This window comes from Chenopodium album, chromosome 12, assembly GCF_948465745.1.
Source record: "Chenopodium album chromosome 12, dcCheAlbu1.1, whole genome shotgun sequence".
NCBI lineage: Eukaryota > Viridiplantae > Streptophyta > Magnoliopsida > Caryophyllales > Amaranthaceae > Chenopodium > Chenopodium album.
This window is the reverse complement of record NC_137845.1, coordinates 9,361,645-9,601,750: the sequence shown is the minus strand read 5'-3', so window position 1 is coordinate 9,601,750 and position 240,106 is coordinate 9,361,645. Positions and strand designations below refer to the sequence as shown.

Here is a 240,106-nt window from a genome sequence, read left to right as displayed (position 1 = left end):
TGCTCTGTAAAGCTAGCACCAAAGCTTTACTGTCAAGCCGAACTTGTAGTTTTCCTGGTTGTAACCTTGCTGCTAGCCCCAAACCATACTCTAAGGCCCTTGCTTCAGCTTTGAAAGCATTGCACACACCCAAATACAAAGAGAAAGCATAGGCTAACTTACCCGTAGCATCTCAAATTAGGCCACCTCCACCAGCTTGACCAGGGGCCCCTTTTGCTGCCCCATCAGTGTTAAGAACCAGCCATCCAACAGGGGGAGGCAACCAACGAACATAAGTTTCAACACGCTGCCTCGACCCTGCATTCGAAGGACTCTCAAAGTCTCCAACAGCTTGCCAAGTCTCTTCAAACTTTGCTAGTAGAAACGCCTTTATATCAATGGGATTTTCATCACCTCGATTATGAACAACATTATTCCTCCATCGCCAAGTCCACCATATAACCAAAGCAAAATAAGTTGGCCAAATTTCTGGTGATAAATCGCTTCTTTCTTGAACTTTGACGTTACGCACTATCCATTGCTTCAACGAACCAGCTCGAAATTGAGGCGAATTGGCAGGGCCTCCAATTTGTCTTCAGATTTCCCTTGCCACTTTGCAATCCCTTAGCATATGAAGCATAGTCTCATCATGGTCAGGGCATGCTTTACACTTAGGGTCATTCGCTAAATTCCTCTTAAAGCGATTCACATTAGTCACGAGTCTATCATGTAACACTAGCCATAGCAAAACTTTTACCCGCTGTTGAACACGGACATTCCATACAAGGTCCCAACTACCATCACTTGGGACACTATCCTCCCTACTTATAATTTGTAAGGCAGATTTTATGGTAAATCTACCTTTAGCACTTCCTCCCCAGTACAACAAATCACCCATTGAAGGGTCATCACGAACTTGATGCGCTGCAATTTCTTGAAGAGTATGTCCTGGCAGTAGGTCTCCAAACAAATTCCACTTCCAACCTGTCTCTTTGTCCCAAAGTTCCTCTACTGTTGCACCATCTATGTCTTGCGGTATAGGGGCTATAGCAAGGCTTCGAAGATCACTTGAGGATGCCCACTTATGATCCCAAAATAACGTTCGATTTCCATGACCAATAGCAACACGGGCTCCTATTCCTAGGAACTTCACATTATCTGTTATGCCACGCCACACATTTGACATATTACTCTTGGCCAAGTGCTTAATTCATTTGTTTTGAAATATTTTAGAATTAATTTTTTTATTCTATTTTAAAAAATTTAGTTCGAAATTTCAAATTAAGTGGAAGTATTTTTATTTTTATTTTTTTAATGGTCTGGATTTTTTTTAAGGACTGAATCTTCTTTTTTCTTTTCTTTTCTTATTTTTTTTTTGGAAGTCTGGACCAAATTTTTTTAATTAAAGGTGTTCGATTTTATTTTTTTTTTGGCAATTAATTTTTGAAAATATTTCAAAAGCAATTTCGATTGAAATTTATGTGTGTTGATATGCGAAAGAATTAAAGTAATTATGTGTTAATTGCTTTCGAAAGCATGTGGTGAGATTGGGTGGGAAAGAAAGAGCGTAGAGGCTAGAATTTTATGTCTCCCTATGACCTATGTGCATTTTATGTATTCAAGGTGATTAAGCATGTTGTATGAGGATGTGTAATTAATTAAAAGGGTGTTTATGTGCAATGTAAGACCATCTCCATTAGTGAGACTCAACTATGAGTATTAAAATACAAAAATAGTTGTTTTTTTTACCATAAATGATGATATTCAACTCACTTCTCAATTTAACAACGCATGTGATGTCTAATTTCCCTATGGTGGGACTCTCTAAAGTATACTAATGTCACTTTTAATTATGGCCCACCTAATTCATATTGTAAGTTTTTCAAAAAAAAAAAAAAATCTTAAATAAATTACAAAATATATTATCACTAGATTAGTACCTGTGCGTTGCACGATGATGATAAATATTTAACCTAATTTATATTATATGAGATTAATCATTATCATATGTTTTTTATTTAGTGGGATTGTAAAAGTTTACTTGTTCTTTTCTTCTTTTAATGTAATTATTTCATAATCAAATGAGTATGTTGAAGTAATCATAAAACACACGTTTAGAAAAGATAGAATTAATATAGTTTTGTATGTGACTTAAGAATTTATTTTGAATATATTATTAATACCTTTTCATCAAGAAATATCATCTCAATGTTATTATAGTCATTTGAATTATCAAAGCTTGGTGGCTTCCATAAGCGTATTATTCGTATCTTAATTATCATATTTTCCTTCATTGGAGTTATGTCTTCAATGAACTCATATTGTTGTGTAGAAATGTTCATATATCTTGCATGATTAGAAAAGTTACTATCGAAATAATCATAATAATTGACATCAATATGAGTAAAACTAAATTGCAAATTGAAATATGAAAGAAAAATATTTTCATACCTTCAAATACATAAGACACGCACTGAACAAAGGTAATGTTGAAAAGAAAAAAAATGCAACATATAAATATATATTAAAACAAAATGTCAATCACTTTGGATAGTTATTGTTTTTTTTTTTATTATTATTTACACTTATCATCACAATTAAATAGGAGGGAATTTAGGATAATTAGTGCTTTTTCTTTATTCACACCTATAATTCACTTTGGCATTGTGGCCAAAAGTTAGTCACTTTTCATCATTGGTAGTTTTTGTATTCATAGCTTTTTTTTTTTTTTTTTTTAAACAAAGCTGTTGTTTTGAATGGATATATATATTATGTTATGCAATTTGATAGTTCCATATTTATAAGCAACCAACAACCGTATTATGCATTATTATCTAATACAATACTTTATATAATACAATACTTGTATTTTTTTTTTTTTTGAAAAATTAAAAAAAATAAAAATAAAATTGATGACATCATACAACAAAACGGCGGGAAAATTTTTAATGTGAAAGCGACACTTAAGATAGAGAGGGGGTGTATGATGTCAGCAAATTTCTATTTTAGTAATAGCTAATAGATATTAATAAAGGATCCACACTTTTTGTCTAATGAGATTAAAGTTAATTATCTAAATTTAGCAACTTTTTTTTAAAATATTAAGTATTACTAATATTTTATTATATTTTGTTGCTGACTCACACACAAAAGGACAGTACATTTTTTTTTTTTTTTCTGCTCGTCCTTCCTTCTTCGTTCTTCACTCATCATCAATGGCGGATCCTGTCCAACACTACAACAAACAACATTCCCAACCCCACAACAAACCCACTTCCGGCGGCCAAATTTTACGAAAAAAATTGAAATTAAGGGCATGGTTAACCTCTAAAGACTAAAGGATAGGAGTTTGACGTATGTTTGTGAGCTTTCCCTCCTCCATTGAAGCTACTACATAATACTATAATAGATTGTGAAAATGAAATTTGATGACTAGCGATTAACACTAGATCGTGAAATTGAAATTCGATGATTGACAGTGGCGTTTTGACATTAATTTCGATGATTTAAAAATTTATTCGTTGCTTCAATGGTGGAGATAAAGCTCATATGTCGCTTCAATGGAGATTTCAATTACTTGTAAGCTATAATGGGTGAGACTGTTAGAGTGAGAAGGGGGAGGAAATGAAAAACGTGAAAGAGACTGGGGAAAGAGAACAATAAGAGAAATACATTTTTATCCCCATTTAATTTGATAAAAAGACAAATTTAGCCCTTTAAGATATACGAAGTATGTTTTTAAAAGAAAGGAAAAATTGTCAAAAATAATACAAACTTTCACTCGTCCGCTAAAAACAAGTCGAACTTTCGATTTTTTCTGAATAATACAAACTTTGGAAGGTATCCGCTTTAAACAAGTTATGACTGGTTAGTAACTTGATTAATAGGTACATGAGACACGTGACATTATTTTATTGGTTTAATAATTTAATTTGAATAATTTATTTAATGTTTTTTTAAAGATTTAAATTTTATTATTATTATTATTTAAAAAAAAAACTCTCTCCACCAGCCACCCCTTCCCCTCCCTGCCCATCCCCCTTCCCCGGCGTTGCCCAACCCTCCGATGATTCCATGTCGGTGCTTCAACTCCCTCCCCCACGCCGGTGATCCATTTCTAGCATCCCCACCCTCCCATTGCCTTCCTCGACTCCCACCCACCATAAAAACCCCACGAAATCCCCCTCCCTCCCTTAGAAAACCCACAAAAAAGTCGAAAACCCCAAATTGCCCTTTCACCAACCGCCGAAAACCTACCAGCTAGGGTTTTTGGTAGGTTTTCGAGGCTGGGTGATCGGACAATTGGGGGTTTTCAATTCGTAAGGAGGGAAGGGGGATTTCATGGGTTTTCATGGAGATGGAGAGGGATTTCGAGGGAGAGGGCTTCGGTGATGGTGGTTTGGGGGAGGGGGAGGACGACAATAGGGCGGTGCGGCTGGCTGGCGCCGCCAAGGGTGGAAATAGGGGAGGGAAGCTGCAGGTGGAGGAAGAGAGGGAGGGAGGGATGGTGGTGGGGAGGAGGAGTGCGTGACTGGTGGTGGTGAGGAGTGATTTTTTTTTTGGAAACACTAATTGTTAAGGAGTAATTAACTATGGATTAAGTGTTGATTATGAGTTAATTAAATTGATAAATGAATTTATCAAAAAAAAAAAAAAAAAAATTACCGGTTCTCTAGGTTGTAGGTAAAATGTATCATTTAAAGCAGATACCTTCCAAAGTTTATATTATTAAAAAAAAATCGAAAGTTCGACTTGTTTTTAGTGGATAGATGAAAGTTTGTATTATTTTTGACAATTTTTCCCTAGAGAAATTTGTATTTACCCGACCAAAAGTATTCAAAACTTCAATGTACTCCGATGATGTATAAATATGTGGAAGAATCAAACTACAATAAAGAGATCTCATTGATGATGAGCTTTTTCTCAAGTTTGAGAACAAGGTGTTTTATGGAATGATATTGAGTACAGTTCTTAGCTCGATTGAAATCAAGTCAAAAGTGTTTAGTTTAAGCCTTGTTCTCATCAGATTATTTCAGTTCAATTCAACTCTAATAAGTTCAGTTCATTTCAATTCAGATCAGCTCCTAATTTCCTTCTATCATATTCATTTCATTTCATTTCAGTCCAATTCAGCTATAATAAGTTCAGTTCAGTTCAGTCAATGAGAACAGGCCCCTGTAAAGATAGAAATCATTTACATATGTCCGAATATGACATTAAATCATTAATTTCTTGCATTTATAAAGATTTTTTTGCATCATCTGAGCCCAAATATGACATAAATTTCTTTCCCATCGGTTTTATTTTAGGAAAAATAGACATTTATAGTCTCAATTTTGGATTATTCTGAAATAATCCCAACTTTGGAGGTGTTTTCTTTCTTCAATCCCAATTATTAGTGACTAGTTGAATGTGTAACATTTTTTTAAAATAACACCTGTCGCTAGTTCATTGGTTAAAAAAAATCTCACCTAGCCAAACCCCAACCATCCCAAACGAATCCAGCCCAACAATTGGTAGTGGAACCAACCGTGACGTCATATAGGAAAATCGGGCAAAAGTGATGGTAGTTTTTAATGTTTTTGATAAAACTAGGTGAAAAAAAAAACTTAAGGTGGTATTGCACAAAAATAACAACAATAGATGGTGGTATTTTTCAAAATTTTCATTTTATTATTATTGTAATTATTTAACAACCGTGCATAGCACATGGTTTAAATCATTCCAAAATAATTCAAAATTGAGATTATTTAAAGAAAATTAGACAAAGTTGAGATTATGAAAAACAGGCCAATTTTTCCTTTATTTTATTAATCAAATGAAATAATTTAAATACTAAAATCAGTTATTTTGCTCCATTAAGTTCGAGATTTATACACAATATTTAAATGGATGGTGTAATATGATCAAGGCTCTTAAAATTAAGGTTTTAACTGCGATACATATCGAGTTATATATGGATTGACATGATGAAATATTGAGTTTTATTAATTAATTATCACAAACCACAAAAAAAATAAAATAAAATAAAAAAAGAAAAAAAAAAGTCGATGTCACCTACGTGCAAAGTGATTGGTATAACTATAAGCATTTTATTCTTATTTTAATAATTGTTTATTATTTAGTTAGATGCAAAATGCCACAGTACACCCAGGTGTGTTTAAAATATTTACTCCGTAACTATATGTCTACATGTGTGGTTCAGAATCTTTAAATTGATCACGTGCTTGTCATTCGAGGAGTCGATGTCACCTTTTTGTAGCATTACTACCTTTTCTGGAAAAAAAATAAATGATTTGTCAGCTATCATTCAATTCGGTCAGTTGCATTCGTATCTTTTCAGCCTACCTTTACTTTACTTTTAGTCTTTTAGTTCACAAAGCTGTGATTCAACCCATTTGGAAATACTACGGATTAATTATTAGGAATTGTAATTAAGATCTAATAAACTGAAGGTTAAAGACTATTACGATCTTCTTGATAAGCAGCCAACATTTAAAATTGTTTTATTTATTTATTCATTTATTATTTTTTTTTTTACTATAGCAAATATATTTATAAAATCAGAGTTTACAAAATATAGAACAAGAACTAAAACTTAAAGCATGACTTTTAACACATAAGTCGTTACAACTTTTGAGATTAAAAACAATATTAAACTTGAATTGGCCGGACATGTCGCAGATTAGAAACTCTTTATAAACAAGGAGCAAAAACATACTACACACCATAAAGAGAGCAACACAGAGAATCGAAATTGTTTGACTATGGGTAGCTTTTCCTTATCTAGCGGGATCAACTCATCACCAAGTAAGGTTTTCAAACGGGTCACTTGAACTAGTGACCTCCCAATCAATAGATTTCCTTGTTGGCAAGAAAGCTTTGACAACGTCGAGGCTCGAGAAACTCCAAAACAAACTTTGGGTGCCTACTATAGATAACAAATTTTCAAGAGTAATGATCACAAGAATCATTACAACCGAGGAAAAAAAAAAACCAAACCAATACCACTCCAGCAATATACACACTTCACCTTAGCCAAGCCCAACTTCTTGTTCAAACCCCCAACAACCACACTTGTAAACTCTCTTACCACAATAACCACACCACAATCCTTGACAAAGGATCTTAACTCCCTCTACACACAACCATCCAAAATACTATAGCAAAAACAACTCAATAGCCTGAAAAACAACCAAAGGAGGCTAAAATATACCATAAAACAAACTAAGCCAAGTAAACTCTGATAATTACTAAAAAAAAAACATACTTAGGAAAGAGAACAAACCATAGGAGAGCACCGTCCAAACCGAAAACCCGAACACAAGGAACCGAAACCCTAGCCCTAATTTCACCATTTCCGTCACGAACTTCTCTTGACGGCGGAGTTAGGCGACTTAGGCCTAGCCCTAGCCCTCCAGCACAAGGCCTAATCGAAAATCGGCTAAAATTGAAAAATACTTATCGCAATAAGTGCCACAAAAATGGCAAAATAAAGTAATTGAACACTGTGAGGTTGAAAACTAAAATTTCAAAAACAAAAGAAAAAAAAACCAATTCATATCAAATATTGTCTCAATGATAAGTTTAAAAAGTTTCAGTTCAGTTCACTTCAATTATAATCAGTTCAGTTTCTAATTTTCTTCTCTCATAAACAATTAATTTCAGATTTATTCAGTTTAATTTACTTTAGTTTAGTTCACCTCTAATCAGTTCAATTCAGCTCAGTAAATCAGAACAAACCCTTATTAATAGACAATTGATTTTTATTATGAACTTACATTATTTATTCACTTTACTTGAAATAAGGTGTTATGATTTGATTTCAATAAGGTCTGATATAATGGTTTAACTATTAGGGTCAGTTCAGTTCAGATCCAATAAGTTCAGTTCAGTTCATTTCTTATCTTAATTTCCTTCTCTCATAAACTATTCAGTTCATTTCAGCTCCAATAAGTTCAGTTCACTTCACTTCAGTCAACCAGAACAGACCCTAAATTATGACCTTCTTTTTGAACTAACATATAAAAAATAAAATGTAGTGGAATATTATTGGATTTATCTCAATGTGTTCAATTGTTCATTTCAAATATATGTAATTTAATAATTTAACAATATATAATTAGAGATATTTAATAATAAGTAAACATAAAGATTACAAATTACTTGTATGATTGAACATCTCTAGTTTGATTCTATCGAGAATATATGTAATTGGGTTGTGAAATAAGTTAAATAAAAACTAGAAAAAGTAGTAAGGGCATCTTCTCGTTGACTTAACTCAGCTAAGCTGAACTGAACTAAATTGAACTGAACTAAATATTTTATAAGAGAAAGAAATTAGGAGTTGAATTGAATTGAACTTATTAAAGCTGAATTGAACTGAACTGAAAATAAACGTATGAGAACGGACTCTAAATGTATCAAATTAAAAACAAAATTAGAAGTAGTAAGATTACTACGAGTATAAGAATTTACATTAAAAACATATGTAAGGGCATGTTCTGATAATCTAATTTACTGAATTGAGCTGAGTTAAATTAAACTAAACTGAATTATTTACAAGAGAAGAAAATTAAAAACTGAACAAAACTGAAATTAAGTTGAAGAGAACAGTTTTAAACGTAAAAAGAAAAATCGGGGTCGATAAGGACAAATGTGATCGTGTTTCACGAGTGGGTGCGCTACACTGCTTGACATTGACGAGTCGATGTCAGCATGTCAGCTTTTTTACTCTTTAAAGGCTTTAACCATACTTTCCTGCCTGTATGAGTTGTGTCCATCCATTCATGTATCATGCAAGTCTTTCTAGAGGAAACTTTATGAATTATGGCTTTTGTTTATTTTACCTTATTTATGGTTAATCTGATATAATCTAATTGTTTAATTTGATCAAAATTTGATCTTACGTATACGATAATGTATAAAGAAGAATTATATCAAGTGGAATTTTGTTAAATTCGTATTAATGTATATTTTACTAGTATGTAATTTTTTATAATTTTTTTCATTATGTAATTAAAGATATTTAGCGATAAAATCATACGTAAAACGATGATTTGATTTGAACTCATTTTTTTTTATCCGATTTGATATGAACTTATATTTTCTAATTTGATCTAATCTTAAGTTATTTTTTCTGAAATAAGTAAAAATAAGTTAAACTAAACAAGACCTTACTCTAATTGTATTTAAATAAGTGAAATATTTCTCTTGTGTACGTATATTAATGCAAAATTTTAACTGATAATATCTTCAATTATTACGAAGTACTCCCTCCGTTTTTTTTTAAATGTATCACTTTGATTTTTGTACTATTCACATACCATGGTTGATTTGAGTTTTTTACCTCTATAAAATAAATAAATGTTATTATGTAATATATCATTAGATTCGTCATAATGTCTAGTAATATAATATAATATAATTTTGTTATAATTTTTACTAATTAACAATTAAAGATATTAATGGTCACAGTTGCGTCTCGATAAATGTGTCGGTCAAACTTGTAATACCCCGTATTTTATTTAAAATAAGTATTTTGTGGGGTATTTAAATAATTTGAAATGAATTATTTATGATATTTTAATTATTTATTTTAAATAAGTTTGGAAATATTTTATAAAAAGAAAGTTTTCTTTAATTAATTATTTTATTAAGTTGGAATTTAATTTAGAAAAGTTTTATTTTAGTAAAGTTTGTTTAAGAAAGGGATTAGGAAAGAGTAAAAAAAAAAAGAAAAGTTTAGGTAAGAAGAGTTTCAAGAGAAAGTGGTATAAATATTCAACACTTGGGCAAATTAAACTTTGTCCAAAGCGGAGAAAACCCAAGGTAAACTTTCTCTCCCTTCTCCTTTATTTTTCTCACTCTTTTTTTTTTCTTTCTTTTTCCCTTTCCCCTTTTTTCGGATCACCACCGTCGCCCACCACCACCACCGGTGGGCCGCCGACCACCACCCAGCACCAGCCGACAGCGGCGGCGACCACCAGCAGGCTGGCAGCAGCCGGCAGTGGCGCCACCTGCTATCCGGCCACCCTTGTTCTCAAAAAAAATAAATTAATCTTTTGTTTTTATTTTTGTTTAAATCTTAGATCTAATTATAAATTAAGGGTTTTGTATTAATTTTATGATGATTGATATTATGTATGGTGCAATTTAATTTTCAGATTTGAATTATAATTAAAAAAAACCCAATTTTGAAACCCTAAATTCATAAATAATTGATTATTAAAGGATTATGATTTAGGGTGGTTTAAACCTTTAATTTAAGTGCTGTAAAGCATAATTACAGCAAGTTTTTATATATATTGCTGGAATTTTTGATAGTATGCTAAAAATCAAGTTTCTTTAAGGAATTTTAATTACCCATTAATTGGGATTAAAGTATGAGGTTTTAAATAAAATTTTAGCTTATTTTAATTAAATTATGAGTGGTTTAATAAGTATATATTGCTGGAAATTTGTGTAGAGTGGATTTTAATGCTCTATTATGATTTTAATTTGTAGGAGACTTTGAAATGAGTGATTTCTATTAGTCGTGGCGATATTAAGATCGTATTTAAGGTACGTTCGCGTACTTAGCATATTTTTGATGATATAGTGGCATGCTAGATGTGATTAATTAATTCCAAATAATATCATGCTAAATTATGATTGGAAGTTGTTAATTGGTTGTTATTGGTGATTGAATTATGAAGCGTGATTTATTGGTGATGGATTATTGATTTGGAAATAATAGCTTGGCATGTTGATTATGAACCACACTTTTATTTATGACATGATAGAAAGCATGTTTAATTAAACTAAATGTTTAATTTGGTTTGGAATATTAAAAAGGGAATTTTATATTGGTTCATATAATTTTTATTGATGCCATAAGCATGGAAAATGAGCTATGTAAGTGTCTATGTACACTAGGAATAAATTGTATGTTGGTGCCTTAGTGCACTTAAGGTGTTTTTAACACCGAGGGATAGGATTTTTGGCGCATTAAGCGTTTAAGATGTTTTTGGCACCGAGGTAGATTTAAAAAGGATTCAACATTAAATATTATGTGGTCACTAATTACTCAAGAATTAAATTGAAATGTTTAATTGTTTGAATAATTATTATGATTGTATGATTATGGTTTGAGAGTCATCACCAAGTTTAATAATATGTAAATAACGTAAAGTGAAAGAGATTACGCACCAAAACTCTTGGAACGCATACACCTTGAGTATGAACATATGGGGGGAGTTATGGGATTTTATATTTAACCATAACTTCTACTGGGAGTACAAGACGCTGTATTTTATTTTATTATTATGCGCAGGAATTCCGTCACTTACGAATGATTTTTTTATATTGGCACGGTTAGCTCCCGTGTTAGTACCCCTTTATTGGGGCAAGTTAGGGGGAAAACCCGTTCGATGCGTAATCAAAACTAAATAAATTATTTAGTTACTTAGTTGAGAAGCTTTATTGTATGTTGTGTGCTTGAAAACAGGTGCAACAAGGTAAATTGTGTGTTGATAAGTAAAAGCATGTTAGTGTGTTTAACTACGCTTTTGTACTCAGCTTTGCTGATTGTGTGTTTGTTGGCCTTTTCTTTACCTTGGTCCTATGATGACCTATTTTTAATGGAGAGTAGTAGAAACAAATAGAGAGAAGCTTTTCAAGTGATAAAGCATATTCATGATGGGTATGAGTGAAGAGTGAATAATGCTAGTTTCCATTAGTTTATGATGTGTTATTGCTTTAATTATATTATGATATTATTGTTGCGAGACTAACGTAAAGGTTTTGAAATTGATTTGGTTTTATTAATGGCCTACAATGGTTCCAAGTTGTAGGTTTGTCCTTGTTTTACTTTGGTTGACTTTTTATGTTGAGTCGTTTTAAATATTTTAAAGGAGAGTCTTCCGATGTGTGTTTTTGATAGTTGCCTTAGCCGTTTTTACGGTGGCAGTAATGTCTTAAATTTTCCTATTTAAAGTTTTAAATAAGGAAAAACAGGTTTTTTAAGAGAAAGGAATTTCTAGGGTGTTACAAACTGATGTAAATAAAAGAAAACAGAGGGAATAATAAGTAAAAATTATAACAATTGCATACTAATAGTATATTCATCGAGTCGATTCCAATGAGTATACAGAAGACTTTATTTACTCTTATTTATAAATCACATTCATTAGTTTAAGTGAATTAGATAAATATTGTAAAAATCAATCAATTCACTTATTTAAATGCAGAGAAAATATTTAATTATTTTTACTTGCACTTTTTGTGATTTGTTATACATAACAATGAATGCACGTAGAATCTCAATTTTTTTAAAAATCATATTATCTAACTGTTACGGTATATTTTACTTATACAAAAATTGAAGACAATAATGCCTAAATGAATGCATCAGCACACGAGTGAGTACCTGATAATAATAAAAGACGGATTATTTTTAAGTGCTCAAGCCATAACACATGTGAGTATGTGACATGGTGACATGGCAACCACCACATATATCTATAAATAGAATCCCTTTGTTGATCATCAAACACACCATAACATAAAAAGAAAAACAAGCAACTGAAATAAAAAAGAAAGTGAGAAAAAAAATGGAGATGAAGAGGGTTGTGAGTATGGTGGTTATGGTAGCCATTTTAATGGTTGCTACGAAACCTCAACTTATCACGAGTGTTCGCCAATTCCCTGATCCTCTGGCAAGCATCGTGCTTCAAGAGCTTACTCAGAATAATGCTGCTGCTCACTTAACTTGTAAAAATAAGGGACAATATTGCATCCCTTACACTGAGTACGGCTGTTGTGATCCCTATGACTGCTTTCCCGTTAAGGTTATGCCTCCTCTATTCCAATGTCTACGTCTTCGTAATCTCGAGTGAGCGAGCTCGATCTTACCTTATCAGAGATCCGTCATATGTCATCTATCCATGAAATAAATGAAAGCAGTCATCTCTAATTAATCTTGACATTGTTTGTCGTAGCTTGGGAGACTGTGAGTAGTGCTACTATCACCATTCACCAAAATGTGCGTTTGTCTGTACGATTGTCTATGTGTTGTTGTGTACCACTTTTATTAATTACTGTATGTTATTGTTGTATGAGTCTTGCACGACTTTATCTCAATACTTTTCCATGTCTTATTTATATAATTATGTTGTATGAGTGTTGGGTTTATTTCTACTACGTATCTTATTACTCCATTATTTTTTTTTTTCTTTAAACCAACTACTTAGCTTATTAAATTTTATGTTGTGCGTAAAAAAATGAGATAAGTAGTAAAAAAATCGCCAAAAAATAGAGACAATATTTTTATGAAATACCCTATGTTACAAATTTGCAAGGTAGTACTGGCATATTTGGTGACCAATAGAGAAATTTTACCTCTACCTAGGTAATTTTAGCTGTAATTCTCTTGACAAGTTGAACAAGAGTATCTTCTTCATTTTTTCACCCTTTGGGTACCTACTTTTTTCATGTCTAACCCACCGTTAATCATAGGCAAGTTAAAAAAAATAAAAAAAATTAAAGCAAATAAATGTATAATCAATAATTCTACCAAGTTCAATTAATTGATACCCAATATCATCGTATAAATCTTATACCCAGTATCATCTTATAATTCAAACATATTCCATTGATTAGTACAATTAATTTAACCAGTAGAAGAGATCAAATAAGGTAATTAACAAATCTCGTCATAACAAATTAGGTTAAAAATTTAAACTCTATACTTCTTTTATCATCTCGCGATTTTTTTTATTACCTCCATTAAATGTTGTGTGCAACTTTTGCCAAAAACGGATGATTAGGGCTGCAAATGAGCCGATATGTTTGTGAACAACTCACGAACAAGCTTGGTCAAAGCTCGGTCAAAGCTTGTTTATTAAGTATTGAACGAGTCCGAACAAAAATTTGAGGCTCGTTAAGTAAAAGAGCCCAACTCGAACACCTTTGTGCTCGGCTTGTTAATGTTCACAAACACTCGTTCATAACTCAGCTCGTACATACGATCGTTCAAATGCTCATTTATAACTCGTTCAAGCTCGAAACAATTAATTTCATTGTTTTAATTATTCTTAAAATACTTCAATTTTAATATGAAATCAAATCAATTATAATCAATTATCGTATATAATCAAATTAGCCATGTTAATAATATCATATTAAATTAAAATATATGGAGTATTATTTTTAAGAAAGTGAATAGTATATTTGCTCAAATTTCTGATTTATAATATCAAATACTCAATTACTGCCTATCTTGTTGTTATGATGAATATCATCAAACGACTTTTCTGATTAGAGTATACTTATAGTTTTTCAAAGTTGATTATATTAGCTTGATTGAGCTTGTTCACGTTTGAGCTTGTTCACATTAGAGCTTGTTCAAGCTCGAGCTCGAATAAAAAACGAACGGGCTCAAGCCGAGCTCGAACAAGGCAAAACCTTAATGAACAAAGCTCGAACACAAAATTATGAAGCTCGTTCAAGCTCGAGCATGTTCGAACACTTGAAATCTTTATCAAGCTTAGTTCGAACAAGTAAGAACTCGACTCGGTTCAGATCGTTTGCAGCCCTACGGATGATTAAGGTTAAGTGCAACTTTCTATTTTCTTTCCTCTTTTAGTAACAAAAAAACTTAAAAAGACTGATTGCCCTTTATATTTGAATAATTAAGTGGGGTGGTCTCATATTCTCTCTTCCTTTTTTAAGCGGGGTAGTCCCATTTTCTCTCTTTCACCTAATAAAATCATATTTCTCCACCCTTTTTAAGTGGGGTGGTCTCATTTTCTCTCCCCCCTTTCTTTGATTACTTCCCATTACACTATATGTTCTTTACAAAACACCTATATGTTCATTCCGCTTTTTATCGAAAATCCAGAAGTACCAAGCATAGTACATTCGTCTCCACAAAGAAAAATTCAATTTTTTATGCCTAAAATATTCTCTGTGGTTTTGTGTACATTCTTTGTTTTGTCAAGAATACCTTCTACTTTGATTAAATTTTTTTTTTTTTTTAAAAAAAAAATTGGTTCTTCACCTATTAAAATAACACAGATATGTGTTTATATAACTCATACTATTGTGCCTAAATGTTTTGCATTATATCATTCTCTCTAAAGCACTAAGATATGCTTTGTGTAACTAATACTTCCTCCGTTTTTATTTAGTTACAACACACTCCTTTGGCACGCATATTAAGGAAGATATTAGACTAGGTAAACGGATAGATTAAATTACAAAATTTTAACACCTATAAGAAGAAAAGGATAAGTTGATACGGTTTGAATTTCATAGCTTAATTCATTCGTTTGCCTAGTTTAATCACCTCTTCGATAAGCGTGATAAAAGATGTGTTGCAAGTATAGAAAAACAGAGAAAGTAGGGTATATATTGAAATCCTTAAGGTGTCATGATATACATTTAAATGCTGAATTACTTTTTTAGAACCACATATAAACCTAACATTTCTACAGAATCTGATATGTTTAATTTATATGTGAAATTTGCTGATTAATCCGTTATCTACTAGGCCGAAGTGATATCTCCTACAGAGTACGTAGTGGAAAACCAGACTAATCAATTGATCAAATTTCAGACAAATTTTGATTATGTATGATTATGATAGTTGCCAATGCACATATGTTTTTTTTTTTTTATAAATAATAATGAGAAAATCAATTTAAGGCTAGAATTAGAATGTATGAAAAGTTTAAGTGTGCTATGTGACCGTTGGCAACACTTATAACAACCTACACTTCTTATAAACTGTATTTAAATTCAGTATTCATCAGGCTGTTGTAATAACCTGTAATTAATCAACCCGCAAAAAACATGAAAGTATTTTCACCAATACAGTTGTAACCTATGTGAATATCCAACCATAAACAAGCTTTTTTTTTTTTTAATTTTTTTTAATTTTTTTTATTTTTCTCTAATAAAAGGCAATATGACAAGCAATAAGCCATAAACAACCACAATTTTTTTTTAAATCATCAATACTATATACTAAAGTAATCACCAGGAATATTCTAGAATTACACGTGTCATGTTTACATTAAAAAAATTTCCGTCAAAAACTTTTTATTTTTTAAAATTATTTTCTTAGAAAATAAAAAGATAAAAAGATGATTGATGAAAAAAAAGGATATACAACCTTATTAAAAAAAGAAAAAAAAAGAATATACAGTCTAAATAATAAAACAATAATAACAAATTTAAATAAATAAAATATTAAAAATATACACAATCTATAAACAAATACAAACTTATAATTATATATAAATATAATTTTTTTCATGTGAATATCCAAGCATTGCTCGGGCAAAGAACTAGTTATTAATTAAGTTGGAAATTTTAAAGCCATTTACATATAGTAAACGACCGATAATAAGCAACCCTAATTTCAAGATCACAAAAAATTCTAAACTTTGTCTCAATCATATCACAAAAAATTGTAAATTCAACTTTTTTTTTTTTTTTTTTTTTTTTTATCAATGCAATTACAAATTCATACGACGATAAGTAATTTTAAGGTATTCTTTATCTTTTTCATGTTTGCTAATTATATACTTTTTGCTAATGTCTACTAATTTGAATTTTGATGAGTTTAATGTGTTAATAAATCTAAACAAAAAAAAGGATGGATGATGTTGTGTTTAGCGTTGGGGGGCCATTGTTGAAGTAAATGTAATTACATATATAAAAAAATACTCCCTCCGTTTCAATTTGTTAGTCCCATATACTATTTTAGGCGTTTTAAAAAGATCTACCCATATTGAATGTATTCTACTTTTAACTTGGTTTTTATTTCCTATTTTATACATATTAAATTCTGATTGGTTTAATTAATTGATTGTGAATTGATGACATGACTCTAAGTAAAGAAATTATTCCCTTGAATTATGCAATTATGTTTGACGGTTTTCTAAAAAAATCCAAACAATTTAAATAAGGCAAAACTATTTATGAATTATTTTTGAATTTAATAATAAATGTGATTATCCAATATAATCAAGATACAATTAAGCTGATGATGTGTAAATTGATGATACTGGTTACATTGGATAATTAGTCAAATTATACTTTAACAATGGAGTTAAACTGATTATGAGTCATAAATGTTAGCCAAGGGCCCTATCTTTATAACCCAAGACCTTACTTCTTTAAAAGAATTAATTAATTTTGGCCGGGGTTCTCCGATCCCTTGTGTACCCAAATGATGAAAAAAAAGAAGTAAATACCCCAAACGGTGAAAAAATAAAGGAGATAGGGCCTTTTTGTATATTTTAACTCATGGAATTGTCTAGATGGACCAATATATTTTATTGGGCTAGTCTACAGGCCCACTGGTACAGCCCATCATCATACAATTGGTGATTTGGGGTCTGTTCACATTTACTGAATTGAAATGATTGGAGCTGAACTGAACTGAATTGATTAGAGCTAAGCTGAATAGAGCTGAAATGAATATTTTATGAGAGAAGGAAATTAGGAGCTGAGCTAATAAACTGAACTGAACAGATTGGAGCCGAACTGAAATGAACTAAAATTAAGCTGAAGTGAACAGACCCTTAAATCATTCTGAAGTCTCAACTTTCAAATGCCAAAAAAAAAAAAGAAAAAAAAAATTAAAGAGGTGACTAACTTAAATTTTTTTACTATAATAAGTAAATGAATATAAGTATAAACTTGAGGCGTAGTCCCTAGAAATCATGAAATAAGAGTTAGTAATTACACCTCCACCGCCTAGCAAGAGTAATAACTTCAGATTCCCTAAATTTCATAATTATTCAAAGATGATGATTTCTAGTTTCCTTCATTTTCTGGAGAAACAACTGAAGTCTATCTACTTGCAACCCTCAACACTTCTACCATGCATTCTGTTCTTGTTATTCCTATACAAATGGCTTCAGTTAAAAACTGTTTCTAGGAAAAACCTGCCACCTTCTCCGCCAAAGCTACCAATTCTAGGCAATATACATCAGCTTGGTACACAACCTCACCGTTCTCTCCGATCAATGTCCGAGAAATATGGGGACATCATGATGATTCAACTCGGAAGTATGCCAACCATTGTTGTTTCCTCAACAAGAGCAGCTCGCGAGATCATGGTAAACCATGATATTGTTTTTGCTAACAGACCAATGTCTAAGAAAGGAGAGCGGCTTTTGTATAATTACAAGGACATTGTTGGATCACCTTATGGAGAATATTGGAGGCAGATGAAGAGTATATGTGTGGTTCATCTATTAAGCAACAAAATGGTTCGGTCTTTTAGCAGTGTCAGAGAAGAAGAAACAGCTCTTCTGATGGAAAAAATCAGACAAGCAGAGTCATCACTGGTGAATCTGAGTGAGATGTTTGTAGAGTTCACGAACGATTTGATATGTAGGGTTGCATTTGGAAGGAAGTACATTGGAACAGAAGGCGGTATCAACTTCAAGAAGGTTATGAAAGAGTTTAACATGTTGCTAGCTGAATTCAATGTTGGGGACTATATTCCTTGGCTTGCTTGGATTGATAAACTTAATGGATGGGATGCAAAAGTTGACAGGGTTGCCAAAGAGTTTGATCGATTCCTCGAAAAGGTGGTTATAGAGCACCAGGATCGTTTAGATGATTGCAGAAAAAATGAAAAGGGTGACAGTACTGGTGAAAAAGTAAAGGATTTTGTGGATGTTCTGCTTGATGTTCAGAAGGATCAAACAGGTCACTTTCCTATAGACCGAGACAGTATAAAAGCTCTCATTTTGGTAAGCGAATTTTTTAAATTAATTTGCAAAATACTAAGTTGCTAATATTCTTTTTCATTTCAGAAAACTTCATTAGCATTTTTCTGTAACATCTATGTAAAACAGAACAGTAGGAATTGTACACTAAATGTAAAGAGAGTAGATATACAAATATAGGCCAATTTTAGAGTATAGATTGAAATACGAATACATGATAATCTTTAGTACCCTTATATATTAACACCTTAACAACGATGTGATGTAATTGTGTAACACTGGATATGTTTATTACTGGAACTGATACAACTTCTAACACAGGATATGTTTATTGCTGGAACTGATACAACTTCCACCTTATTAGAATGGGCGATGACAGAACTACTGAGGCATCCTAAAATTATGAAAAAACTGCAAGAAGAGGTGAAAGAAATTACCGGAGATGGTGTAGATGTAAAAGAAGACGACTTAGAGCATATGAAGTACCTGAAAGCAGTAGTCAAGGAGACTTTAAGGCTACATCTCTCAGTACCTTTGTTAATACCTCGACAATCAACCCAAGATATCGAAATATGTGGCTATAACATTCCTGCAAGAACAGGAGTTATAATAAACGGTTGGGCAATCCACAGAGATCCTGCTTCTTGGGATGAACCCGAAAAGTTCAATCCAGAAAGGTTCTTGAATTCCACAACAGACTTCAGAGGACATGATCTGCAGTTCATTCCATTCGGAGCTGGTAGAAGAATGTGCCCCGGAATATCATTTGCTATAGCAAGCAGTCAGCTACTGTTAGCAAATCTGATGCTTAAGTTCGACTGGAAGTTACCAGGTGAAGTAGAAGGTGAGAGCTTGGACATGAGTGAGAGCTTTGGGATCACAATGTGCAGGAATACTCCGCTTTTTGTTGTAGCAAAAGCTTGTACACCAGCTGCAGGAAACTGAAGGCTCTGAGTTTTTAGCACAAATAGAAGGGTTATGAAAAAAAACATGTTTATGCAAAATAGAAATCCATCAATTACTATGTGTTTTATGTAATCAAAAGCTTTTAATCCCAAAAGGGTGGAGATGACTGAATGAATGAATAATTTATCTCCTATGTTCGTCGACAAATTAGGATCATTTTCATCCATTCATTGCAATATGCTCTTGCCAACCCATATTCTTTATATCATAACTTTCTATACCCTAATAATAAGCTAAGCTAAGGTATTGTTCTTATTGAATTAATATCGAATAAAAATCATATTTTTGAGTAACAATTAGTCTAATTCATCATCAAATAACAAATTCAGTGTCCACAAAGTAAAAATCAGTAATTACATAAAAAATTTACAGTATACTATCTTAAGAGTAAGTTGTAAACTTGTAATCAATAATTTCAATTTCAGTCCATATATTGAGTTTTAGTTTATAAAAACTAATTATAATTTCAAAATAAATCTAGTTCACTAGAAATCAAGCGATTACAACCTAGCTTCTAAATGTTTGAATGTTCCTTTAATTTGGCATTCTTTTAGTACTAAAAGAACAACTTTAAAATGCAAATTTATTTCTTTCTTTACGTGAGGCAGAGTTAGTAGTTTCTTACAAGTTATTCTTAAGTATAACTCTATACTAAATAAGTACTACGTATGTAAGAAAGAGATGAAAAAATGGCCAAATGGTTGGAAGTAGAGTTTTTTTTCCCTCATGTTAATGACAATTAGCATTATTTTGAAGATATGGTACGAGGTCAATTGTTTAGTTGAACCATAAATGCATATGATACGATTGCACGAGGCAGTCGAATGCATCGATGCATGGGATTGGCTATAAAAGGGGATTGCCATCTCCTCCTTTTATCATCCATCAAAAAAACCAAATCAAAATTACACATACACATACATTACACACACAGGTATATCATACACATATGGCAGAGATGAAAATGATCGGTTTTCTTATGCTTATATTAAGCGTTGTACTGATGGTAAGCAGTAGCGCAGTTGCAGGTGAAATTGACGATGAGCAGCCACTTATTTCAAACATCATGTTAGCCCAAGCACCAGCCCCAAGCAGTTGCACACCGATGGGCCGAGCTTGTATCCGTCCTAATCAGTGTTGCCCGGGCAGTGTTTGCAACATGGTCAGATACAAATGTGTAAAGTGCCTGGCTGCTGGTGATCGTTGCGATGCTACTTCACATTGTTGCCCTGGAGCATTCTGCACTTTTCCCGTCGGGGGTAGATGCAAAAAATATAAATCATAAATGAAGCTTAAGGAAGCCACAATAATACTGCATGCATTGCATAATTTTATCACTCTGTAATTAATTAAATAAATAATGTGCCTATTGTTTAGGTGATAATATAACTGCTATGATGGTGTATAATAAAGCTCGTTATTGAAAAGACGAGCATATACTACTGATACTATGTACTGTATTGTGTTATGTTGTTATTGGAGTTGCAATGCAAACTATTTCTAAATAAAACAAAAACAATGTTATGTTAAAGCATGCATATATGATACTCCATAGAGTATACCTGTCTCTGATACCATGTTTAATAACCAACTCAAACAAAAGCTAATTGAGATCCAAGACAAAATAAAAATGTGAAGTTTCCAGTGATCTAGTGTTGTTCTTCGGCACCACGTACTTAATTTAGTACGTCGTACTACATGAATATGTCACGTGCACGTTTATCTTGGTTATTAACTTGGATTTGCTCACAGGAAACTATAATAAAACCACCATCACCAACTACTTGTAACACAGATGACAATTTTATTTTATTTTTTTTAAAAAATGTTATTTTGTACTAATCATGGTCCCAAATTGCTAACATATGTGGTTCCTATTCACTAATCATACGGAGTAAATTGCAAAACGACTTGCGTGGACCTGGTCCACAATAATATTATTGTGGACCCGAGGTCTATACACACGCAACTGACTTTATATTGAACATAATGACCATTATTCTTAACATGGTAACTTTTTTTTTAACCTAGTAACCTTTATTAAAACTACTACAACGTTTAATAATATTTTGAACTTGAAATACGATGCTATTACCCTAATTTTAACATAGTGGTCTTTATTATTCGTATTGATCAGTATATAAAATATTTCATTACAAAAATAACCACTTAGGCCTATATATTACCGAAATGATTTTTATTTCAATATAGTGACCTTTTTTTTAATTATAGTGACCTTTTTTTTTATTAATAAAACAACCATACTTTCTCTAATGTTAGTGGTCCACAATAAATTAGTGTGAACCAGGTCCATTTAAGAATTTGTATAGTAAATTGCCACTAACTTCTCCTACCCCACACATAAATAAATAATCAAATATTCATTTACATTTCCAGATCAATATTTTCTCTCTCATCTTCTCTCACCATTTCTTTCTCATCTTATCTCTCATTTTCAAATCAAGTGCGGTCTTTGATATAAGAGATGAAGTCACACAATTGCAAGGATATAAAATCAAATTGTAAGTTATTTTTGGAAGAAATAAAGTGCAAACCCTAACTTTTTACCATATTATTCAATTATTTTCAGTAAACATATTAAAATTTTGATAGTAGCTCTTGAATTCTTATACTTTTTTATCATAAAAGTGATTTAATATATATATATATACACTCTTTTGTGCTGAATTAATTTATGGTGTGTTGTTTGATTACAACATTGTTGGACATAAAAATTGAAAACAGAGTTTAATTGTCCTTATTTTATGGATAATATGATCTATTTCGTAAAATTATATAAATGTAAATTTAGTTCGTAGTGAAAATTATTTTTTTATGAATGTTCAGTTTCATTTACATAAATGTTCATTTATATATTAGTAAGCGGTCATTCACATATTAATAAACTATCTACATAATGAATTCTAATAATCTCTCAATGATGTCTATTTTTGGCCGATTTCTTCACATATTTTCTATAGGTATAGTTAATGTAGTTCATAATGAAAACTATTTTTAATGCTCGTTTGACTTTTAACACTTGTTCATGTTCATATTGAAAAATGTTCATGTATATTTTAATAATAATTGTTCATTTTTATATTGCATTGTATATGATCATTTTCTAATAATGGGTTCATATTTGTATGTGTAAATGTTTATTAATGGTTTAAAAATTAGATATCTTATTACACAGGGTAATTGTATAAGAAAACAGAAGACATCGATGTATATATTGAGAAAGGATATGTATTAAAAACAACACACAATAAAGATGATTGTATATACCTGTTATTTATACGAAATGTATTAAATGACAATGTATAGAAATGGTAATTGAAGTTCATTTTTATATTGATATTATGTTTATATATACAATAATATATGTTCATTTACATATGGGTAAATGTTCATTCACATATATATGCAGATAATTATTTTAATAGATGTTTATTTAAATTTTATTAAATGTTCAATTGCACATTAAAAGATATTCATTCAAGTTTAATAATTGTTCATTTTTTTTGTTGTAAAATGTTCTTTGAATATTAATACCACACATTAAATATAAGAGACGATGTTCATTTTAATAAACAAATTTTGACATTTTGGAAGCTAAATAAATGCTTATTTCTATTTTATGAATTTCATTTTAATATTGGTAGCTAGATGATACAAAACATTTAGCATGTAAATTATATTTCTAATATTGATTGTTCTTCCTTATGAAAAGTAAACAAGTCGTTAATGATCAATGATACAAAATTCAATGCTCATATTAGAAAAGCAATATGTTCATAAACAAAAAACCTAAATGTTCAAACCGACTTCGTGATAGTCTTTCGACTGCCCAAACAATAATGTTCACTTTCGTGTTTATGAAACAATTACATATAATAGTATAGCTGTATGGAAATGCATTATTATTGCAATTAAATTGTATTTATTTTCTATTGGAATTTTTTTAAACAACTCTTTATTTATATAAATACAATTCTAAGATGTATTGTATTTGCATACATCTTACTATAAAACTTACACATGGCTCTTGAAATGAACCTTTCATAATACAAAAATGAACATATGTTGAAACATGAATAAACAAATATGTACATTGGATGATGCAATACTTCTAATAATAAAAATGATTTAAACGCAACAATCCATATAAATAAATTTGCTCTCATTTTTATTGATAAAAAATTCTTAAAATTCAATTCATAAAATATATTAATTTGAACAAAAACTCCTTATAATAAAATGAACATTTAATGATTTATAAATGAACATTTAATGATTTATAAATGAACATTTACCAATACAGAAATGAACATATTACAAAAAAATTACAAAAAATTCATACATGAAAAGGGGCGGGGCAGGGCACGCGCGGAGGAGGTTGCAGGCAGTGTTCCCTGCCGTAGAGTGTAGGTAAAAATTTGTAGAAAGAGAGAGAATCTGGGTCTGGTACTCTGATTTTGTTTAGGTCCGCTTCAAAAGTCCGGCCCATGTAGAACCCGACCCAAACTCAAACCGATACCTGACTCGAATCATATCCGCAAGACTGCAACCCCAATTGATTCGAACCCAAACCGAGTGTTAGCTAACCCAAAATTGATCTGACCCGAATGACTCGTTTGCAATACTCCTCCAACCTTTTTTGCCTCGTTTTATATATACAGAGTATGGGTCAAAATTTTTTAAAACTTTGACTATGAATTCTCGTTACTTTCTTTATTTTAATATAACTATTTTAATTTATTAAATTAAAATTATGATATTGAAAATTACTGCAGTTCATGATACAGTATTTGAAACACAAAAAAAAAAAAAAAAAAAATTAAATAAATAAATAAATAAAAAAAACTCGCTTGGTTTTATTTACTTTAATTATTTTTGTTGCTTTGATTAATAGTACGGAGTATCATGTTAGGATTATTTTGATTATTGTTAGGGTATGTTCCCATTGACTGAATTGAACTGAACTGAGCTGAGCTGAACTGAACTGAGTTAAACTAAACTAAATTGAACTGAATATTTTATAAGAGAAGGAAATTAGGAGCTGAACTAAACTGAACTGAACCGAATTGAATTTCAACGTAAGAGAACAGGCCCTTAATTTATGTCTTCCGTTGAAATTTAGTTTAGTTCAGTTCAGTTCAGCTCTTAACTTATGTCTAATTATATTGCTAATGATATAAAGCCAAATTTCATTCTTTTAAGCTATTATTACAACGACAACAACAACAACAATAATAATAATATTAACAATAATAATAATAATAATAATAATAATAATAATAATAATAATAATAATAATAATAATAATAATAATAATAATAATAATAACAACCACAAGAAAAGAGGTTGACATTGGGTTGGCCGGAGGGAACGACGAGGCCCTCAGACCCGCGGATGTGTTACTTTATTCATGGGCTCGTGGTCGCGATGTCTGTGTTGATTTGACAGGGTCTTCTCCTTTGACACAGTCAAGGCTATCTGACTTCATTCCTGGGCGGGTTGTGGCTGATGCAACTCATTTGAAGCGGGTTAAGTATGAAGCTCGATGTCAGACGATTGGATATGGTTTCATTCCCTTCTCCTTTTCTTCTCTTGGGGAATTAGAGAAAGATGTTGTTGCGTTAATGAAGCGGATTCAGAGGTTCTAGACGACGCAAGACATTGGGGCTCGTGCTGCAGCTCATATCTTCACTAAGGTAGGATTTGCAATAGCTAGAGGAGTGGGGGCCCAGATTGTATTTCGGCTTCCCACTAATTTATTGTAGGTTGTATGACTTTTGTTTTTGAGATAATGATAATAATAATAATAATAATAATAATAATAATAATCAATAAGTAATAAATAATAATAATAATAATAATAATAATAATAATAATAATAATAATAATAATAATAATAATAATAATAATAATAATAATAATAACAATAATAATAATAATAATAATAATAATAATAATAATAATAATAATAATAATTTGGGGTTAGATACTAGTTAGATACATGTATTAATTAAAACATTAAAGAGAGTGGGTTAGGGTGTTGGACTGTTGGGTCGTTGCCTCTGTTAGCTTTTCGTGTTTTTTTTGTTAAATATTTTTTTTAAAATATTTTTTTTAAAAAAATTTGTTTAAATGGGTTAGATACATGTAAGTGTTTTGTGTTCTTTTTTCATAATACTATTTTACTTTAAAATTAAATAGTATATGTGTTTAAAATGTTTAGAGGTTTCAAGTTTTTAATATATTTTCCATAAATTTTATAATTATATAGTATATTTTTCGTAAATATTTTAATATGTACATTTGTATATACACATATGTATAGTAATAAATAATCAATAAATAATCAAAGATCACTAATCCGTAGTTAAAAATCACTAATTAATAAGTTCAGTTCAGTTCAGTTCAGCTCAGCTCAGCTCAGTTCAGTTCAGTTCAACTCAGTTCAGTTCAGTTCAGTTCAGTTCAGTTCAGTCAATCAGAACATGCCCTTAGTATCATGCTAGGTTGCTTCCAACATTTATTTTGTTAGATGCTCTTCATGAGACATATGATTTTTATTAATTTACTTGTTTAGTCACAGTATTGTTTATTAATCAAGACTGATATAGGGAAATCACGCATAATACAAAGTGTTAGGATTCAGGAATCTATTATTAATGTGGAAATTAAATAACCTAAATTCAGAAATCTATTATTAATGTGGAAATAATAAAAGACTAAAATACCCTTATTTAATTATAACTCAATATCCCATTTCAACTAAAACGTAAAATTCAACTTTAAAAAAAAAATTCTTCATTTTTACGGTTCTACCTCTGCTAATCCCACAATTTTTTGCTAGTCCCACAAAATTTAGGGCCTGATCATATTTACTTATTTTCAGTTCAGTTCAACTCCAATCAGTTCAGTTCAGCTCTAATCAGTTCAGTTCAGCTCAGTTGTTAATTTTTTTTTTGTTTTAGATGTTTTAGCATATTACAACAACGACAATAATAATAACAATAATAATAATAATAATTATTATTATTATTATTTTAAATTATATTCGTCGTTCAAAATGGTCACATGTTTTTTTATTGTTGAACTCATTGACAAAATGAGAGTACTACACAACAGTTACTAGCTTTCATAATCGGTTAGTTCTTCGTCTTCTTCTTCTTCTTCATTAAGTTGCTCCATTACCTCGGCATTCCTCTGAATTGACTCCCATATCTGATCAGTTATTTGGTTTCGTACAATGTCCATAGCTGCTTTTCTGTTATCATCGTACATAGTATGATCTTCTGTTGGTCCCATGACTTCAACTTGGTGCGTGAATGGAATCCCTAGTTCATGTAAACGAACAAAATTGTGTAGAGTACAACAAGCAACGATTGACTACAGCAAAATATTGAAGAATACTTTTTATTTATATATATATATTTAAAATATAATACACAAAAATTTAATAATTTAAAATACAGAGTTATTTTTAAAACACTTTTATATTTTTCACAATCAACTATATATATTATCATTAATTTTCATAAACATTTTCATATATTTTTATGCATTTTAATTTTTCAGTTCAGTTCAGCTCCAATCAGTTCAGTTCAGTTCAGTTCAGTTCAGTAAATATGAACAGGCCCTTACACTTATCTTCCTTCCTAGCTAAGGTAATTTATATGTATAATTTTGTTTGTATTTTTTATATAATATTTTTTTTTATATATATGCTGTTTCATTCTTTTTCTTGGGGGGGGGGGGGGGTCCATGGGTGGGGTTGGGGATACTGTTGACCATTATAATTCTTACTCGGGGGTACTTTTGACCCCCCGAAACACATCCCAACACCATGATACGCCATGAATAAACGTTCCGTACATTGGTATAATATGGAAATTTTATTTTGTTTGATTGTTCATCTATAAATTAGATATTGTGGAAAAAGAAAAATTACATCACATACCTCAAAAAGTGGTCATAGTGCACTTCATTAATGTCCATAAATTGATTATATTATTTAGGAGAGTAAAGGATTAAATTAAAACAAGGTTGAAAGTAGAAAATACTACTTTTACCTCTGTTATTTTTAGGTAAAAATTGTCACTGCTAGTCTGTTTACTCCCTCGTCCTCTCCCAAAAATCAAACTCCAGAAGCCTTATCTCCATTTTCTCGCTCCTCCTCTGCTCAACAATGGCTCCGACCTTCATATTGCCCCCAAATATCCACTCCTTCGAGGAAGAAAACGAAGAACTAATGCACAATTCAGCTTCTGGGTAAGATATTTTTCCAATCATCGACTATCAATTTCATAATCTAGGATTTGTCGTTAATTCAATTTTCAGTTTAGCCATTTTAGGGTTCTTCTGAAGTGGAAGCGAATTGTGATTAAAAGCAGTGGCGACGCTTATTTGTATTAAATAATTTCTGCATTTTAATGGTTTGACGGTTTATTTTACGAAATTGTGTTGATTAATCAAAATGAACAATTTAATTTTAGCTTTTACATGTTTGTGATACTCTGACTATGGAGGATGATCAAATCTAGCAGGATGGTATAGTTAATTTGCAATGCTAGACGAATTACTTCATTTGAGAACACTCTCTTTAATTTCTTTGAGAAGAAAAGGATTTTAATTGTTTGGATCAGTATTGCATTATTATTAGGTTGAATATTGCTACAATTAACTAAGTTGAAACTTGGATGTTGCAATTATTCTCAGTGATCCCGCTATTTTAAGAACCGTTAATCATGGTGGTATATTTTAGAGTCTGATGAGTTTAGGTCCCTTCTTGTGCCTCTTCAAGAAGTAGCCAAGAAATTTAAGTCGAAGGTATCATTCATTTTCTCTGTCTCTTAATTTTAAACATTTAAGTTGATTTATTGAGCTTTGTTGGTGCAGATAATGTTCATATATGTGGACATAACTGAGGAGAAACTAGCAAAATGTTTCCTGACTCTGCTTGGACTAGAAGATTCTCAGAAAATTATTGTAGGTTTCATGTTGTTTCGTTCGTTGTAATATATTTTCAAGTTAGATTCATATTGCCTTGCCTATTGTTTACCTGATTATGTAATTCTTACTTGAGCATAATTGGCCTTTGTTACTGATAGGTTGCTGCTTTTGATAGTAAGATTAGCACAAAGTATATGTTGGAATCAGAATTTACTACGAGGAAACTAGACGTAAGTATAATCATTGTTTACTATAATTATTTACTCCGCAAATAATTTGGGTAGATTAGCATATAATTTCTTTTCTGGCATGATGTAGGATTTTTGCTCTGTACTATTGGATGGGACTGTTCCAACGTATTATAAGTCACAGACTATACCTGATAGGCTGATAATGTGAGATTTTCCACATCTTTTTTATTTTGGTTATTTCAGCTCTTTACATATTGTTACCTTATCTCAGCTCTTTACATGTAGTTACCTTATTTCAGCATCTCTAGACCCTGACCTGACCCGCCTAATAACCAAGTCTAGTTGTTAGTAATTATTTATTTTTATTTTTAAAGCTTCATCAATAGATCTTTTTAAGTTGAAAGTTTTCTAGAGATGCTTGAATGGTGAATCTTTCTTGTAGAATCCCCTAATTCATAAGAAAACAACTCCTTATCTATTAGCTGCTTTATTTAAAAGTTGTTGAAAAATGATAATTACAGGAAAATGCTAGCATCCACTTTGTAGTGGGAATAACATTTGATGACCCAGTTCTGAGTAGTTTCAAGAATGTCTTTCTTGAGGTTAGTTCTCTTACCGTCTGTGCCCCTGCGATTTTATGTCCTTCCTTTTGTTTCTTCTCTTTTCCCTCTCCTTTTTCTTTATGCGTTCAGTGTTGTGTGTCACAAACTAATTTTGATGTTTTCTGTAGCACAAACTAACACGTTTACAAACTAAGAGTTGTACATTACAATTCTATAGATTTATTTTTCCAGTTTTCCTTTGGCATCTGTGTCTTCTTCTCACAGTTTATCCTCCAATTTTGATTTTTTTAAAAAATATTTCCATCATGCACTCTCCAGTTTCAATTTTACTTAAAATAGGCCGATGTCTCTCTCCCTTCTTTGTTTTAAAAATCTTTTGAATAATATAACAAATCTGTCTATAATAATCCTTAAAAACCACAAGTTGAAAATAAAGAATTCCCCTTATGAACAGTGTTCTTCCTTTTTACCCTAAAAATAGTTCATTTACATCTTTGCTCTTGCTTAGCAGCTCATGCAATGTGTGACTTCTCCTCAACTGACCTTCCTTTCCAACTTTTCGCATCACATCCATACATTATCTAGGCTTTTGTCTGCAATTACTCTCTCTCTATCCTCTCACAGAGATGTATCTCTCTAGAAATGACAGATATTCTCAATGCAAGCTGAGAGTAATACGAATGATAATGCTGATTTCTCAGCAGCTCAACATTGTAGCATGGAGTTGCTTTTATAGAAATCGTTGGTCTTCTGATTGGTTTTATATGCCAATCTATATGAACAGTAGCTCAACATTGTAGCATGGGCATGCATGTGTTCATTGTGAAATGGTTTTTATTCAGTCATTCAATATTTATTGGTTTTGTCTTGCACATAAATATTTACTGACCCGTCCCTTCTTATTCTCTGTTAAAACTTAGTGTGAGCACTGCTGAGACGGCTTCCAAGCAATTGAAGACGACTCATGAGTCTATAAATGAGAAGTGCAGTAATCAAGCTTCAACGATGGTTTCTTTAGTGAAGTCAGTATGCAGTTACGTATGCTGTCAAGTTTTTTGGGTTTGTATTATGCATAAAAATATCCAGATGCTGCTGTATATTGCATGTTCTGCCAGTCATGATTTTGTCTAGCAGTTTTTAATTAAGAGAATCACTATTGAGCTAACCAGTTTACTTTGTCTTTGATACTATGTCATATATAATATTTTTTATGTGCAGGAACACGTTAGAAAGCCATGAGCAGCATGATTCAGAAGTTGATTCTGTAAGAGTTGTAGGTGGGCAAAATGCAGTGAAGATATTGTGCATGATCTAGATAGTAAGTTTTCTGTTATGGTTGTGATCTTACTGAGAGTTTTGTTAATACTATATTGAATACTGTAGTTATTTTCTAGGAAAAATTGATTCTAATAATCCCACCTTTAGTCGGTTCGCCGGTAATAATCCCACCTTTGGATTATTATTTGATAATCCTACCTTTATAGGACATCTTCTTCTATTGGTCCCTAATCTGTTGGTAACCGGTTATATAGGTTAAGATGCTACTTGTCACTTTGTGATTGATAGAATTTTTTTTTTAAAAAAATTAATAAATAAAAAAAAAAAAAACCAGCCTACGTCATTCCCCAAGGCACCAGTGCACCACCCCCAACCCTCACGACAATTCACCATCCCCACCTGCACCATCCTTTCTGCAACCTGTTCTACCCACCCAAAACGCTGGAACCGCTATCTCCATCCCCACCCAGCGAAAATTCGCCCCACCTTTACCCTAATAAAATTGAATTTATGCTAAAATTTGATTTGGAAATTGTAAATTTCCATTTTAGTTTTGAGGTCCATTAATGGTGGTTTTGAAGATTGTGATGTATGCGAGTCAACCAAGTAGCGTGTATTCTACACCGCATCCATATTAAGTGAATTCTTATTCATACGGGGCTGTTCGACGCCGGAAAAGGGGAGGGGATGGTTTCGTGAGTGAGGGGTAGGATTTGGGGTGGCTTTAGCGGAAGAGGGGGGTCGATTTTCGATGGGTGCAGGTGGGGATGGGGGTTCCGACGGTGTTGGTGGGGAGGAGGGGCTGCCGGAGGGCGGTTGTTGGGGTGGCCGTGGGGTTGGGAGTCTTGAACTGTTGGAGTGGGCTGGTTTTTTTAAAAGAAAATATTAAGTTTATTTTATTTTTTTTTAAACCAAACTTAATGGCACATGTTCCTTAAATTAAAATAACAAAATTACCTACTGTTTAGGTTACCGGTCATAAGGGACCAGTACATGAAGATGCCCTATAAAGGTAGGATTATTAAATAATAATCCAAAGGTGAGATTATTAATAGCAAATCAATTAAAGGTGGGATTATTAAAATCAAAATTTCCTATTTTCTACTATGTTCAAAGATTTTATGCTGTAATGATGGATGAAGCTATTTAGACAGTTACGAAGTATATTTCAAGGTTTTTTTTTTTTTTTTTTTTTTTGACAAGTTCTAAAAAAGAAAATACAAACAGAAACTAGAAGGACCAACTAAGCAATTGCCGACGAGCCTGAGCAGCCAACCAGGGAGTTTGCAAATAGAGAACTGCAAGACAGAAAGCCGAATCTCGTGAAGCAACCAGTGGCAAGAAATATATTCATCACCACCATCTCGTAGAAGAGAAAAAAGATTCGAACAATCAGAGTAGATAAGAAGACGATGAAAGCCTCGACGACCGGCAGCCCGAAAAGCCCACAAACATGCCTGTAACTCAGACTGAAGGGCCGAGGAGGAGTGACAAGCTCTAGAGCCACCTCCCAACACAGAATCTGAAAACACTTCCCTAAAAATCCAATCTGCTCCTGCGTTAAGATTCTTAGAACTCCAAGCCCTATCAAAAAGAAGGCAGACGTCAAAGGCAGAGGAGAAGTCACCCCGTAGATAGCATGAATCAGAAGCTACCGAAGTAGTGAGAGATGAATTCCCTAGCGAGCGAACCAGGGACCTGAACCCTTGTGCTAAAACACTCCTAGAGATCCAATCCTGCATCAAATGGAAAATCACGCCAGGAGACAACACTGCTTGTCTAAAAATCTTATGGTTACGCGCAATCCAGACTGCCCAACAAAAGGAAACAAAAGAGGCCAAACCGTCCCAATTCCGAGAGGAACGGAGCTCAGAGACTGTATCAACAAACCAATCATTAAAAGGCTTCCCATGCAAAATAGAAGGAGAAAAGGTTATCGGAGCACAAGCCCAAAGATGAGAGGTGAATGAACAATCCCGGAATAGGTGGTCTGATGTTTCACGTTCTTGATAACAGAACACACAAGTTGGATCGATCGGAATACCTCGGCGCTGTAGATTCCCAGAGAGAGGTAGCGCATTGTGAAGTAATTTCCAACAAAAACATTGGAGTTTTGGCAGAAGAGGCAACCTCCAGAAGTGCTTCCTATATATTTCAAGTTTGATACAGGAAGTTGGATCTTTATGATGGCTTACGCTATGACTTATTTCCCACCAGTTATTATATTTGTTGAAAATAAAATGATATTTAAAGAATATTAAAGAAATAACAAACAAATTATGTAAGGGAAACAATGTTATTTTGAGGCGCCTTTAAAGAAATAGGTGACTCATAAACCACCTAATGAGGTGATGCGTAAGAAGAGTACCTATGGTGTCGCTACCTATCGACTCGCCCACGAGACGACACATTATATGTTTTAAAGGCGAAAAATTATATAGTTTAAAGGCGATGTGATTAGTGTTTTGTTTGGCTCTTATAGTCAATTTTTTAGATGAGATAATTGTACAAGATTTAAGGGGTGAGGAAATTTTATATGGGTGAATAAATTGTTTATGGGTGAGGTAATCTAATATATATAAATAAAGTAGACATTTTTCGGGAGCATTCGACGCGCCACATAAGAAAATGTATTATTTTGACCAATGAAATTTTAGATTAATAATTTATTTTAGAATTAAAAAATTCACTCGCCACCTAAGAAAAAGGGACGAATAAGATTTAAGAATTTTGCCGTAAAAATAACGAATAGTGAACAATTAAAATTAAATTATTTTAAAAACTAATAATTATCTTTTTTACATATATGGATGTAAATCTTTGATCATAAATATCTTTAATCCCTCCCTAGCAAATATTATAAAAATTAGATATTAAAAATGTACTCATCGAAACGAATAAAACTAAATCTCATATCACTATGTTTTTCCTTATATACAAAGAGAAATTTAGAAAATTCCCCTAATTTTTTTAATAGTTAAAAGATTTAGACTAACATTTTGAAACAGAACGAGTATATAAAAAAACGCATTTGTAAAGGACTTATTTTAATAAATAAATAAAATGATTTGTCATTTATTTTTTATTAAGCAAAATTAAAGAATAAGGTTTGGGATTTTAAATTCAAGCGCCACGTAAAATAAATAAACCTACGAAAGATAACTTTAGTGTTAAAATTAAAAAAAAAAAATTTATCTTATGATATTAGGAATTTTATTCAAATATCCGATAAATGATCTTCATATATAAAAAAAATGTTAAATTAATTAAAAAGATTTATTAGAACCGTGCATCGCACGGGCTGATGCACGGGCTTATATCTAGTTGTATATAATTTTACGGCTGAGCAAATTCTTTAGGAGTCATTAATTTCCTTAGGGGTGAAATAATTGTATATGATTTTTGTGCGGGAAATTTATTCTAGGGTGAGCAAATTCTTTAAGGGTGTTGGGGTGAAGTAATTTGTATATGATTTTTAGGGTGAATAAATTCTTTAGAAGTGAGCAAACTATTTAGAGGTAGGGTAATTGTATATGAATTTAGGAGTGAGCAAATTCTTTATGGGTGAAGGGGTGAGCAATATATTTAAGGGCGAGGTGGTTTGTCTATTACTTTAGGGGTGACCTGATTATTTATGGGTTAATAAATTCTTTAGGGGTGAACAAACTATTTAGGGTGAGGTAATTGTATATGATTTTTATGGGTGAGGTAATTGTATATGATTTTTAAAAGTGAGCAAGATTATATGATGCCAAACAAATTATTTAGGACGAACAAAATATGTTATGGTGAGGTAATTTGTATATGATTTTTCGGGGTGAGCTAATTCTTTAGGGGGTGAGATATATCTAATTAGATATTTAGCAAAATTAAAAATTAATATGTAAATTTAGGTGTTTATACTACTTATATTAAAAAGTACGGAGTACTCCCTAAGTGTTTAAATAAATAAAACTTTTTTTTTTCCAACCGTGTTGAAATAAATGACATGTTTCCTTTTTAGTAGTTTCTCTCTCTTTTTTTTTTTTAAATAATATTCTCTCTTTTTCTTAATAATATTTTAATAACTAATAGACTCACAAAGCACTTTACTTTCTTCTTTCTTCTCTCTTCTCAAACTTAGGATAATGACACCCTTATACATCACTACCTATTATTTTATTAAGCTCAACTAAACCAATTGGTTGTTGGTGTAGTGGTGATTGGGACTACACTTGGTAGGGAGGACTCGTGTTCGATCCCCCGCAACAACAATCGGGAGGGGACTGGAACCTAACCACCCAGAACTGATCCCCGAATCCGGATTAGCCCAAAGGGTGAACCGGGTAGAACACCAAAAAAAAAAAAAAAAAGCTCAACTAACTTTCCTAAAACTCCATGTGAAAGTCAAAACGTTTCATTTATTTAAACACGTTTCATTAAGCTATTATCATATTATTTGTCATTCTATTAAAATTAAATATAAAATACGATTTCAATCATGACATTGACCGGGCGTAAAAACTAATTTGATGATAAAAACATGCAAACTTCAAATCCGTAATACAAAATCTAATCCTAATCGGCGTGCGCCTGGCGTCCGAACCAGTCACCTAAAAAGCATGTTTGACAATTATTTATTCATTCTCGTTAGTTATGTCTTTCAACTCCTTCCCATTCAACAAAACAGTCTACATATTGAAATATGAATGTGCTCATCGTTACAGGCTTGCAGCTTAGATCAATTCAGCTTCTAATTTCCTTCTCTTATAAAATATTCATTTCAGTTCAGTTCAGTTTAGCTGAGTTCAGTCCATGAGAACATGCCCTAATTATTTGCTACAGTATTTCAGTCATCTCATAAAATACATTAGGAATTTAGGACTGAGTCTTCATTGGAATAAAGTACAACAAAAGGGGTGCTAAACAGCTGAAGCAAGTCAGCTTAACCTGAGTCATGCCATAGCTTGTACCACCATGATCACCATATACTTCCAACAATTTAACCAACTCAGGCAAACCCAAATACTACCTCTGTTACATGTTAAGTGCAACAAAGGAGGTTGCACACTTCCCAAGAAAAAAAATGAAAAAGCTAATTAGCAAAAGCATGGGTATGTGTCCTATATGATTATGGAATAATTAACTTATTAAGAAGCTCCACCCCCACCATCACTATCCCCCACTGCACCACCACCACATACGAACGAACAACACCCACCGCACCACCACCACCACCTACGTGCAACACCCACGACAACCATCAACAACAACCACCACAAAAAACCACCATACCAACCACCAAACCGCCGAAATCACCATACCAACCGGCAAAAACCACCAAAATCACCATACCAACTAGCGAAAATCACCATACCAACCCACCTAATCACCATATCAACCAGAAAACCACCATACCAACCCACCCAACTACCACCAAGATTAAAAAAACCCACATCTTATCTACCCGAAATCGGCCATAACCACCCTATCAACACCACCAAGATCCAAAACCCAAACCCACACTCACCCCGTAACCACCTCCGCTCCTTCTCCAGAATCATCCCATCTTCCACCATTTTTACTTTGGATATGAGTTTTCAAGCTCAATCTCAAATTCGATTTTCTAGGGCTTCAATTTATGGTGATAACTTTAACATGTGAAGAGAAGGCGGCGACAGCGGTAACGAGGGGGAGGAGAAAGTGCGGCGACTCGGACGATGAGAGGCCGCGACTGATCTGGATGGTGGTGGTGGTGCGGTGGTTGTTAGAGAAGATAGAAAAGAGAAGAGAGAGAAAAGTGGCGGTGGTTAAGAGGGAGGAGAGATAAATGGTGGCGGTGCACTGTTCGTGGTGGATGTGGTTGTGAATTGGGAGTAAGGAGAGAGAATGTGAGTAAGAAGTTTAATAAGTGATGAATTAATTTTAATTAATTAGTTAATAACATATGATTTGATGTGTTTACTAAAGTTAAATAAGGGCAGGTTGGTAATTTCAAATAAAAAAATTTACCAAAAGAGGAAAGTTTTTATTTGTTGCAGATAATGTGTAGCATCCTTTTTTAGAAAATATTGCACATAACCAGTAATGGAGGTGGTACTAAATTTAATTGCTCAAAATTTATAATGTACAAACAAGCAAGGGCCTGAAATTACCACCTACCACATTTACACCAAACTCGCACATCCTTTTCAGATTCAGATTCATAGGTTGCAGCTGTAAAAAAAAAAAAAAAAAAAAAAAAAAAACAAAAAAAAAAAAAAGCAGTTAGTACAAACGGAATTATTTGGGCAGAAAGCAGCTCACGAGTATTTCTTCAATAACCGATTAAAGATAAAAAAAAAAAAAATGTTCATAAATTCTACTACTACAAGTTTGCCGGTTAAAATTTTGTGTCGGCTAGAGTACAACACTTTAAAAAAAATAAAAATAAAGATAGAGTAATATTACAAATAATACTCTTTCCTTATTTTTTTGAGGTGAAATGTTTCTCTTGGACACGTATGCTAAAGCAAAACTTTGATTAATAATATTTTTAATTATTCACAAGTAAAAATTATAACAATTAAATATTACTAAATTAATCATTGAGACATATTTCAACAAGTATTAAAGAGATTTTATTTTTAGTAAATCTAATGTATAAATTAGTAATTTTAGTGAAAGTAAATCTGGATGAAAACTGCAAAAAGTAAAAACATTTTACTTTCAAAAAATACCAAGAGAGTATAGCGTTGATAAACTTACATGCCATCAAACTTAACATTGGGGATATGTTGGATAAGGTGGCAATCTTGGCCATTCGGCTTCTCATATCTTTCTTTCAGATTTGGACAGCCACGTATGTCCAGTGTCTGTAAAGAGGTAAGGCCTAGCAATGATTGTGGAAGTGACGTCATTTCTTCACAACCCCAAATGTTCAGGTCACGTAGCAAGGAGAGATTTCCCAGTGATACTTTTTTCAAGCTTTTGCAGTCTCTAATTTTAAGGTACTGAATAGAGTCTGAAGATTCTATCGTCAAACTTGCCAGTTTTTTGCAGCGGACTAAATTTAATCTCTGTAGATTAGATAACCTGCTACTGATTAACAGAGAAGATGGTCCATCGTCAATATGATCAATATCCAGCGTCTCTAATGAGGTTAAAAGAGTTGATGAAGATGATGATGCATCCTCATCATCAATTGACGTCAGATTGGATTCAAGTAACTTCCAATTGATCCCTTCAGTATATAAATGCTCTAGCTTTGGTGCTAGAGACATTGACATCAACTTGGGGCAATCATATATAGTCATATTTCGAAGACGAGGAAACAAGAAGTGCATTGGCTCACCACCATCACCGTTTGATGGTCTTGTCCACCCCTTTAGAGACCTCAATTTTTTTAATTCCAACTCTTTTAAGGATGGGAAGTAGACATTGTGGGCTCCGGAACCACACTTTCCACCTCCATCTGCATCTCCACCACAGACCCAGTCTTCATCTTCTACATACTCCAAGCCATCAATTTCTTCTAGAGTAAGATCTTCGAGATGACTCAACTGGCTCAACTGAGGGAGAACTTTGCACTCATCGCATTTCATAATACAAATGGAAAAAAGATTAGAAAGCCCATCCAACCATCTATGCGGCATCTCAACTCCTTTGTAGCTATCAACTCTGATACATATAACCATTGGAGGGCATGGAGGCAATGAATATGTACCATAGTTTTTCCCAACTATAATATAATCTAAATCTATCAAAGATGTCATTTTCCCAAGTCCTGATGGAAATTCGGTCAAACTTGTCTTATAAATTGCCAAGTGCCTCAGGTTGTCTAATTCACAAAAATCTCTTGGCAACTTTTTCAGACGAAAGCATGCATCAAGGTTCAACGTTTGCAGGTTTTGTAATCTTGTTATGCCATCAGGAAGACATTTAATACGGCGATTCCACGCAAGATTAAGGTATCTTAGATGTCTCAACTTCCCTATAGAATTTGGCACCACAGAGATATTCATACCCTCTAAATTTAAGGCACGCAAAGACTGAAATTTCAAAAGCATCATTTCAAGAGATGATACTTCTACGGAACTAAAAAGACTGAATCTGAATAGTAATGACCGTATCTTCCTAGCAGAAAGCAATGTTGCTGGAGCTTTGAATGATTCCCTCTGATCTTCTTCTGGCGTTTCAATGTTAACACTCACGTGCATTAATTCATCAGTAGAAGAGATCTGATCTAAAGGCTGAACCAGTTTTTTAATCTCTTCACCAGCTATACCTTCAGCCAAGTCATGCACTAAATCGTGCATTTTGCAGTTTTCGACATTCCCTTCACCATCTTCTTCCGGATCTTGAAATAAATTCTTCCCTAACAATTCCATAAAGTAAATGTTTCCGAACATTCTCATCATTATAAACGAGTTGAGCAAGAGTAGTTTTACCAAGACCCCCAAACCCCACGATTGAGATTACAGAAACCCTTTTCCCATCATCATCAAAAAGCATTTCAGTAATAATCTTTTTGTCGTTTTCTCTACCAATAACATCATCTTCTCTCACATGAGATCCTCTTTCCCTATTCCTCATATAGCGAGCCCTTAGTGGTTGTGGTTCATCACTATGACCAAGATAAGCATTCAAATTTAAGCTAGCAATATCTGAACTGATTTTATCAAGCTGCTGTCGAATAGACTTGATTTGTCGAGATATTTTCCAATTTAAACGAAGATTGCCAGACCTCGAGAAAGAAACACGAACCTGCTTGTTGACATCTATCCGCTGTTTCTGGCGGTCAACAGTGAGAACATCATCAAACATATCATCGGCTTCGTGAAGCACCACCCTCAGCCTCCGAAGCCACTCTCTGATGGCGTCACTGCGCTCCTCTTCTTGGTGCCTCTCCGCATCGCGAACTCGAGCTTGGATCATCCTGAAGGTTTCCTCTAGCTTTCTCAAATCGTCTCGTGCACCCCACCATGATGCAGCCTCTTTTACAGCTGCTTTGCCCAGATTTGTCAAGGCGTTTACCAATAAGCCGGAAATAACTCCCTCTGCCATTTTTTCTAATTTTTTTTTTTTTTAATCTCTCCTGTGAGTTGTGAATGGTGAATGAATTATGGAGTAGACATAATGTATAAATTCCAAATGAATGCTCATTAGTCAATAGGCAGGTGAAACCAGTAAATGAATTATTGTCCTGTCTCCTGTGTTTGAATTTTCAAACTATCAATAGTGAATTATTGCGAGTAGTCGAGTACTATTTACCCATTTTTGTACTGTAAGTAAAATCTAAAGGTAATGGTTTTAACTTTAGTGGGGCAACCGAGAAGTGCCAGACTTTTAGCAAAATGGAGGCCATCAAATTGACAAAACGTCCTTATAGAAGGACTAGAAACCTATGGTCTAATTTATGAGATTGATAGAGGGTTGGCTGATAATTTATGAGGTTGGTTGAAATTTATAAATTTTGGACTTTGCTTTTTGTTGAATTTTGTTTCAATTCATCGTATTATGCTGATGTTGTTTGTGTATTAGCTTTAAAATTGGTGAAAGAGTTGACTTGAGGTGAAAATTTTGATGTCTGTTTTGCTTATCATGTGTTTGATTTAAAATTAAATCTCAACTGTTAACAAGATTTGTGTTAATTAGGCTAATATCTGTGAACAAATAAGCTTTAAATGTGATAAAAGAAGTATATTTGAGCTATAATTTTAGTCTTTGAGCTTAAGCATAAAGATGAGGATGAATAGAAAATCAAAGGTGAGATGATTTAAAGTAGCTAACATTGGGTAGCATATCTTTTATTTTATTTTGCAGAATTTGAAAGGGAAGAAAGACCATTTTTTTAAAAAGGGAAATATTGAATAGGAGCTTCAGTTGGTGGGTAGTTGGGTTATTTAAAGTTTAAAGTTAAACATCTCCCTTTTTTAAAACTAATGGAGTGTTACTATATTCATTAACACTAATCTTCAATCAATGGTGCCACGTAGAAGAAAGAAAAAGTTTGGATACCATATGAAAAAGACAATACTACAATGGTACCATATAGAAGGCCCAAATTTTAAGGAATTGGAACCGAAACCAAAACCGATTTTGACTTGAAATTAGAACCCTTGAATCGTATCTAGTTTTGGACCCAGTGAGTCCTAACTTTTTTTGGATTTGGGATCGAATACCCAATGTTTTTGCTCACTCCTTGACCCGTGTTAAAATTCTTCAAATCACTATATATATATTCTTAGCTAAGGGCCTGTTTCGATTGACTGAACTCAGCTGAACTGAACTGAACTGAACTGAACTAAACTAAACTGAACTGAAATGAACTGAAATGAATATTTTATAAGAGAAGGAAATTAGGAGCTGAACTGAACTGAACTGAACCGAACCGAACTGAACTCAGCTGAACTGAACTGAACTTCAACGTAAGAGAACAAGCCCTAAATTGGTATGAATGTATGGTAGGTTTTTATTACGGAGTAAATGAAATATTTAAGCTATGCCAAATGCATTCTTCAATGATAAGTACATACAATTATACAAAGGAAGGTCTATAGAGTACTTGTATAGTTGTATATCGATATACCACACACACTAAACCGATAAACATGGGAACCATATAGAAAATGTATCACCTACAAAGCATGTTTGACAATTATTTCTTCCTTCTCGTCTGTTATGTCTTTCAAGTCCTTCCCATTCAACAAAATAATCAACATATTGATATAACAAATGTGCTCATTGTTACAGCTATGATGAGTTGATGAAGCATCCTCATCATCAATTGACGTCAGATTGGATTCAAGTAACTTCCAATTGATCCCACCAGTAAATAAACGCACAAGCTTTAATTTGGTGCTAGAGACATTGACATCAACTTGGGGCAGGCATATATATCCATCCTCAGAAGACGAGGAAACAAGAAGTGCCTTGGCTCACCGCCATCACCGTTTGATGGTCTTGTCCACCCCTTTAGAGACCTCAATTTATATAATTGCAACCATTCCAAGGATGGGAAGTAGACATTGTGGGCTCTGGAACCACACTTTCCACCTCCATCTCCACCACAAATCCAGTCTTCATCTTCTACATACTCCAAGCCATCAATTTTTTCTAGAGTAAGATCTTTGAGATGACTCAACTGGCTCAACTGAGGGAGAACTTTGCACTTATCGCATTTCTTAATACAAATGGAAGCAAGATTAGAAAGCCCATCCAACCATCTATGCGGCACCTCAGCTCCTTTGTAGCCATTAACACTGATATTTCTAACCATTGGAGGACATGGAGGCAATGAATCTGTACCATAGTTTTTCCCAACTATAATATAATCTAAATCTTTCAAAGATGTCATTTTCCCAAATCCTAATGGCAAATCGCTCAAACCACTGCCATCAATTGCCAAGTGCCTCAGGTTCTCCAATTCACAAAAATCTCTTGGTAACTCTCTCAGATCCCAGCAAAACTCAGGGTTCAGTGTTTGCAGGTTTTGTAATCTTGTTATGCCATCAGGAAGACATTTAATACAATCATATTTAGATATTTAGATTCTAAATATGATTCCAAACCAACAAACACCCCCCCCCCCCCACACCCAAAAAATAAAAAAAAGATATTTAGATTCTATTCCATTTTGTCACAAACCTTTCATGTTAGCTGCAGTTTCTTCATTAATTGCAGAATTTGACCCAAAATACCTATTACAAGAGACACAAATTGTTAGATGTCTTCAGGCTATCCCACAATGTGGGCATCAACTAGAAAGTAAAAAGACATGAAAGCTTATGACAATGGTTCTGAAATTTTTATGCTTCAACCCCACAACACATTCTATTGCAAGCTTCAATGAGCACTCGAATTGGTTTTACTCATTATATAAGAAGATGACCAATAAGAAGCCTTCATTACAGAGTTCAAAATCATACAAAAAGATTCTTACAAAAAGATAAATCAATAGGAAAAACATTAACATACTCATTTCCCAAAGCAGATCATGACCCGTGATTCTAAGAACTAAAAGCACAAAATATGCAACTGTGGGAAAGATTAGAATTCAAATGAATAGAGCTCTAGGAGGCCTGGTGAGGATTTGGTTGAAGATTTAGAAAGCTCAAAGACTCGCAGATATCAAGTAAATCCCAAAGCATGAAAGATTAGATGAGTGGCTGAAGGTTTGGCCAGCTAGTTTTTGAAACACAAAGCACGAAAGAATCACAAAATTTGGGACTAATTAACATGTAATGATCTCCTCTTCATAGCTCATTGACAGACTAATGATGGCATTTATAGCCCATCAGCACTCTAGGTACCGAGTACTCCGTAAATGCTAACAAGACTAATGCTGGCATTTATAGCCCATTAGCACTTTAAATACCAAGTGAAAATTTTACACTACACCCCGGTGTAGCTTCTGCTACCTACACCCCCCCTCTCCAAGTGACGTCATTTTGCACATATAATATTTCAAAACTGAACATATTTCATTAATAGTTGTAAATGAACATACAATTATTTATAATTGAACATTTAATTAAGGAACATTATTATAGATGAAAAATGTATAAAATTTATAATTTGTACTTGTTATTGAAATTTTTTGAAGGTAGCAATTACTCCTTATTGTAATTGTAAGAATCATTTCCATGAAAACTACAACATAGCACACACTCTTATTGAAATTCCTTATTAAATTTGTTAAAATAACTAATTCATGATATAATTGGGTGCTTTAATTAGTAGTATAAAAATGAACTTTTAAGTATATGCACATATTCATTTTAAAATTAATGCATTTACTTGTTGATCATGAATAAGAACGAAAATGATCATTTATCAATACGTAAATTAACATTTATATATATTGAAAATGAACATTTATCAATACGTAAATTAACATTTATCATCTATTAAAATGTGAATGACGTTATACTAACATATAAATGAACATTTAACAAAATGAAAATGAACATTTATAAAAATAAAAAAAAAGAAATAATAATAATAATAAAAATAACTGCGAAGTATAATCTTTGTTTCTCTTCTCTGAAACGGTTTCCTTCGCTCTGCAACAAAACTGAAGAATGTACAGATATAATTTATTAGTTCTTCAATAAAAATTGCTAAGATTATAGTATAATACTTACATTGATTTACATTACTATATATGTAAATGAACATTATGAATTTCATATATGATCAAAAGATTTCATAGTATGCATAAGTCAGTTTCTCAACTCACATGAATGAATATTTATGCATTTCATAAATGTGCATAACGTATCATAAAAATGAACATTTTTTATTTTGGCATATAAAGTCAAATATAAACTCAAATAGATTCAAATATACAAATAAACATTTATAATTCAGTATATGTTCATATATTACCTCGGAATTGTAGAAATGTTAACATCTATACCATAAGTTTTAATATCTTTTAAAAGTTCTTGATCTACAATAGGAGATTTTTACAATGACTATGTAGTAATATATAAATAAATATTTGTATTAATCATTTATTAACATGTGAATGATTGTATACTAATATATAAATGAACATTTATCAAAATGAAAATGAACATTTATAAATTTTTTTTTTTTTTAAAAAAAAAACCACTACGAACTAATTTAATTAATGCTTACTTTTCTCCAGATTTTTTTTGATGTTCTTCTCCGAAGCTATTTCCTTCATACTGCAATAAAAAAAAATGAAATACTTCATACTCAAAATTCAAAATGTACTTGTTCAAACTACTAGTTTTAAAACTAAAAATAGTAAATGTTCCTGTAACATAATTGCAACAATAAATTATAAAAATTAGGGTTTATACTCTTTTTCGAATTAAATATGAACAAAATCACTTAGTCCTTTGAATTTCGACCTTGATTTGTTGAAGTATGTAGCACTTGAACAATTTTTTTGGATAATTTGTCGCAAAGTTTGTTGAAACTTTTGGATTAGAAAATGCTGAAAATGGGTGTAGAGAGAGAAAATGCAGAAAATGGGTGAGGAGAGAGAAAGTGAAAAAAGATAAATGGTGGTTTGATTTTTACTGTACAATTGCAGAAAGTGGGTACATAAGGGAGATTGTTAAACACATCGTTTAGAGGGGGGGTGTAGGGTGTGGTACCTACACTAGGGTCTAGTGTATACCAATTATTTGATTGTTGAAGAGAGAGAAAGAGAGGAGAAATTTGGAGGTTGAAGATGAATGAGGGTTTTTGTTGGGGGGTTTACATGAGAAATTTTGATGACTGAGAAAGAGAGTAATTACTTATGCCTAGACACTTGCATCTATTCCTACACCCCCCATGAAAAGTTGTGTTTCAATACCAACCCCTACCACAATAAATTCAAAACGACTTGCGTGGACCTGGTCCACAATAATATTATTGTGGACCCGAGGTCTATACACACGCAACTGACTTTATATTAAACATAATGACCATTATTTTTAACATAGTAACTTTATTTTTAACCTAGTAACCTTTATTAAAACTACTACAACGTTTAATAATATTTTGAACTTGAAATACAATGCTATTACCCTAATTTTAACATAGTGGTCTTTATTATTCATATTGATCAGTATATAAAATATTTCATTACAAAAATAACCACTTAAGCCTATATATTACCGAAATGATTTTTATTTCAATAGTGACTTTTTTTAATTATAGTGACCCTTTTTTTTTTATTAATAAAACAACCATACTTTCTCTAATGTTAGTGGTCCATAATAAATTAGTGTGAACCAGGTCCATTTAAGAATTTGTAAGTAAATTGACATGTGCTGATATTTATTTGGTAAATCAAATAAATAAAGGTCAAGAAATTCTAAAAAACATCCCTTCATTTCCTTAGCACAAACATTCAGTAAAATAAGTAATCAATCTGCACACAAAAGGATGCTGCCCAGTATAGAACAATTCTTCACAATTCTTCCACTCATCTTGTTCTTATTCTTCCTATACAAATGGCTTCACACAAAATCTTCTCTCGGAAAAAGCCTACCTCCTTCTCCGCCAAGGATTCTGATTATAGGCAACCTTCATCAGCTAGGAAATTACCCCTACCGCTCTCTTAAACCACTATCTGAAAGATATGGGGAGCTCATGGTTGTTTATATGGGGAAAGCTCCAGTCCTTATTGTCTCCTCTGCCAAAGCAGCTCGCGAGATCATGAAAACCCAAGATTCAACATTTTGCAATAGGCCAATATCCAAGTTCCGTAACAAGCTTCTCTACAATGGCAAGGACGTGGCAGCAGCTCAGTATGGTGAGTATTGGAGGCTGATGAAGAGTATATGTGTGCTTCAGCTATTAAGTAGCACAAGGGTGCGATCTTTTCGAAGTGTTAGGGAAGAAGAGATGGCACTTCTAATGGAAAAGATTGAGAAATCATCATCTTCAGTAGTGAATTTGAGTGAGATGTTTATGACTTTAACAAATGATGTGGTATGCAGGGTGGCCTTTGGAAGGAAATATAGTAAAGATATTAACTTCATGAAGCTCTTAAGGGAGTATCTAGAATTGCTGGGTAGTTTTAGAGTTGGAGATTTTATTCCGTGTTTGGCTTGGACTAATTGGCTAAGTGGGTCGGATGCAAAGGCGGACAGAGTTGTTAAAGAGTTTGATAACTTTCTTGAGTTGGTTGTTAAAGAGCACCAGGATCGTCAAGGAGACAGCAGAAAAGGTGAAGATAGCCAAAATGATGTATTGGCTAAGGACTTTGTAGATGTTTTACTTGATGTTCAGAAAGAAAACACAGCTGGGTTTGCCATTGACAGAGATAGCATCAAAGGTGTTATACTGGTAACAACTAATTTTTCGTTTAAATTTATCCATTTTACTAATTTATCTTTTAGGCTTAAATTATTTCATCTTCCTGTTCTAATTTCTCTGAATCGAGTCTCTAAAAACACATGCCAGTGATTTGTGTTCATTATATTGGAATGGATTTGATATTGAATCTCATACTAGAGAAGTATGGACTCTAAAACCCATACTAGTCTAAAGTTTGGTTTTATTGTTAGCATGGATTATATACTGCATTAATAGAATGGATTGTGAATTAGGGGGAGAGGTGGGCATGATTCAATAGGTATGGGGTAAAGTTAGAACACCTGGGATGAGATTCCGTTATTAAAAAACTCAACCAAACAAAAAAAATAGATGGAATGGAGTTCTCCAACCCATTCCAAATGATCCAACCAAACGACCCTGAAATTCCTTTTCTACAAGTATCCAGGTTTGACTATAATAATTAGTCTAAGTTCAGTTTTCACATATAAGAACAACAGTATCACATCCTGCCAATAGATATTAAGAGGATATTTGTGGCATTAATGCATTATCCCATCTAAACTTCCTTTGAAGACTGAACTTTTGATGAGGTTGCTGTTAACTAGACCTGATCAAATACCAAATAAGCCTCAAAAAGACCAAATTATTTGACTTTTTGCTGGTATAACCCCCCCTCCCTTCTCCCAACAATACCCTTTAAGGATGAAAAGTGCAATCTATGTACAATTGTACACACATTGACACATACATGTTTATAACACCTTTTAAGCCAAAATTATACGGAACAAACATACAATTTTCATCATATGGCCCAATAAACCAGTTATAAGTATTCTGTGAATTCGGTTAATGTGGAGTTATTATCTGACTGATACAGGATATATTTTCTGGTGGAACTGATACAACAGCCACAGTCCTAGAATGGGCAATGACAGAGTTATTAAGGCATCCCTTAGAAATGAGTAAACTGCAAAGAGAAGTCAGAGGAATTACCGGAGAAAAAGCATTTGTTAATGAAGATGATTTGGGGCAGATGAAATACTTAAAAGCAGTGATCAAGGAGACCCTTCGACTACATCCTCCGATTCCTTTCCTGTCCAAAAGAAGATCAATACACGACACAAAGATTAACGGGTATGATATTCCAGCAGGTATCACAGTCTTGACCAATGCTTGGGTAATCCACAGAGATCCCGCTTCTTGGGATGAACCTGAAAGGTTCAATCCAGAGAGGTTCTTAGATTCTACAACAGATTTTAAAGGGCAAGACTTCGACTTGATTCCATTTGGATCAGGAAGAAGGATTTGCCCAGGAATTACGTTTGCCATTGCTAATAATGAACTTGTATTAGCAAACCTCATGCATAAATTCAACTGGATTCTACCTGGTAAAGCAGATGGTGAAACTTTAGACATGAGTGAATGCATTGGCCTAACCGCCCATCGGAAGATTCCTCTACTTGCTACTGCAACACCTGTGATTGAAGGTAACTGAAGGTCTTATTGGTGCTTTACTTATAGAAATAAAACAACTATAAATAGCAGCCAGAAGATGCTTCATGGCTCATCAATACTAATAACCTTGACTAAGACGAGCATGTACTACTGTCTACTACTCTACTGGTACTATCTACTGTATGGACTATGTAATTTTTATTGTTATTAGAGTTGCAATGCAAATACTTTGTAATTAAAACAATATATAGAAGGTATAAAAGTGTCTCAAATATATATGAAGGGAATAACTCTATAGAAGAAGACTTGGAGCATATAAAATACCTGAAAGCAGTGGTCATGGAGACTTTACAGCTACATCTTCCAGTTCCTTTGTCCATACATCGACAATTAACCCAAGCTACCAAAGTATTTGAATACAACATTCCTGCAAGCACAGGAGTTATTATAAACGGTTGGGCAATCCACAGAGATCCTGCTTCTTGGGATGAACCTGACAAGTTCAATCCAGAAAGTTTTGAACTCCCAAACAGACTTCATGGCAAGCAGTCAGCTTTTAATAGCAAATCTCATGCATAAGTTTAATTAGGTGTTGCCTGGTGAAGAAAAAGGTGAGAACTTGGACATGAGTAAGAGCTTTGGGATCACTTTGTGCAGGAATACTACAGCTGTATCAAAAGCTTGTATACCAGCTGCAGGAAACTGAAGGCCCTGCACGACTGCACCCCTGTATTTGATACACTGAGTTATTGGCAGCAAATAGATGGGTCACGAACAGCATATCTGTATTTATGCAAATCGATTGCTACATGTTTTATTTAATCAGATTCTGATTTCCTAAATCTTTCTGCTTTTCCTAGTTCCTTTACTTTTTCGTTAATTGACTTTGAGTCATATATTCATGTACCGGAGTACTAAAGTGATAAAATGAACTTGGTACCTGACCATGAATTTGTATCCTTGCTAGATTATCCTTGAAATGTGTGTGTGTGTTTTTTTTCCTCAGGTAAAGTATTTCACTAGGAATCCAGGATTAGTCTCAATAAATAAAAATAGAAGTTTAAGATTCAATATGATAAGGTTCTGCCACAAAAAAATTATCACGATGATGATAAAATCCAGTCATATAGTTTTGTACATTAAGGCCATTATACAACATATGCTTAAAGAATGAAGCCATACAAGACAAAATATAAATGTAAGTTTCCAGTGTTATCCTTCAGCACTGCATACTTATTTAGTATTCTTCGTTTAAACATAAATCTATTTTCAAATAGTACTACTTCATCTAGTCAAGACAAAACTATTATTAAAAAAAGCATCTATCCCTTTCTTCTAAAAAGTTATAAAACCATAACCACTGCCACCAACCACCAGTAACACAAATCTATCTTTAAATATTAAAAGACAATATTTTATTTATAAAATCTACCTTCCTATTTTCAGTCTCCACCAAATAATTGCTAACATGGTCCAAAGTTCACTATCTAATAAATTAACATATCATGATGGATATTAAATATTGGTAAGTCAAATAAAAACAGTTCAAGAAATTCTAACAAAGAATTTCCCTTCATTTCCTAAGCACAAACATTCAGTAAAATCAGTGTGCAAAGTTGCAAACAGAAGGATGCTGCCCAGCATAGAACAGTCCTTTACAATTCTTCCACTCATCCTGTTCTTATTCTTCCTATACAAGTGGCTTCACAAAAAATCTTCTCCCGGAAAAAGCCTACCTCCTTCTCCGCCAAGGCTTCCGATTTTAGGCAACATTCATCAGCTAGGAGCTTTCCCCTACCGCTCTCTCCAATCACTATCGGAAAGATATGGGGAGCTCATGGTGATCAATCTGGGGAAAGCTCCAGTACTTATTGTCTCCTCTGCCAAAGCAGCTCGTGAGATCATGAAAACCCAAGATTCAACATTTTGCAATAGGCCAACATCAAAGGTTGCCAACAAGCTTCTCTACAATGGTAAGGATGTGGCAGCAGCTCAGTATGGAGAGTATTGGAGGCAGATGAAGAGTATATGTGTGCTTCAGCTTTTAAGTAACACAAGGGTGCGATCTTTTCGAAGTATTAGGGAAGAAGAGATGGCACTTCTCATGGAAAAAATTGAGAAATCATCATCTTCAGTTGTGAATTTGAGTGAGATGTTTATGACTATAACAAATGATGTGATATGCAGAGTGGCCTTTGGAAGGAAATATACTGGTAATAAAGGACAAGATATTGACTTCAAGAAGCTCTTGAGGGAGTTTCTAGATTTGCTAGGCCGATTTAGAGTTGGAGATTTTATTCCGTGTTTGGCTTGGACTAATTGGCTTGGTGGGTCGGATGCAATGGTGGAAAGAGTTTCTAAAGAGTTTGATAACTTTCTTGAGCAGGTTGTTAAAGAGCACCAGGATGATGAAGGTGGCAGGGACAGCAGAAAGGGTGATGAGAGAAAGAATGATGAGATGGCCAAGGACTTTGTAGATGTTTTACTATATGTTCAGAAAGAAAAGACAGCTGGGTTCACCATTGACAGAGATAGCATCAAAGCTCTCATACCGGTAATTATTATTTTATTAAAAAAAAATATTATCCATTCCACCAGTTTCATCTTTTAGGCTTAAATTATGTCATCTTCCTGTTTTATTTTCCCTGAATCGAGTCCTTAAATAGCAATTCTACACCCTTAAATTCAACGTCAACTACCCTGCCATAGGAAAGGCAGGACTTTAGTCCCAGAAATCCAGGATCCAGATTGATTGAGTGGGCACACGATATGCCAGTGAATTGTGCTGCTTATCAGTAAATTCCTTTTCTACCAAAGAACCAAGGTTTTAGCCATCATTAAGTCCAAGTTCAGTTTTCACATATGAGAACAATAATAGTATCACATCCTGCCAAAAGAAATTAAGAGGAAATTGGAGGCAATATCCCATCTAAACTTCTTTTGAAGACTGAGCTTTACACAAGGTTGCTACTAATGACCAAATAAGCCTCAAACAGACACAAAATTGACCTTTCGCTGGTAAACACATACAGGAAAAACAATATAATCCCCCTCCCTTCTCCCAACCCCCCACCAAAATAAAAGAATAAGAAGAATAAAATATCCTAGAAGGATGACAAGAGCAATATACGCACATACATACATGTCTATAACACCTTTTTAGCCTAAATTACACATAAAAAACATAATATTTCATCATATGGCACAATACACCAGTTATGAGTATTCTGTGAATTCTTTTAATGTGAAGTTATTGTCTGATACAGGATATGTTTTCTGGTGGAACTGATACGACATACACAGTCCTAGAATGGGCAATAGCAGAGTTATTAAGGCATCCCTTAGTAATGAGTAAACTGCAAAGAGAAGTCAGAGGAATTACCGGAGAAAAATCATATGTTAATGAAGATGATTTGGATCAGATGAAATACTTAAAAGCAGTGATCAAGGAGACCCTTCGTCTACATCCTCCGATTCCTTTGCTGGCTCCAAGAAAATCAATGCACGACACCAAGATTAACGGGTATGACATTCCAGCAGGTATCACAGTTATAACTAATGCATGGGCTATCCACAGAGATCCTGCTTCTTGGGATGAACCTGAAAGGTTCAATCCAGAGAGGTTCATAAATTCTACAACAGATTTTAAAGGGCAAGACTTCGAATTGATTCCATTTGGATCAGGAAGAAGGATCTGCCCAGGAATTACATTTTCCATGGCTAATAATGAACTTGTATTAGCAAACCTCATGTATAAGTTCAACTGGATGCTACCCGGAGGAGCAGATGGTGAGACTTTAGATATGAGTGAATGCATTGGCCTAACCGCCCATAGGAAGCTCCCTCTATTTGCTACTGCAATACCTGTGATTGAAGGTAACTGAAGGTCTTATTGGTGCTTTACTTACTGAATAAAACAACAATAACCAGTAACTAGAAGATGCTTTATGGCTCATGCACTTCTAACATGATCTTATAAGTTATGCTGTTATTTCATATTTTGCCCTTGTCTTTTCATTACAATGTAATACGAATCAGATAATCCAGAAATATGGTAACTTTAACTAAATTGTCAGGTTTTCACAAGTCAGAGCACTAATGCACATCAAATTCATTTCACTCACTAGCTCACAACAATCAGTTATCAACTATATTCCGAGAAGCTGGTCCCTTAAATGGTAACCAGATCATCCAAATAAATTTTATGAAGTAATTGTCATAGTCATTGAGTCATGTCACATTATATTTTGTATGTTATTTCTAGTTTTTTACAAAATAGAACCATAAACTAATTTTTTTTAACCCAAGCGATAATTTGGACCAGTATTACTCATAAATCTCATGACTGAATCTCTTACTTATGTTTTTCTTTATTGTTCTATTTTGTAAAAATAACATATGAAATATAACACTCCAAATGACATAATCCTATAGCATAGGATCTCCTTTTTTTTTTTTACAAAAAAAACCTTATTGTATACTACGTACTCCTTCCGCCCCTTTATTAAAATCCTATTTTTAATATTTATTGCTCACATAAGAGAAAGAGACTTCTAATTTAGGGACAAAGGGAATTTAATTAGGCTGAGATTATTCAAAGTAGTGGCAATGTGGCATGACATTTCACTTGGATGCAACCCGTTGGACCAAAATCATTTAGTGGGCTAGTCGCTAGGCCCAATGTTACAGCTTATTACTTCATATCCAATTGGTAAAAGGCAACACTTAATTGACCCCCTTCACAGCTGATTTATCCTCTCTATTCCATTTCTCCATTCTTATAAAGTTTTACAGCTACAGTCTAACGGATAAGAGGACTTTAGTTCTAACTTACTATTATGTTTGTCCTTTAGCTTTTTTGAACATTGGATCTAGAGGTGTCACATTTAGGTAATTTGGTTGGGTTCATTTAGGTCTATTATGTATCAAATTTGAGTCATACTAAATTATTATGTTTACAAGAATCGAAATCTAAAACAGATTTGGTCGGTTTTTGATATCTCTAATTGGGTTGGTGAGTATAGTACACTAGTGACCAGCTAAAAAAATGGATGGAGGTGAGTACTATTTCTATTGCCCCAACACCCCCCCCCCCCCCCCCACCAAAAAAAAAAAATAAAATAAATAAATAAATAAAAAGGATGGCTATGGGCCTGTGGCTAACTAACTAAACAGATATATAAATTAAATTGAACTAAATTGTGTCCTGGACTGTAGTCCCTACTCCCCACAAATCATGAATCATGGGGTTATCTCTTGGTTACCTCTAAAGGCATCATATCCACACAATTCATCAATCGTCAAATTCTACAGTAAAATTTTACAGATGAATTCCAGAATTCTGCAGTTGCTGCAAAATCAACTAAAGTACATCTACTTACAACCTTTAACACTTATATCGTTCATCCTCTTCCTGTTATTCCTCTACAAATGGCTTCAATTAACAACTATTTCCAGGAAAAACCTGCCTCCATCTCCACCAAAGCTACCAATTCTAGGCAATATACATCAGCTAGGTACTCAACCTCACCGTTCTCTCCAATCGATGTCCGAGAAATATGGAGACCTCATGATGATTCAACTAGGCAGTGTTCCTACCATCGTCATCTCCTCAGCAAGAGCAGCCCGCGAGATCATGGTAACCCATGATATTGTTTTTGCTAACAGACCAATGTCTAAGAAAGGAGAAAGGCTCCTATATAACTACAAGGATCTTGTAGGAGCACCTTATGGAGAATATTGGAGGCAGATGAAGAGTATATGTGTGCTCCATCTCTTGAGTAACAGAAGGGTTCGGTCATTTCGCAGTATCAGAGAAGAAGAAACAGCTCTACTGATTGAGAAAATAAGAAAAGCAGGATCATCACCTGTGAATTTGAGCGAGATGTTTATTGAATTCACGAACGATACGATATGCAGGGTTGCCTTTGGAAGGAAGTACATTGGAACAGAAGATGGTATCAACTTTAATAAGGTCATGAAAGAGTTTAACAGGTTGCTAGCTGAATTTAATGTTGGGGATATGATTCCCTGGCTTACTTGGATTGATAAACTTAATGGATGGGATGCAAAAGTTGATAAGATTGCCAAAGAATTTGATCGATTTCTTGAAAAAGTAGTTCAAGAACACCAGAACCGTTTAGATAATTTCAGGAAAAATGAAGAGGGTGACAGTGATGAAAAAGTGAAGGACATTGTCGATGTTTTGCTTGATGTTCAGAAGGATCAAACACCTCACTTTCCCATAGACCGAGACAGTATAAAAGCTCTCATATTGGTTAGTGTTTACTCAATTGTTCGGAAGTTACTAACTGCCAAAATTCATTTTCATTTCTCATATGCATTTTTCTGTAACGTCTATATAAAACAGAACTGTAGAAATCGCAATGTACATGTTATAGGTATGTCACTACTTCAACTCACTCGAATAATCACTCCAACAGCAAATTTTGCCTAATGTAACATACTCCATTCTCAGCATCATTGAATTCCTTAGCTATTTTTAGGGAGCCAAGTATTAGATAAGCATAGTGTGGTCAGTTGAACCTATTCATATATTCTATTCATAAATCTTCGATATCTTGCAACTAAGGAATATCTTTTGAATTGTGCCTATCACTCACTCTTGGTTATAGGCTAGTTTTGAGTCTTTTGACTCTTGAGGCTTGACAAGATTGGGTTTGAGGTGTAGACATAACAGCAAAAGAAACCTAATAGTCACCTATGAGTCTATGACAAAAGCAAAACCTACAGGACAAACAGAATCAGATAACAAGTAATAAGTTGGACTCTACCAACAGTCAAGTGAAAATTCTACGTATTATTTGTTTTAATTATTCTAAACCAAGATTGTGACTGTTGAAGTGTACACTGACTGTGAAGATAGTGCATATCTCAATAATAATATAGGACGATTGTAGAGAATAGAGTGATAAACAAACAAAGATTATCTTTACTACCCTTTTAGTACTTTACCACGTTACCTAACTGTATAAAGTAATTGTCTAACAGGATATGTTTTCCGCTGGAACTGATACAACTTCCACCCTATTAGAATGGACAATGACAGAACTATTGAGGCATCCTAGAATTATGAAAAAACTGCAAGAAGAGGTGAAGGCAATTACCGGAGAAGTAGTAGATGTAAAAGAAGATGACTTGGAGCATATGAAGTACCTGAAAGCAGTGGTCAAGGAGACTTTAAGGCTACATCTTCCAGTTCCTTTGTTAATACCCCGACAATCAACCCAAGATACCAAAATATTTGGCTACAACATTCCTGCAAGGACAGGAGTTATAATAAATGGTTGGGCAATCCACAGAGACCCTGCTTCTTGGGATGAACCTGAGAGGTTCAATCCAGAAAGGTTCTTGAATTCCTCAATGGATTTCAGAGGCCATGACCTCCAGTTCATTCCATTTGGAGCTGGCAGAAGGATGTGCCCAGGAATATCATTTGCCATGGCAAGCAGTCAGCTTTTATTGGCAAATCTCATGCGTAAGTTTGACTGGATGTTGCCCGGTGAAGCAGATGTTGAAACCTTGGACATGACTGAGAGCTTTGGTATCAATATGCACAAAAATACTCCACTTCTTGCTGTAGCAAAATCTTGTATTGCATCTGCAGGAAACTGAAGGCTCCACACCCTTGCATATGATTACCCTGAGTTGTTGGCAGCGAATAGATGGGCAATAAACAATACAAACTTGTATATATGCAAGGAAGAGATCTTAAAATTCCTATATTTTTTACGTTGTCAGATTTTCATACTCCTAATCCTTTCCCCTGCTTTTCCTTGTCGCTCTGAAAGTCTGAATTCCCTGTTTCAAAATAATAAACCATGTTTGACTTCGCTAGCTAAATCCCATAAAATGACATTAATTCATCAAAGACATGTATAAAGTACTAATATGGAATAAGTGCCTTACAATGAATGTACGCTATGTATCCTTTCTAGATTACCCTAGATTCCCCCCCCCCCCCGGCAAAGCATTTTGTAACTTTCACTAGGAATCCAGATCAGTAAAAATAAGTTAAAAAAAATAATAGTAAAAAAAGATGATTACATTTGGTAAGAATCGACTGCAAGAATTAGTATCCATGATGGTATCATTCTAAACAAAGAATTTTCTGAGGACATGGGACTGGAAAAGGGTTGGGGAGGGAGGGGGGAGGGGGGGGGGGGGGGGGGGAGGAGGGGTGGACGTGGGGGTGGGGGTGGGGTGTGGTGTTAAATGTTTTTTATTGCCAAGATGATGCAAACCAAATAAGTATGTTTTCCAATTTATGATTAATTATGGAACTAATTTTCACCTTCAAGCTTTGCAAAAGCAGAGCATAATTCCATATGATACAAGAAGTGCTTAAAGATTTGGAGCATTAGAGTTCCAAAATTCTCCTTCTTTGATCGACGTCAATCCTAAATGGCATTATTTTATACTATATAGTACTGGTTCATATAACTGCTCTATAAAGTCAGAACTTCAGATTATTTTCAGAACTAATTAAAAAAAAAATCACTATTTTTAAGCTTAAGCAAAAACATAACCACCACTACTAACTCCTAGTAACAAAATTCTTTATCTAAATAGTAAAAGATTAACATAATTTTTTATTTTTTTTATTTTTTTTTTTAATAATAATATAGCATTGAATTATACACCCTCCTATCTCCGGTCAATAATCTTTACCCACACATCCGTACAAAAGATTAGTAAACAAATTGCTGCCATGGTCCCATAAGCACTCAAAAATTTGTTCACTGTGACGTTAATTAACATATTAAGCAGACTTTTTTTTGGTCAGTCAAATGAATACAATTACAAGAATATTCTAACAAAGAACATATCTTCATTTCTTAAGCACATATTCAGAACGAAAGTAATCACAGTCTGCACACAGAAGGATGCTGCCCAGCATAGAGCAGTTGAAGGTAATCCTGCTGCAGTCCTTCACATTTTCTCCACTCATTTTGTTCTTATTCTTCCTATACAAATGGATTCACACAAAATCTTCTCCTGGAAAAAGCCTTCCCCCTTCTCCACCAAGGCTTCCGATTTTAGGCAACCTTCATCAGCTAGGAGCTTACCCCTACCGCTCTCTCCAATCACTGTCTGAAAGATATGGGGAGCTTATGCTAATTAATCTAGGGAAGGCACCAGTCCTTATCATCTCCACTGCCAAAGCAGCTCGCGAGATTATGAAAATCCAAGATTCAACATTTTGCACTAGGCCACCTTTAAAAACAATTAACAAGCTTCTCTACAATGGTAAGGACGTGCAGCAGCTCAGTATGGTGAGTATTGGAGGCAGATGAAGAGTATATGTGTGCTTCAGCTCTTAAGTAACACAAGGGTGCGGTCTTTTCGAAGTGTTAGGGAAGAGGAGGTGACTCTTCTAATGGAAAAGATTGAGAGCTCACCATCTTCAGTTGTGAGTTTGAGCGAGATGTTTATGACTTTAACAAATGATGTGATATGCAGAGTGGCCTTTGGAAGGAAATACAGTGGTAATGAAGGACATGATATTAACTTTAAGAGGCTCTTGAAGGAGTTTCTAGAGTTGCTAGGCCGTTTTAGGGTTGGGGATTTTATTCCGTGTTCGGCTTGGACTAATTGGCTTGATGGGTCGGATGCAAAGGTGGATAAAGTTTTTAAAGAATTCGATAACTTTCTTGAGCAGGTTGTTAAAGAGCACCAGGATGGTCAAGGTGACAGCAGAAAGGGTAAAGAGAGCAAAAATGATGAAATGGCTAAGAATTTTGTAGATGTTTTACTTGAAGTTCAGAAAGAAAAGACAGCTGGGTTCGCCATTGACAGAGACAGCATCAAAGCTCTTATACTGGTAACAATCTTGTTTTAATCAATCCATTTTGCTATTTTCATCTTTAAGGCTTAAACTCTTTCATCTTCTTGTTCTGTTTTCCTTGTATCATGTCCCTAACTCGAAAATTCTACTCCCTTTATTCTTCACCAAGTCAATATCAACTACCATGCCGTAGGGAAGGCAGGATATATAGCAATGTTCTAGTTCCAGGATCCCTAAATACCTAGTAGGCACATGATATGCTAGTGGTTTGTAGTGAACGTAATTTCCTTTTCTAGTTTTCTACAAGTATTAAGATTTTATAACAGTCAACATTGCTCCTAGTTCAGTTTTCACATATAAGAATAACCATATAACATGCTGCCGATGGAAATTGATAAGGATATTGGTGGCAATATCCTGTCAAAGACTCAAAGGTGTTTTTTTAAAGGCTGAGCTTATGAGGTACACAAAATCTACAAGGTAGCAATTAACAACCACACTTGACTAAAAACGAAACCAATTCTTAGACCTTTTGCAGGTATACACATACAGGCAGAACTAAATTATTTTGTAACAAAAAAAAAAAAAAAAAAAAAAAAAAAAAAAAAAAAAAAAAAAAAACTTCTGCCAATATAAAAATATGAAGGAACAATACTAACTACCATTATAGTATGGTGCAGTGTCCTTGATGGATAATAAGTGCTCAAAATACATACATACATGATACATGTTTATAACAGCTTTTAAATCAAATTTGATTATAGATGTAGACAATAAGCATTGAGTGTTGAGCTTAATATACAAGAACATCCATAATATTTCAGATTTTGGCACAATATTTCAATTATGAGTATTTTGTGAATTCAGTTAATGTGAAGTTATTGACTGATGCAGGATATATTTTCTGGTGGGACTGATACAACATACACAGTCCTAGAATGGGCAATGACAGAGCTATTAAGGCATCCCTTAAAAATGAGTAAACTACAAAGAGAAGTCAGAGAAATTACCGGAGAGAAATTATATGTGAATGAAGATGACTTGGAGCAGATGAAGTACTTGAAAGCAGTGATCAAGGAGACCCTTCGGCTACATCCTCCAATTCCCTTGCTGGTTCCAAGACAATCAATACAAGACACCAAGATTAACGGGTATGATATTCCAGCAGGTACCATAGTTATAACCAATGCTTGGGCAATCCACAGAGATCCCGCTTCTTGGGATGAACCTGAAAAGTTCAATCCTGAGAGGTTCATAAATTCTCCTACAGACTTCAAAGGGCAGGACTTCGAATTGATTCCATTCGGATCAGGAAGAAGGATCTGCCCAGGAATTACATTTGCTATTGCTAATAATGAGCTTGTATTAGCAAACCTCATGCACAAGTTCGACTGGACGCTGCCTGGTGGAGCAGACGGTGAGACTTTAGATATGACTGAATGCATTGGCCTAACCGCCCATCGGGAAATTCCACTACTTGCAACAGCAACACCCGCGATTGCAGGCAACTGAAGGTCTTATTGATGCTTTACTTGAAAAAATAAAACAGCAATAACTAGCAACTCCAAAATACTTCATGGGTTATGCACTACTATCATTATCCTATGCTTTATTTTTGCACCTCTTTCGTCTTCTTTTCATTGCAATGTATAATACAATTAAAAAACCCATTAATATATTTAGTAATAAGTTCAGCTATGTTGTCACATTTTCACAAACCAAAGTCATAGCACAATGCACATAAAATTCATTGACACTCACTGGCTCACATAAGTCAGTGTGATCATCAACGTTTCGAGAAACCGGTCCGATAAGAGGTAACCAGATCATACAAATGTGAGTATGTACAAATATATATATGCCTTCATTTAGTGCATCTAGTTACTCACACAGAATACGTAAGAACTAAATTCAATTAGAAGAGTATTCCTTCAGAAACCAAACCAACTTCAGTGAGGCATTTTATCAAACAGTTGGTATGCACAAAAACTGAAAAACAAACCTCGTAATCCCATGATTCTTCCAGGGTGCGCGCAATTGAGCACAAAGAAGAGAGAGAATGCATAGAATTGAAGGTAAGCAACCTTCATCCAACTAAACCCCATTGACACTTTGACAGCAAATTGTCATGAAATCACCATTCATGTTCAATTTTGCTGATTGAATCTTTCTAGACCAATTGCACCATTTTTCATCAAATTATATACGTAGTACGAAATTATATTTTATTTTATTTTATTTATTTTACTAGGTTAAATCCCGTGCAATGCACGTTGGTTAATTATTTTTGACAATTTTATTATAATTTCTTTTTTATATAATGACTTCAATGCTAAAAATATAGAGTATATTAAAAATAAAAGCATATAAGAGAAAATATTTAAAAAAACATGTAATAGTTATAAACTTATAATGGATAGTTTAATCTTTTAGGAAAAGATTTATATTTTATATAAAACAAATTATGTCATAATTTAGATTTTTTTTTTCCTTAAGTAACAATAACTTTTTTAGAAGATACTTTTGGCGGGAAATTTTTTAATAATACATTGACAAGTGTGTTTTAAGATTCGCTTTTAGTAGTATGTAATGATGATTTATTTTTTATTTATTTTACTAGATCAAGTTTTAAGTTCTATATTACTAATGGTGTAATAGTTACACTTACCTATTTTTCATGTTGTAAACAATGGTTATTTTCTTTAGTACAATGTTTTTTTTTTTTTTTTTTTTTTTTTTTTTGGTATTTACTACTCTCTCCGTATTCTAATACAAAGTCTTATTTTCTTTTTGGGTAAATCAAAATATAATGTCTTTTTCTATATATAAATGTTGTTTTTTTAACATTATTTCCCTTCTTTTTGATGAGTTTTCATTTTTTTTTTATTACTTTTTTTTTTGTTTTTTTTTACCTTTAATACCAATTTCCAAAACACTCCCTCTATCTCTTCAATTACTTCCAATTACTTAGGCCCTTTTCACTTCACCTTAAAAAATAATATTAAGTAAAACTAATTTCATTTCACTAAAAATAAGTTCTTTTCACTAAAATAAATTTCAACTCAGTACAAATAATTTCAGTTCAGTAAAAATAAATCCAGTTCAGTAAAATTCAGACTTCTTAAAGAAGAATTATAATAGAAAATCAGTAAAAAAAAAATAAGATCAGACATCAAAAATAATTTCAGTTCAGTAAAATTAATTTATGTTTTAAAAATAATTTAAGTTCTATAAATATAATTTTGTTTCATTAAAAACAAGAATTTCAGTTCAGCAAAATAAGGTGAAGTGAATGGGGCCTTATTTTTTCTCTCTATCTCTCCCTAACCCCACATGAGATTTTATATTGGAGTACAGAGAGAGTAATAAATTTCCTTTTTCATGTACTTAGATTCAAACCCGCAACCTCCAACAAATAAAGGTTGTACACTTACCATCTCAGCTAACTTTTATTAGTGTTTTAAATTTCACATAATTAACATTATATATTCCTTTCAAATTAGAGGTTATTTAATTTATTTATTTTTCACAAGATTAGAAAATAAATACATATGAGGTAAAAAAAACCGTAACATCTGAGGCAACGCCAGAATCACACTAAGGGCCTGTTCATATTTACTTATTTTCAGTTCAGTTCAGCTCCAATCAGTTCAGTTCAGTTCAGCTCCAATCAGTTCAGTTCAGCTCTTAATTTTCCTCTCTCATAAAATATTCATTTTAGCTTAGTTCAGTTCAGTTCAGTTCATCTCCAATCAGTTCAGTTCAGTTCAGTTCAGCTCCAATCAGTTCAGTTCAGTTCAGTAAATATGAACAGGCCCTAAGTTGAACATAAATATCAAATTAAAAAAGTTTAAAGTACAAAATAGCACTCCGAAGCATCGTCCGGGACACACATTAGTTTCTTAATTAAAACCCGCGAAATTAACCGGAAATCTTTCAGGGACGGAAGGAGTATTTTATTACTTTTGAAATAACCCGATTTTCATGTCCTCTTATTAATAAACAAGCCCGAAAGCACACAAATAAAAGACGAACAAAGAAGCACGCAGCACAGCAGCAGTCCGACGAAGCCCGAGTTTCTGAGCGGTCTGTATATATATTCTATACCACAAGCTTTTGAAGTTAGTTGTTGTTTCACAATCTAGGGTTTATCTTTGATCTAATTTTATTTAATTATAATAAGTTTAGGGTTGAAAATCTCAATTATTGGTTCTAATTACTATGATTATAACCAGTGATGTTGCTAGAAAACAAATTTATGAGCTTAATTTGATAATTGAATCTAATATCCCTAAAATTACGTGATTTTTTTAGCCTTATATGATAATTGAACCAAATTTGGTTGTTAATGTACTGCACAATCCTTTAATTTGAGGATTAGACAATTTTGTATTTTTACATGCTATTAAAAATATTAAAACCCTAGATGTTATTCATACAGGTATGGAGGAGATTAAGATAAGTGATTTGGATTATGTAGAGAGGGGCTCCTCTACTTATGAAGCGTGGGGTGATAATGAGCCTAACTCTGGTCTAACAACACCACCATTACTTGAGGTATTCTCCGTTAGCGTCCGGCCATTCGATTCCGATTCCGATTCCGATTCATTTGGATATCAAATCTATGGCACCATTAAGGTCACTAATGGGTTAGGTCATGCTTTTGATATCTACAACCGCGATCGCAACAACCCCGAGTTAATCGACCTTGATACACATAACAAATACTTGACCTTAACCGGACCGAAAGATGGGCGTGTCATTATACCCTATGAATATGTCACGGTGGACGTGTTCTTAAGAAACAAAACCCGAGACGATGTTGTGATTGCTCAAGGGAAATTGAATTTAGATTACAAGAATAGCTTCTACACGGAACACGGGGCGGAGAATGTTGGTTTTGTGACATTGCATTAATGCTACCTTCCCTTATGCTGTGGTAGCTACTGTGGAGGTGGTGTTCTTCAGCAAATATGATGGTTATGATACGATAGACTATAATCGTGATGATTATTATGGTGATTATGCTGTTTATGATACTTCTGCATATAGGAATGACATGGACGAATTTGCTGATGTTTATGGGACTGTTGCTGCACATACCAGTTTTCCTGGCAGTGGCTCAAATGATGGAGATAATTCGAGTATACTTCTAAATTTGTCGCGTGATCAATGTGTATCGGTCAAGTCTAGGAGTTTTATTGAGTTATCAAGATCAGTGGTGGCTGTGCCAGTTCACTCGAAGAGTTGCCCCCTCAATTTTCTTGTAAATTTCGCATACAGCAGTGATGGAAGCAAACTAGCTGAGGGGGTTTTACGATTTTCTGCTCATGAAAGGGGAGTGGATAAGAAGGATGTAGTAGGAGAAAATGGGCGTATTCGAGTACGAGTCAATTGGGGTGATGCATATCAGCAACGTTACAGAGGAAGTGATCTGAAACCAATCACTGAGACAGAAGCAGAAGAGCTAATCAAAAAGACAGAAAACAAGGTAATTTTTCTTTTGGAGTGCTGTTGAGTTAATCATCTTTACATGATTTTTTCTGTTAAACTACTAAATCAAGTAGCCATTTTAATTCAAATAGTCGTTTTACCATAAAATATTTCATTTTTGCCTTGATGATCATAATTAACTTGTATTTTCTCTTTTTTTTTTTTGGCCTTGTTTTTTTTTCTGTGGATACCCCAGTTTCTCATGGTGAAAAAAAAAAAAAAAAAAACAAATTTTGTTTCTCACATGGCATTTTCGTAATAAACCAACAATTTTATTCAACTATGGAGCCCACAATAATGAAAAAGTTATTGATTTATTTACGAAAATGCCCCATGAGAAACAAATTGCGTTTCTCACCATGAGAGACAGAGAATTTCCCGTTTTTTCTAGGAAAATTTGATTATATTAACAGTTATAAAAATAAGAATATTATCATACAAATTTCATTAGATATTTATATTAATGTAATTTTATTTTAAAATCGTATAAAATCAATAACCAAATCTTATAGCGATATTTATCAGCTCTACATTGATTTGCTTGTCTTATAGTATAATATATTGAGTATAATATATTGATGATTGATTATTACATGTGATGTTTGGTTTATTTTTGTGACATGAGTTTTGATGTCTGTGTATCTCTTACAGTTACCACAAAGTCCAACTAGTTACTGGCTTGCAAGACCAATTCATCTTTTGGAGGTGTTTTCATTTGGTATAGGTAGAAATGATATGCAGCCTCCCTTTAAAATCTGTGGCAATATCAGACTTCCTTTTTATCCTCTTTTTCACAGAGATGAGAGCCCCCCTCAGATCTGTAATGACAATAAACTCGAGGTCAAATAACATCACTGATGACCAAGCAATGTGGGCGTTAGATGATTTTGGCTTTTATGTTGACATAAGAGATGTTGAGACTGATTTTCGCGTTATAGAGCGTGTATGCTCCTTTATTCGAGGGGATCATGGATATGTTGCAGTGTATTTCACTGTTATTTACGAGGGATTACAAGCTCGATTCAACATTTTTCTCAAAAGGATTAATGTTAATGACACTTTGGACTTGTCATCCAGTAAGTTATATGGGAGTATTGTGGCTTAGTATAGCAACCATGATTACTCGAATGTTTACGATGAGAAATATTATCAGAGTGTTCTCTTTGAAAGCAACTCAGATAATCCGGTCAAACTTAATGAAGATGGATTGTTGCCCCTTTCAAAATCTCTTGTTTGTGTTCCAATAAAGTCTTCCCTAATTATCAAAGCAAACTTAACAGTTGATGGTGTTGGTGTTGATGTTTTGCAGGGCATTGTAGAATTTAGTGCTGCTGACGGCCCATCTTCTAAGGAGATATGTGGACAAAAGCACTGTGTTAATATATTGGTGAATCGGCCTCCATTCTTCCAGTAACTAGGTCGGGTTCGGTTAGGTAGAGTTGGTTAGATTTATTTAAATTTGAGTTATGTTTATTTATCTGGTTTGGATTGGACTTTTTTTAGGTTAAGTCAGATTGATTTAAGTTATATTTATTTGTTTTAGAATTAGAGAATTCCCTTCTAAATAGAGAAAAAATTGGAATCTCACTTGCTAGAAGTTATGTCATTATATGATATGCTTATGGGGTATGACTTTAAACTATAAAAACATACAAAGTATAAACGTGTAATTATATTTTAAACACCAAAATTAGTACGACGATACGAGTATTTTGATTCTTACCCTTATATGTAAAATCTATAGACCAAAGTAATAACCATTTGTTTAATTATGTGATAGTCTATGAATAATATGGACAATTTAAGGAGTTACGTGCGCTTATGCATTATCATTTTTTGTATATATGTGTTGTGCACAATATTTTGTGCATGTCCCCTTATTAGTTTTGTGATATAACTATCAATGTACACTTCGGACAATTGAACTTATCAAGTTTTGGAACTTTTATTTACACGGGTGAATGTACTAAAGAGTTTAATAGTGAATCGCTAAATTAAATACCACCAACGTTTCTTATCAAACCGCTAACAAAAGAGATGAAGGGACAAAATCACCCTTACTCATCAACATTTGGCTTTCTCTCCTAAGCCATCAAGACTCAAACCCATCCATCAACCACCACAAAATTAAAGCAACCACCCACACCACCACAAGTCCATGACCACCTCCACCCACCATCAACGCCCACGCCCACCAAGAGAAACCAGAGTATTTTTTGTATGTCGCCCAACAAAGGCAGTCAACAAACGATGACCCACCACCTTCCCTCGTCGGCGGGAAGATGGTTTTTTTAAAAAATTTCCGGCGACCAACACAACCGACGCACAAATCAGGTCAATCGACATGGTAATCGGCGTTCAAAACCGGTTATTGTACTGGTTGACTAGTTTTGGACGCCAGTAACCGCGGTCAACCGGAGGCCAAAACCAGTCAATCTGCCCGGTAACCGGTTTTGGACGTCGGTTACCGGTGACGTTCACCTGTTTTGACTGCTGATTGATGACGCCGGAATAAATAAAAAAAAAAAAAGTAACCCCTTGCCCATCGTTCCATCAATACCTCACCGTTGTATTCGCCGGTCGCCGCTGCCTTTTACTCACTGACCCCTTCACTGTCACAAAGCCATAGCCATGTCGCCGCTACCCTACATTGTCGTGTCACCGCTACCCTTCATTATTGTGCTGCTACTGCCCTTCACCTCCACCCAATGTGGTTGTGCGGTAGTTTTTCTGAACAATGGTTGTATGGTAGTTGGTGACAACAATGGTGGATTGGTAGTTGTGGATGGTCAAAGAGAGGAAAAAAAAGAAAGAAAGAAAGAGTAAGGGTATTATTGTCCCTTTACATCAAATGTTGGCGATTTTGATAAATATTGTTTGCGGTGTTTAACACCCCTCGTTTAATAAGGGGGGAAGTGAGAATTGGTAAAAGCTAAAACTCTATATAAATAGTCACCTCACTTCAACTTGGCTCATATGAAAAGAAATTAATGGGGGTATAACCAGCGGCGGATCCAGGATTTCCATACCTATGAGTCACCATGTCCATGTGAAAGCTAAGTACAAAAAATTTCAAGTAATTTAAGATGGAAAAGATCAAATACGATGGTTTATCATCATTTCCCAACAAATAATTTTAATTTGAAGAAGAAACAAAAAAAAAAAAAAAAAAAAAAAAAAAAAAAAAAAAAAAAAAAAATAATGTATCATCTCCAATGATCAGAAACCTCATTTGGAAGAGATGTAAAATATGAGATGGTAATTTAAGTCCATTAGCATTCAATGGAATACATATATCTTTTTTACCATAACAAGAATAATAATTTTAAAATTATGGGAAATTTTAGCAGGAAAAGTTGAAAAGATTAAGCTTAAAATTAACAATTTTTTTACAAGAAATAATAAAAATTCAGCAATTGAACACGTTCATAGAAATTCAGCAATTCAATTAATCAATTAGTATTATGTGCACCATTGTGCACCTAGAAATAGGTGCACCACGACTATACTTTTGAACATTTAGTAAAAAGAATATGAACACGTCACAAAAATTGAACATAAACATGCAATTTTAATGTTCATATTTTATCAAGAAATGTTCATTTTGTATACATTAAATGTTCAGTTTATATTACAAAACTATTGAATTATTACGAGTCAGTTCAAAATTTGTCTAACTCGTAATAATTCAAAAGTTGCGATTGTTCAGATTTTTTTACTAAATGTTCAAAATATTTTATTGTTCATATTTTTTTACTAAAAGTTCAAAATTATAGACGTAGTGCATTGCGATTGTTCAGATATTTTTTACTAAATGTTCAAAATTGTGATGTTCAGATTTTTTAACTAAATGTTCAAAATTCTTGATTGTTCAGATTTCTTTTACTAAATGTTCAAGAGTATAGGCATGATGAATTGCAATTGTTCAGATTTTTTAACTAAATATTCAAAATTTGCGATGTTCAAATGTTTTTATTACATGTTCAAAATTTGTAATTGTTCGGATTTTTTTACTGATTGTTCAAAAGTATAGGCGTGGTGCACCTAGAAATAGGTGCACCATGGTGCATCTTAAAATTTGCGTCAATTAAAGACATTATAACATTAACACAACCATGTACCAAACAATAACCAACACTACCAAAGTACCAATACTGCAATAAAATCAATGAAACACAACGATGAACAACCAAGTTGCATCAACAAAAGTTCAATTTAATTAAACATAATCATGAATACCCAATATTAAACCCACCAAAATCCCTTTAAAATTCATTAGAAGTATACACTAAAGCAAAAATAAACCCTAACTTCAGATTAATTCATTAATTATATTATCAATTAAAACAAAAATTCAACAAAAACTTCCAAAATTCAACCAATCACAATGAAGCAGCCGCCGTTTACTCCGCTAGTACCATCGCTCCCCGGGCTACCATTTCGTACAATAATCCCATTTTCTGGATTAAAAAAATAGTTAAAATTTTAAAATTGAGAAGATTTAATAGATTGAAGACATTATTGATTGATCTGGTAACATGGGGTAAATTAGAAAGAGAAGAAATTGATGGAATTTGCAAGAGGAGAACAGGAGTGAGAGTGGGAAAATTGATTTAGGGGTGTTTGGTCGGCTGGTTGATGTGAGAGAGGGAGTTAGGGTTGTGAGTTGTGGTGTGGTTGTCAGCTTCTTTCTTCACGCGTTTTTCCTCTTTTTTTTTTTTTAATTTTTTTTTTTTGGCACTGCTGAGTGACTCAGTGTGCATACGTGTAGATCCACCACTGGGTATAACTGTCGTTTTACCATAAGAATTGAATAAGCTAATTGAAAAAAAGTTTATTTAGTGGAATAAGCTCTTTAAATAAGCTTCACATCAAACACCTTGAATTAACTTACGACGTAGATAATAGTCAATAAGCTAATATTGGTCAAATAAACTAATTTTGCTCAAATAATCTAGTTACCGAACACAACCATAGTCCTAAAGAGCTTAATCACAATCATAAATCATAATCATGATAAGACAAACATCAAAACACATTAGTGACGCATTCAAATTTGGTTACAAACTCAAATCTGAAAGAATCAATAAACATTCGGGTATTAGGTAGTGGTAATGGTCATGGATACACAATTAAACGCTAATAAAACAAATACACAGCAACGGAAGGCAAATCCTTAGCACAACAAAGAGAATAAGTCTCTACTAATCAAATTCAATCCTATGCAAGCAAGTGGGAGTATATAATTTGATAGACATTGAACACTTCATGATCGCTACCAACCCGGTTCGAAAGGCGGTTTTAGATACATTCATATAGAGATAGGGACCCTGCAGTAGTGGCTCCATGATCCAATGGATCTTGTAATAAAAATCAAAAGAAACTAGCAACTCAGGAAAAATGGTGACAGATAATAATAATTTAACTAAGACCAAATCTGAGTCTGACCATTATCCTAGGATTATCACTCTATTATATTGTGCAAATACATATCTTTGAAGCTTATGAATTAAAAATAATAGGTACGGCAAGGAAATGATACACAACTTGGTTTTCATTAAGAGTACAGTAGATAATTTATAGCAATTTGAAGGAAAAAAGAATAAGGTCACTACAATATGCTGTACTTTTAATTCAAAAGACGGTGTGTAATGGCACAATGTCAAAGTTAATCACCTGTGGACTAGCTCTATAAAACATGGGATACAAAGAAAGAAGAAGCAAGCAAATAAATCTTACCAAAAGTGGAACAAACAATGTCTACCATTGTTGGAAAGTTTGAGGCACATATTTCAAACCTGTAGTGAAACTATGCATACCATGTAGGAATATCAGAGTTTAGCAGAAGTTTCATATTCTTCAGCTAACTAAAGTTCTGCAATATCCCTACATTTCATTCTTCATCAACCTCAAAAAATAAAGTCTTCTCCTCCCTATGCCTTCATATTGCTTTGGCATAATAATGCGAGTCTGCGAGTGATAGATATATAGCTCCTACTTCAGTCTTCTAGAGGTACATTGAAGACGAGCTCAATCCGTAACATGTTTTGATTTCCAATGAATGTCAGCATGATAAAGGAACAAATGGGCTTGCTATTTTTTCACCCATTATTAATCCTTCTCTTTTTCACATCTTTATTCTTCCTCTATAAATGGCTCGGTTTCAATGCATCCATGAGAAGAAACTTACCCCCATCTCCCCCAAAGCTGCCAATACTGGGGAACCTTCACCAACTCGGCATGTACCCTCACTGTACACTTCAATCCCTGTCTCGGCAATATGGCGAGCTTATGTTGCTTCACCTTGGAAGCAAGCCAACTCTTGTTGTATCATCTGCAAATGCTGCTCGAGAAATCATAAAAATAAATGACATCAAATTCTCTAACAGACCTCAGTCAATAATCAGCAAAAGGCTAATATATAACAGACAAAATGTGGCTGGAGCTCCTTATGGAGAATACTGGAGACAGATGAAAAGTATATGCGTGCTCCAGCTTTTGAGTAACAAAAGAGTTCGATCCTTCCAGAATGTGAGAGCAGAAGAAGTTGCCCTAACAATAGAAAAGATCAAAAAGTCGACATCAGCTGTGAATTTGAGTGAAATATTTATGACATTTACAAATGACGTGATATGCAGGGTGGCCTTCGGGAGAAAATACAGTGGAGAGGAAGATGGTGCCAAGTTCAAGGAATTGTTGAAAGAGTTTGTGAAGCTTCTAGGTACATTTACAGTGAGTAATTTTATACCCTGGCTGGCTTGGATTGATCAACTGAATGGGTTGCACAGCAAGGTGAACAAACTTGCCATAGAGTTCGATGAGTTTCTTGAGGTAATAGTTGAAGAGCATATGGATCGACAAGACAAGGAAAGAAATGGTGCAGCAAGTGAGAAAGAAAGGATGAAAGATTTTGTGGACGTTCTACTCCAGGTTCAAATGGACAACACAGCTGGTTTTCCTATCAATAAAGACAGCATCAAAGCTCTCATATTGGTATGTCTTCCTTGTCCCTAATTACTGAATCTGTCTACTGAATACTGATATCCAAATTTGCTTCGGTGAGCTTTCAAACAAATATGAAACATTACCTACTCTTAGATTATAGCAACATATCAAATAGCACAACACAATACTTGCATTAATCTAGAAAACAACCAGACAATTTTGGCCATGCACAAACAAACAAATCCTCAAAATTTACTAATTTCATCATCTGCAATTCAGTAAACTAATTTTAATTAACCATGAAAACTTAAACATATACACAGCTCCCTGGTAATAGAGAATTTCGTTCTTAATCTTATCGTCCAGGCAGTTCATAGTAGACTTCGTATAGAATTTCTAGATGGAAAGAGTCAACAAAAATGTTTTCAATCCAAAGGTTACACAGCTTTAATAGCTAAGTCAAACCTCACAATAGACCTAGTTTCTTACCGTGTCTCATATTATGGTTCAATGATCAAGATTCAGCACATAAAATCAAGTTTTGCAGTCCACCAACTTCCACTTAAACCTTTGTCAAAAAAAAAAAAAAAAAAAAAAAAAAAAAAAACTTCCACTTAAATATTTTTAATAAAATTTGAAAGCATCAACACTTCCTACAGCTAGAAGGTTTTGACAAACTGTCATATCAAATCCAGAAGATGCCAAGTTAATTGGCTGTACATAACCATCAATCATATGAATAGACATCTTTGGACTTGAGTACTGTATATTTATTCTACTTAATGCAGGACATGTTTGCTGGTGGAACTGATACAACATATACTGTCTTAGAATGGGCAATGACAGAGCTTCTGAGGCATCCTACAGTTATGAAAAAACTGCAAGAAGAAGTGAGAGATATTACCAGGGAACACGCAGATGTATCTGAAGAAGATCTGGGAAAAATGCAGTACTTGAAGGCAGTGATCAAGGAGACACTTCGACTACATCCACCAATTCCATTGCTGGTGCCTCGTGAATCAACTCAAGATGTCAAAATTAATGGCTATGACATTGCTGCTGGGACAAGAGTCATAACCAATGCTTGGGCAATTCATCGCGATCCAGCAACATGGGAAGATCCTGAGGAGTTCCATCCAGAAAGGTTCTTGAATTCTACAATAGATTTCAAAGGGTAAGACTATGAACTAATTCCATTTGGGTCCGGCAGGAGAGGCTGTCCAGGGATCTTATATGCCATTGCCAACATTGAGCTCATTCTAGCAAGTCTCTTAAGTAAGTTCAATTGGGCTTTGCCTAGGGAAGAAAACATTGAGACTTTGAATATGAGACAACGTACTGGACTCACAATCCACAGGGAAGTTCCTCTTTTTGCTGTTGCAACTTCTCATACTTGGCAATCTGAGAAATTAGGATGATAAATTGGTGGAAAAGCAAAAAGATTCATTTGACACGGTATAAATAATAATAGAAGACATCTCACATCAGCTTGTTACTATTGTTAAATGAAGTAATAAACTAATAACTATAAAAGAATGAGCTATGCTGCCTATAAGCCTATTAGACACCAGTGTGTGATGGGAAGGCTCACTGAAGTCATTTCTGTGTAAAACTAAAGACTAATATTGAACCTTGTGAAGATGTTAAATTTTCAAAAACAAATTAGAAAAGAAAAAAGGAAAAAAAAAAAAAAAAAAAAGAGGCTGCTAGCACAAGGGAAAAGCAGTCGACTGTTGACTGATAATGATAAAGGACAGACAATCATTTCCCAGCAAACTCTAGGCTGTGAATTAATTGGTGCTGAATACCATTTACCCCCTTAAGTTCACACAGTCTATACATACCCCCTCTTATCATCGAGTCCTTAGCTGATTATGTTAAGTTAGTTATTAGTCTGTTAGTCATCTTGCCTAGTCTATTTTATTTATCAGCATAACCCCCAAATCCAAAGGTTCTCCAAGCTAATTTACTATTGGATTTCATTTAAGGTGTCTAGCAAGCCATTCTCTGGGATTTCAACCTTTACTAGCCCCTATACTTGCTATTTGGTTAAGGTTAAGTAATTGATAAAGGAGCTTGCTAATGACCATACTTCTTGTCACTAAATGATGACAGAGAAAGTTCCTTGGTTTATAATCCAATATAAAGATTAGATATAAACAAACACATAAGTAGTATTATTCAACAGCAACATTTTGTGAGTTGCATGAGATGGAATCAAACATAAAATAAGTTACAGACAGAAAATGACCCTGTTGACATAGAAAGACCAAATTTCACAAGTTAGTAATGAGTGAAATGGATGACAACTACAGATGAATTGGTGATAGAGTGATAGACTAAGCACCTCAGCCGAACCACTTCAGGAAATACTTGTCACTCTAAAGTTTTAACAAACAGCATTCAAGTGCTCCGTAATATCTTGCCTTTCTAATAACATCAACGTACAATGCTTAATTAATTATTTACTTATCACTTCAGGATACCACCGGTCACTTTAAAATTACAAGTATATATTGTTCCATAGTACTTGCCATTTTTAACGCAATAAACTCTACATGGTTCCTTCATCGGTTCATCCATGTACATCAACCTCAAATTACAAGTATCTAAGAATAGATGGAGTTACCCAATCAGATCTTCCATCAACTTCTTTCTCCTATTTTTTTTTTTTCTCTATCTAACACCACACCAATAATAAGCCTAGTAAAGGAATAGCCTTTAAATACAGGGCACCACCCTAATGCATTATGCAAACCCTACTGACTGAAAATTCCAACAACAGATATAAATCCACTAATGACGGGAGGTTTAAAATGTACAGTCATAACCCTAAATTCCCCATTAGTTGAGGTTGATTGAAAATAGTGCAAAAGGTCCCTAGTAAACAAACTTCCAAAAGGGGTAACAAGGGATGTTGTAACAGTAATACTAATGATGCACAGCAGCCAGACATTTTCAAAACTCCAAAAGGGAGTTTACTGGACAACAATTGAACAGCCATTAGTATGTAGGTCAGAATAAAATAAGGAGCATTTTGCTTTTTGCTGATTAGTATGATCAAGTGTTTCCTGAATATTGTTGCAAATACCCACAAGTTCCCTACTTCCCTGAACAATATACTTATGCTTACACCTGAAGGAATTGCAAATTGGCAGCCTACATCAGGACGACAACAAAACCAAAACCTTATTCCAAATTGGATAGGATTGGCTAATTTCAACACAAAACAAACTATCTCTTGTCAACCCAATTGAACAACTGTATATTCTCTTCCTCCATTTGCTTCTATCCATTGCTACTTGCACTTGCAAACCCAATTTTGCCACATCATTGTTAACTCCCTCCATCTAAACTATCTAGGGTATCTCTCGGCGTCTTGTGAAAATTCCATCACCGCAACCCTCCACCATACATACATGATGCATTTTCAAGCCAATGCCACACATTCCGATACCAACGTAGTTGATTCTCCCTTATCTTATTTCCAATATCCTCAACACCTACTTTCCTCCGAATATATACATTCTTAATTCTATCCCTCAAGGTATTCCTAGACATTCATCTCAACATTTTGCTACACTCATCTTCTTTAAAGAAAAGTGGAAAACAATGATATTAGAGTAGATAGCCAAAGTGTGTTATCAAACACCCAACATCCAAAAGCCAATAATACATATAAGCGATCCAATTGACGAGACCCAACAATTCCAAATTTAAAAGACGGAGAAACCCCAGTTGTAATTAGGCACCAAAGATACCAAATTATGACAAAATGCACCAAAATAAACAGAATATCAATAAAATTCAACAGTATACAAAATACCCAATAATCAAAATACAATAAAATGCACAGCAATTGAAATCCCATAACAAAAAATTCAGATTTCATTATATATATACTAAGATAAGAACAAACCTTGATATTGAGCAAAAATTGGAGCGAGATGAAGAGATAAGTGGGCGCTCAAGAAAAGAAATGAAGATAACTGCAATTTGATTAACACCCTTCAAATGCAACGTTTTTGGTGAATTGTCTGAATTAGCATCCGTTCAATTTAAAGTTGAAGATAATGAAAAACACCAACTTCCCCTAAAATGCTCTTCATTTCCTTCTCTAATTGTTTGTTTTCCCTTTGTTCTTCACTTTGGGTAATTTTTCTTGGGATTGTTTTTGAGTTTTACGTTTTACAGGTTCTTTGGGCCTTTGCTTTGTAAAAGCTGTTGAGTGGAGCTTTACGCTTTTGGTGCGGTTGTTTTGGTATTTCTGCTCTTAATTTGATTTTCCGGGTTGTAGGGTAGGTTTTGTTGACCTTATTTTTATTTAATAAGGTTAAGTTTATTCCCAGACTCTGATTAAGACTCCAGAATCTGCCACATCTGCTTTCCACTAGTTTTTAATTACTTTTTTATTATTCAAATTTACACAAGACTCTCTCCATTTTTACACATTATTCCTATATTATAATCTGAAAAAAATACTTCGGGTATTTTAATAATTAGGAAAAAAATTAAATTAGAATAAAACTTGTAATGAACATTGGTAATCCAATGGCGAGCCGAACTTCAAAATACATAAAATATAAAACAACGATAATTTTGGATATAATAGAATAACAATAACTTTAAAGCACGTGAAATTTATGGGAGAATATTGATCCCAAATTATTTTATAGGTAAATTACCGTTAATTAAATAGTCGTTGGAAAATTTCTAGTAAAACATGAGGCAGAGAGTTGGAGCAGGTTGTCGTTGGTATTGCTCATAAAACAACATTGGTGATGATGATGAGGTGGCATGGTATTATTGGGTCATGCAAACTTTGTCAACTTAATTGCCTCTTTGTTGGTCAACAAATATATGCCAAGTGAGTCTTGAGTAGAGTTTGGTTTTTAAAGACTCACTTCAAGACTCCTCCAAATTTCAAGCAAGATTATTGGTATGACTTACTCAAGACTCTCCACAAGACTCCCAATAAACACACCCTAAGTTTAATTATATTCAGATAAGTTGAATTCAGCTAGGAAAAATAAATTTAGATAAATTCAATTCATAAAAAATAAATTTGGAAAAAGGTGGCCTAAGTGTAAATTACAACTAAAAAAATAAGTTTTAATAAGTTCATATAAGTCAAGATAAATGATAATCAAGTGAATAAAGTATAGAACACATCCTTATTATGGAATTATTTTGTCTTTCATTCTTTTCATCTTTGGGATGATTTTAATGGTGATAGTATTTCACCTTCATGCTTGATAAAGACTTAAACCCAAGCCTTTTTACACAAACTCAATATATTACCCACTATTCAAAGCTAATCTAATGTTATTAATTGCATTAAAATTGTATTCAACAAATAAAATTAAAACTTTATCTAGATAAATCATTTTTATAAAAAAAAAATATCTAGATAAATCATTTTTATAAAAAAAAAAATAAAAAATCAATTTTTGGTGGGGCCGATACCACCCAAGCCCCTTAATAATCCACTCCTATAAGGAAACATGAGGAATTTTGTAAAGGAACGGCCCCACCATCAATTTTTGCCTCACGGCTCACGCACCTCTCTAAACAACGAGTTTTTTGCCCGCACTTCAATCGTCGTTTTGGAGGTGCGCCGAGCAAAAAAAATAATTATACATGGCGCATTAGGAATCCTAGTTAGGCGCTGACACACGTCCCTATCAGAGCTGTGACCAATAATTAAATAACATTGTTTTTGCAACTGCTAAATGTTTTTTTTTTTAGAACACAACGATTAATTGTTGTTAAACCTGATTTTTGTGCTTTAAATTTTTTTTTTAGGTCATAATTTTTATTTCTTTATAAATAGACTTCCCATTTGATATACTTTGGTATACTCCTTAGCTTTGGTATACTCCTTAGCCGACCAGATGAACTTAGTTTGCCAATTCTCATAGCATGTCCTGCTAAATGTGTGTTTTGGGTTGCAAGACTTCACTCTGAATGACTTATGTGTGGCTCACTGGCCATCATCCAAAAAACCATACAACTTTCATGAGCAACAAAACTTGTATGGTGCCTCCATTTTATTCGATCTAGTCTAATCCACCTAATACTATATCCAGCATAAATTGTGTATTTGTTCGCCATCTCTTTGAACATTTCTGGAGAAGGAAATTTAAGTCATTATATTCCAGCTAGATAACTTCTTGAAGTTGCCATTCACATCAACTAATGACATTTCTGCCTAAGGGTTGAGTTGTAGTTTTTTTTTTTTTATTTATTTATTTTTTTTTAATTTTTTTTTAGCAAATAGTTCATGGGAGAAAGATGGCAGAAACTTAAAATAAGTTTTTCAAATTCTACAACATTTTTCACTTTTTCATGGATTGTTCTTGTGGACTTGTCTGGAAAGGGTGTCATTTTAAGCTATGGGATCATTTTGGGTGGTGGGGTGACTGGGGTCACAAGTATTATGGACCGAACCTGCAAGTTCATAAATGACTTTATTAGGTTCATCTACACCATGAACTAAATACGACTCAATCATTCTATAATTAATTCCATTATCTTAACCTACTTTACAAAAATATGATACTTCTTTATCCTTAAATACCATGGTCACTCTTCAAGTCCATCCAAGCAAAAGATAGTAAAAAGACTAAAAACTACATTGATTATATATTTAATTCTTACTTCTTTAACCCTTTCAATGAGCTCAATGTAACTCATGTAGTCAATGTCAACATTATCCTAATAATGTGTACAACCACCAACATACTCCCAATTTTCAAAAAGTGGGCCACCAATGTATAATTTGTCTAAACAACACACAATTTCAACGAATAATCAAATTGCATTTATTCAAAGGTAAAAATCGGGTTTCAAAACTTACGACGTGAAAAGTAAATTTTAAAGAATGTCTTATGTCGATCGATTGCAGTATTAGTCTTCATCTTCTTTTTGTTTGCCCTGGTGCTCTTCAAGTAGTATTACAGAGTATTAATTTTACTAATGGGGAGAGTGTAATGGGTGTAAAATAATAAAGGGGGTTCCTGCTCCTTTATAATTCTAAAATAATCCTAGGTTTGTTATAATCTTCTCAAAATTGAGACAGGGGAGTGAAGTATCGAGTGAGAAATATTATTAATTTTTTTTTTTTTTTTTTTTTTTTTTTTTTTTTGACAAGAGCAACTAAAATAAAATTACACCGAGAATGAAACTAAATTTCTTCTACAACTACCTGCTATGAAGTGTGCTTGGGAGATTTGATCCCTCCCGACTTTCCATAAAGTGCACATGTCGAAAGAACCTCCCACTTTGAGAAGTTCTTCTAAAGTCCATAAGAGTCTCACTTCCCTTCTATTAGGCGACCTCAGCATTTGGACAATAGAAAACGAATCTGTATAAATTGTAATGCATTGCAAGTGGTAGGCTTTCGTCTTTGCCCAATTGATGGCTTTTAAGCAAGTCATCAGTTTCGCATGCAAGGCCGACATAGCCGTGACGTACTCCCCTCCCGCATCCCAAAAGTTGACCGCATCAAGAGAATAAGCCCATCCAAAACCAGCATGTCCCGTGGTTTTGTCCCATGACCCATCCACCTTAAGTACCACTACATACATTATCTCCTTATTGCATTGGTGTAGTAGGGAGGTCCCCTCTCCTACCAATGTTCACCCTACAGTAACCCGGCGGTTGGTCCCCATTACTAGCTAAATGTCAAGAGTGCTCCTTAGGGCGACTATCTGGCTTAAGAAAAGATTCAAGACTATTCATAGTTTGACTTGAGTGTCTGAAGTAGTCTACCTGATGTATTAATAATAAACATTGGTTAAATTGATATACATGAATATTCCAAAAGTCTATATGTGTACATAAAAGAAAATGAAATGTTATTGAAAAGACACTCTGGTTTTGTGGTTAAAGATCTTACTAGGCATCATTATAATTTTAAACACGCATCATTACTAGGCAGGCATCATTATAATTTTAAACCATACATTATGTTCAAATAAAGATCTTTATTTTTGTAAGATTTGTGACGACCTTGGCCATTATTAAAATCTAATATTGGCCATTATTCCATTATTAAAATCTAATATTGGCCATTATTAAAATCTAACTAGTGGGTGGCCCAGGCGATGCCCTGAGTTAGTTTGTACTTGTTGATTTTGAGTTTAATTCTTGCTATAAACATTTTTTAGTTGTCAAACTCAATCATACATAATGGAAACAAATTGTATTATAAAACACCAATTAACTTATCTAAGTTAATTATAATTTTGTTGGATAAAAAGACACAATTAATAAATGGCTAAGATGGTAAGACTTATAACTTAAGACATGTTGGTCTTGAGTTCAAGTCTTGTTAACATGTCGAACTTAAAAAATGAATTTCATTTTCCAAAATAAACTCTTTTTTTTTGGAAAATACAACTACTATCCTATCCTTTTCACTTTCCAAAATTAGAGTGCACCCGTGGGGGAAAACAAAAAACCAAATCCCCCCTAGTTTAAGCGATTTCGGTCCATCTAACAGCCTAATTCCTGGCTAAAAGCTTACGCTATTATCGGTACAGAGAGAATGGACTCCCTGATTAAGCCTTAAAGCAGTCTGGCGCGGACAAGACTTCGAACCCTACAATTTAAAAGCACAGAATATATTAATCGTATAAATCAATGTAATTATGGAAGTTATTGAATTTGTTTAGTGGAAGTTATAGAATATGAAGTTATAATGGAAATTCATTGTTTTTTTTAAAAAAAAGATAAAGTTAACAAAAGTTTTGGATTAAGATAAAGTTAACAAAAAAAGATAAAGTGATGTGGTTAAGTGTTGCAAAAACAACTCTTAAATTATGTATAAGATTACCTCTTCTTAACCTTTTTTTTATTTTTATTATTATTCAATAAATAAAAACTTCATGACTTTTCTTAAAAAAATAAAAATAAAAAAAAAAAAATAAAAAAAAATAAAAAACACCTTCATGACTTCATCAATTTTTTTTTGATGTCATTTTTTTTGGTTTCTTACATTGCACACATACATACGCATTGAGTGTAGTTTTAAGCTTTTAGCTTGTATTATAAAATGTCCAACTGCTAGTAACAACAAATCAACAATTAAGGGCTTGTTTGACATCAGTTTTGGTTTTCAATTTCATTTTTTTTTTGAAAACCAAAAACAGGAAACAAGAAAAAGGTGTTTCCACTTTCCTGTTGTCAGTTTTCAAATTTATCATAATTTTAATAAGTTAACATAATTTTTGATTCATTATTGGACTCATATCATATACTTTTAGAAAACAAAAAACCAAAAAAAGAAAACCACAGCAATGCCAAACGAACCCTAAGTTTATTGTATCACCATACCGACATGTTTTTTTTTTTTAATTTATTTATTATTATTGATAAGAACCACACCACATGTTCCTTTACACAAAGATATTTATTGTGAGATTGGTGATTTTGCCATAACTAAAAACCACAATTGAAAAATTCGCCAAGGTGGATCGGTGGAGAAATAAATTCTCTGTCCCACTTTTCATGTCGCATTTATGATCCAACCATCTTGATTGGTTGTCCTAAGATTTTCTTTATGTTTTATATACTTACCACCAAAAGTTCTTCAAAACATCAAAAACTATCACCTCTTTTCCTAAACCGATTAAAGTGACGTCATGGTTGACCCCACTAACAATTTTCCCTTTCTCCCTTTGATTATTACCTTTGTTGGTTCTTCCCTAGCTATTCTTCCTTTCTCTTTGCTAACCCTCATTACTAATATATCACCCATCCAAATTGAGTGTCAAATGATACATTTGTCACTATTCTCTCTACTCTCCCTAGATCCTAGCAAACAAAACAAAAAAAAAAATTAAATAAATAAATTGCAACCTTACTTAGCAGTACCCCCAAATACATGTCTGATTCTCGCGTAAATTGAGTTTTTTTTTTTAATATTCATTTTAACTCAATGATTCTACTTTTAGTTATCTTATCTAATAACGAGTCAAGGCCACACCCGATACAACTGTCCATTTTATACGACCAATCAAGGAGGTTCCACCTCAAAACCATATGACAATTAGGGGAGTAGAGCCCCTTAGCCTTATAAAGTGGACATAACTTTCTTATTTCTTCAATGTGGGATACACATCCAAATACAAACTTTAACTTATAAACTCAACTAATGTTAGACAACACACCACTCACATATGAGTTTTCTTGTGGGCTCAAAAATAAGCACCTCCTGTCCTCCTCTATAAAAGGGTCCTCCTCCTCATCCCTTAGTTCATCATCAAAAACACATTACATCCAAAAAGTAAAGAAAAGAAAAGAAGAATGGTTTCGAAAAAAGTGATAAGTTTGTTAGTTTTAGTAGCCATTACGATGGTTACTACAATGCCTAAACCCATCTTGGGTGTCCGTCAAAACCCTAACTCATTAGAAATGATAATCAAAGAAGTTGTTGGCGATAATAATATTAAGAACCCTCTCCATGAATGCAAAAAGCGAGGGCAAGTTTGTGGTGGTTACTTCGGCCAGTGTTGCAGCGACGCTGGTGGCTGCACCCCGTTGATGGGTCCGACTATCGGAGTGTGCGGTTATGTTGCTCCTGATAGTATTAACAATCCTCTCCATTGCATTCCAATTGGGGAACTTTGTGACAGCTATCTAGGCACTAACTGTTGCGGCGGCGGTGCCTGCTTGTCCCAGCTTGGAGATTCTGGAATATGCTTTGGTTAATGCATGCTCAACCATATATACAATGCATGCTACTATATATGTTTGTAATGTAATATTAATATAATGGGAGTTCTGGTATTATTAGCTTCTTCATTTATCTATGAGAAGCTTTATTATTCCCATATCAATGAATAAAAATCAAGTCTACTCTTTGTTTCTTACGGAGTATTTTAAAAGAAGGCTATTGTCATTTCTTTCTCCCTATCAAATATACTTACTTTCCAAGTCTTGATTAATAAACTAAATTATTATTATTATTATTATTATTATTATTATTATTATTATTATTATTATTATTATTATTATTATTATTATTATCAAAAACAAAAGTCATACAACCTACAATAAATTAGTGGGAAGCCGAGATACAATCTGGGCCCCCACTCCTCTAGCTATAGCAAATCCTACCCTAGTGAAGATATGAGCTGCAGCACGAGCCCCAATGTCTTGCGTCGTCGAGAACCTCTGAATCCGCTTCAGTAACGCAACAGCCTCCTTCTCTAATTCCCCAAGCGAAGAAAAGGAGAAGGGAATGAAACCATATCCAATCGCCTGACATCGAGCTTCATACTTAACCCGCTTCCGATGAGCAGCATCAGCCACAACCCACATTATTATTATTATTATTATTATTATTATTATTATTATTATTATTATTATTATTATTATTATTATTATTATTATTATTATTATTATTATTGCTTCGAATATTAGGAAAGAGATTAGTAAGGATATAAAGGGAATTCAAGGGTAGGAGGGTTTTTCTAGAGAAGAAAAAAAAAAGGTATAAATATTTAACACATGGGCAAATTAAATTAAACTTTGCCTAGAGCTAGTGGAGAATAAGTTTAATTACGAAAATTGTTATAGAGATTGATCGAGTAGTGAATATAGGGTGAAAGCTTATTCATTTATAAATAAGAGAGTCTAAAAAACGTAAGTTAAAGAGTAAGATATATCGAGCAAAAGGTATAAATATTGTGGAGTAATAAGAGTAAAGTAGTAAAAGAAGGTGGATAAAATGAAATAAAGTAAAAGTACGTGTTAACAAAATTATAGTGTTAGAGCATCACTAATAGTTGTAGTTAGGGATTTGCTTGCAATTCGAAAATTCCCTTACTAGTTTGATCATAGGAGTTAAAAAAATAAAATTAGTTTAGTCAAGAAAATTAGCTTGCTTGAGAAAAAACTTGTCAAAAAAAAGGATTAATATTAAATAAAAGATCACATCTTTGGAATAAATTCCAAGTAGAAAAGAAAATCTAATTATAGATAAGCTGCCCATGAGCATCATGGCATAGAACAAAAATTTTAAAAGCTAATTAAGAAATTAAGACTTGTTAAAATTACAAGCTATTACATAACAACGGAGGAATAAACTATCTATAAAAGATATTAGCTTTAAATCTTATGTATAGTATAACAAGCTAATCGGCTTATCATTGAAATTGATCGAGAATTACAAAAGGGTTTATCACCAATTCAATTGATGATTTGGTTTAATTATTTGATTGTTGTTGTTGGGTGACGTCGTTGGTGGTGACAATCTGAATAGGTAAGTTTCACAAAGTCTCGGATGCGGCTGGCCTCACCGTACGACCATCCGCAATATAATTTTTTTTTCTCTCCTCTCTATCTCCACTCTCTTTCCTGTTGTCTTCTTCTCACCTAAACACACTCCTTTCATGAACTCTCTTCTATCTCTCCTCTCTCTCTCCTCTTTGTCTCTCCTCCTCTTTATCTCTCCTATTTTCATTCTCTAGTTAGGCCACTCAAATTAAACAAGTTAAATGGAGCAACGGTGGTAGGGGGTAAGGAAGCTCCTCGTACTCCGTCGTCGAAAAACAAGCTAGAGGTTTTAAGGGCAAATTAAACCATGAAAACTCTAGATCTAGAGATTTTATATATGACTGAATTTGACCATTTTAGCCATATTTCAAGTGAAATTCGAAGCCAATATTTATTTTGAGGTATTTGTTCAATTTATTTTTTTTTAACAATTTTAATGGTTGTTAGTGGTACCGGAGTTGGTGGTGGTGTGGTGGAGTTTAAGGTTTTGAGGATGGCAGTTGAAAAAGGTTGGTGGTGGTGGTGGTGGTGGTTACAGTGGGTTTGGGTGTGGGTTAATGGTTACTAGGTCGGGGGCTACTAGGGGTTATTAGGTTGGTCAGGAGTTACTAGGTCGGTTAGGGGTTACTAAGGGTTACTAGGTCGGTTAGGGGTTACTAGGTCGGTTAGAGGTTACTTGGGGTTACCAGAGGTTACTAGGTTAGGGGTTACTAGGTCGGTCCGGGGTTAGTAGGAGTTAATAGGTCGGGGGTTACCACGTCAGGGTTACTTGGTCAGGGGTTACTAAGTCAGTAAGGGGTTACTTTGTCTGAGGGGTTACTAAAGAGGTTAATTAAGTGGGGTTACTTGAGGAGTTACTGATATGGCACCTTGCCGCACCGTGTAGCCAGCCGCACCAGAAACGCGCTGGGTAAGTTTTAGTTAGAAGCAATAATCAAGACGATGTGATTCTTTTTGGCCCGCGGTAAGCATTGGTTGTGTGTGTGTTAGGAGGGGGGGGGGGGGGGGTTTGGATTGGAGGGTGAGACAACAATAGATGTTGATTGGAAATGCGGGGAGTAAATGCCGCTCTATTTCTCGATTAATTTCCCATTACTTTTGCAAAACTCATTAAAATTGTATTATTATTATTATTATTATTATTACTACTTATATTACACATGTACGCATTGCATTTGTTTTTTAAGTTGTATTTTTGAAATGTCCAACTGCTAGTAACAACAAATCAACAACAAAGCTTATTAAATCATCATACTAACATTTTTTTTTGTTTGATAAGAACCATACATGATGTTTACTCCATAATTTACGCAAAGATCTTTATTATTGTGAGATTTGCTGTGGTTAAAAGAAAAAACCTTTAAAATTACTATGTATTTTTTAGTTACATATTTTAAATACATATAACCTATATGAATTGTGAATGAGTGGTTGAAAGAAATGAAATTAATTTTGTAATCATATTGTTGGTAATAAGTTGACAATTAATTAAAATTTTAGAAATTATGAACATGAATAACTCATTTAAATACAACATTATTACAAAGTATCATAAGATTTGTCATTGGTATGCAACATGATTTGTCAAACCATAGTGACACGTGGCGAGATTGGCAACACATGGTAAGATTACAATCCTTACTATTGAGTTTTAATATATATTGATTGATTGATATTAATATTGATTTCACTTTCCAAAATAACCTCTTCTTATTTTATACAACATATTATTTAAAAAAAAAACTACCATACATCCTTTTTTTTTTTTTTTACATAATACAAGAAGTACTTTATAAACCTTTTTTTTTTTTAAAAAAATATTCAATAAATAAAAACTCCATGACTTCATCAATTATTTTTTTTAATAACAATTTTTTTGGTTTTTTTATATTGCACACATACACATTGCGTATATTTTTTTTTAGCTTTTATTCGTAGCTTATATTTATGAAATATTTAAGGGTATGTTCACATTAGCTAAACTGAATCGATTGGAGCTGAAGTGAACTGAACTGATTGGAGCTAAACTGAACTGAACCGAATTGAACTGAATTGAGCTGAACTGAAATTTCTTATGAGAGAGGGAAATTAGGAGCTAAACTGAACTCTATTGATTAGAGCTGAACTGAACTGAATTGATTGGAACTGAACTAAAGTGAACTAAAATTAAGTAAATGTGAATAGGCCCTACCTGTTAGTAATAACAAATCAACAATAAAGTTTTTTGTATCACCAATTCACCATACCGACATGGTTTTTTTTTTTTTTTTTTTTTTTTGATAAGAACCATACGACTTGTTTAATTTGCACAAAGATCTTTATTGTGAGATTTGTGACCTTGGCCATAATTAAAAAAACGATAATTGAAAAATTCGCCAAGGTGGATTGGTGTGATACCTGAATGAGTTAACAACCTTAAGCTACCACTAATTTATTGGACAACATGTTCCTTTTTTTCAATTGTTCCAACTTCATCGTCATATTTGTCAATTTTTAACTAAACAAGCAGTAATATCTCTAATTAATTAATAATGAGTATAGATTATTCAAAAATTTATATTCAGAAATCTATATTTTAAGACGAATATGCCATTTACGAATTACCCAATATACTATGTTAAATCAGCCCCGTTCCTAGAAATTTATGGGCCCTAGGCATAATGTAAGAAAAGGGCCCCTTATGTAAACAATTTTTTTTACACGCAATAGCTTTAAATATAAGACAATGAAAATAACTTAAATTATTTGAATAATAAGTCTCCATGCACAATACTGGAGTAATAACTTTGCATAATATTTCGGTAATTGAATAAATATGAAACGGTGTAATTGAAAAGATTAATATTTTGAAACAGATACTCATAAAATCGGAAGATTAGAAGAAGAAGAAGAAGAGGTTATATTGCATAATTATCTCCACCTAATTGACATCTAAGTAATTTAATATTAATTGCTAACTAAATGCATTTTATTATCTTTTTTAAAAGTAGCTTATTTTTTAACGAGTAAAAACTACAGTTTAGACAGTTTAAATTCTACAGCTATGCAAATTGATTTTTTTTTTTTTGAATTTTTGGGCCCCTTTCTAGCGTGGGCCCTAGGCGGTCGCACTCGAGGCCTACCCCTCCGGGCCGGCCCTGTGTTAAATTTTACATATAGCCATAAACATTGGTCAAATCGATGTATATAAATATTGCAAAAGTCTATATGAGATGCATAAAAGAAATGAATGAAATATTATTGAAAGAGACTCTTGTTTTGTGGTCCTTGTGAAGTTGTTGATCACATTTACAACATATGTATTCTACTGAGTAATTTTTTTTATGAAAGAGGCTCATCATCAAAAAGACAAAAAACACATTTTACCAATAAAAAAAAAAATAAAAAAATAATAATAATAATAATAATAATTTTGTATGTTTTTGAAATATAATAATAATAATAATAATAATAATAATAATAATTTTTTAAAAGGGTTTCGAAGGTGACAAGTTTTTTAATATTGGTAGCAATTATGATGGTTGTTACAAAGGCTGAAGCCATGCAAAATCCTCTCCATTGCAGGAACAAAGGGGATGTTTGTGGAGTTGTGGTAATTCTTCTTTTGGCCCCTGTTGCGCCCGCAGTACCTATATCTCCCCTGTTGGAATATGCGTTTTATGCAATAACTTATTTTTGCTTAATTTAAATTATTTTTTGATGAACTATATATATTTATAAGATATCATTACACAGTTGTAGAGTATGTTTTTGTGACTTACCGAATTTAGCAAAAAGTAGAAAATGGGATAGAGTTATAGGATATTTATCAAAAGTTATAATTAATAGCCAATTGTAAAATGATGTGAATGCAACAACCATACGTCCATACTAGCCAATAGTTTGAGATGTCCAAATTTGGTATTATTGACAATATTTTCGATTGACATTTTAGATTTTTAGTGTTCCAATTTTCCAAACTATCTTTTAATCTTGTAAAGAATGAAAAATGAATTAAAAAAATGAAGATAATCAAAATTTTCAAGTATACCTTCAGGTGGACCTTTTGGAACTGAAATTCAGGCATCTGGGCTCTAGTATGTATCTTTGATTGGACTCAAATATCCAACGATATTCAAATATCTCATCACCCCAAAGGTCCAATTATATGAATGTATAGTCATTTTCAATAAAGTTGTCCATTCATTGTTTGATGGTCATGCTTATTTGTTTGTGCATGTCATTTTATTTGAAATTAATGTAGATGATGTTTGTTATATGTCTTCAACATTTTTGGATTATTTGTACATGAATTTGTTTGATCATTGTATTTCAGAATTATTTGTACATGAATTTGTTTGACCGTTGTACGATATTTTGTGCATGCCACCTTATTAATCTCGTGATTTAACTATACTATACACTTCGGACAGTACAAAACTTGTCAAGTTTTGGAACTTCTTTTCCACGGGCGAATAATATAATTTTACAATGGATGAAATTTATTGAGGGAAAGTGAAAATTAGTAGAAGTTAAATCACTATATAAACTTCCCTTCAAAATAATAATAATAATAATAATAATCCTCTATATATATAGGACAGTTTTGCAATGGCTACAATAAAATTGTAGCCACTATAATAACAAAATCTACACCCTTGATCATCATTATGTAAATTAGAACCGTTGATTTAAGTTAACCATAAAAAATACCAAAAAAAAAAATTCTTTAACTGTTTTTTCCTTAATCCTCTACACAATAATCTACTCCATTACCTCAAAAAAAATTAAACTACTCCATAGATAAATTCTATATAAGTACGAAGAACAAAACAATGCACTTAACTTGGTTTAAAAAAAAAAAAAAAAAAAAAAAAAAGCACTTAAGTGCTTCATATGAAATCCATCAATTAGTACAAGAATTATGGAGAGCAATAATTCAATCATTATGAATTGTATAATTGTGCTACGGAGTATCAAATTAGCCATGTAACTCGAATAAAACTATCCAATGTATAAAATCATATTCCTTTTTCCAAGGTTAGTTGGTAGTTTTCCATTGATTGTTTTTTGGTTATACTTTGATCCATCCTCCATACCTATCTTTTTTTTTTTTTTTTTTTTTTTTTTTTTTTTTTTTTTTTTTTGTAAAAAATAAAGTAGTTTTTATAATTAATTATAATTGAAAAGTCAAATATATGAATGGACAAGATTAATCATTAATATTTAAACGGTTGAGATTGAAAATAGTTACAATGACTACATTTTTAATGTAGCCACTGAAAAGTCTCTCCTCTATATAAACTGTCACTTCTTTTCAACATGGCTCATTTGAAAAGAAGACAATATAATAAGGAATACTAACTACTTGTAAAAATATGTAATTGAAATATCAAGTATTGATTCAATTTACATCAAGCAAGATTAATGTAGTGGAAAGGTTTGCATCTTTCCAAACCTTTTATGTGTCATTTAGGGGTTGGAAATTCTGAGACCCTCAATGTTTTGTTTTGTTTTACAACTAACTTTCCTAATTTCTTACCTGTAATAGGTAGAGTGAAAAGAACATATTGTTAATTAAATAATGTTCTTTCATGTTCTTTAATTGTCAGTATAATGTACTTTTATTTGTGACATAGTTTCATTCATTGTTTATTTTGAATTATTTTTTGAATTTTGTCTTTAGGTTATGGTGGTTGAATAAAAATAATGTTCATTACATTCTATTATCATGCTCTTTATTAATATTACGGATGTTCTTTAGATTTTGCAAAACGAAAATTAAGCTGGATGTTATTTTATAACAGTCATGTTCTTTTCAGAACAGCGAGCTATATATTCATTACAAACAATTATATGTTGATTTTGCCTTAAAAAAAATTTAAAAAATATGTATGCACCGCCTCCATGAAGAAAATTTCAAAAGAACATGAGCGATTCATTTATATCTTTTTAAATTTTAGTTTGGCTTCATTTGATAAGATACTTCATCCTCTAGCCATAATTTGTCAGAACTTTTTTTTTTTTTTTTGAATAATAATAATAATAAAAAAAAAAAGTTAGCAAATGACAATTAATAAATTATAATGCGCCTACCTATTCTAACTTTCTAAGAAAAGTATATTTTCATGTACATACCCATCATAACTATCTTTTTAATTTTAAATTAGCTTCATTTGATAAAATACTTCATTCCCTAGCCATAATATATTAGAACTTAGCAAATACTTCATAATAATTAAAAAAAATACAAAATATGGCACCTATTCTAAGTAAATTAAAGTACATTTAAAAAAGATTTATATCTTTAGAGAAAAAAAAAATCTAATTTAATGGATCCAAGTTCAATTCTTAATAAAAGCCGGGACAAGTGAACGGGAGTAGGAAGGTTTCATTTAGATTGATTATGCCTAATAGTTGAGGCCATTGTCTCATGCAAAAGTTGGCTAATTGACCAAATTGGTAAATAAAAAAGACCCTTAGGGCTTGTTCTCATTGATTGAACTCAACTGAACTGAACTAAACTGAACTGAGCTGAGCTGAACTGAAATGAATATTTTATAAGAGAAGGAAATTAGGAGCTGAACTGAACTGAACTGAGCTGAGCTAAGCTGAGCTGAGCTAAACTGAACTGAATTTCAACGTATGAGAACAGACCCTTAGTGACAATTTGGTAAAAAAATTAACTCAGGCGACAATTTGGTAAAAAAAAAGCTAAGCTTAAACGACAATTTGGTAAATAAAATTATCTTAGGCGACATTTAAGCCCAAAAATACAAAATTTCTTACAAATTACTCGCAAATACTTAAATTAGTTTGTTTTTCGTAGTTTTTTTTGCCAACCCTTTTTATGGAATATAATAATTTCAAGAAAAAAAAACTTATTAAGTATCAATTTTCACACCCTTTATTAATGAAATCTTTTTAAAAAGGGGTTGAAATTAAGTTTGGTATCGGAATTTAGCAAAATAAAAAGGAGACGACACATTAGTTTAAAGTTTATAAAGAAAAATAAATTAAAAACACGAAATTAAATTAAATTAGGATTTTTAAAGAGTTTGTTGGAAAAAAAAAATAGTTTTTTTGGTCTAAATGTCGTTGGAGTTTATTATTTTAACCAAATTGTAGTATATGGTAAGCTTTTTTTACCAAATTATCGCCGGAGTAAGTTTTTTTACCGAATTGTCGCTAGGGATTTTTATTACTTACCAGTTTGGTCAATTGGCCTACAAAACTTCAGTAAACAAGCCATAGCAAATCTTCATTCTTCTTAGAAACAACTCAATATTTATAACTTATCATAACTTTAAACGAATATGTAAGAAATGTGTGAGTTCTTTTCCACAAAGTATTTGTAATTTGACCGAACTTGATTTAATTTAATAAAGCCCTTGCTACCGTTCCCTAAAAAAAATGTAAGAAATGTTTATGTAACTAATTATATGGGCTGATTTGAATGTGTATTCTTTTTATATATGGACTTTGTTCTCCTTTTTAGCCCATTTGATGTTTTCCACATTATGACCTAAAAAGGAGCAATAACTGGACTATTGACTTGTTGAGATGGGTTAAAGTTATGTCAAAAAGGTTCCAAGTGGACAAGTTTCCAATATTATGTTTAATTTGTAATGATAAATAAGAATGAAAGTTTAGGGCACCTTATTACTCTTCCTGTTTCTTTTTTGTGTCTCATTTGTCTTTTTTCACATATTTCAATGCAATTAACTTAAAGGAGTTTGAGAAAAATCAATTTAACAAGATCTCATATTCAATCAATCATCAAGATTCATGGTTTAAATTTGTCTCGTTAAAAAAAATATATTTCAAAAAAGAACGGAATGACTCAAAGAGTTCAAATGGCCAGGAACGATAACATCTTGAGTATTTCCCAAACAATATTCAGGGAAAACAAACACTAAAATAAGACTAAGGGGCTATTCATTTTAGCTTACTTTGGTTTAATTTAGTTCAATTCCGCTTCTAATTTCCTTCTTTTATAAAATATTCAGTTCAGTTATAATAAGTTCAGTTCAGTAAATGTGAACAGACCCTAAAGCACCACAAAGCTCAAAAATTGCCAACTTTGTAATCAAAATCCTTATTCCAAAGCCAAACCATACCTTGGGAAAACAGAAATTATACATTCATAAGTCTAAATAAGTCTAACCAATAAAACCTTACGGAGAAACCCAAGTTCTAATAAGACATTAACATCCCAAGAATACAACAAAATGCACCAAAATCAACATAATACAACAAAAATGAATCACGATCAATAGCATGCAAAAGCTTACCTAGTAATCAAAATTAACAGAAATCAACAAAATACAACAAAAAGTCATAAAATCAATAGAAATTGCATAAAATCAGTACACCCAGAAATCAAAATGCCAAGAAAAAAACATTACAGAGTAGAATGCAACAAAATGTTGATTACCTGTGATTCATTGTGTATAACAATTTGACATTTGGCATGTATTTTACAATGATTAGGCATATTTCTATGCCTTCATAGTTTATGAAACGTTTGATTCAGATTTCAGTCTTACTAAAATATTAAATTATATTAAATTGTGTTTTGTACCTCGATTATATGGATGTTATGTGTATATATACTCCACAGTACACTTACAATATTATTTTTTATTGACTTGTTACAAAAAAGACATAAGGAGTACAAAACACGACATTAGCCAAAACAGTAGAACACAACACGACATTAGCCAGCATTAATTTCTTGTACGATGCCTTCAAGGGATAATTTTACATGCTCAATCTAAAATTTTGCTTCACGATTAATTGTTACGTTGTTACATCTTTGATTCCGTATAGAAGATAGACATTAATCTGACATAGATAGGATACAAGTTTTGATGTTGACAAGAAGTAAGCATGTTAAGACATTTCCAAAGGCCAACTTCAGACGACAAACTGTCCACACCCACACTGAATAAAACTATGAGAGTAACAACAACGTTTGATATATAGTCTGTCCAATCTTCATGGACTTTGAAAAAATCAACAAAACAATGCGAGCCACGAAAACCTCGCAGCATAAAGATAAGCATATGTCACGCCCTTTAGCAGAATAATCCGTTCATATGTAGCTGAGGCGATTATTTTGAACAGACTTTAAACAACTAACATGTTTGATATCTCCGTAGTAAGATAACAAAATTAAATGAAGTAAATGGCCGTATACTACAAAGATATTTTCATGGACAAGGGCTAAAGGATTTTACTACTTTTCCAAGAATCACCGTTCATACAATATAGCTAACCTGTCGCGTATTGCCATTACAAGTTTTTGCTGTATGCAAGAGTTTATATGTTATCGTTCTAGAATTATATTTTTGAGCAAATTAGTGTCAGAATTGAAGCGTTCAACCAGCAAACCCGAAGAAATAATCACAAGATGGAATGCATCCTTTTTAGCTTGGTCTGTGCTTTTGTTTTCATACTTATGCCACTCAAGTATCTACTTAAAGATTATCAAACAAGAAGAAAATTCAATCTCCCACCATGTCCTAGAAAACTGCCTATAATTGGGAACCTTCATCAGTTAGGCAAAATGCCCCCTCTCACACTCAGGAAACTTGCACAGGAATTAGGACCTATATTCTTCCTACAGCTTGGCGAGGTTCCAACAGTCGTAGTTTCATCTGCTGCTATGGCCAAGGAAGTGATGAAGACGCATGATCTAGAATTTTGCAGCCGGCCTCAGCTGTATTCTGCCAAATGGCTCTTTTATAACTGCACTAACATTGTTTTCTCTCCTTATGGCGCTTACTGGAGGCATGTAAGAAAGATCTGCATACTAGAGCTTTTAAGCACTAAAAGGGTTCAGTCTTATGACTTTGTAAGAAAGGAAGAAGTGTCTCGCTTAGTTCATAGGATTGCAGATTCTTGTCATCAGGAAATCAGTCTGACAAAGGTACTTGGCTTGTACGCGAATGATGTCCTCTGTAGAGTTGTTCTTGGGCGGAATTTCTCTGAGGGAGGCGAGTATGATTTACATGGTTTCCAAAGTATGCTTGATGAGTACCAAGAGTTGCTTGGGGGTTTTAGCATAGGAGATTTTTTCCCTTCTAAAGAATTTGTGCACACACTAACAGGCCATAAATCAAGGCTAAAGAAGACGTTCAAACGATTTGATAGCTTTTTCAACAAGGTGATTCAAGAACATCTGAGTCCACAGAGGAAAACTGAGGGAGCGAAGGACCTTCTAGATGTTTTACTCGACATACAAAAAGACCATTCAAGTGAAATGCCTTTAACTATGGACAACATCAAGGCTATTCTACTGGTAAGATGTTCAATTCAAAATTCTTGCTAATTAACTCAGCAAAAACAGAGTTTACTTTCGAGTAAAGGCTATATACTAAATATATGATTATCGTGTCCAGGACATGTTTGCAGCAGGTACTGATACAAGCTTCATAACACTAGATTGGGGAATGACAGAAATGATTATGAACCCGGAAGTAATGAAGAAAGCACAAACAGAAGTACGAAGCGTTTTAAGAGAAAGAAAAACTGTCTTAGAAAGTGATTTACCTCAGCTGCACTACCTTAAAGCTGTTATAAAAGAGGTCTTCCGCCTGCATCCCCCTGTACCTGTACTTGTACCAAGAGAGTCCATCAAAGAGGTTACTATTGAAGGGTACGATATCCCTGCAAAAACACGGGTTTTCATCAATGTCTGGGCTATAGGGAGGGACCCTAAATCCTGGAAAGATCCATACACATTCAATCCTGACAGATTCCTAAACAGTGCAATTGATTTCAAGGGGCAGGATTTTGAGCTGTTACCATTTGGTGCAGGAAGAAGAGGATGTCCAGGCATCATGTTCGGAACTGTGACTATAGAGCTCGCTCTTGCTCAACTTCTCCACAGCTTTGACTGGGACCTTCCTCCAGGAGTAGAAGCAAAAGATTTGGATCTTTCAGAAGCTTTTGGTATATCCATGCATAAGACATCTGATCTTATTGTAGTTGCTAAACCACAAGTATCCTGAAGACTGAAGACACTACTTGTATAAATTCAGGAAAAAAAAAAGGTGGAAGTAAGCCTGTGCTCTATGTTATGTATTGTAATTTTATGTACACAAAGTCGAGTTTTGAATCATCACTACAAATCCAAACTAGAGAGCATTATTCATCATATTTACGAGTAAAATGCTCTGTTCTTCGATTGCATGAAAACTAACTAAGAAAACATGACTATTGGAACTAGGCAAATAGTTTGATTCAGAACGAAACATTAGTTCATCAGGGATTTAATTATTCTACTTTCTGGCTTAAATAACATCAATTAGTAATTACTTGTATCAGTTATATGTTAACTGCGCAGGTTGAACTCTGAAGAAGTAAATTAATACATTATACATGACTTTGTTTTGGGCCCCTTTTAATCATGTGGCAAGGCAATACAGACATGGAAAAAGCAAAAGGGACAATTAACAAAGCACATGGGATAACACGTCAATTATTTCTTTTAATTTCCCCCAAAAACTCGGAAAGGTAACAATAAAACGCAAGAATTAAGACAAATTATAAGGGAGCGCAAAAAAGAGAGTAAATGTGCGAAAAACGTAAATAAAAGAGTAAGATAAATCGAGTCAAAAGATATAAATATTGTAGAGTAATAGGAGTAAAGTGATAATATAAGGTGGATAAAATGAAATAATCAAAGTAAGTGTCAAGAATATATTAGTGTTAGAACATCTCCAATGGTTGTAGTTAGGGACTTGCTTGCAATTTGAAAAATTTATTAGCTACTAGCTTGACCACTGGAACAAAATAAAATTAGCTTCGTCAGGTAAATATAATTTGCTCGAGAAAAAACTTGTCGAAAAAAGGGGTTGATATAAAATTAAATTTAAAAAGCTAATTAAAAAAATAAGTCTCATATAAACCACAAGCTAGTAGCTAACAACTGGAACACAAACTATCTACAAAAGATATTAGCTTAAAATCTTATGTGGCATAACAAGCTAATTAGCTTACCATTAAAATTTCTGGAGAACATTATGAAACAAAGGTAATATTAATAAATTAATTGACAAATTTGGAAGGAGATCAGAAAGATATCACTAAACAGAAGAAACATTTGATATAAATCAATTGAGATCAACATAAATGGGAAGAAATCACAATATACTTAAAGCTATGATAAGGTATCACTTGTGATTTTATATATAAAAAAAAAATAATAAATAATTAGAGTTTTAAAGGGAAAAAAACAAATTAATCCTATGGCCATCCCTAAGGTTTGTACTTATTATATATATAGCCCTATTAGCCCTTGATAAAAAATAGATTTTAGTACACAAGCTCTCTCACATTCTAGAAAATTAAAGGAGAAAATAGCTCTATCACAATTCACAAGTGAAGCAAAAACATAGAGAAAATGTCTAATATCAAGCAATTGCTAGAGTCTCAAATAAACTTGTTCTTTTTGCACCCTTTCACAGCCTTACCATTCTTATTCTTCTTCATCTTCTCCATTTACAAACTCCTCTTTAACCACAAAACCCGAAATCACCTACCGCCTTCTCCATCAAAACTTCCAATCATAGGAAACTTGCATCAAATTGACAAGAAACTACCACACCGATCATTGCATAGTTTAGCCAAACAACATGGAGATCTCATGTTACTCTACTTTGGCAGAAAACCGGTCCTTGTAGTCACATCCGCGGAGGCAGCATGCAAGATTATGAAATCACATGACACAATTTTCGCAAACAGGCCAATTCTAAGCATGTTCAAAAGGCTTCTTTACGACTGTAGAGATGTTGCAACAGCACCTTATGGTGACTATTGGAGACGAATGAGAAGCATATGTGTCAACCAACTTCTAAGCTACAACAGAGTCCAGGCATTCCATAATGTCAGAGAAGAAGAAATAGCACAAATCGTGGAAGAGATTAGAAGTTCATCACCGTCAAAAGCAGTAAACTTAAGTAAGATGCTTTCCAATTTTTCAACTGATGTTATATGCAGGGCAGCCTTTGGGATGAAGTTCAATGGACAAAGAGACGGGATCGATTTCAAGGAGTTGCACGAAAAGCACGAAGAACTCATAGGCAGCATTAACATAGGTGATTTTATCCCTTGGCTAGGATGGATTAATCACGTGAATGGTGTGGAGAAGGATGTTAAGCAAGTTTCAAGAAATATGGATAGCTTTCTTGAAAGTTTAGTCCAAGAGCATAAATTAAAGGGCATAAATGAAGGGGAAAAATCTGAAAACAAACAAGATTTTGTAGATGTTTTACTAGAGCTGCAACAAGATCATTCAGCCGAAATGAGCCTTGACAAGGATAGCATCAAAGGCATTATATTGGTATGTTCAATTATTTCATACACCTTTTCTATGTTATTAATCTCCTTATCTAAACCTTATAAATTGGTTTTTTTAAATGTTAGATACAAAAATTTTAAGCATAATTTTTCATGATTATTTAAGTTGATTTCACTATTGCATGTTAAGTACAACCAATTAATCCACATTTTTTAAAAAAAAATAAAAAAAATAAAAAATCCACATATCTGATCCCAGGAAGAACAGAGTTATTGGAAAGTCAGTCCTTGTAATTAAAAAAGAAAATTTCTTATATACCCTTTTGATATCAAGTAGTGAAGTACATAATCACATACTTTGAAAAAAATAAAATGAATTTGAAATCTATAATTTTGTTATTTAAGTTAGTCCCTATGTTTTTTTTACATTAACGAAAGTCGAAAGCCTTTATTTTTCAAGTTCTTCAATAATACATACTACTATATCTGAGCAAAAAAAATAAAATAAATAATATCTTTTCATATGTATAAGAAAGTTAACATTTTGAATTTTTGAGGCATTTTGAGCAATAACATATCTAAATTTGTTCTTTTCAATTTGTGAGAATAAAATATACAAGTATATAACAGGGTATCACATGATAATACTCGTATTATTTACTTTGTACGGTATGTATTTATCAATAGTGCAGTCAAAGTTCATTAAGTTTGACTACAAAAATAAAACTGTTGCATTTATTAAAAAGAAGAGGGAGTACCAAACAAATTATTTGTAACGTAACGTTGTTTAAATTTATTATTGGCACTATTCTCATGGACACCAATATCATCTTTGACCATTAATATTCAATTTCAAATGAGAAAAATATATTGTAGAAATTTGATGGTTTGAAAATGTACATCAAAACGAATCTAATAAATTCTCGCTTAATAAAGTTTTGAAAATATTTGTTTTTCTGATCTAAGTTTTCAAACTTGTGCCACAATTATATTTGGAGTACTTCGTATTAAGTATAGCACCTTTCAATCTGTTAGGGATTGAATCTCCTTTAAAGACAACTTTGAGGAAAGGATCCCCTTACGACCTTACCCTCTCCCTCCCCAAGTGTCTATCTAGCCCACTAACATGAGATGGGTTAACACGTGAGGGGTTCTAGCCTAATAGGACCCAGTATTCTAAATACTAGATTTGATCACTAATCCAATGTTTGATGCAGGACATGTTTGTAGCTGGGTCTACAACAACTTATGCAACACTAGAATGGGTCATGTCTGAACTTTTAAGAAATCCAACAATCATGGAATCTCTACAGAAAGAAGTGAGGGAAATAACCAGAGATAAAGCAAACATAACAGAGAATGATCTTGAGAAAATGGAGTACCTGAAAGCAGTAATCAAGGAGACATTTAGGCTACATCCTCCAGTTCCCTTGTTATTGCCTCGCATTTCGTCTCGAGAAACACAGCTCAATGGCTATGACATACCTGCTAAAACACAAGTCATCATCAATGCATGGACAATCCATAGAGACCCGAGTTTTTGGAAAGAACCTGAACGATTCAATCCCGAGAGGTTTCTGAATTCTTCCATAGACTTTAAGGGGCAGCACTTCAACTTGATTCCATTTGGATCAGGAAGGAGGGGGTGCCCAGGGATATATTTTGGCACCGCGAACTTAGAGCTTGTGTTAGCAAACTTCATGCAGAAGTTTGATTGGGCATTGCCAGAAGGAGCTCAAGGAAAGAATTTGGACATGGAGGAACACCCTGGACTTACAATTCACAGGGAGACTCCACTTCGCGCCATTGCAACTCCCCGTTTTACCTGGTGAACAATCAAAGCATCAACATATACCAACAACTCTTATCTGCATCAATCCTAGTCACCCCTGAATAATGCTTTAATTTCTTTGTTTAGATTAGAATTGTAAGCCAACCTGCAGTAACATTATAACCACCAGTTCACCAGTTTCTTTCTTATTTCTATTCCATTTTGGCTTATTTAACCTTGGTGCTTTTCTTTAAAATACAAGTATTTTTAGCTCAGGGATGGAAAAAAAAATTCTATACTCCCAGGTGCAAAGAACATCCAAGGGTCATTTCTGCTCATTTTATATTTTTGCTCATTTTATAATATTAAAATGAGCAACAAAATATCAAATAAGTAAAAAAATCACCCTTGAGTGCACCTACCTTTTTATGGAAGCCCAGAAATGTCTTAGGAAGTTATTTGCCTCACCTGCACCCTGCGCCTAAATACTTTTCATGAAATGGATTTTCTGATTACACCCCCTGTACTGTACTCATACTAAGAGAATCCAAAGGAGACATTACTTTTGAAGTTGACATCCCTGTAAAATCACATATTTTCATCAATATTTGATCCATAAGACATTCGATCCTGAAATAACTCACAGAAGCACAATTATTTTGAAAGGCATGTAGTCTCTTCCACCTTATCTCCAAATGTGCAATCCAAACATATAAAAGCTTATACTGAAGCTTCTCAAGCAATATTCTGAAGACATGCAAAGTGATCATTGATTGAACTTTAAAAAATCTACATCGTTTCATATTCACAATGACAAGCCACTCTAGACAATCTTATCTCTATACACACAAGCAAGTCCTGACATGAAAGTTTAATTACGATGTCGGCCTGACTTTGTACGCCTCTTTGGATTGGCAGGAGCAGATTGCATTTCAGGCACAGGCAGCAATGTTCCTCCTTTTAAGCCATCTGAATCTGTTATGCTGCCAATTTTCCTTTGTGCTTCCACATAGATTTTAAGGTCTCGAATCTGTTATGCGAAAATAATTAAAATTATGTTCACACGCCTTTCATCCATGGATGAAGTAATAAATGTGGAGGCTTAAATTGGAAGTTTACACATTCAAGATGAAAGAGAGAGGGGGGGGGGGGGGGGGGGGGGGGAGGTTAGTAGAGATTAGAACACTATTAAAAAAATTCACCTGCTCCTCAAGATCAATGATCTGCTCATCCCTTGATCTTAGAGACTTCATCTCCCTGACCAACAAAAGAAATGAAGATTTGAAATTAAGCTAAAACACGCAGAACATTCTCACAACCAAATATTAAAAAGAAGAAGAATCAACCACTCCTTTCTTCCCTATATAATAGGTCAAATCATCTTGGTCATTTTAAGAGAATCGAGTTTTAATATCATATCTAATACAAAGTACAATTTAATTATTCACATCTCCTTTGTACAGGTGTAACCTTTTCTTTAAAATTCATAGCTGAAGTATCATTAAGGATATTATTGAAATTTTTAAAGTTTAGCACGCTAACCTTTCCTCAAGTTCCTTCATCTTTTTCTTGTACTCTTCCTGCCCCCTCATTAGAATATGATTCTTCTGAAAAAAGAAGAAAGAGGTAGGGATGTTAAGGAACGAATATATATTCTGTAGAGAATCAGATAGATAACCAAAGACAATGTAGAAAAGTCTTTTTATAAGAACAAGTAGATTTCTCAAGATGTTTACTCACATCCATTACTGCCTTTTTTTCTTCTTCGTATTTTTCCAGTCTGCACTGCAGGTCTTGCATCTTTGTTGTTACAGCCTTCTCAACAGCCACGGCAATACTATTATCCTTTTTACTTCTGGCCTCAACAAGCAGAGATTCATAATACTAACCAAAGAAGAGAGAGAATATTGAAGCTAATCTATCATCTTCACCACTCATTAGATAAGAATATACCTAACAAAAGTTCTTAAATCATTCCACTTAGACCTCAATCAAGCACTTCATCAAAACAACTAAACTATTTCAACAGTTTAAACAAAAACTGAATTCATTATCAAAGCAAAAGTATAGAAAACATAAGGACCTGTCTATGGTTCTCCAGCTGAGTTGCAAGAAGATGATTGTACTCATCTGTAATCTGTGCCCAAAAAGTAAGAATGTAAGCAATTGTTCATCTTTGAAGATAATTTGCTCTAGCATTGAAAAAATTACAAAACAAAACACTGGAGTTCATAATCATTTAGAAATATCTGGGTGCAACTATTTATAATTGTACTTTCCAGTTCAAATTAAAACTTAAAGAAAACACATGATTCTGGTTCAAAGGTTGAGTGATTTATAATTCTGTTTCAAATGAGTAGTTTAACTTCAAACATGATTCATAATAATATGATCGCCATAGGTATTACTATAAGTAAATCATTAAAGGACATACTGCTTCGACTTTGCTGCCATAGAGAACACCAGTCATTTCAGAATCCTCATCGTGGACACAATCTCCATCATAGGACATGCAATGTGAGTCAACCGCCACTGACTTTTCACCAGCTTTGGAATGGTTTAATCGATGAACATAACTGTCACCTTCATAATCCCAAACCCTCTGCGTCTCTAAATTGAGTGAATAGCAATGCTGTGTATCTTTCCAATGCCTAAAAGTGTGTCCTTCTTTATACCTAAAAGCAACAACCAAAAGCTTGAGACAGCTAATGCCAGAAATGTGAATGCTTTGAGATACTTACTCAAGCAAAATGATGGCCATTTTACCTTCCACATCCAACAAAGCCACATATGATGCAAACCCAGAGGTTCTCTGATGTATCACAAACAGAACAGTTAGGTCTATCATCCGGCTGCTGGCATAATCGACAAACCTGATGACATGCATAGCAAAATTAATTTATACTGCATTATTGATCAATGCTTGTGTAGCCAAGACCACAAAATTTCACAAGCTTCCAAATTGTAGCCCAGCAAACAGCAATGGTTTCTTTCATTCTTCAGGATCTAGAAAAACTGTGAGCAGAGGACAAGTTTTTTCGTATAAGCCACTCCTTAAGCAGGTGCCAAGGTTTCAGATTTAGCCAAATGGGGGTATTGGCATGAATATATACATATTTACAAATTGAATGAAAGTTGTGGGAATTAAACCTTTGCATTCCAACCACCTGAACCCATCCTACTCCTACTCAAACCAACAAACACATGTAAATGGGATAACCACCTTCATTTCCACTTATACTGCGTTTTAGCATCACAATTCTAACCATATTTCTTCCAATTACGCAGAAAAAAGTTTTTCCAGTAAACATAGGTCACTATCGCGTCTAATATGATCACCATCTTCAAACAAACTAGCATCAAACAATTGATGTCAAAATTTTTTATCAAATATTTAACATTTCCAGAAAATTGCAAGCTACATTAACGACTTATTAGTAAATACTGACCTGGCAAGACAAATAGGTCCATTTAGAAATGCAAGAACAATCAAACGAATGATCACAGAGTGTACTCTGAATTCCACTAGTATCTTGGTCCAGTCTCTCTACAAGCGAAAACAACTCGTTAAGAAACTAAATCAACACACATTATCAATCAACAATTACAGATAATACTCTACTACTCAATGCAGAATCAACCTAGACAAATGGGGCAAGTAGGCAGCTCGACATAATCAGAAGGCGAAGTGCTGGCGATTTCTCCAAATTCAGTAAACTCTATTGAAAGAACAAATAAAATGTGGCATATCTCAACCTAATCACAAAACACAACTGCATCAGTACATGATCATACACATATCAATTCACAACTCACTCAATCAAATCAGAAATTGCTAACCTCGGGTGGCGAAAACCGCTTTCCATTAAAACTACGATAAAACGCATCAGCTGTAACCTGATTCGAAGTTCGAATCAACACACTGTACCTATCCTCCATACCATCATTTCTATCACCCAAAAAAAAAAAAAAAAATCAAAATCAACCAAATACAAAATTACTCAAAACCCACAAAAATTAAACTCGAAATGAACAAAACCCAGATAATAAATTTACCTAATGATGATAAATTCGGATATATCCGCAACATGGGACCCGAAGAATCGAAGCAAATCATCAGAGGAGAAATAATTGGGAACAGCTACAATAAAGAGGAGAGTAGATCGCGAAGTGGATGCAGATGAATCGGAAGTTGAAGGATGGCGGATTAGGGCTCGGAAGAGATGAATTATGCCTCTGCGCTCGACGAATTTAGGGTTAGGGTTAAGATTATGGCTGGGGTTTGAGTTCGAAGGAAGAGAGAGAAAAAGGGGGTGTTCTGTGTCAACTGAATGAATTCGAATCGCGAACATTTTCAGATTGCTTCACCGGAGTTTGATCGGGAAAAATGGTGAGAAAGTGAAGTGATTTGCAGAGTTTGTTGGGTCTTTGCTCTCGCGGGAAAATGGCGGTTATGAGCTGAATTCTAACACCTTCCAAAATTTAAACAATATACTCCATACTATTTTTTATTTTTTTAAAGAAAATTTAGTTATACACATTCATAAACTTTTTATTTTTTTTTTTTTAAAAAAAAAAAAAAAAAAAAACTTTTTATTTTTATTTTTATTACTAGTATAAAAAAAAAAACAATCAAACCTCTTGGTAAATTGTATGTTCGGGTAAGGAAATCCACACCCTCCAAGACTCAAAGTAATTTTACATAAAACGTACTTATACTCCATATTGGTAAAAATTAACACTAGTGGCGTTGGCATAACTTTTCACCTCGGATTATTCTTCGAGGCTGAATTAGTTTGTGCAACCGTGCAAGATTCCAACTCGGTAAGCAAAAAGTCGAGTCATAAACATCAAGCCTCAAAAACCTTTACAATTTCATAAATAATGTTTTACATTGGAGTATTTTGTTATTTTTCTAGTAATTCGATAGTCTCCTTGGAGTAGGAAGTATGCCAACACTGTATAAATTCTCAATTTTTGCTGATTCTGCATTGTTCTGTATTTCAGATTTTCAGATATTTCAGTGCCTGTTGCCAATTCTTAGGACTATGAATAACAGGATCCAAGAGTAAAACGAAGGCATAATAACTTTGAAATATAATATACATATAATTCATACATAGAATATCATACAACATTCACGAGGATCTTCATCAAAATTTCATAAAAAATTGCCCTCAAGCTACAAAATTTTGGTGAACAAATAAAACTCGTTTACACTAAGAGAATAAGAGATGATGGATTTGGCAAGTTCATACATATATACAAACCAAAACATCTTCTTACATGCAAATAGTGAATGACTTCAGATTTGCAATGGCAGAAAGACATTTACTACGAGCGTATTTCTTGTAGATAACGACCCACTTGCTGAGCAGCAATGTACAATGCATCTGCAGCAAGAAACAGTCCAACCTACAAAAAAATTCAGAGTATAAGCTATACATCCAAAAGAAACATACACAAATTGATCAGCAGTTGCTGCCTGCAATCATACCATACGCGCAGAGAAAACTAATCGATATTGCCATCCTTCTTTAGCTGCAGCAGCTCTTTGCTGATCTGTCCAACTGAAAGGGACATCCAGGAAGATGTTGGAGTAAGAATCGATAATTTCAGAACCGTGAGTTGGGTTAGCCAGATTCACATAACCAGGTGACAATAATTCTATTGAGCAAACTACTCACCCGAGAAACTCAGAAAGGCCTCCAATTCCAGCAAATTTAAAAGGTTGTGAACCTTCCCTCTGAAGATCCTGTACAGGTACAGCACAGCATTGAGCTTTAAGTTCCCTCCATTAAAAGACCACACAAAAAAACTGAACATTTGAAAAAAAAAAAATATTGAATAAAATACCTCTTCTTCTGCCGCTTCTAGGCCTCCTTGAACCCAGAAGACATTTTGGTAGCCAGCATTACAAAGAAGCTCACAAGCAGCTAAAGATCTGCCAGCCAAATGTGCTCAGAGTGTTAGCATACACTTCATACAAATGAAATATACACATTTGGATATGATTCTAACATCAGAATAAAACCCTGCCAAAGGGTGTCTTTCATTAGCTAAAGTGCATTTCATGATGATAGGACAGCTTATCAAATGCATGTTGAGGAGGAACAACACGACCTAGTTATTCCAGAAAATGACCTTACTTACAATTTCATTACATGTATTTTGCAAATAATCTATAATGCTCTATACAGTTGCTCTTCCACTTCTGTTGCCTATCACATATTGTATCATTCTTTTTCCACTTCCCATGGATCACATGGAAAAAGGTGCAAAAAATATCATTGACCACAGAATTCATGCAGTTAAATTATTTCAGAGGCTCAGAGCAGACCTACTTTTCCTAAAATATTGAACCCTCTAAATTCCCTAAAACATAAAACACAGTTCTTTTGGAGTTAGTCAAGAGGAATTGCAAAAAATCGTAGATGATACAGATAACTAACAGTAATGGTGAATTTCATGATGAAACTGAGGCAGCACCGCAACAGTAATGATGATGATATCATACTACTAATAGAGGGAAGGGAATCCATATTTCAACAGTAATGGTGAATTATCTCATCCGGAAGATTGCACATATACTATTAGTATCATAGTACTAGAAAACAGTCATAGCCAAAAAGAAACTTCACACAGCAAATTTGTTGGCTTGTTTAGTCTTTGATTTACAAGAATTTGATGCTAAGAAAATCACCTTAGTCCCTTCTGGCACGCAACAATAAGATCTGTATCTTTTGGGAATTTCTCTTGAACTTTGGATAAGAACTGGCTGCAAGAAAAATATGATAACAGAGATTTCCTCTTCATATAAGAAAGTGTAATTAGATTTTAGGTTGAAATTTGATGATGGTTAGGCAGGTTAGCAAACATACCTATTATAGGAAAGTGTAGGCACACCGCTCCACCATCCTCCTACATAAATTCAAAAAGATTCTGAGATATAAAGGAGCTTATCAAGATCCTTAAGATGAGTTATTTCTCTCATACAATCTCTCATTCAATCTAATAGTGCACAGAAAGGTCTTGCTAATCTTATTCTGAGTAACACTTGGATGGATTATGCAATTGTCTATTTGAGGTACTGATGTACCAAAATCTCTATCTTTATAATCGAACTTTATATCAGGACAGGAGGGAGCAATTGTGGTGTCAAATAATCAAGGGCTTGGAGTTGGGATCAGGAGGGAGCGTGGGAGAAAAGAATTTAGTTTGCGGATTGGTTCTTGGAATGTGGGGTCTCTTACGGGAAAATCAGCAGAATTGGTAGAAGTAATGAAAAGACGACGCGTGAACATCATGTGCCTCCAAGAGACAAGATGGACAGGAGAAGGAGCTCGAGGCTTGGTTTTGGGGTATAAGGTATGGTATGTTGGGCAAGAAACGAGCCACAGAACAAGGAATGGTGGAGCTAGGAACGGAGTTGGTGTGGTTCTCGATGAGAGGTTGGCAAAAGAGGTGATCGAGGTCTATCGGAAGAACGATAGGTTGATAAGGCTGAAGTTGCTATGTGGCAAGGAGATTGTGAATGTTATCAGTGCTTATGCTCCCCAAGTGGGTTTAGATGCAGAAGAGAAACGACAATTTTGGGAGGACCTAGACGAGGTGGTGCAGGGTGTCCACCACTCAGAGAAGTTATATATTGGAGGGGATCTAAATGGGCACGTTGGGGCGAGCCGAGATGGCTATGAGAGTGTCCATGGAGGCTTTGGGTATGGGCAGAGGGACGCCGGTGGTGAAGCTATTATGGATTTTGCCCAATCATATGATTTAATTTTGGCTAATACTTGGTTTAAGAAGAGGGATTCACACTTGATAACTTTTCGGAATGGAGCAAATGCAACTCAAATAGACTTCCTGCTCACAAGGAGCATAGATAGACAAAGTTGCATAAACTGTAAGGTTATCCCAGGGGAGAGTGTGGTCACCCAACACCGGCTATTGGTAATGACTATTCGTCTGAAAGAGAAGGCGAAGAAAAAAGTTAGACAAGAAGAACCAAGGATAAGATGGTGGACCCTAAGGGATGCAAAAGCTAAGGTTTTTACAGAAAAGGTAATTGAAGAAGCGGATTGGGATGGAGAGGTGGATCCGGACATGACTTGGTTACGAATGAAGAACTGTTTCCTAAGAGTGGCCAAAGAGGTCTTAGGGGAAGTAAGGGGAAGAACTTCGGTACAGAGAGATACTTCGTGGTGGAATGAAGAGGTGAAAGCAGTAATTAAGCAAAAAAGGGAATGCTATCAAGCCTTAGGAAAATGTAGGAGTGATGAAACCTTTGCAGCGTATAAGGAGGCTAAGAGTAAGGCAAAGGCAGCTGTTCGCCAAGCAAAAGAAAAGGCATATCAGGAGGTTTATGAAAAGCTTGATTCCAAGGAGGGAGAAAGGATCATTTATAAGATGGCAAAGAGAAGACAAGAGGCAAGGAAGGATATTGGCATGGTGAAGTGTGTCAAAGATAAGAACCAAATGGTCCTAGTGCAAGAGGAGGGCATCAAGGACAGGTGGAAGGGGTACTTCGATGAATTATTTAATGGAAGTAATGGAGTTGTGATAGGAGATACCTCTATGAGTGATGAAGAAATCAACATGGAGTATGTGCGAAGGATTAGGAGAGTAGAGGTGGAGATTGCACTGAGGAAGATGAAACCTAAGAAGGCGGTTGGCCCTGATGGGGTACCGATAGAGGTGTGGAGGTGTTTGGGTAAGATTGGTATTGAGTGGTTAACAAACCTTTTCAACAAGATATGGACGGCTACAAGGATCCCACAAGATTGGAGGAAGAGCACCTTGGTCCCGGTTTATAAAAACAAAGGAGACGCTCAAGATTGTTCTAACTATCGAGGAATTAAGCTTATGAGCCATACTATGAAGTTGTGGGAAAGGGTGATTGAACAAAGGTTGAGGGCATGCACAAGCATTTCAGATAACCAATTTGGTTTTATGCCTGGGAGATCTACTATGGAGGCAATCCATTTGATAAGACAAATGATGGAGTTTTATAGGGTAAAGAAGAAAGATCTTCATATGGTCTTTATTGATTTAGAGAAGGCATATGACAAGGTGCCAAGAGAGATACTTTGGTGGGCAATGTTGAAGAAAGGTATCCCACGAAGGTATGTAGACCTAGTTAAGGATATGTATCGGGATGTGTCAACAAATGTGAGGACATGCGGAGGGTTGACAAAAGATTTCCCTATTACAATCGGATTGCATCAAGGGTCTGCATTAAGCCCTTTTCTTTTTGCAACGGTTCTAGATGAATTAACTAGACCAATTCAAGATGAGGTTCCATGGTGTATGTTGTTCGCAGATGATATCGTTTTGGTGGATGAGACTAAGGATGGGGTTAATGTCAAGTTGGAGCAATGGAGGCAAAGGTTGGAATCTAGAGGGTTTAAGCTAAGTCGGAGTAAGACTGAATATTTGGTATGTCGTTTTGGCACTCAGAGGGGGACAAGCAATGAAGTGGTGAGTTTGGATGGAAAGGATTTGACCATGAGTGAATGTTTTAAGTACCTAGGGTCGATCATCCAGAAGAATGGTGACATTGATCAAGACGTGACCCACAGGATTAAGTCAGGGTGGCTTAAATGGAGAGCGGCCACGGGAGTGTTATGCGACCGCAGCATTCCCTTAAAGTTGAAGGGAAAATTCTACAGGACTGCCATAAGACCAGTGTTGCTCTATGGTACAGAATGTTGGGCTTCTAAGAAAGAGCATATTAAAAAGATGGAGGTTACGGAAATGCGCATGTTAAGGTGGATGTGTGGAAACACTTTAAGAGATAGAATCAGAAATGAGGTTATTCGCAAGAAAGTAGGTGTGGCGGGCATTGTAGATAAATTAAGGGAAAATCGTCTGCGTTGGTTTGGACATGTAAGACGGAGACCCGAGGGTGCACCGGTGCGAAGAGTGGAAGAGTGGGACCATGGAGGGATTAAACGAGGAAGAGGGAGACCAAAGATGACTTGGTTGGAAGGAGTGAGGAAGGATATGAAGTGCATGGATTTACGTGAGGATGAAGTTTTGGATCGTAAGGGATGGAGGAGAAAGATTTATGTTGATGACTACACGGAATAATCAAATTTGGTTCATGTTAGCCGACCCCACTTTTGGGATTAAGGCTTTGATTGATTGATTGATTGATATCAGGACAGGAAAGTATGATAGGCATCAAGAAGTACCCATCATGAAATTTGTTGCCTTTTTTGAGAGAGTCCCGGCATCAAATTTGTCATCAACGTCAAATATGGGTATCCAGGCTGAACCCTTAACCCATGCCTGCAACACCAAAAAACCCATTCAATTGAAGGCTAGAAGATGATATAGGATCATAACTAACATAAAATAAAAATAAATACACAAATAAAAAAGAAAAAAATTGCTGCCTTTGTCAGAACTCAGAAGATGAGATTAAGGCTCATTAACAGACACTACAAAAAGTGATCAAGAAGTGTCAAGCACAAAATTTGATAACCTGTAACAACAATTATAGAGAGCAGAAAAGAGCAGAAAATTTATGTAGCCACATCACATATGTTTTGTTCTTTGAAACCATAACGTAATGCAGATATGCAATTACCATTGATAATTAATAACCAAAATTCGGATAATCCAAAAGCATATTTAATGAAGCCATGTTCTATGATAAGTAACTCCAATAACAGCAAAAAAGTAGGAAAAGCATACATGTATTCTCAAGCAAAGCAGATGGGTGTACAACGTAGATCAAGTATTCACCTTGTTGCGCTCTGATGTTGGGCGAACATCAAGTAGAGTCTTGCCGCTGAGTTGGATAGCATACCCAGCTTCCCTTGGTGTCAAAGGTTTGACTTTTCCCTCCCTCACCTATGCAAAAGAGTTTGAAAGCCTGAGGCACAAAATATGAAATTCTCACTCACAACAAGAAATTTTTTCCACATCCATGACAAGAAATTGTGTACTTACATGTGCTTACAGTGACAAATTGACAATTACCACAAGTTAAAACAAAATGTGGCCTCCGTATCAACAGCACTATGAGGTAGTCTCAATTCAACCATACACAATCTACCAGATTACCACAAAGCTACAACTAAAAATCCCAAAAATACAGTTGAAATTGCAATTTGTAGCCTTAAAGCCAAGTCACTACTAGAGATTAGAAAAACACTTCACCACCTTTAAACTATGATATCAAAATCCTATAAAAATGAGTAGCCATTTCCTTTGTTCATTTTCCTTATTTGAAGTTTACATTAATATAATGGCAGCAATTACCCGGTTCGGCCGCAGCTAGATGTAACAAATGTCCAAATCAATCCTATCAGAGTATCATCTACAACATAATTCGATACTTTCCTACCATCAATCCACAATTTCAATCATTAAGCATAGATTTCTACCAGAATTTAGTAATATTCTAATTCCCTATTATGATTTCCAATGTCCATTACAAATACCCTAAATTACTCACTGCTATCCTAGTTAGAACAAGTTCTACCCTAACATACAATTAAGCAAAGAAACTCAAATTTTAAACAGAAAATGAAATAAAGTATAATTAATTAATAAAAGAGAATTATACCAAAGCTTCCCATCTTTTTCTTGCAGCCGCCATATCCTTCATTTGCCTCAATTCATACTCTTCTCCCACTACTTGCATTCTGGTTACTTTCCAATTCTATCAAAAAAATGAGAAAAATCAAACACCCATTTCAGAAATTTTATACAAATCCAAATGAAAAAGAAAACCCATGAATTTGGATAGAATTTAACAGGAAATTTACAAGCTTTTTACATACCATAGTTTTGCGAATTGGAATGAGTTGCCCAGAACTAGGCCCACTGAACTTGATAGTTTGTGTACTTCTGTAAAATTTTGTGCTGCATTTTTTGTCAAAATTTGAGGGTGGGATTTTGGGAGAGCAAAGAGGAAGAACTCCAAGAACTTCCATAGTTAATTGAATTATCTTGTACGGAGTAGAGGAATTTGCAAATTGCAATTACCAGAATTAGAATTAGGAGCGAATTTTAGAGGGAATCATCTAGATGGTTGGGGGCCTGGGGTGGGTCAAAAGAGGGCCTATTGACCATATTGGTATATAAGTTAACACCCTTATGACATATTGGTATATAAATTATTGCCGGCGATATATTGGTATAAAAATTAACATGTGGTAACATATTGGTGTATAATTTAACAAATTACACAAATTTTTGTATGTGGCCAGCCACAATTTCTATTATTATTTTTTAAAAAAATACCACAACTCTTCTCGAGAAAATACAAGTTCATCTTGATGATAAACAAAATTTGTTTATCTAATGGCATTTTCGTAAATAAATCAACAAAAAATCTCAGTCAGCATGGCATTTTCGTAAATAAGTCAACATTTGTGGAACCCACATATTAATAAAAGTTGTTCACTTATTTACAAAAATGTCATGCTGACTGGGATGAATTGTTGATATATTTACGAAATTGTCATTAGATAAACAAATTTTGTTTATCATGAAGATGAATGGGGGCTCCCTCACTCTTCTCTCTCCTCTTTTCTTATCTTCTTTTCCAAGCCAAACCACACATCACCAACAACCATATCTCTACTCTACCCATTTTCTCTCTTCTCTTTTCTTAGCTTCATCTACAAACCAAACTACACATCACCAACAATCATATCTCTACTCCACCCATTTTCTCTCTCCTCTTTGCCAAATTGCTGCAATTAAAGCCCAAAATTGTAGAAATTGTATGTCAATTTGTTGTGAAAAATTGTGATTAATTATCCTTAAGATCATGTACAACATTTGAAGTAGAGAAATCGATGAGAACCAAAGAAATGTGAGCTCGTTTTCTTCGTGGAATCTTAAAACGAATATTCTCTGTCAAAAATTGTAGGGTGTTACTAGTTTGGTCAAGGGTACTTGTAGGGTGTTACTGGTTTGATCAGGGGTTACATGTAAGGTGTTACTGGTTTTGGCCAGGGGTTACTTGTAGGGTGTTACTGGTTTTAGTCAGGGATTACTTGTAGGGTGTTACTGGTTTTGATCAAGGGTTACTTGTAGGGTGTTACTGGTTTGGTTAGGAGTTACTTGTAGGGTGTTACTAGTTTTTCTCAAGGGTTACTTGTAGGGTGTTACCAATTTGGTTAGGGGTTACTTGTAGGGTGTTACTAGTTTTGCTCAAGGGTTACTTGTAGGGTGTTACTGGTTTGGTATGGGGCTTACAAGCAACCCTTGAATAAGTGACAAGTAACCCTTGAATAAGTAATTCATATAAGTAACCTTTGAAGTAACTCATACAAGTAACCCTTGAATAAGTAACTCATACAAGTAACCCCTGAAAAAAAAAATACAGGTAACCCTGAAAAATAAATACAAGTAACTCTTGAAAAAAAAAATAATACAAGTAACCCCTAAATAAGTAATTCATATTAGTAACCCCTGGAAAAAAAAAAATACAAGTAACCCTTGAATAAATAATTCATACAAGTAACCCCTGAATAATACAAGTAACCTCTGAATAAGTAATCCATACAAGTAACCCTTGAAAAAAAAATACAAGTAAACTCTGACAAAAAAAAAAAAAAAAAAATACAAGTAACATCTGAAAAAAAAAAAATACAAGTAACCCTGACAAAACCAGTAACCCCGTTATACGAGTGAACAGTAACCCCGTTATACGCGCGTAATCCGTTATTTTTACTCACTTGGCGTGTGGCCTGCTGCACCAAAAAAGCTCTGAACAAATTGTGATATTTACCCCCTATTTTTTCTTCGGATGAAAGAGCGTGTTGTATACTTCAAAAATTTGTTTTAATTACTTTTGCAATCTTATTTATTATCATAATATACTTATTCAGCACCAAATAATAATTTCTCCCTCTTCCCTTCCAATACAATAACTTTGATAAACCAATCAAACGATAAAACCCCAAAGAACTAATGAACAATAAACAAAATCTCAATATTAGTTATCAATATTATTATTAAAACTCAAAGGCAAGGAGTGTCATATCGCCATGTGTCACTTTTTTTTTCTTATTTAGCCACGTCATCAATCAAATTGCCACATAATCAATTACATTACATGTACATGTTAAATATGTGTCAATAAATTGTATGATAAATTAATTAATTGTATTATAGTATTGATTGTATAATAATCAATCAAATCAGTTGTTACAAAAAAACCATTAAATTAATTTTCATCACCCAAAACAAGTTTTGTAACCGGTGTATTTATTTTGAGCTCAATTAAAACGATGAATAATTACAATAATTACGATGTATTTAAATTGCTTTGACCCACTTAATTTGTAACGGTATGTATTAATGTGATTTATTTATTGAATGTTTTCCTATCAAAGTTTAAATATTTTTCAGTTGCGAAAATGTATTATACCAACGTAAAAAGAATAATTAAGTAATATCCACAATCTTCCATACCAAAAAAAAAAAAAAAAAAAAAAGAAGAGAAGAAAGAAACCCGGGGCATCGCCCGGGTCACTAACTAGTTTAATTTCAAAACCAATTACTAGTAGACGCTAACTTTCATTATTACTTTATTTGTATTATACCCACAACTTTGTAAATCACCAATATAATAAGAAAAAAAATATATATATAAGTGTTTTTTTTAAAAAAAGAAAAGAAAAGAATCTACCCTTGTGCTGCTTTAATGACCACCGCCCTTAATACATTCAAGCTTATATCCCTTTGCTCAAGCTTTCCTATTCGTTTTCCCCTAGCTTCTTTCTCATCACTTTTGGGCTTTTGAATTTTTTTTTTTTTTTTAGATTTTTACTTCATAATTTTTTTAAATCCCTACCTTATAAAAAGTAGAAAGTTGCTCTTATAAATAGTGCACGGACTTTAATACCCTTCAAAATGTTACTTTACTTTTGTACCCCTATTTACTCTTTAAAATGTGTTTTACCTTTGTATCCCTATTTGTAATTTTGTACTCCAACAGTCCAACTTCAAATTGTTCTTACCCGTCTACATTTCCTTACACATTTGAGCTTTCTCTCCTCCTCTCCATGACTCCATCTCTTGAAAGTTTTTAACTTTCTCTCTCCACACTATCATTGTCAATCCAAGTACTAAATTCCACATCTTTGTTCACCACCTTCCCAAAATTTCCAAATCAAATTGTGGCCAAAAAAAGGTTGACAATACTAATATATAGCGGTTGTTTAATATTGTTAGCCTCTGTGGTGGATTAGGAATTGGTCGTTTCGGTTTCATCATTGATGATTCTTTCTCTATTTCGTATTGTACCACGACAATTAAGTAATGCTAACATCAACACAGCGAAAATAAACAAACAACAATTCTAACATTTGTTCCTTTTCTACATTATCATTGAAAAACCTAAGAATTATATTCTACTGTGACTCTACATAGTATTCCAATTAAAAGAATCACCATATACAAATAATAAAAATAAAGATTTTTTTTCAATATACGAGATATTTCACACGTAACATTCAACTTAGCACGACTACAAACAAACAATGCCTAAACAATAAAAATACTACGTATATTCCTTTGTCGATCTTTTATTCCTCCATGTGAAGTGCAAACACAAGACAAGTAAAATTAAGTTGCAAAGGCTAGCCATTTCGCGCGCAACGCGCGCGTTGGCTGCCCTGGTTAATATAAAAAGTAGAGAAAAGTACAAAAAAAAAATGTCAAATAAAAGTTATTAGCACTAAAATTAATCGCGTGCATCATATGCATATCCTCCGACGAGAAAATAGGGGTAAATGTCGCAATTTGTTGACTTATATACCAATATGTCGCCACATGTTAATTTTTATACCAATATGTCGCCGGCAATAACTTTTATACCAATCTGTCATAAGGGTGTTAACTTTTATACCAATATGGTCAACTGGCCGTCAAAAGAGGCATGTTTTTCGAGCTAGTGTGGGTTATTGAAGGCTAAAAGGCCCAAGCTAGGGATGACAATCCAGTTCGGATCTGACCCTACTCCGCCCCGATCTGAGGAAAATAATCCACTTTGAGTCCGCATCCATTAAAATAATTCTATTTTAAGTCGGATGAGGGTCAGAGTCGAATCCTACAAAAAATCCGAGAAAAAAATTTGGCTTTGACGAGTTATTCGACTCCGACTCCGACGGATCGTGAATTTGGGTGTGGGTAATGGTGGCGGTTGGTGTGGGTTGCAACGGCCCAAATAGCCCAAATTCTCGAATTGTATTAAATAATCGAAAAAAATAAAATCAGAGTCAAGTCGGAGGCTGGATATTGAAGTTGGATCACCGCATTCGGATGACATAGTCAAATTCGGAGTTAAATTTGCCTCCGACTTCTTGTAGGGTCGGATTCAGATTTAGCATTTTCTGCTCTGAGTTCGACCTGTTGCCATCCCTAGCCCAAGTTGTATTAGGCAAGATCGACGATAAAGTTTCTATTCATAATGACTTGTGCTCTATTATTACAACATTTCCCTATTTGTACATGTTATCTTTCTTTCGCTCTTCTCATCACATGAGCCCTTATCTTTATTTTTCTCTCTTTCCTCTCCTCATCACATGAATCCTTATCTTTATTCACTTTATCTCCTCTCTTCTTAAAATCCGTCTTTCTCACCTATGTGCTATGTTGCAAAATTAGGAAAGCGAAGAAGTATGAGATATTATATATAAAAATTCTAGGAATTGAAATGAGAACTTATGGTTAATCAAAATGAGAATCGGAGCTTGTTGTAACAAGTTTTTGGAAATAAAGAACGAAGTGATTATGATAATAATAAACGGATAAAGCCATACAAGATACGGAGTATAACATACTATAGGTACGGAAATTTTATGAGTGTCATTCATTAAATTAAATAAATTAATTTGGGTTAAATTCATATGAATAATCCATTTTAATTATTTTTGGCCCACCCAAATAAATAATCCGAATTAATCAAATAAAATTCAGATTATAAAATAAATTAAATGGACCAGGTCAAAAAGGCTTCTAAGTCATAAAATGGGTCAGGCCCCAAACCTACTAAATCCACTAAAGGGGTTCTCATCTCCTATAAATACACCATTCCTCCATCAGTTGAGGGGATCCAGAAATCATTATTCCAAGAGCTCATAAAACTCAAACGAAATTCTCTCTGAAGTAAGTCAACAAGCATATCAAACTCGTGTCGACTTGTTCAGATACACTCAAACACATTTGAACGGGACTAAGTTTCAAAGCCCTCGTTCAGGTGTATTCAAACAAAACCCTTAAATACAGGTTGACATCATCAAATGTCACCCTGCATTCAAACTCAAGTCGACGTCATCAAACGTCAACCTACAGGTGTCACACACTACTAAAATTCGGCTAAATTGCGACCGTTTTTTTACGACCGTCCGAAAAACGGTCGCAAAATTCATATTTTGCGACCGTTTTTTATGCGGTCGCAATATTACGACTGCTTTGACAACGGTCGCAAATTTGCGACCGTTTTATGACCGTTTTTAGCCTTTTAGACGGTCGCTAGGATGTTTGAACAATTAAAAATAATTCCAAATTAAAATAAATCGTTTGCGACCGTCAAAGACGGTCGTAAAATGTCATAATCTGCGACCGTCAAAGAGACGGTCGTAAATGTCAAAATCTGCGACCGTCTCTGACGGTCGTAAACGTCATAATCTGCGACCGTCAAAGAGACGGTCGTAAATGTCAAAATCTGCGACCGTCTCTGACGGTCGTAAACGTCATAATCTGTGACCGTCAAAGAGACGGTCGTAAATGTCAAAATCTGCGACCGTCTCTGAGACGGTCGTAAATGTCAAAGAGACGGTCGTAAAAGATCCTTTTTTTTAATTAAAAAAATACGGTATAAAAGCATACCTTATTCACAAACCCTAATCTACTTCAAACTCCCACACGCCGCTCACCCCTCCTCTTTCTTTTCTCTCTCCTGCTCTTTCTTTCTTACTTCTCTTTCTCACGCTCCTCTATCTCTTTCTTCTCTTTCTCCATTTTTGTTCACTTTCACGCCCCTCCATCTTCATTCTCTTTTTCTTCTTCATTTTTTTCAGAGTTGTAGTTTTGGTGTACGTATTTTCTTTGACAAACAAATTATGGTATTTGGATTTCTTCAACAAACGAGTTATGGTTTTTCATGGTCAAATTCGACCTTAAAAATTTCAGATCTGGAGTTTTCTTGGTTGAATTTGACCATATAAACCTAAAGAGGAAGATATATTATGAAAGGTATGTTTATTTTTCTGAAAATTTTGTTTATTTTCGAATTTTTTGGTTGAAATTCGTTTTTCGTTCGAATTTCCATGTTTGTTTGATTTTGTTATCGATTTTTAATTGCATTTCTGTTCGAATTCCTTTGATTTTTGTTTTATTTCGAGTTTTTCATAATTTTGTTCGAATTTGTTCTATATTTGTTCGAATTTCATAGATTTTTTGTTTGATTTTTTTGTCGAATTTTTTGTTCGAATTGTGGGTTTAATTGTTGTGGGTTTAATTTTTTTTTGGGTATAATTTTTGGGCGATTTTTTTACTTAATTTTTGTTCGTTTTTTGGTTTAATTTTTGTGCATTTTTGGGCGATTTTTTTTATTTAATTTTTGTTCGATTTTTTTTATATAATTTTTGTGCATTTTATTTGTTCGAATTTGTTCTTTGTTTGTTCGAATTTCATAGATTGTTTGATGATGTTTTATTTCATTTTTGTTTTGTTCAAAATTATGTAGGTGATTTTTTTTTTCTTTTTCTGTTTTTCTGGGTTAAAGTTGGGTAGGTGGTGGTGGGTATTGGTGGTTGAAGGTGGGCGAAGGTGATGGTGGGTAGAGGGTGGCGGAGGCGGGTAGTGGTTGTTTAAGAAGGGTAGTGGTGGTGCGTGGTTTAGGTGGGTTCTGGTTTGGGTACGGTGGATCTGGGTTAAGGGTGGGTGGGTGAGTCTTTTTCTTTTTTTTTGTTTTTTTTAATACTTTTAGCGACGGCTTATGGCGGTCGCTAAATTCAATATTTGCGACCGTTTCATAAGGCGGTCGCAATTTTTAATATTTGCGACCTTTTTTTTAACGGTCGTTGAAAATAGGTAAAACGGCCGTTAAAAATCTGCGACCGTCAAACGGTCGTAATTTTATTTTTTTGCGACCATCATAATTACGATCGCCTTGTTGCGACCGTTTTCACTACTTTTTGCGACCGTTTGCGCCGGTCGCAATTTGGCCAATTTTTAGTAGTGAGACACTCACACACGTGTCATCATCAAGCTGTGTAACATAATCAGAGGATTTAGTTTATTTTATTATAAACTATTATACAGAAATTGTACCCAAAATTCATATATTAATATAAATTCATTTGTTACTTTATTTCCTGTCTTTATTTATTTAGACTCAAAATTTGTGTAAACACAATGAAGTATTACCCATACTAAAGTCAAAGGCCGGGTTGATTGTACATAAAAACAAAATTTCAAGTCATATCCGATCCATTATTGTGATTGATTCATGGAGCCTACAAAGATTTAGTTTATCTTAACATTTAATTAATACATCACAAAAAAAAAAAGGAAAAAAAGAATTAACTTGATCAGTAACAATAAGTTCCAATCATTTTTTTTTTTTTTGAAATAAATAAATAAGGTGTAATAAGTTTTAATAAGTTCAATCAAGTTTAATAATAAGTTCAATAATCTATTGAAATAAGTTCCTATCAAATTCAATAAGTTCGAGTAAGTTTAGGTTTAATTAGGTGAAGTGAATACGTTACTAATTGACTTTCAAATATAAGATTACGCTAGGTTTCAATTGGAGTTGTAATTGTAATTGGTTAGTTAAATACTCAACAAAATCACTTGTTTGTTCCACTTGCAATATTCCAAGTAATGCATTTATTTTGGTATTCCATTAATCCATGTAATACAAATAGAATTTCTTTCCCTTTGTCAATAAAATAAAATTAAATAAAATTTTCTTAAAATTTCTCACAATTTCAATTTATACATTTTTTTTGGGAATGAATAGATGAACTATCACCTTCAAACAATAAATTGGTTGTATACTTGCATGGTTGCATGTTCAATACTTCCAAAGTTCGTTAACGATTTTCGAAACGATAAGAGATTTATTTATCCACGACACTTTGACACGTAGGATACATGGATATAAAGAGAAGGTTTTGCGTAAAACGGATTCACGTGAGATCGGGCTCAGCAACAAAAAGGCATGAGTCTGAGAAACCCGATGATAAAAACTATCTTATTTCTGACTAAAATTGTCTTATTCCTGACTAACATTTTTATTTTGTTTTATGATATTCCTGATAAAAAAATTCTTTTTTCTAACTAAAATTTTCTAAATCCTGACAAATATTTAACCAATTAATATTAATCTAATACCAAACAATAAAATCAAATGCCAAACAATAAACATCTAATACCTGACATTATTTTCTCCTTCACCAATAACCTCCTTCTGCTTCCATGACTACAATATTTTCTCTCTCCTCAACCTTGCACCAACTGAACCGAAACCACCACCCCATCACCCTACCTTAACTGCGACCACCACCCACCTTAATTGAAATAGCTAGATTTTCGGCGACCAAGATTAAGCGCATTTCTGGGTCAAGTCGAAGTGGGGGACGAGGTGAGCGATTATGGTCAGGGTCGAGGTCAGGGTCGGGTGGGTGTTTCTGGTCAGAGCCGAGGTCAAAGTCGGGTGGGTATTTTTTGTCAAGGGCAAGGTGGGTGTTTGTGAGTTGGTGTCGAGGTGTGAGTTTCTGGGTTAAGGTCGGGGTAGGTTGGTTGCGGGAGATCGTGGTGGCGGCGGACTCACGGTGAGTCCGTCTCACCCAAAACTTTACCGGATATGAATACAGTATTTAACACGAGAAACTTAATACTCCCTCCGTCCCCTTTTGATAGTCCCTTATGGACAACTTTTAGTCCCAAAATATTTATCCGATTTGCTTTTTTCAACAACTATTAATATTAATTTTTTTACCAAAATTCCGTCCAATTTGGAACAATATTTGTGCAAATTGAATTTTTTCATGTAAATTTTGTTTTCCCACTTTTATTACTTTCTCTCTCTGCTTTTTTTGCATACTCAATGTCAATTTATTTTTTCAATATACTAACTATTCTTTTTTGTGTTTATTAATTCCCGTAAAAAAATGCCCATAAGGGACTAACAAAAGGGGACGGAGGGAGTAGTAGACTTATTTCTAAACTACTAGTTTGTTGCCGGGCGTTACTATGGCCTGGGTGTTATTTTGAATACGAGTTTAGTTTTATTTATTTTATTTTATTTATTCAAGAGCTTGAAATAAAGACTTGTTAATTTATTAATTTATTGTCATTAAATTATAATAATACAGCAATAAATTATTTTGGATTACTTATACATTTATATAAGATTCTAATATCAATATATATATATATATATATATATATATATATATATATATATATATATATATATATATATATATATATATATATATATATATATATATATATATATATATATATATATATATAAAACACCACTTAAGCTCTCAATGACAAACAAGCCAAAATATATATAGTTCGATTAAAGTAATAAATTTATAATGACCCGGGGCATCGCCCGGGCCAATAACTAGTTTATTTATATATTTATGTAGATGTATAGAACATGATTTGGTTGTATCTAAGATGATAATAAATGTGGTATTTATTCATTGAGATTTAGGATATGTTCTCTTCAACTTATTTTCAGTTCAATTCAGTTCAGCTCTAATTTATCTCAGTTTAGAACAAGCCCTTAGTGTTCAAACCTCATTTGCATATTTTAGTACAGAGGTCAAACCAAAATAAAGGCAAGGAAATTTCCAATAACTTCAAGCTTCAATGTTTTTTTTTGTATTGAGATAGGAACATCAGTGCGTTTCTGGTGCGGCTGGCCGCACCATGCGGCAGGGTACCAAATCAGCAAATGACAAAGTAACCCCAAGACAAAAGTAACCCCTAACTGACTTAGTAACCCTTGACCAATAAGTAACCCTTGACTGACCTAGTAACCCTTAACTGACCTAGTAACCCCAAGTAACCCCCGACCTAGTAACCCCTAACTGACCTAGTAACCCCAAGTAACCCCTGACCGTCGACCTGGTAACCCATGACCTAGTAACCCCAAGTAACCCTTGACCGCCGACCTAGTAACCCCTGACTGGATCTAGTAACCCCTTACCCACCAGTCCACCACCAACAAAAAACTACCACCAATGACCACCACCAACGAACCACTACCAACCTAAACCACTAACGAAATCAGATCTAGAACCCAAAACCACGAAACCACCACCACCCATCCACGAAACCACCACCACCCATCCACGAAACCACCACTATACACGAAAACAATTTGTTTTTCGTTCTTCAATTAAACAAAAAATTAAGTAATAAAATTTAACAACTTATTACAAGTTATATTGTAATACCCCGTATTTTTATACGTATTTTATTTAATATATATACATTTTATACGTATTATATTTAATATATATATTTTATAAGGGTATTTAAATAACTCTAGCATTTTAATTATGATGTTTTAATTATTTATCCCATGTAAATTGGGAATATTTTACAAAAGGAAAAGTCGTTTAATTAATTAATTAATAGAAGTTGGAGTTTTATTTTAAGAAATTATGATTTTTAACAAGTTTTAGTAGGGAAGGGATTAGGAAAAACTAAAGGAGGAAAGTTTAGGGTAAAAGGGGAGATAGAGAAGGGGTATAAATATCCCTCTTATGAGGCAATTCAACGTTGCCCAGAGTGGAGAAAACCCAAGGTAAACTTCTCTCCATTTTCTCTTTATTTTTCTCTTTCTTTTTTTTTCTTTCTCTCTCCTTCCCTTCCCCTCTTGCCGTGCACACCACCACCGGCAGCCACCACCACCACCGGTGGGCAGCCGGCCACCAGCACCAGCTGGCAGCAGCGGCGACCACCGGTAGTGGCGTCGGCCCCCATGTTGTCGGCAGCCCCTTTTCGAAAAAAAAAAGGTTTTCTTGTTTAATAATCAAATCTTTATTACCTAAAACTAATCTATGATATAGTCTAATTATAAATTATGAGTTTGGAGATTTAATTTTGATGTTTGGTTATTGTAATTGTGTGAATTAATTTTCAGATTTGGTTTTTAATTAAAAAGCCCCAATTTTTGAAACCCTAGGTTCTTGTTTCATGATTTATTGAAAGATTATGATGTATAATAGGGTAGGCCTTTGTTTTAAGTGTTTTAAAACCAAATTACAGCAAGTTTTAAGTATAATAAAGTGCTGGAATTTTATGTAGAACACTTGATATCAGGTTTCTTGAAGAAATTTTAATTACCCATTAATTGGGACTTAATTTATGGTGTTTTAAATATAATTTCAGCTTATTCTAATTAAATTATGAAGGGTTTTAAAATAGTATATATTGCTGAAAATTTGTTTAGAGTGGATATTAATACTCTATTATGAATTTAATGTGTAGGAGACTTTGAAGTAAGCGATTTCTACTAGTCGTGACAGTTTTAATAACGTACTCAAGGTACGTACGTGTACTTAGCATATTTTGGTGATGTAGAATCACGCTAGGTTTGTTTGTAATTGATTATAAGTAGAATCATGCTAAGGTTTATATATGGAATTGTGAATTTATGGTGTTTGTGATTGAATTGTGAAGCATGAATTATTTGTGATGGTTTTAGATTGGAAGATTATATTTTGGGCATGTTGCGTTTGAACCACAATTTTATTTATGGCATGTTAGAAGGCATGATTAATTAAATTACGTGTTTAATTATGTTTGGAATATTAAAAAGGAATTTTATTATGGTTCAAATAATTTTTATTGATGCTTTAAGCATGAGGAAGGAGCTATATAAGTGTCTATGTACACAAGGAATAAATTGTATGTTGGTGCCTTTGTGCACTTAAGGTGTTTTGAACACCGAGGGATAGGATTTTTGGCGCATTATGCGTTTAAGGTGTCTTTGACACTGAGGTAGAATTAAAAAGGGTTCAACAATAAATAAGATGTGGTCACTAGTTATTCAAGAATTAAATTGGTATATTTGCTTGATTGAATAATTATTGTTGATTGATTTATTATGCTTTGAGAGTCATCATCAAGTCTAATAATGTGTAAATAACGTAAAGTGAAAGAGATTACGCACCAAAACTCTTGGAACGTATATACCTTGAGTATGAACAATGGGGGGGGGGTTATGGGGTTTTATATTTAACCATAACTTCCAATGGAGTACAGGACGCTGTATATTCCTTTTTATTATTTATTATTATGCGCAGGAATTCCGCCACCTTTGTGTGGTTTTGTCGCTGGCACGGTTAGCTCTCGTGCCAGTTAACCTCAAATTTATTTGGGGGAGGTTAATAGGGGGAAACCCGTTCGATGCGTAATCAATGCAAAATGAATTAATTAGGGTCTAGTCATTGTATTGTGTTGATTGGTGTGTTTGTGAACAGGTGCAATGAGGTAAGTGTGTGTTGATAGGTGAAAGCATGTTAGTGTGGCTATTTTACGCTTATGTACTCTGCTTTGCTGATTGTGTGTGTTTGTGTTTTGGCCATGTCTTTACCTTGACCCTATGATGACCCATTTTTAATGGAGAGTAGTGGAAACAAGTAGAGATAAACTTTTCAGGTATTGAAGCATGATCATGATGGGGCATGAGTGAAGAGTGAATCCTATTAGTTTTCATTAGATTACAATGTGTTTTATGCTTTATTTATTTATGATATATATTATGTGTGGACTAACATAAAGGTTTGATTTGGGAACAGTTTTTCGAATAAGGGCCTTTAATGGTTCCAAGTTGTACTTTGGTTTTATTTGACTTGTTCGTTTGGTTTTAAACTTTATTTTCGTTTGGTTGACTTTGGGTGGACTTGTTTAATCGGTTTTTAATTTTGAGTCTTCCGCTGTGTATCTTTGATAATTGCCTTAGCCGTTTTCACGGTGGCGGTAATGTCTTAGTTATTCCTAAATTGTATTTTTAAAAGAGTAGAACGAGTATTTAAAGAAAGAAATTTCTAGGGTGTTACATATATAATCAAAATCTTCAGCAAATAAGCTTGAATTCAACATAAAATTCGTAGAACATAAATTTTCAAAAGTAAACCATTAATATAGTTTGAAGAAATTTGGGCTAAGAAGATGACACCATTAATGAAGTTTAAAGAAAAAAGAGGAGAGAGGAATAAAATTGAGAGAAAAAGAAAAATGTTGTAGAAGATGGAAGAAGAACAGAGGAGAGAGAAATAAAATTGGGGGAAAAAGAAAAATGTTGTAGAAGATGGAAGAAGAAAAGAGGAGAGAGAAGAAAAATTATATATATATATATATATATATATATATATATATATATATATATATATATATATATATATATATATATATATATATATATATATATATATATACATATATATATATATATATATATATATATACATATATATATATATATATATCTATATATATATATATATATATGTATATATATATATATATATATATATATATATATATATATATATATATATATATATATATATATATATATATATATATATATATATATATATATATATATATATATAGGGGAGGGATCCAGTGAGAATAGGTTCATATGTGAGAATTCATACTTATATGAGAACTGATTTTAAATTTAGAACATGTGAGTAAAAGTTTAGAACATACGAGTAAAAATTTAGAACATGCGTCTGAAATTAAAATTTAGAACATCTGAGTAATAATTTAGAACATCTAAGTGAGTAATATGTTTAGAACATTTGATTTAAGAATTAGAACAAGTGATTACAAATTTATAAAATCTGCTTTATGAAATTTTAAACATATGAGTAAAATTTAGAACATTTGATTTAAGATTATGAACATGTGAATAAAAATTTAGAACAAACAAATATAGAATATAGAAAGTGTGAGTAAAAAATTTAGAACATATTAGTAAAAATATAGAACATACGCTTTAAAATCTGGAACATATAATTAAAAATCTTAGAACGCACATTTTAAAATTTAGAACATATAAGTTAAAATTTAGAACATACAAGTAAAAATTTAGAACATAAAGAGTGTTCTCACATAAAAAAAAAATTTCATATAAGAAAAATTCTCACGAGAGCCTTGACAGGGTAAAGTCGTATCCCCTAATCAAAAGTAATACCTAAGTCCTCTAACTAAAGTAGATAGGGAAGTAGGGTCGAATCCACAGGGAAACTGGTCTTTCTACTCCTAATTAATTATTATAATCTAAATTATTAAGGTAACCAAATTGTTGTTTATAATATGAAATTATACTACGGAGATTAAGTTTAGGGAGAAAGTCGATAATAAGAAGGTCTAGGGTCACAGGTTCACCAATAATTAATATTCCGGGATAAAACATAACAAGCAATAATTAACATTGAACAATAACATGATTAACAGGCTCTCGCAATTTATTAACCAACATAGATCTAACAGGCTCTCGCAATTTACTAGATCTAAGTTCCTATTGAAAATAGCCCTTAATATTAAATTAACATCTGCTCGATTCATCAATTCAATATTGCTAAACATTCACAATCAAATTACATCTGCTCGATTCATAATCTAATTGCAAAGAATTAAAACAATTCAATAAGAAATTATCATGCAATATCAATAATCAACAATAATAAATTATCCCCTTATATTAATTATGGATCCCCCTAAACCCTAGAATTAAACTACTCAGACATAATTAAAACTAAACAAAACATAATAATTAAACAAGACATGAATGAATTGAATGAATAAAATACTGAGATTAATTAAGAGAGAAATCGTACCAAGACGGCGGAATTACAATAGAGTTAAGGAACAAGAGAGAATAAGTTTAGAGAGAGAAAGTCTAAGTAGTGAGAGAGAGAGTTAAAATCTAGAGTAAGAGAGATGAAAAAGAAGTAGCTAATCTTGCCTAATAATAACACATTAATACTAAGCAAGTATTATTCGCTGAACAAAACTAAATCGGAAAACAATCCTCCTAAAGAACTACACGCGCCCGGTCGGGCAGTGGCTCGCCCGACCGGGCCCGCCTTTTCTTCCTCAAGAGCTTTCTCGCGCCCGGTCGGGCAATGGCTCGCCTGACCGGGCCCGCCTAGTTTCCCTCACGAGTTATCTCGCGCCCGGCCGGGCGCGTCTCCGGGCGCGGCTGTTCTTCAAAGCCTTGGTTCGCCCCGCCCGGCCGGGCGCGCCTTCGGGCGGAGCTCTTGGTCCGGGCAGCTTCCACTTGGGCTACCAAATGAACCTCGATTGGGCCTCTTATCCTCGGCCCAATCCGAGTTTCCTCCTTGGATCTTCATACTTGAGCCCTTAATCACCGATTTGATACCTCCAATCGGTCTTGGGCTAACGAACTGGGTCGCGGTCTTCCAACACTTGTAGATGCTTCCTCAAAAAAAACCCGGAAAAATGCTCCAAGTACGCAAATTCCTACAAAACTCAAGCAAAACTACCAAAGCACTGGAAAACACAAATTAGTAATAAAAGTGGCTCGTAGGAGCCAAAAACACTACTAATTACGACCAAGGGACGGGGATAAATATATATATAAAATGAACACATCAAACTCCCCCAAGCCAAACCTTTGCTTGTCCCTAAGCAAAGAGCTCCTCAATGAACAATAAAACATGCCTCACCCCAATATAAAAATCAAGAACAAACGATTCATGGCAAATCAAGTGAACATGCTTCAAAATCAACCAATCCTAATTACCCTTCCTCCCCAACAATTGTCAAGTAGAGCAAACCACAAGAGCATATAGAATTCAAGACTAGTGCTCACACACTCAACTCTCATTTATGTGGCGAGTAAAAGATGTACTCGATCGCTCTCCACCCAACCCCTTTAATGTGAACAATGCCCTCCCAAACTCACAACACTCGTGTGTTTAAAAAGACATACACTCAACCTAATAGTCGACTCGGAATATGTCAAGTCATAACTTTCATTGATAAACAACACTTTCACATTTACACAACTCTATGCACAAGGTCAAAAGGTCTTTTAAAGCTTGTAATGTAAGGCTAGGGAAAAGGGTAGGATAAATTTGGGAATATGTGAGAGAAAAGCCTTGCTAAAAGGGAGCCATATCCTAATAAACCCATGACCAAATATAATGATCATACACATCTCCAACAAAACTAAATCCAACATAAATCCACCAAATATACTCCAATCATAAAAATCAAACCTAATACTTACAAAATTCACTCCCAAAAATATGATAATATAAACTAGAGTGAATAAACAAACTCTGAACTCAAAACTCAAATATTTTCATTGAAACTCAACTTTTTTCTCTTTTCTTTTGATAAACCTTCACTTAGACAAATTGAACATCAAACTTTTTTTCTTTTTGCTCTTTTTTTCATTTTTTTCTTTTTTTTTCCTAGAAGTTCACTTTTTTTTTTTTTTTTTTTATATTTTCTCACTTTTTTTTTCTTTGAACTTCTCTTTTTTTCCATCACACTTTTATTTTTCAAATATATACACAATAAAACTCATCAAAACAAAAATATGATCAAGAACAAATAACTTCTCAAACCCACCCAAATTGTGCAAATGAAGTGCACACTACAAACTCCCTCACCTCACTCACTAATAGCTCCCCCAAGCCAAGCTTGGGACTAGTAACCAATGGGGCAAATATGGCTTGTAATGTGGCTAATAAACAATAAAAAGGGCACAAGCAACAACATGGGTAGTAAAAAGGGAACAAATGTATCTAAAATCATCTGAAGGCTACCTAAAGAATAAATGCCTTCGTCCTCCACATGTGCATAATAGTGAGTTATGAAACACTACTCATAGTTGCAAACCAATACTCAAATTCATTGACATACCAGGAACTAACACACATTCCTAACCAAATCAACTAGTCAAGCACTATATTCACATGTAGTTGGGCAAAATTGACGCATGTTTAGGAATCCAAGTAATTAAACTTCAAATCATGATCAACAAATCCACAATGCTCAAAATCAAATACCAAGAATCAAAACAATTTTTTCTCAAGTGTGGGGCAAAGGGAAGCATGATTTACAGTTCATTGGTTCGTATTTTTTTTATTTTTTTGTTTTTTTTCAATTTTTTTGTATTTTTCATATAGGGAAAGCAATAAACTAATCTAAAAAGTAATAAATCTAAACTAACAAAAACACACCAAATATAAACAAAAATAAAGAAAAAGGAAGAAGAAATAAATACCAAATCCAAAAATCTCCCCCAAGCCAAGATCAGACAATGTCCTCATTGGCTCGAAGCTAGCCCAGCTGGCTACTCATCCTCATCCTCGTCCATCCGTGTGGACCCACCTGCTCCACCACTGGAACCTACACCATCTGCACCAAAGGAGCTACCACCAAAATAGTTAGCATGAAAAGTCCCCCCCGGCGGTCCCCCAAAAGGTATGTCCTGGCCGTACCCATGGAACGAAGAATAGTCTGTGTAAATACCATGGGCAGTGGGATCTCTATCGTATCCCTGAGGTGGGGGCTGGAACCAGTCTGGGTAAACAGCATCGTCGGGAATGTTACCCCGACGAGCATAATCATCATAAATGGGGTAGAGTCCCCTACCCTGGTTCCTCTCTAGGTAGCCTAGCCTATGGTCGACAGAACCAATCATCTGTCTAAACTCGGTCTGATTTTGCTCTATGCGACCTATGGCCTGGCCAATACTCTGCAAGTCCCAAACTGGGTCAGAGTCACCATGAGGGACGGAATAGGACTGTCGGGGTGGTGAAGGTGGCTGTGGGATAGGCTCAACTACTGGCTGTGGCTGGGCCTGTGCCTGCTGTGGATCCTGTCCCCTAGCATGGGCAACTAACAGGGCATAAGTGTAAGACTCTTGCCCTGGGGGAAAGGCGGTCAGGTCAGGGTTGGGCAAAGGAAAGATGGGTAGGGGTTGTTCAGTCCCTGTCCTAATGCACCAATGGGTGACCTGGCTCCCGTCTACCCTCAACCACCCCAGCTCCTCAAGGTACCTAGAGGTAATGTAGGTGTCGGATCCCATGTTAGTCATGCGGTGGGGTCCACTCTCTACAAAGCCGGCCTTCTTGATGGCTATCCTAGTGATAATGCCACCAAGACGGATGGGGGTAGTGGTCTGGTTGCTGGCCGTAGCGTGCCTACCTAAGTGGTGGATGATATACCGGGCTATGTTCAATTTCCCGTACCCAAACATATAATGGCCAATTACAGCTAATTCATTGGTCTGACAGTTGTGGGGTTCATACCTACCTAGGAAACATACACCGGCAAATCTTTGCCACATTTTAGGGACGGGGTGGTGGATAGGCCTAGCACTAGCATGTTGTGCAGAAACATAAGGAATACCAGTCAAAGCAAAATAAACATCATCCATTTTAAACTCAGCATTCCATTGCCTATCTAAATCAGGTTCCAGTTCAAATAATTTACAGAATTCCACAAAAGAAAGAGTGATGTTTCTATTATTAAGCCTAAAAATTAATTTTGGTCCACTTTTATGACTTTGAATAACAAGAGAAGACAAGAATTCACAGGTTAATTCACGGTATGTCGAATAATGCATATCTACAAATTTACGCATACCAATATCATTCAAAAATCTTCTAACAAAGCCATAAATACCTAAAGCTTCTAAAGTGGGACGGTGTAACCACCGTGAAGGGATTACCTCGCGTCCGTAGAGTACCTCAAGCTTTTCTCGTTGCTCCGGTGTTGCGATCTTGATCGTTGGCCACTGAGCAAGTTGAAGAGCCGGGTCATATTGTTGAGATGACCCGCTTGAACTACCCCCGAGCAAGTTTCTGCCCCTCTTTGCCGCCATTGGAAGTGGTTATCAAAAATTAATTTTTGTGGAAAATGAAAATTTTTGATATAGGAATGTAGAGGATGAAGAGGGGAGTATAAATATGTAAAGAGTTTTGAATTTGGGTGAGAAATGGAGGAGAGATCTTAGAGAGAAGTTAGAGAGTTTAAGGTTTTCTAGAGAGAGAAAGAATGGCGGAAATAGGAGAAAGAAGGAAGAAAGAAAGAAAAGAAGAGGAAGAAAGAAGAAAAAGGGGACGGCCTCCCTTCGCGCCCGGCCGGGCAGGTTGTGGCCCGGTCGGGCGATCTATTTGCCTTTCGTATGTGTTGCACGCGCCAGGTCGGGCGCCACACCGCCCGATCGGGCGATCGTCATTCTTTTTGGGATCGTCTTCTCGCGCCCGGCCGGGCGTCTCACCGCCCGGTCGGGCCATTTTCTTTCAAATTTGATCTCCTTCTCGCGCCCGATCGGGCATCTCACCGCCCGGTCGGGCCTTTGTAAACTCCGTACACGTCAACTCTCGCGCCCGGTCGGGCGAAGCTCCGCCCGGCCGGGCCCGAGAACAAGTTTAAACGTTCAACTTCCTTCAAATTTTGGCTAACTCTTTTCCTCTAATCTGTACCAAAAACTCATAAGACTCATTAAATTCCCTCCTCTCACTCTCATAAGAAAAAGAAGAAAAACAAAAATAAAAGCAAGTAAAATACGGGTTGCCTCCCGCAAAGCGCTGGTTTATCTAGGTCCCGCACGACCTTCTTACCATCTTTGAGCTCATTTTGGAAGTGGAGTTAGGAGAGTCTCCTCCAAATCTCTAATGGTAGCACCTTCATGATACACTTTCAACCTTTGGCCATTTACCTTGAACTCCTCACCCTTGTCATTCACCAACTCCACCGAACCAAATTTGTTCACCTTTGTGACAGTGAAGGGACCAGACCACCTAGATTTCAACTTTCTTGGAAAAATCTTCAATCTAGAGTTAAAGAGAAGAACCTTATCACCCGGTGCAAACTCTTTTGGTAGGATCCTCTTGTCATGCCACTTCTTGGTCTTCTCCTTGTAGATCCTTGCACTATCATATGCTGACAACCTAAACTCATCCAATTCATTGAGTTGGAGAAGTCTCTTCTTACCCGCGGCCTTAGAATCCATATTAAGCTCCTTGATTGCCCAAAAAGCTTTGTACTCCAACTCTACGGGAAGATGACATGCCTTACCATAAACTAGTCTATAAGGTGAAGTACCAATCGGTGTCTTAAATGCTGTTCGGTATGCCCAAAGTGTGTCATCAAGCTTCATACTCCAATCCTTCCTAGACTTGGCTACTACCTTCTCTAAGATCGCCTTGATTTCTCTATTAGAGACTTCAACTTGACCGCTAGTTTGGGGATGGTAACCAAGCCCGGTTCTATGATACACACCATACTTCCTAAGTAAGTTGTCCAACTGTCTCTCATGGAAGTGAGTACCCCCATCACTAATAATAGCTCGTGGAATACCAAACCTGGGAAATATAATCTTCTTGAATAGCTTGATGACTACCTTAGAGTCATTTGTTGGTGAGGCCATGGCTTCAACCCACTTGGACACATAATCTACGGCTACAAGTATGTAGCAATTCCCATTGGAAGATGGGAACGGCCCCATATAATCAATACCCCAAACATCAAAAATTTCAACTTCTAGAATCCCAGTTTGGGGCATCTCATGCCTCCGCGAAATGTTTCCAGTCCTCTGGCAAGGGTCACAAGTCTGCACAAAAGTGTTAGCATCTTTAAACATGGTAGGCCAAAAGAAGCCTGACTCGTTAATCTTAGCCACCGTTTTAGAGGGGCCATGATGTCCACCATAGGGTGAAGTGTGGCAACTTGTAAGGATGCCGTGAACCTCCCATTCGGGAACACACCTGCGAAATAATCCATCTGCACACTCACGAAACAAAAAGGGATCATCCCAAAAATAATGTTTAACATCATAAAGGAATTTCTTTTTTTGTTGGTAGGACAAGTCAAGAGGTAGAGTACCACCCACTAAATAATTTGCAAAATCAGCATACCAGGGGTGTTGCTCTACAACTGCATATAGGTTGCCATCAGGGAATGAATCATCTATAGGAAGAAAATCGTTACCCTCATCATACCTGATACGTGACAAATGATCTGCCACTACGTTCTCTACTCCCTTTTTATCTCTGATTTCGATATTGAAGTCTTGGAGCAAAAGAACCCACCGGAGTAGCCTTGGCTTGGATTCCGCCTTAGCTATTAGATATTTCAAAGCTGCATGGTCAGTAAAAACAATGACTTTAGAACCAACAAGATATGATCTAAATTTTTCTAAAGCATATATAACAGCAAGAAACTCCTTTTCCGTAGTGGCATAGTTGACTTGGGCCTCATCTAAAGTTTTGCTTGCATAATAAATAGCATGCAAAACTTTATCCTTCCTTTGTCCAAGCACGGCTCCTAGAGCAAAGTCACTTGCATCACACATGATCTCGAATGGAAGGTTCCAATCGGGTGCACATATGATGGGTGCCGATATCAAAGCCTGCTTAATCCTGTCAAAAGCCTCAAGACACTCGTTAGTGAAAACAAAAGGGGCATCCTTAAGCAAAAGCTGAGTTAGTGGTTTAGCAATTTTAGAAAAATCTTTGATAAAACGGCGATAAAACCCCGCATGACCCAAGAAACTCCTAACTCCCTTAACATTAACTGGGGGAGGTAATTGCTCAATCACTGAAATCTTAGCTTTGTCTACCTGTATGCCCTTATCAGATACAATGTGACCCAGGACTACTCCCTCTGTCACCATAAAGTGACACTTCTCCCAATTTAAAACCAAATTGCATTCTTCACATCTTTTCAAGATTTTAGCGAGGTTAGTTAAGCATGCATCAAATGAAGAACCATAAACACTAAAATCATCCATAAAGACTTCCATGATAGACTCTATGAACTCAGAAAAAATACTCATCATGCAACGTTGAAAGGTAGCAGGTGCATTACATAAACCAAAAGGCATCCTACGATATGCAAAAGTGCCATAAGGGCATGTAAATGTAGTCTTTTCCTGATCTTCAGGGTGGATCGGAATTTGGAAAAATCCCGAATACCCATCCAAATAGCAAAAGAACTTGTGATTAGCTAACCTCTCAAGCATTTGATCAATAAAGGGAGAGGGAAACGGTCCTTTTTAGTGGCGACATTTAATCTACGATAGTCAATACACATACGCCACCCTGTAACAGTTCTAGTGGGAATTAGTTCATTTTTATCATTTTTAATCACAGTCATCCCACCCTTCTTAGGAACCACCTGAACAGGACTTACCCATTTAGAGTCAGAAATAGGATAGATAATACCTGCATCAAGTAATTTCATAACCTCTTTCTTGACTACCTCTTGCATATTAGGATTCAACCTCCTCTGAGGTTGAATACAGGGTTTGTAGTTGTCCTCTAAGTGTATCCTGTGCATACAAAAATCAGGGCTTATACCCTTGAGATCATCAATACTGTACCCTATTGCCCTTTTTTGGGTTCTGAGAACCTCTAGAAGTTGGGAAGTTTGTGGGTCATCTAGTGCAGTACTAATGATCACAGGGTACAATTCCTGCTCATCAAGGAAAACATAGAAGGGAGAGGTTTTAGTTTAGGTTTCTTCACCTCTGCAGGTTTTGATTCCTGAACTAAATTTACTACCTTCACACACTCAATAGGATCAAATTCCTCGGTAGCAAGAGCTCTTTCTATGTCATCCACCTCTTTGCTCCATATGCTCATGTCACCTGCAGACAAATTTCCACAAAGAATTTCCTCCAAGGGGTCCCTTGCAAGAACCTGTGGTAAGCTCTCCTCACAAATATCATCCATTACATCAAACACATCAATTAAATAACAATTTTCTTCAAGCATAGGACCTTTTAAAACTTTCCCTAAATTAAAAGTGATATTATCATCGCCAACAGAAAGGGTTAGTTTACCATTTTTTACATCAATAATGGCTCCTGCAGTGTGGAGAAAAGGTCTACCTAATATAATGGGAATTTGTGTGTCTTCAGCCATGTCTAAAACAACAAAATCAACAGGGATAAAAAATTTACCAACTCTAACAGGTACATCCTCTAAAATACCTAAGGGGTATTTAACAGAACGATCTGCCATTTGCAATGTTATATTAGTAACTTTTAAATCACCCATATTTAATTTAGCACAAATAGACGATGGCATCACACTAACAGAAGCACCTAGATCACATAATGCTTTATCAATGAAAACATTTCCAATATGACAAGGGATTGAAAAACTACCGGGATCCTTTAATTTAGGAGGGGATTTATTTTGTAAAAGTGCACTACATTCCTCAGTGAATGCTACAGTTTCTACTTCATTAAAGGCCCTTTTCCTAGTCAATATGTCTTTCATGAATTTAGCATATGCAGGAACCTGAGTAATAAGTTCTGTGAAAGGAACTGTTACCTGCAAATTTTTTACTACCTCCAAAAACTTACCAAACTGCTTATCCAACTTACTCTTCAAGTGACGGTTGGGAAAAGGTAGCTTGATAACTGGTGGTGCTTCCCTACTCTTCTCCTGGGGTGCATCCTTCTCTGAGGTTGTACCCTGCAATGAATCATCAGAAATATTAGTATCAGGAATTTTACCCTGCAGCCCTGCAGGGGAAATTGGTACAACGGAATCAGGATTAGCAATATTAATTAAATTAGGTTCATCCTCTTTGGGCATTTGGGGCCCATCGTAGTGTGAACCACTCCTTAGGGTGATTGCATTAGCATGATCCGTAGGTTGAATTCCCTGCGCTGGTAAAGCTCCCTGCTGGCGAGATTGAAGGGTAGAGGACAATTGAGCTATTTGGGTGTCCATGACTTTATTATGGGCTATAATAGAGTCAATCTGTTGGTCTCTACTCTCCATATGTTTTTGCATACTGGTTAGCATTGCCCTAATTTCTGATAAAGCAGGGTCAGAAGATGTAGTAGGGGTTTGTGATGGGGGTTTCTGGTTAGCATGAGGGTGATAATATTTCTGCTGTGGAGGGGGTGCTTGTTGTGGTTGTTGTGGAGGTGGAGGATTTTGAACATTGGTGCTACGGTAAGATAGGTAGGGATGGTTCCGGTAGCCAGGATTGTAGGAATTGGAGTATGGGTTATTTTGCTTATATGTTTGGAAAGCATTAACTTGCTCCATTGAACTCCTGCAATCTTGTTCATAATGACCTACACTTCCACAATTTTCACAAAAAGCATCATTAGCATTATTAGAAACAGCAGAAACATTAGCAACAGAATTAAGATTGTTAGTAGTAAGGCTATCTAGTTTCTGGCAAATAGAAGTAAGCTTGGCTTGCATAAGGGTTACTGAATCAACATGATGCTTGCCCTTATTGGCATACCCTCTAGCATTCCCATATTGGGAATTATGGATTGCCATATCTTCAATAACCCGACCTGCATCATCAACATTTAAATTCATAAATCTACCGCTAGCTGCGGAATCTAAAATTGTCCTAGATGCATTTCCTAAACCATTGTAAAAAGCTTGAATCAACTGCCACTTTGCCAAATTGTGGTGGGGACACTCCCTCTGCAGATCCTTGAATCTTTCCCAAGCTTCATATAATGCTTCATCTGTCTCTTGGGCAAAATTCTGGATGGCACTTCTCAATAAAGCTGTTTTCTCTGCAGGGTAATATTTATTATAAAAATTCAAAGCAAGAGTCTCCCAGTTAGTAATACCAAGTGCAGCTCTATTCAAACCATTAAACCATAATTTAGCTTTTCCACATAAAGAAAAGGGAAAAAGAATCTCCCTGATTTGGTCCTGCGTTACCCCATTCTGCCTAATAGTATTGCAGTATTGACAGAAATCTACAATGTGAAGATTAGGATCTTCACCCTTAGCTCCACTGAATTGCTTTCTTTCTATCATCGTTATGAACTGGGGCTTGATCTCGAACTGGACTCCCTCGAGATCAGGTGTAGGAGAAAGATGTGGGAAATCTGTCAGGGATGGTTGCGAATAATCGCTAAGCTTGCGAGGTGGAGGTGGTGGTGGTGTACCCATCTCTAGTTCTGAATCAGAAGAGTGCTCCGAATCACTAGAAGTAGGTAATGGATTTCCAGGAATATTATTACTCCCAGAACCTGCCAGGATCTGCCTATAAAAATTCTTCTGTCTATGAAACGAGCGTTCGATCTCAGGATCGAATGGAATGTAACTTGATCTGGAACACCTGGGCATAAACAAAGAACTAAAAAGACAGATATTAGAACTACCTCAAAGAACTAATGTCCTTTGAGGCAAAAGGAAAATAATCTAAACTACAAAAACAATTAGAAATAAAAATAAAACCGTTTCCCCGGCAACGGCGCCAAAATTTGACAGGGTAAAGTCGTATCCCCTAATCAAAAGTAATACCTAAGTCCTCTAACTAAAGTAGATAGGGAAGTAGGGTCGAATCCACAGGGAAACTGGTCTTTCTACTCCTAATTAATTATTATAATCTAAATTATTAAGGTAACCAAATTGTTGTTTATAATATGAAATTATACTACGGAGATTAAGTTTAGGGAGAAAGTCGATAATAAGAAGGCCTAGGGTCACAGGTTCACCAATAATTAATATTCCGGGATAAAACATAACAAGCAATAATTAACATTGCACAATAACATGATTAACAGGCTCTCGCAATTTATTAACCAACATAGATCTAACAGGCTCTCGCAATTTACTAGATCTAAGTTCCTATTGAAAATAGCCCTTAATATTAAATTAACATCTGCTCGATTCATCAATTCAATATTGCTAAACATTCACAATCAAATTACATCTGCTCGATTCATAATCTAATTGCAAAGAATTAAAACAATTCAATAAGAAATTATCATGCAATATCAATAATCAACAATAATAAATTATCCCCTTATATTAATTATGGATCCCCCTAAACCCTAGAATTAAACTACTCAGACATAATTAAAACTAAACAAAACATAATAATTAAACAAGACATGAAGGAATTGAATGAATAAAATACTGAGATTAATTAAGAGAGAAATCGTACCAAGACGGCGGAATTACAATAGAGTTAAGGAACAAGAGAGAATAAGTTTAGAGAGAGAAAGTCTAAGTAGTGAGAGAGAGAGTTAAAATCTAGAGTAAGAGAGATGAAAAAGAAGTAGCTAATCTTGCCTAATAATAACACATTAATACTAAGCAAGTATTATTCGCTGAACAAAACTAAATCGGAAAACAATCCTCCTAAAGAACTACACGCGCCCGGTCGGGCAGTGGCTCGCCCGACCGGGCCCGCCTTTTCTTCCTCAAGAGCTTTCTCGCGCCCGGTCAGGCAATGGCTCGCCCGACCGGGCCCGCCTAGTTTCCCTCACGAGTTATCTCGCGCCCGGCCGGGCGCGTCTCCGGGCGCGGCTGTTCTTCAAAGCCTTGGTCCGCCCGGCCCGGCCGGGCGCGCCTTCGGGCGGAGCTCTTGGTCCGGGCAGCTTCCACTTGGGCTACCAAATGAACCTCGATTGGGCCTCTTATCCTCGGCCCAATCCGAGTTTCCTCCTTGGATCTTCATACTTGAGCCCTTAATCACCGATTTGATACCTCCAATCGGTCTTGGGCTAACGAACTGGGTCGCGGTCTTCCAACACTTGTAGATGCTTCCTAAAAAAAAACCCGGGAAAATGCTCCAAGTACGCAAATTCCTACAAAACTCAAGCAAAACTACCAAAGCACTGGAAAACACAAATTAGTAATAAAAGTGGCTCGTATGAGCCAAAAACACTACTAATTACGACCAAGGGACGGGGATAAATATATATATAAAATGAACACATCAAGCCTCCCTATATATATATATAGGGCTGGCCGCACCGTACGGCCAGCCGTATATGAAACTTTGTGTAGGAACATATTAATTACATACTACTAAAAGCGAATCTTAAGACACACTTGTCAATATATTATTAAAAAATTTCCCGCCAAAAGTACCTTCTAAAAAAAATTATTGTTGCTTAAGAAAAAAAATTATATCTAAATTATGACATAATTTGTTTTATATAAAATATAAATCTTTTTCTAAAAGATTAAACTATCAATTATAAGTTTATAACTATTACATGTTTTTTTTAAATATTTTCTCTTGCATGCTTTTATTTTTAATATACTCTATATTTTTTAATACTCAAGTCATTATATTAAAAAATTTATAATAAAATTGTCAAAAATATTTAACAACCGTGCATTGCACGGGATTTAACCTAGTATTGTGATATGAAAAGATATATGTGAGTTATTGTGATAGTTTTAGGAAGTCAAGATATATTGGAGTACTAGGGTTAAATATTCCTATTGTCTATATATATTGTAATGTGACCGAATATGATGGAAAAATAAAAATAACTACTGTATTTTCATAATTTGCCTCTGATTTAACTTATTGCGTTTTTCTTTCCTGCTCACAATTTATCTTTGACTTTACATTCCATTATTTCCATATCTGCCAACTTCAAGTTGTCAACCTGTCAAGTTATGTTCCAAAATACATTTCATTTGGTGAAAAGCGATAATAAGTAAATAACACTATTCTACTATAGTACCAGACCACCACCTTATTAACCTACATATAGTATAATATGAAGTATCTATAATTGCATCATGATATGTGCGTAAATTTCTCATGTTAATTATATGCCAAAACAAAAAAAAAAAAAAAAAAAAAAAAAAAAAAAAAAATTTATATATATATATATATATATATATATAAAAAGAGTAAATGATAGATCTATGATTGCACCATGACAAATTTATTACATATGCACCATGACAAATTTATTACATACTATTCCAAATTTATTTTGCTACACCATACCGTTCGTCCTTTTACAAAATAAAGTTGTATACAGTCTATACAGACGTACACGTATTCAATTTTGTTCCTTCCATTAGTTACAACTTTATATACATACTTCACTAGTTAGAAATTTCCACACACATATATATTGATCTGCCTTAGCTTTAAAGGGTTATATAAATCCATCTACTATTATTGCTAACATTATTGATAGAAAACATGGATTTTAGGCTATTATTTTGGTATACACTCATGTTTACCATGCCCATAATATTGTTAATATCATTGTATAAACCCCAAAGAAGAATGAACCAACAAAAAAAGATCCCTAGCCCAAGAAAGCTACCAATTTTAGGGAACCTTCACCAATTATTTGGTGATTTACCTCATTATTCTCTTCACAATCTTGCCAAAGAACATGGCCCTCTTATGCTCCTACAATTAGGCTCAATCCCAACTCTAGTGATTTCCTCTGCGAACATAGCTAGAGAAATCTTCAAGCCACACGATCTAATTTTCTCCGGTAGGCCAGAGCTATACACCGCGAAAAGACTAAGTTACGAATTAAATGACATCTCATTTGCTCCGTATGGTGAGTATTGGAGAGAAGTTCGGAAGATAGCCATCCTGGAGCTACTTAGTGCTAAACGAGTAAACTCGTTTAGCACAATAAGAAATGAGGAGGTAAACATCGTGATTAATACAATTACTCGATCCTTTTCGAGTAATACAACTATTAATCTTAGCGAGTTGATGCTATCTCTTGCGAATAATGTTATATGTCGCGTAGCATATGGTAAGAAATTCGATGGTGAGGCTAAAAGTTATGAGATATTGAAGGAAACACAAACATTATTAGGAGAGCTAAATGTAGCGGATTTTTATCCTTGGTTTGGTTGGTTGCTAAATAAAGTAAATGGGGTTGATACTAGATTAGAGAAGAATTTTAAGGAGATGGATGAGTTTTATGATGAAGTTATCCAAGAACATATTATTGGTAGTAAAACGACGCGTATAGAAGGTGAACATCATGAAGATTTTGTTGATGTACTTCTTCAACTTCAAAAAGATCCAAATCAAACAGTCAAACTCAGTGATATTCAAATCAAGGGTATTATTACGGTACGTCACTTAGCTACTACTCCGTTATCTATTTATGCATATTGATTTTGGTTTAATTTTATACTTTTATTAGCTTAATTTTTTTTTTTAAAAAAATATTTAGTAAAGACTTTAATTAAGCCTCTAATTTAAAAAAGAGTTTAGCTTATTACTTTAATTATCTTCTTAATGGTAGATATTTAGTTTTACAAGCTCATAGAATATTTCATATTAAAGCTAATTAATGGCAATAAAACTAACTCCTCCAACTTGTAAAATGATATTCTTGGCCTATTCACTTCAGCTTAAGTTCAATTCAGTTCGGTTCAGTTCGGTTTAGTTCAGCTCCTAATTTTCTTCTCTCATAAAATATTCATTTCATCTATATTAGTTCAGTTCAATTCAATTCTATTCAGTTCAATTCCAATCAATTCAATTCAGTTTAGTTCAACTCAATTCAGTAAATGTGAATTAACCCTTTCTCTTTTTTTTTTTTTCTAATGTGGAACCATTCATATGTAATTAATCGTCCGTTAATTATCATGAGTAGTTTGAAAAAAAAAACTTGAAGAAAGATAAGTAGTTTTGCTAATCTATTGCTAGTTTGGTCTCGCCGCCTAACATGAAAGTTGACCGATAAAGCAGTACAAGTGCGATTTTGCCTCTAAACCGAAAATAGAAATAAATAAATAAACACTAGAGCAACTAGCATTGAGAAATTGTTTTCCTCCAAAAAAAAAAACCTAGCATTGAGAAATTGCGTTTAGTAAACATCATCTCATTGACATTTTGTACGTAATTTTGCCCAAAATTGTCAAATTATACGGTTGATTTTAACCAAAACATGTTTACATACAGTTTATACTATCAAGTTATCCAACAACTGCTCATAATATAGACATATACTTCGTTGAATGTAAAATTTGTTGTGTAAAATGTGCACCAAAACTCCTTAGAAATTGACTAATAATATACTACCTCCGATTCATATTATTTGCAACAAGTGAATTTGTTTCTCACAAATAATAATAACTCTTTGTTACAAATAATAAGAAACGGACGTAGCTAGTAATATAGATCAGTTGTTTATATTTTTCGAAAACAAAATGCAGGACATGTTCATAGCAGGGTCAGATACATCTGCGGCAACACTTGTATGGATAATGACCGAGCTAATAAAGAATCCATCAACCATGAAAAAAGCACAAGATGAGTTAAAAGAAGTTGTCAAGGGCAAACAAAGAGTTGAAGAAAGTGATCTACCTAAACTTGAATACTTAAAATTGGTCATAAAAGAGACATTAAGGTTACACCCTCCAGTACCACTACTAGTTCCTAGGGAAACAACAGCACCATGCACTATTATAGGAGGATATGAAATACCAGCAAAAACAAGAGTACTTATCAATGCAAAGGCAATTGCAATGGACCCTAACGTGTGGCACACACCCAATCCAAATGTGTTCGAGCCAGAGAGGTTTTTGAATAGCTCGATTGACTATAAAGGCCTAGATTTCGAGTTGATCCCATTTGGTGTTGGTCGGAGGGGGTGCCCTGGGCTTGGTTTCGCGGTTTTGTTGATTGAGCTTGCACTTGCTAACCTTTTGTATTGCTTTGATTGGAGTTTGCCTAAGGAGATGACAGGAGATGATATTGATGTTGTAGAAGCTGTTGGACTTACCACGCATAAGAAGATTCCTCTTTGTTTGTTAGCTGCCCCTAGGTTCTTGTAACCACAAAATTTGTTGCTTGATGTTTCAAATTAAAAGAGTTTCTGTTATTTAATTTGGATGAAGTGATGATATAAGAGAGGAGGTGAATTGTATTAGAAACTACATGGTATTTCCTCTGTTTATTTATTTATATTTTTCATAATTACTCGGTTTCTTTAGTTATGTTTGTGATGTGTGTCAATGCATAATTAATATGAAGTATATTATAAGCATTTGATTGTAATAAAATTTTTGATACAAATCTTACAGAGGCTCATAAATATACGTTGGTAAAGGTTGTACATACCATATTATCATATTCTATCACATATAAAATATCTTATTGACTTATTGCATCACTAGCTCAAATCTATTTACCTTTAATCATACAAAATTCTTTGTATTTTTATTCAACTAAACTCTACTATCTTGTTTGTTTTATAATCATCTATAGTCAAATAAAGCTTCACATTTAATTTAATAATCAATCAAACATCATTATGTTATTTCCAATTCAAAATTTTAGAAACGGGTGTTAAAATAAAAACAAATTTGAGACAAAGTTAAAAAAAAAATTAAATCATAGTTACAACTTATGAGCTTCAGTGAATGAACTGAAATATTACATTGACGAGGGTGAAATGAGAGATGTTGCAATTGAAAAACAAACTTTATAAGTATAAAATAATATATATTTTCTTAGATGATTAGAGTGCCCTAAGGGCAGAGATCTGATGAGAATCGACCCAAAATTCCATTGAATCGAGATAGACAAGAGCTCTAACCAATTGACTAAATTGAGCTATCCCCTCTAATAATGTTGTTATGGAAAAATGTATTTGTACCTTTGACTTTAAATGTTCTTCCTATATACGAAGTATATATAATGTGAATGCATTATAAGAGAGTTAGTGTAATAAATTGAGCGATTGGGTAATGTGTACTAAGCTGTGTGGATTAAAGGTCATAAATTAAATTCACCAAAGCATTATGTATCATACGCTCATTGTTCAAGCCATAGTCTCAAATAGGTCTATGAAGTTGAACTTGTACGTTTGAAATTATATCTTTGTACATATGTGTTTATTTTATGGATTGTGTGTATCATAACGATTGTATGATCGATCGTATCTTTTTAACTTACTTGTGCAAAACAGTGTATTGAAAGTAAATTTAAATAGAGGAAGAATGCAACATACGAGCGTTGCTACAATGCTACTATGTACTCGTATATATAATTATATATATATTAATATTGACTCCAAATCCAAGATAGTAGCAAACGCTGTCCCTTTTTTTTATAATGTTGTTTACTTGTATATATATATTCATGTACCCGAGTAGTCACAAACTCACAATATAAATGCTACCAACTTTGTTTCACTTGTATGTGCAATAAAGATGTCATTCCTTGGTTATTTAATCACCAAATTTGTCACCCTTAATCTCTAATTAATAAAGATTATGCATGCGATCGATCTTTTAGGATAATACACATGAGCATGTGTTTTGCGTTGCAACATTTCAGCAATCCTTCCTCATTTAAAGAAAACAAGCCTATTCAATTGGCCCCTCTTGATTGCATGACCTCCTAAAATTTATGCATAGTTTTCTAAGTATATAAACACTATCAACGACTTCAGTATACTTAACTTTCTACTCACACTTCAGACACGTACTCAAGTCTGTTTGTCACTGACTCTTTCATCATTTCTCATGGCACAAAAATTTATAACATTCTTAGCAATAATTTTTATTACATTATTTTCCCTTTCAATTCACCCATGTTTTAGCTTTAGAGTTACCAATCCAATAGGAAAACAAGGAGAATGGCAACTTCTTAGGGACAATGTTGGGGTGGTAGCCATGCACATGGCCTTAACCCATATGAACACCATCTTGATATTCGATCAAACCGGGACCGGACCCTCGGCGTACCTCCTTAGCCACCGATCACGCGGTGGAGAATGCCACCAAAACCATGCCAATGACTTAAGGGACTCCTCATGCTTTGCTCACTCAGTAGAGTATCACATAGATACCAACTCATTAAGACCATTGAAAATCGAGTCCGACCCGTTTTGCTCCTCGGGCTCGTTTCTAAGCAACGGGACACTCCTTCAAACGGGTGGGTACGCAAACGGGTACAAGAAGATCCGACAGTTTGAGCCTTGTGGTGATGGTAGATGTGATTGGAGGCTTTCGAAGGCGAAGCTAGCGAAGAATCGATGGTATGCTTCAAATCAATTATTACCTGGTGAAAAGGAAAGAGTTATAGTAGTAGGAGGTAAAAATGTTTTCTCCTATGAATTTGTTCCAAGAAAATCATCTGGATTAGCTTCATATACTCTACCTTTTCTACACAATACTTATAATAGATCTGAAGGAGGTAATAATCTCTACCCTTTCCTTCATCTTTCCTCGGATGGTCATCTATTTATCTTTGCAAATCGAGACTCGATTTTGTTCAACTATAGGCTTGATCGTGTGGTCAAGACCTACCCGCGGATGCCTGGTGGAGGATCCAGGAGCTACCCTAGCTCCGGATCCTCGGTCATCCTACCACTAGACCACCGCGATGGGTTTCAAAAAGTCGAGGTTATGATCTGTGGGGGTGCAGCCGAGGGAGCCTACACTGCAGCACGCGGAGGGCAGTACTTGGAAGGGTTAAAGAGTTGTGGAAGAATGGAAATAACAGGACATAAAAATAAGTGGTTTATGGAGGATATGCCTCATCCTCGGCTTTTAATGGACATGGTGATCCTCCCTACCGGACATGTCTTATTGATTAATGGCGCGCAAGCCGGGGCTGGAGGGTGGAACAATGCTGACCGCCCTGCACACAACCCGTTCCTCTATAGGCCTAAGAAGCCTTTAGGCAAGAGGTTTTTGGTTCTCCAAGAAACAAATGTAGCGCGAATGTATCATTCCTCGGCCATTCTTTTGCCTGATGGGAGGGTACTAATTGGAGGGAGTAACCCTAATGAAAGGTATGTGTACCACAATGTACGGTACCCTACGGAGCTTAAGTTACAAGCCTTTGCTCCACAATATACCGATCATAGGTTTCACTCGGTAAGGCCTAGTAACATTTCTATAGCGAGTACGAATCAGTTTCACCGTGGTAATAACAATTTCATGGGGAGTAAGAGTGGTAAAAATCAACATTTAAGGCCTAGTAACACATATAAAAAACATAGCAACATTGGAGTACACCACGTAAGTAGACCGCCTAGTAACACTAATCTTGGAGGACGCATCATAAGTACGCGTCCTAGAAGCACGTCTAGAGAGAAAGGCCACGGGTTCCACCCTACAAAGTCACGTACGAGTTCCATAAATAATAATGTGTATAATGGTAATGAGACTGTTAACATTAGGTACGGAGAGAAGTTTCATGTAACGTTTTGGCTAGGGAGAAAGTTGAATGATAAGGTTGAATTTAACGCGTATGCACCTCCTTTTACAACACATTCAGTTTCAATGAACCAAAGGCTTTTAAAGTTAAAAAGCTCCAAAGTTTTGGAAGATGACGGTGGGTGGGTTGATGCCGTGGTTGAAGCACCCCCTTCGGCGAATGTTGCACCATCCGGGTATTACATGCTCTTTCTTGTCAATGGAGGGATTCCTAGCACAGCTCAATGGATTAGGTTTGTACATGCTTGATAGGATTATATGAAGCAATACAAATAAGAAAATTATTAATAGTTGTAGTATTGTATTGAAATTTAATTTGTTAGAATAAAAAGTTTTAACACAAAGGACTGATTATCTCTATTTTGTACTTAATAAAAAGAAGGTAACTTAGCTTATTTAATGCATTATTATAGAATCATGACATGCCATATATACATTTATAGTAAAGAAAAATCAAACCCTACATAATTTCAATAGATATAGATATTACAATGTACCAAAAAGTTCAATAGCCTTAAAATGGTTGTTATAAAAAAACATAATTGACAAATCACACGGCTTACTTCGAATTTTTCAAGTCTTCTTCCAATGTACACTGGTACCCTGTGCAAGCGCGACACAAGCACCCCGTGTAACACTCCATGGAAAGGCGATAATTTGGTATCAGCCATAGCTGGAGAGGGTGTAGAACCAACTACTAGAGCAATCAACGCGGACTACTGTATGTATAATTTATGTAATTCAATATTATTATTGATCCGCAAAAAAATGGTAGCTTCTAACATTATTTATTATTAATCTGAATGAAGATATTGTAGTTGCCACTGCAACTAAAGAAAATATGAAAATGATAGTCCAATGCCATGCCTTTTGTCCAATCCTAGCCGATTTTCCCTTAACCTGTACCATTAATTTAGAGTACAATAACATTATATTTATCAAATTGAAATACAAATAATGTGTTAACATTATGAACATAATAAGGGCCTAATATATTTAAATAATTACCTTGATGAAGATCATACTCGGAAATATAAACGTTAATGTAACAAGTGTGAATGATCTCAAGAGGTTTATGAAATATCCCATAAAAGGTAATGCTGCTGCCACCACAGTAGTTCCGGTGAAGAGAATTGCTCGTAGGAGGAACCGCCTTTTCAAATTCTCTTTCGAGTATACACCCTCCTCTGCTTTCAAAAATCTGGTATCTAAGGCCTCATGAACTGGTTGGAAAAACATCTGAAAACAATCTAGATTATTAGCTTAAGTGAATTCTTATAGATAGACACGATAATATAAATTGTACATACATGTTGTGAGATGACATTAGTAAGAAATACAGTAGAGTTGATCAGGATTTTTGCCCATTTAGGCCCGCTTAGTGCCTTAGGGAGATAATCCGGCACATCCGAACCGTAAGCCCAATATCCAACTAGAGCAACACCATTATACCCCATGACACCTAGAGTAAATTGTGCATACACTGCTTTTCTCATGTTTTTGACAACCGGCTTCCGAAGGGTAGACTGCACCGTGTACAAACAAATTAAACACCAAAATGATCATTATTTTAGCTATTTTAAATAACGTTTTCGTCGTCTATGACTTCATTTGATTTGTATGATTAGTAAATATTATGATTGTCCCTTTTAAAATTGTGAGGAGAAGAAGTTTAGACCTGTAATTCAGGTAACAAGCCCGAATTGTTGCTTAATACGATGGTTGATATCGCACCTAAGGCATTGAACACCTTATTGATTGTGCTTCCCTTCACTTCGTAGTCTCTATGTTTATTAGATTTTCCTATATGAGTGTATACATTAATAACTTGTCTTGAAATACACAATTAGGGAGTAAATTAAAATTAGTCACATGTGTACGTGTGCACAAAGGTCAAGTAACAAGTAAGACACAAAACGCGCACCTTTTTGGTATGTTTAATTTGTTATGTTATATATGCACATAAAGTCGTGACAATTTTAACATGTTTATGCAGATGCAATTTTATAAATTTGACAGCATACCATCACAGATTGCTGCGACGAGAATGACTCCAATGTAAGTGAAGGTGAGGATTGTTGCGGCTCCTAACCAAATTCTCAGGGCAGAGAGGTTTGGTACGGTAAAAGAAAAGAGGAAGTAAACTATTGCTGTGATTATGATGAAATACTGGAGCCTCATTGTTGTGTCACTAAACACCAAGTTTATTTCCTGTTGAATGAAAAACCATTGTTAGAGAATTCAATAATGTATAAATTGAAAAAAAGAATTCATCATGATTAACATATAATAATATTGGTGATAACTATAGTCTTGCATCAACAAACTAAAAAGATACATCAAGATGTTTGGTTGAAAAAGTGAATATTTAAAAAAATGAATACTGGGATTTTATTAATCAGTGCGTCTTGTGTGCGGCTGATCACATCACGTGGCCACTTTTAACACTGACCCAGTAACCATTGTAATACTTACCAAGTAACTCTTAAGTAACCCCTATAAAGCCGAACAAGTAACCCCTATAACATAATCAAAGTAACCTTCTTGATGGATGGTTAATCGTGTGACTAGCCACATATAAGACTTTATGACAAACATAGTCCGCCCTTGAGTGTAGGCAGGGAGTGCAATGGCCTAAATCGATGATGGGAAAAAAAATTAATTCATGTCGTTTTCCGTGGGAAGTAATGCGTAGCTTTTAGAATTTTCGTTCTCCAACAATCGTTCAATTTCAGGGTACAACAACTCATACAAGCATTAATCAAGACGCCAATGACATGTCATATACTAATTAACACAAATAGCCAATTGATGAACAAATACAAGCTTTACTTTTCTGATAATAAACAATAACTACGAGTATCTACTACTTGTAGCTTTTAATAATCAAATTGATGAGGAGAGCACTATGCTTGCTAGCATAATGCCCCACCTCATATTTTTTTTTTGTGATGAGCAATTGTAAATTTTGTTGTTAAACCATAAAATAAATAAATGTTTTTCCAAAAATGGTTATCATGAAATAATTTTTATTAATCAATTAAAAATTTATATTACTAAAAGAACATACACAAAGTTTCATATGTGGTTGGGATAAGGGGTTTTTTAGTCAGTCATGAGTTACTCGGTCAGTATTTTAGTGTGTGTGTTAGCCGGCTACACGGTTTGGTAAGCTGCATAAAAAACACGCCGAAGAAAATATACCGTGCAGTGATATATTTTTATGTAGTATAAAAAATCTTAAGCTCCCAAATCTATTGGTTTTCCTATGGCTCATATAATCTTAAGAGAACAATTTCCCATAATATTGTTGAAATAAAAATCAATTCCCATAATACATTGATTTAAAAATAAATTCCCTACATAGTGTCCACGTAGGATCGTTTTTTTTGCTTTTGTTCAACTTAAATTCGCTAATGGTAATAGCGGTTTTAAAAAAGAGACCGACTCTAACAATAACAGATCTCTTTGCATCCTTGATTAATTCACAAGGCATAGTCTATAGGAAAATTATTTCAAAGAGACCGCCTTTCAATACAACAGGTCTCTTTGTGCCCTCGTTAATTCTTAGCCCACAACAAGAAAAGAGAGCGCTGACAATTACACTTATAACTTCAAAGAGACCGCCTTTCAATAAAAACAGGCCTCTTTGACTTTATTTTATAAAAATTGCAAAACCGCTAATACCGTTAGCGGTTTTAAGTTGAACCGAAAACCAATCCTATGTGGACACTACTTTGGGAATTTGTTTTTAAAACCAAGCATAATGGGAATTAATTTCTATTTTAACAATATTAAGGGAAATCGTTCAATCTTAAGATGGGCCTTGATTCAATAATAGTGTATAAAAAAGAATAGTAAGGGACTAAGGACCTGTTCTCTTTAGATTATTTTCACTTCAGTTCAATTCTTAATTTCATTCTCTCATAAAATATTCAGTTCAGCTCAACTCCAATATTAGTTCAATCAATCAGAACAGGCCCTAAGGGTTAAATGACAATTAAAAAGTTAATATTTATTTTGAAATAAAGATTTTGAGTGAAAATAAGATTTTTTTTATTTAGGGACAGATAACCCATAAGTTGCCAGAAATGCATCACAGCCAAAGAGGAGTGATTCTTCATAAATCCCACCGTGGTTAATGGTGGATAGTTATTAGCATCTGTAATGCATGTGTTTTCTTATTTCATTGTCGTAGGCCATGACCCCATGTTCTCTACTCACACGCTACTCTTAAATCTTAATTGTAAGGTGACCTAATAAATACGGAGTATATATTACATTACTACTTCAAAGAGAACTGGTGTAGACCTGTCAATTCAGGTTAACGGGTAGGGTTCTGGTTAAATTTCGAGTTGTTTGGGTCATTTGGTTCAACTAGTTTGGACTACTTAGATCATTATTAATCATGATAAATGGCTAAATTGGGTCAATTTTGGGTCGGATTGGGTTTTCTCTTAATAAAGCGGGGTTGGAATTGGGACGGTCAGAAATTGACAGGCCTAGGCCTAGGTCTAGGTGCAGTAGCTTAATCTATTAACCTATACTAAAAGCGAATCCTTCCATGACACTTGTCATTATGTTGTGAAAAATTTTCCCGCTTTTTTCGCTTTTTTTTTTTGCAAAATCTTTTAGTAAACTACTTATACCTTATGTATTTTATTTCCAGTTTGACAACCATATTCCATTTATACTCAAATGAAATATTCGAAAATTTTTTTTATATACTTTATATTTTGTAATATTATTATTAAAAAAATCTATCAACCGTGCAGTGCACGGGATTTTAACCTAGTTATTTATAAATTTAAAGCAACACAAAGATGTGCAATTAGCAACAAATCGTATAAGGATCTTATCTACGCATTAATTTGCGAACTTTTAGTTTTTTATTTTTTGAAACAATGCTAACTTTTAGTTAGAGCCGCCAACTATATACTTTGCCAATCAATAATTAATATTAAAAATCATGAAAAATGCTTCATATTTTCTAGAATGTCCGGAAATAAATTGTTCGCTACATTCTTTAGACAACAAAGAGGTTAGATGTAAGTAATAAAATTGTACCTTAAGTGATCTGCCTCCTAGCAGGATGAAACCCATGTTTGCCAAAATGAAGGTTGAAAATTGGAGAAAACATGTTACATAGTACATATGTTTCCCTGCACAACTAACCAAATATAAATAAAACACTTGAAAAATACAGTTGATACTTATAGTTTTTTTGAGCAAACTAACCAAATAGATGCCCCATGATGTCTCTGTATCTAATGAATCTTTGGCCTTGTATGAAATGAAACCCTGCCAATAGCCAATTTGCGTAGCCACTGGCTAACCCGATCAGAACTAACACGACGATACCCCATGTCCAACCTAGGGGTACCATCATAAGATTTGAAAAGGATAGTATCCATCCACAATTGAACCCCGTTATTAGCAACAAACTAACTTGTTGCATGAATCTGCATTTTTTTTGCATGACAAAATTGTCTTAGAAAAAAAAAAGAGGATTTTTTACCTAGTGAAGTATCAACTTAGTATCAATAAACTAACATAGAGCTTAAATAAAAGTAGAGCAATGATAGATTTCCCTTAGACATTACCTCCCAACTACCATAACCACCTTAGATATATACAAGTATTACATATTTACATACGAGTATACGACGACAACCACAAGGTCCAAAATCACGTCTTGTGGTTGTGCCACCATAAACAATATATATAATATATTACCATAACAATCCTTAGTCAATAACTTAATACTCGTACTTATATAATATATGGAAACGCCACGTACGTTCATCATCCTTAGTTAATTTCGTATATTATTAACCATGCATGATGCATGATCCATTAGATTTATTACATATATAGTCTGTGATAATTAACAAAGATGAGTAAAACTAACCATTGCCAATAGCATGAGCCGAAGTTGGATCTTGTTCATCTTTAATGGAGCTTGTTTCTATATTTAAACCTTGTAAATAATTAACTCTGCCTTCTGTTATAATTTTGGACTCCATGTATTTTTGTTTGTGTTACAAAGCAAATGCTACTATTCTACTAATTTCTTGCTTCTTTATGAGATTTTTTTTTTTTTTTTTTTTTTTTTTTTTTTTTTTTTTTTTTTTTTTTTTTTTTGGTATAATGATTTATAAGAACGGTACGTTATCTATAGCTATTGCTTCTTCGAGCATATTTCAACTTTATAATTTTTATTTAATGCTTACAAGGACATGTAGTGAATTATTGGTCATGCGCATTATACATATCATGAAATTTCAGAATATTTAATTGGTCTGATATGATCCTAGCTACTAGTTGGGAACATTGAGGTCCATTTGATAAAACCCTTTTATCAGACAAAGGATTAAATCAATTAAAAGATTAAGCTAATAATTCGAGTCACATAATTGATTGATTTTATAATTTATCACGTCTCCTCATATGACATTTTGGGTCCATATATTATGTCAAAGATTCAACTCAAGTTAAAGTATATAAGCTAATTAATGTAATGGTTAATTAGAGTCTTAGAATTGGTTTTATACTCTATTTTTCTCTACCCTCTAATATCTCTAAGGTTTATGTAAATTAATTATTAACTTTTTTAAAAAAGATTTGAATATTCAGACCCTCAAACTTTTATGTCGTAGATTTTTATGATTTTGTTATTAAAACTACATTGTTATATTTGTTGAGTTAAATGAGTGTGTCCGACTGGTAGAATTAGTTTTAACTTTAGGGTTCGTTTGACATTATTATGATTTTCTGTTTTTAGGTTTTTTGTTGTATAAAAGTATATGATATATGTCACACAGTGTATCAAAAATTATTTAAACTTATCAAAATCATAATAATTTTGAAAACTGACAACAAAAAAGTGGACACACTTTTTCTTGTTTCCTGTTTTTGGTTTTTAGTTTTTTAAAAAAAAAGGAAACTGAAAACAAAAAATGATGTCAAACAAGCCCTAAATTATTTAATTTGAGTTTCGTCCAATATAAATTATTAGAAGATTTATTACGAATAAAATATATGTAGATTTATCAACTACACTAAAATGAGAATCATTATAGGGCCTACAATAGATTTATAGACCCTCTCGTGAAACTGGGAATGATGTATATATTACTGTGATATGAAAAAAAGGGCCGCATAAGATATGTTCGAATTGCAATGAAAGTAGTTTTGCTCAAAATTATATACTACCTCCATTACAGGTTATGTGCAACAATTAGATATTTTCTTTCTCTGCTTTATGTTAAAACGTTGCACATAACCTGTAACGGAGGTAGTACAAGATTACAAGTATCACTAAATTCAATTCGATATGTATGTTTGATTATTATAACAGTTAATCAATCTTGCAACAACTAATTGTTTTTCTTAGGAAAAGGAATTGCTAGATGGTGGATCACATGCATACATTGTTTTCCTTGTAGGTCCATCTTTGAATTCCTAATCTAATTATCAATTTTTAGGTGGGGAACTAGACCATGTATGTTGCATGTATGTTGACAAGTTGATGCTCTTGGTTAAGATCTTATATTACGAATAACACTTGAGGCACATTCATCGAAGATATTTAATACTGGTTACACCACATCGTTGGACCAAGTGATTTGGTCTATTAATCTAATACAAACTCTTAAATAGACACGGTTTACATTAGTTTATGGTGAACCATTTATATTAGAGTCACCACGGTCATTTTCTTAGTAAAAATAAAGGATACCGTGTTAAAATAAAAGTTACTCTGTTGAACAAAATAAAAGTTGCTATGTTAAAATAAAGGGAAATTCCCATTGATACACTCCAGGTATTGACTTTTCTTAGCGGTACCACATTTTTTTTTTGACTTCCTGCTGATACACCCCAGTTTATGACTTCATATCTGGCGTGATTAAGTCTGTTAATCAGACGTTAATAACTTGGTTTATTAATATTTTCGGCTTAGTAATAGATGAAATGACTAATATACCCCCCTATTGAATCATTTCCCTCCAAATTTTCCCATTTAATTTTGCTGTTATTTCCCTCCAACTTCCCAAACCTTATTATCTCCCTATAAAACGCCACTTTACCTCTTCTATTCTCCATTAAATTTCTCCTCCATTGCTTCGAACTTATCTCTTCTCCTTTTTTTTTTCCTGTTGGTCTCTACTCTTCTGACATGGCTGGTTCTGCAGGTAGTGGTTCTTCTTCTGGCAGCAGATTTGGGAGGCCCATGTGGGTGAGACGAATTCAATGCAACTGTAATCCACCAAGACATGCTGATATTAGGGTTTCTGACTCAATTTCTAATCCAGGAAGATCATATTACAAGTGCAGGCATTGTGGTTTGTTCATGTGGGTTTCTGAAGATCAAATTATAGCAAACCTTGAAGAATCATCCAATTTGAGATTATTAAGAGAGGAATTTATTGATTTCACAGACAGAGCATATGAGTTTGCAAGCTATGTTTATATGGTTGTTAGAATTGCTCTTGTGATGTATCTAATTTTACTGTTTGTAGCTCTAAAATGAGGACTGTGTATTTAGTTTCCATGTACTTGAGAGAGTAAGAGTACTAGGAAGGTTGAATTTTCTTGGTTTTGAATGAAAATTGATAAATAATTTGCATTTTGAATGTGTTTAATGTTGTTTCATAAGTTACCATTGAATCAATTGAGATCAACTAAAATTAACAAAATGAACAAAATGTGGGACCATTCTTAATATAGACAAAATGGCATCAGTTGCCAACATTCATTAAAATGAACAAAATGTGGCATCAGTTGCAATCATCCATTTTACCAACTTTCAACAGTTAAGTTGTCTTCAACATTACCATCTAAGAACAACAAAAAATCAGTTAAAATGACCAAAAAACATAGAGTTAACTACAAAGTTTGACTTTCTATCCAAATTAGCAAAAAGCATATGCTACTCTACTGCAAAACAGAACACTTGCTAGCTTTGAGAATTAGAGTTTCCTTGAGACATGTGCACTGGTTGGCTAGACAATTGTGAAGCTGTCAGCACCGTTGCTTGCTCAGCTGAGGGTTTGCCCTTCTTTCCCTTTGCTTTTTTGGTTGAAGCTTCAGGTTGAGATGCTGAAGGTTGAGTTGCTGCAGACTAAGATCCAAGTGCTTCAGATTCCTTTGCTGCCTTGGCTACCTTTGCTGCATTACTTTGGTCTCTGACCCTAGGATTCTTGATGACAACAGGCTCATTTGACTTTAATTCTTTTCCTGTTAAGCCTCCCTTGAGGGTTGTCTTATTATGCCCAAAGCAACCACATTTGCTGCATTTCACTGTTTTGACCTTTTTCCAGGTTGCTCTTCACCTTCTTCCCTCTTTCTGTTCCTACTTGGTCTTCCAATTCCCCTCTTCATCTTAGGAGGCATGATGATTCTACCTAGCTCATCTGCAGGCCATTGCTCTGTGTCAGGAATTGGGTTAATGCAGACACTGTAAGCTTGCTTGTAAGTCTTCACAGAGTACCAGGAACTGACAAAGTCATGTGGGTCCAACTTTGCATCAATGCAAGCCCTAATGGCATGCCTACAAGGCACACCTGTCAGTTGCCATGCCCCACAAGAACAAACTTTCTTGTTTAAGCTGAGAGGAAACTGTGATCTTCCCTCATGAATTTCATATTCACCTGGGCTGGACTTGAAAACTCTGCATTTTGAGCTAGCTTTACCTATTTCTTTCACTAGCTTCACAATTTTAGGAGTAATGTCTTCATCTTTCCAAGATCTTGCATTCTCCATCCTTGTTGCAATTCTCACCATACAAACCCTTCTTATTCCTGCAATAATTATCTTAATTAGAAAACAAACCAAATCAGTTAAAAATGCCAAAATGTTAACACAACAAGAGGTGGGTTAATACCTTCTAGCAAAGTCAGAATAGGCCTACACCTATTCACCCCTAGTGTAGAGTTGAAGCTCTCTACAAAATTAGATATATTGGAGTCATTGCAAAAATTTGGGTCAAATGCATGCTTACTCCACTTAGACTTCTCTCCCAAGTCTGCAAACCAAGTCATGACATCTTCACCTCCTACTTTCTGCAACTTCTCCATAGCTTTCCTGAATGTGAAAGCTGAAGATGCATTGCATGCTCTCCAAAAAAGGACATACATCATAGGGCCTGAAAAAGCTTCTTGTAATTTCTACTGAGATGCCTACAGCAAAACCTCCTGTCAGCTTTTGGCCATACTTGTTCTAGTGCAAGTTCAACTCCCTGAAACAATGAGTACAGCATTAGCATTTGAATATTTGCATAACAGAAAAAGCAATGAAAATTGAAAAATCAAAAGGAATTTACTTGCCTTTTGCCTATCAGAAATTATGGTCCAATGCTCCCTTGATGAATCTTTCACAATGTTCAACAAATGCCAAAAGAAGTAGGTCCATGATTGCTTGTCTTCTTGGCCAACTACAGCATATGCTATGGGGAAGATCTCATTATTTCCATCTATTCCCACAGTAGAGAGCAATACCCCCCCATAGTTACCTTTGAGGTGGGTTCCATCTACACCAATTAAAGGTCTAACACCTCTTAAAAGACCTTTCCATTGTCCAGTGAATGAGATAAAAATGCTTGAAAATTGAAGTTGTTTAGGGATAGACTCAGTTTCATTCCATGCACAAAAAGCCTTGGACTCTGGGTTTGTTTCTATGCACATCTTAGCATACATTGACAGTAGTCTATATGACTCATCATGCCCTCCAAATAACTGCTCAATCACATAGCTCTTTAACCTGTACAAGGTTGACTGCCTCATGTAGATGCCATATCTCTGAAAAAGCTAGAAGTTCATTGAGTGCTTTCCCAGGAATGTCTAGGTTAGCCCTGATGTCTTCCATGACTTTCTGAGAGGCCCATTTTACATTGCATATGGGGTTGTAAGTCTCTAAGCCCCTGCAAGTGTGTATATTGGGCCATATTTTCTTGATTGCCCATGTTCTGCCATCTGCCAATCTGCTGGCATGCAATCTCCATTCACAGCATTCAGATTGGCAAACTGCACTGTACCTCTTGTTGTCAGCATACTCTACATTGATGGCAAATCTTTCTTGAACAGCAAAATCCTTCAAAGTGTCCTTAAAGTGAGCCTTGTCAGTAAAAATCATCCAAGGTCTGAGTGTTATTTTACCAAAGTCAGCATCCTCATACATTTCACCATTCTTGTACAATCTCTGAAAATAATCCTCATCATCTTCATCATCAAAAAAATCAAACCATTTTGATGGTTTCCAAGTGTCCTTCACTTTTGGAATCCTAGTTAGCTGTACTTGCTCATCTGCTGGAATAGAACCTTTTGGTGCAACATCTCCATCAGAGTCCTCATCTTCTTCACCAAGATTGTAACCAGAATTGGTTTTTGTCTCTACAGACTCAGAGCTTTCTACCACAAAATTCATCTTTCTTCTTACCCTTGAACCAGATGTGCCTTGCACCTAACCCACATTCTCCCCAGCACTACTGCCCTCACTCAAATTCACATTAACCCCTAGAAGTTGATCCTTGTAGATGACTCACTCTGTCACCAACACCTAGCATCCTTCTCTCAGTCACAGTTGATCCTTTCACTAACCCCTTTCTTATAGCTGTGGATCTAGGAACCTTTTTCCTAAATACAGTTGTTTGTGCAGCATTTGTCAATGGGTCAGCAACAGAAGTATTAGGTGTGTCAGTCACTGCCAAAGGTGAAAATCTAGGACTCCTTCTTAGTGTTAAACCCTTGAATACAATATTTGGTGACTTAGGAGATGGTGGTTGCATTGGGGCTGTTTTGGTGGCAGCTTTCTTCTTACCCTTTGCTGCAGCCTTAACCTTCCTAGACTTCTCTATCTTCTCCATGCTTTTCTCAAAATCTATTCTACCCTTGGTATAGTCAGCAGCAGGTTGATTTGTTTCATCTTGGGGTGACTCATAACCCTCATTATACCTAGGTGGAGAGGACTCATTATTAAGGGGAGGTTCAGTTTGGTTTGCTTCAGTTTGAGTGGGCTGTGTTTGTAGTGTTTCATTCTGAGGGGGTTGGTCATTTGCTTGTTCAGTATGGGGTGGTACAGATTGGGAAGGTTCATCAGTATGGGGTGGTTCAGATTGGGAAGGTTCATCAGTTGGTTGTGCAGATTTGGATTTGTTCCTTAACCTATTGGTCATTCTATTCAAGGCACTTGGTTTCTTGGAAAACCCTACCCAAATGTGATAAATCTCACACTCACCTAGGGTATGAATCATCTTAAAAAGATCATTATCATCTAGTAAAGTGTAATTCTTTTCATTGAAACCATAACCAAATGAAGGGTTGATTATAGGGAACTCAGAGTCTAATGCAGCACTGTCCTCAAAATCCATAACCAAATCCATCAAATTACATCTATCTAAGTCAACAGCAAGATCAACATGTTTATCAAAGTAATGAAACCTTAACACCACATCACCCATTCTGCAAAAGAAGGTACACACTTATAAAACATGCAAAAAAAATTCCAATTCAGGTATCTAACAATCTACAACATGCAAATACATTGCAATTCAGGAATCCAAATTAAACATGATCATGCCATTTCATCCAAATTAAATCCATACTCTAAGCAAATAATTGAACTCACATAATCACGCACATAATGTACATGAAAGAACCCTAAAGTCGCATACATATACAACATTTATATCATGAATTAAACCCAAAGTCGCATAGAAAAACAGAACACCAATCAACTGCACCAAATCAGGCAAAAATGAACAGTAGTAGTGCTAAAGTACCTAAATTATGCAAGATTTCCCTCTAATAGCTTCGTAGACCAACCAAATTTGCGAATTTCCTTTACAAAACCCTAGGATTGCTTCGTGAATTCACCAGAGAGCAGAGGAGAGAGGGATGAAATTTGAAAGTGTTTGGTTTATGTCCAATCGACATAAATGGAAGGGGAAGGGGTTTAATTATGGGTGATGGAGGGAAGAATTAAAAAGGGGGCATATTAGTCTTTTCCTACTTTAGCAACCTAACTCATCTTTTAACCTAACATTACTAAGTTATTAACGTGTAATTAACAGACTAATCACGACAAGTATAAAGTCATAAACTGGGGTGTATCAGCAGGAAGTCAAAAAAAAAATGTGGTACTGCTGAGAAAAGTCAATACCTGGAGTGTATCAATGGGAATTATGAAAATTAAATTCTATAGTTGTCGTTTGAAATATGACTGTCATAATTATGTATTTTTATCCAAGTAATTAATTATATTACTCTATTTTTGCTATAAAATATTATTCTTAACATTTTTTTTATTTTATCAATTTTTTAGTTTTATTTATGTAATTTGTACTCTTATTTTACCGTTTTCGAAAAATATTTATTTTATGTTGGATTAAAATTTTCAAAAATTATATTTGCATTGTAGAAATTAGAATACTAGTTGTGTCCAACTTATAGTGTGAAAAAATGGATCGCTCATATTAATTTATCATGAAAATAATAAGGTAGTCATAATTCAAACGACCGCTGTAGAAATATCCTAAAATAAAAATCATTGTTTAATTATATAAAAGTCATAAGAGGTTAATTTTTTTAATTACTACCTCCGTTAACAGTTATTTGCAACAAAGGGAGGTAGCACAGACTCCTAGGCAATACTTTTAAAGCATGATTATTGAAAAATAAGGACCCTTGGTTAAGTATATATTAATCCTACTTAAAATAAATAAATAAATAAATAAACAAAAACCCATAACCACTGAAACCCAAAACCAGAACCACCACCAAAACCCACCGACAACCACCAGAACCACCCAACCTACCGACACTTAGAACCCAAAACCACCTCCAAAACTATCAAAATCCAACCACGAACCCAGCCAAAGCCCCCAACACCCAACCACGAACCCAACAAACCCACAAACCCAACAAATCACCAAGAACTCACCCAAATTAAAACCACCACTAACCAGACAAAACCACCATGAACCCAATACATTAACCAACACAAACCCAGCAAACCACCACGAAACCCAATTAAATCAAAACCACCACAAATTGAATTACTCCCAATTAAGCCACCACAACAAAACCATATTTGAAACCCCTAAAACCACCCCCCACGAAACTCACGCCAGCCCAACGAACCAGATCTGAAACCCATCCCCACGAAACTCATGCAACCCCCACCAACCCACGACCAAAACCTAAACCCAAACCCACGATTTCGAACCCACAAACTTAGACCCAAACCCACGAACTCGGACCCACGACCAAACGAACCCAAACCCAAATCGCAAGAGGAGAGAGAAGGGGGAAGATGAACAAAAATGTAGGATTAGTGTCTGGAGATCTCAATTGAAGAAGAGTTAGGGAGATGAATGGTTTTGATGAAGATGTATGATTTTTTTGTGAAAATTATTACAATAATCAGATTCATTAGGTAAAGAGTTAAATTAGGTTAGTAATTTAATTAGATGTCTAAGTTGTTTAAGTAAGGGTAATATGGTCATTTTGTTGGCAAAAAGTTACTCAGATTGGAAAGAAAAAAAATTGTCGCACCTAATAGATAGCAACCAAAAATGGCAAATGTTGCAAATAACTGTTAATGCAGTGCATGTAGTATTTTTTTTTACTAAAATTATTAATATACTGGTTAATATAAATATTAAAGGTCACTATGTTAAATAAAATTAGGGTCACTATATTTAACATAACATCGTACTTCAAGTTGACAATAATATTAAAAGTCACACAAATTTTATTAAAGGTTACCATTCTAAAATCTATATATTACCTCCGTTAACCATTATCTGCAACTTTGGGGAGAGGAACGGACTCCAATGCAAAACTTCTTAATGGTGCTTAACAAAAAGTAAGGGTACATCATTAATATTTAATCAATCCAAATCTTAAAAAAATAAAAAATTTAAAAAAAAAATGAAAGAACCATCCAGCGTGCCAGCCACCGAAACCGCCGACGGAACCACCACCTCCACGAACACACACCAAAACCCAGATCGGCGACCACCCTCCAAAACCCACCCACAGAACCCGGAACCTACATAAACGACCCACCCACCCACCTATGAAACCCCCCCACCCACCTACGAAACTCACCAACCCACCAGAACCAGAAACCTACGAAACCCACCCACCCACCGAAAACGACCACCTATGAAAACCACCCACCGAGAACGACCACCCACTGAAATCCACCCACCGAAAATGGCCAACCCACCAGAAACTAAACCCCCAACTCGAACCCAGAATCACAACCCACCCCAATTCGAACCCAAAACCACCTAAGAAACCGCCACACCCACCGAATACCCATCCAACCCACTGACAACAACCTACGTCGTCTTCTTCTTCGTCTTACCAGATCTGGAATGAGTTTGAAGGAGGAGGGAGAAAGGTAATGGGGAAGATGAAGAAGGTGAAAATTTAGGGTATGAATGAGGAGAAATTGGATGATTTTGAATTAGTTTGGTTGATTTCAATGAGTTAATGGGGGAGATGAATTAAATTTGATAGGAGCAGTAAGATTAATTAGGTTAGATTAGTAAATAATTAATCATGTCTTTAAGAATATAATTGATGTTATAAAGCTTTAAGTAAGGGTAGTTTTGTAATTTTATTATTATTTTTTACTAAATATGGAAAGGTTTGGAAATGTTGCACTTAATCTTTAGCGTCCATTTTTGGTAAAAGTTGCAGATAATAATGGTTAACGGAGGTAGTACTATACAAAAACAGGGCACACTAGCTCCATGGCTGCCACGTGTCCCTGTTTTAGGTTTTTTTATTTTTATTTTTTTTCCTCCCCACATTATTCCTATGGCTACTAACACCATTCCTAATGATGTTGAAGCTAATTGTGCTCTGTTATCATCCTCACTAATATTATCAAACTCAATTCAACCAATTATTTATCCTGAAAAATTCAACTTGATGAGACTATACTTGTGGGATATGACCTTTTCAAGTTTCTTCATGGATCTCACCCTGGCCTCCTCCTTCCATATCTTTTATATTTAAGTCAAATTTATATTATGGATTAGTAAAAGATATAATTGATTATATATTAAATGCAGATTATCACTCATATATATTAATGTGTATAAATTATATATCTTATTTTAAAAAATATAATATGGATTACTACCTCCACTTTGTTAAGTGTAACATTTAAACGATTCCCGATTCACGATTCACTATTTTAACCATTATATATATATATATATATATATATATATATATATATATATATATATATATAGTTGTGCATTAATTTAAATTATACAAAGTTGATATATTGAAAAATTTATAACATTTTTAATCTAATAAGATCAAACTTGATAATAATGTGCTTTCTAGCTTATATTTAAACATTTAGACATGTTGTGAATTGTAAATAGCTTATAAATATGTGTGTTTTCTCTAAAAAAAATATATGTAAATTGTGATACAATTATAATGACTTTACTAATTTTCTACCATATGATTTTAGGTATAGCAGACTTAATTTTTAACAAAATATTATACATGCTATATAATTCATTTGTTATAATATTTTGTTACAGAACTCCCAAACACGAAATCTTTTAATTATTATAACAAGCTTTTAAACTTTTGCTAAACATATAAACAAACCATTAATTCGACGACAACAAAAGTCACAACACACATCTGCAAATTGTAAAAAAGTTGATTGATATATAAAATATATAATTCTATATAAAGTATAATTCTCATTTTTAAATACAGAGTTCGACACTAATTTTTACTCCTTTCTTTCTATTATAACTGACACATCAGCCTTTTTTTTGTTTCACTATCGATCTATAATACTAACATTGATTGTAGTTTATTTATTTTACTTTATTTTATATAGATGTACTAAATTTATATTTTATCATTTTAAGTTGTTAAATAGATATTGATGTAAGGTTTTATAATTAAAAAGAATATAATTTTGTATTGATATTTAACTACATAAAAACTAAGTCAAAATATTGCGTCGACATGAATGTAAAGTTTGATTGTGTTAGTTATTCATCAATGTGGCAAGCCACCATAGGATTACTCACTTAGTGTTATATGGGTTACTCAATTAGTGATATAGAGCTTACTTGTTTTTTTTATTTTAGGAAAATATAGGGCTTACTTATTAGTAAGTGTTATGTGAGTGTTGTAGGGGATACTTTATTTGTTAATTATTTAGGAGCAACTCAATAAGTATAATAAGGGGCTACTCTAATCTGTTAGTAAAATAGGAGTTAACTTGTCGGTGTCATAGGCGCGACGTTACTATTTCTTTTTACAAGCGGCCACACGGTGTGCTAGTCGCATAGAAAATGCGTTGTATATTTTGTATATGTCGTCACGAGGGTTTTTAAGTTTCCATTAGGGTTTTTCCCTTGGGAGGGTTTTCCTAGCCTCCATTGCTAGGTATTTTCAATTTTTTTGAAGGTTTTCCTGTCTTTTCCCTTTTCTCTCCATTTCTACCATCTCTTTTCCTCTTGGTCTCAGTTGTGAATCTTTGTAGGGGCTTACACTGATATTTTACCGGTGGTAAGCCCCAAAACCTTTCAATTGCTTTCAATAAATAGATCTCATCCTTTTGATGATGATTTTTCTCCTGAGTTTATTTTCTTTTTGTGTTTGTTTGGTTAAAATTGAAGATCTAGAGTTTCATAATCTCTACGAGAATACGGAGGACCACATGAGTATTTTCACTCAAATGACTACGCATCAGTGGATTTTAAGCCGAATCAGTGCAAACTCACAGATTGTATTGCTTCAGATGAAGTTTTTTATTAAGGCGATTGTTAATCAAATCTACGATATATTTAGTTTTAAGGTGTATACTTATGTTGGAATTCTTGTTTTTCTAGGAATCATATGTATGTGCCGTTTGGCTATATTTTATTAATGAAATCCCTTTTCTTCTTGTAAAAAAAAAAGGTTAGTGTTTTAATTTTTTTTTTAATTTTTTATGAGTATGAGGGAATGTATTATTTAGTATCCTAATTACTACCTAAACAACTTGAAACTCTTTCTATTACCTTAACATAAATTAGTAAATACATATTGTCAAATTTCTTTTATTAGATCTTTTAAATTATTAGTAAACTTGATTCAAATAATGACCGAAATTCCATATTTAGGAAATCTTCTGTATATTTAATTTGCTGGCATATAAAAATATTTACCAAATTAAAATTGATCTAACAACTATACTTTTTTATTTTTATTTTTGGTAAAATACAACACTATATATATGATCATAATCAATCTAAGAATTCTTGTCAATCAATAGCTTTGGTTTTAATATTTCTAGACTTGTCTATTGAAAATTTGAAGGTAATATAATTACTATTGTCAACAAAATTCTGGGGTATTGGATCAATTTTTTCCCTTACTTGTATTCAACTCATTAGTGTTATTATTCAACTTTTTTTTTTTACCTACAAATAGAATATTATTGAAATATATTTACACTTTGTTATATATACAAAGCACATACATACTTAAGTTCGGTTATTTTTTAGGATCTCAACAAAACTTCGGAAGACATGAAGAATATCAGTATGATTGTAGCTCTACTCTTTGTTGCCCTTGTGGTTTGTTCAGGTTTGTACCTTACTTATCTATTAATTTCGGCAGAATAATAAATTGTATGTACGTGTTTATTATTTTATTTGGTCTATGTAACTAATTTATGTAATCACGTTGCATTTAACAATTATAGTATAGATTATTTTGTTATACAATAATATAATATATATTGGCATGCAGCTGATGATTTTGGAGATTCAAAAGTAACATGTTGTCAAGACAATCATATAGGAGAATGTATTCCAGGATGTGCAAGTGAAACCAAATGCAACAGTTTATGTAGCAGTTCTTGTGCTAAAGGAGGCTTCTGCAAAGTTCTATCACACCCTCCTCCTAACCATTTTTGCCATTGTTATTGTTGATCTATATATTCTATATAGTTTCGCAAATAATTTTAAAAATAAGAAACTCCCATGAACATTCATCTTATGTAATGGCTTATCCTAAAAGAAAGCCTTGACATTCAATTTATAATAACATAAAAATATTATTATATTAAATATTTATCTAACATCATTTTGATTATATTGTCATAGCAAATCTGCCTATTAAGGAGGCTTTTGCAAATTTTCATCACACTCGCGCCCCCTAATCATTATTGCCATTGTTATTGTTGATCAATTTTCTATATATTTGCAAGTAATTTTTTTTTTTTTACCTACTTATATTATTCATTTATTAAAAGAAATTTTTATGTAACATTCAACCTAAGTCCAAGTTTTATTGGACTTAAATTAATTCAAAACATAAATTAAAAAAAAATGGAATACAATTAGCTTACATTAATCAAAACATAAAAAAAAAATGGAATCCTATGGGTGGTTGGTTGGTGGTGGTGGTGGTTTTGAAATGAGAGTCTAATTAAGTTAATTAGTGGATAATTAAGAAAATAGGTTTATCTCGCAAAAAAAATAAAATAAAATATAAAGATATTTTTAAACATATTTCCTTAAATAAACAATTATGTTTTAAAAAAAGATAACCGCTACGATCAATCTCGTTAATAAAAATAAAAATAAAAATAAAAATAAAAACAGCGCAATGAAATGAGCCCTTTTCCTAAATAATGTTGGGAAAACATGCAATTCCCAAAATACAGCCGATTTTTTTTTTAATTTCCACCGTATCGTCCACATCAGCTAAGGAAAACAAACCGTTTTTTTTTTCTCGGTCCAGCAACAAACCGCTACTTCAAGTAATGGTGTTAAGAGAATAAACCGCTACTTGAATTAGCGGTTTTAATTTCATACACCGCTACTTGAAGTGGCGGTTTTCCTCAAAACTCCGCTACTTAAATTAGCGGTCATGATTTTGTTGAATTATTTTACTAGGGAAAAGGGGAAAGTGATTTTGTTAAAAAAAATACTTAGTAAATACAAACCGCCACTTCAAGTAGCGGTTTATAATAAGTAAGCCGCTATTTGAAGTAGCGGTTGTTAGTAGCACACTGCTATTTCTTTTTAACCGTTAAAAAAAAAATTTCCACTAAACCGATGACGTGGACGATACGGGAAATTAAAAAAAGATTTGCTGTACATGTTTTCCCAACATTATTTAGGAAAAGGGCTCCGAATCTCCGATGAAACACAAAACCATTTTTTTTTTTTTTTTTGGGACAAAGACGAAACCGTCTTGTTACTCAATACTCACTCAGTCTTTTGCACTCTTATTTCAAACATGAAAGTAGCAGATCAATCAATTCAATCTCTATTAAGAAACTGCAATTCAATCATTAACCTTAAACAAATTCACGCCCAAATTCTACGCCACAATCTCCATGAACAACACTCAATTACTTCCTCCATTGTTACTCTGTACACCGCTCTCTCTCCTCGTCACACCCATCTCCTCTTCTCTTCTCTCTCTCACCATGTCACTGCATTTCTCTTCAATCACTCAATCAGATATTTCTCGAAAACCCCATTTCTCTGCTATGAATCCTTGCAATTATACCTTCAAATGGTTCGTTGTAATGTAAAACCTGATAATTACACTTACCCTTTTCTACTTAACTCGTGTGCTGCTCTTTGTGACCTTAATCATGGATGTGAGGTTCATGGGCGTGTTGTGAAATCTGGGTTTTGTTCAATTGTTGAAGTTTTTAATGCTTTGATTGATATGTATGGGAAATGTGGTAAGTTGGGTTGTGCACGCAAAGTGTTCGACGAAATGCCTCAAAGAGATGTAGTTTCTTATAATGCTATTTTGGGTGCTTATGCTAGAGTTGGGGATGAAATGGGAGATGCCCAGATGATTTTTGATGAAATGCCTGTTAGAAATTTGATTTCTTGGAATGCTATGGTTGTAGGATATGTGAATAATGGTGATTTGGATTCGGCTCGAGCTACATTTGATTTGATGTTTGAGAAGAATGTTGTAACTTGGACAACAATGCTAGTTGGTTATACTAAAAATAAGATGATGGATATGGCTAAAATCCTTTTTGAGGCTATGCCTGAGAAGACTTTAGTTTGTTGGACTGCCATGATTTCCGGATATGCTCAAAATGGACAACCGAATGATGCATTGACGTATTTTCGTAGAATGCAAGGAGTACATGTTAAGCCTGATGCTTTTGCAATGACTGCTGTAATATCTGCATTGGCGCAGTTAGGACGTCCTGATTTGACCAATTGGATCATGAAACTAGTGAATCAAGAAGGCATTGAGCGAAATGTTAAAGTTCTTACTTCATTGGTTGATATGCACGCTAAATGTGGGAACATTGAAGAAGCGTGTCGGTTGTTTGAGGAGATTCCTCAGCCGGATGTATACCCTTATAGTGCACTTATAACAGGCCTTGCTTCACATGGGCATGGCATCAGAGCGCTTGAGGTGTTTCAAAAAATGTTGATGGCGAAGGTTGAACCTGATTATATAACTTTTGTTGGAGTGTTAAATGCGTGTAGCCATACGGGACTTGTTGATGATGGTTTAGCATATTGGGAGAGCATGATAAACGATTACAAGATTGAGCCGGATGCAGATCATTATGCTTGCGTAGTTGATATGCTTGGGCGTGCTGGGAGACTTGAGCAAGCGTATAAGATGCTCAAGAGTATGCCAATGGATCCTCGCCCTGCTGCTTTTGGTGCTCTTCTTGCCGCCTGTCGAACTTATAGCAATGTTGAAATAGCAGAACTTGTTGCTCAAGAACTATTTATATTAGAACCTAATAATACTGGTAACTATGTGCTTCTCTCTGGTATCTATGCTGAAAGAGAGCAATGGGATGAGGCTGAAAGAGTTCGAAAAGCTATGAAGAAAAAGATCACAGCTAAATTACCTGGTCATAGTTGGGTTGAATCTAACAAATACGGAAAAGTTTATAGTGGCCCTGTGTGAGTGAACTGGGTAGATGATCGTGACAAAGGGAAAACAGACTATGTAACGACGGATTCTGATTTTGAGGTGGTATGAAGGTGCATTGTTCTGTTTTCTGGAGTCCAAGTACAGGAATATCAGCCTTCCTTTTGATCTTATAATATGTAGAGTTATAATCTTTCATTGATCTCTTTATCAATATAAGATATCTTATCAGTTTCCTAATGGCAAGTTAGAATAACTGCGCCTCTAGTTTGATCGAGGTAATGTGATTGCTGGCTTGTACATTTTAAACAGAACAAACGTATTTGCAGTCAATGTCTGATGGCACTAATCTTGGATTATGTGCAGAATATAGAGTGCAGGTGAGACTGCCAAATATACTTGAGCTGAGGTATACCTTTCTTTAATTTGCTACATTTTTCTACAATTTTTTTTGAAAGACATTTTTCTACAATTTCTTTAGTTGTATTTGGCATAAAATTTTGGTCTAAGTCCGCATTGAAGCAAGTCAGACAATTTTGCATTGCACGACTTTAATGCTGTTTGTTAAAGCACCTGAAAGCTTCTGCTGTATTTTTTCTTTTTTCTTCCATTATTTTGCTGTAGTTTACCTTTACTCTGCTACATACACATTTATTATGCTGCCATTAGATTGAACTTTCTAATATATGTCCAAAACTCCAAATGTATCATGCTAGATAGTTGAATTACTGCTTTACCAATGTGAAAAGGTTGGATACACTTGATGGTCTATAACTACAGGAATTGATTTTATCTTCTAAGACCTTAATCTGGGAAATTTACACATGCAATTCATTTAATCTCTATCTACTTGGTTATGTTTTAGGTAAAAAGGAGAGTGAATGGAGGGAAGCTGTAATCTCCACATGCTCTTGGTAGTAGTTGAACCTCTATCTCAGGGGAAAGAAACTGGGTTGGGAGCTACTACTCCCCACCCTGACTCCATTTGCATGCCCATTCATTCCTTTCTGTTGTATGCATGGCTAAATTGGTCTCCACTGTTTTTCAACTTTTCCTGCCCCCTCGCTTGTTCACCAACATTGCTTATTCGGCATTCTCCTTGGACAGTTTCTCTGTTTCCGTCCGACAGTCTCGCCATCTTTTGAGTCCAACACTTGAAGAAAGGTAACTTTTTCCCAGATAATTTCTTTTTCCCGGTGAGTTACCTCTGTAAAGATGATGTCTAAACTCCCCCAGCATGTCCTTGCCCGTAGCAGTTGCAATTTTTTTATTGGCCCTTTTCTTTTATATCTTTTGTTAATAAAACCTTCATCTGCTTTGCTTTGCAAATCCATAGTTATATAATATTCTAATTTAAGGAGTGCTGGTTGTGTCACATTTTGCTTAACAATTCCCCAGCAATGCAGCCAGGGGCATTCTTGCACTTTTATTTTGGAGCACTGCTGTAGAAGCTACTGTTAGGAACACTAATGACCTTGATTAGAGCCTATTGTTGCCTGTATGTACTTCAATATATTATTGATTGGCAAATAATTCATAGTTTCTAACATTATTGATGATTAATCTGACTGCCGAGATTGTAGTTGCCACTGCTAGTATGGAAAATACAATGATGAGAATCCAATGCCATGCCTTCATCCCAGTCCTAGCAGTCTTCCCCTTAACCTATGGCATAAAATAAGAGTCAAAATTTATAACTGATTTTTGTGTTGTTACTTTTATTGAAACTGCTTAGCCTTAGTATAAGTTACCTTGATGTAGATCATGCTTGGAAAGATAAAAGTTAATGTAACAAGTGTAAATGATCCCAAGAGGTTCATGAAATCTCCCATGAAAGGTATGGCCGCTGTCACCAAAGTATTGCCTGTAAATACAAGTACCCGTAGCAAAAATCGCCTTCTTATATTTCTTCTTGAGTATGTACTCTCGTCAACTTTCAGAAACTTGGTATCTAGCGCCTCATGAACTGGTTGGAAGAACATCTGACATTGTATGAAATATTTGAAGGTAAGCGATACTGTTGTGAGTCACAATTATTAGCTTAAGATACTTCCCATGCAAATTCCTTCTTTAATTATGAGTTCAATTGGAGACATTGACCAAACAGTTATTCATAATTTGTTGTATGAAGATATCATGATCATGTCTTTGTATTATAGTAATCTTGGTTGGTTACAATTAAAGCATATTTAGGAAGTTCAATATAAGATTATCTAGAAATATCCTAGTAAAGTAGTAGTGAAACCTTTAACCCTTCTCATTTTCTCCCTCCAAACCTAAAAAATATAGCTCATGTGCCTACAACTACACAATAAATAGCACCTGGATCATTGATCTACTACTTTACTACGAGGTAATATATTCAATATGTTTGTTGGTCATTGGAGACTCTTTCAAGTTTCAACGATTTACCCTTGTTGATTCTGTAACTCCTCATTTATTAGTCCTTTCTCTAATCACTCCTTTGTCCTATTACCCTCTCACTTCTTCTTCCATGTCAAAAATACTTGCTTATAGTGCCACTACATGATTTTAAACTGACTTATGATGGTGAAATAATTTTTAGTTACTAATTTGAATTAATGTAGATGCAGTATGTCCAGTCTGTACTCTGTAGAGACTTAAGTAACTTATTTGATTTGTCTAATTTACTCTTATATAATATGTTTTTAATCTGGAATTTATGTGAAGCAGAAGTATGAAAAGGGGGAGATGGGGAGTAATTTAAGTAAGAAGAAGCAAAATAACACATACATGTTGAGAGATGACATTTTGTAGAAAGACAGCTAAGTTGATCAGGATCTTTGCCCATTTTGGGCCGCTTAGTGCCATAGGGAGATAATCTGGAACATCTGAACCATAAAGCCAATATCCGTAGATACTAACACCATAATATACCATGAGGCCAACAGTATATTGTGTACACAAGGCAATTCTCATGTTCCTGACAACTGGCTTCTGGAGAGTTGACTGCACGATTCAAAATTAAATTTGGTCATTGTCTCATTGAAGCTAGTTTGAATATTGCTCTCTGTTTCTGCATAACTATATACTTTCTATGGTGTCAAAGCTCATAGTAAGTAGTAATTTTCACCTGTATTTCTGGTACCATGCCTGAATTGTTGCTTACGATCATGGCCGATACTGCACCTAAGGCATTAAACACCTTACCCACTGTGCTACCCCTAACTTCATAGTTTCTGTGTCTGCTAGAATTTCCTGCAAAGTGAATGGATGAATAAGTTGGGCTGAAATTTGCATTTGATGGAGTAGAAATGTTAAATTAAAGAAACAATTGTTATGTACTGTATATAAATTTTACTGTGCGTAGTGCTTACATTCACTCACACGTGTGCATTTAAATATATTACACACACAATCACATTACTTGCATTATTTATGCATTGAGCGGGCATTGTAGGGATGCAACATTCAGTTCAGCTTCTAATTAACATAAATTTTGAAAGATCTATCTGTTTTAAGTTACTAAATTCAAATTACATTTTTCAGCCTTAAGACAAGGTAGTTTAAAGGCAATTAATGCTATTTCTGTTTTTGCTTTCTGATTTAGGGTGATTGTTGCTCCGTGTTTTACCTCAAGTTGGGGGAATGGAATAGTGTTGTTGAGGAGGAATGGGAAAATTGTGTTAGCCTGTTAGGCAAAAGGCTAAAGACCTAACAAAACCGATTAGGGACAGACCTATCTGCTAAATTCTGGTGAGGGGAAATAAGCCACAAACCTTTGAAGCTCTATCAAATTAAGTACACTACATAATTCTTTGGCATCTGTACATGTTATTGCAGGTTGAGGTCATAAACATTAACAACATTGAGCTTACCATCTTTTGCTGATACCGCAAGAAGAACTCCAATAAAACCGAAGGTGAGAAATGTAGAAGCTCCTACCCACACTCTCATGGCAGACATGTTTGGGACGACAAAAGCAAATATGCAGTATACTACTCCTGTGATAATGATGTAATACTGGAGCCTCAAGGCTGTCTCACTGAACACCAGATTTATCTCCTGCAAGAAGACCATTACAAGTTTAGCTGGTATTAAGATCTTTCTCTATATTTGCTTATATGTTGTTTCTTTTGGGTGGAGCTGCTGATTATAATCAAACTGCATCTAAGAGAAGGAAGCTTCTTACAAAATTATTTGAAATTACCCTTAACTATTTAATTTTCACACAGCCAAACATAGCCAGTTCTTCTTGATTAACTCACTAGATTAAAAGTATTCATAATCAATTATGGCGGATTTTGCCTACTGATTTCTAAGACTGCATAATCATTTTTTTTTTTAATTTTTATTTTTAATGTTTTTGGTTTGAAGGAGGTTAAATGAACAATTTACCTTCAGTGCTCTGCCTCCTAGAAGGATGAAACCCATATTTGCTAAAATAAAGGTTGAAAATTGGAGCATATATGTTACATAGTACAATTTCTTCCCTGCACGGTTAGATGTTTGGTGTTAGGTGTCTACTTCATATCCAATTTCGAAATACATCTGAATAATACAGTTGAAACTTTATACTGTAGTTTTTTTTAGCATACTAACCAAATAGATAACCCATGACGTCTCTGTATCTGATGAATCTCTGACCTTGGATGAAGTGAAAGCCTGCTAATACACAGCTTGAGTAGCAACTGAAGAACCCAACAAGAACTAAGCAGACAATACCCCATACCCAACCCAGGGGCACCAACATAAGGTTTGAAAAGCTTAGTATCCATCCACAGTTGAAGCTCGTTACGAGCATCAAACTAACCTGCTGCCATGAATCTGTATATAAACCATAACAAAATTATTGTGTCAAAACATTCTGTTTCATCAGGCTTATAGATAGAAGAATCTAAGAAGATACACATTTAAATTGTAAATAAGTGTAGGATAACACATTTTCCTCTTTTTTGTACACTTCACTGATCTAGTGCTAAGAGATATTGCACTATGGTAGAGGGAACTGGCACCTTAGGCTTAATATGAGAAGGAATCTTCAGTCCTCCCTCAAAAACAAACTAAGGACATAGTAAGTGTACTAAGATTCTATACTTATGTGAGTTATACGACAATATCTGATCGCATGTCATAGTTGTCAACTTGTCACCCTTGAGAATTTACCAACTTTGATGCAGATATAATGCAACTTACTATCGAAGTCAAGGAAGTCTTGGACTCTTGGTAACATGTCATGCATGAATGGAACACAGAATAAATAAAGCAGTGCACTAGATCACACGATTCAAGCAGTATACTATACTAAACAAGCTATTTGATTCTATGAGACTAAGGTGAGTGACTGAAACTAACCATTCCCAATAGCATGAGCTGAAGTCGGAACTTCTTCTAGAATTTGATCATTATTCTTTATAGAGCCTGATTCTAAGTTAAAAGCTGATGGATGACTAGTTTTTCCTTCTGTCTCCATAGTTTTCTTTTCTTTTTCTAAGCTTAGTGATTGTTGCCACTTGCTGGTTTTTTATAAGGAGAGCGTATGGTATGAAGTTTAGAGGACCGCATAATGTTATATACTGTATTTGTTTTGGTGGACACTGGACAGTGGTGAGTTATTTTAAATTTGTGTGTGTTTTTTTTTTTTTTTTTTTTCTGTTTTTGTTCAATATTCCCATTTTTGGTTGGAGTTCAATCATGCTATTTTAGCATGCATATATGGTGTATCTATGGTCAAGAATTAATATTATAGATACTCCGTCCCAAGCTTAGATTTGGAGTCTTATTCATTGGACCTATTGTTAAAAGTGGGTCCTTTAACCTTTAAAAAAACATACATAAAGCCATAATATACAGCCATGGCTTTGAGAATGATCTCTTGGACCAGTGACCTAGAGGTCACTTAGTATCCTTGAGGTGCGAAGTTCGATTCTCATTGGGCACAAATCCCATCCCTATAACCCTCCGGGCATTGCCAGTCGAGCTTTCTGTGATAGGAGCTCTCGGTTGGGGCCCAGTTGACCTTATCGTGTAAATTATAAAAAAAAATAAAAAATAAAAATTGTTGTGGCTTTAGGCCTTGTATGATTTATGATTGAGGTCTGTCTTCTTTACCTGAATTTATTGAACCGAATAATTTTACTACATAAATTGTTTTTACAAGTTAAAAATGTTTACGGTTGATTAAGCTTGATTACTTGTATTAATGATTAAACTGGTTTTTGTCTGTTTTTACTAATTTTTATTTAGTCGTTAATTTTTTTTAAAAAAGAATTTATTTAAATATTTACTACGGAGTAATTAAAATAGTTTTTATTTGTTTTAATCTGCTTTTTACAATACTAAATTTTTTTTTTTAACAATATGGAAAGGACAAAACAAAATTACTTTTTGTTGAAGATTAACATATTTTTTTTCAATTCTTTTCATTCAAGCAAACAAAGTCATTTTCATTTTTTTTTTTTTTTTTTTTTGAAAAAGTGATGGTTTTAGGAGAGTAGAGGTGGAGATTGCACTGAGGAAGATGAAACCTAAGAAGGCGGTTGGCCCTGATGGGGTACCGATAGAGGTGTGGAGGTGTTTGGGTAAGATTGGTATTGATTGGTTAATAAACCTTTTCAACAAGATATGGACGGCTACAAGGATCCCACAAGATTGGAGGAAGAGCACCTTGGTCCCGATTTATAAAAACAAAGGAGACGCTCAAGATTGTTCTAACTATCGAGGAATTAAGCTTATGAGCCATACTATGAAGTTGTGGGAAAGGGTGATTGAACAAAGGTTGAGGGCATGCACAAGGATTTCAGATAACCAATTTGGTTTTATGCCTGGGAGATCTACTATGGAGGCAATCCATTTGATAAGACAAATGATGGAGTTTTATAGGGAAAAGAAGAAAGATCTTCATATGGTCTTTATTGATTTAGAGAAAGCATATGACAAGGTGCCAAGAGAGATACTTTGGTGGGCAATGTTGAAGAAAGGTATCCCACGAAGGTATGTAGACCTAGTTAAGGATATGTATCGGGATGTGTCAACAAATGTGAGGACATGCGGAGGGTTGACAAAAGATTTCCCTATTACAATCGGATTGCATCAAGGGTCTGCATTAAGCCCTTTTCTTTTTGCAACGGTTCTAGACCAATTCAAGATGAGGTTCCATGGTGTATGTTGTTCGCGGATGATATCGTTTTGGTGGATGTGACTAAGGATGGGGTTAATGTCAAGTTGGAGCAATGGAGGCAAAGGTTGGAATCTAGAGGGTTTAAGCTAAGTCGGAGTAAGACTGAATATTTGGTATGTCGTTTTGACACTCAGAGGGGGACAAGCAATGAAGTGGTGAGTTTGGATGGAAAGGATTTGACCATGAGTGAATGTTTTAAGTATCTTGGGTCGATCATCCAGAAGAATGGTGACATTGATCAAGACGTGGCCCACAGGATTAAGTCAGGGTGGCTTAAATGGAGAGCGGCCACGGGAGTGTTATGCGACCGCAACATTCCCTTACAGTTGAAGGGAAAATTCTACAGGACTGCCATAAGACCAGTGTTGCTCTATGGTACAGAATGTTGGGCTTCTAAGAAAGAGCATATTAAAAAGATGGAGGTTACGGAAATGCGCATGTTAAGGTGGATGTGTGGAAACACTTTAAGAGATAGAATCAGAAATGAGGTTATTCGCAAGAAAGTAGGTGTGGCAGACATTGTAGATAAATTGAGGGAAAACCGTCTGCGTTGGTTTGGACATGTAAGACGGAGACCCGAGGGTGCACCGGTGCGAAGAGTGGAAGAGTGGGATCATGGAGGGATTAAACGAGGAAGAGGGAGACCAAAAATGACTTGGTTGGAAGGAGTGAGGAAGGATATGAAGTGCATGGATTTACGTGAGGATGAAGTTTTGGATCGTAAGGGATGGAGGAGAAAGATTTATGTTGATGACTACACGGAATAATCAAATTTGGTTCATGTTAGCCGACCCCACTTTTGGGATTAAGGCTTTGATTGATTGATTGATTGATTGATTGAAAAAGTGATGGTTTTGTTTATAGAATTGAATTAATGATAATTTTTGGTAGGTAAGGTGAAAGCTAGATGCATAATGAGGGGAGGGAGATATTCACTCTCAAGTACCCTTATTGTGGATTGAACTTCCAACCACAATGTCCACAAGGTTGGAAGATGAAGTTTAGCTTGGTAAATGAATGAATTAATTATTGGCTGGTTATTTTATTAGCTTTTAACTGGATCCAAAAGGATTATATGCTCTCTTTTCCAATACTTTTTAAGGGATGTTATATGCTCACTTATAAGATTCTTCTTTAATTGCATTTTTATTTAATACTATTATGAAACAAATATCTTATAAATTATACTTAAATTTTTCTCTCAAGTCAATAATGAGGTGCTAGAAAATGAGGGTTTACTGAAATTTCTTATGTTGCAGTCGAAATCTTGCATATAAGACAAGAAGCTGTTATATCAAGAAGACAAAAAATGGCTCGGTGGTCACTTATCTCATCACTTGAGACTCAAGGATAAGGGAGAGGGGAACAAAATGGGATAGGAATTAGGTGTCTCAGCCCATAAGCTCATTACCCCTGTATATGTGATTCAGTGTCTTTGGCTAGTGAGAGCCAGAGAGGTCACCCGAGGTTTATAGTTATACATAACTAGGTAGTGCTCGAGTCATGCTCGGATTAAATTAAGTAGAGAACACTTCGTATGTTACCAAAATGTTTGCTGGTTAGCAACGGGATGGTATTTAAAATTTTGCGTACTTTTGGTTAGTGTATTTTTTTCTTTTCTCTAGGTTGGTTGTAGGCTGTTATATAAATCTTGCATGAATTATTAAGGTAATTACGTCGATGACTTGATAGCTAAACATAACCTAAACTTAAAGTAATCTTGCTTGTTTTAAGGTCTTCTCGTTCACCTCACACTGCTGAAATTTTAAGGAAACAAAGGAAGTACGAAGTACTTATGTTTCTTTGGAAAGATATTTAGTGCATGGCGGGGTGATTGACACCATTGGCCTAAAAGCCAAGAGACATCCTCCTCTCTCCTTCCCATTATCAAAAAGTGTTTCTTTATAATATTCTACTCCCTTTGTTCATAATTAATTATCACACATACTATTTATAATATCTATATAGGACGGACTGACTTAGGCGTGGAGATGGAATAGGACTTATACTAGCACTTACAACTTTGTGACATATAGTGTTAATAAACAGAATTGTCAGAGCAATAATTCAAAAGCTTAGATGATGACATAAAAGAAAAATACAAGTTATAATATCTAAAGGCTTAGATGATAAACAAAAAAAACTCACCATTTCCAATAGTGTGAGCAGAAGTAGGACACTCTTCTTGGTTTTGATCATCTCTAATTGATCCAGATTCAATGTTAAGTGTTTCTTGCTGTCTAATTTTGCTTTCTGTTATCTCCATTTATCTAAACTTTTGAGAGTGATATTGTTACATTTGCCAATTGTTACTTCTTTATAAGGAAAACATCTGATGAGTAATAAGGACCATTAATTTGCATCAATCAATGACCCTAATATTACAACTTTTGCCTGCTGGCTGCTGCTACTACTACATTATTTTCCATGTGTACTTGGCCACTACTTCCTCTTTCATTTGTCTCTCTTTTTCCCAACTTTTTGGTGAGGATCTCTATCATGGTTGGTAATATATGCATGTTGGCAGGTTGTGGTCTATTCACGTAGTAGGCTAGGGACGGCATCCGGAGTGGTCGGCAAGGGATTGTACGTTACTCTCTCTATTCGGAATTAATTTAACTGACAATCAGATTTAACTCCTATCATCAAATAAAGAGTAAAAAGAATGTGACATAGTTTTACGATGCATTCTTTTCTATCACTCCATTTAATTTAGTTAAGTAGCAAAACAATACCAAATGCAAAATTTGCCAACACCACTCATTGAAGAGGAAAGTAGATGGGATCCACACCACTTCTAAGCTCCATCAATCATAAGTATATAGACAAGTTGAAAGAGTAGTAGGGTATTATGATTTATGAATGGGTAAGATGAATTGTCATTTATTTCAGGGACGATATTTAGCTGCCTATTTCATGTCGGTAATTTCATATTTTGTAACCTTGTGATCTCTATTATTGCCAGATCCAGGGACTGGATTGTAATATTAAAATATTATCTTTCACATTTACAAGCTTTAAAAATAAAAAATAAAAAATGAATAATGACAAAAGTCATTTTCTTAGCAATTTATATCTATCTATACATTTTTTTTATTTTTTTTTTGTTTCGCTTAACATCCTTATTGTCTTTACTCCATATACCGATATACGAATAATTTTTACTCTCTATATAGTCCCTATTTGACAAAACCTACTACTACCTCGATTTTTTTAGATGACGGCGTTTTATTATCACGATTGCCAACGCATGTTGTTTACGCTTAATATTTCTAATTATCAACATTGTAAAATTATAAAAAGTGCATATTAATAAAACATATATTAAGATGATTCAAACAAGATCTCACGTGATAATATTTTATCGTACTTATAAATTACAAAAGCGAATCAAAGTGCAGTTTGTGAATAGTGTAAAAGTCAACAACAACAACAACAACAACAACAACAACAACAAAAAAAAAAAAACGGAGATAGTCTTGTAAAAAAAAATTATGCTTGTCATTTTAAGCGTTTTCATTTAATGATTACGCTTAAATTATTTTATAGATTAATGTATTTTTTAAACACTTTCCCCTCACTAGGTGGCTAACTTGCGCAATGCGCGCTATAGCTAGCCATGTTCAAAAGATCTTTCGGTAATTGTCAACATAATGAGAAAATATGTAAACAAATATTTTTAGGTATAAATGTTCACTAACTATTCTTAAGAGTAAATAAAATAAAGACAATTAACATTAATGAGGACAAATGAAAAAATTAACATTTAATTTGAGAGTATAATTGTCCAAACACTATTTTATAGAGTTAAATCATAAAGTGATACAAGAAAAAGCTTAGAAGTAATTAATATTACTCCGTATATCAATTGAGGCATATATATAGGTAAACAAACATTTTAAGGGTGTAATAGTCTTTCACTCTATTTATAAGTGTTTTTTCATTTTAAGGGTGTGATAGTCTTTCACTCTTTTCACAAGTGTTTTATTATGTGAATAATAAATGATAGAAAGAAGCTTTGTATTAAGAGACGAAGGGAGTACTTTTTAAAAGGTAAAGATACACCTACTTCCAATGTAATTAAACCAATTTACTAAAATAATTGTGTACTCTCAATGCTACTATTCATATTTACTTACTCTCTCTGTCCCTATTTGTTTGCCATATTTGACTTTTATGGTCTCAAAGACGTGTTTTAAAACGAATATAACTTCATTTCTATACGCGTAAAAATTATAAACAATTGATATTAATAAAATGAGAAGGTTTTGTGTGAGACCGTTTCACGTGAGTCCGGATTATAATGCACACACTCATCCCCTCCCATTTCATAGTCGTCTCTGACGATCTCCGGCGCCTCGACCACCACCACCACCTTTTCCCCCATCGTTTCATGCCCTTTTCCGTCATCAAGAAAACCCAGCAACCCGAATTCAAACCCGAACAACCCATCAATGAAAGACCCGAATTCCTACCTCTAAGGCTCAGTTCTTTGAGGGAAATAACCAAGGATATTCTCAGTGTTGTTGCGTCGCTTCTCAGTGTTTCATTCCCTTCTCTTTTGTTGCTGGGCTAAAAATTTGTTCATTTCAAGTCTCGAGGCTTGTTGTTGGAGTACTAATTTGTCTTTTGAAATTACAGTTTTTTTTTATATTTGCATCATGTTTGAGGGCTACTGTATGTATAATGTTATACAAGTACTTAGTTTACTGGGATGATTTTAATTTGTGTGGTGATTATGTATATTGTCATTGAAATTGGTGTGGTAATGGGTTCCATTAGCTGTTATTTTCCTTCCTGCAAATTTGATCTCGGGTTCCGTGCTCCGTGTTCATTTCTAGTTTTGTTCTCCAGCTATTGTTTTCATCTTTTTAGTATGATCAATATTGTTTAATATCTGATACTTACATATCAATACCTGACTATTATAATCTAATTTCTAATACATTTAATCTAATACCTGATAAATATAATCTAATTTCTGACCATTACAATCTAAAATCTGATAATTATAATCTAATATCTGACTATTATAATCTAATTTCTGACAATTAAAACCCGAAAAAAACAATTTTTTTTTATAATCAGAAATAAGATTTTGTTAGTCAGGAATAAGTTAATTTTTGTCAGGAATTAGATATTTTTAGTCATGAATAAAAATTAATTTAGTCAGGAATAAGTTAACTTTCGTCAGGAATTAGATATTTTTCTGTTTCATAATCGGACTCACGTGAGTCCGTTCTACACAATACTTTTACTAATAGAATATACAATGAGACAAATCTAACAAGATCACAATACACATGATTATATTATCGCTTGTTGATTAATGGAGATTTATTGTCAAAATTTTTAATATTTGACCCATTTATTTGCAATGGGGCAAAAAAAAAATAGGGTTAGAGGAAGTATATATCTACCCATTTCCAATGCAAATATTCTCATTTTCAATGTTAAATTAATGTCTTAATACATGATATATGTAATATCTTATCATTGTTTTGTACTATCTTATTTTCCTTATTAACTGCATAAAATAAACAAATGTTACCTTTCCTTTAAATCATTATTTTAATGTATAATATCTAATAAATTGTATATTTTATTAATATCAATTGTTTATAATTTTAATGTATTAACATAATATCTACTTTTTGTGACCATCCTTTTATGTTTTTTTTTTTTTTTTTTAATAATGACCATCCTTTTATGTAAGACTATATATCCTTCATCTAAAAAAATTAATCATATTTAAATAATGTTGCTTAATTTTTTTTCTTACAATTTATTAGATATTATACATTAAAATAATGATTTAAAGAATATATTCAGTAAAAAAAAAAAATTGTATGAGTAAATCTTTCTTAAATTAAAACTGTAAATCCATTTTATTATTCAAATATTATAATACCATAATTAATTAAGATGTGGGGAGGGGAGGGGAGGGAAGAGGAATGACTTTTTTTTGGCATAAATTTGGACAAGGTTTAGCAAATACATCAAAGTGGAGCTAAAACAAGTTAAACCATTAAAGCCTATTAAAACCCTAGGGACAAATCATTTAAAGCACATGAAGTTTACATTGCTTTTAGCTTTAGTTAATGTATGATTGTAGGTTGTTTGATTAGTTTGGTTTTTCTTTCTATTTGGTTTCAAGGTGTAAAAGTGTTGTATGATAGGCTATTAATGTTTTGATAAATAAAACACATGCAACATTAATTCATTATGATGGTATAATTGTATAAATGTATAATATGTGTTGCTTGCATTATTGGATTTATATGTCACGTGATATTATCACACACACTTATGGAGTATTTTTCTACATCACATGGATGTTTTTTTCCCTCCATCCATAAATAAAACGCCATATATATTTTTTTTCCCAAAAAAATCATTTTTAAATAAAAGGCTCCTCCTATAGGTGTGCTTTATTGTTTACTAATTTAATAGAGTTAAGAGTACAATTAGGTACTGAATTCTTAAAAATTTCACCTTTTAGGTACTCAATTTTTTTTACTTTGCTTTTGGGTACTGAGTTAAGAATTCCGGCCAAAAAAAATAAATCAGTCAAAGAATTCAGTACCTTGGGTTAAAGAATTTAGTACCTTTGGTTAAGAGTATGTGGGCCCCATACCTAATTTAAAAAATTAATATTTAAAAAAAAATTATAAAAAAAAATGTATTAAATTTGACTAAGAAACTAGCCGTTAGTTTCTCTATTTAAAGGGGCATAAACCTGGGAGAATCACCATTGTTGCTTAACAAAATTCATCCAAAACCATTTGTCCCTGATTCAATTTCAATAAAAAAAAAAAAAAACAAAAACAGCAAGACAGAATCTGTAGCAGTTTAACCAACAACAAAATTCATCAAAACAGGTTCATTGACCATGTTTATTTAGGCAGAAATTCTTCAAGGTTTTCCCAAATTTTGTAGAAAAAAAAAACAAAAAAAAAAAAACACAGAAGCAGAAGCTGCTGCTGCTTCCCTTGCTGCTGGTACTTCAAGTCTGCCCCTGCTGCTGCTTCTTCTGTCCAGCCACAAAATCAACCATTGTTGCTTAACAAAATTCATCCAAAACCATTTGTCCCTGATTCAAATCCAACCCTTGCGCATTGTAAACAACATGAAATCAACATTCTGCTACAATGGAACTTCCAAAATATGACATGGGCCACTAAGTCAAATGATCAACCAAAACTTATAAAAACTACATAATTAGGAACAACTTACAGCAAGTTCATATCATTACCACTTCAGGCCCAAAATTCTTATTAGTTTAACGGTTCAAAATTCATACCCCCTAACTGTATGTAATTTGTATGAACCTAGTTCTGGAAATTCAACCTCATAGAAGGATAACTTTGAATATTATGTGAGGACACAAATTCAGAATATATACACAATTTCACCAAAACCTCCCCTGTTTTAGTGCGAAAAACATATAAACTAATCCAACCCTTGCGCATTGTAAACAACATGAAATCAACATTCAACAACAACACTACCTTAATCCAACAACAAACAACAACAAAGCAACAAATTTAACACAAAAAACACAACCAATCGACATCATCAATTTGTTCAAAAAAAAAAACCCCAAAATATCGAAAACCCTAGGTCGCAACAAACATCAACAAATGGGCAAAAAATCCAAAATTTATATCAAATTAACAACATAAACGATGAGAAATTGAGCTTACCTCAAAAAAATGGCGGCTTTTGGTGTCGTTTTCCCATAATCGAGCCCAAGGTTGCTCGTTGTTCTTCGAAAGTGACGCAGCAATGTTTCCAGAAATGGGAAAGAATAAAGGAGCAAAAAGGGCGAATAAAGAAAAAGAAAGGGAAAAAAAATGGGTTGACCCGCGAATTTTTAATCGGATGGGGCCCACATACTCTTAACCAAAAGTACTAAATTCTTTAACCCAAGGTACTAAATTCTTTGGCTGATTTTTTTTTTTTTTTTTTGGCCGGAATTCTTAACTCAGTACCCAAAAGTAAAGTAAAAATGATTGAGTACCTAAACGGTGAAAAAAGGAAGAATTGAGTACCTGATTTTGTGTTTAACTCAATTTAATAACTTTTTCTAATTAATTTAAATTTAAATTTAAATTTAAATTCAATTTACAATAGTCATAGTACCCTTCTTATATCATTATATATTGCATTTTCTATGTGGTTGACCACACCGTATGACCGGGGTTACTCAGTCCATCAGTAGAGTTACTTATTCTGGGGTTACTCAGTCAGTCAAGTGTTACTTATTCTAGGGTTACTCCGTCGGTTAGCACGTTTTCTGTGTGGTTGGACAATCGTGGTCGGTTGACACACACCAATACACTTAATGGATAACCCTTGACCGATTGAGTAATTCTTAATCAAGTAACCCCTGACCGACCGAGTAACCCTGCTTGACCGCGCGACCAAGTAATTCCCGACCGATTGAGTAAACCCTGAACACGTAATCCTTAAATACCTCTAAATGAGTAACCACAACCACATAATGTGACAAACCAGATATGAAAAATTTGTGATCATTAGATTCGCTCTTACTCTCCTTAAACCACCTTTTTCCTTTTTTATTTGAATTGAATCCACAATACCTCATTTTAAACTAAAAATAGTTGTGTGTCGTCCCCGAAGCGAAGAAAGAGGAGCAGGCAATAAAATGGACTATTTTTTTTTATTATTATTTTTAGGGTTGGAAATAGTAATAAGATCAACGTGTTTTGTGTGCTGCTAGCTAGTCACATTATGTGGCCGCCTGTAATAGAAGAAAGCAATCCTTTTAACGAACATTGATTGAGTAACCCATATAGCACTAATGAAATAAACGCTTTAATACTGACCAAATAACCCATATAACACATATGGAGTACGAAGTAATCCTCATGGTGACTAGCCAAGCCACATATAATTAAGAATTTGTGGAATAAGATTTGGTGTGTTTATTCTCTCAAACAAATAATATTAAGATATGTCAAAAAAAAAAAAAAAAAAATAATATTAAGATAGGTATATAATTGGTGCATAAAGATAAACGATCTGGGAAACATTTACTATTGAAAAAGAGTATCAAAATTAAAGTATGATTCTAAATGTAAATTCCTTGCAATGATTTAAGAGATTGGAAATATGTAAACTCTTGTACCTTACCTATCATATAAATCTAAAGAGAAAAAGTGAATCTCCTCATCATTATCTTCTCTTATAACCAGAACATTTTTGGTAAGAGAATATCACTCTCTTTTGAATTTTTGATAGCATATATTAAAACAAGAAGATTTTCTCTTTAAGGCCATGTTAACATTATTCTAGGTCTCGTTCACTTCACCTTATTTTTGCTGAAGTAAAATTATTTTTATTGAATTGAAATTATTTTTGATGAACTTAAATTATTTTTTATTGAACTGAAATTAATTTTACTGAACAGAAATTATTTTTACTGAATATTTTTTTTTAAGGTGAAGTGAATAGGGCCTTATTCTAAATTTATTTTTACCGATTTTCAATTATATTTCTTCGTTCTGTAGGTTTACTAATTTTTTACTACATTGAAATCATTTTTACTAAATATTCTTTTTAAGGTTAAGTGAACAGGGCTTAATTCTTCATCAAGTTTTTGTAACACATTTTGAATCGAATTGTTAGGAAAATGGAATTCTTGTATTTTCAAAGTTATTATGCTTACATACTCTAGTTGATTTTAAGGACGTTACAATCTTATGATATTTTCATCTATGGCTTATTACTTGAGACAAAGAACATTGACTATCTATGTTCTTCAAAATTATCTTTTTTCTCCTTTATATTTTAAATACCGATAAATGAGTAACAACCACCAAGATAAAAACAAAATTAATCAATACTAAAAATATTTGAATTAACCCATTTCTAATAAAGGGTAATATTAGTGTAATCGAACTCGAACATTTGTCCCTATCTTTTAAAAAAATTATTGGATCAAAGTAGCTATCTTCCATTGATACCTACTTATCTTAACAAAAATAACAATGCATTAACTTTATAACTATAATTTCACCAAAAAAAAAAAAAAAACATTATAACTATAAAATCTTGTCTGTCAGCTCAAAACTTTCTGCATAAAAGTCGGTCTAATTGTATGTTAAAATTGTACGCATATTCTCGTTATTTTTGTCCTATGCTCTTCCATGCACCACTCTTTCTGCTACAAGTGCTCCTCATTCTTTGTTGAGGTCAAACTATAAAACCTTTTTCCTAAAAAAAATAAAAATAATTATGTAAATTAGGGAATATTAAGAACTCTTATCACGAAAGGATAATCCCTAATAATATCCTCCTAATCTAGTTTAATATGAAAATTCAACTCTTGATAACTATGAACAAACTATTAGGAATAGAGAAGAAGTGATGATGTTTTATTAACATATGTGACCATACAAATTCTTAAATGGACCTGGTTCACACTAATTTATTGTGGACCACTAACATTAGAGAAACTATGGTTGTTTTATCAATACAAAAAAAAGTCACTGTAATAAAATAAAGGTCACTATGTTGAAAATAAAAGTCATTTTGGTAATATATAGGCTATAAGAGGTTAATTTTTTTAATAAAATATTTTATAAGGTCAATATTAATAATAAAGGTCACTATGTTAAAAAAGGGTCATAACGTCGTACTTCAAGTTCACAATTGTATTAAACATTATGCAACTTTTAATAAAGGTTACTATGTTAAAAATAAGGTTACTATGTTAAAAATAAAGGTCACTATATTCAATATAATATCAGTTGCGTGTGTATAAACCTCGGGTCCACAATAATATTATTGTGAACCAGGTCCACGCAAGTATTTCTGATGTGACCAATATATATACTATTACAATGCTAGTGATTAGCAACTAAGAAAGGTAATAAAAGATTACAAGGCTAGGAATACGGAGGAAATTAAGAGAGAATAATGTGGAAATTATATACCGCAATAATCATGGATAGAATCAAGGAGCTAGTTAGTAGGAGATCATAGTCCATCCTTATCACAAACACATCTCCTATAGAATCAAGATTTTTATCATTATATAATTTTTGTTTTAGCATGAAGAATTTTGTTCTTTTCATTTCATTTTGTTGAAATTAACTCTTTTTATTTTTTTTTATGGATATACAAAACTACCTTTTATTTATTATTATTATTATTTTGAATAGACCTTTTATTTATTATTTTATTATTACTATGAAAAAGACATTTTTTTCATTATTTTTTTTTTCAAAAAAAAAAAAATTATCATAGATGCACGGTGTATATAAAACCTATTTTTAATTTGTATATTTTAAAAATAAATCGCTATAATACATGAATATAAATAAGAATTACGTACATTTTGTAATTTTAAATTTTTTTATTTTCATCAAAATTATGATATAGTATCTGTTCAACATTGTCTAATTCATAGTTTAATGTAGGACGTCATTCATTTTACTGTGCTATTTAAAATTGTTTCAATTTTCAACGATAAATTGATAGGTTTTAGTTGAAATGTAGAAGCTTCCAATATTTATTGAAAAAGCGACACGTGGGCAATGGTGACGTTAGCAACTTCTGTTTTAGCAATATTTAATAGATTACGGAATATTGTAAGATAACCCATGACATAGATTTAGCATACATGAGATTTTTTTTTTAATGTATTTTGTATATTTATCGAGTATTATAATACGAGTATGAATTTCCTAACACGGTTTTCCTCAAAAATAAATATAGTTGCAAACACGATTAGGACTAGTCTTATACCACCAAACCTATGCTTCAAAACACGGTTTTTTTTTTTTTTTTTTTTTTTTTTTTTTGCTTCAAAACGAGTTACATGTATTTCCTTTTTTTTTGTATCCATATATAGACTATGAGATACTTACTACATATATCAGAATTAATTAACCTTCAAAGAAAGTTTTCATAATGTACATATTTGATAATTCATCACCTAAAAAATGTAATAAGTATTCAATATTCATACAATTCTATATATAAATGGAAAACATCCTACCCTATGTTCACCAAAAAAAAAAAAAGAAAAAAAAAGGAAAAAAAAAAAAAGAACATTTTATCCGATTTAAATTCTTATCCTTTTTTCTGTCAAAAAAATAATAATAATAAAAAAAAATTCTTATCCTTTTTAAAATAAAATTAAAAATTGTACTTTTGGGGTGAAAATATGCTAATCGTAGCCTTGTAGGGTTGTCGTGATCAATTATTTTTAGAATTGACCCTTGCAAATCCTAAGGCGTGGTTTGTCAATTGCTACTAAATGTTTGATTATAATGAATTTTGCCTATAATTACAATAAGAAAACTTAATTACGTCACGTTAAATTCATTATATAAAAGTCTCATATAGGAAATATACGTGAAATTAGCTACCCTATCTTTTATAATTATTAGGCTAATACGACACTACATCACATTGCACATGTCAAAATTTTTGGCTGGTTCACTGTGTGGAGTAGCATAAAAGAAATTGACATATTTGATTTTGCAACTTAAACAAATGGTGTTTAGGTCGGATTAGGAAAAATATTTCCATAATAAGCGGTAATTTCTTATCTCTTCCCCGTCTTAATTTAAGCTTGTCTTCTTTGTATTGATACTATGAGCGTCACCTCTTTCCATAATCAAATAAAATTCATTACGAATGATAGAGAAAAATCTATTAACGTAACACAAAATAATTTACTTTTAATTTATACCGAGGGACAACATTCGCATCGATCACACATTCACACTTGTACCAAGCAAAATGATGTCTCTTTGACCGTCCTTATTAATATTCACACGAGGCAATTTTAAATTCTTTTCTTAACAATGACCAAAATGGCAAAATCAAATGGTTAAGGATTTTTCACAAGGTGCTCTAATAATAATAGTTTGAAAAAATAAAATCACTTTGTATCCTTGTATTTTCATTCAATATAATTAATCCACTCCTTGAGATATATTCATAATCGCAATAATAATGTTGCCCCCACATTTCTTTTTTCCTTTATTGATAGAAATTTGAATGATTGTTAGTAGTTTAAAAGTAATGAATCTATTAAATGAAGATTTAGTGAAACTCATAGATTTGTGACACATTTATTTTGAAATTATAAGCGCACTACACCTCATCATAGATTCCTAGCGATCCTACTACTATTAATGAAAATATAGTTTTTTCTTTAAAAGTAACTTTAATTATGTTTTTCCCGTAATTATTTTAACAAAAACACAAAATGGTCAATGTCAAAATTAATAATAATAATAAAAAAAAGAAAAATAAATATTATATATAAAATTTTCACACCGAAGCTAAGCTACCTACTTTTTGGCACCTTTTTTTTTTCTCGTGACAAATTTGCGGTTCTAGTTGATGCAAGGCAAAAATGCATGGGCCTATAATTAACAACCCATTTTTGGTTAACTTACATTCAACAAGGAAAATTAATAAATTATTTGTGACAACTAACCCTAGCTTTAATTTGTTGAAATATCTTGATCAAAGCCACTAAAGCTTAGCCTAGCAATATGGTGAAGACATTATATTGAATGTACATGAATTTAGCTCCATAACATCTTGTCATTTTAATCAAGCAATATTTTAATTTGTTATAATAATGAGCACTTTCATTAGATTTTTTACTAGCAGTATTTTGTTATAATAATGAGCACTTTCAGTAGTTAATTTTATTCAGTTTTCAGCACTATAAATATTGTATCGATTGCTTATATACATAAAGTGTGCTTTAATTAGTTAGCCTTAGAGTTATATTTGTCAACTTTACATGTTGGAAAACATAACTTTCAAAGTACATTAAAAAAAGGAAAAAAAATAAAATAAAAAAATAACCTCTTAGTTAAACCTAGGCATGCTATCAGTAAATTTATCGATGGTAAGACCCAATTTTTTTATTTGTTCAAAAGTTGATAAATATAAACCAACAGTACGTATGACGATTATAGTCATAAATTTAATTCTTTATATATATATATATATATATATATATATATATATATATATATATATATATATATATATATATATATATATATATATAAAGAATTCTAAGTATATTTGGTAGCAAAACTAAATAACTTTGTTTAATATATTTGGTAGCAAAACTAAATAACTTTGTTTAATATTTCTATTGGGAATTTAGATCTTGCAAATTGCAAGCGGTATGGACTTTTGTTCAAGAAAATCAGCCATCCCTCATATCTCATTAATAATAATAATAATAATAATAATAATAATAATAATAATAATAATAATAATAATAATAATAAAATAATAAAAAAAAATTTAATAAAAAGAGATCAATATGCCATACTAGGAGCGGACTTTAATTTACTTTAGGGGAGATGAAACTACCAATTCCTAACTCTAAAAATATATATTGTGTACATTATCAATGGATATACATTTTCAATGGAAACTACTAATGTTCATAGTTTTAGGGTAAGTAGTGAATGAAGGTTAAAAAGAATTTATGTATGCTTGAGCCTGTCAGATTTTATGTATGCTTTTTAATTGAATAATAAATAATAAAACAATAATGTATTGGGTAGGAGCAATACGGTCAAAAGCTTTCAAAAATATACTTCGTATTATTTTACTAAGCACAATAAGAATTAAGAGGTATTGATAGTATGATGGTACATGTCGTTCTTAAGTTTAATATTTCAAATTATAACTCAATTATGAATTGACATTTATTATCGATGAATAGGTCATTATAGATATAGATAATGCAACTCTCTTACTTTCATAATCAATTTACAATGTATACTTATAACTACATGAACGTATTTCAAGAACCACCAACATGACCCAAACCTGCGCATATGTGCTAACAAACCACATAAGATAAGGCTATCAGCCCACTACCAACTACCAACACTCCTACTTTGTAGTTTATACTACTACTTTTAACACGAATGATACCTAATTTGGTCAATCTTTTGGGAGTGATACTCAAAATCGATATAACTACATTATTTGACTTTTCTACGCTAATGAAAATTACAATTGAATAAACATAGATGTTACCCCTAAACAAATGAATTTACAAGTACGACATCTCAAAAAATGACCCAAACCACAAACCATAAACCATAAATTGGATTTATAAATTTTTTAAAAATAAAGTATTTGTTACTATTGCAATATTAACACTTGAATGTGTGCTTGTTTGATTGAACTAAAGCAAATTTCTTAAAAAAACTTATCTTTCAACTTCCTTAATTTTTTTTCATTTTTTGATTTAGTCATCAACCAAACAAGCACTAGATAAACAACTAAAAAAACGACGTAAATTCTTTCATCGACTCAAATTAAAAATTGTAAATACTTCGTATTTCATGAATTTATCACCTTGGAAACGCAAAGAAAACCCTTGTTCAATTCTCCGAACCTCAGCTTAATTGGTAGGCGTAATTGAGTATGAGGTGCCTTATTATATAATTCCTTAAGAAACACGCTAGCAACTCCAATTTCTTGGTCCGACCTATTCTCCTTAACTTGGATCACACGAAACTCGAGTGTAGCACTTTGAAATAGACTTTGAATACAAATCTTGAACGTCATAGGGTAATTCCAACTAACGCAAGACGTCCCTTCTTCATTCCTAGTGAGTTGTATTTTAGTCGTTTGTTGGCTCATGCGCAACTTTTGGCCACGGACCATGGATTTAACATAAAATCGCGGTGGCTCTAATGGCTTCGTATTGACTAAATCATCACTTTGCTTAGGATCATTAGTGAAGTTTTCGGCGAAAAGGACTTGAATTTTTAGCTCATCGAACCATCGAATGCTAGAGGTTGACAAGCGACACAAAAATAAATCCTTGAAGGGTGGCATTGTTTTGTACAATGTTCGTTACATAGGAATTAAATGTGAAATTTTTTGATGGATTGTGGTGTATAATTGTTAAGAGGCAAAAATGTTTACTGAAAGAGATTAGGATGATTATATGGTGTAGATAGATAAGTTTAAAAATTCGGAGTTAGTTAGGGTAGAATTTGTTGTAGATTTTTTTTTATTTTTTATTTTTTATTTTTTTTTAAATGTAGTAATTTGTTGAGAGTTATTTATTATTATATATATATTTTTATTTGAAGAATTTGTTGAGAGTTTAGATATTGGAATGTAAAGATTTAGTCAAAACAGTATAAAACCCTTTTTAAAGTGTTTTTATATATTTTTATTTGAAGAATTTGTTGAGAGTTTAGATATTGGAATGTAAAGACTTAATCAAAACAGTATAAAACCCTTTTTAAAGTGTTTTTATTTATTTATTTAAGTGTTAAGTAAACTACAATTAGCGATAGAAATGCGAATTAATGCCTTTCTGTCTTTAGAATAGTTGAACTAAACAAAATAGTATTGATTATTGGACGGCGAGAAGTTTTATTTTAAAAAATTAAATATCTATCTTTGAAATTGCAATTGATAAATTTGGAGAGGATTTCATGGGAAGGATTTTAAGGCTCTTGATGATAAAGGAGTTCTTAATACATAATATGTGCCATGTGTTGCTTCTTTTAAGCACTACAAACATATCATGTCAGTAATATGTGTCATGTGTCATGCGTTACATCTTTGAACTTTATAAGATTATGTCATCTTTGCAAATTTTAAAAAGTTGACATTTGGAAAATTTATAATAAGAGAATAAATTTAATAAGATCTCACATGTAAAGTTATATCTATTGTATAAATCATAGAATATGGTCAAACTTATTTAATTTTGACCATATGAATAGTAAGTGAGTTAGGGTCTGTTCTCATACGATTATTTTCAGTTCAATTCAGCTCCTAACTTCCCTCTCTTATAAAATATTAAATTCAGTTCAGTTCTAATAAGTTCAGTTCAGTTCAGTTAATGAGAACATGTCCTTAAACTTTCAAAAATAAAGATACTATATCAGATCATAATGAAAGAAAAAGCATTGTTAAATATTTTACTATAAAGTTGGATGGGAGCCCATCACAATCTCAAAATGACATGAGATATTGCCATGGCCAATGCATCAATACAGTACAAGTAGTAATTTTAAAAGTTGGCATGAGCGAGACTTGTTTATTTGCATGTTTATCTTTAACTATTAGTCGTATTATAAATCTTGTTGGCATGGCATGGCATGACATGACATAGTATGTGACCAGTGACCATATAGGTATGTATGTATGTATGGACTCCACTAAAAAAAACTAGAAATTTGGCTCGTTACAAATATGACCCAGTTGGACACTTGGACATAAGGCACGTACACATGGGATGTGGGCTTACATAGCCAGACCCATACCCAATGCAACTTTTGTTCAATAATGCTAAAACCAAGCCCACCAACCTCCCTATATACAAACACATGAATCACAAATCTTGCACAACAACAAACATTCAAATGCTACTTCGAGAAGGTCTTAAACTTGCCAATTATTTTTATTATCCATGTCATAAACAGCTCAGCAGGAAGACTAACCAATATTCTACTTGTAGTTGGCCGTTTAACATCCCACTAAACCTCTCGAACTTTCGATCATTTTGTTCTGTCTCATGTCATAATTTCATTTCCTGCAAAGGTACTCAATCAAACTTTCTTTTTATAGAAAAAATATTTTTTAATTTTCTGATTGGATTGAGTTTATATATTTAATTCAAAAAGCTGAATGATATATTACACGTTGCAGTTGGAGAGAAAATTTCAAGGAAAATGATGATCACTAGCATTCCTTCATCCCCCATAATCCAAGATGGTTGTCTGTTGGTCAACGGTAAAGCTGTTTTCACCCGAGTGCCGGAAAATGTTGTCGTTTCTCCGGCGCCGTTTGGGTCTGCTTTTGTTGGGGCTACTTCTCCTACGTCTAGTTCCCGTCATGTCTTTTCCCTCGGCGTCCTTGAGTTAGTTCACTTCTTTCATTTCTTTAATTTGTTCCTTTTATTTTTCTATTCGGAATTAATTGTCACGTTGATTGCTTTTTTTTTTTCCATTGGGTTTGGGGGGGTTAATTTTTGATACTCCAAAATGTCCAATTCTTTCAATATGACTATATAAATAAAATTACTACCTTGGTTACATATTATTTGCAACGATTTGTCATAAAGTAGAGAGGAAAAATATCCCATCGTTGCAAATAATATGTAACGAAGGTAATATAATCAAATGTATGTTTGTTTGCGAGTATTTAATGAATCGAGAGGTTCAGCTGTATGCAACCTTAATTCTGTTGTACCGATCAAAGGGGTAATAGAGGATTAAGTATAGTAATGCAATGAATTTATGAATGGGTGTTGCAGGAAATACACATTTCTATCACTTTTTAGATTTAAAATATGGTGGATGATACCAAGAGTTGGACATTCTGGAAGTGAAGTACCAGTTGAAACACAAATGTTGCTATTGGAAGCTAAAGAAGAATCTGACCTCTTAGATAAGGAAACTGAGACGAATACTGACAGTACTTTCTACATTTTGGTGTTGCCTGTTTTGGAGGGAGCTTTTCGAGCGAGCTTGCAGGGAACTTCAACAAATGAGCTCGAATTTTGTGTTGAAAGTGGTTAGTTAGTGGGTTTAAACTCATACAGTGATTCAAGTCTTTGTATGTTGGTAGTGTGTTTGTTCTGATTGTTTTTTCGTGGTTCTGCCTATTGATGCAGGAGATCCTGATGTTCAGACTAACAATGTGTCAGAATCAGTGTTTATAAATTCGGGGGATAACCCTTATGAGCTAATGAAGAATTCGATAAAGTATGCTTGGTTTTAGCACATTACATATCTTAGCATAGAATTAGTCAGGCATTTTTTTCGACTTTGGTGGAAGAGGATATTAAGTGTGTTCTCTGTCTCAATGTAGGATACTGGCTGAACATAAAGGGACATTCAGTCACATAGAAAATAAGAAGGTAAAGCAGTAGGCCGATTCTGTAATCTGTATCAGCACTTAAACAAAACGGACTTGTTTTTCTGATTGGTGTAGTGTTTGGTTACTCGCAGATGCCTGCTCATTTAGACTGGTTTGGATGGTGCACCTGGGATGCTTTCTATCAAGACGTCAATCCAGAAGGAATCAGAGCGGGTCTTGAAAGGTATTCAAGTCACAATTGCCTGAAGAAATTTGTTGTTTTGTGTCTGTTACAATAGGCCTTTGCTACTAGTTAGAACTATCTACATTTGAGGCATATTTACAGCAGTTTATTAACAGGTTGTTGCTCATTCTGTATCAGTTTATCCTCCTTGGTGTCGACTGCTGCATTGTGCATTTTGTCTAACTCGACTTGATATTTTTTGTGCACTTCAGTTTTTCAGTAGGAGGTTGTGTTCCAAAGTTCTTGATTATTGATGATGGATGGCAAGACACTTATGATGAATTCCGAAAAGAAGGTGAAGAGCGTATTGAAGGGACACAGTAAGTTGTCTTTCTAGTAAAGAGTTTATCTGCAAGACAATTTTGCTTCCTTAAGAAACATTAACAATTTTCTGTTTTGGTATTTGATAGATTTGCTATACGATTAAGGGACATTAAGGAAAATGAGAAATTCCAAAGGCTTAGTTCAGATGACTACACCACCCTACCCGAGTTTATCAAATTCATCAAAGAGACATATGGATTGAAGTAAAGCTCTTTGCATGTGTTTTTGTGATTACATTTGTCTTTTAGATTGTGAGATACAACAAGACTAAGGCAGGTGTAATTGGATAATATAGATATGTTTATATGTGGCATGCTCTTGTTGGATACTGGGGAGGGCTCCTGCCATCATCTGAATCGCTGAAGAAATACAATCCTAAGATTGTATATCCTGTTCAATCACCGGGTAATGTAGGGAATCTTCGAGATGTTGCAATGGACAGCATTGAGAAATATGGACTTGGGGTTATTGATCCAGAGAAAATTAGTGATTTCTACAACGATTATCATAGTTATCTTGCCAGCATTGATGTGGATGGTGTCAAAGTGGATATTCAGAATGTGGTTGAAACAGTTGGTTCTGGTTATGGTGGCCGAGTTCATTTTACTGGTCTTCACCAAAAGGCACTCGAAGAATCTGTTGCAAGGAACTTTAAGAACAATAACCTCATTTCTTGCATGAGTCACAATTCAGACTCTATATTCAGGTATGCAGGTTTAGCTTGTTAAGAAGAAAGTTTAGGTATCTTTGATCTGTTTGAAGTAACTTCTGATCGAATATTTGCTTGACAGCTCAAAGAAGAGCGCAGTTGCTAGAGCATCAGAGGATTTTATGCCTCGGGAGCCTACACTTCAGACACTGCATATTGCCTCTGTGTCTTTTAACAGTCTCCTTCTAGGAGAAATAGTGGTTCCTGATTGGGACATGTTCCATGTAAGTAATCTTCTAACTTATGCTAATTTTTCTTTCAAGTAGTTATGTACATAATCTGCTTAGCCGAAAAATCTAATCTTTTATTGTTGATGGTGCTGTTGTTAACATTATAGAGCAAACATGACACTGCTGAATTTCATGCTGCCTCCCGAGCAGTGGGTGGCTGTGCAGTATATGTCAGGTTAAACACTACTCGTAGCAGTTTCTTCATTTAGTTCAGTTGTTGAATTTTCCTTCTTTCATATGAATTTCAATTTCTAAACTTCTGTACAATGATATTTAGTTGATGAAGTTGTTGCTGAACTGCAGTGATAAGCCTGGAATTCATGATTTTAAAATTCTTAAGAAGCTTGTGTTACCTGATGGTTCAATCCTAAGAGCCAGGTATGCTGGTCGGCCTACTCGAGACTGCTTATTCAAAGATCCTGTTATGGATGGAAAAAGGTAAAACTTTGTCTCAATAAACTAGTCCAAATTGCATGAATAACTTATAGTTTATTATAGTTACTCTGCATTACTTCTTGATAGTTTAATGAAGATCTGGAACCTGAACAAATTATCTGGCATTATCGGAGTTTTTAACTGCCAAGGAGCAGGGAGTTGGCCATTGAAAGATAATACTCTTGATACTCCAATACCAGAAGTTATTTCAGGCCAAATCAGTCCCAATGATGTCGAATTCCTTGGAGAGGTTGCTGGTGATAATTGGCAAGGAGATTGTGCAGTTTATGCTTTCAATTCTGGTAAACTTGTGCTGTAAACTCTAGCAGTCCAGCCTAGCCTAGCTTAATAAACCTCCCTGATATGTTTCATTAGTTGCTCAGCAACTAATAATTCTTTGAATTACCTGATACATTACAGGAACCATCACCAAAATTACAAATAATGGAAAAGTGGAAATGTCATTAGGCGTTCTTACATGTGAATTATATACAATCTGTCCTATTAAGGTTAGTAATCAACACACCCGGTTCTTACTTTTAGTATCCTTATTTTCATTTCTTGTATCTAAGTGTGGCTAATTTTTACTTTGGTTTGTGTTCAGGTATTTGATGAAGCTGTTCATTTTGCTCCTGTCGGATTGCTTGACATGTACAACTCTGGTGGAGCTGTGGATGCTTTGAGTTCGGCTACAGGGCCAGATGGATGCATTGTGAAGATCAAAGTGCGGGGTTGTGGCCGCTTTGGAGCTTATTCAAGCACAAAACCAAAGCATTGTACTGTTGACAAGAAGACGGAAGATTTTACATACAGTCCAGAAGATGGATTACTGACCATGACACTTGAAGGGGGATGCCTACTTAAAGACATCGAATTTGTGTATTAACATGAGATGTTTTTGTCCAGGAACTGATTTGTTCTAGGATTCTTTGGTTGATTACTTGATATTCTCATATTCTCTAATCTCTATATTGGTTAAAGGGGAAATTATTCCTATGCTGTGGAATTTGTTTGTTTAAATAACATATGATTAACATTATATGCTGACGATTTATAATGACTGAATGACTGATTATGATTTCATCAGTCTCAAAAATTGCATTTATTGACTTATTGTTCTTTTATTTTTGATTAATTTATATGATAGTTTAGGGGAGAAATTGATGTAGTCAAATGTGCTGTGAAAATCCTTCGGAGTAGTAGTTACTCCTAACATACCTACTCAGAAAAATGTCCCTATTTTTTAGAGGAAAAATCCAGTAGATAGTTAGGAGCATATATAGCTAATATACTTAGTATTCCCTAATATCAAATTGACTGATTTCAAATAATCGTTTATCTGCCATGTGAAGGGGATTATTTCACTTTTTCCCTCACTCCACCTCCTAAATTCTTTAATATGGTGTTTAAGCTTAACAAAAAAATCATTTAAGCTAAGGACTTTTATTTGAAAAAAAAAAACACAAACAAAACATGGACAAAGGGAGTAGAAAAAAGTGGAGTTAAAGGCTTAAGTGACTCTTCAACTCATAATAAGACTTTGTAACTATTTTGGAACCTATTATCTTATACAACTACAAAAATTCATAGTTTATTGGAAACATATACTCCACTTCGAGCTAGTTCATGTTTCAGGCCAACTCATTTAATGTTTCTAGGATAGTTTGAATTGTTGTTTTGAGTCCAAAATTGGAACACACTTCAAGTAATCGGATACGAATCAACTTTGTCAGGTCTAAACATGACCATAAGTATTACAACTTACACTAACAAAAGAAAAGTTCTTGTGTTACAGAATATACGACTAGATGCCCAAACATGTCAAAATTTAGATCCATAATTTGCATATTCCCACTTTGAAGAATTGAGTTGTTACCTTAGACAGATAAATTTAGAACAATGCAAGATATAGGGTCACCGGAATCAATTTTTGACATATCATACCTTATCACAATAAAAAAAACCTTCTAAAATTTTGTACAAAAATCAAAGTATATAAACTACTCATTCACATCGTACTTCGTATAAACTACATAACTAATTTACTCTGTCTATGAAAAATTAAGTTAGATATTAACACGAGATTTCATATAAATTCATTCATTATTTACTCAAGCAGAGTTAGCATGTATCAACTTAACAATATCTCAAGACTCAAACTCCATCTAAACCATCCAAACATCAACAACAACCCCATATCCATAGAACCAAATTGACAACAACCCTTAGATTTGAAGATTTTACACCAAAATTTAAGATTATTTCTCCAATTGAGTCAAGTGGGGGTGAGTAAGTGTGACTCACTTGTTCTTGGTTGTATCTTCATTTCTACTCCCACAAAAAGCCTCACTCTATCAATCCATCAATCCTCTTATCCTCACTCACCCCTTTTCTCCTTAAACCCTCTCTTCTCCTCTTCCCTTCCCTTCTTCTTCGCCTCCCAATTCAATCTCTCCCCTAAAAAAATGGCGACTTCAACAGCAAACCCATTACTCAAAACCCTCTCAATGTCCCCAACTTGCTTCTATACTCCCTCAATTTTCAACCCTAAATCTCTGTATTTCTCAACCCCATTAAAACCCACCAAGCTAAGTCTTTCACTCTCTCAAAGACCTCCTGTTGTTGCTTATGTTGCGCAGACCTCTGATTGGGAGCAAGAAGGGTCCACCAATGCTGTTCTTGAAGGAGAAGAAGAGGTTGCGAGTTGGGGTTCTGAACCTCAAGTTGCTGAATTTGCAGGTGAAGATGAAGGTGCTGTTGAAGGTGGTGAAGGGTTCCCTGAACCTCCTGAAGAGGCTAAATTGTTTGTCGGTAATTTGCCTTATGATGTTGATAGTGAGAAATTGGCTCAGCTTTTTGATGGTGCTGGTGTTGTTGAGATTGCTGAGGTAATTTCATTTCTTTTTTGGGTTTTTAATTTTGTGAATTTTGATGGGTTTTGTTGAAAATTGGGGATTTCGATTAATTGTTTGTGTTTAAAGTTTGTTAATTTGAATGGATTTTGCTGATACAATTGGGAATTTTATGAATGTTTTTGGGGTTTAAAGTTTGTAAATTTTGATGGGTTTTGGACTTTTGGTGATGCTTTGGTTTATTCTTGGTTGTAATTTTGTTAATTTTGATGAGTTTTTGATAATTTGGAATAATTTCTGGGTTTTTTCTTTGATGTTGTATTTTTGTAGGTAATTTACAACAGGGAGACTGATAGGAGTAGAGGGTTTGGATTTGTGACAATGAGTACAGTTGAAGAAGCTGAGAAAGCTGTGGAATTGTTGAATGGATATGTAAGTTTACTTTCTTATTTTAGTTTGCTGCTTAATGCTATTGAATTTGTTTGTTTTGTTTGTTGTGAATTTGGGTTTTGTTGTAGTTCATATATATGTGTGCAAAATTTGGTGTCATATGTAGTGATAAAAAGTTTTTCCATGTTATTTGTGGAAATGGTGTTCAATTATTGATGTTATTGTTAACAAAGAAGTGATTTTAGTTGATATAGCTCAATTATGCTGTTGAGTGATGAGTATATGTTATGGCTAATGAAGTGTATTTAGATAATGTTTCTATGTGCGAACTTTGGAGTCATAAGCATGACTGTTTAAAAATTCCTGCTAATTCTGCATTTTATGATCAATTTAATACTATGATTTTGCGATTTATCAATGTATATGACAGTTTTGAGATGAAGGAGAAAAACTTAGATAGTTGTAGTCTGCAAATGCAGGTAACCTTCTATGGGATGTTGCTATTCATGTAAATGATGCTGCAATAGTTTAAAATGAGGAAGCAATTCTAGCTTATGAATGAGAATTGGATAACATGTTTGGATGTGGAGGGCATAGTGACTTTAGAATTAATGAATAGAAAGGAAAAGATGTCCTTTGCATGTGTTTCTTGCTGCTTTGGCTGGTTTTCTTCCACATATTTTTTATCTAGTGGTATTTCTTTCTTTCTTTTTTTTTCCCTTTTTGTGGGGTTGAGGGGAGGGAGGTCAACTGATACCCAAGAACACTGTTGTGAGTTCAAATATGGAAAAGAGTGAATCTGTTTATGATGTCTGATAACATATAGATGAACAAGTTTCTCCTAGATTGCTGACCTACAGTTGCACTGTTGGACATTTTTTATGCGATTTTGTTGCTGAACTTGTGTAAGTTCTAATTTAGCATCACTTTTTAAAGCTTGCCCAATTTGTGGGAAGCAATAAAGGCTTGATCTGGTAACCATCTTGGGGCAGAGCAGACTTCAGACTTGTGGGCTGTTTGTTTTTGTTTATGTTCATTTGTGATTCATTAGAGGCTATTGAAATGAATTCATAAGTTGTGTTGCATCTCTTGTATTTTGAACAGGATGTGAATGGAAGGCTATTAACAGTAAACAAGGCTGCCCCAAGGGGATCACGCCCTGAAAGGCCTCCTAGAGAGTTTGAACCTTCTTGCAGAATTTATGTTGGAAACCTTCCATGGGATGTAGACAGTTCACGCCTGGAGCAACTTTTTAGTGAACATGGAAAAGTTCTTAGTGCCAGAGTAGTTTCTGACAGGGAGACTGGCCGTTCACGGGGATTTGGCTTTGTCACAATGGCCTCTGAATCAGAGGTGAATGATGCCATTACTGCCCTTGATGGACAGGTAACTCTAACATGCCATTCTAAGGAGGTTTAGTATCTGTTGTTTATGTGCTTTTGCTATGGTGTGTTACTGATCTCTAAATGCTCTTTATTGTCACAGACCTTGGATGGAAGGGCAATCAGGGTAAATGTTGCTGAAGAAAGACCAAGGCGTAGTTTTTGATCTGCTCCACAAGCCCAACTCAACTGGTTGATAGTATTAGTTCTTTGTCTTTTTTTTTTTTGCCCCCAACCTTTTGATTGAGACTATTTATAGCTCATATTTTGACAGCGGCGGTTCCAAAGAATGTTGTGATTTTAGTTAGTTTATGCAATGGCTGCAATTATGGCAATACAAACCCATTTCATATTTTAATATACGTAAAGTTTGTTAAATTCATTCAAGGTTTTGTAACTGCTGTTTGAATTTTGTACTGTATAAGGAGCAGCAATTGTTTTTTTTATGCAGTATCTATTGTTTAAAAGACTTAAAGTCAGGTTCAACACCCTTAGGATCAATAAACTATTCCAACCTGCACATTACACCCTTTGCTCCCCTCGGTCCTGTCATCTTAACTACCTTAAAGCAGCGTCCTAGTGGTTTTCAACTGTCTCCAAATCTTGAGACAATGAAGCCTTCATCTTGTCAAGTCTTTGTATATGGCATAGATTTTTGTGTTTCGAGTAAAACCAATAAAACAAATTGTAATGAAGAACCCCTTTTCCATTGATGAACTCTGGGCATATTCACTTACATGCTGAGATAATCAATGGTAGAATTACCATAGATTTGGCCTGTATAGGAGCATACAGAATCAGAGTCATCTGCGGTTTCATGCTCGTCCAATCATTCAAATTCATGCCACAAAACTGAGCAAATCTTTACATGTATGAAGATTCATCTGCTCATATTATATGTATACAAAATACAGTTGGCAAAGTAACCAGTATTAGATATTATAACTCATGGAACCAAGTCTTTAGTGATGCTCAATCACAACATGGTGTTGTCATGACTTGCAAGTAGATGAGCTCCATTACTCCAGACAACGACCCACCCGTACCTTCATCTCCTGTACCATACGCTCTATTATGCACCACTAGATTGCCATTCGAATTTGATGAATATATGCAGTTAATCTGTAATTAGATGGGAAAGGCCGAAAGGGGGTCATTCTGAGGTAAATCAAGTGATGAAACATTATTTTCCCCAATCAAGAGTTGATATACTTACCCCAACCATTCTGTCAATTATATACAACGGGGGAAGTACATACTAACATAACTCAATACATAACGTCTTGGCAGATAAAAAGAAAAAAAAAAAAGTAAGATGATCAATATAGAGCATAGATAAGCTGAAGGGAGCTCATTTAACCCCGCAACTGCTCCTCTCGACTAGTCAGTGGAACATATCTCACGGAAGTTTCAGTTTTGACACTGAGAGAGCCATCCTCTTTTTTGTCAATCACCTTCAAATCCTGGAAGTAGGTCCCCACAGGAATCACCAATCTGCCACCAGGCTTCAGCTGCTCAACCAAAGCCTGCGGAATTTCTGGAGCTGCAGCCCCAACATGGATCGCATCATAAGGCGCAGCCTCAGGATATCCTAGCCTTCCATCTATCATCACGTTGCCATATGATCATTGTGTTAGAAGAAATGAAATTACAGCATTATAAACAACCTATTGTAAAACCTGTTGCTGGCACCATAATGTTCATCAATACATTCAGAAAATATTATAGGGCAAAAAAGAAAAGATATTGTAGAGTAACGTGCAAGTGTTTTGTGATCTTTACCACCAACATGAACAGACAAGGATCCTCCTTCCAGCAAAGGAGCAGCTTTACTTTTTTTGATATTTTCAATAGACCAATTGACCAGTTCAGGTATGTGCTCAATGCCAACCGCACGACCTTCTGATCCAACCATCATTGCAAAACATGCAGTCAAGTATCCTGTGCCTGCAAGCATAGCAATAATATATCAGCAATGACACTCACTAGAATAGAAAACAGGGCTAAACTAGCAGCCAATTTGAAGAGTGTTTAAATGATGACGAAGCATTGAAACTATTGAATGATTGAATCAATTCAATCACTCAAACCAAATTTGGTTATTCCGTGTAGTCATCAACCAAAATCTTTCTCCTCCATTACGATCCAATGCCATATACTTCAAATCCATATCCTCGTGCATTTTGGTTGATGACTGTTAGTTTAGCCCTGTTTTCTACTCTGCACAGTGTAGAAAACAGGGCTAAACTATCAGTCATCAACCAAAATCAATTGCTTATTTTTATTTCATCTCAAACTTAACCCTCAATCTCTCATCCTCAACAATTCTACTCAATTAGATTTTACAGTAAACCAGGCTTGATCATGCTTGTTTATAGTTAATGACCTTGAAAAAAATACGTCGATACAGCAAGAGCAAAATGAGACTGCATAGGCAAGCATATGAAGAAGAAAATCACCTGAACCAACATCTAAAGCATGCATCCCAGGCTGCAGGTTATCCTTTAACAGTTCAAGGCACATTGCATGCATATGAGGAGCAGATATTGTTGCATTATGGCCTATCGGCATGGGGCTATCCGCATAAGCCGGAGTTCCATCAGGAACAAACAAACCTCTATCAATAGTTTCCATAACTTCAGCTACCTTCTCAGATCTAAAAACTCCACAACGCCGTAACTGATCCACCATACCTTTGTTTCGATTCATGTCACCACCAGACCCAGAAAAGTATTTCTGCAGATAAATCACACGAAAATAAATAAATGCTTTACTCAAGTGAAACACACAAAGGATATCAGTCAGAGTGCAAGCAATCAACTGGCAACGAGTACAATAAAACCTTCCAAGCCATCAGACCAAAATATGTCTTTGCAGGTTGTTCAAGTGTTTGTTTACGAAATTCAACACAATATACTCAATTCAGCCACAAACTCATCTGATTTTATGCTGATAGTAAGAACTCATATCCCCAAACAAAGGATTCCAAAACAACAATGACAGCACTTTAAAATTAACAGGTCACTGTACAATGAACATTTCACTATACCAGCCTCCAAATTTTTGATTACTGAGTACTGACTAGTATCAAATTAATTTACCTACATCATCCTAATTCAATTCAAAGATTCAATACAGCATCATAAGCCACATATTTGCAACGATCAGACATTTTTCCTTTCTAATTTATGTCAAATCGTTGCAAATAATATGAAACATACCCAGTATATAAATACAACACTGAATTACAAAGTCCAAGTACTTTTTTTTTTTTTTGCAAAGGTAGTGATGTAGACGAAACTCAAATCAAATAAAACAATGTCAACTATGACTCACTAAAATTCTTCATTTCAGTTCAAATACCCATGTCAGACCATCGACACTCCAACATAGGAAGCAGCATTTGGGCACTTCATTTGGGGCCAAGAGCATGTCAATTTTCACAAATTAGCCAAAATTCAACACTTAAACAGATATATCAATAATCAAGAGTCAAAAGATCATCATCTTCATGGTATTGATACAAATTCAACACCTTTAGTAAAATCAACCTAAACCCATAAACCCATTCATCTTATTAATAAAACATAAATGGTATTACATAATTTGATACATTCATCATCAAATAAAATCATATGAAACCCCAAAATTTTGTGGGGTTTTGACTCAAAATACAAAAAACCCATATTACCATTAAGACGCTGGAAATCAAAACAAGTAGGACCAAACCAAACACCTTTCTCTGTCACAATTTACTCAAAAATTAAAAATAATTTTGTAAATACCAAATTTTAAAAATAAAATAAACCAAAAAAATAAAAATAAAAAATATTAAAAAATGAAAGAGAGAGAAAGAGAACCTCCATGCGATAAAGAAGAGAGTTGCCCGTGATGGGAAGAGGAGAGCAAGAATTGAAGAGAGAGAAGGTGACACGTGGAAGAAGGAGAGAAGAGTGGAGTTGAAACGTGGGAGAGGAGAAAGGAAGAAATTGCTTGTAATATGGCGCACGATAGCGGTAACCATACGCCAGGATAGAAGATGGAACAAGTACTGGCATCTCTTTTCTTTTCTCAACTCTTCTTATTTTTTTTTATCTAAAAAAAAAAAGAATTTTCTGGGAGTTTCGTTTGTTTTTTTTTTTTTTTTTTGATTTTTTAATTTATTCTAGAATTTTGGATTATCCAGTTGCAAAAAATTGTATTGTTTTGGGTTGGGTAAAGATAATTGATTGAATAAGTAGCCAAAATTTGTCTTAAAAAAAAAAAAAAAAAAAAAAAAGCCCAAATTCATATTTGCAACCAAAATCTATGTAAGGGTTAAAAGATGGCCTGTTTATGCTATGTTAAACATGTGAATCAATCTCATACTTTTGGGCTAGAGTGGCTAGACACATGTGTGGTGTAGGGGTCGGCAATATATGATCTGATCCAACCTGAAGTTATCAAGAAGTCTGAACACAATTTGAACCTTACCCGAACAACTCAAACTCAACGTGTTTTAATCCATATTATTTTTTTTAATAATCATAATATTATGTTATAGTAGAACCCAAAAACGACCTAAATGTGATCTAAGGGCCTGTTCTCATTCGTTGAAAATCAGTTCAGTTTAGTTCAGTTCAGTTCAGTTCAGCTCAGTTCAGTTTAGTTTAGTTTAGTTCAGTTAAGTTCAGCTCCTAATTTCCTTCTCTTATAAAATATTCATTTCAATTCAATTCAGTTTAGCTGAGTTCAGTCAATGAGAATAGACCCTAAATCTATGAATGGTCATCCCTAGGATGGAAGAGGGGGACATTTTGGATCACAGAGAAAATTGCAAAGTGAGTGGATGCATAAATTTTCAAAGGAATTTTGTTAGAAAATATTTATAAAGGACCACATTTGGAAATAGTTAACTTTTTTTTTTCTTTAATAATGAATTACCCATCTGCGACCCCCACTTTTTAGATATTGGGAGATCAAAAGACTTCTTTGCTAAGTTTTCAAGTATTCATTGTTTAATTTCCGAGTGCCATTGATTTGCAATTTCAAGAGCTTGATAACAATTACGACCAAGTAAAAATGTTTGAAGTTTTCTATTTAGCTTGCTTAACCCCTACCAAAATTATGTTGTCAATAATGATTTGTCGAGGCTTCGATTTAGACTTAAACTTTTTATGACATGCAAGATTAGGAAAATAATTAACTTTTATCTATTAATATCTTCTTACATCTAAAATTAAAATCAACAAAATAAAAATACGTTTTACATATAAAAAAATGAATAATATGATTTCACATATAGATTTTCTTATCCAAAATTCCAAATATCACAATAAATGGTCAAAATGCTATCAATTGTTGTGGTAATTATAAAAGAGCAAAAGAAATCTCATTGTCATTTATATATTGTGAAGTAAGTAACCTATAGGCTTTTTCACGTACCACTTTTTCACATAAGATAAATGTGCTCATACTATTATATGATTACTATTAGTACGAGGGTTTATAGATATACTATTACTAACAAAATGTGTTTTAAGGTTATAGGCAGAATCTTATTTCTTTTTTTTTTTTTTTTTTTTTTTTACTTTAGTTGCTTTAACTTTTAATATAATGAACCACATGAAATGCAATCATATTATTCTCATATACTTCAGACAAAACTTAGTTGATTATTAGCTAAAGGATTTCCAAGGAAGAAAAAAGATGAAACTATTAATATATTATTGAAGAGCATCATTTATAGAACCACATATTACTCCATCCAAAAACTTTACAATTCAAGTAGTAACGATACTATATCATCTATATGGTATATGGTAAGTCAATTTGATCCCAAGTCTCCACAAGACCACAACATCTATATAATTTTAAGACTTTGCATAAAAATTATATTTTGTCAACAACAATTATTGAGGAAATGTTTTTATAAGACCAAAATATAATTCTAATTTTATTTGCATGAAATTGATCATAGTTTATTAGTATTACTCAACCCTAATAGTATAGATAATAAAACATAATTGTAAAATTTAAGCTTGTGTAGTTGTGTTCACCCATAACTATATATAAATGGAGTATATAACTTGCTCATTAGTTTCTATATCCCTTCTTACATATAATTTTGCACAAAATAATGAAGAGATCGAAGACGGTAAATGAACTAGCTTATGTTTTGTCTAGTTCACCTATTTAATTTAATTTGATTTGAATTGAATCTTTATTTTTATTTTTTTTTGACACAGAATTGAATCTTTATAATCCGATTTGATTTGATCTAGTCTCATCTAATTCCTAGATTTGATCAATCTTGAATCTATTTACATACTAATTTAGGATAAAAATTATCAAATGAGATTTCAATCATCAAATTCGTATTAATATGCAATTTCCACATATGAAAATTTTATACACTTTTTTATTAAGAGTTTAAAGATAATTATTATGTAATAGTTCATTTATAAGTAAAAAAAATTATAAACGATAAGATTTGATTTGGTCTAGTCTGATATGAGCTAATTATGTACGAAACAAACAAATATCAAATTAAATTCTTGATATAAGTAATATAGATATTTAAATTCTTTACACTTTGTATATATATATATATATATATATTTTAAAAAAATAAGTATAACATTATGTTTTCTATTGCATAATATTGAACATTTTTATAATTTTTTTGGTGTATAGAGAGTCAGAGGCGGATAATGAGAATCGATCGCATCTATGAAACCAAGACAAAAGTTTAAACCAATTAAATCCTTCACTTTTGAACATTTATATATATCTTTATCAATTGTCATATAATAAAATTATTAAATTTTTTATATATTAAAATTATATATTGAAACGGTTTCAACAAGACCCCAACATGAATTTATGTTTCCCTAATATTTAAAAATTGAACTTGTTGGTTAAAGGGTGTTAGTATGTAAATAGTGCTAAAGTCAACATTATGTATTTTTTTTCCCAAAAAAAAAAAAAAAAAAACATTATGTAGTTAAAAATATATAAAAAAAAAAAATTGAAGGAAGTAACTCAATTCACTCTAGCCTTTTACTAATTACTAGTAATTACTAGTGTTTAATGTGTTTTTGATTTGTCCTTTTATTTTGTATTGATATTGATTGTAGTAAGAAAAGTAGTAATTTTCCTCCAAGTAAAATTTTTGAAGTCTATCTCTTCTAGTCTTCTCTATCTTTAAAGATTCAAGACTTGAAGTGCAAGGCCCATAATTAAAAGGAAAGTTGTTTCCAATGTTCCAGCATATAGATTTCTGAGGAGAATTTGCTTCACCTTTTGTTTTAATTTCCAGGATCATTATTCTCGTCATTTTTAACTTTACCTCGTTTTTTCCATGTTCTTGCCAACTCTAAACAAGTCATAGTATAGAATATTGAATGAATAAAGTAATTCATAGGCTTACGTGTATTGGGCCATGCATGGCACTATAAACACTTTTTTATAAGAAGATACTTGCATATTTCTAACACTGTAACACACAAAATATGCTCGATCTTGCTATATGCAACATAGATATAAGTACCTGCATATTTGAATATGACATTAGCGCAAATTAGATATAAAAGTGTCTTGAGAGTGAGAGGTAGCTTAAGTGGTTAGAGTTTTCCTCTCGGTTTTAAGAGATCTTGGGATCGATTCTCACCCCACCCTTGTGGCTCTCTAAACACTAAAAAAAAAAAAAAAAAAGTGTCTTAAGATATTATAAGCATTTTGTCAAAGGATCAATTGGACAATATGAAATTAGCACAAATTAGATGTAAAAAATGTAAATACGTCTATTTTAATATAAAAAGAGTGCATGATTCTATAATCTGTTGCCATCTTAAATTATTATGTTGACGGTTGAATTTTAGGATCGATTTATATTTTATCACTTGTGTATGACGTAAAATGAAGAATTGAAATACACTACATACGAGTACTTTGCAAAAATAATTGACATGTATGGAATAGTCTACTTTGTTATTAAAATTTAGTACCAAATCAATATTTAAGAGATCATTAGATTGTACCGCTAGGACTCATCTTTATCGTTAATTTTGGCCAATCATGTAAATTACCGACCTAGTGAAGCAAAGGATAATATTATTACTTGGAATTCAAGGTAAAAATACTTTCTTTTTTTTTTTTTTGGCATTATCCATTATGTCATATTGATGATGATCACAATTTATCGTAAGTTAAAGTACTGTAATTTAAAGGGCCAAAGCAATTTAACTTTTTAAAATATGACTTTCAACCACATGTCCCTAATAAGTAAAGCTAAGAAATGTGAAATTGTAAAAATGTTCACATTAGACATGCTAAAGCTCATTAACAACATTTTAGAACCATTTCTTGGAAACATATTGGATGTTAAACCTATGATGAATAAAGTCTTAAATTAAATATAAATCCACCTACATACAATTTGAAGATAAGACTTAGTTTGTATTACTAAATCATACAAGTACTGTTACACTAAAAGATTAATTTGATGGTTGAGATCCTTAGTCCTATAACGATTGTTATTAAGCCATTTAGCACCAAATTACTTTATTAATTGAAGTAAAATGAAGAATCGAGTAACATGTAGTACACTTGTTATTAATTATTATTTCATTTAGCACCAAATTAACTTTTTTACAAGATCATCAAATCTTACCACTAGACTCATCTTTATCAATGTGAATTTTGAAATACCAACCTTAAGAAGGAAAGGATGCTATAACTTGATATCAAAGGTACAAATGCTTCCTTTTTTGGGCATTATGTCACGTTGATGACGATCAAAGCTTATCGTAACTTACATTAAAATCGCAATTAAATTACTTCGTATTAAAAAAAAAATGGAGTAAAAAATTACTCGAAAACAAACTAAGAAGTAATCAACTCTGTTTTTAAGCAAATATGTTATAAATAAATGATGATAATAAACTTCTAAGGATGCTGTAAAGACGTTGAAGGGACCACCAAAGCTACATAACCTTATCTTATTACTTGGCTTTAGGTTCTATGCAAGTAAGGAACTGATTCAAAGATCTTTTAAAACTTTATATCACATTATCATATTATGTAATTAAACAAAAAAAAAAAAAAAAAAAAAAAAAATTATTACAAATTTTTATCACTATATAATGTTCAGTTTACTGAGCGCTAGTAGAACAGTTACACTTACTTGTTCTAGTAACAATCACAAAGTTTTTATACAAAGGTAGCTAAGAAAAAAAAAAATGTCTGCTGCACCATCACATAGGCAGATGGCTAGGAATGAACGTCGGATGTTTGCTGCATCCGACGACAGCACAATGCTGAAGCAGATCCAGGGAACACATGCTCCTGATGGCCGCGATGTAGATGTCAGGCCGATCTTAGAAATCATTGAGGATGTCTTTAAGCGTGCTGCCCCTAGCATTCCTGTATGTTTATTATTTCTTCAGTCCATTTTTAATTTTTTTTTGTATGTGTGTTCTGTTTTTAAATTGTGATCATTTTATTGTTCATTTTGCAGGGTGCACATATTGAATCTTTGGATGATAAGACTGGTGCAGCTGTTGTTGATGAAAATGGGATGCTTGAAGCATTAGCTTTTGTCATTCAGAAGGTCTCCTGTGAGGTACTAAAATAATTAATCGCGATTTTATATAATTTTGTTGCCCCTTTCGGCCATGACCATCAGGACCACACCTAGTCATTTTAACTGAATGTTGTACTTGTGTGTCCAAAATAAAGTATCTAAGGAAAACCAAATTTTAAACCAGAAGACTGATAAAATAGATGTACAATTCATTACATAGATTGGCAATTATACTTATAAAATCTCAAATGAGCCAAAAAAAAAAAAGGTCTTATCTTCAAATATAATTTCATGTTTTCATAACATATGTTCTGTATACTGGCAGATAACATGCAAATGCGCGGGAGGAGGAGATGCACATGCGACAACAATGGCACTTCTCGGCTTGTTGTCAAGCTATTCATGGGATGCAAAGGTAGCCATAGCTCTAACGGCACTAGCAATAGCCTATGGAGAGTTTGGGTTGGTGGTTCAGCTCTTCTCTAGTCACCCTCTCGCCAAGTCTGTTGCTGTCCTTAAGCAGCTACCTGATGTAATGGAGCACTCTAATGCACTGAAATCCCGCTTTGAAGCCTTGAACAATCTCATTGGGGCGATGTTGGATGTAACAAAGAGGATTGTTGAGTTCAGGCAGCTGCCTCAGCAGTACATCTCATCTGAGCAGCCGCCTTTATCTGTTGCCATGACACACATTCCAACTGCTGCTTACTGGACTATCAGGAGTGTTGTGGCCTGTGCCACGCAGATTTTTAGTCTTATTGGCATGAGCTACGAGTGAGTTTACTCTTAATCAAAACAATCTAATCTGATCATTAGTTTATATATACTGTATTTTCTAATGGTATCATACTGTTTTCATTGTTTTCTAGGTATGTTTCATCAACGACGGAAGCATGGGAGTTATCAAGCTTGGCTCATAAAGAGAGGAACATTCATGACCATCTTATGCAACAACTTGCACTTTGCTATCAGCATATAGGTCAATTTTCTTCGTATTTCCTCCAAAATTTATTGTTGCGATTACTAATAATTAATGTATTTTTTTTTTTACTGATAGCTCCTCTATGTTTGAACCATTCATCCATTATTCGCTTTACTAATTTAACAAACTTTCTTTGCATATAGTATAATTGTATGTGAAATCTAGTTTAATTGAATTGAGTAGAAAAATTTCTTTATAATAGTTGTATAATGACGATTGATAAACATAGTAAATAATTTCCTTTTGTGATAATGCAGAAAACTGTAAGGTATGTCAGGACTCCCCTGCATTTGCCTTACAAAATCTGTTTCTTTAAGTATATTAGACAAATGTTTGATCTAGTAGGATTACTGAATTCATCGAGTTGAGTTTTCGTAGGCATTCTTTTAAATTAATGTGAAATGCAGATGAGAAGAAACACATTGAGGCATACAACAATCTTGTACGCATCCTCGACTTACCACAGCTTGACAACACCAGGATTCTAAGGCATTTGATATACTTGAGGGATGATATTATGCCCCTTTATGAAAAGCATACCAATTCAAGGGTTAACTCTTACACCACATACTTTTTCCATCCATTTTAGTTCATTTTCCTCCTAAAAATAATCGAATCCTAACGACTCAAGTGCAACAGGTTCATGTTGAAGCCCTCAGGAGAAAAACAGTCCTGTTACTCATTTCAGACTTTGATGTCACCGAAGAAGAGCTGAGGATTCTAGACCAAATTTACAGTAAATCAAGGTCAAAGCCTGAGCTCCAGTATGAAATTGTGTGGATTCCGATAATTGACAAGACTATCCCTTGGAGTGATGCACTACAGCAAAGATTCGAGCAGCTCGAGTCCATGATGTCATGGTATACTCTGCATCACCCAAAAATTATGGAGCCTGCTGCTATAAGGTATATTAGGGAGGTATGGAATTTTGACAAAAAAATGATCCTTGTCGCGCTAGACCCCCAAGGGAAAGTTGTATGCCAAAATGCTCTTCACATGTTTTTAATTTGGGGAAATTTTGCCTACCCTTTTACTACTATGAAAGAAGAAGCTCTTTGGAGGGATGAGTCTTGGAGGCTTGAGCTTTTTGTAGATGACATCCAACCTCAAATCATCGAATGGGTATATCCTCTTTCATATTGCTGTCAAATTTCACTGTTTTTTTTAAACAGTTTTCTGTTCTTTTACTTCTTCTGTATGATATTTCAGAGAATATTGCATTGACATAACCATAACAAGTTTTATGCTTAATAAATGTGTGTGCCTTTTTTTTTTTTTTTTGTAGGCTAATGAAGGAAGGTACGTATGTGTGTATGGAGGGGAAGACATAGATTGGATAAAGCGGTTTACTCATATTGCCAAAGAAGTAGCAGCCGCGGCAGGAATCAATCTAGAGCTAGTATATGCCGGGAAAAGCAATGCAAAGGAGCGAGTGAGGAAAATCGTTCAAGTCATAGACAAAGATAGACTTAGCCATTATTTGCCTGACTTGAACTCAATGTGGTACTTTTGGATTAGGCTCGAGTGTATGCTCTACTCGAAAATGCAACATGGAAAGGGTGTTGAGAGTGACTCGATTATGCAAGAAGTGATGACAGTGCTTAGCTTCGATGGAAGTGACCAAGGGTGGGCTACTATGTGGTTCGGATTAACTGATATGGCTAGATCCAAAGGAGACATGATACTAGATTGCCTCATCAAGTTTGAAGATTGGCAGGAAAATGCATTAAGGATAGGTTTTTTACCTGCTTTAAAGGAGCATTTGCAGGAACTTCATACTCCACACCACTGCAACCGGCTTATACTTCCTGGGGTTGGAGGCGGTATCCCTGAGAAGGTGGTGTGCGCCGAGTGTGGAAGGCCTATGGAGAAGTACTTCATGTACCGCTGCTGCACTGATTAAAACACTTACATCTTCTATAACCCGAAAATTATTCAGTTCATTTGATTTTTTATATGATAAGTTTATGCAGTGTATAACAATTTTATGGTTAATGAGTGCCAAGATTCTGCTATGTTTACAAGTAATTACTGAGTTTTAGAGCTTTGTAATAGTCTGCAACAGAGTGTATGATCATGTAATGCAGTATTAAGATTAAGAATGTAAGATTATTAAATTCTAGTGACAAAGCTGTTCTTTTTTCTGATATATTAAGTTTTTCACTACATACATTCCCTACAAATTTTGATCACACATTTTATTGACCATAAGACATAAGCATATATATATTTAAGACTACAAACTGACTGATCACCCCTTGGTCTAGTTATCGATCATATAGTCTCATACTTCCCGTGAAATCTTTTTAATTAGGTTACATGTTATGACATTTAATAATCCGATTTACACGTAACATTTAATTACCTCGATTTACATTTAATTTGCCTTGTATTTTTAAATTAATATGGAGTATCAAAGTATATAATGCTTATTTGTATCCTAAATGGCTACTATGTCATTATTTTACCTTTTATTTATTTATTTATTTTTTTGAAACAATTATTTTACCTTTTATTATCCATCTATCTATTTAATAATTTTAGAGTCACTTTTAACCTGCACCAACACTAAGCTAAACCATGCATCTATCAAATTTTGTTCCTTCTTATACTACTTAGTTAATTTTTCCATTTCTACGCGTGAGATCTAAGTCTTTCATAACCATACTTTCTCCAATATAATATGTAAAATGATAATTATTTACACAATTTATCTTTTTTAATACAAGCTAATGACTAAATGAACGTAATATATATTTCTTCAAAAATAAAAAATGAACGTAATATATAACAGGTAATAGAGCCGAGCAAATTAAGGATGAAATATCCTAAACATGGGATTTTATTTACATAAATAAATAGGTATTCCATATTGTTTACACTAATTAATGTGAGGATATTGTGCTACAAGCCTACAAAGCCCATAATTACTTGTTAGGTCCCATGCTAGGCATGTAATCTCACTATTTAATTAATTACTCACTACAAGGTAATAAGATGTATGTAGACTTATTCATTGTAACAATTTTCTTCACAAATTAATTTACTAATAAATTGAAAATAATAATAACTAACAAATCAAATATGATTATATGAGCATTACGTATGTATGTAGACGCTGAATCATATGTGTCTCCATGCATATTATTTTAATTTTAAACAGAATCAATACAAATCAAGAAATAATTGGAATGGATTGATTTAGTAATAAATAAAAATGTAATCAATAGTTATCTAGGAAATAGGGTAGACTAATAGTATAAAAGGGTGATCTACTACATCGAACAAACACACACAAACATTCCATCCTACAAAATTGAATCGATAAGTAATAAAGAAAAAAACAAGCTAGCTATATAGTGCAAACTAAAGAGAGAAATTAAAGTGGAAGATGGAGATGAAGAATGTGGTTAGTTTGCTAGTATTGGCATCTGTTTTGATTGCTGCAACCATCCCTCAACCTACCTCGGCAGCCCATATAATCCCTATTTCCGAACCCCCCATTATCCCCTCTGCCTCAGATAGGAGTTTAATCCCTATTCCTCAACCCCCCATTGTCCCCTCTGCTTCAGACAAGAGTTTAATTCCTATTCCCCAACCTCCCATAACCCCCTCTACCTCAGATAGAAGTTTAATCCCTATTCCCCAACCTTCCATTGTCCCATCTGTCTCAGACAGGAGTTTAATCCCTATCCCTCAACCCCCTATTGTCCCATCTGACTCTTTAGGCAGGAGTTTAATCCCTATTCCCCAACCTCCCATAACCCCCTCTACCTCAGACAGAAGTTTAATCCCTATTCCCCAACCTCCCATTGTCCCATCTGTCTCAGACAGGAGTTTAATCCCTATCCCTCAACCCCCTATTGTCTCATCCGACTCCTTAGGCAGGAGTTTAATCCCTATTCCCCAACCTCCCATAACCCCCTCTACCTCAGACAGAAGTTTAATCCCTATTCCCCAACCTCCCATTGTCCCATTTGTCTCGGACAGGAGTTTAATCCCTATTCCTCAACCCCCTATTGTCCCATCCGCCTCCTTAGACAGGAGTTTAATCCCTATTCCCCAACCTCCCATAACCCCCTCTACCTCAGACAGAAGTTTAATCCCTATTCCCCAACCTCCCATCACCCCCTCTACCTCATATAGAAGTTTAATCCCTATTCCCCAACCTCCCATTGTCCCATTTGTCTCGGATAGGAGTTTAATCCCTATTCCTCAACCCCCTATTGTCCCATTCGCCTCCTTAGACGGGAGTTTAATCCCTATTCCCCAACCTCCCATAACCCCCTCTACCTCACACAGAAGTTTAATCCCTATTCCCCAACCTCCCATAACCCCCTCTACCTCAGACAGAAGTTTAATCCCTCTTCCCCAACCTCCCATTGTCCCATCTGTCTCAGACAGGAGTTTAATCCCTATTCCTCAACCCCCTATTGTCCCATCCGCCTCCTTAGACAGGAATTTAATCCCTCTTCCTCAACCCCCTATTGTCCCCTCTGTCTCCTCAGGAGTTTAATCCCTATTCCCCAACCCCCTATTACCCCCTCTGCCTCGAACAACCTCTTTCCATCTCAACTCTACTCGTTTGTCCCCATTATTCCCTTTCCTTTAGAGAACTCCTCTCAAGAGGCTCGCGACCCATAATATGGGTAAAAGTTATTCAAGAGGCAAGGGAAACACGTGAATAATAATGTACTTCTCTTTTATTGTTTAAATTAAAATAAAGGATCAATATCTATCTTTGTTTTCGATCTTCTAACATCTTCATATTTGTGATCTTATATTGCACAATGACTTTTAAGAATAAACGTTAATATTTTTTCCTCTGAACATTTATTAATTGTCATCTTTTTAAACAATAACCAGATTATTTATTACTTCGTAATATTTATGAAATGTGACTATTAAGATTTAAGTCATCCTAATAAAAACAATGCGAGTAGTAATTAAGATTTTAGTGGAGCCTAAAAATTTAAACACATCATTTCAAATATAGATTATGTAGAAGTGAATAATGTGATGCCTGATGCATGGCGCTAATACAAAGCTTAAAGATAAAAAAAATGTTGCAAAATAATTCATAGGATGACAAAGTAAAATAATTCTTTACCACTTTTTGTTAATCCATTGACTTAACTTGATTAGAATAATAAACACCTTAATTCTTCATGGATTCAATCATTTTGAACAATTTTTACAATAGTTGTGTATGTGTCTTAGGTTTTGTGTGATGCTCCAAAAAATAAGCCCTCGGTTCAATATTTATGAAGTCGTTCGTTTATGATAAAATAAAAATTATAAAGCAAGAAAGCAAGAACACCAAGATTTCTCCATCTATTGCAATTTGGAAATATATAGGGTATATTTAGACTGCAAGGGAAATTATTTGCAATAAAGTATATGAAAACCAAGATTTCTCCATCTATTGCAATTTGGAAATACATAGGGTATATTAAGACGGCAAGGAATTGCATAAATTTATTTGATTTTCGTGCCAATGACACCAAGACTACAATATATACTTGTAGGTTTAGAAGTTCTATGAAAACTCATCAGACTGATTATAAAAGGCGGATTGATATTAGGTGTTTATACATATACATTTAATTTTTGATTATTTATTTGATTAAATAAGATAAGATACAATTATAAAATTGCTCTCTAATGTTGTATAACTAAATACTCATTTGGTACGTCTGCAAGAATGTGTTATCAAATCAGGGTTGCTTTTAGTGATAACATCAATAAAATGACATTTTTCTTCTTTGCATATCACTGCTAATAATATTAAACCAGAGCATATCAAATCCATCTATAGCATATGAAATCATCATTGGGTACGCTCTTAATAACTTGAAATTAAGTGATTTTGGTGTTTATGACTCTGTGCTACCCTCGGCTTAAGTCCTACAACTCGCTCTCACAAGCTTGATCCAAAATCCAAACCATACATTTTTAAAATGGTTATGCATATTATTGTTTAGACCCTAACACAAATTAGGTTTATGTATTCAGACAATCAGACATGGTTGGTTTATTGAAACTGAAATTCCTTGTAAATATGCTCTTCTTTTAAAAAAAGAAAGACTCTACTTACTCTCTTCCAAACAAGGTGTTTAGTGACTTCAGTCCAATTGCCAATCTTTGAGAACCTAGTACATGAACATCCATACTCTCTAGGCCCAATCTCATCTATGTACTAATATCTTGGACAGCCTAGCCCACCAACTCATTTCACTTTAAATGATTTTGCCCCACCTTTAAAATTTTTAAAAACTAATACTTCCTCCATCTCATAATACTTGAGACGTTGAAATGGATACGTACTTTAAGAAAATTACTAAGAAAATTACAAGTGGCTCCATTTAAAATATTTGTTTATTAGATAAAAAATTCTCTTTTGTATTTTTATATTGTAAGAAAACAAAAAGTAGGGGACAGTGGAGGTAGTGGGTAGTGATGACTCTGATGAGAGAGAAAGTGTAGGATTTAATTGAGTTTGGAATTTGCGGTCCCAAAGAGAGTACAACAAAATATATTTTTTTTATTAGTGATCTCATTTCATATTTGGTAACGTGTAAAATATTTTGGGACGAACAAAATGATAGCTATGTCAAGTATTATGGGACATATGAAGGTCATGTTTGGTAAATGGCTTTTTGGTTAGCTTTTGGCTTTTTTATGTGGTCAAACAGCCAAAAAATGTGTTTGGTGAAAAAGCTGGCTTTTAAGCCAAAATAAAAAAAGCTATTTTGAGTAGCTTTTTTTTGTTGGTTTTTGGCTTGTGGCCCACAAATTATCTAATAACACAGTCAACAACCAACAATTAATTTACCACACTTTTATAAACAGCCAGCTTAAACAACCAATTTCAAAAGTCATTATAAACAGCCAAACATTCCAATCAGTCAAACAAGCCAAGTGAACCAGCCAACAGCCAACCGCCAACCGCCAACAGCCATTTGCCAAACAAGGCCAAAGTAATACTTACACTGTAATGATGGCTTTGGGTTGGGACCGTGGGCCCGCCTTCCCGCTACCCATCCAAACACTTAAAAAGCCCGTCCTAGCCCGTATTATGAGTGCTGGAAAGCGGGCTAGACTTGGGCCTGGTTTTTTTTTATTGTGATGTTAGCCCGACTCAGCCCTTCGCCGGTTTTTAGGCTTACTTGAGCCGAGTTTAGGCCTATGGGCAATCACATCAAGCCTAACCCATGGCCCAAAGTCTAGAAAAGCACAGCCTCCACTCTTGTCTTTTGCACTTAAATTTTCCTTTATTTTCGTTCATACTCTATTACTCTCTCCGGTGTTTTTTATTTATTTATTTATTTTTATTTTTTTATTTTTATTGCATCACTTTCTTTTTTGGGTGCTTTTTTTTTAAATGCATCACCTCTATTTTTGGTAACTTTATACTATGTTTTCTTAGTTCTCTCTCTTACTTTAAACCCCACCTAACTTATTTTATCATTTCTCTCTCTTCCATGGTCCCCACTAAGATAATAAAATATCTATCCTCTCTTACATACTCTATCTTTCATGGTTTTCATCTTACTTTTACTACTACCTCCGTTTCACATTTTTTGCAACTTTGAAGGGTGCACGGACTCCTAGACAAAATTTGTTTGTGAGTGTAATATAGAGAATGCATGTGATGAGAAGAGAGAAAGAGAGAAATAACAACCTAAAAAAGAAAGAAAACATTAGTTGCAAATAATGTGTAGCATCCATTTTTGGCAAAAGTTGCAAAAAATATGAAACGGAGGTAGTATAATAATTTATTCACTCACTCAAAATATTATATTACTCTCCTAAAACTTTATGCAATCCAAAGTGATGTAAATTAAAAAAACGGAGGGAGTAAAGTTTACAAATCCCTATATTTCCTATCCTAGTTCTTAAAAAGTTTATGCAAACTCGTATAAATAGTATTTGAACATTAATATCCCTAAAACTATTTTACTTATTTTCCCTTGTTGATGTTAATTGCTTAAAAAAAATTATAAAAAATAAAATAAAATAAAATAAAAATAAAATAAAAAACCTCATGAATAGAATAGTGTGTGGGCATTTATATGAATTATACCACTATAATGTAAAATGAGATAGGATTCCAAGAACATAACAATTCGTGACAATTATTTATTGCACAATGATCTACTTAATCCAATTTTAGCAATATCATAATGATTACTAGTTACTAGTATTAAGTAGTGCTTCAGTACTCCCTAAAGTTAGTTAAAGATATGGAAGACATTATTTTAGCACAAACATTAGTATATTACTACTACTAGCATATGTTAATGTTGGAAAATAGAACCTACTTCTTATGAATATAACCAAATCTATAACAAGGTTTATAATAAAAAAAATCATGCTAAAAACAGTTAAAAATGTCACTTTGTATCCCTGCCCCAAAGAGCACGTTAGAGACCCAACCAACCCAAGTCGTCGCAAAATAATCAAAGTCTGGGTCAATAGTAGGCCCAATAACCTTAATATTCCACACGGCAATTGCCTTTATAAATTAATTCTTGTAATACTCACTTCATCAACTATTCTTAACTATCAGAAAACTATACACCAAAATTTTCTACACTTTCAAGCTCCAATGGAGCTTACATTTACTACTTTTCAGTTCTACTTCTCCCTGCTCTTTTTTCTCGTCTTCGCCGAAGATATACCTCGACCCGTCCGACTACAAAGCCTTTCAAGTCATCCAAAGAGACTTAGGCATAAGTGATTACCACCCTTCTTTTACTAGAACTCCCTGCAACTCTCCTGCTGTTTCTTGTGAGCGGAGAGTTGCGAGTTACAACTCTGTTTTGAAGATCACTCGTATTGTTTATGAGTCGGAGCAGCTTGACGGGTTCATTTCTCCGGTTATTGGTCAGCTCTCGGAGCTTAGAGAGCTGACTTTGTCAACTAATCATCTTGTTGACCAAATACCAGAAGAAATTGTTGACTGTTTGAAACTTGAGGTTCTTAACCTTAAAAATAACCATTTTACTGGTCGTGTGCCCTCAGAATTGTCGAAACTTGTTCGTCTTGGAGTGCTTGATCTTTCCATGAATAAGTTTGTTGGGGACTTGGCCTTCTTGAGGTACTTCCCGAATTTAGAGAGCCTCTCACTTGCTAATAATCTATTCACTGGGAAGGTTCCAGCATCTTTGAAGTCTTTTAGGAACTTGCAATTCTTTGACATTTCAGGGAATGATTATATTCAAGGTCCTTTACCTGTTCTAAAAGGGGTAGATTATATATCATCAGAAGTGTCAAGGAAGAGCTTAGTTCCGAGAATATGTACTTGATCTGAATACAGCTAGAGGGAGCAACCACAGTCCAAGAGCAAGCCGTGGTCCTGCTCAAGCTCCTTCGCCATCTCCACCTAAAACTAAGCGCCACCACAAACGCAAGAAGCTCGCAGCGTGGCTACTTGGGTTTCTTGCTGGAGCGATAGTGGGGGGTATATGCGGGATGATATTTTCAGGACTTGTGAAGATGTTCCTAGTTATGTTACGTGGTGGAGGGAAGGGTGCAGGACCATCGATCTTCAGTCCACTAATTAAAAAAGCAGAGGATCTTGCTTTTTTGGAGAAAGAAGATGGTTTGGCAAACTTACAAATGATAGGAAAAGGTGGATGCGGTGAAGTATACAAAGCAGAGTTGCCAGGGAGCAACGGCAAGATGATTGCAATAAAGAAGATACTCGAACCGCCTAAGGAGGCTGTGGAGCTCACTGAAGAAGACAGTAAGATGTTAAACAAGAAAATGCTTCAGGTTCGATCGGAGATTAAAACAGTTGGCAGAGTCAGGCACCGCAATTTGCTACCTCTCCTTGCTCATGTGCCAAGATCCAACTGTCATTTGCTTTTGTACGAGTATATGAAAAATGGTAGTCTACAAGACATAATGGCACAACTTGCCAATGGAACCACAAAGTTAGATTGGTTATCTCGATATAAAATAGCACTCGGAGTGGCTTCTGGAATCGAACATCTCCATATGAACATTAATCCACGTATCATTCACAGGGATCTCAAGCCAGCCAACATCCTCCTTGATGATGATATGGAGCCTCGAATTTCAGATTTTGGACTTGCAAAGGAAATGCCAATAGAGAATACCCACATGTCAACTTCAAATGTTGCTGGAACAGTCGGGTATATAGCTCCGGAGTATCACCAAACTGTGAAGTTCACAGACAAATGTGATATATACAGCCTCGGGGTGGTTCTTGGAGCTCTAGTAATGGGAAAGCTACCTGGGGATGTTTTCTTTCAAGACACACCTGAGTTAAACTTGGTGTTATGGTTAAGGAATGTCATGACTTCAGAGGATCCTAAAAGAGCAATTGATCCTACACTAATGGGTAATGGGTATGAAGAGCAAATGCTTCAAGTGCTCAAAATTGCTTGCTTCTGCACTCTAGACGATCCTAAAAAAAGGCCTAACAGTAAGGAAGTTAGGTGTATGTTGGCTCAAATCAGTCACTTAAATTTAAGCTAAATATTTACCAAAAAATGGTAGCAAATGTAGACTATGTAGTATGTAATTCGGCCACAAGAAAGCATATATAATGCATCTATTAAGTGTAATTCTATTTTTAAAAATATGTTATTGAATCAAAGATCACCCAAATGTTTTCTGATACTTTATGTGCTAGCACTCAAAAAAATGAGGAGCAAATGAACCTTTCTGTGACGAGAAAGCCAAAATACAGCTCAGTCATGCAAGATATCCATATCATGGTGCAGCCAGTTTCAAATAAACCTCTTTATTCACACTATTGATGATTATAACATGTATTGAAGATTCTAAGTTTGATTATTCTAATGACTGATTTCACTGACTCCAAAATCACACATTGTTTTGACTAAACACAAACATCACAGTCCTTGCAGTGCCTCAAAAGTCCAGCAGTAATTGAGGGAGGATTCGTTCTAAATGAGTACCTTCAATCTGACTAAGACCTTCTGCTTCAGCTATGGTGGCAGCCCTCTGAATGGCCTCTGAAATGAGGTTATAGTTTAAATAAAAATTTCATTATGTCAAGAATATCATTGGAAATGGTAGAACATATAAAGATAAAATAGCTAAAAGCAGACCTGTGATGAAGATCCGGAGAAGTTCACAACTCAGTTTCACAGCAGTTGCATTAGCTGAAGTTTACAAGTCAATAAAGCATTTATTACATTATTCGTTGCATCTAGTAATTCAAGCTAAATTAATGAAATAAGAGAATCAGCATCAAAGATACCAAAACAAGAGTCCCCACCTCTCTTTTTTCACCCCCGGCAAAACAAGGAGTAAAAGACGAGAAAAGTGGATCTTATAAATTGGGATTAACAGATAACAGGCATTATGGAATTCACATGCACTCTTGACATTTATGGATTTAAATATAAGTTAGCAAATAAACCCAACACTTCTAAGTGCTAAAGTTATCTTCATCACATTAATATGAAGAGAGCTCCAGCTTATGTAATGTAGATATATTGTTGACATTATGTAATTTATATGTAATTGACTTTTTTTTGGTCTTCCACCCAGTTCACCCTTTGGGAGTTTGGGCTAATCTGGATTCGGGGTTCGGTTCTGGGTGGTTAGGTTTCAGTCCTCTCCCAATTGTGTTGTGGGGGATCAAACACTTTGATACGTAATTGCTAAAACTAAGAACAAATGACTTGCAAAATTATTGCAGGCAAAGGTTTTCTTTATGATCATTGGCGAAAAGAGCCTGTCATGAAATTCATTTGACTATCAAGCATTAATGTGGTTGAGGCACTAAGTGGTTTATGTGAATAAGAAAGCCACACCAACATAAGAAACATCGGAGCCCTTATTCCAAACAAGGGAAGTCCACAACCATATATGAACCTAAATTCTACAATGATACATTTTCTGAACAGAGAAAACACAAAACTCTCTGGCTACTGGAGCTCTGGGTATGATGATGAAAACAGAATTCAAACAAGTAACATTTTAGTGCAATCAATCCCAAAGCAGAAGAAAAACAGGATTGCAATAGGCTCATAAGACAGGGCTCAATCTGAATTATTGCTACAGAATTGACAATCGGCCCCCATATTACTAAACTAAGTATTGCAAGACAGTATGCAATCAGAATAGTTTTAAACGTCTCAGACTGAAATTCAAACAAAACCTTTGCAAGTATGCATACAAGATTAAACATTAATGAACGTGAAAGAGTAGTTTTATAGTACCAGATGTTGGCCGAGTTTTTTTAGCAGTCCCAGCTGCTCCCTGCAGCAACCAAAATTAAATGCATCAGATCCCTAATTCTGTCATTCTGTGTAGTACATGTCAAATAGTAGAAAAACATAAATCTAACATCATCATCATTCATCATATAATTTTCAATTACCGTAGATTATTAAAGCACACTTCAACCTTAAAAACAAGTCAAGTAAGAGTTAAATCACATAACAGAAAAACGTGTGAGATAGGATCATGAACGATGATTAACAAATAGAGCAAATATAAGTTGAAAAGGCTAAATGTCTTGCAAGAATATAAGCATTACAATTTACAAATAATAGTATGATTATGAAGGGTTTGCATCAGCCAATTGAACCAAACAATGACAATTATATCAGCAATACAAATTATATTATCCCAGCTGATCGCGATTAAACAAGCATGAGAAACAATGAGTGCATATCCATATCCTAGTATCCTACTCCAAAAATTAAAAAAATTGTTCTACATAAATTGCAACATATCGAAACCAATCTAAGGTTATCGACTTATCAGCAGTCTCGTTCCTTTCGAGTTTCAACCTTCACCAACACACACTAATACAGCACCCCTACCACTAATCTTAATTAAATTATCACTCCCCATTAGAACCTCCACAAAACCTACATTCATACATTACATATAATGTTCATCATCATGAAAACACAACAATTCCAACAATTCAGCTTATATTCACAACTAGACACCGCCTTTGACACCAAGTTTCATCGATTGCGATATCGAATTCAGACCAACAAACATACATAAAACTCCATAATAGTAGGCATTGTTCAGAAAGCCAAAATGTCACCAAACTAAATTAAAATCCAAACAATTTTTGTAACTAAAAATACTCAAAAATCAATTACATTTTGCTCAATTTGGCGAATCTAATTAAAATTATCAACAAAAATTTTAAAATAAAGCGTCGGAATTAACCTCATTGTCTAGATTGTCAATGCCTTCATTCCTTTCTCTCTCTAAAATCACAAAAATCAAATTAAATGCATAATTAATCACAAATTACGCGATTAAGACTGTAATTAACATTTAGGAGAGAGAAAGAGAGAAAACCGAGTGCTTTTTTGCGCCATACGAGCTTGAAAATGGCGTGAACTAGGTCCTAATTACCGAAAAATTACCAAATTAAAAATAATTAAATAGCAATTGAAATTCATAATTACAGGAATTAATATAATGTAAATAGGAAGAAGAAAAACTTACAGGATCAAAATTATCCTCCATTTTTAGAGAGAAATTTCAGGTGTTTTAATGGAATCCAAGTTAACTAGAAATGGCGCTTTTTGTTTTTCTGTCTCTATTTATTTGCGATTTTTTGGGTTTTTTGTTTTGTTTTTTATAATTAACTATTTTTGTGGCAAAATTAATAAATAGGCCCCTATAGCTCAGTGGTAGAGCGTCAGTCTTGTAAACTGAAGGTCTGTAGTTCGATCCTGCATGGGGGCACTTTTATTTTAAACTATTATCATGAAATTTGGATTTTAAACTTTTGCATATTCCAATTGTATAGGAGTATGGTTTGATTCATGAATTTGATATCATGTTCCAAATATGTGTTCTTTTTATGAAAATGACATAAATGATAATTTTTAAAGTATTTTTTCTAGTCAGTCGCGAGAAATTTGGTATTTTGATCCGATTTTAGGGCCTATTAACCGATTAGGTTACCTTGTCCAATATTCAGTTTCACCGTTTAACAAGGTGTACAACTGCACAAGGAGTCAAGGACTGCCATCTCTAATATTGGTTTTGTAAATTGTCAAGTCCAACTCCTAGTTTCAATGTGGTAATTATTGACATAAGATAGCCTAAGATAGCCTAGTTGGCACTTGGCAATACACGATAAGGTTGGTATTTTAGCTCGATCCCAGTGACTATTAACCCATTAGATTACCCTATCCAATATTCAGTTTCAAGTTCGATCAAGATAGAATCTGGTATATTCACCCGGGTCGCCGGGTACACCGTACACCCAACTAATCATTTTTTTTGGTGTTCTACCCGGTTCACCCTTTGGGCTAATCCGGATTCGGGGATCAGTTCTGGGTGGTTAGGTTTCAGTCCCCTCCCGATTGTTGTTGCGGGGGATCGAACACGAATCCTCCCTACCAAGTGTAATCCCAATCACCACTACACCAACAACCAATTGGTTACACCCAACTAATCATAGGTGTATGATGCACCCAGGTGTATAAAACAATGTCAATCAAGAAGTACAATTGCTGAACTGCATAAGGATTCAAGGACTACCATCTCTAAGTATTGGTTTGGTAAATCGTCAAGTTCAATATATATAATCCGTGGACCTAGTTGTGTATAAGGCCCAGCATTCCAGACTTTTGGGTTGGTGTAGCTTTTTTAAATTACTGATAGGAAAAGGCGGGTATACTTTATTGTGTTCTTAGCCCAACTATATTCAAGCCCAGTATACAAATAAAAAAAAACCCCAATGATGGAAAATATTAGATTACCTAAAATGCCCTTACATCTCTAATCCTTAAATTATAAAGTTGCAATTACTCCAATACTAACCCGACCAACTTGATCTGAAAAAATAAGGACGCAATAATTTAACATGACTCAAGCTTGAAATTAAACTCGACCTGACCTCACTGAACCCAACCCGGACACCCGTATTGACTCTTCTATTTGCAAATGCCTACTTCATATGAACTTTTTTGTGAACACTACCTTGAGATATAATCCATCAAAAGTTTAGCTTGTGGGGCAACATTTATTAAAATTACACCTAATTAACTTACATTACACACATTTTACCCAGGATAAAACCATTCTACACACTTTAATGCTATATTTTGTTAATTTAGACTTAAATATGGAGTATTTTTTTTTTAAACCCTAAAATATGGGTAATTTACTAATTGGGGCTAAATGATGGATTTATTATTTAAGGGTAATTGGGGCTCAGTGAGTGTAATTAGAGGTCATTGGGTTGAATAGACATTGATTGTGGGCCTCATTAGCTGAAATTTGGACTATTTCTGTTTAGAGTGGTGTTATCAAAAAAAAAAAAAAAATTAAAAAAAAAAAAAAATAATAATAATAAAAATTTGCTTATAAAAGGTAATTATTTCAAAATAAAAATACATAAGGTAATTATATACATGCAAAAAAAAATGTTTTATAAGATTGTTTCCAACAAATGAGTATAGAGAGCATATGAAGTGCTAATTAAGCTTTTTCGTTTACCTATGTTATTAGTGTTTTATAACACGAAGTACACCATGTTACATTAACAATTGTGCAGATATTAAAAGAAGCAACATTTAGAAACAGAAGGAATACTTGAATTCTATTTGGTAATTATGAAAGGATCCTAGATTCCTAGGCATATACGCCTGATGATGATCTTTGGCTAGATGGCTCGGATATAATTGCGTAACAAAATACCATTATTATGTGATGCAATGAGCATGAAAAAAAAGAAAGTGCAATTAGTTATAATGTCTAAGCAAAGCAGTTCCAGGGGGCGAATAATTTGATTTGGTTGATCCAATATTATAGTAATAGAAACTAACATATAATGTTTAAGTTTAACTAATTAATTACTAGTAATAGTTAATTATGAACTAAGACGTAAGCAATTACGCTATTATGATATAATTGCAAATTTGTTTAGTGGAGTTATAGTTGAAGTTGATACTGTATTGATGCTTCATTCCTTTAATTAAGCTAATTAATGTAATTTATTAAGATAATTAGTGTAAGCCACATGCTCCCACAAAAATGGAGTTTAACAAAGTGATTTTAGTAAGCACTCCCCCAAAAATATGTCGTTATTATTGGCAGGAGGGGATGATTAGAAACTTGCCTTTTTGCTAAGCATCTTTTAGTTTCAACTTTTGAGTAGAATAACTCCAAGGAAGTAGCTTTAATGCATTGCATGCCATCTTTTCATACCATAAGTTTATAAAATTAATATTTTGACTTACTTCAAGGCTTCAACAACACAAAAAATTGGATCCAAAAACTCAAAAAGATATGTATCAAATACATAATGTACAAAGTCATACATATTTGACATTACATTAATAGGTCGATATTAACTATGTATACCGAATGAGTAAGCTACATACTACACGTCTTTTTTGACTTTTAATGACATAATAAAATAATCCAATAAGATTTTCTCATAACCAAATTAGAAGGGAAAAAAAACTGGTAAATCGAGTAAACCAAAAAAAAAAAAAAAAAAAAAAGCCTCTAGAAAATCAAACAAAATGCATGTGTATGTGTATACCAAAGCTTTCACTAATCAAAATCAATAGTCCTTTTATGTTGTTATACCATGAGCGTAGAGCACGTTGCTTCCAACACGTACGGGTGCATGATCATGCATTCATGTGTTTCTAACTTTCAACATCATGAGCATGTGTTAAATTATATATCACTTATATAATTATATGTACTGTACTATTTTTAAACTATTACAATTTGCAACATAAATTCACTAGCTATATGCTCAACGCTCATACATGAAATTCTTTTGTTATACAAGAAAAATGTCATTATGAACCTTTTAATTACAATATTTACACATTTCATAATGAGTCATGGAGTACATATATTTATGGGCTCTCAAGTTTAAATAAATATAATCCTTTGATTATATACACTTTAGAAGATATGATCCCTTTAATTTAAATGCATCATGCATGCTTTGAGCATCAAGCACTAACATGAAAACGAATGGTAGCTATTTTAATTCTCAGGGGGCTCTTATGACGTGCTTTTGTTACAATAAAAATACTAATAATATCAACTTTTTTTACAATATTTTTTACACATTTATTCTAGAAAATGAGTCACTGGTTCGTAGTTACGTACATTTATAGATTTGTGTTGGTTTTTAAAAATAATTATGCATTTGATTATACTTATTATTTACTTTATTTAGAGCATAATGCTTCCTTTGGATGCATCATGCATGCTTCGAGTATCTTGCACAAACATGAAAACGAACCCTACTTCAATTCTCATGGCTCGCAAGTCTATTTCACGTGACGACGTCTCCCAATTCCAGCCAAAACAAACAAGAAATCAAAACCATAAACAAGTAAAATACAATTTAAACATATAAATATGACATCAATGTCATATTAATAGCAAAATAATAATCATTAGTAGGGTCCGACAAAGAAACCATATTTTATAAATAAACATACACATAATCAAAGATTTAAAAGCAAAAAGAAATGGTTAATTAATTATTAATAATAACAATATTGGTCAATACAAAAATTACCCAACAGCAGAACTAGTCGCCGACCAAACGGAAGACCACACTAGTATAGGCATATAGCTCTGCCACATACATCATTTTCTTAATTAGCCTAAACTTAACTACCAAAACAATGTCATTTAATCATTATTAAAATAGGGAAAGAGATTTGATATTGTGTGGATTTGATTAGACACAATATGATTAACTTGGTCGATTTTTTAATTATTAGATTTGGAATATTTATGGGTTAGTTGACATTATTATGTCGTGGAGTTATTAATTTGGGTTATTTTAAATTTTAAGAATTATTAGTATACAAGTACATATATACAAGTATATATTAGTGTCTTATACTCTTATATCACTAGGGTTTTTGTAAGCTAGTCTAATAAACCTATTTTATAAGAAACTCTACATTCTAATCCTTAAATATTAAATCAATCAAGATTGAATCAGGATTATGTTTTATTATTATTTAGATCTAGGGAATCAAAACCTTAATCCAATGATTATATTTAGGAGTGGAAATTGTTTATTTTTGCTTGTTTTGAAATAATTAATAAGCCATTTATTTGTCGATTTAGATTCGGTTTAGTTTATTTGATTTTGTCTGATATTATACAATATATTTGTGTCTAGACTTTTTTTTGTGAATGTGCCTAAACATATTTTTCCTAAACTTATTTTTTATCATTAAAATTGTTTTTTTGTAAACCTATTAAATCTACTTGTGAGTGATATGTAGCTGTGGTATTTTTTATTTTTTATTTTTTTGTTTTTCATCACTAAATGTTATAATAGCACAACATTTAGTTAAGTATATATAAACAAGTATAATAGCAAGAGATCAAAGTAATTACATGAACTCACATCTTATTGAAGGTTACAATTCCATCATACACTTTAGCATGCATGCAATGCTTCACATCATATATATATATATATATATATATATATATATATATATATATATATATATATATATATATATATATATATATATATATATATATATATATATATATATAATACATACTCTTGTAATAAGCTGCAACTCTACAATACAGTGAATCTTAAACCAAATGTTGATACTTGATACGTAAGATCTGAATTATTACCTTTATTAATCTATATATGGTCCAATTATATATAAAGTGTAAATATTCTTTTTAATTGTGCTTGAATGATTTTGATAATTTCTAGCTTACAAATTTCATATGTAGAACTGTGTATAATTAATTAAAAAAACACATACTACGTCGCTGTTAAGGATATATAGCAGGTGAGATATCTTAGCATTACATTATTGATACTATTTGATTCATGCAAAAAGGGGATTCTTAATTTCTTAGTATACTATTGATAATATATATACACTTGTATTTATTTGCAAAAAGGGATGAATTGAATGAATGACCTCATAAACATTAATTTGTAGGACGTTCACATAAGACAATATATAAGGAAATTGTATAAAATTAGAAATTTATGACAAAAACACTCGTAGATCAGTGTAATTAATGTGTTATTGTCATGATTTTCTTAATTTTAAACAATTTTTAAGAGTATTATTTGAAATGCTTATACGTAGAGGCTATATGTATAGCATTTTCCTTAACTAATTACCAATTCTTATTAGAAAAACTCTTTTTCGTCTTTGAAAATTAAACTATACAAACTTTAAGATCAAAGTTTATAATTATTAAATTTGATTAATGTCATGGATGGATATATAGTCCTTGTTGAAATTCCACTTTCTTTCTTTTTCTTTTCTTTTTTGCATATATGGACCAAAGAAATCCACAATAATTTAATTTTTGAGCCAAAAACACGCATTATTACGTACGGCAACAATTAATCATTTGCAAATTGCAAGTGAGTCATGTTTTCAAGCCTACCCACTTGATATTTATATCCTTCTACGAAGGCGGATGCTGCATCTCAAATTGAAGGTGTCAACATCATAACCATAGATTAATAGTAAGATTTGTCACAAATTATTTCCTCGTTGAATGGGTAAATTCGTAATTTTTTCTAAAAAAATTTCGTTAAGAATATGAGAAAGATTTAAATGAAATTGTTATCGACTGTTGTACACCATATATATCACGAATTCACAATAGAGTGAAAAAATTAGCGGAAAATAATTCCTATTTTTCAAATTTTCTTCCTAAAAAAAAAAAAAAAACACGGTTGCGTTGTTATTTTTATTGGAGACATGCACCTATATAACTAATAGAATGATAGATTTGAATACGAAAATGATATAAAATAATTTTGGCGATTAGAGGGAGTAGCATTGTAGCATGTAGCTAGGTTGTTACGTTACATTCAATCATCTTTTAATAATTTCTGCTTATTATTAGACAAACGATTAGTTAAAAATTTTAAAATTCCAACTGAAGTAGACTTATAACCAAACAGGTTTATTTATTTATTTTTTTGGAGCAAATAACCTAACAATAAGTTTATGATTGTACTAAAATACGAGGTACTAGTTTGTTGAGACTTTAATTTAGAGGTGCTGCAATAGATCAGATATTAGGAGGTTATATTATGATTCGATCGATTCCCTTATATGGACTGCGTATACTTCCTGTCAATATGTATATACCACGACTGCTGCGGTACGTTTTATGTTTTCGGAGTACATACATATTTTTATATCACATTGTCTAATTATATTTGTAGGATTAGGATAGGTATATACAAAATATTAAGGACCAAATAAATATTGATTTAATAGTAAGGATTAAGCTTTCTAACCTTAAGGTCGAGGATGACATTCGGAGTGTAGGGATTTCCCTTACCCTTCCTCCTACTTATACAGTGTCTATCTAGTCCTTAAACTCGATCGGGTAAATATGTATGGTTTCGGTCTAATAATAAGACAATTTATCTCACCTAGTTACTTAAGAAATGTATATGAAAACTTGAGAATTAATGATATATAAACACACGTAGGTCAAAATCATTTATTTTATTTAGATGAGGATTCTTATAAAAAATGATTAATTATTCATCCTCAATCTATTATAGAACCCTTATATTAAAACTTCATGTACAGCATTTTTCTATAAAAATATATATTTTTTTTTTTTCATCTTTTGAAATGGAGGCGGTATAAAATATAAATCATATACCAACAAATATTACCCTATAGATCTCAAATCCATCATTATTTTACTCTTTTTTTTTTTTCAAATTCAATATATCGTAATAAATTTAACAATAATGTTTTCTCCTTAGTTCTCTTTTTTTTTGTTGCTAAAACAATAAAACGTAATATAATTTATGTTTTTCAATTTGTCCTTTTTATTTTTTTGGGTTATGTACATGTGAAAACTAATACATTTAATTAATTAACACAAATTAAACGTATACTTCTAATTGTAGATAAAGAATACTATTAAGAAAAGGATCTTGCTAATGAACGCCCTCATGGCGTTGGATAATTAAGCATTTAAAATATTGCCTAAAATGATATTAATTTGGGAAAGCATGACAAAATCACGCATCGATCGGTGTACTTAATGTTCATTTTAATTTAATCTTTCTATTTTTAGTTAGTTTATCCAACGCCTCGGGGCGTTCGCTAACTTTTGCCGTGATAAATAAAAAATGTGCATTATAATTTATATATAGAGGCATTTAATTTTAACGTGAGCCAATATTTAAGATAAATAAAAAAGCATCCATGCACATATTTATAATAGAAACATAAGATGAGATGTATAGTAATAATATTCTGTAATAATTCATTACATCACACAGTACACGAATACAAAGGATGAAGATTTTTCCGAGGTAACTTTAGACATGGCTTAAACAAAAATTTATAAACAATAGTGGATATTATAATCAATAACAATTACCTTGGAGAAATCTTTACCTAAAACAAACATCCATTATTCTTTATTACTCCGTATAAAAATTTTAACTTTAGTAATAACTAAAACTAATACTTCCTCCGTGCACGACTTTTACCATTAATATTTTTTCATGTAGGGAGGCCTATTGTTAATGAGTTCAGACACCATAATTTCCCAAACCTTAATCTCCCCATCCAAGCTCCCACTACAAACCGAAACGACACCGTTTTCCGTCCTCGAAATAGCGGCCGCCACCGCCAACGACCTCACCGGTTTATCATGCCCTTCCAAAACACCCAAACAACAAAACAACCCCTTACTCCCACTCCCACACTCCCCCTCACCTCTCCCCCAAATCCTAACCGTCCGATCCGCACCCCCACTCACAAACAAATCTTGTCCATCCAATCCGACCAAGCACAACACAGCTCCATCATGACTTCCCACAACCTCACTCTCAACCATCTGATCATTCTCCCCTTCTTTCTCCCACGCCATTACGACTCCGTCACAACCGCCAGATAATAACACCTTTCCATCCTTACTTAACGCTAATGCATTCACAACCGTTGATCTATGATTCTCCAGGGTACTTACCCTGGAGTGTCGCACCACTTTATCGTTACCCCTCTCCCATACGATAATCGTCCCGTCAGCTGACCCCGTATACACTGTCCCGTTACTCGAAACCACTACCGCGTTAACGGCGTCTTCGTGCGCCGTTAACGACTCTAAACATTTATAATCCGAAGCCCTCCATATTTTCAACGTTTTGTCCCATGAAACGGTATATATTAACCCGTTACTTAACGTCATCCCTGAAACGGCGTCGTTATGTTGTATCCAAAGTTTCCGTTTATTTCTCCTAACTTGCACGTAGTTTTTCGCACAAGCAAAACGACGTAGCTTATCTTTCATTGTTGGGAGGGTTGTCTCTAAACGGTGTCGTTTCCATACTCGGATTTTACTATCTTGATGAGCTGTCAAGATTTTGTTATCTTCGCAGAATGCAATGGACTTGATGAACCCTCCTGAGGATAAATCCCGGCCCTCGAATGAAACTACTGGGGAGAACGTGGTAAGATCGAAGGTGGTGATTTGGTTGCCAGACGCGGCGTAGAGGAGTTTACCTTGGGTTGCTAAGCAAGATATGTGGTGGTGATTTGGTGTTTTTAAGGTGGCTATGCATTTGTAATAAGGGTGGTGGACCGGGATTAGTTTTTCGGCCGGTTCGATATTGATACGGATATAATGAGATAGTTGGTAATTTGTGGTGGTGCTACTATTGTTGGAGATTGAAGAAGAAGATGTGCTTCTAAAACTCCATTCTTTAGATAATGTGGAGGAGTTGTTGCTACTACTACTTTCAAAAGCCATGTTTAAGTTCTTTTGGATATCTTTGAGAAGTTTATTTGAGGGGTATATATAGGAGAAAATAAGTGTTACGTAATCGTATATTCGTATGTATCATAGAGTATATGTTCCTTTATGCATTACTAATTTATTTTAAGAGAAATTATTACTTAAAAAGTAAAACACTTAAAAAAAAACATGGAGGAAACCAAGAAAGTACATATCATCAGAAATCGGATAAATTGATTTATAATATTAAAATATGTTGAGATAAGTACAATTTTGTACCCCCATATTATTGTATTTTATAGTACATTTATGTAAGTATGTTTTCAATTTTTGTTAACTATTTAGTACTCCATAAGTCCAAATTAAATAAATAAATGTATTTAAAATTTAGTTAATTTATCACACAAATTGTGCTTGCTTGACTGCAAATATTATACTATAGCATAAGTTAAGTGTAAGACAACTTTTATATATGTTTGGCCTGGTATGGATCTAAGAAATGAATTAGAATGGAAACAAATAAGAAGGGACGGAAAAAGGTAATGATAAATGTTACTTGTAGTTCATTTTTTGCTATTTGCAAATGTTACTGATAAAGTTAAAAGGGTAACAAATGTGTGATAATGGTTAAATGCAATGTGATTCATTTCTCATTCTCATGCATAATTGCATATACAATTAATGGGTGAGAATTGAGAAAGCGAGGGCTTTCATCATACAATTACATGCATCTTATAAGATATACATAAGTAACATAATTATGTGGATTGAAAACTAATGTTAGTTATATCATGCACAAAGTACAACCAACTTTACATAAACAAAGCAATATGTATGTACTATATAAAATGTAGGTATATTGTATAACACTCTATCAAAGCCATACTTTTTTTTTTTTTTTTTATTAATATTAACATTTTATACAAGATCTTTAAAGAAATGGAAACGACCGAATGTTTGATAATGTTGTGTAGTTAATAAATTTGTTTTATGTGGAGCTTTAGGTTCATGAACCATGTGGCAGTAGTTGAGAGGAGGGGAATAATGCCTCGAATGATGATTTACCCTGAATATTTAATTACAAACGTGGCAATGTATGAGAGGTGGAATTGATTGAGTAGGCCCACTTCTTGGCCAATAGGATCTTAGATTCTTAGTGCTACATTCAAAAAAGAAAAATGACGAAAGTTATTTTTTATGAGAAAAAGAAGTGTGTAGGTCGGTTATGATACGAGGTTTATTTTGTAGGTTTGTTTGATTGATTAGTTAGTGTTGCTTCCACCAAAGCAAATGATTGATACAAGGGGAATAATTTAGAGGGATTACATTAAATATGATTGAATTAATGTCCAAGAACAAACATTCAATAGCAAGTATGAATTTATTAATTTAGGCTTTAACTATCTATGTGGTTCTCTGATATAATTTGGTGAAGCAACAATTCAAATAAATAATAAAAAAAAAAAGACAATGAGCTTTCATTGTCTTTCACACGAGTTCTAAGAAAGTGTAATAGGAAAGATCTAAATGCTCTTAAGGTGTGAACAAGCTACTCGTCAAAAAAAAAAAAAAAAAATAAAAAATAAAAAAAAAAAAACAAATCTAAATTCTCAACAAAATTGAGCTCGCTCATGCTTGTTAATGAGTTGAATAAGTTTTGAAACTCGTTTGAAACATGAGTTTCAAGTCTTTCAACGTATATGAACAAAAATATACTCGAGATGATTCATATCAATTCATGAAAAATCACTGATTTGATTTTTTTTTTTCATGAAAAATTCAGTATATGTCCACCATTAGTTCATTTATTAATATTCATGACAAACTTATTTATAAAAAAGGCCCAACCCTATATGTCCACCATTAGTTCATTTATTAATATTCATGACAAACTTATTTATAAAAAAGGCCCAACCCTCATTTAATAATAATTTTTTATATATCACAATTGCTAATTTAAATACAAATTCTTGTTTTTTTTTTTAAAAAAAAAAACCTAAAATCATGATTAATATTTAATTATTATGCTCAATTTGAAAGGCGAAATAGTTGATTTAAAAAGAACTTGTTTACTTTGTATAAATTTTTTTTTGTTAATTTATATGAAGATCGAAGATGTTGTATGAACTTGACGCGGTTAACTAACGAGCAATTCATGAATTATTGGCAGTGTTGGCACACTCCAACTTCTTGAACGAACCAAGCTCGGTTGGGCTCACCTAATAAGTAAAAATAAATGGACATGGACACCTAAGTTATCTCCACACCAAATAAATCAAACGTGGTCAATCTACTAGGACTGGGTTTATAATTGAGCCAATATTTCTGGGCTTAAACGCTTGAGTAGACTAACAATTGGGCTAGGTCCATTCTTCAACTTCACTTTGGCAGTTGCTCTCTATCTTAATAGTACTTGTATAATCTTCAATAATCTAATATATCATATAATAACTAATATATAAAGCTAAACTTTTAGCCAGGCGACGAGAAAGCGACACTTGGCGTTTCAACTTTTCGCCAAGTGTCGTGCCACGTAAGATAAAGTTATATAAAATTCAATTTGTAGGATAAAAAATTAGTTTATAATTCTATTTTCAGTCAAATTTGGATATAATTTTAGGATAAAATTGTTAATTTAGAGTTTTATTTTCGATAAAGTATCAATATTTCATAAGTACAAATTGAATTACTATTTTATTCAAAAAATAATTATAACTCTCATAAATTATCATATAAATTTATTTTTTGTATCATAATATTTTTTTGGAACGAAGGAATTAGTTCAAAATGCACCACATCCATTATTTATAATATATTCTAATCAATTTGAATAATATATACTTCATAATCTAATATAATTTTATTACTAAGTGTTGAGCTGTCACTGTCAATCGAGTCTGGTCACCAGTCATTTCAAACAGGGTCATTATTTCAGGTTACGGGTTAAGAAATATTTTGTAGATTATAATTCTAAAAAATTATCATATAAATTTACTTTTTTATATCATAATATTTTTCGGAGCAAAGGAAGTACTTCAAGGAGTAAAACATACATTTATAATATATACTAACCGGTTAAAATAATATAGTTCACAATCTAATAGAATTTTATAACTATGTAGACCTGTCAATTAGGGTCGGGTCATGAGTAATCTGGGATTGAGTCACTTCAGGTTACGAGTCAAAACTGTTCAACCCTTGCCCAAAGTTTTGGGTTCGAATCAACCCAACGAGATTTGAACATTTATTTAATTTAATTTATTTTTTGCTAATTTTTAATTTTTTTTATGTATTAAATCGAACATTTCCACTAATATTATTAGGCATTACATGTCCACTAATCGTCACAAAAGCACATCAATTCCTAACTAAGTTTATATCAATGATATATTTTAAAATTTTATATAGAATAAAAATTTATCTTAAAATTTAATAAACAACCCGGGCATCGCACGGGGCACGATACTAGTATATATAAAGGGGAGTTTTTTCCCGAGATTTTAGAGAGCCACGTAGAATCTAATTTTCTCAGCGCACCATGTAGGATTATAAATCTTAGTAGTAGCCAATTAAATAAGAGATTATTAATTTATTTTAGAATTAAATAATTCAAATGCCTTGTAAGCAAAATTGACGAATGAGATTTTTAAGTTTAAATTAATTAAATATGAAATATTATCTTTTAATAATATGAATTTTATCTAAATATACAAAAATTTTAGCTCATAAAAAAAATTATTAGAGCGCCACATAGGATTAATATTTTTAAAATGCTACAATAGGATTATGCCATCACCTAATATAAGATTAGTTAATGTGTCGCGTAGGATTATAAATTATAGTTATATCCAATAAATAATTCAAGTGCCACATAAGTATAATTGACCAATGAGATTTTAATGGTTACATTAATTAAATACGAAATATTATCTTTTGAGATTAGGAATTTTATCTAATATTTTAAAACAAATACGGAGAAAATGATATATTACGTACAACTAATAAAATAACTTTTTTTTAAAAAAAATAGATTGAACCGTGCATCGCACGGGCTTCATCTAGTTATACTAAAATTACAATCGCTGATGTCATCACTGTCAATTTGTCATTTTTTTGTTTAATTTTTTCCCTCCAAAATACAAGGATAATATCAATTTTTTTTTTTCCCTTTTAAGCTATCCTATTTAACATTGCTATGAAAATTATATTCCATTTGAATTTTTAAATTTTGGGTTTTCTAAACATATTATGCTATTTATTAGTTATTTACAAGTTGTTAACAATAGTTAATATTATAATTTAATTAAAATTTCCTGATTAAATATGAAAAATATGCACTTTTGGGAATTGCATATTCATATTTAATTAGATATTAGTTAGGAAAACTGAGAAAGTAGTTATTTTCTTTCACTATGTGTTAAAAGTCTATAGTTAAATTTTTATTTTAAAAATTGTGCATCGCACGGGGTTGACCTAGTTGTAATCTAATACTAGGTACATCTGTTTCAATTTATTTGTATTTAACTAAAATTATTGATACTAAAAATTATTTGCAACAAATGCTTTCATTTTTTTAATACTTTTTATTTCTTTTTACCTCTCAACTTACCACATGCAACTTAATTTTTCTCTCTTAGTTTACCAATCACAAACAAATTTTACCTTTTTTTTTTAAAAGAAAAAAAAACAAATTTTACCTAAATTTTGATGAATGTTACAAAGTATATCATTGCAAATAAAATGAAACACAGAAGTATAATATATGTTGATATGTGAACAGTCATCAAAAATAAAAAAATGTTGATATGTAAACACGTAAGGATTTATCAATGACGGTAATCAAGAAATTGATGGGTGACATGAGCTAGCTTCAATGGCGGCCAGCAGTGGCGGATCCATGATTTATAGGTGGTGAGTCACCGTCATCAATTGATCCAAAGGGTTGATTTTGTGATTGAGGATGATTTTATGGAGGAGGAGGATGAATTTTAGGACTAAATTAAAGGAACTTGTTATATTACATGTATTTTTCCTTTTTATTCTAAATATCAAGTTAAAATATCAATAATATTAATTGATATTAATCATATAATATAGGTTACTATTATGGACTACATAGCTAGGATTAAATAAGTAAACGCAATGGCGGATTCAAAAAATACCCCTAATGGGTTTGGACTTTCGTAGTTATCGAACATCGCATAAGATAATTTAAATTAGTTAATTGATGTATATAATAAAATAAACGTACAAAAAATTATGATTGTGGATAATATTTATATATGCTTTGATTTAAATGTAGAGAAAAAAAATTATATATACAATAATTTAAATGAAATGAAGAATAAATAAAAATTATAGAAATTAATATTGCCTCAAAAAAAAAATATAGAAATTAATAGGCTAGTATGTAAATTATATACATAATTATAAATTATAGAATGATGAGAAGTATCTAGCTTTAATCAAAGATTAAAAAGAGGGTACTGGATCAGTTGAAAACTTGTGGCAAAGTGGGAAGGTTAAACCTAATTCCAAATAAAATTGATCGATTATATTCAATAGTGTTTTTTTGTTTTTGTTTTTTTTTAAAAAAAAAATCAAATAAAATTCTTCTGCAAAACCAGTTCAAATAAAATGAGGTAAAAGAATAATGTTCCATATCTTTTGCATTATATAGTCAATATTATAGCTAGTTTGGGAATTAATATTTTAAAATAGCCATTTTGGTAAATATTTTTGTTAAAATAGCTATTTTGGTAAAATATCCTAAATATACATATACTATCTTAGTAGGAGTAAACTCTCCTACCCTTAAAAGGTAACTTTTGTGCAATTTATTAGTGGACTCCCAAATGGGCCAAATCTATGCACTAAGTATATAAACAACAACCAGTGATGAATTTCAGTTGGCAAAAATCTATGGACGTTCAAGTATAGGACAACATGACCAAAATGATATTTTCCAAGCCACGAAACTCAGGAATTTTAATTACAGCATAAGATATCTACTACTATTTTTAATCTGTTGACAAGTTGTTCTTCAGCAGTAACTTCCAACTAACTAATCTAACGTCCTCAAACCAATGGGGGGAATTTCCCCTGATTAACAAGTTGCAATGTCAGAAAATGTGTGATAAAAGAAAGACAATGAAAAATGGTGAGAAGAAAAAATAAGGCTAAAGGAGTGAATGGAAGGGTGAATATTATGATTTTGTTGATATTTGCAACTTTTATATCTCATGGTCGGAGGTGTTTTGTGTTATTTCTTTCACTAGCGGTTGTTCTCCTGTATTGTTAGCATGCAATGCGAAGGCAAGAGTCCAAAACATTATTACCACGTGTACATAGCAACTCTTATGATAATAACGCGGCATAAACTTTATTAAACGAGAATTGGAGATAAACCCAACACTCTACAACGTATAAAGGAAACAACATAATAAAACGGAGGGAGTACTTATTAGGAACCTACAAAAACCATAGACGACCGTAAACTAGGACGCTGAAGATCATCATGCAGCATTTCCGAATGGAAGTTTAACACATTTGAGTTCCATTGAAATACCGGGAGGAATAATCGACACAACGGGGTAGGGAGAGCAATCATAGCCCGAACAACACCGGTACCCTTCGACGTATGGTATGCAAGATTGGTCTAAATTTCTACAACTGCCACCATTATTGCTATTTTTAGCAACCTCTTGAAGAAAAATGCTTGCAAGGGGCTCAGGGAATAGGTCCCGGACTTGCCGGATTTCGGGTTTCGTTTCGAATATTCTTGCATTAGCAACTACCATAAAGGTTGCCAAAACTAGCAAAGTAATCGCCTTTTTCATCTCCATTTTTTCACTTAGTTTCTTATTTTTTGAGCTGTTGAACTATGTTTTTTTTTTTTTTTTTCTTTTGTTGTGTTTGTTTGATAATGATGAATTAGAAGAGATGAGGAGGATCCTTTTATAGAGAGGTTGTAATGTGTACGTGCATGTATTCGATGATAAGAAAATAGTAGATTAGAATCACCCTTAACCTCGTAATTAGTTATTAATTAATTACTTTTTATATGATTATATTAGGACCGCATTTAAAATATATTACCGATAACGTGCAATTTTTTACTCCCAATTGAACAACAATTACATGACTCAAGGCCTCGTATATTGTGTGAATCAAATCCTCGAGGGTCTCGTGGCGATGATACTTAGTATTGTGAGATTTTAATTAATTTTGAGAGATTAAGAAGTGCTTAACTGCTTAATAATCTATCGTGTAAATTCTTAATAGTTTATGATGATGCCTACTTCAAATGGTGATACACCCTTTAATTTGACACTTATGGCCTTATCATTTGCACCAATATTTGCTTTGGGTTGAGTTGATTGACAAAGTTATCAGTTACTTCAAATGATAATCCCTTACTTGTATACTGGTATCTATGTGTGGCAATAGACGAATAGTTATGCTACAATGAAAATTAAGCAAAAAGAAATATCATAAAAAAAATATAAAGTATTGAGCTGACCAACGAGTGATATTATCATACATTACTAAAATAATTTTATTGCATGAAATGTATTCAATACATATACTTAACCCTAAGGATTGCATATATCCTAATATAAATGTATATTTAGTGGTGGAAGTGTAGAATTGAGTTTCTCAAGCCTAATTGTTGCATTATTGCTAGATTTGTTATAACAATAATTATGCCAATACAATCAAACTTCATTCACCAAATTGATAATGAACCCATATCTATCACAAATGAAAAATAATAAGAAAATATTTTTCACTTCAAAAATTACATCCAATTCTCAAGTTGGACATTCACAACCCTTGAGAAAAACAATTATATAAATAAGAGATTAGTAATGTAATCAAAAAAAATTGTAATAACTTCTGATGTCTAAACAATTAGACCAAATTTTATAAATATAAACATCATCAAATAAGGAGTGTTTTCTAATGTCGATATCCCAAACAATTTCTTTTGTGTTTTCAAAAATCTAATAAAGTTCATATGTTGTGTATTCTTTCTCATATTTTATCTGGATAGCTTAGATTGAAGCTACTAAAAAACTCTCGATACTTTTTCAATAACTTCTTTTAGATTTGTTCAAATACAAACATTTAAAATTTCAACTTTTTATAACATGTTATAAATTCGATTAAAGATATTAGTAATCAACAAAATAAGTAGGAGATAGGTAAATACGAGATAAGTAGTAAAAATGAACACACAATATTCAACATGGGAAATATTATAAAAAAACTCAGGAACGACGAGCGTAGAAATAATCTACTATATGAAAATAAGAGTGTACAAGAACCCTTGAAAGGGTGAGTATTATAAGAGAACACTCATTATAGGAACTCACAAAAGAGTAATACAAATTAAGAATAGTGGATTAGGGAGATTATGTGTAGGTAGAAACTCTGATTGTGATATGTATATTAGGTAAATTCTCTCTAAGCATGGAGTGTCACTTATAGAGTATATGAGAGTATCGAAATATTGGAGGATATGTAAGTGGATACATACTCCAAATGATTCCCAACACCTCATATTTATAGGGGATGTAAGGAGGTGGAGGAAGTGTTGTGTGGAATTTTCTACACACAAGCTCTTCAAATTATCCACATAAATTTAAAACTTTTTTGAGCATTCATTGTTTTTAGATCCTTCCACCATTCTCCATCAATTTCTCGATTATTTTAGAATTTTCTAAAAACCTTGACATATAGTGAGTTGGGCTATGAAATTTGGACCGCACTAACCCAACAACAATAGTAAATTAGCTTTTTATAGCGATTTTTTTTTTTTTACAGCGATTTGGGGG

The 240,106-nt window shown here is 33.6% G+C and overlaps 22 protein-coding genes, 1 long non-coding RNA gene, 2 other non-coding genes and 5 pseudogenes across 38 annotated transcripts; 20 read left to right on the top strand and 10 right to left on the bottom strand.

Annotated features, from left to right (window-relative positions):
• The first annotated feature begins 17,777 nt into the window (after nucleotides 1-17,777).
• LOC145571903 (cytochrome P450 736A117-like) lies at nucleotides 17,778-19,861 on the top strand. Its single transcript, XM_081630930.1, has 2 exons — nucleotides 17,778-18,734; nucleotides 19,032-19,861. The coding sequence occupies exons 1-2, from the start codon at nucleotides 17,778-17,780 to the stop codon at nucleotides 19,653-19,655; spliced, it is 1,581 nt and encodes a 526-aa protein (XP_081487056.1). The 3' UTR covers nucleotides 19,656-19,861.
• A 7,845-nt stretch (nucleotides 19,862-27,706) lies between these two features.
• Nucleotides 27,707-41,524, top strand: LOC145570276 (protein disulfide isomerase-like 1-6). 8 transcript variants are annotated; one of them, XM_081629315.1, is made up of 7 exons: nucleotides 28,046-28,517; nucleotides 28,587-28,676; nucleotides 28,799-28,870; nucleotides 28,959-29,035; nucleotides 30,315-30,416; nucleotides 30,613-30,712; nucleotides 41,386-41,524. In XM_081629315.1, the coding sequence occupies exons 2-6, from the start codon at nucleotides 28,590-28,592 to the stop codon at nucleotides 30,707-30,709; spliced, it is 435 nt and encodes a 144-aa protein (XP_081485441.1). In that variant the 5' UTR covers nucleotides 28,046-28,517; nucleotides 28,587-28,589; the 3' UTR covers nucleotides 30,710-30,712; nucleotides 41,386-41,524. The 8 variants fall into 8 exon arrangements, 3 of the variants coding, with proteins under 3 accessions (XP_081485441.1, XP_081485440.1, XP_081485439.1); XM_081629314.1 differs by lacking the exon at nucleotides 41,386-41,524 and adding an exon at nucleotides 31,876-33,293 and having other exon boundaries at nucleotides 28,050-28,517; XR_014096426.1 differs by lacking the exon at nucleotides 41,386-41,524 and adding an exon at nucleotides 31,900-33,294 and having other exon boundaries at nucleotides 28,053-28,517; nucleotides 30,315-30,427.
• LOC145570810 (uncharacterized) lies at nucleotides 31,878-36,230 on the bottom strand. The gene is made up of 3 exons (XM_081629944.1): nucleotides 36,139-36,230; nucleotides 35,980-36,036; nucleotides 31,878-32,817 (listed from the first exon to the last, which is right to left on the bottom strand). The coding sequence occupies exons 1-3, from the start codon at nucleotides 36,228-36,230 to the stop codon at nucleotides 31,878-31,880; spliced, it is 1,089 nt and encodes a 362-aa protein (XP_081486070.1).
• LOC145570275 (putative disease resistance protein RGA1) lies at nucleotides 36,582-39,244 on the bottom strand. The gene is made up of 2 exons (XM_081629312.1): nucleotides 37,399-39,244; nucleotides 36,582-36,867 (listed from the first exon to the last, which is right to left on the bottom strand). The coding sequence occupies exons 1-2, from the start codon at nucleotides 39,048-39,050 to the stop codon at nucleotides 36,855-36,857; spliced, it is 1,665 nt and encodes a 554-aa protein (XP_081485438.1). The 5' UTR covers nucleotides 39,051-39,244; the 3' UTR covers nucleotides 36,582-36,854.
• Nucleotides 41,525-45,543: 4,019 nt separating the features above from the next.
• On the top strand, nucleotides 45,544-48,073 carry LOC145570809 (cytochrome P450 736A117 pseudogene; annotated as a pseudogene).
• Nucleotides 48,074-49,119: 1,046 nt separating this feature from the next.
• LOC145570274 (cytochrome P450 736A117-like) lies at nucleotides 49,120-51,978 on the top strand. Its single transcript, XM_081629311.1, has 2 exons — nucleotides 49,120-50,449; nucleotides 51,162-51,978. The coding sequence occupies exons 1-2, from the start codon at nucleotides 49,526-49,528 to the stop codon at nucleotides 51,777-51,779; spliced, it is 1,542 nt and encodes a 513-aa protein (XP_081485437.1). The 5' UTR covers nucleotides 49,120-49,525; the 3' UTR covers nucleotides 51,780-51,978.
• A 1,111-nt stretch (nucleotides 51,979-53,089) lies between these two features.
• On the top strand, nucleotides 53,090-55,684 carry LOC145570272 (cytochrome P450 736A117-like). Its single transcript, XM_081629310.1, has 2 exons — nucleotides 53,090-54,172; nucleotides 54,907-55,684. The coding sequence occupies exons 1-2, from the start codon at nucleotides 53,132-53,134 to the stop codon at nucleotides 55,528-55,530; spliced, it is 1,665 nt and encodes a 554-aa protein (XP_081485436.1). The 5' UTR covers nucleotides 53,090-53,131; the 3' UTR covers nucleotides 55,531-55,684.
• A 1,117-nt stretch (nucleotides 55,685-56,801) lies between these two features.
• On the top strand, nucleotides 56,802-60,005 carry LOC145570273 (cytochrome P450 736A117-like; annotated as a pseudogene). Its single transcript, XR_014096422.1, has 2 exons — nucleotides 56,802-57,739; nucleotides 58,598-60,005. The product of XR_014096422.1 is annotated as a cytochrome P450 736A117-like (transcript).
• A 2,151-nt stretch (nucleotides 60,006-62,156) lies between these two features.
• On the top strand, nucleotides 62,157-64,684 carry LOC145571902 (uncharacterized). Its single transcript, XM_081630929.1, has 2 exons — nucleotides 62,157-63,194; nucleotides 64,506-64,684. Exons 1-2 carry the CDS (start codon nucleotides 62,763-62,765, stop codon nucleotides 64,608-64,610), a joined length of 537 nt encoding a protein of 178 aa, XP_081487055.1. The 5' UTR covers nucleotides 62,157-62,762; the 3' UTR covers nucleotides 64,611-64,684.
• A 4,596-nt stretch (nucleotides 64,685-69,280) lies between these two features.
• LOC145570808 (cytochrome P450 736A117 pseudogene) lies at nucleotides 69,281-71,559 on the top strand (annotated as a pseudogene). The gene is made up of 2 exons (XR_014096554.1): nucleotides 69,281-70,189; nucleotides 70,930-71,559. The product of XR_014096554.1 is annotated as a cytochrome P450 736A117 pseudogene (transcript).
• Nucleotides 71,560-91,565: 20,006 nt separating this feature from the next.
• Nucleotides 91,566-93,536, top strand: LOC145570271 (cytochrome P450 71AP13-like). Its single transcript, XM_081629309.1, has 2 exons — nucleotides 91,566-92,711; nucleotides 92,812-93,536. Exons 1-2 carry the CDS (start codon nucleotides 91,821-91,823, stop codon nucleotides 93,421-93,423), a joined length of 1,503 nt encoding a protein of 500 aa, XP_081485435.1. The 5' UTR covers nucleotides 91,566-91,820; the 3' UTR covers nucleotides 93,424-93,536.
• Nucleotides 93,537-94,817: 1,281 nt separating this feature from the next.
• LOC145570270 (cytochrome P450 736A117-like) lies at nucleotides 94,818-97,693 on the top strand. The gene is made up of 2 exons (XM_081629308.1): nucleotides 94,818-95,756; nucleotides 96,931-97,693. Exons 1-2 carry the CDS (start codon nucleotides 94,818-94,820, stop codon nucleotides 97,543-97,545), a joined length of 1,554 nt encoding a protein of 517 aa, XP_081485434.1. The 3' UTR covers nucleotides 97,546-97,693.
• Nucleotides 97,694-98,257: 564 nt separating this feature from the next.
• LOC145571900 (BRAP2 RING ZnF UBP domain-containing protein 1-like) lies at nucleotides 98,258-101,919 on the bottom strand. Its single transcript, XM_081630928.1, has 11 exons — nucleotides 101,541-101,919; nucleotides 101,325-101,433; nucleotides 101,126-101,240; nucleotides 100,934-101,031; nucleotides 100,251-100,357; nucleotides 99,919-100,159; nucleotides 99,568-99,621; nucleotides 99,225-99,368; nucleotides 99,027-99,091; nucleotides 98,687-98,741; nucleotides 98,258-98,514 (listed from the first exon to the last, which is right to left on the bottom strand). The coding sequence occupies exons 1-11, from the start codon at nucleotides 101,834-101,836 to the stop codon at nucleotides 98,356-98,358; spliced, it is 1,443 nt and encodes a 480-aa protein (XP_081487054.1). The 5' UTR covers nucleotides 101,837-101,919; the 3' UTR covers nucleotides 98,258-98,355.
• A 634-nt stretch (nucleotides 101,920-102,553) lies between these two features.
• Nucleotides 102,554-109,548, bottom strand: LOC145570269 (rhodanese-like domain-containing protein 11, chloroplastic). Its single transcript, XM_081629307.1, has 10 exons — nucleotides 109,277-109,548; nucleotides 109,060-109,155; nucleotides 108,234-108,341; nucleotides 107,678-107,774; nucleotides 104,366-104,405; nucleotides 104,188-104,262; nucleotides 103,341-103,428; nucleotides 103,172-103,239; nucleotides 102,982-103,054; nucleotides 102,554-102,899 (listed from the first exon to the last, which is right to left on the bottom strand). Exons 1-10 carry the CDS (start codon nucleotides 109,427-109,429, stop codon nucleotides 102,819-102,821), a joined length of 879 nt encoding a protein of 292 aa, XP_081485433.1. The 5' UTR covers nucleotides 109,430-109,548; the 3' UTR covers nucleotides 102,554-102,818.
• A 24,392-nt stretch (nucleotides 109,549-133,940) lies between these two features.
• On the top strand, nucleotides 133,941-134,047 carry LOC145573566 (small nucleolar RNA R71). Its single transcript, XR_014097552.1, has one exon. It is a non-coding gene; the product is annotated as a small nucleolar RNA R71 (small nucleolar RNA).
• Nucleotides 134,048-137,310: 3,263 nt separating this feature from the next.
• On the top strand, nucleotides 137,311-140,229 carry LOC145570268 (cytochrome P450 71A9-like). The gene is made up of 2 exons (XM_081629306.1): nucleotides 137,311-138,359; nucleotides 139,451-140,229. Exons 1-2 carry the CDS (start codon nucleotides 137,457-137,459, stop codon nucleotides 140,069-140,071), a joined length of 1,524 nt encoding a protein of 507 aa, XP_081485432.1. The 5' UTR covers nucleotides 137,311-137,456; the 3' UTR covers nucleotides 140,072-140,229.
• Nucleotides 140,230-141,766: 1,537 nt separating this feature from the next.
• LOC145570807 (aldehyde oxidase GLOX pseudogene) lies at nucleotides 141,767-143,716 on the top strand (annotated as a pseudogene).
• Nucleotides 143,717-143,841: 125 nt separating this feature from the next.
• On the bottom strand, nucleotides 143,842-149,508 carry LOC145571899 (proline transporter 2-like). Of its 2 annotated transcripts, XM_081630926.1 has the most exons (8): nucleotides 149,379-149,508; nucleotides 148,706-148,929; nucleotides 148,535-148,629; nucleotides 145,492-145,678; nucleotides 145,146-145,270; nucleotides 144,778-144,993; nucleotides 144,476-144,706; nucleotides 143,842-144,367 (listed from the first exon to the last, which is right to left on the bottom strand). In XM_081630926.1, the coding sequence occupies exons 2-8, from the start codon at nucleotides 148,923-148,925 to the stop codon at nucleotides 144,218-144,220; spliced, it is 1,224 nt and encodes a 407-aa protein (XP_081487052.1). In that variant the 5' UTR covers nucleotides 148,926-148,929; nucleotides 149,379-149,508; the 3' UTR covers nucleotides 143,842-144,217. The 2 variants fall into 2 exon arrangements, with proteins under 2 accessions (XP_081487052.1, XP_081487053.1); XM_081630927.1 differs by lacking the exon at nucleotides 149,379-149,508 and having other exon boundaries at nucleotides 148,535-148,637; nucleotides 148,706-148,748.
• A 3,259-nt stretch (nucleotides 149,509-152,767) lies between these two features.
• On the bottom strand, nucleotides 152,768-153,546 carry LOC145570805 (uncharacterized). Its single transcript, XM_081629942.1, has 2 exons — nucleotides 153,354-153,546; nucleotides 152,768-153,270 (listed from the first exon to the last, which is right to left on the bottom strand). The coding sequence occupies exons 1-2, from the start codon at nucleotides 153,544-153,546 to the stop codon at nucleotides 152,768-152,770; spliced, it is 696 nt and encodes a 231-aa protein (XP_081486068.1).
• A 10,163-nt stretch (nucleotides 153,547-163,709) lies between these two features.
• On the top strand, nucleotides 163,710-165,792 carry LOC145571898 (pentatricopeptide repeat-containing protein At2g22410, mitochondrial-like). Its single transcript, XM_081630925.1, has 2 exons — nucleotides 163,710-165,668; nucleotides 165,757-165,792. Exon 1 carries the CDS (start codon nucleotides 163,759-163,761, stop codon nucleotides 165,424-165,426), a length of 1,668 nt encoding a protein of 555 aa, XP_081487051.1. The 5' UTR covers nucleotides 163,710-163,758; the 3' UTR covers nucleotides 165,427-165,668; nucleotides 165,757-165,792.
• A 201-nt stretch (nucleotides 165,793-165,993) lies between these two features.
• On the top strand, nucleotides 165,994-170,643 carry LOC145570267 (uncharacterized). Its single transcript, XR_014096421.1, has 4 exons — nucleotides 165,994-166,554; nucleotides 168,962-169,107; nucleotides 169,195-169,445; nucleotides 170,532-170,643. It is a non-coding gene; the product is annotated as an uncharacterized LOC145570267 (long non-coding RNA).
• On the bottom strand, nucleotides 166,880-174,891 carry LOC145570266 (proline transporter 2-like). Of its 2 annotated transcripts, none has more exons than XM_081629305.1 (8): nucleotides 174,680-174,891; nucleotides 169,954-170,178; nucleotides 169,750-169,844; nucleotides 169,230-169,416; nucleotides 168,485-168,609; nucleotides 168,145-168,360; nucleotides 167,142-167,372; nucleotides 166,880-167,055 (listed from the first exon to the last, which is right to left on the bottom strand). In XM_081629305.1, the coding sequence occupies exons 1-8, from the start codon at nucleotides 174,795-174,797 to the stop codon at nucleotides 166,906-166,908; spliced, it is 1,347 nt and encodes a 448-aa protein (XP_081485431.1). In that variant the 5' UTR covers nucleotides 174,798-174,891; the 3' UTR covers nucleotides 166,880-166,905. The 2 variants fall into 2 exon arrangements, with proteins under 2 accessions (XP_081485431.1, XP_081485430.1); XM_081629304.1 differs by lacking the exon at nucleotides 174,680-174,891 and adding an exon at nucleotides 170,707-171,003.
• A 15,066-nt stretch (nucleotides 174,892-189,957) lies between these two features.
• LOC145571897 (putative galactinol--sucrose galactosyltransferase 2) lies at nucleotides 189,958-194,417 on the top strand. Its single transcript, XM_081630924.1, has 15 exons — nucleotides 189,958-190,132; nucleotides 190,241-190,451; nucleotides 190,848-191,107; nucleotides 191,208-191,298; nucleotides 191,405-191,453; nucleotides 191,545-191,636; nucleotides 191,849-191,956; nucleotides 192,047-192,163; nucleotides 192,256-192,666; nucleotides 192,752-192,893; nucleotides 193,007-193,074; nucleotides 193,203-193,337; nucleotides 193,422-193,636; nucleotides 193,755-193,843; nucleotides 193,939-194,417. The coding sequence occupies exons 2-15, from the start codon at nucleotides 190,264-190,266 to the stop codon at nucleotides 194,218-194,220; spliced, it is 2,247 nt and encodes a 748-aa protein (XP_081487050.1). The 5' UTR covers nucleotides 189,958-190,132; nucleotides 190,241-190,263; the 3' UTR covers nucleotides 194,221-194,417.
• Nucleotides 194,418-195,668: 1,251 nt separating this feature from the next.
• On the top strand, nucleotides 195,669-198,340 carry LOC145570265 (28 kDa ribonucleoprotein, chloroplastic-like). Its single transcript, XM_081629303.1, has 4 exons — nucleotides 195,669-196,222; nucleotides 196,517-196,618; nucleotides 197,681-197,962; nucleotides 198,062-198,340. Exons 1-4 carry the CDS (start codon nucleotides 195,800-195,802, stop codon nucleotides 198,122-198,124), a joined length of 870 nt encoding a protein of 289 aa, XP_081485429.1. The 5' UTR covers nucleotides 195,669-195,799; the 3' UTR covers nucleotides 198,125-198,340.
• Nucleotides 198,341-198,643: 303 nt separating this feature from the next.
• On the bottom strand, nucleotides 198,644-202,051 carry LOC145570264 (protein-L-isoaspartate O-methyltransferase-like). 3 transcript variants are annotated; one of them, XR_014096420.1, is made up of 5 exons: nucleotides 201,819-202,051; nucleotides 200,418-200,694; nucleotides 199,741-199,905; nucleotides 199,175-199,561; nucleotides 198,644-199,080 (listed from the first exon to the last, which is right to left on the bottom strand). XR_014096420.1 is itself a non-coding variant. In XM_081629300.1 (4 exons), exons 1-4 carry the CDS (start codon nucleotides 202,014-202,016, stop codon nucleotides 199,314-199,316), a joined length of 888 nt encoding a protein of 295 aa, XP_081485426.1. In that variant the 5' UTR covers nucleotides 202,017-202,051; the 3' UTR covers nucleotides 199,115-199,313. The 3 variants fall into 3 exon arrangements, 2 of the variants coding, with proteins under 2 accessions (XP_081485426.1, XP_081485427.1); XM_081629300.1 differs by lacking the exon at nucleotides 198,644-199,080 and having other exon boundaries at nucleotides 199,115-199,561; XM_081629301.1 differs by lacking the exons at nucleotides 198,644-199,080; nucleotides 201,819-202,051 and adding an exon at nucleotides 201,650-201,669 and having other exon boundaries at nucleotides 199,115-199,561.
• A 5,020-nt stretch (nucleotides 202,052-207,071) lies between these two features.
• On the top strand, nucleotides 207,072-210,654 carry LOC145571896 (protein SIEVE ELEMENT OCCLUSION B-like). Its single transcript, XM_081630923.1, has 7 exons — nucleotides 207,072-207,365; nucleotides 207,458-207,562; nucleotides 207,849-208,297; nucleotides 208,393-208,502; nucleotides 208,913-209,055; nucleotides 209,145-209,627; nucleotides 209,791-210,654. Exons 1-7 carry the CDS (start codon nucleotides 207,180-207,182, stop codon nucleotides 210,406-210,408), a joined length of 2,094 nt encoding a protein of 697 aa, XP_081487049.1. The 5' UTR covers nucleotides 207,072-207,179; the 3' UTR covers nucleotides 210,409-210,654.
• Nucleotides 210,655-216,898: 6,244 nt separating this feature from the next.
• LOC145570804 (leucine-rich repeat receptor-like serine/threonine/tyrosine-protein kinase SOBIR1 pseudogene) lies at nucleotides 216,899-219,158 on the top strand (annotated as a pseudogene).
• Nucleotides 219,159-219,254: 96 nt separating this feature from the next.
• LOC145570263 (protein MHF2 homolog) lies at nucleotides 219,255-222,066 on the bottom strand. Its single transcript, XM_081629299.1, has 6 exons — nucleotides 221,991-222,066; nucleotides 221,841-221,889; nucleotides 221,706-221,746; nucleotides 220,733-220,772; nucleotides 219,614-219,667; nucleotides 219,255-219,517 (listed from the first exon to the last, which is right to left on the bottom strand). Exons 1-6 carry the CDS (start codon nucleotides 222,009-222,011, stop codon nucleotides 219,414-219,416), a joined length of 309 nt encoding a protein of 102 aa, XP_081485425.1. The 5' UTR covers nucleotides 222,012-222,066; the 3' UTR covers nucleotides 219,255-219,413.
• A 95-nt stretch (nucleotides 222,067-222,161) lies between these two features.
• Nucleotides 222,162-222,233, top strand: TRNAT-UGU (transfer RNA threonine (anticodon UGU)). Its single transcript has one exon. It is a non-coding gene; the product is annotated as a tRNA-Thr (tRNA).
• A 7,788-nt stretch (nucleotides 222,234-230,021) lies between these two features.
• LOC145570803 (protein JINGUBANG-like) lies at nucleotides 230,022-231,281 on the bottom strand. Its single transcript, XM_081629941.1, has one exon. The coding sequence runs from the start codon at nucleotides 231,279-231,281 to the stop codon at nucleotides 230,022-230,024; it is 1,260 nt and encodes a 419-aa protein (XP_081486067.1).
• Between the last annotated feature and the right edge of the window lie 8,825 nt (nucleotides 231,282-240,106).

Bases quoted from the DNA above. Each gene is read 5' to 3' on its own strand.
- LOC145571903 (XM_081630930.1), top strand. From the start codon at position 17,778: ATGATGATTTCTAGTTTCCTTCATTTTCTGGAGAAACAACTGAAGTCT. The intron at 18,735-19,031 runs GTAAGCGAATTT...CTTCTAACACAG, and splicing joins GTATAAAAGCTCTCATTTTG to GATATGTTTATTGCTGGAAC.
- LOC145570276 (XM_081629315.1), top strand. From the start codon at position 28,590: ATGTTCATATATGTGGACATAACTGAGGAGAAACTAGCAAAATGTTTC. The intron at 28,677-28,798 runs GTAGGTTTCATG...TGTTACTGATAG, and splicing joins AAGATTCTCAGAAAATTATT to GTTGCTGCTTTTGATAGTAA. The intron at 28,871-28,958 runs GTAAGTATAATC...GGCATGATGTAG, and splicing joins TTACTACGAGGAAACTAGAC to GATTTTTGCTCTGTACTATT.
- LOC145570810 (XM_081629944.1), bottom strand. From the start codon at position 36,230: ATGGTGGAAGATGGGATGATTCTGGAGAAGGAGCGGAGGTGGTTACGG. The intron at 36,037-36,138 runs GTGGTTATGGCC...TATGGTGATTAG, and splicing joins ATCTTGGTGGTGTTGATAGG to GTGGGTTGGTATGGTGATTT. The intron at 32,818-35,979 runs GTTGGTATGGTG...TGAAATATATAG, and splicing joins GATTTTGGTGGTTTTTGCCG to GAAGCACTTCTGGAGGTTGC.
- LOC145570275 (XM_081629312.1), bottom strand. From the start codon at position 39,050: ATGATGAGAATGTTCGGAAACATTTACTTTATGGAATTGTTAGGGAAG.
- LOC145570274 (XM_081629311.1), top strand. From the start codon at position 49,526: ATGCTGCCCAGCATAGAACAGTCCTTTACAATTCTTCCACTCATCCTG. The intron at 50,450-51,161 runs GTAATTATTATT...TGTCTGATACAG, and splicing joins GCATCAAAGCTCTCATACCG to GATATGTTTTCTGGTGGAAC.
- LOC145570272 (XM_081629310.1), top strand. From the start codon at position 53,132: ATGAATCATGGGGTTATCTCTTGGTTACCTCTAAAGGCATCATATCCA. The intron at 54,173-54,906 runs GTTAGTGTTTAC...ATTGTCTAACAG, and splicing joins GTATAAAAGCTCTCATATTG to GATATGTTTTCCGCTGGAAC.
- LOC145571902 (XM_081630929.1), top strand. From the start codon at position 62,763: ATGGACGAATTTGCTGATGTTTATGGGACTGTTGCTGCACATACCAGT. The intron at 63,195-64,505 runs GTAATTTTTCTT...GATGTTTTGCAG, and splicing joins TCAAAAAGACAGAAAACAAG to GGCATTGTAGAATTTAGTGC.
- LOC145570271 (XM_081629309.1), top strand. From the start codon at position 91,821: ATGGAATGCATCCTTTTTAGCTTGGTCTGTGCTTTTGTTTTCATACTT. The intron at 92,712-92,811 runs GTAAGATGTTCA...TATCGTGTCCAG, and splicing joins ACATCAAGGCTATTCTACTG to GACATGTTTGCAGCAGGTAC.
- LOC145570270 (XM_081629308.1), top strand. From the start codon at position 94,818: ATGTCTAATATCAAGCAATTGCTAGAGTCTCAAATAAACTTGTTCTTT. The intron at 95,757-96,930 runs GTATGTTCAATT...TGTTTGATGCAG, and splicing joins GCATCAAAGGCATTATATTG to GACATGTTTGTAGCTGGGTC.
- LOC145571900 (XM_081630928.1), bottom strand. From the start codon at position 101,836: ATGTTCGCGATTCGAATTCATTCAGTTGACACAGAACACCCCCTTTTT. The intron at 101,434-101,540 runs GTAAATTTATTA...TTTGGGTGATAG, and splicing joins TCCGAATTTATCATCATTAG to AAATGATGGTATGGAGGATA. The intron at 99,622-99,918 runs GTATGTCCTTTA...TTTTGGGCACAG, and splicing joins ATGGCAGCAAAGTCGAAGCA to ATTACAGATGAGTACAATCA.
- LOC145570269 (XM_081629307.1), bottom strand. From the start codon at position 109,429: ATGGAAGTTCTTGGAGTTCTTCCTCTTTGCTCTCCCAAAATCCCACCC. The intron at 103,429-104,187 runs GTGATTTTCTTA...TTTGGCTGGCAG, and splicing joins GCGTGCCAGAAGGGACTAAG to ATCTTTAGCTGCTTGTGAGC. The intron at 103,055-103,171 runs GTGAGTAGTTTG...TGTCCCTTTCAG, and splicing joins GGCCTTTCTGAGTTTCTCGG to TTGGACAGATCAGCAAAGAG.
- LOC145570268 (XM_081629306.1), top strand. From the start codon at position 137,457: ATGGATTTTAGGCTATTATTTTGGTATACACTCATGTTTACCATGCCC. The intron at 138,360-139,450 runs GTACGTCACTTA...AACAAAATGCAG, and splicing joins AAATCAAGGGTATTATTACG to GACATGTTCATAGCAGGGTC.
- LOC145571899 (XM_081630926.1), bottom strand. From the start codon at position 148,925: ATGCAACAAGTTAGTTTGTTGCTAATAACGGGGTTCAATTGTGGATGG. The intron at 145,271-145,491 runs GTATGCTGTCAA...ACACTCATATAG, and splicing joins CGTCGCAGCAATCTGTGATG to GAAAATCTAATAAACATAGA. The intron at 144,994-145,145 runs GTCTAAACTTCT...TACACGGTGCAG, and splicing joins GCTTGTTACCTGAATTACAG to TCTACCCTTCGGAAGCCGGT.
- LOC145570805 (XM_081629942.1), bottom strand. From the start codon at position 153,546: ATGGAGAAGTTGCAGAAAGTAGGAGGTGAAGATGTCATGACTTGGTTT. The intron at 153,271-153,353 runs GTATTAACCCAC...TAATTATTGCAG, and splicing joins TATTCTGACTTTGCTAGAAG to GAATAAGAAGGGTTTGTATG.
- LOC145571898 (XM_081630925.1), top strand. From the start codon at position 163,759: ATGAAAGTAGCAGATCAATCAATTCAATCTCTATTAAGAAACTGCAAT.
- LOC145570266 (XM_081629305.1), bottom strand. From the start codon at position 174,797: ATGGAGATAACAGAAAGCAAAATTAGACAGCAAGAAACACTTAACATT. The intron at 168,610-169,229 runs GTAAGCTCAATG...TTCACTTTGCAG, and splicing joins TGCGGTATCAGCAAAAGATG to GAAATTCTAGCAGACACAGA. The intron at 168,361-168,484 runs GTGAAAATTACT...TGAATCGTGCAG, and splicing joins GCATGGTACCAGAAATACAG to TCAACTCTCCAGAAGCCAGT.
- LOC145571897 (XM_081630924.1), top strand. From the start codon at position 190,264: ATGATGATCACTAGCATTCCTTCATCCCCCATAATCCAAGATGGTTGT. The intron at 191,454-191,544 runs GTAAAGCAGTAG...GGTTACTCGCAG, and splicing joins GTCACATAGAAAATAAGAAG to ATGCCTGCTCATTTAGACTG. The intron at 193,338-193,421 runs GTAAAACTTTGT...ACTTCTTGATAG, and splicing joins CCTGTTATGGATGGAAAAAG to TTTAATGAAGATCTGGAACC.
- LOC145570265 (XM_081629303.1), top strand. From the start codon at position 195,800: ATGGCGACTTCAACAGCAAACCCATTACTCAAAACCCTCTCAATGTCC. The intron at 196,223-196,516 runs GTAATTTCATTT...GTATTTTTGTAG, and splicing joins GTGTTGTTGAGATTGCTGAG to GTAATTTACAACAGGGAGAC. The intron at 196,619-197,680 runs GTAAGTTTACTT...TATTTTGAACAG, and splicing joins TGGAATTGTTGAATGGATAT to GATGTGAATGGAAGGCTATT.
- LOC145570264 (XM_081629300.1), bottom strand. From the start codon at position 202,016: ATGCCAGTACTTGTTCCATCTTCTATCCTGGCGTATGGTTACCGCTAT. The intron at 199,906-200,417 runs GTGATTTTCTTC...CTATGCTTGCAG, and splicing joins TGCTTTAGATGTTGGTTCAG to GCACAGGATACTTGACTGCA. The intron at 199,562-199,740 runs GTAAAGATCACA...ACGTGATGATAG, and splicing joins CTTGTCTGTTCATGTTGGTG to ATGGAAGGCTAGGATATCCT.
- LOC145571896 (XM_081630923.1), top strand. From the start codon at position 207,180: ATGTCTGCTGCACCATCACATAGGCAGATGGCTAGGAATGAACGTCGG. The intron at 207,563-207,848 runs GTACTAAAATAA...GTATACTGGCAG, and splicing joins TTCAGAAGGTCTCCTGTGAG to ATAACATGCAAATGCGCGGG. The intron at 209,628-209,790 runs GTATATCCTCTT...TTTTTTTTGTAG, and splicing joins AACCTCAAATCATCGAATGG to GCTAATGAAGGAAGGTACGT.
- LOC145570263 (XM_081629299.1), bottom strand. From the start codon at position 222,011: ATGGAGGATAATTTTGATCCT. The intron at 219,668-220,732 runs GTACTATAAAAC...TGTAAACTTCAG, and splicing joins AAAAACTCGGCCAACATCTG to CTAATGCAACTGCTGTGAAA. The intron at 219,518-219,613 runs GTCTGCTTTTAG...ACCTCATTTCAG, and splicing joins TCTCCGGATCTTCATCACAG to AGGCCATTCAGAGGGCTGCC.
- LOC145570803 (XM_081629941.1), bottom strand. From the start codon at position 231,281: ATGGCTTTTGAAAGTAGTAGTAGCAACAACTCCTCCACATTATCTAAA.